The sequence below is a fragment of the Podarcis muralis genome, chromosome 4, assembly GCF_964188315.1.
Source record: "Podarcis muralis chromosome 4, rPodMur119.hap1.1, whole genome shotgun sequence".
NCBI lineage: Eukaryota > Metazoa > Chordata > Lepidosauria > Squamata > Lacertidae > Podarcis > Podarcis muralis.
The window spans coordinates 35,185,175-35,417,233 of NC_135658.1; the positions used below are offsets into that span (position 1 = coordinate 35,185,175).

A 232,059-nucleotide genomic window follows, 5' to 3' on the forward strand; every position below is an offset into this window, starting at 1 on the left:
CCCAAGTGGATGCTTCCCCACTGTTCCATGTGGGTGCTTATGTAGCCCTTTAAAAGAAAAGAAGAAGTGGTGAGCTCCAGGGGCGGAGGAAGGGTGGGTGTGCAGTGGGTGTGGTCCTCCCCAGGTGTCACCACTGAGGGGGTGACAAAATGCCAGGCGGCACTCACCACAGGGCCTGCAGCACGCCCAAGCCACGCGTCTCTCCTGGGAGAGACACAGTGGCTTGGGAGCGGGCAGGCTCCGCACTGCCCAAACAGTCTACCTGCTGCCTCCCCCCCTCCAGCTGTAGGGCGGCTGAGTGGGAGGAAGCAGGCAGACTCTGGAGGCCCCGCGATGCGCCACCCCCTCCCCCCTATGGGCAGTTCACTCCGCACCTGGGCACACCGCCCCAGGAGCCCGAATGGCTTCCTCCGCCACTGAGCTGCTCTGCTGTTCTGCAGCAATGTCCGTTAAATGTGACATCAAATTTCTTCGCCATCCCGGCTCACTGTATTTGTGTACAATCAGGTCTACAGCAGGCATGCGGCTACTCGTGAAGTCACAATGCCACAAAATAGACAAGAAGGTATTGCCTATTCAAGCCTTCATCTGAAAGCTTGTAAACTACAATCTATTGCTGTAATAAGTGTACACACATTTCTGGCATAAGAATATACTCCCCAATCCAGCAAGCGGGGTCACTGTGCATCAACACATGCCTATGCAATGGTCTTCAGGGTGCCCCACTTTCTGAAATGATGGGTGCTGTCACACTACGCACACTGAATAAATGTGGAGCTTGTGTCCCAGGAACAGAAATGTAGGATCCAGCCAAACCTCTAAGTCGATTATGCGCACCCATGAAAAACATTAATATTGTGAATATTTTGTCAGTTTTAAACTATGTTGCATTATACACTCAGTCCAAAGTTCTTAGTCTGAGATGTGATAAGAAATACTAGATATCAACAGGGTTCAAATAACTGGCACTAAATAACTGGCAAATAAAAGCAAGTCACTTCCTCCTTTTGTCATTGTGCTTAGTGTTGAACAAGATGATTTTGTTGCTGTTTGTTCTTGGGAAACCACTCCCCACTCACTCACACCCATGGGTGTAGTCAGAGGGGAGTAAAGGGCAAGGGAATAAATAAAAATACTTAACTAAATGTAGAAAGATTTTGACAGATTTTTCTGAGCACCTGGGGTCAAAAGAAAGTAATTTTAAAAAACCCAATCCTGGGCAGAGCCAGATGGAGGACAATGACAGGTGGGTGTCTTGCCCCAACAACATATATTCTGGCTACACCGATCCTCACGCCATCTGTTCGTTCTCTCACATGCACAACAATTACCTATCCGTGCTTTCGTTTTCTCTTTCTCACACACCTCATCTTCCTATTCATATTTATACACAAGCTGGGGAGGAGAATGCTGAAGAAGGGAGGCTGCAGGCTGTATGGACCAATGGTCTGTTGTGATTTGGGCTGCTTTCTATATTCCTGTTCGGTTAGTGGAGATTGGTGGAGATGGGCCACAGCCATGAAGAACACTCATTTGCCATTTGCTACATGCACATGTCTGTTCCCCACATATTGGCTCTTGCCTGCATCAGACACACAATGCATGCAGGGAAGAACTGGCTGAGCATGCCTGGTAGGGATTGCTTTCCTTTTAATCCTTCACTGATAAGGCTGTGTACGTACTTCTGTTTACTCTGCACCCAGTGCGCCCACAGCACTGGTGTGGACAGACAGCAGGTGACTTGGAGGCACATCCAACCGTACTGCGGTTTCCGCACGGCGTTTCTGTGCGCTCTGGCTTCAGTCACGGTATCCCGTTGCGCCAGAAGCAGTTTAGTCAGGCTGGCCACATGACCCGGAAATCTGTCTGTAGAAAAATGCCGGCTCCCTTGGCCTGAAAGCAAGATGAGCGCTGCAACCCCATAGTCACCTTTGACTGGACTTAACCCTGCAGGGGTCCTTTACCTTTTTACCTTACTGAAGTGTACAATAATATGAAAATGTGATTGGAAATGCAGTGGGTGAGGGGGAACACAGCCTTGCTGCCTTTTGAGCTGGTAATCCAAACATCGCCAAAGAGCCTCTCCTTGCAAAGAGAGGAGGAGGGTGTAATAAACAAAAATCTGCCCTTATTCCCTTATGGAGAACACAAGAGCCCTTATAGAGTCCTTTGTAGGTTCTCCATCAGCCGGAGAAAATAACAGAGGCACAACCAGAGAATACTGAGAAGCAAAGCAGCTTGTAAGCTTGATCTTTATTGAAATGTTGCAACAGGCTGCTCCCCTTACAAGCAGGAAAGGAGGAGGACCCTGAAGAAAGGTGTGCCTGCCCTTATATAGACATTTTAAATTGCCTGCCCTGAAGTCCAAAACCACCCCCTGAAACATCGTACATACATCACAGAAGGGGTGTAGCTCAAGACCACCCCACCAGATACATCATACCTACATCACAGGAAGGGCGGCCTACAGCAGAAATCTGAGTGTGTTGTTTATCTCCTGTCTGGCAGACCTGTTAATGGTCATTTGATTGGATACCCTGGGGAGCCTGACCAGTCTTTTGTAATGACAAATACTTAGTTCCTGAGCCAGGTCACAGGCTCACCCTATTCATACACAGCCATACCCGTAAGACAGGGTTTGTGAACGAATGGGGAGGCCTTTCCATTTTCCTTCGACCTTGCAGAGAAATATTTGAGGTCAGTTTGGGAGGGACAAAATGGTTTCAGGACTTTTTCTGTGGGGTTTCAGACATGTGGTTTATATATGCAGTTATGACCATTTATCACACACACACACACACACACACACACACACACACACACACAGTATGTAGCCTCTTTAAGATGGAACAAGGGCTAAGCAGCTGTCATTAAAGGTCAGAGAAGTAGTTAATAGCTGATTGATAACAAGGAAATGTGTGGAGCATAAGCTCCCCAGTAAAGCAGGAGGGGGTGCCTGCTACAACACTGTATGCCTTCATAGCGGCCCCACCTGAAAACCGTCATTGGCATTTTCTGTGCCACAGTGATCATTGTCCTTTGGGCACTATGCATTTGGCAGCTCCTTATCAGGTTTGCATCAGGTAAATAAAGTACTCTCTGTAAGTTTCAGTCTACCTACCTGATTTAAGATAAGAATTGTGAGCTCATAGCTAGTAGTAAAAGGTAAAGGTACCCCTACCCATACGGGCCAGTCGTGACCGACTCTAGGGTTGTGCGCTCATCTCACTCAAGAGGCTGGGAGCCGGCACCGTCCGAAGACACTTCCGGGTCATGTGGCCAGCGTGACGAAGCTGCACTGGTGAGCCAGCACCAGTGCCGCACACGGAAATGCCGTTTACCTTCCCGCTATAAAGCGGTACCTATTTATCTACTTGCATTTAGGGGTGCTTTTGAACTGCTAGGTGGGCAGGAGCTGGGACCGAACGATGGGAGCTCACCCCACCGCGGGGATTCGAACCGCCGACCTTACGATCAGCAAGTCCTAGGCACTGAGGTTTTACCCACAGCGCCACCCGCGTCCCCATAGCTAGTAGTACTGGCTGTTAAATCAGAAGTGTGTTGCGGAAGTGTTTTTTATTATTATTTGAATTAGCTTATGTATGTAACAGGATGTTCTACACAGTGTGCTGGCTAGCTTGGATGGATTTAATTTATCTGATCAACAGACGGCTCCTAACTATGTTTCTTTGGAAGTGTGCCCTGCAGTGTTCCACAGAGCCTATGAATTATTGTTGTGAGTTGGCAGGTTGTGGGTGTGTGGGTTAGGCTGCATGAGGCTTGAGTCCCTTCTAATTCCTGGATCAAGCAAGGGTTAACATCTAATGGACGATTCCATTGTTGAATTAGCCAGGCAAGGGCCATAGTTACCGCCTAAGTACAGTCTTTAGTCTAACAGAGGAAGCTGCTCTGTGCCAGAGGGCAGATGGGTGTTCTCCTCTCTCACCTGGCTGGCGCTGAGAAAGGTAAATCCAGAGTTGTGTGAGAGAGCTGGGCTAGAAGCAGGCAGAAATCAGAGAAACAGAGCCATGCTTGACTTCTGCTTGAAGGCAAGGCTGTAACTATGGGGGAAGCAAGACCTTCTTGACAGGGTGTTAATGCTGTGAGCCCTTCCACCGCTGACTCAGGTTGTATATATGTGTAAATAAACCATATATCATAAAGACACCACAGTCTCTGCTGTCCCTTACTCCAAGAAAACCGAACCCTGGGTTAATGCCTGGAACTGCTGCTGCTCAGAAGTTGGGGTGGCACAAAACTGTATGTTTAGGATGGCAGACTCAGCAATTTGCTTGTTAGAATGTCCATTTACTTCTTTTCAGCTAGTCTTAGGCTTTTATACAAGGTTAACTGCCTATGGCATCTGGAAGCATTACTGTATATGTTATTGTATCATGAGCTGCAACACTAGATCTGCAATACCTGAAAGACTGTCTCACCCTTTATATACCCATTCGATCACTGCACTCTGCCTGTGGGGATCTGATCTTATCAGGAGGCCTGTACCGCACAAAGCAGGAACTGAAGCTTTGGTGTTGTAGCATACACTCTGTGGATTTCCCGCCTGTTAAATGTTAACAGGTGTCATGTCTGCTATCTTTCGACTTTCCTCTTCCAACAAGCCTTCTAAGCAGAGATCTTTCATTGTCTGCACCTGGAATGCAATTGATTCAAAGTTGTGTTAAACATGCTTTTTCTTATTTTGTCACTTGTTTGCTCCCTTGGGCTCCTTTGGGAGGAAGGGAGATAAAGTGAATGAATGAATGAATGGATATAACGTAATGCATACTTCGTTATGCATATTTGAACTGTGTTGTGTATATTTGATAGTTGCTAAAAAGTTTCTAATGGATGCTGTGCTATATTTTGATGTTATCACATTAATGTGTTTTTATACTCACGTACATCACCATGATAATAATAATAATAATAATAATAATAATAATAATAATAATAATAATATATTTATACCCCACCCATCTGGGCAGCTTCCAACGAAAGATTAAAATACATTAAAACATCACTTATTAAAAACTTCCCTAATCAGGGCTGCCTTCAGATGTCTTCTAAAAGTCAGATATCTGATGTTTACATCTGATGTCATCTAAACATCTGATGTCAAAGAAATAACTACTTATTGTAGTTGGTGACATATAAATATTTCTATAAACAGGTACAAAACTATCTGTAGTTTAACCCATGCATATACTTGAAAAACGCAACTGTACTAAATACAGAAGTATTAGGATATAACTATCCTTGAAATCCACGTGACCCGGAAGTGTCTTCGGACAGCGCCGGCTCCCGGCCTCTAGAGTGAGATGAGCGCACAACCCTAGAGTCTGACAAGACTGGCCTTCGGGCAGGGGTACCTTTACCTTTATCCTTGAAATCTTATATTCTTACTGTTTCTGCCAAAAGTGATTGCAACCAGCCATGGCAACATTATACAGTGGTGCCTCGCAAGACGAAATTAATCCGTTCCGCGAGTCTCTTCGTCTTGCGTTTTTTTCGTCTTGCGAAGCATGGCTATTAGCGGCTTAGCGGCTATTAGCGGCTTAGCGGCTATTAACGGCTTAGCGGCTTTAAGAAAAAGGAAACAAACTCGCAAGAACTCGCAAGACGTTTCGTCTTGCGAAGCAAGCCCATAGGGAAATTCGTCTTGCGGAACGACTCAAAAAACGCAAAACTATTTCGTCTTGCACGTTTTTCGTCTTGCGAGGCATTCGTCTTGCGAGGTACCACTGTAGTAGAATGAATACCAGTAGGAACATTGTGGCTGAATTTATTGAGATACAGAGCTGGATCTGGGAGAGCTGGAGTCAAGGGTGTTGCCAGTCCAGAGGACATGAGCCTTAAGCTTTCTGTGATGTACCCCTGATCTCCTGCCTCTTCCTTCCTTGTAAAAAAAATGATTACATTGATTACTGCACAACCAGGCACACAGCAATTTGCCACAGGGCATAGTATTTGTTCTATCCGGTGGTTAGAGTGTCAAAGTGGGACCTGAGGGGAATAGGGGTTGTAGGCAGTGCTAGTCCTACTCGGGGTAGGCCAATTGAAATGAATTTACATGCCTAAGGGCCATTCATTTCAATGGGTCTGCTCTGAGCAGAACTTCGTTGGATACAACCCTAGGGTTCAAATGGACACTCGTCCACAAAGCTCTCTGGGTGACCCAGAATCTCAGTCTAACCCACCTCAGAGGAGTTTTTGTGAAGATAAAATGGGGGAGAGGGACCACCATGTTTGTACGCCACCTTGAGCAACTTGGAGAAAAGGTGGGCTATAAATGTAAAAATATAAATAACTACATACATATATACATGCAACACAACAGGAATTCTGTACACACAGTGGGACTTTGCATTCCTCTCTTCCTCCCAACCTCCTCCAAAAGTTGCCGCAAAGGTCTGGCAACCCCCTAGAGCAGATTATGAGGATGAGGAGAGGAGGAGAAAGATCCACTGTGCAAGTGGAAGTCTGCTATATGAGCAGAACAGCAGCTTTGGACACATATATTTATGCACCTTTGTGTCCCAGCTCAGGCCTGGGCCCCTAGTTCTTTAAGTACCTAGCAACACCCCTGGCTCAGTTTATATTCAGTCTGTCTCATGGACTCATTCAGTGATTCTGTGGACATGTCTGTCTTTCAGCCTCTGTTCCCTGTTGGAAAAACAACCACATATGTCACATGACTGTTGCGCTGTCAGAGAAAGATGATAAAGTATTGACTACAATAGTTGCTATGGTGTATGAGAGGCATATTGCCCTTTGATCTTTTACAAGCGTTGAATCAACAGAGCTCTTGATCTGCTGATTATTATTTAACCATACTTAGGTGCATTTTAGAATAAGATCAGGCAACTTTCACCACATTACATTAGCAATGTTATGGTGTGGTGATGCAATGGTGGGACATTTTAGACAGGGGGGCTTATGTGGCATCCTTTTCTCACCACTGTGAGAGCAATAGCCTTGAGACATGGAATGCTCTTATTTCCTGCCATGCCTACAAGTATAATAAAGGATATATATCTTCGTACAATCCTTGCAAGAACTATTTTCTTTGTTTCATGTTTACATTTTCTTTGAACAGATACCACACCTCCAGCAGAACCTCCATGCTTTTGCCAAAACAATGGAATCTGTCCAGATCGCTTATGCCTTTGTCCAGAGGAATGGATAGGCTACCACTTTGAGATAGGTCAGTAAAGTCAGTCTGCTCTTTCATCAGTTAATGCAGTTTTTGCATATTGGGAGCAAATGAGCAGAAGTTACTTGGTGCTGTTTAGCAAAAGGTCTTCTCTTACCACTGAACACTTGTGTTTGATGATACCAGGTATGTTAAAAAGGGTGCATTTCTATTCCCATTTACCTGGGAATAAGCACAACTGAACTCAGTGGGACTTATTTCTGAGTAGACATGTACTGTATAGGAATGTGTTGTTCCATTGGATTCTGTATGATTGGTGCCATATTTAACTCTGGTTATGGTTCCTTCAACTGAAGTATTAGTAGGTACTTACAATCTGTGATGTGGGTGCACGCCATAGTGGTAGCTTCCACTGCATGTGTAGACACCAGTGGCCCAGTTTAAACATGATGCCTACCGTGTGCAACTCCACAAGACTGGAGGGCTGTAGCTCAATGGCAGAAGAAATGGTTTGCACACACGAGGTCACAGATTCAATCACTGACGTCTCCAGCTAGGACTGGAAAAGACTCCTGTCCAAAAGTCTGATGGAACACCTGCCAATCAGTGTAGGCAACACTGAGCTAGATGAACCAATTGCCTGACTCAATATAAAGCAACTTCCTATGTGTGTTTATTTTGTTCCATACACCTCACATTACACGTGTCTGTTTTGGTTCTTTTCTTTTCTTTTTACAAAGTAATAATCATAAATATATAAGAATTAAAATGTGCACCCCACCACCAAGACCATTCCATTGTAAGTATCCAACCTCCCAAAATTTCAACACCTCTTACGATGGTTTGACCCCTTTCCATTTATTGACAGTTGCACAAATTATTATAGCTAGGAAGTGGAAGGGGCAAGCAGAATATAAAATCGAAGAATGGTATAAAAAGGTGTGGGATATAGCTATTAAGGATAAATTAACATGTGCCATTAAAGTAAGACGGGGAATTTGCAGGAGAATGATTTTGAGGAGATATGGAGGGTGTTTGTAGAATTTGTACTGTTAAAATTTGTGAACCATTTGCTTCTTGCCATTGCTCATGACAGTATGATGCTTGGGAAAATTCATTTTCCAATGAGAGGGATGGTTAAACGGTGCACAGTTTAGCCTAGAATAGGAATAAATGGCCACAGCAGAAAAGCATTTCAAAATTGCATTAGAGAGCTTTTGTGTGTGTGCTACATTAGATGACCAAATTCCCATTTCCTTGTGTGTGCCTTTCTGGAAGTGATTTACTGTGAACTATCGTTAAATGAAATCATTGCAAATGAAATTGCTAATGCATATCCTAGAAAATGTTATTCCTAGCAAGTGGTTTCTTTTTCCTGTAAATGAGGCAGGTGTTTGATGTAGTTTGTGGCTTTAGAAATAGCTATAATTACTGGTGGGGTCTTGAACTTGCATCATCTACAAATGTGGATGAAGGGACTCCTGTTTCTCACGCAGGCTGTATTCTTTAAAGCACTTGCTCCAAAATAGTTCTGGAGTAGCCCCACTTGTTACAGCTAAGATAAGTACACAGGAAACTGGCTTATTAATGAAAAAGTCCATATAGTCCAGGATTGTCTTACTAGCACCATGTCTCCAGCAAGGGCCTTCAAGTGCTTTCCCCTGGCTAGAATGTGCCTTAACTCTGACAAAGCCTCTTCCTTGCCTGGATAAACATAGCTGGAATGCCACCTACTGTACAAACCTAAGAGTCATCTATTGGTCTCTGCCCAATTTTTGTCCCTTGTTCTGCCCACTTTTGCTTTTGACCCCACCCACCACTGGCATGTGGCCCCCAGAAGGTTACCCATGAGGGAACATGGTCCTCAGACCAAAAAGCTTACCCACCCCTGATTTCCAGTATCTCAAGGAAGCTTGAGCTCTGTAGTGCTCTTTGAGAATGATGTTCCTGCAAATTTGCTCCATCCCTGAGAGTGGCATAGCTAGCTGCTTGGGCACGTGGGGCTGTGCGTGTGCCTGGTGGGCGGGGTGAACCGTCCATGGGGTGGGGTGAGCCGTCCACAGGGTGGGGCAATCTGGGGCAGGGTGTGCTGTGCAGAGCTGGGGCTTGCATGGAGTCTGTTCTGCCTGCTGCCTGTGGGAATGTTCAGAGAGGCAGGAGAGGATATATTGTTTATTAATATCCTTCCTAACTTGCGCTATCAAGTTTCTTTACTTAGCTGAGTTTCACATTCCCCTATTAAACGCCCAGCGGGTAGCTGGTTGTAGGCTTGTGTAAGCCTCTCACTATTAGGTTCCTGGTAAGATCCCTTACAGTATATCCCTCTTAAAAGAATAAACATGCCACAATCTTGTGTAAAGTACAGTGGTACCTCGGGTTACATACACTTCAGGTTACAGACTCCGCTAACCCAGAAATAGTACCTCGGGTTAAGAACTTTGCTTCAGGATGAGAACAGAAATCGTGCTCTGGTGGCGCGGCAGCAGTAGCTAAGCACCCATTAGCTAAAGTGGTGCTTCAGATTAAGAACAGTTTCAGGTTAAGAATGGACCTTCGGAACGAATTAAGTACTTAACCCGAGGTACCACTGTATATAAAAGTAGTTTACTCACATTCTGTTCTCAGTTGGATCCCAGAAGGCAGATTTCGTTACAAAGCATATGCATGTGGAGCTATCCCATACAGTGGTACCTCTAGTTACGGACTTGATCTGTTCCGGGGTGCCATTTGCACCCCGAAAAGTCCGTAAGAAGAGAGCCAGCCTCTGTGCATGCACACAACGCAACAGAGCGCTTCTGCGCATGTGTGAAGCACGCATAACGCTTCTGTGCGCACACATGCAGCGAAACCTGGAAGTATATACTTCCAGGGTTTGCCGCGTTCACAAGCCGAAAAGACGCAACATGAACCTAATGCAACACGAGGTATGACTGTATGGGGATAATCCCAGTGTCCTCTGTTGGCAGAGCATCTCTAGCTAAATGCTGGTCCAATGACGGAGGAAGTCAAAGAGAGAGAGAGAGAGAGAGTGCTGCGTGCCGAGTCATTTTTGTTACCTGGACAGGTAAGGTAATGTCCACCTCTAGTCACATGCAAAGGAAGAATGTCCCAGCCAGGAGGAAACAGGAAGCTTTCGACTGGCTGGACCAAACATTCCCCCTCATGTCCACTCTAGGAAAACAAGGAATGTTGTACTTGACTGCTACTTATGTATCACATCCCACACTGCCTCCCCCTCAGTTGCAGGCACTGTGCCGCCCGAAAATGCGGTGTGGGGTTCACGTCTGCCCACTGTCTCCCCCTCAGCTGCAGGGCGCTGCAGGCACCATGGTAAATTGCCATCCAGTGTACCCCTCCCCCCAAGCTACACTAGTGATCCCTGGTCTGAAGGAGACTGCCTTGGAATTCCTTAATGGGCGGGGGCATGAAGGTCACATGGGTCATCCATTGTGGGGGAGCGGACCTGGCCAAATTAGGACTGCTCCAAGTCCTACTCCAAGTCCATTTCTTCTTCAGTGGTATGGTGGCCACAAGTATCGCAGGAGCAGAGCACTCCATGTTTTTAATTTTTATCTGACAAGTATAACTTTAATGTAAGAGTGAAGTTCTGAAAGGAATCCAGGTCCAGATCTGTGTGTCTCCCCCCGCCATGTTCTTGAAAATTGTTCTATATGATGAAAACACTTTTAACATGGAGATGTTTTCCCCCTGCCTTAACCTCTGTGACGCAAGTACTTACGTAGTCAACTCTTCTCAAGATATTCTAAGCTTTGAGATAATTATCGTTGGCAGGTATGGATATTCCAGGGAAAAGTGTGACAACAATACTGCGAATAGTATGTGTATGTTTTTCCTTCGTTCCTTTTCCTCCTCTGTTTCAGTAAAGTGAGTAATTAGACTTGTGGACTCAAGCCAGCAGATAAAAGTCCCCAAGTGAATGCAGGGGCATTACAGTCTATTTGCCAGATGCAAATTGAACATGGGGTGGTCGGGTAGGCTGATGATTAAGTTTGAACTGGATTGTTTTTTTATGCACCATCTTTCACTCATCTTGATTAGAGTTTCACAGTAAGAAATGGGCACAATTGAAGCTTAGAGGTGGCTGGAAATTTTAAAATGCAATGCCCAGTTTTTTTGCCATGCATGCAAAAATGATGAAATGTTGTAAAATCAATGCCAGGGATAGGGAAATCCAGCCATCCAGATGTTTCCGAATTCCTAACACCCATCTTCCCAGAAGAGAGTCACAGGTTCTGCAGTCTGCTATATGTTCTATCTAGCAATATTACCTTTAAAAACTCTATCATATGGTAAACCTCCCCCCAAAACACAGCATGCTTATGTCAGAATTATGTTACGATTATGTTACGATTCCTTTCAGCACTGGAAAATTAATGTATAGGATGAGAAGTACACTACAACCAACCTTAATGCTACAGGCTGTAAATATCTGTAGAATTACACAGTTACCGTACATAGCAGATCTGAGCACAGTTTGCATGACCTCATAAATCGCAGAATAGTTTAAATAAAGAATGTCCTGAAACAATGAAGGGTTAGTTTGGGAAAAGAGAATGGAATGAGAAATCCTTCACAGAACACTACCAACCCTTTCAGTATATACATTTCTCAGACAGATAAGACGATTAATACCATAGGAATGTTGTGAGTACCTTACAGTTAAGTCAACCCTGCATGGAATATGGTACTTTAAATATTTTCCACAATATTTACAGGTGGTGTTCCTAAAGCAACTCGGATGCACACTAGAAAAAATTGGAATACCTACTCTTGAACCTCCTAACTTGAATTGCAATGTGACCCTACTTGGCTTCTCTGAAAAGGCCAATATGAAAATCTCATATTGATTGGAAGTACTACTTTACTACTTGGGTACTACTTTAAAAAGGACAGCCATCCTCTGTTTGAAGGGATATCCAGTCCAAGTCTGGGGTAAGAAAAAGACGCAAAAGTGCTCTCTGTTAATGGACTGTTCAAAGTTTGAAACAGGCTTTAGTATATATTGGATGAAATCAGTTTAACCTGCTATGGACTTAAAAATTCCCATTACTGAGGCTGCACTGCCATCTAGTGAATATTAAATAAACAAGCTGTTTAAAAGCTAGGCTTCTCATTTTTACTGCATTTTCTGCCAAATAAGAAGTATTGGGAGAAAAAACGAGGAATAAAATTGCACAGGGCTTTGTACATTCTTTTTTAAAATTTGAGGTGTGCCATTGCTCAAACTCAATCAATGTGTTTTTATATTTAAAAAAACATGTCTGGAAGTGTTCTTAGAACTATGATATGATACATGGGATAATGAATGTAGGAAATATTTGGAATGACTGATGTTGAGTTGAAGAATAATTACAAATTTTTAAAAGGCACTTATTTCATGAAAAACATGCATTTATTTTACATAGGATGTAATATTACTTAACTAAAATGTAATAAATGGTCTTCAGTCTTTGACCTCATATTTTTTCCTCACAAGAACCCTGTGAAGTACGTTAAGCTGAGAGAGAAACTGTCCCAAGCTCACTCTGTGAATTTCATGGTGGAGAGAGGATTTGAACTGTGGTCTCCCAGTTGCCCATCTGACACTAAGCCTCTACATCATACTGGTTCTCTGAATGTCATTCAGTTGTGTGAATGGCCTAGACTCTAGCTCAGGGTCACCAACATTTTTAGATTAGTGGACACATCTAAAAGTTTGAGAGAGTGCTGGGGGAATCAGCATGATATAACACAGAATTAGAGAGACAAGCATCCTCTGATAACCTTCTGGAATATGATCATGCATACACTTTTGAAATCATGTCATGTTTGTTAGAATGGGAATATGTGATTATGAAGAAATATGTAATGTTGATCTTTTTAATTGAAGTGCATTCAAAACTTACACTCACAACTTAATTACTTTTATAGTGACAATCAGTGCAAATGAAGCCCATAAAATCTCTGCTTCTTCCATGGCACCTTTATTTGCTGCTTTTGCAGAGCTTGCAAGTTTATTAGTACCGAATGTCTTATTTCTAGGACTTGCATACAGGCGTGACTATGAATAGCAGTGACCATGCTGAGTTGGTAGGTTGAAGGGTGTGTGGTCAATTTGAGCAAATATTGACACATTGGTGCAATCTCTTTCTTTTCACAATCTGTTTCCTTCGTGTTTCATTGTAGCAACTGAAGGATTATCAATTTTCTGTTACTAATAATGGATAACTAGTGAGTAACTAGTGTTCCTTGTTCAACAAAAGACCTAAGTTCAAGAAGCATAATTAATATTATCTGTGCAGTGTAAAGCCTCATGAACTTTGATATTCCATGCAACGCGAACTTTAGACTGTTTCTTCTTGATGGCCAGGAGCACATATACATCAAGAAAGGCACTCAGGCTATCAGGAATAACATGGAGAATGTAGGCCTTGATCTCCCAAGATCCCTTTCAGCTGTGATTCCATGAATGTGTGTGTGGATATATGTCCAGCTCTGAGGGTCTTCTGGTGGTTGCCTCACTGTGAGAAGTGAGGTTACAGGGAACCAGGCAGAGGGCCTTCTTGGTAGTGGCGCCTGCCCTGTGGAACGCCCTCCCATCAGATTTCAAGGAAATAAACAACTACAGTACCTGGCTTTTAGAAGACATCTGGAGGCAATCCTGTATTGGGAATTTTTTAATGTCGAATGCTTTACAAACCCAGCCAGATAGGTGGCATATAAATATAATAATAACAACACTTTGCTTAACTGGTTAGGTGAATAGGGCATGTGAAGGCCAGTCCTCTGAGGTATCTGTGAGTGATCAGACAAGCCATAGACTGCAGCAGACTGGCTTTCAGGATGGTAGATGAGGAAGTAGATAGATATTCGGGGCTTGATAGGGTGGGGGTGAGTGACCCTCTCTTTGCTTTCCATTGGTTCTATGTTCACAGCTTAGCACAGTAAAGCACATTTGCAATCCTCTACTGTACACTGCTCAGAAGCCCTATTGGGTCCAGTCCTTTACTCTCCTGAGAGCGCACCCCATTGAGATCAATGAACATCGGGCCAGGCACTGCGGAGCAGCCTCAGCCACTGAACACGGCTTGGCCTGGAAGAAGGAGGACCCGTGAATGACGTTTTTGCAAAGACGCTCCTCTGCCCAGAAGAGACGCCAACTGCACGCAACTGACTGCCAGAAACCAACAAGGGAGACTAGAATCAGGCCCATTCATTCCCGCGCATGCGCGTTAACTGGACTCGCGTTGACTTTTTATTTTTTTTAAGGTCAAGAAAAATCTGGGTCGCTCTACGTCTCTGTCCTGTACGTCAGCACGCGTGCGTGCCCCACACCTTCATTTCGCGCCTGCGCGGTACCGGTTTCCTCTGACGAAGCTCTTCGGTACAGCAGTCTCCGCCGTCAGGTTATGGGCGGAGTGCGCATGCGTGGCGGCCCGGCAGCAGCAGCAGCAGCAACCGCCTTGGCCGAGTCTCTTTGCCACGTACGGCAGCGGCGGCAGCAGTGAGTGAGGAGGCGGGGAGCGGGTAGGGAGGGGTACAGGGTCGTGGGGCTGGCGGGCTGGCTGGCGCCGCAGCCTCCATTTCGTGGAAGAAACGGGGCGAGTCGGGTGGGGGAGCCGCTGCCCCGGTTTGAATGGGAGAGGCCGAGCCGCTGCCCACCGGGGAAGGAGCGGGTAGCCGACCGGGGGGGGCCCTTAGGGCGCCTGGATGAGGCCTAGGCCGCGCCCTTCCCCGTCCACTCGAGACAGGGAAGGCCACGCATTGGATCAGCTGTTGCCACATCAACCTCAACCCCCCGCCCATGGGCCTTGAATCCTGGTTCCTGCTCTCCCCTCCTTCCCCACATAATTCATTTTCTAGTTGGTGGGCGCTGCGTTAGCCTACTGCAGCAAACAGCAGTGCCAAAGCAGTGTAGATTTAATTGTGTTGTAACGAGGTTTTGCTCCCCCCCCCCCAAGAAAAAAACCCTTGGAAAAGATGCACTTCCCATTTCTGAGGAAAAAGTTCTTTCCCTGCCTCCCCCGCTTTCAATTTCTCCTTCCCTCTCCGCCCCACCAGGGCTGGAGAGCCTAAAATGGGAAGAGGTTAATTTGGGGTTTCTGATTCTTTGTCACTGAGGAAGGCTCTGCAGAACACACACAGCTCCCTTTATGTAAATGCTTCATCTTCTTTGTACACCTTCGAAGTTTGTTTGTTTGTTTGTTTCTTCCTCAAGCGGCCTCTTCGTACTTGGAGTCTTGGGAGGAGGAAAGTTGTTTATCCAAGGTCACCCCAAGAGGCCGACAGGACAGTTGTCGTTATATCTGGCTTGCTGGACTCTTTAATTCTTCTACGTCTTCTACTATAATTTGTATAATTAGAAGACGTGGAAATGTTCACGGTTCAGAATCTCAAAAGTTCGAGTACTGTTCATTTCGTTCATGCAAAGAAATTGTTATTAGCCCAGCGATGCAGCTTTTAAAAGTGCTCAGAGCTGCTGTCAGTATTTAGTTACTTGACATTCTGAGTCAGCTGGGGCGTGAGCCAGCAACTCTTCCTGTCATTGCTTTTTTGTCTTGTTTACTCCTTCAGAGAAGTTGGGGTGTGATCAGGGCAAGTCATTGGGGTTGAAGAGATCTGTCACGGCTGATATAAGAGTGGTGGAAGGAAATCCTGTTCTTGCAAAACAGTTGCATTCATAAGCACATATACTTGGAGAAATTTATGACGAGACTTTTATTGTGTTTCTCTTACAGAATTAAGCTTTAATACTGTCCCAATTATTAGGTTTTGTTCTAGCAATAGTTGCTTCTACTGTATAGTACTTAAAAATATACCGGTGACCCATTACAATATTCAGCATACAACCAGTCATTTAATATTTGTGCAGTGCAATTGGTACATGTCTATTAGAAGTAAGCTTTGTTGAGTTCAATAGGACATGCTTCTAGATAAGATGATATAGGATTGAAACCTTAAATAGATATAGAGACACAACTGAGTTGCCTGCTTCTAAAGAAAATTTCTGCCATTGAAATTTCATAAACTGATACATAGCCAGCACTAGAAGCTCAGTTACTAAGATAGTTGGCAATCTCTTGTGATTACAAAGTTAATGATCCTTAAAGGAATTACTTTTCTCAAATATCCTCTACGCTAATTTAATCTACTGCAACTAAAGTGCCAGTTTTTATTGCACCTTTAACAGCTAACAGGTTTACTTAATTTAAACTTTCATGAATTGGAGCCCACTTTTATCAGATGCATCTGAAATGGTATTTGTATTTAGGGATCTAAATACCAAAGGGTATTTAGGGAGTCATCTGCCAGGGATTCTTTAGCTGTGATTCCTGCATTGAAGGGAGTTGGAGTAGATGACCCCTTGGATCCTTTCCAACTACAGTAGTGCCTTGCAAGACGAAAAGAATCCGTTCCGCGATTCTCTTCGTCTATCGGTTTTTTCGTCTTGCGAAGCAACCCTATTAGCGGCTAAGCGGATTAGCGTTATTAGCGGTTTAGCGGCTTAGCGGCTATTAAAGGATTAGCGGCTAAGCTGCTAAAAGGCTATTAGCGGCTTAGAAAAAGGGGGGGGGGAAGCGAGAGAAAAAACGCAAGACTAGCAAGACGTTTCGTCTTGCGAAGCAAGCCCATAGGGAAAATCGTCTTGCGAAGCAACTCAGAAACAGAAAACCCTTTCGTCTAGCGGGTTTTCCGTCTTGTGAGGCATTCGTCTTGCGGGGCACCACTGTACAATTTTATGGTGTTATGAAATCAGTCTCTAGGTGGGTTGCAAACAGAAATATAAATCACAATATCAATTAATATCAATATCTTTTTAATGTATATCACAAACTGAAATTTTACTACAATAAAAAATACAATGTTTGAGTTAATAAAGTAACTCATAACAGCATAGCAAAAACATCTTCATAAGGGTTTGCTGTAAGGAAAATCTGGTGGTTATAGTAATAAAATATATTGCCAGCAACAGTTTAGCTAGTGAGCTACTAGTGATATGTAGGTGTATCATACTTCACAACTGAAATTATAGCTAAATAGATTTGAAGGTCAAATTAAGTCTGATTTCCATAAAGCATAAACTGCCTTGAATCCCACACTTGTTTAAAGATTCTGTTCTTACAGTTGTTACGGTGCATTTACTTTTAACAAATTCGTGTTACTTAAGAAATGTAGGGGTTTTTTTTAATTAAAAAAATAAGTGGCAATTTTAACATTTTAAATTATAATCTTAATTCTCCAATTTGGCTGCATAGGAACAAATAAGTGTCTCTTTCATGGTATAGTCTAGAAATGTACAACTATTTTATGAAAAATACAAGATTTGGCTTTGAACCAAAGGAGAGCATGCATAATGATATGAAAAAGAGAACCACATATTCAGATACAGGTTTCTTTGTCTTTGATAATCATAGCAGATCCCCATGCTAATAAACCTTACAAATAAGCTGATGACACATGCCACTTTAGATTTCAATTTTATCTGGCCTAGACTCTGTATAATTAGTGCAGCAAAATGTAACACTCTGGCTCTGAAAGCATGCCATACAAATGTTTCAACAGTTTTAAGTTGAATATTGGGAATATTTATTATTATTCATAGATTCTTAAGCATCCTTCACCACAAGGTCCTAGGGTTTGTATAAAATGTTACTCATTTTTAAAAATGCAATTAGAAGCATAGGTACTAGAAGGTAGGTACTGCTAAAACACATCTCAGGTGTCAAAATCCAGGGTTAATAGGTATGTATTCAGCACATGAATCACATTCTAAGAATTATTTTCCTTCAAGGGCATATTTGGATTATTGTATCACTGTGCTTGCTTGTTTTGGAGTTTATGCTGGACACTGCTGGCAGTATCCTGCCAGTGGAACTCTTTCCCACATGATCTGTGGGGCGGAAGGGGGAGCGCCACACAAATAAACGATGCTTTCTGTGGTGCACAGTGAGAGGCTGTCTAGCCCAGACAGCTGGGCAAAGGCATAAGGAGGGTTTGGATTACTGTTACTTGCCTTCTGTATAATAATAATATAAGAATGAATGTCTATGCTAATTAATGAAAGACTTTGATGGTGACTGAGACTTAACTAAGTTGCCTTTGTGTTTTAATGCAGATTCCACACATTGCTGCCTATTGTTATATTTTACTAACCATTGCTGCATGGCGGGACATCTGACCTCCAGCTGAAAGTAAAAGGGATAATCTGCCCAGCTACTCAATACATTTTACAAGACAGGTACACTTAATATTTGATGAAATAAAGTTACTGATAAAGAAAGTGAATTGTACTGTAAAGTTCACAGTGGCAGTGCCTTGTCTGGAAATTCTGTGTTCACTTTTTCAAGCTGAAGATGTCATTTTGAAAAGTTATCGGTTGGTGATAGTTCAGAATAGCCATTTAGTTTTATCTGTTAAATTAAAACAATGCTGCAACTATTTTAATTATAGGGCCATTCCACATCAAATCAACGCAAAAAACAAGGGTTTTGTCACCCACCATCTCAGATAACCTAGGCCATGTTTCCCAACCGGTGTTCCGCGGCACACTAGTGTGCCGCGAGATGTTGCCTGGTGTGCCGCGAGCGAGTCCAAAAAAGGTTGGGAAACACTGGTTTCTCTTTCAAAAAGGAAACGTGGGTTAAAGCGGTGCCGCCGCCTCCCACTCACTTTCCTGCTCTGGCTTCCCTAACAGTTTTCCGAGTTGCGTCACTGGATCCAGCCCCCTTTTCCACATGTGACACGGGGCTGGAGGGAGGGAAAGAGGGCTTTACGTCGCGCACAAAGGCAGCCTCCTAGAAGCGCTCTGGGCCGGCGCCGTTTCGCCGAAGGCGCCGGAGGACCCCCGGAGGATAGAAATCCATCTATCCTGGAGTGGGGCTTACCTGGGCGCCCCCCAATATTTTAATCCATTTGGCACCCCTGCTGCCCCCCAACCGGAGGTCGCCCGCTCTCCACCGGAGGAGACGCTGGAGCGCCACGGCCCATCTGGATCAAGGCCCTCGGGCCCCGCTGCAGAGGAGGGGGTTCCCCTTCCCTTCCCCCGCGGGCGCCCCCTCGGCTCCGCGCCGGGCGCCCCTCCGCGCCCTCCCCTACCTGCCGGGCTGCTGGGAGAGGCGGCGGCGGGACGGCGCCCCGCGCCCCTCAAAGCGCCTTCCTTCCCGTCCCCGCCGTCCAGGCTCCCGGGGCGCACGGCGGGCTGGAAGGCAGCCTCCCTCTCCCGGAGCCGGAGCTGAGCCTCGCCGCCTCTCCAAATCGAGAACAAAGCCCGGGGGACAGGCGAGAGGGGGGTGCGGGACCCCCGACAGAACAATGGGGGGCCGGGGAGGGGAGGGGGCTTCCAAAGGATTAGGCAAATCCCGTGGGGATCCGAGGCCGGGATGTAGCTACAATGCAGCCACAGTTTTTATTTATTCCACATGTGACACGGGGCTGGAGGGAGGGAAAGAGGGCTTTACGTCGCGCACAAAGGCAGCCTCCTAGAAGCGCTCTGGGCCAGCGCCGTCTCGCCGAAGGCGCCGGAGGACCCCCACCCTCAGCTCCTTCAGAAAGGAAGCCCCGCCCCTCGGCTCCCTACGCCGCCAGGCAGCTCAGCTGACTGACGAGGACGTTCTGCGGCGGCGGCCGCCGCACAACCACCGCAGTTGCTGGCAGCGTCCGCAGCGCAATAAGTAACAGCGCCTGGTGCTGCCAACTCTTTCTCTCTCTCTCCCGCCCCGCCCCCAAGCTCTCGCGCGCCCCGCGTCAACATCGCCGCGCGCAGCTTCCCGAGCTCGAGGCCAGCCGCTGCACGCACGCGCCGGCTCGTCATCGGCTCCGGTTGTTGCCTTTCTCCGCCGAGATCGGTGGACCCCGAGCCTAGGCTTCCTTCCCGCACCCCGCTTTCCGAAGACCGCACACCAGTTGGGCCAGTACATATTCCCCTCCCGTGACTGGAGCGGAATAGCCCTTTCTCTTCTTCCCCAACCCTTGTCGTTGGAGGAGTCCCTCAGTCCCTCGCTTTGCTGCCTCCTCCCCCCCCACCCCCAAAGCTTGGAGGTTCCCCGGCAAGGGGGAGGGGAAAAAATTGAAAGTTACACTTTCGTGCGTCCCTCCCGGCGTGACGCTGCGCGCTGACGTCACGGGGCTGTAATGGTGGTGTGCCTCGAGATTTTTTTCATCAAACAAGTGTGCCTTTGCCCAAAAAAGGTCGGGAAACACTGACCTAGGCTACAAGTACATTTATATTTTTTTTTAGGCATTTATAAAATCTTTTGAGTGCTGGTGTATTTTTTCTGAAATTTTCATCGTTTTATTGAGCTCTCTGTAAAATTTCAAAGAGATCTGATCATTGGTTATGGAGAAAAAAATAAAATGTACACAAGGGTATCTTGTGCCAAGGGTCTCAAGAGGGACAGACAATGCGGCTTTAACGAAACTTCAAACTGCTATAAAAGTAAAACCGTTTGAGATAGAAGGGAAAAAATTAAGGGGACTTCTTTCAATCATAAGGGAAGGGTGTACACCAAATACCCCAAATTTCATCAACATCTGAGACAGAGGGTGACATGCCCTCGTTGGAATGACGTGGAATGACCCTACAGTAAAAAAAACCAAAACACTACCGCCGCATAATCTTTGTGAAGATTCTACTAGAATGTAAGCAGGGGGCCTGCTGAAGGATCGCATTCAGCCTTGGCCAACCCTCTGGTGGGTGCATGCCCGTGAAGTCATGGGGCTGCCTTACATTCTTGTACTCACACCGCACACATGTACAGAACAAACAGTGCCCCCCCCATCCAAGCAGTTTGCACCCCTTTCAGCTTGATGGCATCAGTGCCATGCCTCCTTTGATTATTTGCTCTTTTTCTGCCACTACCACAATTGTGGGGTTCAGGGGCCAGAAAAAAATGGAGGCTGACCCAGGTCTTCAGGCTGGGAGTTAGCCACACCTGGTGTAAAGTATCAAGGAGTGATCAGATTTATTGGGTTTTGATCCTCTGCTTATCTTAGGCTGCTTATAGATCATGTCTTTTCCCAGGAAGTTGGCATCACCATTACCCCTCATTTCATTCTCCTCTCTGAATACCTAGAGCATTTTTGGAATTGTTAACAGTTTTAAAATCTGTTTTAGGTAGTATACATTATTATATGTGCACTTCTTTCTAGCATCATGCCATTCAGTAATACATTATTTTCCTCCCTAATCTAGTAATATAAAATTGTGCTTTGGCTAGAATGAATCAGTGTAATTGTTTCTCAGGATATACTAATGTAAATGTCTTTCATTTTGAATAGCTGTGTAAGAAGGCCAGAGTTAACCATGAATGGACAACTGGATTTGAGTGGAAAGCTTATAATTAAAGCTCAAATGGGTGATGATATTAGAAGAATTCCCATTCACAATGAGGACATCACCTATGACGAGTTAGTGCTGATGATGCAGAGAGTTTTCAGGGGAAAGCTTCTGAGCAATGATGAAGTTACAATAAAATACAAAGACGAAGGTAGGATTTCTTTGAACTTTTAGTGTTAACTAACAGTACAAAAATCTTTTTGGTGTTCCAGTTGTTTTTGTTATGGCACATTTCTCTTCTTTTTCTGACCAGTGTAGAGCTCTGTTCTTGGTATGTCAGCACAGTGCTAGTATCCTGCAGGAAGTGTGGTAGGAAACAAAAGTTACGGCAGCATGTCATAGATATTGCTTATTTATATTGTGCATTGCACTGTATAATGGAGTTTCTTACCTCCGTGTAGGTGGTAATGCTGAGCTTAAAAGCGATGCATTCTGTGATGCTGTATCCGTGAGTGATCTCCAACTAAGTTATACATAGAATACAAATTGAAATCAATGAACTTAAGAGTTTCTACTCTCAATATTGCCTAATGTAATGGGGCAGTTCCATCAATCTAGGAAATTTCAGCCGTGTCTGGGACTTTAATAACTACCTTGGGTTTTCCTGCAAAAACTTAAAAGCAAAGGCACTCCCTCAAGATTTAGAACTAGTCTGGGACAGATGCTTGTCTTGAATGAGCCCAAGAATTAATATTTGTAGAGAGTCAAGAGGGAGACAACTGTGAGACTCCGGGAACCAGTGGTTCTGAGCCTTCATTAGCACAGGAAAGGGTTAGGGCTTTGTTCTACAACTGGATACTGACACCAACAGGAGAAAGTTGGAAATTGACATTGCTGAATCCTGTCAGCAGTCCCAGGGGTCTCATACGGTTCTATATTGGAGGCTTGCACCCCTGAACTAAGATGCAAGTGGAGCTGTGACTCTCCAGACACCTGACTTGTATCCCTAAGGACATTTGCCGTATAATAAATACTGTATAAGGCCTGTATCCACACAGTTCCTATAATTACCTGAAGTAAGGGATTGGGCAAGTCTCGCCTATATCTGCAGTATAATCCAGAGAGCAGCACCAGTGGAAAGTGGAAGAGCATGTTGGCATGCATTTTGCAAAGTAGCTCCTGTCTGAACATGCCCAGAGTGTTCCTCTGCTTCTTAGCTTTTCTTGAAATTACTAGTCATTTGGGGACTGAACAAGACTTTTGGCTCCTGGCTCAGTCCCATATGGAATAATCTATATTTAGGGGGAAACTGTGTTTTGTTGCTTTGGAATTTACTGGGGGAAATGACTCCCATTAAGATTGAGGTGGTATGTTTTCCACTGGTACTTCTGCATTATGATTTTGGGGCTCCCTCGGAACTCCAAAATTAGCAGATGTGCTTATCTACCACAGGGCATTGGGGCATCAGCCGGCAGCTTTCATAATGTAGCACCAAGTACTGTGAAGAGGTCACTGGGCATGTTTTAGAGAGCAGATTCTGTGGACATAGTCTTTGCATTACTTCCATTCATTATTTATATAAGTAACTGCTATGTAAAGTTGATGTGATGCTGGTGAATATTTTAGAGGAAATTGGAATAGGAGAGGCTAAATAATATTCTGCCAGAAATTGTTCTATGGCTATGTAGTGTGTGTGTGTGTGTGTGTGTGTGTGTGTGTGTGTTGGGGGGGGGACCTGCTAACTTTATTATCAAGACTCATTTTCTCATTACAGATACAATTTTTTAATTTGTGGCAAGGAGGATGTGTTTACCTCTAACTGATGCTCTTTAACCACAATCACAGTATTATTTGGAGTGCATAAAATAAGCTGTCATCATGGACATACTGCAAAGAAAAATATAATGTCCTATGTGCACTCCTGTATGATGCAAGTGACATTCTGTAAAGTGATTATTTTTATTAATGTGCATTAGATCTGATTCCTAATTCTCTTTAATTAACAGATGGAGATCTTATAACAATCTTTGATAGCTCAGATCTTTCTTTTGCAATTCAGTGCAGTAGGATACTGAAATTGACACTGTTTGGTAAGTACTAATGATGTTTGAGTCACATGAAATTCTTGTACTTTTGGGGGGGATTCTTAGCAAACTAGTGCTTTCCCCTTAACTATTATGCATCTTAGTAATAAACTTCCCTTCATGCCCACCCAGCAATAAAGGCATTTATAGGTGGCATAAGCCATGTTGTCTTGGAAAAGGGCATTTATTTATTTGCTAGCTTGGAGTACCCGGAACTGCCCAGGAACTTTTAGAAACCAAAAAACATTTTGTTTTTTTAAATGGATAGTGTAATTTGTCAGTTTGGACCCATCACACCAAAAATGGCTAAAGTTATGTCAAAGTCATGTATTAGTCTGTGATCTTGATTCAAATTGGTTATTAGAGTCCAAGAAAGACCCTTACCACAGGAAACCTTTATGCTGAGTTCAGTGACAATATATTGAGAGACGGCTAAACCTATGCCGAAAAGTGGGCAAAGTTACCCAAAGTTTTAGTCCACCATCTTTATTCAATATGGCATCTAGCATTCAAATGTTGATGAAGAGCACTGCCCCCACCTCAGGAATCCCCATGCCAAGTTTGGTGATGATATCTTGACAGGTGTCCAAATATATAGCAAACAAACAAATGGATGGGCAGATGAACAAACCATTTCTCAAAATATAGGAAATTTGATTTCATAGGCACCCTTTACTTTAAGATCTTAAGGCAGGTTTCCACAAAGTGCATTCTATTTTCACAGTTAAGGTTGCATTCAGGCTATGCAATGCTTTTACTTTTATTCTTACAGGAAGGCAATTGAAAACTCTTGTGCCATAAAGACTCATTAGTATAATATTTCTTTTACAGTGAATGGGCAGCCAAGGCCTCTAGAATCTAATCAAGTGAAATACCTCCGTCGAGAGCTGATAGAACTTCGTAACAAGGTGAATCGTTTGCTGGATTGCCTAGAGCCCCCAGCTGAACCAGGACTTTCCACAAGCCTCCCTGAAAATGGTAGGTTGGCAATTGGCACTGCCAAATAATTGCTTGAGCTTTCGCAATTGTATGTGCATGTATGCACACACAATCTAATTTCCCATGTAGAACCCCCCATCCCATCCTTTTCCCAACCATAGTTCTACTTAATAAGACTGTAATCTCTTAAAAATAAGTATCTAAATATTGGATATCTTTTCTACGATCTCTGTTGCAGCTTGGGGTAAAAATCCTGTGCTAGTATCTTGCTCAATATACACCAAATTTGTTGTGCTAAGGTGTAAAAAAAGGGATATAATTTGTTGACTAAATAAAACTTATGAAAAGTCATCACCTTAATATACAACATGACCAAGTGCCCTAAAGAATCCCCATTTTAAATAACTTGTGTAATATTGGTTATTACGGTGTGCTGAGATGGAATACATTCTTCAGTTTACTGCATTCATGCTGACCCTATCTCTGGGGAGAAGTCGGGAGTGGTTCTTAAGCATGTCTGTCATATCCTCTGTGGGAAGAGGGAGATGACTGAATCAGAAAATCCTGAGAGTTTTGAATGTGTGTTTAACTACCACTAATTGGTCAGCTGCCTTGTCAGATGTTATTTGAAATATTCAGACATGCGGCAATCAAGCCCCTGCATGCGTATATTGAACCTTCTTCATACATGAACTTCCAGTTACTTTATTTGAGAGAGAAACATTTATTGTGCACCATGGGGAAACCCCAGGAACTCTCTCTCTCCAGCTTGCTGCCTTGCTTCTGGCCCACATCACTGCAAACCCTCAACTCTCACCTTTGTATTTTTTTAACTGCCAGCCTGTTTCCCTTAATGGCTCATCACTTAGAACTAAATAAACAAGGCAAGAGCAATTGTTCTGGCGACAATCATGACACCTGAGTTTCTCTTGTGCAGTTGGCAGGATCCTGAGGAGGTTATTAATTCTTCCCAAATCTTAGTCTCATTTTGTATCATATTCTTACAGATGACAATGCTACTTTTCTTTTGATCTGGAAAGAATATCACCTCATTTGTTGTCTGCTTCTCTAGGTTGTACAGGGTCAGTTGGGTGTATCATCATTAGATTGTTACCTTATATCAGATCAAAATGTATTTTGCGTGGATCTGAAATAGGGCAGTTCACTTAATCTGCTTTGCTGTTTGCAAAATAGATCTCCATTTTGCTAGTCAATAAGTCAAATGAACTTTACATGCTCCATTGTTTGGTCAGAGTTGTTGAACACAAATGAAAGCATGAGGTGGTGATGTGTACTGGAATGTATTTGTACCATCTTCAGGGTGGGGGTATAATTTATATTTCTTGTGGAAAAACATTTGACAGTAAATGTTAAAATTCGAAGAAGCAACTTTTTTGTTTTGTTAAAGTAGCCTTTCTGCATACAGAGTAATTTTAGTAAAAGATAGTAACACTTCTGATGTGGGCTTTGAGGTTGCTAAGCATGCTGTCATAGTCCTTGAAACAAACTTGGATACTCCAATCAACAAGGCCTCTTAAAAGTTATTTTTTTGTCTTGCAGATGTTGCAGAGAGTAGGGAAGATAAGCCTGCTACTACTGACTCCACTGTCAAGCCTTCTACTCAAGTTATAGCAGCAAGTATGTCTGCTTTTGATCCATTAAAAAATCAAGATGAAATCAACAAAAATGTCATGTCAGCATTTGGGCTGGCAGATGATCAGGTGTCGGGTAAGAATACATATTTTATTGAAACCCTTGTTGAAGTTTGAACCTTTCAAAATCATCCATGCATCATGAGGATCTTGTAGAATGAACGTGAGGGAGATACAAAATTCTTATTTTATTATAGTTAAAAACATTGATAACAATTAAACGACAATACTTTTCCAATACCAAAATGTATTGACAGTTCCCAAGGTGTAATTAGATATGGTAGGTCAGCTAACATCTGTTTGGTGTCAGCAGATAATCAGTCTTACTGCCTCATGAACTTCTCCAAAATGCACAAAAGTCTATAATTTTTATACCTTTTGTATGTATTCTTCCTGTAAAATGCACACTTCTCAGGGCCTTTCAATGCACTCCCCCCATAAATATCCATTTTTGTGTGTGTGACAAGTAATGCATAATCCTACTGATAGTGGTGTTCCGATCTACAATTTCATCAAGTTGAATTGGTTCGGACCACTGTGAAAAATGGACTTAACAAATTCCTCCCCTATCATTTGAGAAAGTATTTTTTACCAGACATGAGGCAGCAAATTAGACATATCGATTTCTGTAGCATCATTAATACATTCCAGGGGCTTGTCTGTGATCTTAATTTGAAGGAAACAATGTATGCACAGCGTGGCATTCCTGCATAGTATACTACCTTTGCTTCTCTCAGTAGCATAATTCTTGTTTTAGACTATTTTTCTGTCATCTGCAAAAGTGGTTGGATGATTAGTATGCTCCAAATTTAGCTTGCACTTCCTGAAGGTCTTGATTTTATTTTTGTACAAGGATCATTAGATGTGGACAACACCAAAGCCCTAGAATCATTCCATATGTACACGAAAAGCGCTGTTTCTGGATTTTTATGTGCTTACAACATGAATGCCACATGGATGGCCAACCTAAAGACATACAACCCATGGTTAAATTGTGCTCATTCTTAGTTTAAAGAATTGAGAATAGTATTTTATGTTGTAAAAGCAAAAGCATTGCTTTTGCGATCACACATAAAAATTTGAAAAGGAATGCAGTATGTCTGAAAGAGTCAGAAAACAGAAAATACATGTAAGAGGATTTTTTGGTGATACATTAACAATAGTATCTTAACAGTAATGACTGGATAGCTTTTCTCTCTCTGTGTGTGAAAACAATCTATAATACAAAATGGAAACTCCTGAGACGTGGCTCATAGGGTGTCACTTTAAGGGATTAAACATACTCCAAAGTTGTGATCTGATAATTGACAAGTGCATGTAATTATCACATTAATTATAAATAGGGAGAACTTAGTTGCTACATTGCTATAATGTTTCATAGTGCAGAGTAAGTTGCTTGCCCCATTGCTCGGACTAATCACTGTGTATATTCACTGTAAAAAACAAACAAAAAAGTATTCTCAAGAGAAAATGGGGTGTTGAGTTGGTTTCCTTGATGCAAAATTAGCCTTGTGCAAGGCAAATTTAGCATGTTACAGCTGTCCATGTAGACTGTATTTTGAGTAGTGAAAATTGATCTGCCCCAAAGCAGTCAGATGGATGAATTCATGCCATAGCTGTTGCATGGTTTGAATTTGCTACATGCTTAGGTTACCCTTGGGTTGCGTAAATTTGGTGCTCTGGCTCTATAAAATAGGGATCTATTTGGAGGGTTTGTGTCTATATATAAATGATTTCTGAAGAGCAATGGCAATAATTACCCTTTATAATTACTATGGCCACATTTACATCATACATTGAAAGCACTATGATGCTACCTTAAACAGCCATGGCTTCCTTCAAAGTTAACATCTCTACTCAGCCTATAGTATAAAAATGACTAACCTGGAACCTAGATATCCTTTATGTACAGGCAACTCACCTTTCATGCGTGGGTTGCATTCTGGGTCATTGTGCATGTCAGTGGTTGTGCATAAGCCTGTGCTGCCGCCACCCCGTTTCAACTCCCCTTCTGGGGTTGAAAGGAGTGCACACGTTGGCGATCACGCATGCAAAATGGTCACCTCCTGTACTTGGGGGTTTCCTTGCTGAATAGACTGTAATGGTTTTATTAGCAGGGAGGATGCCCTGACATCTAATGAAAAAATGTGGGGACAGGAAGGTGCTGTAGAAGTTTCAGGGCATTGGATTTGATAATTTGTTGTCAATCTGAGCAAATTACCAGAAACAGTGTGTGAGTGTTGAAACTGAAATACTTATTAAATAGTTATTGAACTCATATTTTTAAATCATCCCAGGCTTCACATCATGGTCTTGTAGCTGTTTCCATATAGTTTTTGTGTGTGGCAAAAATATGTTTGTAGTAACAGGAATGTTTGCTTATTGTGCCTTTGAAATTGACATTTCTGAACATTTTGAATTAAAAAAACCCTTCATTCATTCAGATTTCATTAAGCTGAGTATAGCTAGCATTCAAACTGCAAAGCCTTTAACGCAGGTACATCAGTATAAGCCAGCCATAACTTTGTGGAAAGTGACAACAATAATATTAGCCCAGACACACTGAGAAATTGTGCAGACCTGTTGGAAGATGTTTTATTAAGAAATAAGAGTTTCACTTGGTAAAGAGGTTTTAAAACACGTTGGGAACTAGTTCAGTTATGTTTGTGCTGCTGAAAGAAATTGCCAGATTTTGGAGTATAAAGGTAAAGGTACCCCTGACCATTAGGTCCAGTCGCGGACGACTCTAGGGTTGTGGCGCTCATCTCGCTCTATAGGCCGAGGGAGCCGGTGTTTGTCCGCAGACAGCTTCCAGGTCATGTGGCCAGCATGACTAAGCCGCTTCTGGCGAACCAGAGCAGCACACGGAAACGCCGCTTACCTTCCCGCCAGAGTGGTACCTGTTTATCTACTTGCACTTTGACGTGCTTTCGAACTGCCAGGTGGGCAGAAGCTGGGACCGAAACAATGGGTGCTCACACTGTTGCGGGGCTTCAAACTGCCAACCTTCTGATCGGCAAGCCCTAGGCTCTGGTTTAGACCACAGCGCCACCCGTGTCCCTTTTGGAGTATAGTAGATTGTATATTACGCCTTTTAAATATGGAAACGTGAAATGGTACACCAAATTTTATTAATGAAAGTCAGAGAGATCACTAGAATCCTGTGTCTGCATTGTTTTCCCCAGGACCCCCCAGTGCCCCTGTAGAAGAACGTTCCGGAACACCCGATAGCATTGCTTCTTCATCTTCTGCAGCTCATCCACCTGGAGTTCAACCACAGCAGCCACCATATGGAGGAACCCAGCCACAAACTGGTCAGATGGAAGGTGAGCAATACCCGTGCTCCATTATCCTGCAGATGGGGTGTTTACTTGCTCTACCCATCTCTCCTAATACGCTGCCTGTGCTCTTTTCTTCTTCAGCTCTACCATTCTCATCTGCGTGTAGATGTCTTGCTCTTTTAAACTACTGTATCCATTGTCAGTTGCTGGCCCTCGCTCCATGTGCTCCATCTCTCTACATCCCCAACAATCTCTCAAATGCAGCTGTTTTGCCAGACCATTTCCAACTCTAACCAAGCCTAATTACATTTAGCTGCACATCTCACATTCATCACCCACTATGCTTGTATCTTCCCTCCCTTTGTCTTCGGTCAAAATTTAGACTGTAAGCTCCTTTGAGGCAAGGACTTGTTTTTATGCTACCCTGGCAAAGTGCTGTGCGTACCGATAGCACTGCATAAATAACTACTAAAATAAATAATAACATTGCAGATGATTCCATTAGTTGTTTTAGCATAACACTCACCAAACAAACAGGTATAAAACAAATTAAGAAGGCCCAGTTCTGATTATGCAACATTTAAAACAGTAGATGGTGCTACAGTGTTTGCAACCAAAGCAGTCTTATAAAATGAAAACATAAAGTATATGAAAAGTATTTTGCAGGATTATTGCAGTGGTTTAAAAGGCTTGAAGTGACAGTTCAATGTTGTTTAGCAGTACTGTCAAACAGCTAATTTTTGTATTAGAAACATCTGCTCTGTCCAGTTAATACTCCAGAAAACTTAAAACCTTTCCTTGGACAGTGTAGAAATTGACTGCAGAGCAGTGTTTACATTCCTCATGCTAGGTTCTGTGCAACTATAAAATGAATGTCTTGAAAAGCATGCATTCTATATTGTAGATTAAAATAATAATAATTTTTGGGCGCTATCAAATGAATAGTTCTGTTGGTGCAAGGATTTCTGGCTGTGCAGCACAACTTCCCCTCCTTCTCCTCTTGGTCCAATTGTGCACCCCTATACCCTCCCCAAATCTGCTCTAGAGAGTTGTGGGAACCAACTTCTTGAATGGTTGATTTACTTGGTGTTTAATTTTTATTCTTAATTATGATTTTAATGGTGTTTAATGCCCTGGGATTCTTGAGTGAAGGACAGACTTCAAATATCTCAGATACATTTTTAATTATTTTGCTTTTAACTTTTTTATGATTTTTACTGGTATGTTTTTATATTCTTGAAAACCACTGATATATTTTTATGATAGTGGTATATAAATATTTCTATAAATAAATAAAGTACATGCACACATACAAGAAAGCCTTCAACGCTTAAGCCTTCCCAAAGACCTGACTGTTACTAGCCAATAACCTCTTTCAAATCATGTTTGGATAATATGAGTTTTTTTAAATATAAAAGAAAAGAAAGGGAGTTGGAGGGGGCCTCACTTTTTCTTACACCAGATAAACAGTTTTCTTGGGAAATCTCAATTTCTTCAGGAAAACATGTTTAGTTAGATTCAGTACCTTCTCATCTTTTAAAAATATATAGTTTAACCTTAAGAAAATAATATTTGAGGCAGGTAAGACTGAGCTGCTAATATTTCTTAAATTTCTTAAAGCTTTTAATTTAAATTGGTAGGCCAGATATATCCACAATATCCACAACAAGCTGGATACCCTGCTCAGCAGCCTCAGCCTCAGCCACAGTATGGTATGCAGTATCCAGGTAAGCAGGTGGAAGGTACCTCAACATTTTTGTATATAGTACACAATGTGTTCACTTAACTGTATCCTGAAATGCATGCTCTCTAATTCTGTTCTGAAATCAAACTACTTTTCTGTAAACTTCAGTATTTTTTTGCAAAATTCCACTGCGCAAGGGACCTTAAGACTTTACTCAGCAACTATCTTCTTGGGTGCAATTCAGTTGCAGAAGCATGAAAACTTTGCGTGTGTGAGAGAGAAAGTAGAGGATCCTGGACAACATCTGAATAATGCAACCATGGGGACAGGGCAGATTAGTTTTTTCCAAGTGGTTGCATTGTTCACATAACGATTACCGCTTTGATACAGGCCCCTGATAATGCGGGATAACCTTACCGAAAGGTAGCTCCTAAATAGTTGTTTCTAAGTATGAAGGGCATCTCAGAGGTTATTGGAGGAATAGCATTCAATCCTACTTGTTCTTGCTAAGAGGTTGTGCCCCTCAAAGTTTACTGAAGATGATCCGGTTAGAACACACTGTTTTGGAGCTGGTGGGCGGTGGGGTTTTTTTGCATTAACATGTGGAGCATCAAAAGAAAAGGCCTGCATGAGGTTTTTCTTGCTTCCCCATTCTCCCCTGATTGGCCTCCAGAAAGCATCTGGAACTCTTCAGTTGAAGTGAAATTAGTCAAATGATCCCTTAAAATGCTCAATAAATTGGGAGAGGTTGAGAAAACAATGCATTTTTTTCTTCTGAAGAAAACTCAGATCTGGTGTTTACATTTGCCTCGAACATTGACCCATTGAAGTCGTTACTATAAGCTGATTTTATCCGCACCAGGGCAATTTTTGAGGCCCAATTCCCTGTGAATACCACAGAGATGCTACTAAGTCAAGTGATTACAGGCAAAGTTAACTATTTCCTGAGGTAGAAGTTTCTGAGTTTGCTGGTGTTGCAGTGAAGCCATTCCCTTTTTATTTGGCTGTCGTGTGTGCTTTTTCCAATACGAGGCAGTTTCTTATATATTGATACCAGGTAGTAGGATTTGTTTCTTGTGATCATCGCCACGTGTCAGTATTGGTAGGACTAGACTGAGCTATCCAAAGCACACCTAAGTTTGGTAGTGCTCTTGTTTTAAAAAGTAAATTTGAGCCCAAGTTCCAGGTGAGTTCAAAATTTACTCCATTGTATTCTCTCATCCTTGCTTTCTCTGTTCAGGGTCTTGCCTTTTTAATAATTGTTATATATCTGGTGTTTAATGCTAACAGGATTCCAGTCAATGGAGATGTTTCATTGCAAGTAGTTTCAGGTGTGTTTCATGCCAGAAATAAATGGAGTATCAGTCTTTGTACCAGCTTTTTTTTTTTTACATTTGCAATCTGAAATTCTTTTCAGTCAGACTGATAGTGAAGCACAAGTATTAAAAGCACCTAAACTGTTGCCAGCATCTACTTTTGAGATTAGTGTCTGGAGGAATTTTTGTGTGTGCAGAACTAAATATGTTCAATTAGTTGTGTGAGCTGACTTGTTTCAAACTAAGAATAATACATAGCTTGATTATTGATGAAATTGCACTTTAGTAAAATAAGACCTCACTGAATATAACTGCATTTTAAAGAAAGATTTTAAAACATATTGGAAACAATTGCCTAAATGGTTGTTGGATTAAAACGGGAGTTTTAATCCAACAACCATTTAGGCAATTATTTCCAACATGTTTTGGCTATGATGGTTGGGACTTGTGGGAAGTAGAGACTTGCAGCATCTAGAGGGCTACAGGTTGTCCACTCCTGCTTATAGCAGCACTATTGGAGAATGTTACTCCATCCGCACTTTTGTGCACTGGAGTTGCTAGTATGTATCCAGGCTGGGTTTTTTTTACATTAAAAAATGCAATTCATGTTTTACCCCCCACCCCCTGTTTTTCATGTATGTTTTTTAGCTTTTGTCTGGAATGTCTGTATTTTTTAAGAATGCATTACAAAGTAAACCGTTCTGTTACTTTCACTTATCTGCATTGCTATTTGGCTCTTCCAGCAGGCTACAGCCAGCAGACTGCTCCTCAACAAGCACAGCAGTTCCAAGCATACAGCCAGCAGCCCTCACAGGCTCCAGCTCCTGGGTTTCCTGGCCAGCCTCAACCTCAGCAGCTGCCAGCTCAGCCTCCCCAGCAGTATCAGGCAGGCACCTTTCCTGCACAGAACTACACAACACAAGCTTCACAGTCGGCCAGCTATAACGTGACCCCAGCTTCGCAACCTGGAATGGCTCCCAGCCAGCCAGGTGCTTATCAGCCAAGACCAGGCTTCACTCCACCGCCTGGAACTACCATGACACCCCCTCCAAGTGGCCCTAATCCATATGCACGCAATCGCCCTCCTTTTGGCCAGGGTTACACCCAGCCAGGTCCTGGCTATCGATAAGGAAGCTGTGCTGTTGACGGGCCCCAAGTAAGTCCAAGCTGTTGCTGTTGCTATTCCATCCATACAGACTCCAAGGTTCTTTAACTAAAATATGGAAACTAATGAAAGGCAGAATATTCTATGGTATCACTGTTGCTGTATAATTTGCTGGGATAAATGACCAAATGAATCTTGTTTCCTGCTTTAAATTGTATTGGCTTTCTAGTTTAATATTGGAAACACTACCTAAATGTTTGTAAAGTAATGACATTCTGACTTGCCATATTAAACTACTAGGTGAAAAATCTAGCTGAAATCTGGCTGGTTTTTACTAATAAAATGTACTAAATTAGACCCACTTGTTAAAACTAGGTATGATGTTTAAATTGTAACATGCACACTGAAATTGAATAAAATATTCAAACCATCCTTTTCTGTTCAATTGCCGGGCATTGTGTTTTTACTACATCCATTGCACTATCTGCAGCTATAGTAAAGAACCCCCACCCCCCAATCAGGAATGCTTCAACCAATATAATTCTTCATGTAAGCCATCCTAGCATTTCCTGGGGGGGGGCTGCAGAAGACCTTGGATGCTGGCAAATTGTTACCAGCAAGTGTAGGTAAAGTTAACTAGGTGAAATGATAGTCACTGTGTAAGGCATTGTACCTGTGTCCTAGGTGTAGTGACTGCTAATCCCTATAATGGCCTGAGGCACTGCCTGTGCACTTACCTGAGCATGTGCACTAGACTAGGAAGGATTGATGTCCGCTTCATGGTATTCACAGCTATTGAATCACATGCACCATGTCCTTTTCACCATCCAAGGGAATCTTGGAAATAGCTGTTTACTGACTCAAGAGCAACAAATTAATGGTTGTATCAAAATGGATTCACAAACTTAATGTGACAGTGAATGTTCTGTGAAGTACTCATGTGACAGGCTTATTATAGTGCATGGGAATCATAACCTGTTAAGCGCATATATTGAAACACATTGGCCAGCTAAATTCTACTCAGAGCAGACTCATTGAAATCAACAGACCTAAGTCGTGCCCATTAATTTCACGATTAATGCTGGAGACAACCTATTCGCATTTAGTTCTGTGGAATGAAGCAATTGAACTATTAGAGGTTACATTTTCAAAAGCCCCCATATATGCTAAAGTTCATAAAGTAACATGATTTAACTATTTCAACCAATAATAGACTTAAGGTACCCATCTATTACAACTGTATGAACCAATAGCTCCTTGTGATACTGCAAAACCATTTCAATTTATATATGTGCAGCTGCCACAAATGCACAACTTGCTAAGGTTCCATGTGCATGTCCTGTACGGGAGCACAATGTGTCACACAATGCTTCCATGTAAGACAAACCCAGCACATTCATTTAGGCAACCACATGAGGCTATGGAGCGTCTCAGCTAAGCCATATTGAGGGAGATGCTCTATTTCACATCGTTTACAAAATCTTAGTTAAGGAAGGATGTGGCACACTCTGAGTTTGCTGTCAATCTGATGTACTGAAACAGGACACTCCCACCTCCCCCAAACTATCTGATAATTTCAGTTATAATTTCAAAATTGCAACTAAAGGTTACTGAAAGTCTTTGAAGTGGCTCTCAAGAGAATTTAGGATTGTTTTCAGAATTTTTCAGTTTTGTGTCTGCTGAATATACCAATGGATCAAATACTACTTATGATTTAAAATACTTTATTAAGAGTACAGTGTACCGGCAATGTACTTAAAAGTTTTTTTTATTATAAACAACCAATCCAATATTCCTTGTGTTCTTTTTTAATACGCTGAATAAACACCTTTAAAAACCTACATCTCTTTATATATATAATGTTTAAATGTTTAAGCAATACAAATATATCACTTTGTGTAGAGGGGAAGCACAGAGCCATTTTTAAAAAACTGCTTTCATTTTTCCATTCTACAAAGCAGATCACATTACTGTTTCAACTGTATATAAAGATTTTTGTATGCTTCAGCCGTAATATATTCTACATGGTATTTGACTGAAGTCTGCATTCATCTTTACTCAACACAGTTAAAACCTAATAACCATACTCGCTTGTTAAGGGTACATTTAAACCTGCTTATTCTTGATTTTATGTCTTGATTTTTTGGGAGCACTTTATAAATTATGAATATTGCATACATGTTGAGAAGGCAGGTTTCCCTGGAAGCAGTGAATGATTCTCTGCTTTGTACTGTAAAGGCAAACACAGTGCTTAAAATACATGACCTTGGTAAGTATTAGAGCACACAATATTTTGAGATGCAACATCCTGTTTTGCTCCATTATAATGATAGTGATCACAAGGTTAAGGTTTGTACAGATCATCTCCCCGTTGTTTCATGTAGCAACAGATTTTACCTTTAGGTGGCTGCATTCTACCTTTCGAGCAGAGCTGAAATCAATCCACTATAGAGAGGCAATAATCTGCAGAGACATAGCTTCCAGTTACTCCAAAAGCACCATAGAAGCATGTGTATACAGTCCCTTCAATAGTTAGCTCCATCTATGCAAGACAAGTGTCTTGAGGAGCAGGTCTTACAAGCAAGCTGTAACCTGCTTTTGCCAAATCAAAGTCCTGTTGGACATACAAAATTAAAACGAATAGAGAATAAAACCTACCCTTAGGTGAGTTCTCCACAAAATGATGCAGGCATCCAATCTACCTCAGGCCAAGTGGTGAGCATTTTGCCACACTTTCAAATGGCAGAACGATTATTGACATGGGCTCAGTCAAATGGTTCTCTGGCATGTGGCTGCCATGTTTAAAAACACAGGCTATCTGAGTACAGAGCTGTACAGAGAGCATCATTAGCTTTCCAGAGTGTTCAAATAGAGAAATGTATATTTGCAGCCTGGGCATATAAAGTAGCAGAAAAGCTAACCTGACAGAATAACTTAAATGAGTTGAAAAATAAATCAGAACACGTACTTCGGCAGTATGCATCAAAAAAATTCAGAATACATACTTTTCCATAAAAGGTGCCTCAAACAATGATAAATAATAAACTACATCTTTCAAAATATGTAGAAGGCACCAGAAGAGACTTAAGAGGGAGCCAGCTTCCCAAGTATTTTATGACATGTTCTAAGTTCCTACAACAGATCCATAAATCTGGACAACTATAATTAAGCAGCCAATGCTATCAAACAGTTAACACAGTATTGTTAGATTTCAGAATGAACAATACTACACCACAACACATTTCCATCTCTCAGCTTGCCTGGCTTAGCCATAGCTGGATTGCAGCCATTTGGTATCATCCTTTGCTCTGCCATTTGTCTTATCTCTTGCTCTACCATTTTCCAGGTATTGTTGCTCCACACTCATACCAGTGGACGTAGTTAGTATGCGTCTCCGCGCCTATTTTCCCAAACTTGACCGGCTCCTGTCGCACCGCTCTAAAAAAGCCTGGTAAAACAAAATGAGGGAAAGTAGAAGTTGAACACTGAAATGCTGGTTCTGGTATTAACATTTGCCTAGGTGTACACTAGGTGTAAAATCTCTTACTGTCTCCCTTTCTTCTCCTATTTGCCAGGAGGTGATGGGACCAGGGGCCATGATCTTAGTTTTTTTGATGTGGAGCTTCAAATATGGTTTTGAATTTGCCATCACCTCCTGGCAAATAGAAGGGGAAGAAATGGAGGCAGTGAGAGATTTTACTTTCTTGGGCTCCATGATCACTGCAGATGGTGACAGCAGCCACGAAATTAAAAGACGCCTGATTCTTGGGAGAAGGGCAATGACAGGCCTAGACAGCATCTTAAGACATCACCTTGCCAACAAAGGTCCGTATAGTTAAAGCTATGGTTTTCCCAGTAGTAATGTATGGAAGTGAGAGCTGGATCATAAAGAAGGCTGAGTGCCAAAGAATTGATGCTTTTGAATTATGGTGCTAGAGGAGTCTTGAGAGTCCCATGGACTGCAAGAAGATCAAACCTCTCCATTCTTTGGGAAATCAGCCCTGAGTGCTCACTGGAAGGACAGATCCTGAAGCTGAGGCTCCAATACTTTGGCCACCTCATGAGAAGAGAAGACTCTCTGGAGAAGACCCTGATGTTGGGATAGATGGAGGGCACAAGGAGAAGGGGACGGCAGAGGATGAGATGGTTGGACAGTGTTCTCGAAGCTACTAACATGAGTTTGACCAAACTGTAGGAGGCAGTGGAAGAAAGGAGTGCCTGGCGTGCTCTGGTCCATGGGGTCACGAAGAGTCGGACACGACTAAACAACAACAACAACAACAACAACGCCACACCTAAGATTTTTAAAGTGCACATTTAAAAGTGTAAAGCAAGGGTAGTGGACTTTTTCCACCTGTGGGGCACATTCCCTTATACCTTTGGGGAAAACCGCATGTCCATGGTGATTAGGGCCAGAGGCAAACATGGGTACAGCTACAGACAAAAGTGGCAGAGTGACTCTTAGTGCAGTAGTTTGTGTTTTAGCCATGGAAAAGTCTGAGATTGATACATCCCTTTTCTCCATCTGGGCAACCATTATCACAGTTGAATGATTCATTCCAGCCAGCCAAAAGCATTCAAGTAGGGCATAGAGCAAGGCGACTTGGAAGTGTGGCCTGAGGAGAATCTGAAGAGCTGACCAGAGAGGCCTGGAGGCATTCAGCCTCTGGGCCTGAAGTTCTCTAGCCCATAGGGCAAGACAACGACAAGCATGAGCAAATTTTAGTTTGCAAATGTGTGTCCTAAACAAGCTTTTAGGAAGCCAGGCTTGGCTGTGGATCCATGTCAAAGTGTCCAAAAAGTCAAGACACAAACCCTTTAGAACATACCCTCTTTGGTAGGTAGTTGATCCGACTGAACATGTGGCCCTGTTTTTCCGTCTAAATACGAGTCCACAAATTGACAGTGATCTTCTCCATGCCCCCTCTGATCTCCTATGTCGTAAAATTTACCTGAAAACATGAAGATCACCTTTAAAAATGAGTGAAATTCAAATGCCATTAAATAAAGATTAGAGGAGTGTTTATGACCGTCCTAAAGAATTTGACAAGAGACCATGCCTACAGCCCTATAAACGTTTGGCCAAATCCAATTTGCTGCTCCCCACCCCCAAAAAGCTAACTGACCCAATTGGAACTTATTTTACATAGCTTTGCACATGCACATCTATGTGTGCTGGTCCTCATTTAGCTGGTCGTACATCTGTGGAAACCTTCTTCCATGGGTATATGGCCCACTACCTGGACCATTTTGCCATCTCAAGAATGTACCCTGTCAGTGACAATCTCTGCTAAACTGGCAGCAGCCTTTTCAGGTGACTACATATTCCACAACCCTTTAAAGTTGAAGGCAGGAATCTTTGTTCCACTTTACCATCAGTGAAACACTGAATGAAGCAAGTGGGGATGATCTAGCCTACGATGCTGTACATCACGTTCAATCCTTAAAACAACACACTGATGCAGTTGGTGCTGGGATGGCTTCTGGATTTTTTGATAGCACAGAGATGACTCATTGCTAGCACTGACAGCCATAGTCGGTCACTGCCCAGCATTGCCACACAAAGCAGTTAAGGGAAGATTTTTCCCCAGACGGGAGCATTGACAAAGTGCTCTGATGGCATGATGCCCCTGGTCAGCTCACAGCACCAACCATCCCATACTGCTGCCCTCAATGTCATACCTGTAAGTGAATCGCTGAGGTAAATTTTGTATCGGAGGGAGTTGCACAACTGTACACCAACAAACTTCTTGTACCAAGTCCTCTTGACGAACTGTTTCCCCTTGCATTCAGAATAGGAATCAGAATTGAATTTGATTTGAGTCCAGATGGCATCTTTTCCCACTGTAAGGAAACAACAAATAATCTATGTGCAAAAATATGTGCGTAGACACTGGAATCAGGTGAAAGAAAGAGACATATAGGAATATTTTTTTTAATTTTTACCCTGTCTTCCACTATAAAATGGCCTCAAGGCAGCTCACAATAATAAAACAAAACAAAACAAAACAAAACAAAACAAAACAAAACAAAACAAAACAAAACAAAACAAAACAGTATAATAAACAAGAGTTGGAAGATAAACCAGAAGAACTAGCAGATAAAAAGAAAAGTAGGTATAAATAGGAAATAAAAGGTTATGAAAAGGTCTCATATTTACACCAATTTCTGATCAGAACTCAGGCACAAAAGCGTAGTAACCAGTTAGACAGGAATAACAGCTCTAATTTGCTCAGCTGAATTGATGGGACAACTGATTTGTACATTTCTTTGAAGTTTAGGTTTCAACCAATAAAAAGGTTTAATACATTGTAGCAAGAGAAATACGGGATGTGTGAAAGGGTCTTTTGCGATGCAGCACTGAGATTGCAGAACTTGGTACCTAAGTAAGCCAGGCAGGTCCCTTCCTTATACCAATGTCTGGTAACTTCCCTATTGCATTTAAATTACTGTTTGTTCTGAGCTTTTCTAGTTCCCGTTTCTGCTGTTGCTATAGCCGGCACTATTCACTTTATTGCTTTGATTATATTATTGTTTCAATTGATGATCTAAGCTGCATTGGAGGCCCCTTTGGGGGCTGAAAAGTGGGGTAAAAATGGATTTTGTAACTAAAATAAATGCTGAGAAACACATTCTGTTGGGGGGGGGGGACGAACCACAGAAAGGAAGACTACCTTTTACGCCATATTAAACATGAGTCTCCTAAATGAATTAAGAAACTTACCACCCCCCTTGACTGTATCAGATCCTTTCCTGCTAGTTAAAGACCTTATAGGGAGCTTACAGTCCTCCACTATAAAGCTGATGGCAGCCAACATTTTTCAGAGAGCTGCAGAAGCTGATGGCAGATTTTCTATAGCAGTGGCTGGATACTGCTGCATGCTCTGTTAAATCACTTATTAAGTGAGAAACAGCCTATTCATTTCAGAGAGCTGTCTTTTAATTTAATGACAGGCCCGAGAAAATATGAGCTGTGCCTGGCTCATTTCTGCCCCTTGGTTCTGAGCCAGTGGAGTGCCACCTCCAATTGATTAGGCACGCCTCAGGTAAACATTTAGACTGGCAGGAACTCTTTGCAAACAGTGCAGGTCAAAAAAACACCCCCCCCCCAAAAAAAACACCTGTGAAATCATATGCAAAATGCCTTTCTCTTCCAAATCCACTCTGTCATACAGCAGTACATTATCTCACCTCAGAAAAATGCTCTCACCAGAGTATACTATAATGTATAAAGGACTTACTTGAAATTGGCTCAGTCACTCTTGGGTCCGCTAAGGAGAAAAAACAAGTGCTGGGTCAGACTGCAAAATAACTTCTAGCATTTCAGAAGTATGCTGGGGGAAAGGGTTTACTTCTTCAGTTGACATGAATTGTAATCTGTACAACTGCAACGTGGTTTGAAATCAAGACAGAACACTTGTGAGCTTACGTTAAACTAATAAGCTGCTCATGACTACTTTGAAATACCAAAGACTGTGCTTTGAAGTACAGTGGTACCTCAGGTTAAGTACTTAATTCGTTCCGGAGGTCCGTACTTAACCTGAAACTGTTCTTAACCTGAAGCACATCTTTAGCTAATGGGGCCTCCTGCCGCTGCTGTGCCGCCGGAACACGATTTCTGTTCTCATCCTGAAGCAAAGTTCTTAACCTGAAGCACTATTTCTGGGTTAGTGGAGTCTGTAACCTGAAGCGTATGTAACCCGAGTTACCACTGTACCTAAGACTGTGCTTTTAAAAGTGCTGTATATCTGATGTTTTGGTCTATTTTAGGACCTTTTAAATGTGTCAGGGGGGTATAATTTTTGTTACTTTCTTATGTATTTTGCGTCTTTACATTGTAAACAACAACAAGGCCTTAAATGAGGTCATAGCAATTTTGAGAGTAATTAATTAATTAATGGCATTTTAAACCAGGCAGGGAGTTGTATTTAAAAATAAAATAAAAATTAACAACATTTCCAGGTACCAGATTAAAATGTCATTCTTGAGGAAGTTTGTGGAAATGCATAATTCCCATATAGCTTTCACTTTATCTGCTGATTTTTCTTACAGCGGGTAGATATTAAAACGTGTAAAGAGCTAGAGAGGCTTGTAGCTAATTGGTACACTTATTAAAACTCTTACCTGATTCAGTTTTAAATGGCTTTGATTCGGTGCTCGGTCCTTCACCAAGGGGGTTGCTAGGTATCACAACAAATTCATAACTAGGAAGAAAATGGAAGGGGGGACACACCCAGTTCTTTATTACAAACATCAAGCATTGCATGGTAAAGTTTATCATTGGTTTATCTAAAAGGACTGTTGTAAGTATTCCTGAGAATACAGTGGTACCTTGGGTTAAGAACTTAATTCGTTCTTGAGGTCTGTTCTTAACCTGAAACTGTTCTTAACCTGAAGCACCACTTTAGCTAATGGGGCCTCCCACTGCTGCTGCGCCGCCAGAGCACGATTTCTGTTCTCATCCTGAAGCAAAGTTCTTAACCCGAGGTACTATTTCTGGGTTAGCGGAGTCTGTAACCTGAAGCGTATGTAACCTGAAGCATATGTAACCCAAGGTACCACTGTACTATGATTTTGCTACATAGCTATAATTTCTACATTGAAAATTGCACGAATGTTGCACATATATAATCACATGGACCAAATGCATACATGCATATTTTGCCACATATACACGCTACTGGGACCCACAATCAGTAAGGCAATCTAGAATCACAGAATTGTAGAGTTGGAAGGGACCCCAAGAGTCATCTAGTCCAACCCCCTGCACTGCAATCCTGCTGTATATGCATACAGAAACAACACAAAACACACACATGAATTTGTTACTTGTGATTATTTGGAAACAGGATGAAAGCACATTTCTGTATCCTAGTGACTTGTGTGTTAGAAACTCATTTTGTATGAAGCCTCTCTGAATGTGTAAGTTTTCATGAAAACATTTAAGATATACGGGTAAGTGTATATGGTCCTCTCCTCTTGAGGGGAATTCCTTGCACAATGAACTCACCCTCAAAGCTTGTTTAAGTGGTTCTGTGACAGGCCTCAGGGCCACTTTAGGCGTTATAGTAGTTACCATGCACCTACATCTATTTTGTAATGTAATTACATATTTTTTCACCACTAGAAAGCTGTGGAAACACAGGCATCAGGGACAATGACTGTGTAAAAAGTGGAAGTGTGCAGGTCCCAAATCAACATGTCAAAGATGCATAAAACAGTGCACTGTGTCCTCTACATGTTTACTATCTAGTGTTTTAATGCCAAGAAACAGCTTTTAGCTTCATTTCTTTTGTGTGGTCTATGCAGCTCTTTGGGGACGTGGGTCTAAACCACAGAGCCTAGGGCTTGCCAATTAGAAGGTCGGCGGTTCAAATCCCCACGATGGGGTGAGCTCCCATTGCTCGGTCCCTGCTCCTGCCAACTTAGCAGTTCGAAAGCACCTCAAAGTGCAAGTAGATAAATAGGTACCACTCCAGAGGGAAGGTAAACAGCGTTTCCGTGCGCTGCTCTGGTTTGCCAGAAGCAGCTTAGTCATGCTGGCCACATGACCCGGAAGCTGTACGCTGGCTCCCTCGGCCAGTAAAGCGAGATGAGCGCCACAACCCCAGAGTCATCCGCAACTGGACCTAACAGTCAGGGGTCCCTTTACGTTTATGCAGCTCCTGAGACAAGCACTGTAGTTGTACATTGTCTGAAGTCCTAAGACAGATATGCAATCAGCACTCAAGTGCAAGCTAGATTACAAGGCCACGGAACCCCTAAACAGTGTATGCCAAATAGTTATTTGCCTTCAACTGTTGGAACAGGTTATGGACCAAAGATGTCCACCACATCACATATAAGAAAAATGTTCTCGCACAGATTAAGTGAACATTATTTGTATTGCAGTAAAGACTTTTTCCATAGGAAATTGCTATCCCATATGGAATCTTGGCAAGCAGAAGGAATGGCACTATTTTCCAGATCTTGCAACAGTGCAGAAATGTATGTGCATAGAAAAGGGGAATAAAAAACCCTCTCAATATGCAGTTTTCAGTTGAGTTGCTGGCTTAAAATCTCAAGCAGAAAAGGTACATCTATCATGAAATCTCTTTATTTAGATTTATTGGCATATTCAGAAAGTTACTAGAAAATCTTTCTAACCACTTTGCTGAGCTTGTACACCATTTTACCTACTAGTATTTAGATCTAGAGGAAGTTTGAACTTTAGACTTATTCCTTCTTTCCATTGCTTCTGCTCACAGTACTGTGTTTTGAAAAAAATACTGTATTTTTCGCCCCATAGGGCGCACCTTGTTTTTTTTTGGGGGGGAAATAATGAAAAAACAATTTATTTCCCCCCCGCGAAGCCCGGGAATGCAGGCAGCTTTGCCCAACCCTAGGGAGCCCAGCGTGACTTCGAGCCAGGCTCCCTAGGGTTGCGCAGAGCTGAGCGAAGCCCGGGAATGCAGGCAGCTCTGCGCAACCCTCAGGAGACCGGTGCAAAGTAACGCCGGTCTCCCGAGGGTTGCGCAGAGCTTCCTGAAGCCTGGAGAGCAAGAGGGGTCGGTGTGCACTGACCCCTCTCGCTCTCCAAGCTTCAGCGAAAGCCTGCATTCGCCCCATAGGATGCACACACATTCCCCCTTAATTTTTATTATTGTTCGTGCTCAAATTATATAGACAAATTGTGAATTGTTAAATCATAAAGCTTTTAATCTATGGCCCAAAGCATGAAACCTGTTTTCCGGTTCAGTGTCAAAGCTGTTCAGCTGAGTAGGCATTCAGTGAGACCAATTCCATTGATGTTCCCTTAATCTTTAGGCACACAGAACTGGCCATTTACCAGACAAGGATAGCAGAGATGGATAATTTAATTGGATTGGAAGAGGGCAGGTGTCCTCTTGTATTAAACAACCTTGAAATATTTTTCATATCTCAAGAAGGCACACATAAATTTCTTTAGAGACCCAATTCTAGCTAAGGTATGAAATAGAGATGGCATATAGAGAGATTCAAAACTATATACATCAACATATGAGCAACCTGAGACTTTACTTTCAAAAACATAAGGAAAGCGATAATTGAAAGCTACATAATCCGGAGAATTTTGCAGGAACAAGAACAAAAGTTAAGCATGAGCCCCATAATCTGAGTAAACTCAAATGTGAAAAGGGCAAGAAATTGTGGATTTCAGAATATGAAAAGGCATCTTTCTGAAGAAAACATTGTGGGAGGAAGACAACCATGGAATAACCACCAGCAATGGCCAGTATGATGGGACAGAGAGCAATAAATGGCTCTTACAGTAATCATGAAGACCTCTTGAACATATTGGTGTTGGAGTCTGGGTAAGCACTATGCAAGCATTTCGTTGTTAACTGGAAAGGCATCCCAATGCAGACATCACTTCTGACATCATCAGATCACACTGGGTGCTGCTGACTAGATACTAGCAGCTGTTTGCATGATGTTGATCCAGCCCCCTTGCCTCCACAGCTGCTTTGGGATGCTAGTAGGTAAGAGCATGGACCCCTCCTTTACCTGGCCTGTTTGCTCAGTGATGCTTGTGGCTGATTCAGTGCCACCTGCCACACCTCTCAGTACATAATCACCTCACACAGGAAAGTGTATGTTTGACAACTCTACTAAAAATCATGGGGCAGCATAGGCAGTATGGATAAATCTCAGCCAATGGCGCCAACTGGATAGCTGCTAAGCCCGTGAATCCACGGTAACATAATATGTCAACAAGGACTTTTTTCTATTTCATCCGGAGGAGAGCCTGCATGCTAGTTAAGCCAACATTATCCAAGCTGGATTTAACAGCATAGGTTCCATTCCAACACAGACCCAAACATGCTAAAGTCTGTGTTGGATTGTAGCCAAAGTATACAACTAGTCACGGCTTGCTATGGGTGCATAGTATTCAATGGTGGTCCAACTATTATTGTTAGTTGATCAACCATGACTTATTCTATGCGGAGTTTTTATTTATTGTGAGTGATTTGCTTTAAACTCCTCACATGAAAGCAACTGTTGAAAGATCAAGACATTTGAGTAGGAAGATTCATAATACACAAATGTTGTTTTGCTTGACGATCCAGCCAAATGTTATTCGCTCCAACAACATTTAATAATTTGAAGAATGCTGAGTGAACCAAATTATGGTGTAAGATGCTTTGCATTTTCCTAGCTGCTTGCATTTTGTCAAGTCTAAAGATGTTATTTTTCCCCACTCTGAAATGCTGCACACATTATTTTTGATAGCTCACCAGGTTCAAAAGCCAAAACACTCCTCACCTATGGAAAACAAAATCAAAATAACCAATGAAAAGGACAGATTATCAGACATGAGTTACTATGAGAGAATGGAACACCTGCATCGGGTCTGCAAAAAGCACATGGAATTTTCCAGCAATCCAGCTGTCCAACAAAATCAAAAGGCAAGAAAATGTCAGCAAGTTTTAAAACTGTAACTGTGTTAAACAGGTAATGGACAGTATGAATATCCCTTAAAGCAACACTGTGGGGCAGAAGAATAAGTTCATGATGTCATGTCTCTACCCTTCTAGTTCCTACAAAGTTATGTTTTTAGCAGGGCGATCCTGTGTTTGGTTACTTGGAAGGAAACCTCATTGTGGTAATTTTGTTCAGTGTGCATAAGACTGCAATAAAGAGATGTGCAGCAAGCTTACAAGCAACCACTAGCCCTGTCACAACAGCCATCCAAGTTATTTCATTTAGTCTTTCTACTGGATTTAGCCTTCATTTGCAGCATTCACAATTCCGGCTACAGCGCAAATTCTCAGATATGTTTAGGACAATAATTTCTTGCCCATAATGAACAAACAAGGCCTGGGACGCTGTTCCTGATATCTTCCTGACACGAGAAGATGCATCTATGTAGATAACCTTCAGTTGCAGCTAGATATGCCCTTAGATTTGGGGGGGGGGGGGCAAGTAGAGATAAGCAAATCTGTGAATTTCAGTTTCCTTCAGATTCTCATTTTCCCAGTCTTGTTTCACATTTCCACATCAGTTTGCAAATCTTCTTTTTCAAAAGGCGTTGTGAAAATTCAGCAGCATTTTAGTGCAAATTTATTTCAATATACATATTTTTATATGCAGTTTTGCTTAAGCAATTTCTCTATATTATAATGCCTTTTTAATGCTGTTTTCATTTATGTATACTATTTTGTGCACACTTTATTCAAATATATGCATTTTGTACACATTCCTTGGCAAAATGTTGAGCATTGCAAATTTTGAAGGATGGCTGTGTTTCAGTTTGTGTATTGTTTCAGAAAGTGTGAATGAGGTAGGTTTGCCTTTAAGCATGAACTGAATCAAATTTCTCCCCATCTTTAGGTGTGACTATAGTAGCACCTCTCTAATGCATAAATCATATATAAAAAAGTGCACACTTGTCAGCTTGCTTGCACAACTAGCTGTTTGCATCTTATAAAATATAATGTTGAAATGCTAGACATCAACGATAAAACACATTCTCTCTCCCCTCCCTTCACTCTCAGAGGGGAATTCAGGAAGGGGAGTTACTGCAGAAGTCAAGAGGGGGACTTGGGAAGAGCACACCTTCAAAGAAGCAACTCCTGGGTGCTTAGAACCCCACCATATATCACATGGTAGTATTTTCTGATTGTATTACCTCGTGTTAGGTTTCAGGTTTTCTACAGTAGAATGAGTTTGATTTGTTGTTATAATAGTCTTGTCCTTTCCTGCAGGGCTTCCATTTTCAGTCGATACAACTCTATATTCTGAAATGATGAAGAAGATTTGTGTTCTGTTATCCTGTCAGTTTCATTTGTTTCCTTTAATCTCCTGGAGTGAATCAGAAACAGTAATAGAACAAAGCAAACAACATTCGGAATGTCAAAGTGCCAGCCCAGAACAGGGAGATCAAATGAGAGCTTGTGTAGGAAACTCAGTGACTTGACCTTTGGGAGAAAGAGAGATGTGTCTGGTGTGACACATTCCCTCAAGCAAGAACTACAAATCCCAGAGTTCCTGCTGACACTTCCTATGCACAAGGAGGAGAACCTACGCAGGGTTGGAATTCAAGTGGTGTCAGAACCATAATCTGAGACTAAGATCTTAGGGACAGTACTGCAGAACTCCAGACTCCACCCCTCTTAACTCCTTTGTATGTTAACGGTGTCTTGATTAGTCTTTGTTGTTTCTGTTTATTTGAAAACTGAATACAAATTATCCCCCAAACCGAACAATCCTGACATTATATGCAAGGGATGGAAAGCACAATCTAAAGGACATTAGTTAGTGTACCAGCCAGATGAGCAGGATAATAATAAAGGGAGTGGATGGCGCTGTGGTCTAAACCACTGAGCCTCTTGGGCTCACCGATTGAAAGGTCAGGGTGAGCAATAATAAAAATAGTAACAACAACAACAACAACAACAATATACATGTCATTCAGGAGCCTAAGTAACACCTCTAGTTTTTAGAACCATGCAAGAATAGCTGTGGGGGAAAGTGCAGGCTAGTAAAGAAAGACTAGCAATATTGTTCAGGCTCTAAACTTTAAGAGAACCAAAGTCTAACCTGTAACAGTTTCATTTGGTGGTTTTTCCCAATCCAGTACGACAAAGGTTGGGCAGCCTTCGACAGTTACCACAGTGAGGTTGGTAGGAGGCTTTCGTGGAGGGCTAGTAGGTACCTCTGTGCTGTCCCCCTCTTCCGTTGGAAAGTATTGGAGCGTGTCTGTGATGGAGCATGGCACATCTTCTGGTTTCTTTATATACAACACACCTTCACCTAGAAAAATAGCATCTGTGTTAAGGTGCTTTAAAAAAAATATCCAAGTAGCAAATGTGGGGGTAAAATTGCCAGAACTGGACCTTTTCAGGTGGTAGGGCCCACAGCTGAATGCTTCTCCATAAAAAAAACCTGAAAGTAAGTTAGTATGTCAGATATCTCTCCTGATATCGATTTTTAAGGTTCTTGGTTTTTTTAAAATATATAGTTATGTAAGTGATGATCAGCTGCATGAAAAGTTTTGTAGAAGCCTGAGACCCTTGAAAGTGTTTTGGAGAGGACTGTTATTCTGATGACTATTTTATTATTAGGCTTTTCGTTATGTTTTATCATTAATGTTCTGTAATGTGTTTTATGGTGCTGGAGGAGACTCTTGAGAGTCCCGTGGACTGCAAGAAGATCAAACGTATCCATTCTTAAGGAAATCAGCCCTGAGTGCTCACTGGAAGGACAGACCCTGAAGCTGAGGCTCCAATACTTTGGCCACCTCATGAGAAGAGAAGACTCCCTGGAAAAGACCCTGATGTTGGGAAAGATGGAGGGCACAAGAAGAAGGGGACGACAGAGGACGAGATGGTTGGACAGTGTTCTCAAAGCTGCAAACATGAGTTTGACCAAACTGCGGGAGGCAGTGGAAGACAGGAGTGCCTGGCGTGCTCTTGTCCATGGGGCCATGAAGAGTCGGACACGACTAAACAACAGCAACAAATGTGTTTTAATGTTGTACACTGCCCTGGGATCTTTTGATAAAGGGAGGTATAGAAATTGAATAAGTCATCATCAAAAAGCTGCACACTGAACATCAGGAGCTGCAGGGATTAAGTTCGTGAGAGGGAGAATGATTAAAAGAGCTTTTAATTTGGGAACTTGGATGATGAGCAAAAATAATTAATATGGTTAAATATCATTTTCACAATCTGACATTACTGCAGCTATTTTAGACATACCTGTGAACCTTCGTTTGCCAGAAGCATCAGTATCTGATGTAGGCTGTGAATTGAACAAAGTTCTATTACCTAAGGAGAGGAAAACCACAACACAATTTTAATAAAAGCACTCCTTTGTAAAGTTGAAATGGCACTTCATATTTCATCTCTCATTTTAACCTTCAATCCACTCCTTAGTGCCTGTTTGGAATCATGTTCACTTTCTATTAGGAGTGAGCTGAATTTGGCTGTGATGGAAAATAAAAGCCTCTTTGCACTGCCAAAACAAAGATAATCATAAAATAAATGGCTGAGCTCATTATTGCTGTTGGAGTCACTTCATGCATAATATACAAAACCCTCTCTGAATTTCTAAAAAAGATTCTTTTATGTTTTGCTGATGCTCGAGTCCTTAGGGAGGCACATGAGTTTTGTACTTAGCAACACTTTTAAAAAGGTGGAAGGGAAACCTGAGCCAATTCCCCTTTCCATAGCATCCCATGTTCTTTAATGCCCTGGAAGTTGAGTTGACCCCTGGAGCACAGCAGAGGAAAAGCATAGTTGCTACCAGGAACATATAAGGTTTCTTTTTTGCTTTGCTTTGCTTTAATGATGCATTAGTGCAGATATCCACTGTAGGTTTCTTGTCATCCGATGAATCTTGGAGATCACAGCCCATCAGACAACACTTTTCTAAGTGCCCCTTCACTGCCCAGACTATAGTTTACAGCTGTAATATTTCCAAAGAACTAAGCATAAACTAGCATACACTGTTGTGTCTATAGTACTGAGGTTTCCTCCATCTCACCTGCTTATTCTGCACTCTTTCAACCATGTAGTAACTCTTGCTATCTGCAGTATTACTATGTGGGATTTGATAGGTTGGTGCAAGATGTGTGAGCTATAACTCCAATGCGTATATCATACTCTCTAACATTTCTCTGATGAAAATAGGGATGCCCCTATTTTCAATAATGATAATTTTATTATTTATACCCCACACATCTGACTGGGTTGCCCCAGCAACTCTGGGCAGCTTCCAACATATATATAAACATGATAAAACATTACATATTAAAAAAAACTTCCCTGTACAGGATTGCCTTCAGACAGCTTGGGAGTCAGATAACTCCATACCCTCCAACATTTCTCCAATGAAATTAGGGACATCCTAAGGAAAAGTGGGACATTCTGGGATAAAATTAGAAACCAGGACGGCTTCTGTAAATTAAGGATGTCCCTGGAACATAGGGACACTTGGAGGGTCTGATATATATTTGGAACGAAGTGACATTACTTGTACTGCTAAAACTGCTATTGGTGCTGCTGGAATATTAACCTATGATTTACGCTGCTGATTTGACATAATAAAAATAGCCAGAGAAAACTGCCTCTCTCCATATGATCCTACCCAGATCCTGTGATCACCAGGTGGGGCCTTTCTATTTGCGCCTCCTCCACAAAAGATCTGGAGGGTGGCGACACAAGAACAGGTCTTTTCTGAAGTGGCTCTCTGTTTGTGAATGCTCTCCCCAGGGAGGGTCAGCTGGCACTTTCATTATACAGCTTTAGGCACCAAGCGAAAACATTCTTCTTCAACCAGGCCTTTGCCTGATTAACACCCTATACCTTTTGAAATGTGTTTGTGGTTATGGGAGGGGGTCATTGTTTTGTTTTGCTTTGTTCTTTTTATTATGTATTTTGTACACAAGATCTTATATATCTTGTATTTTTATGTTGTGATTACCCTGAGATCTACAGATGACGGGCTGTAAACAAATTTAATCCACAACAGCAATAACAACCTACAAATGTACACCTAAAATTCTTACTATAATCTGGAGATGATGATGCTGTAGGGGGTTTTTTATGTGAGCTTGTTTTCCCATGAGCTGCTGGCCCTGTAGGCTTTGCTGTGGAAGATGAAGCGGCTCGTGGCATCAAGACATTTCCTATTGGAAAATAGAAACAAATCTGAATGTCCACTTAGAATTAATGTAGCATTGATTCTAAATAAAGCATTTCACAGCCCATTGAAGAAATGCAACTTTTTAAGTTCTTGCTTGATTCTAGAGATGTACAAGCAGATACGAATTCTTATGTCAGCTTCAAGTGATAAAACGATTTAGATATAAATTTACATTTTTATATTGCATATCTATGCAACTTTCTGTGGTTTTTTTCTCGGTTCATTTGTGCCATACTCTATGTGTTGAAAGGGATAAATGGGTAAACAACGGTAGACTGGATCAGGCTCAGCTAAGAGAGAGAAAAAGAGAAAAAAGAGAGATCCAGACATGTATTAAAGTATTTTCAAAGCACCTTTCACCCCCAAAGAATCCTGGGAACTGTAGTTTATTAAGGGTGCTAGAAATGGTAGCTTTGTGAAGGTAGAGGCTCCAGTTTCCAGAACTTTGGGAAGGAAGACATGTGCTTAAATTATGAATCAAATAGGCTTTAATTATATAGTGTGGGTCTGCCCATAGGCATAAATTGACATAAACACAGGCATAAATGCTGTCTCTATCCATGCTTAATAGCTTTCAGTGGAATTTTCATATTTAATGTGCATCTCCATCCACATTCTGGGAGATTGAGGAAAACAATTAAAATATCTTTTGTAAATCCCTAACTGGCTTCCTTTCTTCTCTTCAATCCAGACAAACTCCTTCCCTGACCATTCCTGCTATGTCTGTTCTCTTCCATTCCAATGCCTCTCTGCCTATGGTCTTTTGATTGGCTTTCCTCTATGGACAAAAGCCTTTCTCAGCTGCTGTCCCTCCTGCCTTGAATTGCCTTCCAGAACACCTGTGTGATGCCACCTCTCTAACAGTCTTTGAATTTCCCCTCAGGACCCATCTTTTCCGTGAAGCTTTTGAAACAATGCCCTCATCTCCATAGCCTACTGCAACTAAAATTAAATTAAACTTAAGTATAGGTTTCTGAAATATATGCACTCTTCCCTCATTGAGGCTTGCCTTTATTTATTTTCCCACTTCTGAGCTGAATTATCAATGGAAAAAGATTAGTTACGATGAGAAATCTAATTTCTTCCTCCCATTAAAAATGGGAGACAATTACAAACTGTTATTCCTGTCCTGTAATTCGGTGAGCATTGGCGAAATGTTGGCAGAATTTATCCAAACTAGAGAGACTTAATTCTTTTAGCAAATTCAAAGAAGGTTGCTTGTTATTTGTTATTACAAGTACTTTTCTGTATACTCAAAAGAACCGAAGTTCTGCTTAAAAAGCTGTTTGGCACTTTTCATTGTTGAAGATGGATGCGGGGATATATTAACAGTTATGCCCTGCCAGTAAACATTCAGAAGCTTGCAGCAGGTTTATTAACATGTCTGATTACTCCTTCCATTTTCAGTGATTAATGATATCATGTCACACAGGGCACAAACAAAGCACTTTTACATAATGCTAGAAAGAAAAATGAGATGGTTTGAAAGGTAAAATTAAAGCAGTCTATTATTATTATTATTATTATTATTATTTAAAAACCCTCCTTACACAAAATTATGCTGAGTCTTGAAATACCCTATCTTAAAAAAGTATGAAATCCCCATATTAATAGGTTTTCTTTTTCTCCTCTAGAATTTACTATACAGGTAGCTTCCAGTTCATGTGTAAAATGTCTTCAGTTTTAGGAAAAAAGGAAATATAAAAAGGTATCAGCAGTTTAGTATCTTACATTCAGATGAAATTTAATGAGAATGTAAAAAAAACCAACAACAACAACTGGGGACATGTTAAAACACCATTTTGTGTGGAATGCCATTATCCAAGACCCCCTTCACATACGCTATAGTTGTGAAGACTCCATACAGATTCTCTACTGCACACGTGGTTAGTTCTCTGCAATGTTCATAGAAGAAACTAAGAAAGCCCTGGCGCATTTAGAACTCCATGCATACATCAGAAACACTAAATGCAGTCAATTCATCTTCATGTGAACACTGAACTATGTTCTATGGTAATATGCCAGGTGGTTTTGTGTGTGTGTGTGCAAGTGTGTGTATATCACAAACACATGGACAAGGTTGCTCATGTAAATCTTCTGACTTAATTGCTGCTGTACCAGGAAAGAACCCAGATGCTTGTACTATAGTATGCAATGGAACATCAACCTAGAAAACCAGCTCCTTTCCTTTCTTGGGATAACTGGGGCTTATACTCAAGACTGGGACTTTTAATCATTCCCAGGATAGCTGTAAAAACATTATCATAGTTCAGAATGAATGCAAAAGAATCCGTCTTGTCTGGATACCTCTGACACATTCTGTAATTGTAACTGATTCAACAATGAGAAAAACAGAGTTTGTTAGAAACAAATTACAAAAGCCTCATGAGATGTAAGCAAGTGCTTGAGCATATGAAAAAAAAGCAAGATTTCTGGATTATGCCCACGGTCAAAAACATTTATTTGCCCAGGTATTTGGCTTGACTGAATTGTTGCTGTTGGAGATGAGCCCAGCCCTTGCTGGACTTGCTAATTTGTTGTTTGTTTCAACAACATTTTTAGAAGGTTATATTAATTTATAATGTAGTTTTATGCATGGTGTTTAATATATTGCACCATGCCTTGAAACTGAATTTAGTGAAGAGTGGCCTAGAAGTGCCTTAAATAAAATAATGAATGAATGTAGAACAACTGCCTCATGAGACAACATACCTGAACCTCCAGGTTTACCGGTCACCGTGTTTGGTGGCAAAGGTTTTCTTCGCATTGGTGTAGGCTTGGCAGGAGCTAAGGGAGGTCGCAGAGAGTCAGGTGGTGTAGCTACTGTATAACGTTACAAGACACCACTGTTAACGGAGGAACCGCACACCACGTAATCAGAAAGAGAAAAATGGCTAATAGCTACACTTCTCAAGCAAAATTTTAAGGCATGAGCTTCAGCGATAAGAACTGCAAAAGAACACAAAACACAAGACAGGGAATAGCTGAAAGGAGTTATTTTGAGCTTTTACATTTCTTGCATGAAAATATGCATGCTTCCAGCATCAGACCAAAACAACAGCACAGCAAGGCAGCTAACCTAGTTCATAAAAATGTATGCCCCCTGTTGAGTTGAGAACCCTTCTTTCATGACCTTACATCGATAGAAAACAGAATTAAGTGGCGTTGACAAGCCAGTTAGGCTTGATTTCTTGCAATAAGGCTATTGCCACTGATGCAAAAATATGGCACTAATATAACACTGGTATTGGTCAAAGGAATAGAATCAGACATCCCTGATCTCTCCTAAAACTAGAGGGGGAAACTTTAGAGCAGAACCCGCAGCTCTTCCCACATCAAGTTCAGATGATGGCCCTAGTGGGAGAGCGGTGATCTTCAGAAATCCACTGTAAATTAATGAGAATCATAGAATTGTGGAGTTGGAAGGGATCCTGCCAAAAGCATTTGACCCATCCATGTGTTGGCCGGTGAAGGGAGGAAGGCTCGACACACAGCTCTTAAAAAGTAAGTTGCCCATGCTAACGCAGGATATATTCCTAGGTTTGGAATGTAAGGGCTCTCTAGATACAATGCAGGTGGACTGTATAATATTAGCTGGGTATACTCTGATTTCAGAACTATTATAATGGATACTACGAAAAGTCAGTTGATGGATAATTTAATTCCATTTGTGCTCCAGGTGCCTATCTGTTGCAATTGTTATGTTATTTAACTTGGTGTCAAGACTGCAGTAACCAGCCCTTTTATGTTCACGTAAATTAAAGCCCACTGTCCTTTACAGGGTTAAAAGCATTTTTATATTTTTAAAGCTTTTCTTTCCATGCATTCTTTCCAAGATTTAATTAATGCTAGATAGAATTTGAAGGGAGAAACTTTCAAAAACATCAGTATAACAAGCTCATGCATAGCTTCAGAGAGGTTGTAGTACGTGAATTGAAGGCCAGCAAACAGAGATGCCAAAGCAGCACTGAGCAGTATGGACTACTGTGATGAATGCAAATTATTATCATGTATACATTCTTTTCAACAGGAGCACACAGATTCCCAAGATGATTATCAATCATTCCCTCTAAATAGAAAGTAATTTAAACGTCAGTTGTATGCACACTTACTGGAAAGCAAGTTCCATTGGGACTCGGTGGGGCTTGCTTTCAGGTTATCAAGTTTAAGACTGGGCCGTTAATTTATTAACTGAATTTTTCTACTTGTTAAACGTGTCTTCAATGCTAAAAACAGTGAGCAGCATTCCATTTGTGGAATGGGGATTCCCTGCCTCCTCATTTTCTCTGCTGCTCCTGGCATCTCTTAGAACAGGCATAGGCAAATTTCAACCCTCCAAATGTTTTTGAGACTACAATTCCCATCATCCCTGACCACTGATCCTGTTAGCCAGGGATGATGGGAGTTATAGTTCCAAAACATCTGGAGGGCTGGAGTTTGCCTATGCCTGTCTTAGAAAACAGCTCCAACGGACTGGACATGAACACATCTGTCAGTTCCAGTTGCTCTCATTCTCTCACTTCAGTTCTTCATCAGTTTGTGAATTTTTTAAAAAATAAAAAGGTATCACTTTTGCAAGCAATTTCCCCTCATTTAATGTATTTCATGGCATTTTTGTTTGTGGAATGCTCTCTCCAGGGAGGTTTGTCTGGCACCTTCCTTATATATCTTTAGGTGCCAGGCAAAAACGTTCCCTTCAATCAGGCCTTTTAAATAAAATACAGCCTTTTAAATATGTTTGTGGGAGGGGTGGTTATTGTTTTGTTGTTTTCACCTTGTATTTCAAGCTTGTGAACAGCCCTGAGATCCTATAATGAAGAGCTGTATGTAAGACTAATAAATAAATAAATCAAATTAATTAAATACTGTAATTTCCCCTGTTTTTTAAGTTTAAAATTGGAGGTCATCTTATACACGGAATGTTGCAATTAATTATTTCTTAATTTAGGGCTCAAAAAATAGGGGTCATCTTATAAATGGGGGTGTCTTATACACAAAAAAATATGGTACTCACTAGCGTATCCATTTTTATGCACTTTCCCCCAATATACCAATTTTTGTACAACTATGCTGGCTGTTTAGCCATAACAATAAACATTCATTCATTTTTGTACATATTACCGTATTTTTCGCTCTATAACACGCACCCGACCATAACACGCACGTAGTTTTTAAAGGAGGAAAATCCGTAGGCATGCCACCCGTAGGCATTCCCTCCATAACACGCACAGACATTTCCCCTTACTTTTTAGGAGGAAAAAAGTGTGTTATGGTGCAAAAAATACGGTATTTGGTTGCAAAACCACATCAGAAATTTCAGAAAAGTGAAAAATTCAAAGGAATTCAGTATTTTGATTTGCTTATTATTTTGGAACCTGTGGAGGCAGGTTCACATTAAGATCCTAAACAAACCAAATTGTCTTCTCCACCCATACTGGGGATTGGAGGAACCTGATGAAACCTGGGCGGCAGGAGCAAGAAAAATGGCCAGGAACCCGAGATTGCCTTTTACACAAGCAAAAGTGCCCTCCATTTGCTTAAGTTCTCAAATAAATCCAAGCCAAAATGCATTTTTACATCGTTGGAAATGTATCATTTAAATATGCTTATAGTGACACTTCAGGCTTTGAAGACAGACTTTTTATTAATTAATCCATGGAATAGTTACAACATATTTCATTTCCTTGTCTTGTGCTCTCTTCATAGAGTGACTGGACAAAGTGTGTTTATGTCCTTTTCTAGTATTGGGTCTCCAGTTAAAAATTTAGCAGGAATATCTGTATGCACTTTGATTTGTACCCATTCCCTCCTGAAGACTTCAGTGGGATAACAAGGGTGATATTCCAATGCCCCAAACTTTAGGACCTAGATACTCTCCTCAGCTAATGAACGCCAGTGGGAAAGAGGACAAGTGACATGTTTTTTTAAAAATGCTTTTAATATATAATGGTTTAAATTTAAATGGGAAATCATTTCCAGTAAATGTTGCTGGGCATAGTAAGAGAAGATTCTTTACTTACCAGGGTCTGGTTTTTTTCTTGCGACTGAGGAATGCACTGATGTGTTTGAACCCGTACTAGAGCTTGTACTAAGAAGCCTAGCAGCATCCTGGTCTATTAGTTTGTCGCCTGTGAAATAACATTAAAAAATGCATATGTCATATTGCACATATTCAAAGAAACACAAGGGATTTCCTCCAGACATCTGGTGAAATGCCCAAGGTCAGTGGATCTGGTCAAAAATTCAGTGACCATACTACACATTTATTCCTGTAAATCCATAATTTTAATAATTTAAGAGGTGGGTGAAGGACTTTTAACAATTTCTACATTTGGCCTTCACTGTTAAACCCTCACATGAAAATCCAGATTATAGGAAATATTTAATTCATTTATAGACATTGTCCAGATGAAATATGGGGGGGGGGGATTCAAACACATGGCTTATCACTATTTTAATACCCTTTATGAATATTAGAGATTTCTTACAAAAACTGTATGGTCCTTACAAGAGTTGACTAAGGCCTTACTGTGTTTGAATAGCTGACTTCCTCCAAAGTCCATGAAAATAAAATTGTTATATCTACTACACTTACGAATTTGTCTTCTCTTGGCCTACCACTTAATAACCACATTGCTTCTGAATGATCCAATTCTTTGATGCCTCAACCAATATAAGCAGCCTCATGTGATTGCGTATTTGATTTGTTGTTTGGAAAATGTTTTGTGGTGAAATACTCTTTGAATTGGCAAGGGTTATTACTGAATGGCAGCAGTACATAAAAAGTCTACATAAAGGTCACTACCCAAATTGTTAAGCAGAAACAGTTACTACATTTCAGAGATTGGAATAATTTACTGAACACAGTTTGAAAGAAACTGTAAAACTCAAACTTGACCTACATAACGCAGATTATCTTTATTAGTTCACCATATAATGTCCAGAATCCAATGTTGTGCATGGAGTTTTCCACTTGCACACCAGAACTTCTTCTTCCCTCTCCTCCCCACTTATCATCAGCCCTGCACAGCCTCAGAATCTGCTCCTGACAGTCCTCCATTCAAGTAGATTTTGGGAGCCCAAAGGGGACTGTACTGGGGATCAGGATCAATACATTCCATCATCCAGACAATTCACTTGGAGATTATTGCTACACCTCCATAACCAAAACACATCATTTCAAAATAATTTAAATCAAACTTTCTCTCAAGTATGTGTGTTTAGGATTCCAGCTAATACACTACCCTTTTAGCTGCATAAACATCATGCAAATATTAATTATATCACCTTTCTACCTTCCTTTTCAGCTGTTTTGTAGGCAGTTCAATATGAAAGCCCAAACAGAAATATGCAAAACACAATGGAATCCTAAGGATGTTTACTCTGAAGTAAATTCCATTGAATTAAGTGGAGTTTGGTCCCAGGTACGCGGGTGGCGCTGTGGGTTAAACCACAGAGCCTAGGGCTTGCCAATCAGAAGGTCGGCGGTTCGAATCCCTGCGACGGGGTGAGCTCCCGTTGCTCGGTCCTAGCTCCTGCCAACCTAGCAGTTCGAAAGCACATCAAAGTGCAAGTAGATAAATAGGTACCGCTCCGGTGGGAAGGTAAACGGCATTTCTGTGCGCTGCTCTGGTTCGCCAGAAGTGGCTTAGTCATGCTGGCCACTGTACGCTGTACGCTGGCTTCCTCGGCCAATAAAGCGAGATGAGCTGGACCTAATGGTCAGGGGTCCCTTTACCTTTAAGTGTACATATAATTGAAGTGCTAAATGTCTTTCAAAAGAAATTAAATCTGCAACTGATAAATAATTTGTTGCTCATCCTGGGCACAAACAATATTTATATTTAAACCTTAACAATAATAACCATTATAATGAAAACCTCTGTTACCTTTTGGTACTTTATCCCATGTCAAGCCTCCAGATGTTCTTGTTCTGCCAGGGGCTGGTGTTGTTTTACCAACAACTGAAAAGAAATTGCAAAGAAAAGTAAAATCAATAGAAGGTAATGATACATTTATTTCCACTGCCGACTATTTCTAGGCAGTGGTTATGGTTTTATGGCTGTTAGTTTCCCTGTTTTTGTAAAAATCTGAAAAATTAAAAATAACATTTATCAGGAAATATCAGAAAGGTAAATACTGATCATACATGTGTGTTCCTCCACTAACTTTGCTGCTCAAAAAATGACTAACAATGCAAATACAGATAACTGCAAAAACAAGTTCTTTTCAAGGCACATTTTACTTGAAGTATCTGGACAACAGATTATTATTATTTATACATTAAATGTATATTAAATCAGTAATGATGTATGGATAAAATTATGTATTTTAATATTGAATTAAATTACCATTGGAGACCCTCCAAAAATTGGACTAGAACTTTTTGTAAATGCGATCAGCCCCAATATCTGGACTATCTCAGAATATGCAGGTTAGAATTGCAAAACAATGCTTCAGTCTTTTGTAGCGATTAGCATCTAAGCCAAGTCAAAGTAATAAAAGAAGTAATACTATCCTAATACAACAATTAATAAACAAACAAACAAACAAACAAACAAACAGTCAGAACTGGAATCTTACTCTATGGAAAAAGGCTGCAAAAAGCTTTTTCGGAAATAAACTTTAACATGTGCTTCCCTCAAAACTTAGGAAACAAAATTGCTGGTATGTACTGCTTAGATATTGGGCTGTGAGTAACAATACGGATCTGTAAGCATTTGACCAACTTTTTTAAAAATCCAAAAAGGATTACCAGGTCTGGTCTGTGACTTATCAGTCATCTTGGGTTTTGCAGTAGTGAAGTATACTTTATGTGGTGCTGCTAGAAGGAAAACAAAACTAGTTTAATTTCTAAGGATATGAAGCACAGTAAAGATAACATGCAGCGTAAGAGATGATCCAGGTACTGCAACTAAAGGCAAAATAGGAGTCTGTTATGTTAAAAAAAAGTCTAGCATGATCTAAAATCTGTTTTAGAGGATTATGCAAGCTGACAAAGCATTTATATAACCAAATCCACAATTTCTGCTATTTCAGCAATGATCCCAACATTTGACATTTGATTTTTTAAAAAACAAAACAAAAAACCCCCCTCAGGTGTTATCTCAAGACATCACTCACCCTACCAAGATAAATTCTGTGGTCCTTATCATAATTTTATATGATACATAAATGTTGATACTATAATGTAGCAGCTAAGGTATAGGTAAAATAATTCAAACCCCACTTTGGGAGTTGAGCACAACAGATCCACAGCCAAAACTGAAACCCATAGAATGGTTGAAGGGTTTGTTTGTTTTCATTTTTATTGTCAGCAATGGCTTTGTCCACTTTTATTTTATTGTCAGCATGCAGCCCCTAACAGATTATCTTTGAGGTCCCATATTTGGGGATTGCAGCCTTCAGTAGAAAAATAGTTGCCGCCCCTCTCCTAACCTGTGAGCTTGCACTTAGAAGGTTGAGCATGTTGATGGAGGAAGAAGAGGGAAGAGTTATCTGTTACAATCAAATGTTGAAAAAGTAGTTTTTGGAGGGTTAAAATGTGTGTATAGTCATACCTAGAGCTGAATGTGCTTTGGGTTGAGCGCATTTGAGTTGCACTCCGCGGCAACCCGGAAGTAATGGAGCGCGTCACTTCCGGGTTTCACTGCTCGCGCAGACGCTCAAAATGAAGTCACGCACATGCGCGGTAGCAGTGAAACGCGACCCGCGCACGCGCAGACGTGCCGTTGCGTCTTGCGTTCCATTCGGGATGTGAACGGGGCTCCAGAACGGATCCAGTTCGCATCCCAAGGTACCACTGTATTATTATAATACAACGAATGGGAAATATATGGTTAACATTCAGGAGCTGCTTAGCAAACACTCAAAATACTGAATTATTTCAAATGAAACAGCATCAAATAAACAAGATTACCAGTTTTCAAATGTGGACTTTCAGTTGCTGTTACACCTCTGTAGGGCTTGGATGAGGCTAAAAAGAAAACATCTGAATTAGTGTACACGGTGTCTTCTTTAAATGGAATGCTATGGATTTCAAACAAAAAGTAGACCCTTTTCCAAAGCAGCACAGAAATTAAAATGCTCGTTGCTGGAAATCTGAAAAGAGGCATTATTTATTTTTATTCATTTAACAACATATTTATACTGCTTGATTGTAAGAAAACCTTTAAGCTGTTTACAAAGTCATGCATTCATAGATGATGGGAATTTTGAGACCAGGAGAAAATTCAGCATTAACAGACTGAGACTGAGAAACAGAATGATGAGGTAGTGTTTTGATGACAATGAAGGCTAATGCATGAGGTGGTTGTTTCTAAATGGAACAGCTAAGAAGCTGGCCTGGAAGCAATTTAAGACATAAATCAAGCAAGTTAACATTGTTCCCCCTGCCCCAACCCCAGCATAAACCTGTAGGAAAGGTAAAGAAATAATTTCAGCCAAGGAAGAAAACATAAAATAAATATTACCCAAAGTATCTTTGGAGCCATCGAAAACATGAATGTGGAGGTTAATTGACCCCAGGTCCGTTGCAATTGGTGCTACAGAGAACAACATAGGATTGCCAACTGAGATTAGGGCATAGTTTGTCTGAGTCACACATGAGATGAGAACAAGCACGAGTCTTTCTTTATTTTGTTTGAGAATAATAAGACACAAGATGCTATTTTCTTGCAGGACAGACATATTACAAAGTAACATTTGATATTTTTATTAAGTCTGTAATTAGGTACGTTGTATGCTTCCTGGGAAATGTTGGGAAAGATTGAGGGCACAAGGAGAATGGGACGACAGAGGACGAGATGGTTGGACAGTGTTCTCGAAGCTACCAGTATGAGTTTGACCAAACTGCGGGAGGCAGTGGAAGACAGAAGTGCCTGGCGTGCTCTGGTCCACGGGGCCACGAAGAGTCAGACATGACTAAACGACTAAACAACAACGTGCCTCCTGGGCAGATACTAAGACTAAAGGAATAGCTATTTATATTAAACCTACCTATGTCTCTCTGCCCACAGGTACCGCTGTGGTCTAAACCACTGAGCCTAGGGCTTGCTGATCAGAAGGTTGGCTGTTTGAATCCCCACGATGGGCTGAGCTCCTGCTGCTCTGTCCCTGCTCCTGCCCACCTAGCAGTTCGAAAGCACGTCAAAGTGCAAGTAGATAAATAGGTACCGCTCTGGCTGGAAGGTAAACGGTGTTTCCGTGTGCTGCTCTGGTTTCGCCAGAAGCGGCTTAGTCATGCTGGCCACATGACCCGGAAAAATTTTCTGCAGACAAATGCCAGCTCCCTCGGCCAGTAAACCTCCTACCTCTGCCCCAACCTCCTACCACATCTACTCCATAAAGCCCCACCATGATAGAGGGTGGTGGGATCACACCCTGAATATGTTTCTCTTAAAGAACCCAAAGCTAAATCAATATAAAAAGACGTAATTAATAACCCACTCCAACAAATAAAGAAGTTAAAACGTGTACTAATACTTGGGATCCTGCTAAAACTTTAAAAAGATGATGTTATGTAAGTTCATATGTGGATTTAGCCAGCTGCAAAGTTTTAAAAAGTCACGTTATGTTAAGTTATCTCATGTGGGATCCTTCTGCCTGTCTCTTCTCATGGAAGGAGACAACACAGGGATCCAATTGCTCCTTTGCTACTCTGTCAGTATTTCCCAAGGAGTGAGGCAGAGAGAGGGAAGGCCAGCCCTCTCCCTACCACTGTTTTCTGACATTACTATTTACTGAACAGAGAACAAACACAGCAATGGATACTGAAGCAACATATACAATGATAAAACTGAAATCTCCATCTGTTTTGGATTCTAGGAGCAGACCAGTGGCAGACTTACATCTAGTTTTTTGGGGGGTTGTTGTTGTTTTAATTCAGCTTTCAGTCTATTTCTATTACAATTCACAATATATTGAAAAAAGATGTGACTAATATACTCCAAGATACCACATGTGCTAAGTCTAAAAGCACAATGACACCATTTTCAAAGTCTGCTAAAATCCTACCTACCCTGAATGTTACAAAGAATGCAATTACCAGGTTTTGTCTGGGGTACTTCTGGTTTGCCAGATGTTTTGGGTTTAGGAGGAATAAACCGTGTTTCTTTTGGAGCTGGAAAAAAGGAGTAGGATTGTTATTATAGTCTTTAGAATTCAGATTCATGCCATGTTTAGCTCAAGTGAGAGTACATGCCTTAAAAGCATTAAGCAAAAAAACAATGATTCCATGTGTTTCTGACAGCTGATGAAAAAAGACTTTGAAAATTAGAAGAGTGTGATGATATAAAGTGCGATACAAAATAAATGATAAAGAAGAATGGTCAAGCTCTGTAGAAAACAATATTGCAGGTCTGGAAGACAGAAAACAGGATGCCCACAGCAGTGGCGTATTGGAGCAGGAACATGAGGGAGCACAGCTTTGAAATATTTTTTCACAACAGGAGTGATGATGCCATCTGTTGGGGTGGTATTTGGCATTGGTGTAAGCTCTGGGGTTGGACAACATAAGAAGAGCACTGTATAATCAACCCAAAGGCGCATCTACTCCAGCATCCTGTTCTCACAGTGGCTAACCTATGGGACGTCTATGGGAAGCCCACAAGTTGGACGTGAGTGTAATGGGACTCTCCCTACTTGTGTCCCCCAGCAACTGATACTGGAGATAGTACATAGCCATCACAACTAGCAGCCATAATTTGACAGCTGCATCCTCCATGAATTGTCCAATCCCTTTTGAAAATCACCCAAGTTGGTGGCTATCATTACATCTTGTACTAGCAAAATGCACTGTGTAACTATGTGATGTGTTTGTCTGTTCTGATAATTCCAATATGGATGACCCCAGGTTCTACTATTATGAGAGGAGGGGAAAAATATATTTATGTATCTTCACTGTGGCTATTTTTGTACAACTCTAAAAGGGTTTGCCTGGCATATGATCCCTTTTTTGGGATGGCTAGGCACAGACAGTGACTGGCCCAAAGTCATCCAGTGAATTTCTTGGGTTGACCAAGTATGCAAACATACGTCTTTCCCTAGCCATGTCCAAAATGCCATCTACTATATTCTCCTATGCTAGCTCATGCATTTCTTACTCTTCTTGAGGGTGTGGGTATGGATTCTCTTTGGGGTGTGGCTTTGAAAGCTGTCACAATAAGTTTGTGCATTTCAAATTTACCATTATACCACTGGTCAACATGGTGTTTTCAGCTCCTGGGAAACCAGTTCTAAGGTAGCTATGAGAGATTACAGCAACATATATGGAGAAGCAGAAAATAAAATAATTGGACGTCACAACACAAAATAATGACGCAAATTGTTCTTTTTGCTGAAGAGGGAAGAAACAGAGCATTAGTTTCAATGTGGAAGTTTTTACCCATAGTTGACTTTTGTCGTTCAGATGATATGGTAGGTTTGATTCTAAGTGGTTGTGGGGTTGTTCGGTGTACTGCTGTTGGAAGGAAAAAGTGAATATCTTTACAAAGCTGAAATAAAGGAAATATAAAAGATAGTATGTACAAATCAAAACAACACGGAGAATAGGAACAGCTTCCCATATAGCGCAAACAGTTACCACTACCTTGCAGTCCCAAGTGAGACCAGCTATTTCCACACACGACTGCAAAGATGCATTTAATATCATGTTCAGTCAGGGTAAGTTTCATACAAGAATAATGTTGAAAAATGAAAAGCACACTGAAATGGAAACAATTGCTTGGAAAATATTATTTGATATAATTTCTTTTCTAACTTAAGTGATCTCCAGCGTTATAGAGAGATGACAAAGGGTGATTATTGAGGTATCTGCAAACGTTTCAACGCATAAAGCTTTACACATAGCAGTTTGAAACAGTTTACGAAGTAGATTGCTGTGGGATCTGGGGACTGAAAAGAAAAGGTAAAGCTCCTTTGCATCCACACAGTCCCTTACTGAGGGAGCTCTGTGGATTGTGTCCTTCAAAATGTCACAAATGGGGTATATTCAACTAATTCTAACTCAGAGTAGACTCACTGAAATTAATGATGGCTAATGACTACCCGTTAATTTCAATGGCTCTATGCTGAGTAAAACTGAGCTGAATGCAACCCATAGATTCCACACACAAGCTATGTGACTGTTCAGAATGCGTGAGCACAAATAAGTGTAGAAAGTCAACAATATAAGCAGCAATGGCTCACTAGCTGCGTATTGTGTTCCAAACAGTATCTTAGCTAACTGGGCATGGTGAAAAGGATGCTGATAACAGCAAAAGGCTTTAATTCACCACTGCAGCTCCTTCCAGTCCCTACAAGTGTTCTGCCGCTTATATTTATGTCTTTATTGTTAGTTTCAGTAACAAAATAAATACATAACAATTAGGATACCCTTTCAAGAAGAAGAAAGCTCTGACTATCCATGATAATACCCCTGACATTTCTGTCTTCTCAGGTTGGGATATTTTGCTAAATCTGCCAACCATATAATAGTTTCCACAGAAAACAAGGGCCATGGTATCGTATTTTCCCCTTATGAGTATAGCTGCTCAGGAATAACCAGGAGGAATTTGGCTATTTTTCCTCTAAAAATACAGAAAGCGAGGTTTGGCTAACAATATAATTATATGAATGTATAGAATTACAAAAGTGACTCAATTACCAGGTTTGGTCTCTAGCATTCTTGGCCTGGTAGTTGGTTTTGATTTATTAGGAATGAACTGTTCTACTGTTGAAGCTGAAATAGAAGAGAGAGAGAAAATGCAAACCTGGATTATAACCCGCAAGAACATATTTGTCTCTCAGCCTGAAGGAAGCTAAGAATGTGAAAGCAAAAATGCAGAAGCCAACTAGGAAGGAGGACCAAAAGGGAAGACAATAGTGATGATGATTATGAGGAGGATGAACTTCTGAATAACAAATATTCTTTCAAGTAGTATTCCCTGTGCAGGGAGAAGAGAAGCAGACAACAACAACAACAAAAATACAAAAAACCAAAACCAAAATTAAGAAAACTTAACCATCCACAGGATGATGAACCTGATATTTTCATTTGTGCTGAGATCTCTGTGAGAACAGAGATATCAAACCTTCCCAATGCTTACCCTGCCTGCCTGAAATGTAAGACCCAACAAGGCCCTTAAAAAAAAAAAATCCACGGAAGAATAGCAATGCTTTGTCTCTGCAACAAAATTCATACACGTGCCCCATTAATTTAGTGCCACAGCATGTTTGTATGCACAAGCGAATGCAGATCAGTTTGATGGTGCTGTGTATTTATGTTTCATGCCCAAATTACCAGCATCATTTTAGTCATGGTTTCCTTCTTTGTACTCCAGACCATGTACACATACCCAACACCTTGTCTCTGCACTTCATGTACCTGATGAAGTAGGGTTTTACATTATGATAAACTACTCAGGCTGCATAGGAGAAAGTGTATGCACTCAGCCAGACCTTTACTTGACATTTTCACAGCAACAGTAGTGGCAAGACTCACTACTTATGAAATTGAACAGAAGCAACGGTTCCTCGGCAGAGGTTTGTCAGTGGTTTGTTTGCATGTGAGATTTCCCTTCTCCCTGTCACCTATGTATATATATTGCTTTAGGCTGCAGCTTTACAGTGTAATCCTGTGTGTCAGAAGTATCATTTAGTTCAATGATACTTATTTCCAGGCCAAGGCTGCAATCCTATATATGATAAGCTCAATGGATCCTACTTCCAGGTAAGGGTGCACTATAATTGTAGCCTCAGTCTCGTATAGTGCCATAATTTGCTGTTTTGCAGTCTGTTCTAAATATCCCTATAAAGTACACCACATCCAAGTAAGGCAAATTGTACTCTTGTTCAAGGGAAATCATGATAACATGTGTGTTTTTTTAAAGCAATGGAGTAACTTTCATACAGAAATGGTGTTGAACAAAATTAATCTTGATGTCTCAAAGACTGAGAATAAGCAGAAATGCCATCGACTTAATAATTTCTTCATGTGAGGTTCAACAATTATTGTGTCTTTTGTATCAAACGGCAGTTGAGTAAATGGAAAGAGAGGCTAGTTACTAGCTGCAGTACTAAGATGCAAGGTTCTTCAGGGAATGCCTTTGCCTGAAAGAATTATGAGAAAAAACATAACTGTGAGTAAATAATAGGATTACCCGGCATTGCCTTTGCCTTTTCAGGAACATGAGGTATGATGGTGGTGGCAGGACCTTGAGAGAATGGAATAATTTCTGCTAGGGAAAAAATTGAGACACATCGTGAGAGAACTGGAGAAGATTAATACAACTATTTATTTTACATTAGTGCGTGTGCCCAGATCGTTCTAAAGAGCTGAAAGCTGTAAGATAGCAGAATTTTCTCGACTGAGACTTTTATTAAACTGTAGTTTGAAAGGAAAAAGCTACATATTTATATAAAAAAGATTTTGGTGTGCTGAAGAAATGCCCTTGATTTATATTCGGGTTGGAGTTTAGTCAGGATTCGGCAATAGGCTAGATTGCATGATATGGCTCCGTCACTTCCCTAGGCCAGTGTTTCCCAACCGGTGTTCCGCGGCACACTAGTGTGCCGCGAGACGTTGCCTGGTGTGCCGCGAGATGTTGCCTGGAGGGAGGCGGGTGAGTTGGGCGGCAAGAGGCGGGGCGGCGGCGGCGAGGAAAGGCCGCCCAGCGCGGGGCTCTCGCCGTCTGCCTGCCTGGCTGCCTGCGTGGCACTGACGTCACGGGGCTGTAACGTGCCCCACCTAGGCACACGCGGGGCGGTGAGCGAGCTCCCTCCCACATCCCATCGCCGCTCGCTTCGGCCGGCCTACTGGGCTGTCGCAGGCGGAAGGCCTGCGCATGCACGAGGTTTTCGCGCCTTCAGGATTCCCTTCACGCCATCCTCCTCCCGGGTCCTTGAGAGCGCGGGAAGCGGCAGCGCGAGACCGGCGTTGAGCCTGGTAGGTATTGCGCTTGCCAAGGCAGTCATTTGGGAAATGAAAACTTGCAAAGCAAGCAACCAGTTCAATCTGAAGTACGTGTATGCTTAATATCCTGTATCTGAAACCTGTTCTGCCCCCTCCCCCACACTTGGTGCCATTTTCATCTACACATGCAGCAGAGTAAGTTGACCCAGAATAGTACCAATTCAGATGGCAGATGGGAGAATGACAGTGCTGAATGCTTTCCCATGTAGAACAGTCCCTGCAAATAAAAACCTAGCATATTTGGAAGAGGGATGCTAGCCTAACCATTACCTTCTATGCTGTTACTATTTTTTTTTTTTTTTTTACATAAGTAAAAAGTGACCTTTCCCCATCTGGCATGGTGGTGTGCCTCGAGATTTTTTTCATGAAACAAGTGTGCCTTTGCCCAAAAAAGGTTGGGAAACACTGCCCTAGGCAACATTGCGGAGAGTACTGATGCAAATAATTTATTTAGGCTGCAATGCTAAGCTCACTAACCCAGGTGTAAGCCCCACTGAACAGAATGGTACTTCTGAGCATAAAACCATTTGTTTTCTTTGCTATTTGACTGTCTTCCTTGAGAATCCATTTAAAGCCGTTGCCATAAGCAGTGCCTAATGAAATGATTCTCTGATGGGAATCTTCTGCTGCCATGACTGGATAAGCTTTTGGCTAGGACCAGGGAGACCAGCATTCAAATCCACACTTACCCTTGAAGCTCACTGGGTGACTTTTGGGCCAGTCACTGTCTCTCAGCCTATTGTATCTCACAGGGTTGTCGTTAGGACAGAATGGGGAAGAGAGACATTTATGCAACCTTGGGTTTCTTGGAGGAAAGGCAGGATAGAAATTTAACAACAGCGATTGTAGGGCAATGATAATGAAGGTGGCAGATGATTCAGTCACCACTTTGCAAGCATGAAGTTACAGATTGGCTGGCAACAGCAGCCCATTCCAACACCAGAAGGCTGCTAGTTAGTCAACAACAACAGCAGGTTTGCACAGTGCTGGCTGAACTGCTTCCCGCTTCCATATGGCTCAATGATTATTGGCAAAGATAGGCTCTCTTTTCCCCACACTGCCAACCAATAGCCTCTGTCAGGTCCCACAAGTGAACTACTTCACCAGTTACTGCTGTAATGGTCCTTACCTTCTTGCTCTCTGAAAGTTTTTACTTGTGATGTGTTTTTGTAATAGTTTGTTTTCATATATTTAGGGAAGCTTTTAATGTTTAATAGACTACTGTATTTTAATATTTTGTTGGAAGCCACCCAGAGTGGCTGGGGAAACCCAGCCAGATGGGTGGGGTATAAATAATATATTATTATTATTATTATTATTATTATTATTATTATTATTATTAAGCACTTTGGATTTTCCGTATTGGTCACATATTTGTTTTGCCAGATTCCCCTCACCCTCTTTCTTATTTAGAAGAAGAAGAAGAAGAAGAAGAAGAAGAAGAAGAAGAAGAAGAAGAAGAGGAAGTTTGGATCCCGCTTTATCACTACCCGAAGGAGTCTCAAAGTGGCTAACGTTCTCCTTTCCCTTCCTCCCCCACAACACTCTGTGAGGTGAGTGGGGCTGAGAGACTTCAGAGAAGTGTGACTAGCCCAAGTCCACCCAGCAGATGCATGTGGAAGAGCGGAGATGCGAACCCAGTTCCCCAGATTAGGAGTCTACCGCTCTTAACCACTACACCACACTGGCTCTGGCATGACATTATTTCACAGATGAAGTTTTCTTGCCTTTTATGACTTTTATAACACTATGTTCTTTAACCACATAGGAATTTTTGGGCACTTGTTTGTGCCCATTCTAATTGGAGGTAGAGATTTTATCTGACCCTATTGACTGAGCCACAATGGTGCTTTTGAAATAGCCACTAAGCTTCTGAAATGATTGACCTTCCAGACTTTCCCTTTCAGCTTCATTTGAACTACCCCAACTTTTTTTCCCTAACTCCCTATCCTGAAAAGCATGGGCTATTTGAGGAAATTTTGCATAAACATATACGTTGAGCTTGACAGCTTTGCGGTCACTGTTTCCAAGGAGTTTAACATTTATCCTGCCTTAATGAATATCTGCTTCTTTACAACAATGAAATTAAAAGAAAGCTTTTCATATCATATTCCATCTCTTAAACTGGATCATTTAAGATGTTCAGATGTAAAAGTTATTTACCAGGTCCAGTCTGTGGTGTGTCTGTGGTTGAAGAGATTTTAGATTTGGAAGGAACAGGCTGCATTTCCTTTCGAACTGAAAAAATAACCAGGAGTGTTATACTTTTTAATGTTTTCCTGGAACAGAAATTTGTGTGTCTGTACAACAAAGCTTGTGTCTGTCCTTCCACAGGCAAAGTAAATATATCTGGATAAAAAAAGAACACTGAATCTGATATATTCACAAACTTTAAAGAAAAGACAGCTTTGCTTTTAATAACATTAAGAAAGCAATAACAAAAAGAAAACAAACCTGATCCTGTTTGAAGAACATAAATTAGGACATGAACTCAAGAATACATTAAAATTGGCGAGTTCCTCCTCTTAGGAAATCTCAGCCACTTGTTTGTATGCCAGTTGTTTCAGCCAATTGATCAGTAATTAAGTCTGCATAAATTTGCCCCTGAATAAAACTATATTTTGAAAGGGGGGAATTATATTTTGTTCTTAGAAGATATGTGAGTCATGGCATCTCTGATAGATGGCTGCCCTGCATCTGATTAAAGCCTCCAGCGAAATGGAAAGACCACCAGCACTGAGATAAATGTTCTCATTGTTAAAACAATTCTTACCATGATTTTTAATGAGAGCAAAATTAGGATGGTTGCTTAATTATTTCTGCAAGTTGTTTTCTCCTCCTAACGTGAGACAGTAAATTTGCTGTGGACTCTCTGGCAGATACACCATACATTTAAAGCACATCCAAGGAGCATTTCCTTATCCCAAAGAATCACGTGAAGAGTTGTTTGTTAAGGATGCTGCCAGAGCCTGCTCAGCCATTAGGCAGGATGAGCCCACTGCCTCAGGTGGCAGGAGCTGCTGAGGCAGCCCCCCCCCCCTGTGCTTCCTGCCTGCCCAGCCTCCTCTGCTAGTAGTGCAGAAGCAGTGTCACCATCATCACTGATTTCGGGAGAGATCATGTCCCTCTAGGGTGAGATCTTGTCTGAAATCACATGAGATATTGTGGAGCACACAAAATCTTACCCCAAAGCAGTGCAATCTTGCCTGGAATTGACACTGATTGTGGCACCACGTCTTCCCCAGAGGCGGATGCAGCAAGGTGTGTGGTGCCAGCAGAGTGGGCAGTGTCGGCAGTGGCAGATATGGTGGTGGAGGGAGTGGCAGCAGCGGCAGGGCAAGCCCATAGGTGCTGCTAATTGTACTGTATTGGCCTGAATACAAGCCTCACTTTTTTCCCACGTGAAAAGTTAAAGTGCGGCTTACATTCGCGACCTTACAGTATGCAGTCGGGAGCATGGGGCAAACAGAGCCAGGAGAGGGGCAAAGTGGTGCCCACCCCGTGTGTAGTCCCCGCCCTCTCCCCCAAGGCCGGAGAGAGTGAGGAAGGGGAAAGGCCGCTGGCAACGCAGCACAAATCCCCCCCCCCCCGCAGTATGCAGCCAGGAGCAGCGAGGAATGGAGCAGCTTATATTCAGGTATTTTTTTCTTTTTCTCTCCCCCCTCCAATTTTAAAGGTGTGCCTTATGTCTGGGTGCGGCTTATATTCAGGTATTTTCTTCTTTTTTTCTCCCTCCCTCCAATTTTAAAGGTGTGCCTTATGTCTGGGTGCGGCTTATATTCAGGTATTTTCTTCTTTTTTTCTCCCTCCCTCCAATTTTAAAGGTGTGCCTTATGTCTGGGTGCGGCTTATATTCAGGCCAATACAGTAACTCTGAGGAGGAAACTACAATTCCCAGGACTCTTTGGGTGAAATCATGTGCTCTAAATTTGTGTTTTCAATTCTACCTTATCCCAAAGAAACTGTAATTCCTGCTCTCTTTGCAAGCAGAATACTTAAACACACATCAGGAGCTCTTTAAAGCTCCTTTGAGGCATACAGCCACATGTGAGAGGGCGTTAACTCTGTAAAAGTAGGGTGTATGTGCCAGCTCCCATGTCCTCAACCACTCATCTTCCCCATCCCAACTTTCCCACATTGAGAATAAGTTCTGACAGGAGAGTTCTAAGGGTGTTCAAGCATCCCAAATAAATAAAACGCTTGAGTAGTTGCCCAAGATATCTCAGAAGATATATCCTTAACTTTGATACTGTAGGGAACAGAAGATAGCACTGTACAAGGGACTTGTGTCGACAGGAACCATTTGTTCCCAACAGACAGGAGAGTTTCGTTCTTAAAGCCAGGGCTTGATTCCCACCATTGTATTTTGATAGCTCTTGGTGCCTTAGCCTTCTTTTTGGAAAGTCAATTGCCTCAGAAAATAAACACTCTCATATGTCTAATGTATTGAAACAAATGCTTCTTTTGAAGGAGGATGCTCAAGAGCTGCCTTCTTCAGACTACTATATAGTGGAAAAAGTGACACTATTTATAATTCCAGTCTCCACAGAATGTAAATCAGCTCCACTGCATTTCAACATTATTTCAAACCTCACCAGGAAATCTTTTTATATACACAAAGCTTCTTTAAAAGACAAATGTGCTAGAAAATGAAATGCTTTAATATAAGATGTAAATATTGTACGGTCACATTCCATTCAAACAATCCACAGAAAAGGAGAGCTGAATTATAGCAACAAAAGCCTTTAGCATTAAATACCCTCTACTTTCCATCTCTCAATTTTAACCACATCATCTCTGAAACATTCCAAGCCTCATTAGAAACCACATCCTGCCCTGCAAGCCCATCACAGTACTAATTCCAGATGAATCAGAACTGGTGGTTGTCCCTCAGTGGTAAAGTAAAAAGCACTCTGCCCATGCACCTTATCCTTTGTTGTGAGCTATAAATCAAATTAAGCTCTAAATCTTAACCGACGAGAAATGATCTTGCATTAGTCCTGTGACAAAACCAATGAGGTTTATTGTATGGGTCTACGCATTAGAAAAACAGTTATTAAAAAAAGGTGAAAGGGATCCAAAACACCACTGAATTTAACCCTCTGTCATGCCATGATGTGTTATACATATCCATATAAAAAAGAAACTTACCACCTGGTTCAGTGACATATACAATGACTCAGCAGAATTTTGGATGGCTCATATCACATTTGCCATCACCCCTCACACCCCAACATAAACTGACATTTTGAAGTCAGCTTACCGTGGAAATCCATTTGGAAATAGATTATGAGAAGAACCAGGCATGTCCAGAAACTGGCAACTAGCCACCAATAGCCTTATCTTCCATGAGTGCAGCAGTAAAAAGGTAAAGGTAAAGGACCCCTGGACAGTTAAGTCCAGTCGAATTTGACTATGGGGTACGGCGCTCACTTTGCTTCAGGCCAAGGGAGCCAGCGTTTGTCCACAGACAGCTTTCCAGGTCATTTGGCCAGCATGACTAAACTGCTTCTGGCACAATGGGACACCATGATAGAAGCCAGAGCGCACGGAAACGCCATTTACCTTCCCGGTGCAGCAGTACCTATTTATCTACTCGCATTGTTATGGTTTTGAACTGCTAGGTTGGCAGAAGCTAGGACAGAGCTGTTACCATAAAGCACCAATGCTGCAGCCAGCAAAGGCTCCAGCAGCTCAGTCAGCTGCTTGTGGCTGCAAAGCCAGACAGGATGTTTGTGACTGTTGCCATGGAAACAAAGGGGCAGTCCATTCTGTACTGAGCACCGGATGTTAGCTCAGTGTGTGTGTCATATGACCCGTACTGGATGTACTTGGGTGGAGTTTCTTCTTGCTGTTGTCGAGTGCAGACATGTTTCTCTGTACTGATATGAGAGACAGAAAATAAAAGATGTAAATAGTTTTTCTGTCTGCTTCTTTCCCCTCCCTGGGGGACACCAAAGGGGAGAGAGGAAGAACGGTGTGTTCCTCTCACACATCTGAGAAGAATCGCCGAGACCTCGCCTGCTTATCAGCAGAGTGGCGCAGCGGGGAGGTCGACAAGGAATATCTGCCGGTGCCTACGCTGTGGCACATTCCTCTGACCCGGGCAGAATTCCAACAGTGGTAGCAGAGGATGGTTGCGATTCATCGGACATCTGCATGAGAGGCTGGTGAACTGTCCTCCATTGCTCCATGGAAGCCTGTTGTGAGAGGCTGATTCTCTGCAGCCAGAAGCTGACCAGAAGAAGCTGACAGCCAAGCCGATGCCCAAGGTATGAGATTTTATAAGGGCTTAAAAGTGTGAATGCAGATTGATTCATTCTCTGCTTCACGGAGAGCGTGTGTGGGAAAGCAGCTCCAACTTAGAAGAGGCCTGCATGCCAAGCATTTTTGTGGTTTCCTGTCCGAGGAAAGATATGCACTGTTGCTAAGCGACGTCCTTCAGTGAAGGAGGACTGGAAAGTTACTTCGAGAGGGCTGGACAGTCAGTCTATGCCTCAGAGAGGCGAAAACAAAGTTTTGTTATGACTAGGTCCTCACGAACTGGTGGAAGGGACTTTCCAACGCAGCCAGTGTCAGAGCTGCCAGGTGCAAAGGAAGTAAACAAGCCAGCTATTGGATTTTAGAGGCTTGTGTTTCAGAGTCAATGCAAGGACTCAAAATGGATGCTAAGAAGGGGGGAGGCCTGCCTTCTCCACCCCTCCTGACCAATGACAATTATTCATCTTGGTCTGTAAAGATGAAGGCCCTGTTGCAGAATCAGAGACTGTTTGGGGTGATTGAGAACCCCATTCCTGCAGCACCAACGCGTGCTTGGGAGTCACAGAATGTGAAGGCTAGGACTGCTATAATCCTGTGCGTCTCAGATGATCAATTGGTGCATATTCAGCATTTGGAACATGCGCAAGAGGTTTGGGATACGCTGCGTACAACGCATCAGAGAGATGCAGGTTCTTCAGCGTTGCTGTATTTTGAGAAATTGACCAATCTGAGATTAGCGCCTGATGGAGATGTTCAAGCGCACCTGACAGAAATGAAGTTTTTGCGTCAACAGATGGTGGAACGCAATTTTCGTCTACAGGAAGAAGTGTTTTGCTTCATGATGATAAACAGCCTGAATCGGACTTACAAATCCGTTGCCAGTCAGCTTGGTTCGCTACCGGCGGCTCAGTTAACCGCGGAGAGAGTGTGTGCGGTGGTCCTGAACGAACACGACAGACTTGCTGCACTGGAAGTGAAGGACAGGGGGAGGCAAGAACAGAGTTCAAATCTTCCCACTGCTAATGCTACTGGAGAGCATGCTGTAGCATTGAGCGCCGTCCGATGCCATAATTGTGGACAGACTGGGCATCTACAGCGGAACTGTAGGAAGCCGCGACAGTCAAAAGGAGCCAAGAACAGCTCAGCAAAGCCTGAGGCATCAAGCAAAAGCCGTACCAAGTGCGAGGTGAAACCTGCAAAGGCTATGATGGCGAAAGGAACCACGCCAGATGTTGGGAACGCATTCATAATCGACACGGGTGCAACAAAGCATCTCTGCCCACACAGACAACTGTTTTCGACGTTGAAGAAGCAAAGCTTCACTGTGAAACAAGCCAACGGTCAAGAACTGGAAGCGACCGGAATTGGAACTGTGTATCTTGAGAGTCTGGACTTGACTATAAGCGATGTTTACCTGGTTCCAGAACTGAGATATAGTCTGCTGAGTGCTTCGCAGATTGCAAAGAAGGGACTAAAACTGTACTATGATGCTAAAAGATGCAAGATCTACAAAGATGGAGAACTGTTTCTTACTGCCAAAGAGAAAGATGGACTGTATTTGTTGACTTTTGATCAAAGTGATTACATGAAATGTAATACTTTTGATTCTAACGAAATTTCTCTTGCAGGTGTGACCAGAGTGAGCACCAGGAAGGTGACCAGCAAGGTCGACAGAGCTTTTCAGCGGGTGTATGCTGATGTGATTGGTCCTTTAGAACCATCTAGAGGCGGTGCAAAATATTACCTTTTGTGTGTTGATTGTTACACTAATTATTCTTGGGTTTATGTGATGAAGAAACCGCAGGAAACTTTAGAAAAGTTTCAGGAGTTTTGTGACAAGGTTAAAAGTATGCATGATGCTAACGTTGATTGTCTTTTCACAGATGACAAGCCAATTTTTCTGTTACAGGATTTCCAGAGGTTCCTGGATGGAAAAGGGATAAGACACAAACTTGCTAGTTCTGAAGAAGCATGGAAGAAATGTGTCTGTGTAAAAGTGAACAAAGAATTGCAAAAGGGAATGCATGCGCAATTGCTGAGTTCACATTTACCACATGAATATTGGGCCGAGTCGCTAACGTCCTATCTTCATGTGTGGTTGAGAAAAGTCTCAACAGAGTTGGGATGTTCTCCTTTTGAGAAGCTGTTTAATAGAAAACCTTCTGTTGCCTATTTTAAGGTTTTCGGGTCTCATGTGAGAACAGAAGCTCCAGGTGGGATAAAGAATGCCAGAGGCATTTTTGTGGGTTATGAAAAAGGTCTCTATAGAGTAATTTTGTCTGAATCTGGTCAGGTGATTCTCACAAAATTTCTAGAGAGTGCTCCTGAACAGGAGAGAGTGATTGTTCACACTTTTCCCACAGAGAATGATACTGATGATGATTCTGATGATTCTGATGATGAGTTTAATCTTATTGAGTTCAGTAGTACTGATGATGACAGCGATAGCTCAGACAGCTCAGTTGTAACAGTCATTGAGAGGAAATCTCAAATAATGACTAGACCCTCAGAAGAGAAGGATGAACCACTGATTAAGCTTAGTATTGGTTCTCCAGAGAGTTCAAAGGCTGAACCAGAAAGCAGAGAAGAGAAGCAACTCTTACGTAGGTCTGAGAGAGCAACGAAGGGTGTACCACCCAAGAGGTATTCAAAGGAGTTTGCTAACCTTGCATATGTTGCTGTTGTAAACGATCAAGGACAGATTGAAGCTGTGTCTGAGTCAGAGACAAAGGCACAACAGAGAGTTGTTTACCAAGGTAATGCGAAGTCACACAACCAGAGAGGTACATTGGTTAAACCAGTGGCGGGTAGTTCCAAGGGTGGAACTGAAACAACAGGGGAATGTTATAAGTATAAGTATAACAACTGTTTGTTTTCTTCTCTGGATGACGCTTTGCTCGCAGCAAGCATTGATACTTTAGGGGGAGTATGTTACCATAAAGCACCAATGCTGCAGCCAGCAAAGGCTCCAGCAGCTCAGTCAGCTGCTTGTGGCTGCAAAGCCAGACAGGATGTTTGTGACTGTTGCCATGGAAACAAAGGGGCAGTCCATTCTGTACTGAGCACCGGATGTTAGCTCAGTGTGTGTGTCATATGACCCGTACTGGATGTACTTGGGTGGAGTTTCTTCTTGCTGTTGTCGAGTGCAGACATGTTTCTCTGTACTGATATGAGAGACAGAAAATAAAAGATGTAAATAGTTTTTCTGTCTGCTTCTTTCCCCTCCCTGGGGGACACCAAAGGGGAGAGAGGAAGAACGGTGTGTTCCTCTCACACATCTGAGAAGAATCGCCGAGACCTCGCCTGCTTATCAGCAGAGTGGCGCAGCGGGGAGGTCGACAAGGAATATCTGCCGGTGCCTACGCTGTGGCACATTCCTCTGACCCGGGCAGAATTCCAACAAGAGCAAGAGGAGCTCACTCTGTCATGAGGATTCAAACCATAGGTGAGGACAGTGCTCTGGTGCTTGAGGGTTTCCCACAGGCATCTTGGTGGCCATGGTGAGAACAGATGCTGGACTAAATAGGCCATCTGTCCAGCAGCCTCCGCTTCTGTTCGTATGCATTCAGGTTTTGCTCCTCATAGGCATATGGTCAGCCACAGTGAGAGCAGGATGTTTTAGAGTATATGGGTCTGTGGTGTGATCCAGCAGGGATCCGCCTTTGATTTTAGGGCATGCATTTGGATATGGCTCTAGGTGCGATCCCTGGCATCTCCAGTTAAAACAAAATCAGGTACCGGGGATGAGAAAGAGCCTCTGCTTTGGTTCCCAAAGAACTGCTGCCAGTCAGAGAATACTGGGCTAGGTGGACCAATGGCTTGATTCAGTATACGACAGTTGTATACATTCATAAACAGTGAACTACTGCAAAAGTAAGTTTCAATGACACAGTTTTGGCCAAAGACACACTTTGATGTAAAATAATTGTTGGAAGTGATGTGCTTACCTGGTTTTGTATGCGGTGTTTTTGGGCTGGGTGACGTTTTAGGCTTGGGTGGAACACGGCGACTCCCTTTTTGACCTGAAAGGTACAAAAGTTGAATTAAAGCTGCATCTATACCATCCTATTTCTTCTTGACGCAACAAACTATCACCTTTGAGTTTTCGTCTGGATCCCATTACGTTTCTCTGCTACTTTTTGCATGTTTTCAGGAAAGGGCTCTGGCCTACTGCACAAGACAGAATAATGCTTTCCCTCACAAATGGAATTGCTGGGAAATTGCTGAACCAGCCTTGCAGCAGATCCGCATATCATGCTGCAGCCCTTTTTTGCGAGTGCCATTAAGGCAGGAATGGTGAAACTGGGGTTCTCCACATGTTGTTGAACTCCCATCAGCCCCAGACCATAGCTGTCAACTTTTCCCTTTTCTTGCGAGGAATCCTATTCGGAATAAGGGAATTTCCCTTAAAAAAAGGGAAACGTTGGCAGCTATGTCCCAGACAGCATGGCCAATGGTCAGAGCCAGTGCTTTTTCCCTGGGGGTACGCAGGGGTATGCATACCCCTAAACATTTTGTGAATCTAACGGGAGAAGAAACTAAAAAATTAAAATATTTTAGTTTATTCTCTAGCACGGTAAATCATCAGTTCCATTGCTACCCCTGATGGCAGCCTCATTTCTTGTCATGGTGTTTCCCGAGTCTCAGATGGAAGCGAGCATTTAATGTGTGAAGTTACTGTGATCTGTCAGCTGTGTAATATGAGGTAATGCATGTTCTTTGTACTTTTGTCCATTTACTGTATTTATTTTTCCTAATTTGAACTCTAAAATGGTGATTTTCTTGAGTCAAAATGACAGTACCCCTAAGCCTTTTTTAAAAAAAGAAAAGAAAAAAACCCACTGGTCAGAGCCATTGGTTCTCCCATCCTTGCATTAATGACTGCAGCTACTGCCTCCTTCTCCCTGCATTTCCAACAGATCTATTGGCAGAGAAGGGTGCTTAACGAACTACCTTAGGACAAATGCTAACTATTAACTGCTGGTTAAAAAGAAGAAAAAATTATTCAACAAGCAGAGAATCTAAAATGCATGTAGTGGGTGTTTCTAAAGTAATCCAAAAGTCCGAAGATTAAAAAAACAACAACAGATTTCTACAAAAGGCCTTCCCACACAGAAAGAAAAGCTGGAAGTCAATCAAATGTGTATTGATACCAAGATATAGAATGATATGCTAATTATAAAATAAGTTGTGCATGGCCCCCTTATAACCCATAATATCTGTACTGTACTTGGCCAATATCCAAATTGTTACTGCAAGTCGCTTAAGCCAGACAACAACTTGCATTGTTGGGTTGAATAACACTGACTCTTAGAAGTAGAAAATGGCTACATGGGCGGAATAAAAGACATAGCACATTATGTATGGAAATGTTGTTTACAGAAGGCAGTACAAGATAAATGACTTGTTCAGTTGGCTAAAAGTGTGTTTAGAAAGGGGAAACATTGTTCTGGTTGCTAAGCAGTGATTCATCCTGTGCTTTGATATTGTGTTATCTGTTGAGCATGCCAACTGCTAAGAGACTCAACATAGATATAGGTATATGGCTGTTATTTATGTACATATTTTATAATGTTTTTGTAATTGTTCTTTGTTTTATAAAGTTTTTATTTTTATTCTTAAAATCCATATCGCTCCCTTCATCATAGATGATCTCAGGGCTGTTAACAACGACATAGAATACAATAAAATATGATACAGTTGAAACCGTCAAACTAATCCATTACAATAGAAAAATACAGTGATCACTGTGTATCAGTGAGGAATATCAATGTACGTATTCAGAAGGGCACCAAAGGTCTTCAGATTCAGAAGGTCTGCGTATTCAGAAGGTCTTCAGTTGGCACCAAAAGATGGACAGTGTTAGCCTCAACAGAACCAAAGCAAGGAGGGTGTTCCACAATTGGGATGCTGTTACCAGGAAGGCCTTCTGGCAAACTAATACATCATCTGACCTCATGTACAGATGGTATCGCTAAAAGGGCCACTCTAGGAGATTTCAAAATACAAGCAGGACTGTTATGGGGAAAGGTGTTCACCTGTGTATATATTTGGTGTATATATGGTATTTTTATGTATGGGGTAGGAGAAAGTCCCATTTGGCAAGAAAGTAAAAGGAATAAAAAATAAAATTTAAACAGATTTCCCCTGTATTTTAAGATGCTAGTAAATTTCAGTGATCGGGGACCACCTCTCCTGGTATGCCCCACGGAGGACCTTAAGGTCTGCAAATAATAACACCCTGAAGATCCCAGGCCCCAGGGAGATTAGACTGGCCTAGACCAGAGCCAGGCCTTTTTGGCCATGGCCCCAGCCTGGTGAAACGCTCTCTCACAAGAGACCAGGGCCCTGCGGGATTTGACATCTTTCTGCAGGGTCTGCAAGACGGAGCTGTTCCACCAGACCTTTGGTTGGGGTTCAGTCTGATTCTTTTCTTTCTGTGTAAGAACAAGCATTGAAAAAGCCTCCTAGCCTGCTCACAAGTCCTTTATAAGACCAGTGGTAACAGTTGGCCCTGGAGAATATTAACCACTCTCAATTTTACCCGTGGACTGCCATCTGTCCAGATTTTAATTTGCTCTGAACTAATTTTAAGATGTATTTTAATTTATTGCCTGTTTTTATGTTTTTTGTATACTGTTTTAGTTTTGTGATGTTAGCCGCCCTGAACCCAGCTCCAGCCGGGGAGGGCGGGGTACAAATAAATAAATAAATTATTTATTATTATTATTATTATTATTATTATTATTATTATTATTATTATTATGGCATTTATTTTGAAGACTTTTCCCTGAGTAGATATTCATGAAGCACCTCTATATGTTAAATAGTTCTTAGTAGTAATCACATACTGAATATAATTGAGCAGAAACGCAAAATAATGAACCACTTACTAGGCTTGGTTGTTGTTAAACCAGGGCTGGGAGATGTTCTTGGTCTGGCAGGGACACGGCGAGTTTCTTTAGGAACTAACAGGAATTGAACATGAGCCATTTTACTATAATACCACAGGGCTGCCAAATGCAAGTAGGAGCGGATGCCCACAAGCATCACTTCTACAAAACATATGCATAAGAAGTAACAACAAATAATAAGCCACCAATGAGAATTAGAGTGTGCATGCTGAATGAAGATGGGTGATATAAATGAAGGCATAAAGTCACTGATGGAATTAGCAGTTCAGAGAGATTTGAAGTCTAACTCTAAAATATAGAATGAAAAATAATACGAGGCAGTTGAAAAGAAATCAACATGATCTCATGTAACAGGCTTCCAGTACCTCAGTGGTATTTTTCATCACATCTTGTTTTGTCTCAGGCTGTAGCATATAGGCTCTAGTCGGCCACTGAAAGGTCTTGAAAAGTATTTGTGCAAAGGACCTCTTTAGGCATTCTATACTCAATCATAAGTGAACATGCAAGGCTGGACGGGGCAGGGGGTTAGAGCTAACATAAGCCCTATCAGCTGAGGGAGATCTTCTTAAGGGAGTAGCCTCCTATGCTCCTGCAGTCTCTCTTCATATTTTGAAGCTGTGACTTCCCAGAGCAATAAAATGCCTGGGGAAGGTCCACTTGTGAAGCTTGCCCTCCAACTCATGGAGAGCGACAGGAATGGCTTTATCCGGATGGGGAGTGGAGCTTGGGTGTTCCTCTTGCATGTGTACTTAACACAAATATAGAAGAGGGCAACTGTCTTCTGCAGCTGGAATGCCTTCATTATATTTTGGTCACTTTGCTCAAACAACACTCTTATGGTAGGTCAGAAAGAGCAGAAAAAGATTTTTGCCAGCCAAAGAGCATCTCTGGGTTCGAGTTGCTGTGATTTCTTGTGAACATATACTCTGCAAGACCCCGTCCCCTAAATTTTTTAGGAGTCCAATTTTAAAAGATGTGGGGTTTCAGTGCAATGTCATCCTTTTCTAGGCCAAGTGCAGCATGGTGATTTTAGTAATGTTATGGAAGAGACACTAGCAGCTAAGAAAGCTGAATGTCAAGGTGAAATGATGAACAAGAAAGTACAGTATGGTACAGAAAGGATTTGAAATTCTATTGGAAATTATGAAGGCAAGCAAATATAATCATCCATGATTAAAATGTTTTACCCATTGTTGACTTTGGTTGTTCAGTTCTAAAAGTAACTGCTTCCATGTCTGCATCATCAATAACATTAGTAAATAAAAAGGCATGTATTCAATAATAAACTTACAAGTCATTATAAGCATGAAAAAAACACAGCTTTGCTTCATTTGCAGCTAGCACTCATTTAATGCACTTTATTTTTATTAATTTCAAGTTACAACTTCAAGTGGGTACAAGTTTGTCCTCTGATAACTCTAAGTGGAAGTATTTCCAGTGTAGTGGCAATGAATGTACATTATTTTGTGTTTTCTTACTGTTTTCCCTGCATGGGATGCAGGTGGCACTGTGGGTTAAACTACAGAGCCTAGGACTTGCTGATCAGAAGGTCGGCGGTTCAAATCCCTGTGATGGGGTGAGCTCCTGTTGCTCGGTCCCTGCTCCTGCCAACCTAGCAGATTGAAAGTATGCAGTGGGAAGGTAAACAGCGTTTCCGTGCACTGCTCTGGTTTGCCAGAAGCGGCTTAGTTATGCTGGCCACGTGACCCAGAAGCTGTACGGCGGCTCCCTCAGCCAATAAAGCGAGATGAGTGCCGCAGTCATCTGCAACTGGACCTAACGGTCAGGGGTCCCTTTACCTTTACTATTTTCCCAAGGATGAAGTTCCAAGTGTAGCTACTACAGAGGCTGTTTTCCTTAAGAAGAGAGAGAAGTGGATTTCCAGTAGACCACAGTACTCATGCTTCTGTCTATTTTGCTAGCTGCACTGTAATTCTGTGCAGTTTCTCTAGACTGCACCATGTGGGGTGTGTCCTAGCACCTAGCAGTTGGGAGGAAGAGGGTTGTAAAAATGAAATAAGTACAGGCAGTGCCCCCCCCCCCCCGTTTATGCAAGGGTTACATTCTGAGGCACTGCTTGTGTCAGTGAAATCACGTATAAAACCCTGTTCTGCCCCCTTAGAATATTTGACTGCATTTTTAGGAAAAAGAATGAAGTATTCCAGGCTGTGCCAAAATAGATAAAAAGCTATACTGATGAATGAATTCATACAAAACAAAGATGAATTTACCAGGCTTGGTCTGGGGCACATCAGGGCTGAGCCAAGTTTTTGGTCTGGAAGGCACAGGGTCTCTTTCTTCTGGAAACAAAATAGAGCACGCAAGTTATAAATTGGTACATTGTTCAGAAATCTCAGTGTGAGATCAGATGCAATGAATGTGGGTACAACATGCCTCTGTCTTACTTCCTACTAAAGATAATGAAGAAGGATAAAGGAGAGACATGCAAAGGAATTTTTAAAAAGCATGTTTTGACTTTAGGTGCAGATTATAAGAATGGATACAACAGGCTGGCTGCCCTTGGAAACTTGACAGACATTTAAACACACAAATATTGATCCAGAGAGACCCAAACTGCTTTGATTTGGCAAAGCTCCATGACTAGGTATTGAATCAGGGGCAGGATTAGAGAAGTGCGCCATCTGCTCAGGTGTCATTGGATCAGTTTCAGGTTTTATGGCTGGAGAAGGCAGATAAGACCCTTGGAAATTTGTGACCAATGGCACAAAGCTTGACTGATACAACGCAGCCAGAAGGGGTTGAAAGGATGGTTCCAGGGAATGCTGAAAGCATCCTTAAATGAGTGGTGCACTGCAAGAGGTGATGGCTTGACCACTAATTAAGAAGCCCTCGTGGATCAAGAGGTTTGTGGCAAATCCCCCAATTGCAAATATTTCCTTCTTAGGGAAGGTGGTAGCTGCTTAACTTCAGGTGCTATTGGAAGAAGTGGTTTATCTGGACCCATTTACAGTCTCACTTTAAGTCTAGCTTTGGGAATGAAACAGATTTGGGTCACTCAGTTATATGATCAGATGGATTTGAAGAGAGACAAGTAGGACACTGTTGTTTATTAATCTCTCAGCCGTTGTACTGCTAGACTGACTGCAGTTCAAGAGTTGGAGGCATGGTGAGTCAGTGGTTCCACTTCTATCTATAGGATGAGTTCTGGATTTTTGTTGATGACTGCTATTGATGTGATTTTCTTATTTTCCTGCTCTGCCCTGGTATTGCATTGTGATGAAGGAAAGATAACAAATACTCTTACATAAAAGTAAAACTGAGAGTAGTTATATATACTATTAGGATATGAACACAAAATGAATGCAAAACGAGCTGCTTAACAAACACTCAAAATACTGGATAAATTCAAGTGAAACAGCAACACATTAATAAAATTAAAGGTAAAGGTAAAGGGACCCCTGACCATTAGGTCCAGTCATGCCCAACTCTGGGATTGCGGCACTCATCTCGCTTTACTGGCCAAGGGAGCCGGCGTACAGCTTCTGGGTCATGCGGCCAGCATGACTAAGCCGCTTCTGGCAAACCAGAACAGCGCACAGAAACGCTGTTTATGTTCCCGGCGGAGCGGTACCTATTTATCTACTTGCACTTTGATGTGCTTTCGAACTGCTAGGTTGGCAGGAGCAGGGACCAAGCAATGGGAGCTCACCCCATCGCGGGGATTTGAACCGTCGACCTTCTGATCGGCAAGTCCTAGGCTCTGTGGTTTAACCCACAGTGCCACCTGCGTCCCATTAATAAAAAATTAATAAAAAATTACCAATTTGGACCTTCTGTTCTTGTTGTTACACCACTGAAGAGCTTGGATGAAATGAAAAATCAAAACATTTGAACTTACTAAGTGTACACACTGCCTTCTTCAAATCGAATAGAATGAAGTTTGACCAAAAAGTATAGAGAAGTGTGGAAGCTGTGTTTGATGGCAATCTTCTTATGAAGAAGATTTTTTGGGGGGGTGGTTGTTCTTTGATGGAACAGCAAAGAAATGGTTTGGAAGTCATGACAAGCGGAAGAATCAAAGTGCAATTAGTGTTTCATAAAGTTGTAAGAAGGATAAACAGATAAAATATACTTTTCAAGGAAGTAAATAATCCATTACCCGGAGTAGCTTTGGGACCATTGAAAACATGAATATGGAGGTTAATTGAGTCCAAGTCCGTAATAAATGGTACTGTTGGAAACAAAACGGGGGGGGGGGGTGGATCTGAGATTAGGCTTGTCTTGTCTGAGTCACATATGAGATAAGAACAAGACACATGTGCATTTCAGAAAATAAAATGCATTTCCTATAATACCACTTGGTTTTACTTAATGTTTACATATTTTTATCTTCTGTTGATAGTGTACTCAGAGCGGCATACATCAACAACCCCCCCCCCCAAAACCCAGAAGTATGTAAATTTCAGTGAAGCATCATTACCTAGTTCAGACTTGGGTGGCTCAGTTCTATGTGCAACAGGTTTCATATCTATACAAAAACAAAGCAAAACTTTTATATATAATAAATGATGCTTCTTGCCATAGTGACGAACAAAATCATCAGAACAATGACAAACAAAAATAGTAAAACATAACAAGGAGTAAGCGTATAAAATAAAATATGAAAAAAAATCTTAATTTACACTGAAAACAATATTACTAATGTCTGCTGGTAGATCAGAAGAATTATTAAATTTTACTAAAGATAAATCAATACTTATTAATCTATGTGCCTTTAAAATGTCCATGCATGTATTCTTAATAATTTTCTTTCCAAAATTGTATCAAATCAAAGGATAATCTAGATGTCATGCTAATGAGCAAAGTGAGGAAAGGAAGAAAAGTGGTCAGACATCAACACTGATGATTATGCACGGAGATGTGAAATGGCAATTGTGGGGTGGGTAACAAGAGGCTAGAATCATAGAATCATAGAATCATAGAATCATAGAATCATAGAATCATAGAGTTGGAAGAGACCACAAGGGCCATCGAGTCCAACCCCCTGCCAAGCAGGAAACACCATCAGAGCACTCCTGACATATGGTTGTCAAGCCTCTGCTTAAAGACCTCCAAAGAAGGAGACTCCACCACACTCCTTGGCAGCAAATTCCACTGTCAAACAGCTCTTACTGTCAGGAAGTTCTTCCTAATGTTTAGGTGGAATCTTCTTTCTTGTAGTTTGGATCCATTGCTCCGTGTCCGCTTCTCTGGAGCAGCAGAAAACAGCCTTTCTCCCTCCTCTATGTGACATCCTTTTATATATTTGAACATGGCTATCATATCACCCCTTAACCTCCTCTTCTCCAGGCTAAACCTTAACCTCCTCTTCTCCAGGCTATCTTGACAACATACTTGTAAGAGGCCTGGTTTTATAATAATGCTAAGGATGGAGGAATCATTCTATTTCTTCCTCAACCTTTGTATGCATTTTAACTTAAAACATGCTTTTATATGTGCGTTTTGGTAATTTTTTGAGCAAAGAACTGTTATTGCAAAATTCGGAGAAGTGTGTGAGAATGAAACATTTAACTATATTCTGTGTAAAGATAATATTAGTCCTGGAAGTGCAGATCAAATCAGTTTGCTTAAAAATGTAGACCAAACAAAATGCTCAAGCACCCCAAAACGAGATAATTATATAATTACTATCAATGTCTTAGATCCAAAGAACTGTAAAAAGAGTTCCATTTGCAGAACGCGTCATTCCCAACTTTCTCTTTCCACAAAAGCACCTGCAGCCCTCAGAGGACCCTCTGGATTGGTGTTTGATGCAATGTGAAGGAGAGGGTCTGAAACTGCCCCTTCTGCTCTTGCTAGGGCACCACTGAATGCAAGCCATTATGGGCTTCGAATGAAATCCTGCACTTCATTTCGGTTGCAAAATTTCCTTTAAACTGAATGGGGTGTATTCATGTATTACCAAAGGCAACTACACCCATGCAATGTTACTGAGATGCATACACAGACCATTTTAAATGTGACAACTGAGAAAAATTACCAGGTTTAGTATGCAGCACATGAGGGCCAATGGTTGTCTTAGGACTCGAAACACGATGCTTGACTTCTGGAGCTGAAAGAGAAAACTTGGTTAGGAGCTGTTAAAGACCAATATGTTTGGCTCTGGCTTTTCAGATGCGAAGGTGAAGGTGATGAAACAAAATCATGCTGTGGGAAAGAAGTGTACCAAGGCAGACAACACAAGAGACTTTTGAAAGGAAAGTTGCCATAATACATGTATAAGGTTGGTTAAAGTGATTCATATGATTCGTGGCCATTTCTGGAGCTTAAAAAAGGAATGCGAATCACACACGAAAGACTTGACTGCAGTGTAATGTGGCTACTTCCAGCTGTTTTCAAAAGGTGACAGAATCACTGTGCGAGGAAAGAAAAAGTAATTCTGTGGGGTGGAAATGAAAATGGTTACAAATGTGCTAAGTGATCAACATACCTAGAGAAAGGGTGAATTTTAATGGGGGGGGGGGAGAAGGATGGTGTTAGATGACCTTTCAGAAGGAGAAAATGCAAATGGTTTCTGAGAAAAGAAAGTGAACAAGACCAGTCAGTGCACGAGGAAAACACCATTACCTACTATTGGAAGTTCATTGCTAAATGTAATAGGCTCCGAAACTGCACCAGAAAAAAAGGTAACGATTAAAATGAGGAAAACCTTTCAGAATGAATGTAACTATTGCATCACCCTATAAACATAAGGCTATGCTACTATTTTAAAGTCTGAATTTGCTACAAAATCTTAGAATCAAGCGAGTTAACAGTGGAAAACATACACGCAAGAAAGCATTACTGAAGATCCACAATTTGGAAGTACATTTCTGCCTCTTAATCTTTAGGGTCAGGGGTGGCTAATCTGTGGCTCATGTATGGTCAACCAAGAGATTTCTGTTAGGGTCTAATAATTCTGTGGCATTTTGTTTACAATTAAAAAAAATATGGGGGGAAAGTGGTTTCCCATCTTCTTCATTCCCACCTTGCTATGCAGGATGTGGAAGGTTGTCCATGGGTCAAAGTGTCCTTCATCCTGAAAACAGTTAACCACTCCTGCTTCACTTGCTTCTGTAAGGACTACCCTGTTTGTGAAGGCTTGGGGATAGGTGGATGGATGGATGTTGCTATTATTTCGGTTATCGTTCTGTTTTTGCAGTCACAGAATTTTAATGGATTATTTATTGTATTGGTTTTCAAAATACTTTTCTGACACTGGGAAAGGCAGACTAGAGCGATATTTTACATACATACATACAATCAAATGCCTTATGCAACCTCGTTTTGAAATGTACCTCTCTGAGAGGCAGTTACTGCCTATTATATTTTTATTTGTAATTGATTTGCTCTGTTATTCAATCAGACCTCCCATTCACATTCTTCAAGAACATCTGGAAATGTTAAAACAGTTGAATAGTCAAACTGTTAACCAGAGGCCATGTTTGTGATTGTTTCAGACCGTCAGCCTAGCAGGAAGGATTAATTGCTCACAATCTAACAATCTAAAGTTCCAAAATGCTGAGATCTAGATTGCTGGGAGTCTAGACAGGAAACAGTCTAGTGACCAATCAAGATGGCACCTGCAGTATATTTGCACTCGTACCACCAGAGCCCTATTCAGGGACTATGCTTGAACAAGGAATGCCTACACGAGTAGCACCAACAAAATCTCTACCAGCAATGACATCACAGAAGGTTTCATTAAGCACATTTGTAAAAACACATAATTACCAGATTTAGTAAATGAGGGTTCTGGTGCAGTGGATGGTTTAAAAGGAAACTGATCTGCTTCAGTTACAGCTGGGGGAAAAACATCGGTAAATAATTCAAGCGCATGCCAACTCAAAGGATGTCTTTGTATCATATGGTTCAGATGACATTTATCTTAAAGACTGATGGTGCATTCCTTTGCATGTTTACTCAGAAGTAAGTTTGCTGCCTTCAGTGGGGCTTACTCTCTTACTCGACATGTTCTTGTGATGCACTGAGCCAACATTCAATATCTCCTACCTTTCCTCTCTCCAGAACTCTCAAGTGTACTCCACAAGGATGGAAGCACTCCTACTGGTCATGCTCGAAAGGAGACGTTTTTCTATATGAAGTCTGTCCTGTTATATCCAACATACAAACACCTTTTTTTTTTTTAATGCGTTGTTTCAGCTTTAATTTTTTGCTGAGCCACAGCAAAATGGTCCCTTTTACAAGCTCCTTTCCCTGAGCAGGACTCCACCATTCAGAGGAACTACTCCCCTTGATTATCTGGTATGACTTATTTTAAAGCATCGGAACAATATATTACAGAGTCTGCTTGTACCTTCTCAGGCGCATCATCTATTTAACCACGATTCCACAGAAATTTCTGAGCCAGTCTGGTTTGAATAACCAGTTGATTCAAACCATCAACATTCAAACCTAATTATGAAAGTTTATTTGATTCTGGAGGGTTTTATATGATGGTTTTGTGTCAGTTAAACATTTTAAACAAAAATATTCCTAAAAGATTCCTTATGGATTTAATGGTAAAACAAAAGGGCAATCAGACTGAGTGAACTTGCGCTATTTATTTTGAGATTAAAATTAATTTAATGTATAGAGTTTACAAATTTTCGCAGCTGGGTTACCAAATACTTTTGCTGGCAATGACTGTGGAAGTATGATAAAAGCTGACAGGCTGGAGGATTTGGCAGTTGGGAGGAAGACTGGAGCTGAGGGGATTCAGATGCTAACTAGATGTGTCTACGGTAATTCCTAGCAGTGAAACCAAGTTAAACTGTCAAGCTTTGCTTAATAGGATATGACATTCCACTCCAGTGCATTGGTTTGAATTATTCTGTACTCAGCAGGAGTTCCTATGACATGCTTTAGTGCAAAGTGGGCCAATCAATCAATCAATCAATCAATCAATAAATGTGTTGTTGTTCTGAGGGAAGGCAAAGTGTTGCAATAGATTGTCTCAAGTCTGAGATACTGATAGCACTATGGTACATCATATAGGAGCACTGGGTTTTGGTGTGGGTTTTTTCGTCAGCAGTCTATTGACCTGAGGAGTTGGCAGCTTTGCAGAAGAGACAGGCAGACGTATAGACCTGACTCTGTCAAAGTCATGCTCATGGTCCCTGTTGCTCCAGTCTTGGTATGTCACAAATGTCTGCAATATGTGGCAACTGTAGCATCCATGTCATAGACTTGGTTTCTCATGTGTTAGTGGTCAAGAGTTTCACCCATGCAAGAAAAGGTTCTTGAAGATTTTTGCAGAAAATATGGGGCTAGTAGGATAGGGTATGTTTCACATACTGTACATGGGAACTACTCTCCTAAAACAGCAGCAGCAATGTCTAAGGTGGATGTTATAGTAGACTAACCCTAAAATTTGAAAGGCTAGCAAAATTCTAAAGACGAAATTGTGGTAGAAAATGCACTTGTAGTAAATGAAAGGTTCCTTGTAGTAATGAGAAGAAATTAAAAGAACCAGCTGGATAGTGACAATTAGCTGAAGTAAAAGATATTACCCATTGTTGCCCCTGGATGTCCGACAGTGTGAGAAATCTTAGTTGTGGTGGGAACTGGAATCAATTTGCTGGCAACTGTTGGAGTAAAGGATAGTCTCTTAAAAAAGGAAAATCCGAGAGTTCAGGATTTTAGAATGTGTATTCAAATAATGTGTGGCATGCTCTGTTTTAACGGCATTTTTGGACTGTCTACCTAATCATAAATATAATCAAGTAGTGTAGTACCACTGTTGGATTTAATTTGGGAGACCTTGATTAGAAAATGCATGGAGGGCAGGGCTAGATTTACTATCCTCCAGGTTCAGAGGTAGCAAGTCTCTGAGTATCAGTTGCTGGATACGCAGCAGCAATGGGCTATTTACTGGGTTCACATCCTGCCAGTGGGCTTCCCTTGAGCATCTGGCTGACTACTGTGGGAAACAGGATGTTGAACTAGGTAGGCTTCGGTCTAATCTAGTAGGGCTCTTCTTATGTTCTTGTGGGGTTGAATCCTTGCTCAGCTCTAATGTTAACTTAGTGGTCTTTGACAAATCCGTATTTCAGCCTATTTCACTCAAGGTTATTGTGCAGATAAAATAGTTTAGTCTGATGTATTTTGCCCTGAAAAACATAAATAATTTAAAGGCAAATATGATATTATACAAAATATCAAGTCCTCCTCCAAAGCGAGTTATTAGAAGATGGAAGCATATTCATATTTGCTGTCATTTTACTAATTCAAAACATCTGAAGTGGCACCTGTAGTTCTCTAAACCAGAGCAGGAAATTTTTAGTCCTCCCTCCAGACATTGTTGGATTGACCATTGGACATGTTGGCTTGAGCTGATGATATTCCAATGAAACATGGAGGCCACAGATACCTCACCCCTGCTTCAGAGCATTCAGAAGATCATGTGGCTGAGTTATTCAAGCACAATGAAAAGCAGAAGGTAGTAATCTTTTAAAGTTGGAATATTACAGCCTGATCCAGTACCAGTACAAGTGGAGAAAATGAGGCTTCTTCCAGTGGAATATCTTAAGGATAAGAGCAAAAGTCTACAATCCATGAAACCAAAATGTTTCATTACTTCCATAAGTTTTTAAAAGGGAAAGACAATGCCCAACTCTGCAGGTTGCTGCTTAACAAGAGGGAAAGGAATGTTGAGGCTAATTTAATAGAAATATGAACGTGTTATATTTAGCATACAGCATATATTATCCTCCTAAGAAAGTGAAAAATAATACATCAGTCATCAACATCCATTCCAAGACACACACACTGTCAACCTGGCACATTTAAGCCTCTCTGGTGCTAAGGCAAACAGTGCACAAGGGAATTGTGTCACCAACAGGAAGTCCAACTGCTTTTGACTCCCCTGAGCTAATATTTCAGATTTGTATGTTTAGCTGAGTACACCGGAGAGTAGCTGACCTGTAGGAGACAGGGCAAGCTTTAGGGTATAGATCAAGTAACACAAACCCCGTTCTACTTCTGACTCATAACTAAAAATAGATGCATGGTACTTATCCAAGTGGAAAGCATCTCATCTTTTTAATGGCCAGTTTCCCCTTTCAATCTTGGTGAAATTCTATGACTTTCCTTCAACTCTACAAAAGCATGAAGAAAATAAACAATATGGAAATTTCAGTTTACATTGAGAAAGGCACATCTGTTGCCTCTCATTTAAATCTCTGGATTAATCTTTATACATGGATGGAGAAGACCACATGTTGCACAGAGCACAGCTGTACTTCTTATTGACTGAAAGCTGATAGTATATATGAATGGAAAATATATTTCCAACTATATGTGCCTGTGTGTGTTTATTCTCTGTATTTAAATTCAAAGTCCTTGGGCTGCACATGGCACCTTCCTATACTATGTGTTTTACTTTAAGCCTAGCAGAGGTTTTTGAAGTCCCTGCTTTCACATTGGAGACATACCTAGATTTTTTGGGGGGTGGGGGAAATGTATGGGCTTTTCTGGTCAAAGTACTGTGAGGGGGTGATTAAGTCATAGCTAAACGGGAAATTTCACCCAAGGAGCTTGGCTAGAGTGGGTCTGGCCATCACAGGTTGAAGAAATTGGTTGTCGCAAATTAAAGTGCCAGATTTCGAAGAACATATTAAGATTGAATGGTTTAGTTGTGCTTTCTCAAAGCTGTAATATGAAAAATATCAAAATGTTAGCATATATCACATATGTCTGTTTAGTTCTGCAGAAATTCTCATGAACAGAGGTAGCATGAAAAATAAAAATAAAAATATTTGCTTGGGTCTGAAATATCTACATAAGTAGGGGGCAGTGGTACTCACTTGAACTCCTGACTGCTGAGTCACTGCTGCTTATCAGGAAGGAGAGGGACGAGGAGGCAGGGAGATCAGTGCTGGGCAAATGAACTGGCACAGCCAATACAGCTCTCCTGGTGGTACATTTGCACCACACAAATCTCCCTGCTGCCTCACCTTCCAATAAATAACTGTAACTCAGCTGCCGGGAGGTCAGGTGAGCCCAAGCACCCATAGTACCATACTGCTTTGTATGGAATAGAAGTAGCATAGCACTTATTTCCAGTCAAAATATTATTTCATTGAGTTTTCGTTGGTATTTTTCTTGAAACCTCTTTCAGAATTTTATCCCTATCATTATTTATTGCTAGTAGTGACTGAGCTAGCAAATCAACCAACATTAACTTAATTGTCAAACCTGAGCCAGATTTCAAACAAATTAGGTAATGGCAACTTAATTCACCCCATTACAATATTTTAACTTAAAAAACAACAGAACTATAAGCTTTGACATGACAGCAAAATCTAATTTGGTGTTTAGAAGCTGTTTTTAATCTCAGACTGTTACTTGCGATTACAAATGGAATTATATTGCATTACATGTTCTAAGATTATATAAGAATGAATGCACACGAACAACACATGTTCTGTTTTTGTGAACTGCATGTCCAAGTCCGTCAGAAGAAAGCTTGATCCATGCTGTGGAATAAAATAGTTATAGGAAAGTACATAGCAATTACCCGGTACAATCTTTGGCTCTTCCAGATGGGGAGGGATTTGGGGCTTGGAAACTGGGATTTTTGTTTTACTGGGAGCTGAAAGGAATAAAAATGAAAAGGTCATTTGTATGTGCCCTAAGAAAGCAGCACAGATAGCACTGGGAGCTTAAAACGAGGGGGAGTCCTTCACAACCAGTGTTGTGTGCTCACCTAAGTCCAAAACTACATAGGAGTATCCCAAACAAACAGTTACTGAGATACCAAGAACTGCATGGCATATACAACAGGCTTACGCTATCCCTGTGTGATTATTTTCTTTTCGATCCTTCTCCCTTAAAAATAAAGCCATATTACAAACTAGTCTGGGAGACTCAAAAGTAGTTTGCCAAAGGTCATGGAGGGGCTGCTACTTGAGTTAAAAAAATTATTCTGTGCATATTTCGAAGCAAATCTTAGCAAGTCAGACAGGTAAGTCTGCACAGGGTTACAGGCATGGCCCCTTGGGCTCACAGAACTAGTCTCACCGTTTTTTGGAACTTGATCAATATATGAAGAAAATAACCTATTCCCTGGAATGCCTGCAAACTGCTATGCATTTTTCTTTCAGCAGTTTCCTGTCCAACAAACAGCACAGATCACCTGTTTTTCAAAGATAAGGTCTGAATGCTAACCTTGCCTTCCCCAGTCCTCCTCTATGATTGGGGGGTTGGGGGTATTGTTTTGTTTTTTCCAGACCCCAGAGATAGTAAGCATCATAAAAAACCTGAAGCACCAATATTGTGTTTTGTGCTGCGTTCAAAGGTCCCACTCCAGTGTTTTGGCACCCTGATAGACTCCCAAATACTGAATGCATGCAGAGAACCAACACTGGGAAGTACCTGTGTACATTTGCATTTGCCAGATCCTACAGGGGATGCATATACAAAAGTCTGCTTCACCATATTTTTTGCACTCATGTAGAATTGTTAGGACAGGGGGTGGGCTGAAAAAGTCCATAGTACATTTTCCCTCTAATGTTCTAACTAGGCAGGTGAGTGGCACAGGAGAGGAAGGGGAAAGGAAAGAACTGACTCTGTTCTGTAGCTTTTGACAGTGTCTATTCGCAGTCCATTCCATGTGGCCCATATTTAATAGACCAACCATCTATAGAATAAATGGAGGCACATACAGAGTTATTTAACTATTACAATTATTCATCTGTCACTTCATGTAAACCTAATTATTACCCTGTGTTGTTCTTGGCAATTCAGGGGTTTTATAAATTTTAAGTGTAGTGGCTTCCCATTGAGGTTCTTTTTCTGCTGATGAAAAAGAAAAGAGAGAGAGAGAGAGCAATAAATCATGCGGGAATTAGACAGTTATTCATAAAAGATGTTTAAAGTTAGATCTATTTCCCATTGCCCAGAATCAGTATATGATTACTTGCAATTAATATAAAAATAGGGTTCTTTCTGATTCCTTCATGGTTTCCTTATTATAACTGTTTTCACCGAAAGATTTTATGAATATGAATATATGAGGTAGCGCGCAAAGACTGAAGCCTACACGAAGTTGACCGAAAGGGTTTTGTATTTCCTCAAACCAACAACATAGCTTCTTACGGACAGGCTAACTTTGAATTCAAACAACAACAATAATTACAATCCATGGCATGAATTGTTATTACCATGTTTAGATTCTGGTATTTTGGGATGGGCAGAAGGTTTAGGTGTAGAAGGAACCAATTCTGTTTCCGGCAGAGCTGAAAGACACAGGTTGTATTATAGATTTTTGCTTCTTACTGTCTTTTTTAATTTTCTTCCTAGGAAATTAGAATCAAATAAACTAAAGTGAAGATGAAACAGGATGTTTAAAAATTGTAAATTTGTTGCAAAAAATATACCCCTTAAAGCCTCAGACAACAGCAAAATCATATTTGTCTATTCTTTCCCAGTAAGAAAGCCATTCTCCCTCATGCCCAGGTGATCTATCTATAGGAATAACAATATTCCAATATTCCTACCTTACCAAGTTGTTATAAGGATTACAAATATAACGTATGTGAAGTGCTTTGAACTCTCTCAAGTGCCATCAATTACATATACTGTTAAATAATATTTTCATTACTCATGTAATGGTTGATTATGCTGATTATGTAATGCTAGAATTGATGCATAATTGACAAGGCTTGTGGTAGCTCTCACAAGAAATACGTGTGGAGAAAATTAGTAAAGCTGGTATAAAAGTGTAGTTCAAAACCACAATTTGATCCTTGTATTAACTAACTATGGTTTAGATAAACCAAGTTCCCTGACACAAAGGGAAACTGTAGTTTGTTCCAAACCACGGACAGAAGCAGCTTCTGGGGGGAGGGGTGTAGCTGCAGCAGTAGCTTCCTAACAACAGCATAGCTGCTGCTTACTTGGAGGGGCAAGGAAGTGGAACAATGGGGCATGTGCTGATACACCAGTGGGAGAATTGGTATGGCTCCCCCACTGTATCTCTGCAGCTGTGACCTCACAAGTGCTTTGCCCACAAGGAAAGCTATCTAAAAATCATCCAAATTCAAGTACTATAAATATTTTTTTAAAATAAATGTTTTCTTTTTATGTGGATAAGCATTACTTTCCTTCAGAAAAGCAATTTGCTCAATTTGCCGTTGGCCTTTTAAAATAGTTGTCACACTTTTGATGAAAACAGGAAATGGCTGCGTTTATAATTTCTAGGGGCAAATCTTCAAATAACAACAGCAAGCACATTTGCCCACACTGTTTCACAAATGCTCATTGTTAAATTGATCAAAGGTCAGATATTTCATTGGGCATCAGTTCAACGAGCAATTTCAATTAAGAGCAATAACGTTTTCAAATTTCAAGAATTAATGCTGTAGCTGTAAGCCAAATACTACATTTGAAAGAACACTCTGTTTTTATTATTTGCAGTGGTGAAAAATGGCAATAAAAATATTTTCAGGGCTCTTCAGGGACTGAATTTTAATGCAAGTTATACAACTTTTCCAGGAAATGAATGTTACCTGGAGCAGCTTTTAATCGTTCAGTAATTCTAGAAGTTTTAGGTGTATTCTGCTTCAAAGGTGGTTGATTAGTGGCTAGAAAAAGAAGAGAATTCAAACTGAACAGAAAAAGACAAATATAACTAAAAGTTACCAATCTTGAAGTGAAATATTTCCTATTTATTGATAAAACAAAAATGTTTAATGTGGAAATAGAAAGATTGGGTTGGGGTTGGGAACCTATCAAATTCAAAACAGAATGTCCGTTATCACCAAATACACTAAACACATTTTAATAACGACTCATGTACAAAACTGGCAGCAACAGCCCCTATTTCAACAGAAAGATGGCAAAAGGGAAGAGGGCACACCCACAAACTCTTCTGAGCTTGATTGTATAAGCCCCAGTAATACAACATGGCCTATTCAATGGAAAATAAACTCTTAATGCATGAGATCTGGAAAGCAGAAAAAGCTAGAAATAAATTTCAAATTAATCATCAATAGTTGCATACATTGATTTCATGTTCATAATCAATGTATCTAAAACAAAAGTAATATAGATTTGTGAACAATCTGCATTTCATTACCAAACCCAGGTTCAATAGCTCTTGAGAAAAAAATAAACAGAAGAAATGTTTTTTAGTGTGAATCAAAATTTATCACAGTACTCAGATTTATCACAGAAAAGTAGTAACTGATAGTAATTTAGCATGCAATCCTAATCATGTCTATGCAGAAGTTACTCCTACTGAATTCAATGAGGCTTACCGCCAGGTACTGTAAGTAGGGATAGGATTGATGCTCTAGTAGCTGTTGCACAGCTGAACAGAGAAGAGTTTTAAAAAGGCCATTTGTAGCGTATACATAAAGTGAGTATTTAATTACCAGGGCTCACATGCCATCCTTCTGGAGTGGCAGAAGTCTTCCATTTAAAAGGAATAAATGGTGTTTCAGATGAAGCTGAAAAGAGCATCATGGTTACATTTAAAATCCTTCAAAATTTAAACAAACCGTTCATGCAACACTCTTGCAATGATGAACAGAATGGAATGGACTCGCAAGGCTGATGAAAGTGATGGAGTTGCAGACCACACTGCACTGATCTTAAGCATAACTCAGTGCTCCAGTGACAAGTGTCAATTTCCCTCAAAGACAGTTGTGCAAAGAGATGGATAATAATAATAAATGATAGGGAGCCCATGCAGCTTTCATAACTGAAATTGAAAATAAAAGGATGAACCATGTTTCTACAAAGGTTTGGAGACTTTGTAGAAGCTAGAAGTGTGATAAAAGGTGAGTATGGAAAGGATGGTGATGATTTTATTCTGAAAGAAATGGATTCACGTGGAATGAAAATGTTTCTGATGAAACATGACACACAGTATGACCATTCACGTTGAAAAAGAGCATTACCCTGTCCCTGTGGTGTCTTTGGCCAGTCAAGAGGCTTGGATGTTTTTGGTGTGAAAGATTCCAGGGTGGGTTCATTTGTTACTGCTGGAAGAAATGTTGACAAGTATAAGAAGAAAAGCCAGCTTGGTGGGGGGAAAAGTTTCTGCAGGAGGAAAGCTATTTTTCTGTAGGAAAAACCTGAAGGGTTTCCTTGACTATTGGCCATTGTTTTTAGTTTACCAGTTTAGTAGGTGTTACAGATGAAGTCATCTGTTTAAATCGCACTGTATGAAAGATTTCCTTCTTCGTAGTGTATGTGGATTTGAACAAATGCTGAGTGGTCATCTGTCTAGTTCCTGCCTGCCTGCCCACCCATACTGTAATTGTTTTGGATTACATCTTGGTATCTGAATCAGTGCCACACAGAAAAACTTAAGGTTTTATTAACGACTCAACTGAAGTGGCATTATCCAAGCAAAGTGGAATACCACAAGCAGCAACACTGTAATAAGCAACATAGTCTACTAAAAGTTATAGTGCAATGTAAACACGTAAACTCAGAAAATCTAATAGTTTGTGTGACTTGCTTCCAGGTAACTGTGTAGCCTTAACCTAGCAGTGAGAACATATGGGGCACTTTGAAGTCCCATTCTGGTCAACCAAGGTGGTCACCTATATCAGCAGAAATACCCTCTTCTACATGACATTACAGGAACAGAATGCCTGCTCTCTTTTGCATTTGGCCACACTGGTTTCAGTAGAAGAGACTTAAGACATAAGATTTAACTCTAAGACTATTTATTTTCTGTTTTCTTTCCTATGTTTTTAACTTGTTCTATTTTATCTCGATAAGCTGCCTTGAGTCTCACTGGGAAAAAGATGAGATATAAATATACCAATATTTTTAATACAGTCATACCACGGAAGTTGAACAGAATCCGTTCCGGAAGTCTGTTTGACTTCCAAAGTGCAGCTTCCGATTGGTGGCAGGAAGCTCCTGCAGCCAATCAGAAGCCACGGAAGCCCCGTCAGATGTTCAGCTTCCGAAAGAACGTTAGAAAACCGGAACACTCACTTCCGGGTTTTGATCCTTCAGGAGCTGGAACATTCGACTTGCAAGGCGTTCGGGAGCTGAGATACGACTGCACTATTATTATCCACATCACATAGGGGGCCTTAAATATAGCCCAAAATAGGCAGGCTTTGAACCTCTAGGAATTTACAGCATACAACACACACTGGGAAAAACAGAAGGTGTATAAGGGAGAACAACAGGAAACTGTCCCAAAGCCATCAGGAAACCATCTGGATCCATCAACCTACTGGGGTTGACCATCTTAATCAGTCCCCCACCCCTGCAGAGGCTCTGAGTTCTAAACCCCACAAGGCAGTGGTTTGACCATGGCAACAGAACTATAGAGTCCCTCCACACTAAGATCACCATCATACAATCAAACAAACACAGAAAACCAGTCCAGAGTGCAGCATGGGTAGGGCCAGACATTACTTAGGACAGACCCATGGTTGTCATGGAGGACATGAAATCCTGAGGCATTCTCGAGGGGAACCTCAGTGTGAATATTAAAGTCCTCCAGCACAACCAGCCAGGGGGACTCCAACACCAACTCTGAAAGCACGCTAGCTAGCTCAGGAAGGGACACTGTTGATCAGTGGGGTGGGTGGTACACAAACAGAATCCTTAATCTGTCCTGGTTTCACCCATTTCAGATGCACTCTTGATCCCAGCAGACTGCGGGAGAGGACACCTGGTCAGAGGGATGCAACCCGCTATGTGCAGGTGTAATTTGCCAGACTGTGAGGATGGCGTTATCTGGAATTGTAGTCTGTAGATTTTGCTCTCTAAATTCAGTTTCAGATAGAGTCATTCCGCAGAAGATTCTGCAAACAGAAATTCTAATGACATGAAAGAAGTATTGAGAGCTGGCACCTAAGGACACCCCCCCCCCAGCTTCTCATTCAAGAACAGTTTTACTGATTTCAGTGAAACTATTCTGAAGTAAGTACAGCAGTCTGAAGACTGCAGTCTTAATTCCATGGGTGGTAAGCATAGGATGCAATGGTATACCTGGTTCGGAGTCTGATATGTCAGTCTCATCAGATCTTCTGGGGCTTGAAAGACCAGGTTGTGTTTTGCTGAAAACTAAAAATAATAAATTGATAGCAGTTGTAATTATGATTTCTTTTAAATCTAATTTTTATTTTCGGAGGTGGCTTTGCTTGCATGTAACTAGTATCAATAATAAGAGTAATTTTTTGGAAAAAGCTTTTGATTTGGTTGGTTTTTAACTAATCAAGTTTAAACGCATTCACAAATGACAACATCTTAATGAAGATGTCTTTGAGGATCTTAAACTAAGGGGAATAGCTTTTCTTTTGAAAAACTACACTCATCTCTCACAAACAGAAAAGGGGAATCCAATATTTTTCTTCTTCTTCTTCAAACTTGGACACATAGGATATTCTAAAGGTTTCACAAACATGTTGAGGTCAGTATCTTTTGCTGAATATTTATATTTAAAATACATATTAATTTCAGGAGAGCAACATCAGATCCACTTTGCTTTCTCTTGTGGAAATCAATTTACATGGTACCTGTGCTATGTTGCCCTGCAAATGGCAGGTAGGAGAAGTCACTAAGTAGGAGTTACAGAAGTCCCTAGACCCTATCTGTCAACTACAGTAAAACAGAAATAATCATCTGTACAAACCTACATAGTGCCCTATTGCCTACTAGCAAGTGATGCAAAGGGCCAGGTGAGTTTTACCTTTGGGTAGAATATTCTATACATGAGCTACATATTAGAATTACATTTTGCACTATTTAACTAGCAAGTAAACATACAGGGTGGGATCCAAAGAACTCTGTTAGGCATGCCAAAGGGGTTTGAGGTGCCCAGTGGAAATGTTAACCTTTTTTAAAAATATGAATAGTAGATCTCTGTAGGGAATAGCAGCTCCTTCACTTTCAAAAACCAAATTGCCATTTGGCAGGGGCAATCACTGTACTAGAAAAACAAGTTCGAAGCTTCCATGCGGACATGGAACTCATTGTGCAGGGCTTTGGATTCCAGCCACAATGTGCGTCTAGGGTATGTGTTTGTGTGGCGTGTGCATGTCTGTTCCCATCCTCTCTTAGCCCCATCTAGCATTCAAATTATATGCAATCTGGAATGGTAGGGAAGAGCTGGATGGGGTGCAGCAGGTTTGCACAGACTACCTGTTCTCCAGGCTATTCTGTGCTGAGAACAGGGGAACATAAATACCTGAACTGAGCCCTAAGGGGGACCTTTCATCTAGGTGCACTGCGCCTATATGGGGAAGGACTGGACACCCAATGTTGTGGCCCAATGCCTTTTACAGGATTAAAACAGCAACAACCAAAAAATCTAACCAAGTGCTTCCCCCCAAGATTACCCCCCCCCAATGGTTGTGTTTGCTTATGATACACATCTCCATAGTCTTATGGTGACTAAGTCAGTGATGTGGTTATTGATACACCTAACATTCAAGCAATGTTGTTGTTTAGTCGTTTAGTCGTGTCCGACTCTTCATGACCGCATGGACCAGAGCACGCCAGGCACTTCTGTCTTCTACTGCCTCCCGCAGTTTGGTCAAACTCATGTTAGTAGCTTCGAGAACACTATCCAACCATCTCATCCTTTGTCATCACCTTCTCCTTGTGCCCTCCATCTTTCCCAACATCAGGGTCTTTTCCAGGGAGTCTTCTCTTCTCATGAGGAGGCCAAAATATTGGAGTCTCAGCTTCAGGATCTGTCCTTCCAGTGAGCACTCAGGGCTGATTTCCTTAAGAATGGATAGGTTTGATCTTCTTGCAGTCCATGGGACTCTCAAGAGTCTCCTCCAGCACCATAATTCAAAAACATCAATTCTTCGGCGACCTGCCTTCTTTATGGTCCAGCTCTCACTTCCATACATCACTACTGGGAAAACCATAGCTTTAGCTATACGAACCTTTATTGGCAAGGTGATGTCTCTGCTTTTTAAGATGCTGTCTAGGTTTGTCATTGCTTTCCTCCCAAGAAGCAGGCGTCTTTTAATTTCGTGGCTGCTGTCACCATCTGCAGTGATCATGGAGCCCAAGAAAGTAAAATCTCTCACTGCCTCCATTTCTTCCCCTTCTATTTGCCAGGAGGTGATGGGACCAGTGTCCATGATCTTCTTTTTTTTGATGTTGAACTTCAAACCATATTTTGCGCTCTCCTCTTTCACCCTCATTAAAACATTCAAGCAATAAAAGGCACTAATTGCATCTCACTCACTATCTTACACTGCTGTGTCACATTTCAACTTTGAAGAAGCAATTCAGCATTTCTTGAACGAAAATGCAGTGTGTTTTCCTTTTTCAAGTCCTTCACTATCCCATGGGGCAGGCCTCCTACCATGTATCAATACATTTTTCACCACAAATGCAGCCAACCATTTTTCTCCTATCATTTCCTAGTATTTAGTTGTTAAAAACATTTATGCTATATATGGTTTTGCATACTTTCCATGCGGAAAAGTTACTCCTCCTTTTCGTTTCATGCAGATGTTTTTGTAGCGGTTGGCTGGCCTTATTACAATCAACACCGCAAGCCTTAGGCTTTAAAACCACCCACAAAAATCAGAGGACAACAAAAAAGCCCTTTGTACCACAAAGCCAAGAAAAGGTTCACTCTGAGGACAGTGTAGGGAAGTACTTTATAAATGGAATAAATAATGTTCAGGACAGGAGAAGATATCCTATAAATAACTCCCATTTATGAAGTCAGAGGTAAAAAGGGAAAACAACCACCATTAATAACTGGTGATAATTTAAGGCCAATCTAGCACATGGAGGTAATAGAACTGTAGAGCTGGAAGGAACCCCTAAAGTGATCTAGTCCAGCCCGCTGCTATGCAGGAATCTCAACTAATTCATGCCCAGGACTTCATCAGCATACTAGCTGATGTGGAAAGGGAACCAATTTTCTTGTATCAAGCTACAAACATTGCCTACTGACAAAAAACAACTCTCCACCCAAACCATTGGGATGTTTTAACTTTTCATTCAGATGTAATTCACTATAAAAACAAATTTCAGCATATAAAATTGAATTAAAGGATAATGATCCATTAGAACTAGCAGGCTGCAATTATCAAATACAGTCTGTGGTCACTCTCAGGCTCTGCATCTGTATTTTACCACAAAGCCAAAAGAAAATTTAGACCATGCCTTCTGAGGTCCTTAGACACATTTTTGGCATCAAGGAAATCAAAATAACAATGTTGACTAAGGCAGCTCAGAAATGGTGTCTATTCTTTCTTCCAGAATCTCCGTCACACCTAACCCAGTTTCCAGTGCTTCCAGCTATTGCTCCTGCTTCCATGCAGAATCCTTGACATACTATTCCTTTAATGCTGTGCCTGTACCTGTGAAATTTTACCTCTCTTCTTTGCCATGCACACAGTTAAAGGCCTTGATTTCACATTGTCCTCTGAATTTGAAGAATCCTCTACTAGTTTGCCTATCCAAACACCTTCTGGTTTAATCTCAGCGTTCACATGGTTGATTAACCATATTTCTCTCTCTCTCTTTTTTGGTATTACTGTTTTAATGAAATATTTTCATTGGTTTTGTCCCGAGATGTAAAGCTGAATGTGCGCAAGTTAAATGCACATACATTACAGGCTTGTTGTATGTGCATTTTTGTAAATGTTATTTGGCTGGAGAACTACACTGCAAAATTTGGAGGAGTGTAAATTTTGAAAGATGGCTGTGTTTCAGTTTGCACGTTGTTTTGGAAAGTGTGAATTGTTTTGGAAAGTGTGTAGGTGCACTTTTACATGCAACCTGAATTGAATGCCTGCTCAGGACAACATGTCTGTAGAAAATTAATTAGCACCAGGAGGCTAGGTTCTGAGCAATCAGCAAATTGCAATGGTCAGGGGTTTGTTTGTTATTTGTTTTTTAGGAAAACAGAAAGCTGTTCACAAAGTCCAGACAATGGAAGAAGAAGAAGAAGAGTTTGGATTTGATATCCCGCCTTTCACTCCCCTTCAGGAGTCTCAAAGCGGCTAACAATCTCCTTTCCCTTCCTCCCCCACAACAAACACTCTGTGAGGTGAGTGGGGCTGAGAGACTTCAAAGAAGTGTGACTTGCCCAAGGTCACCCAGCAGCTGCATGTGGAGGAGCGGAGACGCGAACCCGGTTCCCCAGATTATGAGTCCACCGCTCTTAACCACTGCACCACACTAGATATTGAAAATCAGAAAACCATGTGCCATGTTAGAGTCACACAATACGTGTGTTCTCTATGTGTCCTGGAACAGATGAATTAATAGGAAATTTCATAATATGTTCCATAAAGAAAGCAAAGAAAGTTTAAGAACACATTTTGACAAGGGACTGCAAGATATTTAAAAATGCATCTCCAGTCTGAATTCTGTGGTATAAAAAGCTAAACAGTCCACCACATAAACTCACGATCTGCTTCACTAACTTTTGGAGTTCATATTTCCTACTGCATATACTGTGCTGAGCATTTCCCTCCTCATCAGTGCTTTTCTTCTAGAAAAAATGTGCCAGTACTCACCATGTAGTTGTTATAGTTAAGCCCCACAACTTTAACCATTGCTTTTTTCTAGAAAAAAATGGTGCTGGTACTGTGTACTCTTGAGTACATCCAGAAAAAAATCACTGTTCCTCATAGAAGCGAATGGGAGCCCCTGTGCTGAGGGGTCACGTCCAAGAAACATCAAGAATAGACTTTAGGTCACATCTGATATTACCAGTTTCACTCCTGGGAATAAGCTACAAGTTACTCCCATGATTAAATCTGTATTAGGACAGACACTCATGTCTAGACATAAGCCAGAGTTAGAGAAACATATATTTGCTTGGCTCATGAGCAGACATGAATGTGAGTCCTTCCAACAATATAATTTCATCAATAGGATGACCAACAAGGAAAAAATTATGGGGACAAGTCATGTACACTACATGAAATAGGAACCCTTTTCCATATAATTTTAGGGTGATGTGTACTTTGTTATTTTTAGAGGGAAAAGTGATTAAAAAATATTTTTTTTTATTAGAAACTCTAAAAACATATGGAAGGAAGAATTCTGTATAATGCTGTATGCATTATACAGAAAATGCCCACCATCCGCAAACCAAATTAATTTACGTCAATTGAATTAAAGGATTTGTTTGCAAATATGGCAGACTTGGATAAATGGTTCATTGCCAACAGAAAGTACACAAGCAACCTTGGAGATTTTACAAGGAAAAAGTTGCATGATTCATAGCTCTTGGCTAAAGGAACTAGGTTTTTCCTTTTTGCATAAATGAAGAGCTATCAGAGTTCTGTGCAAAATATAACAACCATCTTAACAAAGGCATCTTTTCAGAAACTTAAACCTCACCATAAATTGGCCACCCAGAGTGTTTCTAAATGAAAAGAAATGTCTCCCTCCGGTATACTTTAAATACTGCAGAGGAAATCCAGGGAAAATTTCAATGAAGCCTTCCAAGAAAGTGTGCTTGAAATAGTAACTAAAATGCCAGGTAAATAGTAAAACCTGATGGACTGACTTCTGAAATTATGAAGGAATTTGTGGATCTCAGAGTCAAGTAAGTTAATTTAAGAAAAGAAAAATTAAATTATGATGGTGATTGTTCCTGTTATCTGATCTATATCCACATTAAGAGTAAAGCGTGCCTTGGAAACTTGAACATACCAAAAAATCTGCAATCAAAATAAGCCATAACTTCTATAAGCCGGAAGGACTAGGAGATCCCAATCAAGGATTTGCCAGATTGTCGGCATGTCCACATTTGACAATGGTGATCACCTCTTTGGGATGTAAAAAGGGCATGGAATCCAGCTTGCCTCCATGCAAGAGCCAGACTAGCAGTTCACAAACAGTTCAGGAGCATTGACGGAACACACCCACCCAGATGTGCTGGCTCCCACCATTGGCCACTGGCACCAACGGGAGTTTCCCTCCAAAGTACAGCTTTGTGGGGTAGGTGTAGGAGGAAAGGTTCTGATTCTGAGTGGGCTCTCCAGTGGCTCTTATTTACCATAAAAACAATACACGCACTGTTGAAACATGTGATTGCATGATGTGTCGTTTGGCCCATGCTCAATCACATTATTTGAAACTGTGTCTTGGGCACTAAGATCCTCTTCAGCATGTTCTGCAAACATACCGTTTTCCCTTCTAAGATAAAAGGGAGTTCCTAATACCTCAACGGGACTTTTATGACAGCAACAATAGCATCCTGATGGCTTCTTTCTTGCCAGTTCAATATGTAAGGGGCAAGGTGTCTCAAAGACCTACAGCTCTTTCTACCGAAGCAGCTTGCAGGCAGATAAAAACTGTTGGTTTAATAGGGTAGCCATGGGTTCTACTTTACAGAGGACGGTCCTCTGTTGGAAGGGCTGCCAGAGGACAATCCTCTGTTTCTAGGAACCCGCTAGGTGAGGGTTGTCCAGTCCAAATCTGCTTCAAAGATAAGTAATTATAAAAAGGGAGCGCAAAAGCCTTGATAATGCCCATCAGCAGTTTGCTGGTCAGCAAACTGACAAACACCTCATCTAATGTCTTCTTTGTTAAGGTGAGACTTATTGTATTTCTATTTAAATTCTAGATTTTTCCCCCTTCTGAATTTGTGCCTATGTATATAATTTCCCCCCTATGCAAATCGATAGTGTGGAGCCACCAATCTGCATCAGAGTCATATCAGAGGGGGAAAATCAAAGCTCACTTACCATGCTAAAATTCTAATCCAGATTGCTCCCCCTGCTCTGGCAATTTTGTACTTAAGGGCAAAGATGTGGAGCTAATGTAGTATCTAGCCTGGACAGCTTGTTTGACGCTGCCAGCTGAGCTGCTACAAATTGCCCAGAAATCCTGTTTGAGCCTACTGAAATCTTGTCCTCTCCCTCTGCATTACCCACAATGTGGAGAGACTATGGAAGTGCTGATCAGCTGAATGTGCTTATGATTATGGGCACCAAAATTTGTGTGGTCTCCCCATATTACTTTTCCGTATGTGCATATAAACTTATTGTTTATATGCTTATTGTTGCATTTTACTTACTTATTTATTTTTGTCCCGAGTACCAAACTATTCAAATAACATCTGTCCTGAAAAAGGCAATGTAAGAGAAAAATAATAATAATAATTACCCAGCCTTGTTGGTGTGGCTTTTGGAGCAGGTGGCTGGGGTGCTGAAGGAACTGGCTGCATTTCATTTGAAGCTATAGTGAAAGAAATGGCCAAACCTTTATAAAGAGCATCGGTGCAAAATTCACCTTACAAGTCTGTAAGACCCCCATTGTCATACAGGGCCTTCTGGGGACATAATTTTGCAAATTATAGAAAGATAACTGAGAGAAGTGGAAATTGGTTGCATCATAATCCATCATGTACAGAACTAAAGAAAACATTACCATTGCAATATAGCTTTTTAATGAAATATTAAAGAAGTGAAGTTAAAATGATTGTTAGTCGTATTTTAAAAACTTGCCATTACCCAATGTTTCCGTGGGCATTTGAAGTGTGTGAGGTGTTTTAGTTTTAGGAATTTCTGGCAACTCGTGTGGAGCTAGAAGTTGGAAAAAGAAAAAGAAGCCCAATGTATCAGTATTCAAAATACTGAAAATAAATACTTACTACTTCGTAATTTGGTGTAACAAACAGCCAGAAAATCTTATTCATCTCTATGTTTCGGTGATGGTGGACAACCTCACTTGATTAGGCTGTGGTAAGCAACTATTTTGTTTGCTAAGCTCCACTGAATCAATACCAAACAGCAAGACAAAACAGGCCTAAACTAGTTGCACATATAGACTGACCAAATAACAAGGAGCAAATTTACAAAGACTGAGCCAAATACAGGAGTGATCACACAGGTATGAATCATAACTGAGGTTTTAATTCAAAATAGCTGAAAGTGCCAATAGTAATAATAATAATTTATTATTTATACCCTGCCCATCTGGCTGGGTTTCCCCAGCCACCCTGGGCAACTCCCAACAGAATGTTGTTAATAATAATAATAATAATAAAGCGACAAAACATTAAACATTACAAACTTCCCTAAACCTGCCATAGGGTGAAGATGATGTGGCATATGAGAAAGATTGTGATAATATATACCCAAACCATTATCTTTTATTATGAATATAAGAACAACACACACACATTTTGGAAATTAATTATCTGGTTATTTGTGATTATTTTCATATGTATCTAGAAACCAATAGATGTACTCTATGGCTTATGCCTGACATTTTCTAATGATTCCAGACACCTTTTCTTAAGAATTAACACATAACTCTCTTAAACCTTCTTTTTCTTTATGAGTGAACCTTTGTGATCTGCATGGTATTTCTGTTCATAGTATAATTCCTTACAATTTTAAACAAGTGCTAGCAATATATATTATATGAGCCTATTTTTATTGTCTGACATCAATGATGTAAGGAACCATAGATTCATTTTGATACCCAAAGCTTTCCTTTCCTAATAATAGCTTTGAATTAATTTCTCAAAGGCCACTTGTTCATAAGATTCCAAACTCTCCATTATGCTTCACATTTAATTCCATCAAAATATATTCTTCTTTATATACTCATCTTATTTAATTAGAACGATTATCTTTAAAATAATGAATGAGAAAGGTGCTTTGCAGGCTTTGTAAAGTTGTAATGGTCAGCTTTAATTGAAACAGGTTTACTTATTGATGTCCATACACTCCCCACCACCACATTGCAGTGATTACTTGCTTATTATACGACAGTCATGACTTCAGTAATACAATAAAATTGTTTCTCTTTAACATATATGCACCTACACATACCAGAGGTAGCCTTCAGCAGCCCTGTGTCTGCAGCAGAAATACTATGTACAGAGTATTTATCCTGTGTGTCAAGTGGCAATTCAACCAAAGGTTTTGAAGACTCCACTTCCCTTTCAGTGTGAGCTAAAAAAAGAGAGAGTTAATATCCTTTCTTTAGACATTCAGGACACTATGGCCACATTATGCAAAGCAGGACAGGGTGATGAAGACAACTTCACAGATATAATATTTTGTCTTCAATGGAGCTTCCAGACTCCCACTATCTTTGGGTGGTATTCAGCCACATACCTGCAGATTCAGGTTGCACAATTAAAGCTGATTTTGTACCCTTGTGTAACAAACCTGCTCCCCTCCTCAAAAAATAAAAATTAAATAAACCAGACTGCTAGTGACAAGGGAAGTGAAGGATAATGATTGCTTGATGCAACTCTGCGAACAAATCACAACGAATACTCAATAAATAGCCAACATTGTCTGCAAACTTTGTGCAAACACTTCAGGATAAATGCTCAACAAACAGGTCACCCAGAAGCATCTTTTGTCTCACTACCTGAATAGCCATGATGTATTTTGCTGAAGAAAAATGGATTTTTTTAGTTGACAATACAAAAGACATTAAATATCTCTCCCAGCTAGCAAGCATGTTTTCCAAAATCACTGAAAGAAACACTGAAAAAGATGCTAAAAAGCAACAGAGACCACAATCTTATGCATGCTTGCTTAGCTTTAAGTCACACTAAATTCAGTATTGAGCAAACAGGTCACAACTATATTTCAAGAATGCTCCATAAATACAGGAAGCTGATGCAAGACTGATTGCATTCCCCTGTATGGCAGCAACTACTTGCTTATCTATTATGTAGCAGTTGATTCTGTTTCATATGTATGCACCCACACATATCAGAGGTAGCCTTCAGTAGCCCTAGGTCTGCAATGGAAATGCCATAAACAAAGTATTTACCCAGTGTGTCAAGTGGCAATTTAGCCAAAGGAGTTTTATTTAGTTTTGAGGATTCTGGTTCACTTTCAGAATGAGCTTTAAAAAAGAAAGAGAAAAGGGTTAATATTATTTCTTTATTGGAATGAGGACACCACATTCTGCTAGCACAGCAGTTACAATTCTACCATAATGTTCCTAAAGTGCTGTTATCAAAAGTTGGTCACATTGAGAATGTGGGGTATATGTAGCCTCATATAACCAACATGCTTAACTGTAATTAATGCATGAAGGGGTTAAGACCAGAGAGTAAGTTGTCCTGCCAGGCTTAGCAAGGTCACATTCCCTCACCTTGGGAGGAAATGTTACCAAATTATTCTTTTTTTTCTACTTCCACAATATGAACCTGACCAGTAAGGATGTCTAAGATGGATGCTCTAAGTTTAGACTTAGCAAGGCTTCCACAAGCCATCTATACAAAAAATATAGAAACTCTTACCACTTTTTGAAACTAAGTTGTACTGTCCTCTTTTTTTGCTGCTGCTATATGGAGAAGCACATGGATCTGACCTTTGAAGAGTTTGTAAGTAAACCATTTTTTAACTTACCAAACATGTAGTCTCTTTCTCTGCAAAGGGGAAGTGGGGAGTTTTGAAAGAAACTTAGAAGGGAACATTTAAAAGATCTAACAGCCTATAGTTTCACGCTTTACTTTGCTGCATGTTTTGTGATTTTAAATCTCTGCAGGGGCTCTCTCACTAAATAGTACTTGCAGCACAGGAAGGTTGTACTTTACCTGGAGAGCTCTTTGTTTCTTCTGAGACACTGGCAGCTGTAGGTTTGCTGCTTCCCCAGTCTAGTTCAGTCATAGCTGCAAGATTTAAAAAGTTAGCATAATTCTTAGTGTAGGGTAGGATATCCAAGTATAATTGAATTAGATCAAGCAGCATGTAACAAAAGAAACCTCATTTCAGAATATAAGGCCATTGTTAGACATTTAAAATCCTTTGATCATTCAGTCAAGGAAGGGCATGTACAACGATTTATAAAACACAGTATATTTGTGCTTTCTTTCAAAGTAATTTCTCCTTGTAAATAGGCAAGGGTGTAGCTAACAATAGCCAGTCCCACTGTCATGCAAGTCAAATAGAAACCATTCCAGTGATCATTTTGGATTTATGCAAGGGTACAATTCATTGGTGGTTTGAGTAATTTAAGAGACCAAGTTAGAGGAGTGAAGACATATCAGAAAGCGTGAATAAATACAAGCTGTATTATAAAGAGAAAAGTGGTAAATGGAGCATGGAAGGGATCAAATAATGGAAAAGTACATTTACTGGGTTTTGAAAAAAAAAAAGGATGAAAATGTTCTGCTAATGAAAGGACACCACCATCATTTTCATATAAGTAATAAAAACTTGATAGTGAACCGAATATTACACTGAGCATAAAAGCACATACAGTGGTACCTCGGGTTACATACGCTTCAGGTTACATGCTCCTCTAACCCAGAAATAGTACCTTGGGTTAAGAACTTTGCTTCAGGATGAGAACAGAAATCGTGCTCCGGCGGCGCGGCGGCAGCAGGAGGTCCCATTAGCTAAAGTGGTGCTTCAGGTTAAGAACAGTTTCAGGTTAAGAATGGACCTCTGGAACAAATTAAGTACTTAACCGGAGGTACCACTGTATACAGTATTTCACCAGAAATGTACAGTCACTGAAACTCCATGAAATAGTTTTTTCAGCTTGTGATTGAAAACTATTCACTCAATTTCCCCTTAAAGATCATGCATGAAAAAATATCTGGATAATTGTAGTGGCTACCTAAGACTCTGTAGAAAAGATAGAACAGTGCATCCAGGCCACCTCTCCATCTCCAAGAAGGGATACAGCTGGTTCAGCAGCTGGTAGCGGCACTACCAAGTTATTGGATGTTATTTACATAACCAGTGGCAGTGCTGGATCTAAAAACCAGCGGCAAGCTGTAGATGTCTGATTAATGTTTCCAATTTCCCTGTATACCCCTTTTTAAAACCAGTGTTCTAAAAGATATCCATCGTCTTCTGCTTCATAGTTTGCCTCTTCCATGTTACTGAAACAACTAGCAGTGCAATCCTATGCATATCTCTTTGGCTTCCGTTGTGGTTCCCCTTAAACAGGGCCATCTTTACCCGGGGGTGCAAGGGGTGTGGGGCACCTGGGTGCCAAATTCTGGGGGGCGCCAAATGTATACCTACTGTATACCAGTCCCTCCTGATCGGCGGCAGTGAAAAGCAATGGAGCGAAAGTCCCCGGCTCCCTCCTCCATCGCTCTGTTACTCTGTAGCATTAAATATTCCCGACGAGTCGGGAAACAAAAGCAGTTTTTGTCCACTACGTTGTTGTTACAGGTGAGAGATTTCCCCCCTAAAAAAGGTCAACAACTTTGGCTTCCCCCTCCCCAAAGAATCTCAACTTTGAGTTCACCCCCCCTAAAAAAAAGTCAACAACTTTGGGTTCCTGCCCTCCCCTCTTTGCACCCCGGCAGTGCATATGCTAAAGACGGCCCTGCCCTTAAATATGTGCACATTGGATGGCAGCCAAAATATCACAGGCCAAAAAGAAAGCCCCCCCCCCAAAACAGCTTGCTATAATGCAACAGAAAGCATTAAACTGGACAAGTGCCAGAGCATGTCCCTGATTTCTGGGTATGACTCATTTAAACACTATCCTAACTAAAGACACCTCAGCTATCAAGCAGGCTGTTCCATCTGTAACAGTTTGTTCAGTATACAGAAGTGTAAAAGTATTAGATGGGAGTGCAGTTGACCTCTGTAAAGGTTTAATAAGCACAACACACCAACAGAATATTAAATGAGCTTCCAAATCAGAAAATTTCTGAAGTTTATAACTCATATAAAAAGAATATGGCTGTACAGTGGTACCTCGGGTTAAATACTTAATTCATTCTGGAGGTCTGTTCTTAACCTGAAACTGTTCTTAACCTGAAGCACCAGTTCAGCTAATGGGGCCTCCTGCTGCTGCTGCACCGCCGGAGCATGATTTCTGTTCTCATCCTGAAGTAAAGTTCTTAACCCGAGGTACTATTTCTGGGTTAGCGGAATCTGTAACCTGAAGCGTATGTAACCTGAAGCGTATGTAACGCGAGGTACCACTGTATAGAGATGCTGAGGGAAATAGTTAACATGCAGGAAAATGAGAATCCCTCAATACATTTTGCCTAACTGATGTAAGCTCAGTTTTATGTAGTATTTTATTAATGTGGTCTACATAAATGAATGAATTGTTAATTGAGCACACAATCTAATTAAAATAAAATAAATAATAGAAACAAACAGAAAAAAATAATCACCGGGCTGGGATTGGGGAGAGATTTCTTGTACTTCTGGTGTCTTGGATTCCGCAGGCCATTCCTGGGTTTCATTCTTAGCTTTTTAAAGAAAATGTAGGATTTAGTAAACACATATATTATCCATTACAACTACAAAGAATGTGACAAGAAGCAAAGGATCTAAATTTTTGGAAAGTAGATTCCCTAACTTCTCATTGTTCTGCTTTTCTTAATAATAATTGACCCAGCATGACTACCATAAACACTAACATCCCTGATGTCGCCAGTGGTCTCAAAACGGGAGACGGTTGAACACCCCTTCCAAACCAGACCACATCATAATAGTGTTTCACATTAGCTAGTCTGATGGACCTTGGTACATGCACAAGTGAGTAAAGGAAAAATTCAAAACCACTAATTTTCAATTTTTCAGAAGGCAAGCATTAGCAAACGAAGTTAGGATACCACAACCACAAATTTCAGGATACTGAACTTCATCTGCAAATTATTATTTTGAATTTTCTCATTAAATGGCAATTTAGTGTCTCATCAACTCTGAAGCCTGAACAGAAGATGGTCTTCCAAAATAATGTCATTAAAAAAACAACCAAAAAATGTTACTGATTTTCAGAAAACCACAACAAACTCAAGAACCCTGTAGAGGCTATTCATCACCGGGATTCACCCTTATTTTTCTGTAAGTCCTTTCACACCAAAATATCTTTCCATATTGTTTTTCAGACATTTAGTTCCTTTCTGCTTCTTCTCCTAGTCAGCTGGTGTTTAACATCATAACTCCACATGTAAGCTTCTACTCAGACTGTAGGAGTAATAAACCTTGTTTATTTATTCGTTCAAACAGCATTCTTAGCAGACTGTTTATTTCTGTACTCTGCTGCAATATATACGTGGAGCCCCAACAATGTTGCCTTGTAATATATTCCATCTCCGTAAAATCTTTTAGACCAAACTGATTAATAAAGGGTATGTTCACCTAAGCTTCCATAGTCTTTCCAACATTTTGAATCTATTGACTTAGCTATTTTAACTGGCAAATGTGGATACATGTGATGCGCCATCAAGGGATAATTTTAAGTGTGAGGCATCGTGATACCATTTATGTTCGGTATTCCTCATCTTTCATGAGCAAAATCTTTGAATGGTGCTTTTTTTGCCTAGTCTATGTTTTCCTCCTAGTTAAGACAGTCTGTCATCTACTAAGCTTTTGATCTTGCAGGTCAAGTGGGTTTACTTGAAAAAGAAGAGTTTTTTGTTGGGGGAAACACAGTTTTGACCATTGATATACTGTCCTAAACAGGAAAACGTATTTAGACCATTCATGTATTTTAGACAATTTAATTTTGTAAAAAGATGTTTATATTTTAAACTTTCCGATTTATTTACCTTTTTAAAAGATTTCTACAGCCCTTTGCAGCCACCTTTGATCAGCTCATTGGTGCCAGCTATGAACTTTGCTTTAGGCAGGGAACAGTTCCACTTGGTGATTCTGGATCAGCAACTCCTCAGTGCGGCCAATCCCTGTCTGGTTTGCCAGCCACCAGCAATCACCAAATCAGTGCCAGCGGCAAATTCCACTTTCAGCAGGGATCAGCTTCAGTTGCCCCCTAGGCACTCTCAAATACTTGGTAAAACAAGGCTAACAGGCTGTGTGATGGTCTCAGTGACCCACAATGGCGAAACATTCCCACTCAGTTTCCAAACATGGATGTCTAGCCATCTTGGAATGTCAGAAGCTGGGCAGACCTGATTTACATGCTTCCCAAATCCAGCTACTTGTTTTCTGCTTACCCGGTTTTTTCTCTGGTCTTTCAGAGATATCCAGTGATGGCAGTTTCTGTCGGGTTCCATTGAAATCTGGTACAATAAGGTGCACTACACAGGAAGGTAAAGGAGTTGTTCATTCAGGAGTAATTTTTTAAAATTGATGTTTGTAAATAAAAACTAATATAAAGTGTTAGCGGTGTGGAGAGAGAGCAGTAGGGAAAGAAGATATAATCACGAGGAAGGTACTAGTTTCATATTGCAAGTCCTACAACCTCCTTAACAGCCCCAACCAAGTTCCCATGCAAGCATTTTACCTTTATGGAAAACATTTTTTACTTACTTGCTGGAGACAAGTAAAGGGTTGTCCCCACTTTACTCATAAAGAATGATAAAAACAATGTAGCTAACCAGCAGTTTTAAGAATATACCTTTCCTTATCTCTCTCTGCTCAGATACAGTAGTAAGTAAGAAAGATGCAAAGCAAATAATTATAAGAAAAGAGAAAACTCTAAAAGGTAAGGGTTGAAGGTGAACCCTGGTGCACCTATCCGGAATAATGGACATCTTAGTCACCTAGTATTGGTCCTGCTAATGGAGCCTTCTCTGGGATTTTAGATTGTGCCCGATGTGTGACATTTTGAAGTACTGTGAAAACAAGAATGGAATGGAACAATTCTTATTATCTACATTGTCTCTAAGTTGCTGCTAAATTACAAATCAAATTCTCTCACACACATGTTCAATACTTGTGACAATATGCAGCCAATTTCAGTAAGGTCCATTAATACTATGCCATCAAGTTAAGTAAGTAAAGAGACAGATCTAAATGTCAACAATGAGAAGAATAGAGTCCATTTGATTAGGCAATAAGGAAACCACAGGGGATTTTAATGAAAGTAGTTTCAGTGGAGAGAAAAAAAGGCAGAGGCCAGGTTTCAGGAATCAAAATAAGAGTTGGAAGAGAGGAAGTCAAGGCGGCATAAATTTGTTTGTTTATTACATTTGCATGTCACCGATCCAACCATAGTTATCAGGGCAATTAACATAAATAAAATACAATTCACAAATAAAAAATACAGAAACCAAAACAAAATAAATCACCAAAGCAAAAAAAAGTCCAGAGAAAGACTTCAGCTAAAATCAACATAGAACATAGCAGCTGAAAAAATGTAAACAATTAAAACCAGCACATAAACCAGCAATTGGAAACTTGGTGTTCAAGTGAAGTACCAATGGCTCATAATGAAAAGACAGCAAAGATGCCAGGTGAGCCTCTCTGGGGGGAGATAGTCCATAAGACACCACCATATGTCAGGTGTTTTGAGATAAATGCAGATAGAACCTCATTAACTCCATCCATTATTCCCCTCTAACTGATTGGAGGGGGGTCATAAGAATGGGGGAAATGGTGGTGTATTCGAAGGAAGTGTGGAAAGAGAGAAGAGATAGGTTGCTGATGTGGTAGTGGAATAACCACAGAGTGGATGGCTGACAGGAGTGGAAAGGGTCAAGGGGAATTGAAGACAGAATAAACTAAGGAAGAAGTGTGGCCATCTCATTGAAATATATTAAAGGGGAGGTGGGAGAAAGAATAAAACACTGGTCTTCAACAGGCAGGTTGTGCTCTGATCTAAGGTGGGTCACAACAGGAGCACTACCACCATGAGAAAAGATTAAGAAATGGGGCCTGAAACACATGTTTGGGTTAAAAGCGGGTCCTGGGTCTGAAAAGGTTGAAGATACAAGGAATAAATGGTTCTCAGAGATGGCGGGGGTTTCAGAAGGAATCCAAGAATGTAAGAACACCCCTCTGGATCAGGCCATCTACACTGTTTCCATAGTGGCCAACCAGATGCCTGTGGGAACCTGCAAGCAGGATGAAAGCAGAAGAGTCCTCTCCCCTCCCATGGAGCTGGACCATAGCCATCCTGGCTAGTAGGCAGGAGCAATACAGAAAGAAAGGTAGGGAAAGAGCTTAATAGAAATAACTTCATTTTTTAACTGAAAGAGACAAGGATCCAAGCAGATTGTGGGGCTTCACAGGACATCAAAAGAAGAGAAGAAACATAGATTATTATTAGATGGTGCACAGATCAATGTGCTGCCTGGCCAAGAGAAGGAGAGTAGGAATTTAAAATGGACAGACGGCCAAGCCTTTGTGTTTCCTCCTAAAGATGTTAGCATCACGAGATCATCAATAAAGTTGTTGTTGGATAGAGGGGCAGTGGAGGCTAATCTATAAGGCGAAACGGGACACTCTTCCATGAGCCTCAGTCTGCAATCAGTTTTGGGCCACTGACTGCTGAAGCTGTCAATGCACTGACTACATGTTGGATAGCCACAAACACAGTGATTCAGCTGTTGTGCCAGAAACAAGCTTTTGATGTGCGCTTCATACCTCCCATTTTTGAGAAGGCAGAGGGATACATTGTTGTTTTCAGGTACCCCAGCTAAGACTGATGTGATCTAAGCCCGTGCATGAAAAGAAACAAAGAAGCAGCTTATAGAGTGGGTCTCAAAAAGAGGTAACAGTCTTCGGTTCTGGAAAGTGCCTTTTGGATCTCCCTCTTTGGGGGACTGATGTAGGGCAACGTGACTGTTGTTGGAGTATCTAAGAGGTCTGCTTCCACTTATGTCCCACGTGTAAATAATCTGAAGTATATCATAATGCTTTTATTCTCCAGTAATCTGTCCTCTCAATGGAATCAAATCCAGGTCACTCTGTTCCTATTCAAGGTTTAACTTTAGGTGTCCCACAATATGTTTCCAGGTTCCAAAATTCCTTTTGACCTATACAAAACTGGGCTCTTGGAATGGATATAGCCAGATGAAATGCTGTATTGCCCTGGGGTTGTGTCCCTAGGACAGTTTGGTGTGCATCTTCAAAATCTTCCCTTTTTTTTTGTAGCCAGAAGAGATAATGGGACTTGGTTGTTGCCAAAAATATTAATTTAACCCAAGATTTTTTCTTTTCTTTTCTGCAGGGATAAGAAGTCATGTTATAAGAACTGATCAGAATAAGTTAAGTTTTGCATTCAGTGTGACAATGGAATTCGGTTAAAGAGATTAGATTTGAGAATGTTTCCTCCAGTCTTAAGACAAGAATATTCCTTTCTGTTCATGGACACGCCCCCCCCCAACACATCCCAATTATTTTCATGCATAAAGAAATGTCTTCCATTCTATGGAAATCAAGTATGAGAAGTCACACACATTACCTTGTTTGATTATTGTATAAGGAAGCTGAACTTTTGAATCTGCTGGTATAAACTGGAGAGGAAAAGAAAACATTCTATAAAAATGCGAATGTTACTTGCTTTTTCTTGAGGTGGCAAAATAAGTTTTTCCTAAAGCTCAGTTGTCCCAAGAATGGACATATCTTCCAAGTGCATAGAAAAATAATACTGCTGCTTCAGTTTTATCTAGCTATACAGCCAGTACATGTTTAACTTCATAAATGCTGTCCTGGCTGCTAACAGCCTAGCAGGACAACCTATGGCTTTTGATTGCTGAATCTGCAAATGCACTATCCATGCAGTGGATAGCCATAAAAACAGGGGTTCAGGTTGGGCACCAGAAAACAAACCTTTGATGTGCATTTCATACCCAAGCGCTACCATAAGGTAGCCAGATTTTTTTCAATGAATCCGGGGACACTTTTCAACTTCAATGGATTTTGTATGGGGACTGATTTGTAAATCCGGGGACTGTCCCTGGGAAACGGGGACGTCTGGTAACCTTATGCTACCACCCAATTTGGACAAGGCAGAGGAATATATTGTTGCTTTGAAGTTTCAACCACACAGAGACAACATCCCACCTGACATGATAGAAACTGGATTTTAGATCTGGCAATTGTATAGTGTGTTTTTATTTGATAATGATTGCTTTCCAACGGAATAAAAATCTCTGTCTTTACAAGGAAAATAAGATCCATCGTCTTAAAAAACTAGTTTTCTGTGTCACAGAAGTGGCAAACTTCAGCTCTCTCCTATTGGACCTTCTGGATAGCCACTGCTTTAGGCAGCTCCCACAGTCAACATTTTAACTGTAGAAAGTCTGGAAAGTACAAGAAATGCCAGAAATGTGGAAAACTCAAAGCAGCAATAATTCTTAAATCTTAAATCTAGCATAAGGCTAGTGTAAGAATGTAACGGAACACATGCATTCTGTCCATTTTTCAGTATGGGAATGTGTATACATTAAAATGGCAAACTTATCACATGCATCAGAACTATAATTCTATATGGATTGCAGTCCAAACAGACCCTCTCCTGGCCTTGAGGAGCAGCTTTTTATGGAGTACCAGAGGTAAGGGGATCTGGAATAGCCCAAGTGATCCTTTAGATCCTGTCCATAATTTGGAAACAAGTGCACTAGGCATGATCCAGCAGGAGTATGACACTTGTTACACTTTTCATTAACTTTTCTGAGTGGCAGACTTGGGAATTATGGTGCCCTATGCATGGTCCAAAATTGGCGACCCCACCGAAGGTGGGCAAGGAGGCACCTGGTTTTGGGAAGGAGGTGCAAAGGGTGCGACAGGTTCAATTACAAAACAGCTTTAACAGAAGAATCAAGCTTTTGCGATTCGATCTTAAACAGGCCTGAAATGGTTAGACCCCAGCACAGAATGAGAGTAAAACTGCTGCATAACTTGGTGATGATTGTACAAGAATCTAATATAATTATTTGTGGTCAGCAGGCATATGGGCAGATGTTTTTCTACATCTGGTTTTCAGAAGCTTGTCAAAAAGGCTTCCAAAACAGCTAGGTTATGAGACCGCAGGTTCAAAAAATGATAAAAATGATAAACTAAACTATTTACACTAGAAATAATAATAATTACATATCAATAGTTGGAGCAGAAGTTAAGTATCTGTGTTAACCCAGTTTCTGCTCAAAAGACTCAACAATCTTGAAAATGTTTCCTTCATTCTTAGTCCCAGTTGATAGTTAAGTATATTATTTAGGGAACTTTGTAACAAAAAGGCTGGAAGCAGCTCCTATTTTTTATTTACTTATCTCATTTCCTCCTAAAGGGGAAGGAAATTCTGACATAATGTTAAAAGACCTTTGGCATTCCCAGGGATCAGGCACCAGCCTGGCTGTAGATACTGTAGTTGTAAGAATTACCTGTCTCAACCCCAGACTATAAATCAGGTTGTGTAACTAAGTCTACCTACAATATAAGGTACAATGAAAGCATGATTTGATGTTCAGAAGACATCTAAAAATTAAACAAACATGGTTATCACAAAGAGAGGATACATTATGCAATATCATAATTTACACTGACAGCTTTACTGATTGATGTGAGGTTTGTTAAGCTTTTATTTCACAGAGAACAAATGTGAGAAATGAAGGACTTAAAGATACTACTGCAAGTATATAAAAAAACAAAGAATCTTGTGGCATCTTAAAGAGTAACAAATAATTATGACTTAAGCTTTCATAGCAGTTCGAAAGCACCCCCGGGTGCAAGTAGATAAATAGGGACCGCTTACTAGCGGGAAGGTAAACGGCGTTTCCGTGTGCGGCTCTGGCTCGCCAGAGCAGCGATGTCACGCTGGCCACGTGACCCGGAAGTGTCTCTGGACAGCGCTGGCCCCCGGCCTCTTGAGTGAGATGGGCGCACAACCCTAGAGTCTGTCAAGACTGGCCCGTACGGGCAGGGGTACCTTTACCTTTAAGCTTTCATAACTACAATCTACTTCATCAGATGCATAAAATGTAATCCTCAGGCACATATTAAAAAGTGAAAGTTGGAATTAAATGGCAATGAAATTGAAAAAGTACAGTCTGACAATTAAATTATAACTTAAATTCATGCAAAAAGAACCCTCCTGAGTGACCCTTCACAGTAGCAGTAATTAGTGATAACATAATTACAGTATGTTAGCATTGCTGAGTAAAAAAATATTCAGGACCAATTTAATAGAATCTTTGAAAAGAAGGATCTGCCAATTTTTGTTTTCTCAGTTGGTTATTTTTCTGATCTTAAATTAATTCTTCACATTTCTATGATGTGGAAAAATCACTTCTGTGATTTTTTTAAAAAAAAAATAATACCTCATGAAAATTCTTCAACATTTGAGTGTGAATTTCTCCTAACACACAGTTTTTGTATGTGGTTTTTCACAACATAGTCCATTTTTGTATATTTTCACGAATATCTTCCTTTATTGCACATTTTTTTACCCAATATATCCATTTTTGTAAATCTTGTTTGGTTGGAGAATTCCACTGCAAAATTCAAGTGTGATTTTTGGATGGCTGTGTTCTCATATTGTTTCAAAGTTTGAGTTGCAAGGATTTAGGTGTGAATGCAAACTGAATCAAATTTCTCCTAGCTGTAATTTAGCAGTTTCATGTTGGTGTTTCCTTTTGAAGTTCCTTTGTTCAAGGATGACCATAAATACAGTTGCCATATTTCAAAAAGTAAAAACCAGGACACTCCAAAAGTTGTTGGTTGTTGTTTTTTTAACAAAAGATAATAGTAATAAAACAATTATTAAACTGACTTGCCGAACATCAATTTCTCAGAAATCAATTCCGCTGGGAACCTTGTTCAGCCCAAGGGCCACATTCCCTTCTGGATAACCTTCTGGGGGCCACATTCCAGAGATTGGAAGGGAAGGGCTAAAGGCAAATGTGGCTGGAGCAATAAATATGATTTTTGGCTTTGAACACTATGAGTTTCTTCACTATCCTCTCTATCCTCCACTCAGACAAGCAAGGAGCATTGTCAAAGGACACATTCCAGCCAGGCAAAATCACTTATGGAAGGTGCAAAGGAAACTGATGAGTGGCCCAGGAGGGTGTTTTGCCTGGGGAGAGTCCCAGGTTCTAGAGATGGTTAAACATTACTGTAAGATTTGTGTTCTTTTATTCGTTTGCATAGGGACTGCAGACCTATCCATCCTACACAGAATACAGACGGAGATTGATGTGCCATAAGATTATATGTGACAGAAAAATGGGAGATTAATGGAAGTGAGCACTGCATAACTAAGAGAAGATTAGTTATACAAGCAGTGCTAGAAACCAGACATATTGACTCCTGATTGTATGTCTAATGCACTTAACCATCTATGTTTCACGTTCATCTGGTCTGGCAAAAACATAAAAGAGTAGGAAGTAGCCATGTAGTTTTTGGCAGATAATACATCTTTTCTTTCTTTCTTTCTTTCTTTCTTTCTTTCTTTCTTTCTTTCTTTCTTTCTTTCTTTCTTTCTTTCTTTTTTTGCTGACTTTTTGGGAAATGGCCAAAATAACATACATACATTTTAAAGATGCAAGACATCTCTTTGAGAAAATCTTGTTTTTCTTTGGAGATAAACGAACAGAAGAAACTAAAGTTCCCGCCTTCTCAGAGAATCAAGTAAAGGACTTCACCTTGGAACTTGACATTATAAAACTGTTGCATCGGAATCAAGCAGAAGTGAAATACATCTTCTGACAGTGTTTCCTTCTGCCTCTTCCATACTCATGGCTTTTCAAATATAATAAACAACAGACCAAAGGATGGCATGTAATTTTTACAGCTTTCCTATGACCCTGTATCTGGCTTGCAAGGAGGTTAAGAGAGCAGAACTGGATGAAGAGTGTTTTAATTCTTTTCCACACAACTTAGAAACTTGACATTTTGTATACATGCAGACAAACGTACCCCAATTCCAAAAATGCACAACCACAAACTGAAAAAATAGGATATGTCTCTGGTTCATCTCTGGTTCAAACTTCTGAGTTAAACTACATCCCAAAATGATTTAACATTTTCCCACATGAGCCACGAAGCTGAAATTCAGTTCACATGCAATGACACTCTCTTTAGTTCTTCATTAGTTACACTTAGTTAATTGCTAGACTAGTATGAAAATGGAATATTTACAGTGAACATTGCAATAAGCAGTATTCTTAACAAGCCAAGCCACATATGAGATAGAATGTTGGGAGATTTGCCTATCCATCATTGAATGATCTGATCAAACCAACCACTGGTGCTAGGCCTGCTGTCAATTCCAGTATTGTGAGGAAGAATATATTTGCTCTATCCACTTTCTCTACACATGCATAATCTTAAACACTTTTATGTGTCGCCTCTTACTTGCTTTTTACCTAAACAAAAAAGCTGCCAAATATTTAAACTTTCCTTATAACGGAGTTGCTCCAGCCTTTTGATCATTTTAGTTGATCTTTCGTGAATCTTTTCCACTCTACGATATCTTTTTTGAGGTGAAGTGACTGGAAATGTACAGAGTATTCCAAGTGAAGTCACACAGTAGATTTGTAATGATGGCAAATTCATTTTGATTATGTTATTAGCAGTTCTATCTAACCATGCAATTCTGTTCTGGCATTGTTAGGCAGAAAAGCAAAGTAAAATCAGGTTGACACCTGATTTTCTAATTTACTCCCAAATACTGATTCTATCAACAACTCAAATGTTTTTGACAGAAACAGTGTTTGGGGAAAACTTTGAAATTGATATAATCTATATCTGTTATCCATGTTTGTTGCAGAAATAGAATCAAACAAAGTCCTTCTCCACTCTAAATGCCCCTCCTCCCTTGAGAGAACAGTATTTGTGTATCAAATTGCAACAATAAAGCAATTATATACCATGTTTTTCCATCTCCAAAAATAATTCTCATCTGCCAATGCTGGATTTGGTATAAATTTGATATACTGCACCCAAAAATGCTACTAGGACAATTCAGTTTTCTGTGAAATTGTGATGGACAGGGTACTCTTCTGATTTGAGGAAGTGAGAAGTACTTGTGTGTTCCTTGAGAGTATGTAATAATATTGTTTGCACAACTTTAGTTGAGAGAAAAAATAAAACCCCCAGAACTACCAGATTTGATATATTAGTCATTTATACAGTATTAGACCCCAAAATAAGCTTAGTTTCATACCTGAGTTGGGATTCTTGGTATTTTGTAATTATTCTGGAGTTGTCCATTTTCTTTGTTTTTACCTGGTTGAAAAACACAACAAAATTACTCTCTGTTTTTCAACACACAAAACCCCTTTTAATATTCAAACATAGGGAGATCTATTCCAGTTGGTCCCCAGTGTTTATGGCTGTTAACAATCAAACTGTTATTTATTCTCCTTCTATTTACATTCTCGAGAGTATAGAGCTCCCACTTTTTGTCCAGTTCAGACATATAGAACAGTTCAAGGGTAGGGAATTGACCCTCTTGCTCCATCAAAATATTTATTCTTGCACACAAAATCTACATTGAAAGCTTAACTATAGTAATGGCTATGGTTGCACCATACTTAACCATTATTAATGCGAGCTAGAGTTTCCATTGTAGCTATGGTTTGAAGCAATACTTTGAAAAGGAAGGAACTGGCATATAAGTGACAAGAGAGCATGCAAGCCTGCAGAGATTGGGAGCTCTATACATGTGGCTGGTTTGCTGGTTGGGACGAAGCCCAAAGACCTGTTTTTGGTTTAGTATTTGTAAACTGTTTTTGTAAATTGTCTATTTTAATCTGAATTTATGTAGATTATTGTAGTGTGGGCTCAGCAATTAATATAGAAAATAGAGGACATTACACAGCTTGAGAAACATTCCATACAGACACAAATGGTTTTCTACTGCATGCATGAAAGATTTTAAATCAGAATAAAACTAAAATCTATGCTATAAATAAAATGAAACAACCATAACCCAAATTAAGGAAGCAAATATGCTGCTTCAGAACCTACTGTATTTTTCCTTGTATTGGGCGAGGTTTTTTGACACAAAAATCATGTCAAAAAACTGGGGTTGTCCAATACACAGATAGTGGCATGGAGGGAGATGCTGCTGCGGAAAAGTACAGTACAGACGGAAGTACAGTAGTTTTTTTAAGGTGAATGAGCGGAAAAAGGGAATCTTCAATTTTGCATCTCAAGTTCCCAACACCCCCCCCCCCAAAAAAAAATACACACGGACACTTATATTAGTTTAAGTTTTGGGGCAAATTTTGGCCACAACTTTATTGAAATACAATCATGTGAGCGGTATTGGCTTAGGCATTGACTCCCCACTATAACAGACTCCACCTCTCATGGTGATCGTCCAATGGGGAAAACCAAATGAGGGAGCAAGGTTGATGAGGACCAACCTAAGCTCACCCCGGGGTTCCTGTGGTCCTGGCATGGCCCTAGCCCCTCAAGCGGACTTCGGACGAGATCCAGGACCCCCAGATTCCTTTAATAGAATACCCAGTTCCTGGAGGGGCAGGTGATGGCCACACCTCCCCTCCCCACAATCCAACTGAGCCAATGCCTAACCGCCACCTTACAAGTTGTGAAGATTTGCTATGGGGTAGGTGAAAACCAAATGGCTAAAGCCAATCTGCCAAATCGAAAAAATTCCTATCCAGCCCCTGTTCCAAAACAGGCGCCCCAAACCAAAGCAAGGCCAAGCTAAACTAGGGAGGGTGGGCGTGTGTTCAGCAGTGTGAAGCAAGTGCCCCTGCTTGCGTCACACTGCCGTTTTTAAAGCCCCTGGGATCGCGCCACTTACTGGCTATTGGCTAAAACCGCCTGGCGCGATCCCAGGGGAATGGCCAGGAGTCCCTGCTCCTTCCCCCACCCCCATTTTAACCCTATCGGGTGAGCTCTTGGGTCCCGAGCGCAACCAGGACCCTCTATTATGAGTATCCCATATGTATGAGAGACAATGCCAAGCACTAACAGATGCTAGTACTGTAGGAATAGATGGATGTAACAAAATGGATATGATGCTATTTTGCCACGTAAAATGGGAGAGAAAGCAATCCAAGGGAAACAGGAATTAGAGACACCCACTCTGATTTTGCAGGGGCAGAAATCAATAGTTGTCAAATTAAGAAAGGCTATTCAAAGGGCAATTAAAACATTAACCTCCTAGCTGTGATCAATAGAAAGAAAGAAATCCAGAAAGATGTGCAAACAGGAAACTTTTAATTAAAGGTACATGCACCCTGAACAGCCTCAACAGTACTTTGTTCACACTGGACAGGCTAGTGCTACATGTTATTGCGAACAACAACAATGAAGCAGGTTATTAAAATATGACATGTTGCACTGCACTGATTTGACTACAAGAAACCCTAGAGAAAAAGGCAGGTGTGAGTTCATGAAATGTCTCAAAGTGCGGATTAATACTGGAGAGCAAACTAAATCTGTTTGGAGGCATGCTGTGATGTCAGATTTGTAAAAAGAGAATTTAAAACCATCTCTAAATTGTTATTGATTCTCAACATGCAGTACAGTCAAGTGCAAGTCTTGACATTAATAATTTTAACGACTGCATAACATGCCAATAATCTGACCTTTCCCTTCAATAACATAGAGCCAAACTATGACATGATGGGACAGCTGTGCTTAAGTCTGCATCATGCATAGATGTAGGGAGTCTATTATTGCAATAAGAAAAGAGAGCACAGGGGATATGAGTGAAACCCATGCACAGCCCGGTCATACCTCACTTTGCTCTGCTGCTTTAAATAGTTTCTCCCCAGGTCAATTTCAGTAATGGAAGTGAGCCTGGCAGAGGGAAGTTTGCTGAAAGCAATAGCACACAGTAGAGCAAGGCAGGAAATGGAAGGTTTCACTTCCTTCACCCATGTGCTCATTTTCTGGGGTAAAGAATAGAAGCCACACCTACTTTATGTCTGAAAAGAGCTGACATGTGCATAAATGCCTACCCTGTAACATCTTGTTCTGCTCAGGAAGAGATACACATTACTTACCAGGCACAGCCACTTTGTGATTGAAAATCTTGCTCCAGACCCCATTATCTGTATTGTCTTTCACTCCAAATTCATAAATTGTGTTGGGTTTCAGATTATCCACCACAGTTTCTGTTGTTGGACAAAGCTGGAGAACCCACTTCTTATTCTTGTCCTTTTCTCTGTAGCGGACTGTATAAAACCTAGTTGAGAAAAAGAAAATGGATATGTCTAATCAAAGGGGGAAATACAATTTAAAATAAGGTACTGTGGTGCTTTTTTCATCTAAGGAACAATAGGTGATATAGTCAGTATCATTTTGCTTCTGGGGTTCAAGCAAGACTAGACTGAAATTTACTATAGCCTTCCTGAGGATTCTCTATGCAAATATTGGATTCTCTGTTAGTTTAGACTGATTTCAATCACTGGAAAGTGACTATTCTGAGCAGCAAAAATGACCATTTGGTTATTGCCAGTATAGTAAATCCAAGCTCCACAGTTCATTAGAGTAAACAAATATGGGTTTAAAACATTACTGAGTTGTATTGTCGAATCAACAGACACCATTAAGCAACATATCACAGATTTAACATTTAAGAAACCCCAGAATTAGAATTTTTGATTTTGATAAATTTGACCTGAAAATCTAAGTAAAGCATAAGAAAGCAACAGCTCTCATAAACTACTTTTCTAACAGAATGATAGTTGTTTAAAGCTTGCTTTAATGATTGATGTAAATCTGTTTCAACTACATGTCTTCTCTAGAATTTCCCACCTTAAAAATATGCCCTAGTTTTCTAATGTGCTTATTTTATTTTTTCCATGGAACTCATCAATCAATCAAGGGGTGGGGGAAGAATCAGCATTGATTTTTGTTGTTACTGCATCATGTTCATAACTGATTGGCCTCCAGGAATAAAAACATGAAGGAATCTTAAATGTCCTCTCAACTTATTCCAACTATGCCACTTAATTCAGCAGTTCTTACAGATTTAGCTTGATCTAATTGAGATTAAAATCAAGCCTGGCAGCATTTTGAGAGCAATATGAGGTTCATGCAAGGAAAGCAATATGGAAAAAGGTGCCAACAGCTCTTAGGCAACAGCCACCTGATAAATTAAACTATAAATAACATAGAATTGTGACTTAGGGAAGGGAGACTTCAAGTCCAAAACTGTTACAGGAATTATTCCAACACTATATTTGTGTCAATGTTCTCTGCTTTCGATAGTCATCTCAAAAAGTAGCATGTTTGCCACGGCTGATCAGACAGTTGAAAAATACTTACCCTGCCATATATTCACATTTTTTTGCTGCTACTGCTCAGCTAATGCTCCCATTTTCCTTCATCTTCATCTCACAGCCCTCATATAGTCTCACACCAATTCATCTGGCATGAGCAATGTGAATTTGTTTACTAGTACCTGTAACGTTATCATTCCACAGTGGCATTGTTGACAAAATAATGTGGACCATCACAGCCAACGGGCATTGTGGGCAAATGGGGCTGAGGAATGTGAGCACAAATAACTTCAAAGAAATAGCACTGAAATAGCATATGTGTTTGCAATGTGCCCAAAAATGTCAAAAATGGAAGGTATTTTTGCAACTTATAAAAAGGTAAGCTCTGACCAAAATCGTTAGGTTTCATTGCAACATTCTGATGCCTCTTTATTATAAAGGTTTGGATCCTATGCTTCTGCTCTGTGATTAGGATCTTGTACCTGTGGAAGAACCCCTTCAACAGTTGTTTTGTTCTGAGTGATCATAAAAAATGGCACAGAGTGTGTGTAAAGCATGTGGCCTAGCCACAAGCTCAACCATCCTTCTGTGAATGCAGAATCCTTCCATTTATAGAGCAGCAACTTGGGATCCAAGCCAAATGGGCAAAACACCGTCCCGTAATCTTCATTAGCTGTATCTTTCAGTGGATTACCTGTCATTTGCACAGTTATTCATTGTGGTCCAATCATGCTTTGGGTTGACTAAGATCCCCCAGGACAAGAAGACCGAAGTTGGAGTTAAAGTGCCTATTACCAGCTGGAGGGGCTTTGGTGTATTCGTTTTACCTATGTAAGAAAGCATAGAAACTTTAAACAATTTTATATATTACAACAACAACAACAACAAACTTTATTACGGTCCAGAGACCAACAAAACATTACAAATCAATACAGAGTTCATACAGCCTACCTCCAGGTTAATCAAGCACTTTGTTTGGACTATAGGGCTCATTTGTTCTTGCAACCACCGATAAAAACTTTACCACTGCCAACGTTCTGGCTTTTGTCCGGTCTTCCAGTAGGAACCTGACATAGTGAGCCTCTGACTTTCCCGGGAAAGGCACCAGCAAGGGTAGTATCAGTTCAGCCCTGGCCTGCTCATACTTCGCACAATGTAACAAAATATGATTTATGGAATCGATGTCTTGAGCACACGAGCAAAGTCTGTCCTGGTAGGGAACTCCTCTCAACCTACCATCCAGCACTGCAGAGGGGAAGACATTCAGTCTGGCTTTGGTGAAAAGCCTTCGATAGTTAGGTACTGTCAGGTTTTTGATGTAAGATGTTAACTCAAAGACATACCCATATTGAACTCCTGCTGCCAGTGGACTACAGACTGCGTGTGACCGAGATCGCAAGTCACTGTGTGCATTGTCCCATATTCTTTTCTTTAAAACCTTTTGGGCGCCTTCATAGCCCAGGTAATACAGTTGGGGGGGGGGGGAGAGACAGACCAATAGAGGTGGCTTTTTTAGCCATGGTTTTCTGCCATTTGCTGACAAATTCCTCATTGGTCAAATGTTGGTACAGACCCTTCCCTAGATTAAACACTGAAATCCTGAGCCAATGTTTTAGGGCAGCCCACCACGCTCTAGCTGAAATTGGGCATTCACCAGCTTCCAACAGAAGTACGGAGTTGGGGACGCAGTTAGGTACCTGCAGCAGAGATCGTATAAATTTTGCCTGAAAGCCATCTAGCTTTGGCAGGTCCCCATTATGCCAGACATTTGCTGCATACAGGAGTTGGGAAATGGGCTTTGCGTTGAAAACCCTTAAGGCTGCTGGAACATATTTGCCGCCCTTTGTGAAGAAGAATCTATGTATGGCTAGCTTTGTAATCTCCGCCTTTTGAAGGGAGGTTTGCCAATGGTGCTTCCAAGATCCTGTATGATGGAATGTGAGCCCTAGGTAACTGAAGTATTTTACCTGTTCAAGGTTATGGCCATCCAGCACCCATTTAGATACAAGATGTATCTGAAGGGCCTGCATAACTTTTGACCCAACCATGTACTGTGGTCTTCCAGCAGTTCACCGGTCCTTTTTATTTTTTTTTGCAGATCACCCAAAACTGCACAAACAGGTGTGTGTGTGTGTGTGTGTGTGTGTAGAATGTGGCATAGCTGGTAAACTGAATTCAGTTTAGTGTGTCACCTAATAGAGGACAGGAGTAAATCTGAGCCTCACCTGAAGAATTACATCGGTTGTGTTTCAAGGCAAAGGAAACCAAATTGTATGCAGTTTGATGTGTATGGTGCTTGCCAGAGAGACTACAAAAGCATATAACAATGTAACCTGGTTTGAAGGTTAATACCACCTTCTGTTACTCAAGTATTAATTTCCATAGCATCTAAAATTTCAGGACCACCATTCAACATTCCAATGCTTCACATTGCCCCCCCCCCCCCATGAATTTACATGCACGAGTAGAGGAAGCACAACATGGCCTTCCTCAGAGTGAAGGGGCCTGGGAAAGTATATATTCCATCACTGTTTATCTATGGCAGATAGACATTTCATCATCATCACTGAACATTAAAGGCCGTTGCGGAAATGTGTTGTACCACAGGCATACTCCCTGACTCCCTCATGGCACTTTCTCAACGCTCAGGGGATATCTTGACATAAACACACAGAACTAGCAGAATTATTATCTGCCATCTCAAATAAATGTTTTCTCTTCTAACTGTTTATGGAAAAAAATGTTTAATACTGTTACAATACCTGAGCAGGGTTTCTTGTAATTTGGAACAGGTGCTGGCCTCACTGCAATCAAGTATCTTGGCTCTGCGTCTGGAAAGCATTAGGATGATCATTTGTAAAATTCAACAAACTCAAGAGTGTACATTGCATCTTATTATTACCTATGGCAGGGATGGAGAACCGTATGTTGGACTTAAATTCCCATCAGTCCCAGTCAGTATGGTCAACAGTTGGTGATGATGAGAGTTGTAGAAGAACATCTCTGTTCCCGGTCTATGAGATGATAAAATTTTGATACGTTTTGTAAACAAAAACATACCTACTTATTGATTTGGATCCAAATGTGCCTTTCTCCTGTGGGAGGGCATTACTACTTATGCAAGGGTTAGGGTTCAATTCTGATTAATCCACTGCAGCCCCTTGCATTCCATCCTATACCACTCCACAGGGTCCTCTAACCACTAGGAGTTGACTTTGAGGGACATCGGGGGCTGCGAGGAGGAGGGGGAAGATGCAGGGAAAGCCCACTGCATGAGCAAAGTTTCACTGTGTTCCCTAGATCAACCTCATTATAAGCAGTCATGTCATTTTCCTGCAAGTAATAAAAGTATGAGGGAAAAAAGTTGAGGGTTAAGTAGGAATAGAAATACTTGAACTAACACAATAGTGATATACAGTGATACCTCGGTTTTTGAACGCAATCCATTACAGAAGACCTGTTCGAGTTCTGAAATGTTTGAAAACCAAAAACTCAATAGCCAACAAGCTAGGCCTCAGGATCTTGCACTTGCGGAAGCCGCATGGCATGTTCGACTTCTGAGGCATGTTCAAAAACTGAAGCATTTACCGAAACGTTCGTCAATGGAGATGTTCGAAAACCGAGGTACCACTGTATACATTTTAAAGTAAGAAGAATTTTTTTAAGTAAGAAGAAAAAGAAGGAAAGAACATCTCAAGGGACAAGCTCTGAAAATATTAAAACAGGACAGTTGTGTTGGTTTAGAGATTTATGCCTTTGAATTAAGCAGCTACTGTGACATATAGCAAAGAACCAATTAACTATTATTTCAATTTTTAAGTGGATAAGCCAAAGTCTTAATAGTTTGGGGCAACATGGGAGGTGAATTTCTTGAGCTCATTCGAACTCGCTCATCTGAAGCTCAGGGGACAGGGATGAGGACAGGACCCTCCCATGACACCTTAGCACGTGGGGCTTGAAGGTGCATGTATCAATCAACTGCACCGAGAAGAGCTTGCTGTCAAAGTTGGGCTTTACTGGCAGTAAAATGATGCCTACAGCAAATAGTTACCCATACTGGAAGTTAGGATTTAACATTAATAGGCAGTAATTAATTTGCTGCAGTTCTTTGCCAACAAAGTATCTCACCTCTTTATTACCAAGTCTGCTACAAACACATTGGCCTAAAGAGTTAGACATGCTTAAGTCCATTTCAATGGGACCATGCCTAACTCTGTGTGGATTTGGTCTCTATAAAATGCTGCCCTTTGGGCTACTGACACATAAGGAAGCATGAAAAAAGCTAAATTTTAGAGTATTTTATATATAGTATATAATTTAGCTGTGGAAATGCCATTTCTATAAAGATAAAGCTGTAAATCAGATAGCTAATAATGCTTTAGAAACAGTTGCAGATAAATTAGGCCACATGAGAATGTCAAAATACACACATACCAATATTTTTACAACTCTGTTACAATAGTAATAATTTGCATAAGCAGAGGATTCTTTTATAAACCTAACCACATTTTTTCCAGTGTCAGAATAAATTGCTGTCTGGGTGTATTTTCTGAGAACCAGCTTGCAATTGTTTCAGAAACATTGTTCTTTGTCGGAAACAATGAAATGAAGTAAACCAAAGCCAAACTCACTGATATTTTTACTCACTAGCTAACAAATTCTTAGTACATTTGATATGCTCTGGAAGAACACATGCTTTTGTGGTTAGAGGCCATAAGTTCATGTAAATGTTTCTAGTGAAAACCAGCTAACTTCATCCAAGAGTTGATCATAATAAACTGATTAAAACAATGCTTATGAGAGAAAAGCTTTTTTGTTGCAAAAATATAAGGTTTTTTTTTTTTTGTTTTTTTTTTGCTTTTTGAATATATCTATTTCCTCCATTGATAAAAGGATCTTTCTGGCCTTTTAAAATATTTAGTTGTGCAAATTCAAAATTATTTGGGCTAACCAAAGCCTTCAAGGTGTAAACATTTTAATCAGACTTTTAAAAATTGAATATAAAGAATACTATGATTCTATGACTACTGAATTTTAAAAGACTTGATTGTAACAAAACCTCAAAGAGATTTTAAAAAACAAAACATTAATTTTCAATAAAAGAAAGTTTTAAACTGGTATCTATTCATTGATTAATGTTTTAGAAAAATGCAATCTGTGAAAAATCACAGATGTGGGCAGAGACTTAGCATGCAGGTCCAGTTTGCTCTCATGTAGGACTGGAGCTGAATACCAATTCTCTTTCTTCCTTTCTTGCAGAATGAGGAAGGGAGATGCTTCTCGCCCTATTGTTCTTGGGAAGCTCAGGGCTAACCCAGTTTCCCTCTTTTCCTTCTGCTGGCAGGGAGGGGCCGTGCCCAGATGACCCTTGCCCTCCAGTACAGATTATGGGCATCTGTTTAGGTGGCAGAAAGAAGATGGTTGGCACTGTGAGGTGCCACATTCTTCTCCCTTCTCCCTCTCCTAGGTTAATAAATGCTACCTGCTAAAACTAATTGATTCTTTCTCCTTTGATAACCTCAATTCATCCTTTTGTCTCCATCAGAACCAATAAATCATCATCATCATCATTATTATTTATTGAATTAAATACTGCCCTATTCCCACAGGTCTTAGGGCGGTTTACAGGACAAAACCGGAATGTAAAACCATTATCCAAGGCTTTCATTAGTAATATAAAATTATTTACACTGGCTTCATGCTTCACATCTCAAACCTTTAATTTCTGTTCTCTGATCTGCTGCTAACACCAATTGCTGCTTTCTTCATTGTTTTCATGCTCCTTTTCATTTTCAATATATCTTCCCCTTTATCGTTTAATACTTATATGGTGGTTCTTCTCTGTCTATCCTAACTTCTCATCATTCTTCTACCTATTCCCTTCAGTCTGTCAGTGACTTTTGTCCCAGTCGTATAATTCACTTTGATTCATGTTCACTCTTTTCTTGTGCTTCTTGGAGTCTTTTAAACTCTTTCCATTGTTACATTCACAGTGCTGCAGCTCTTTGTCCTTTTGAAATGATTACAGTGGTACCTCAGGTTAAGTACTTAATTCGTTCCGGTGGTCCGTACTTAACCTGAAATTGTTCTTAACCTGAAGCACCACTTTAGCTAATGGGGCCTCCCGCTGCTGCCGCACTGCCGGAGCACGATTTCTGTTCTCATCCTGAAGCAAAGTTCTTAACCTGAAGCAATATTTCTGGGTTAGCAGAGTCTGTAACCTGAAGCGTATGTAACCTGAAGCATATGTAACCTGAGGTACCACTGTATTACAAGCTGCAATTCAACATTTTTCCTTGCAGTTCCTTTTCGAACTATTCTAGAAGGTTACAAGCTAATTTTTTAAACAACCCAGCTTCCATCATTGTAACTAATCTTCACCATCTCTAAATTATATCACTTCATCTAGGTCTATTATTATTAATTATTATTATTATTATTATTATTATTATTATTATTATTATTATTATCATCCTTCTGAGTCTTGTTTTTATTATGCTGTAAACCTTTTTGCAGGAACTCCACTATTTGCACATTTTGTTCAGTATCTGTCCATAGTGCACTTTAGTATTAGTGATAATATTAGTATTATCTAAGGGCAATGATTGCATGTTGTTGAGGAGAAAGCATGTCAGCTAAGCTCAGGTGCTAATTCTCTGCTAGCAGAGGCATAGGAAGGTCAGGTGGTACCCGGTGTGAAAAATTTCTTGTCACCCCCCCCCCAATGGTTTTTGGGGTGTGTTTTTTTGGCCTGCAAAAATGGTTTTATGTTATTTCATATTTTCTTACAAAGGAATGTGGATTCTGAGCCTCTGATAACAAGTAGGCGACTATGGACAGATACTTAAATCCACAGGATGGATTGTGTTTTGGCTAGTGTTATTTTATTTATATTTATTGTTTATTTATTTAATAAAATTTATTTTTAAAAACCTGCAAAGTGGTTTACCAAAACAAAAAACAAAAGAAACCACAGCAGTAAAATAAAGAAAAATTAACACTTCTACTTTAAAACATACAAAAGCTAACATATTAAGATTAAAATTACTTCAACTTCCTAAGCATCTACGTATGCTTGCCTAAAGAAGAATGCTTTTAGCGGGTGCCTGAAAAGAGTCTGGCAAAGGCACGTGCTTTGTTGAAATTTCAGCCTTCATGACATAGGAAAATGCCCAAGTAAACAGCTATTTTTGTGGAGGAGGGTCAAGATATTAACTGATATGCATGAAATTTCATATGTAGCTATATAATCCCTAGTGTAGTAAGATAAGAACTTTGGAGCAGGCATTTAATTTTTCATATTTTTTTTATGAACTGCCCTAGTAGGGCAGTAATGCTTCCTTGATAATTTGCCACCCCCCTCCATGATGGCACCTGGGGCAGACAGCCCCCCTGGCCTGCCTTCCTGCGCCCCTGTCTGCTAGCAGTGACTGTGGACATCTGTTAAGGAAAGAAGTTTCCCTAGAGAAGCCTCTCCGTCCCCAACCCAGCATAAGAGAACCTGCCAGTTTAAGAGATTCTTATGCAGAAATTCTTGCATGCAACAGCACACACACTGTTCCTCATAAGAATGGGTGGGTGCAAGCTATAAATTCATTCAGTGACCCAATTCTTCCTCTCTCTGTTTTTGTTTTTGTTTTTGAAGGGGTAAATGTTTTGATACACAAAAATCAATGATTATATATGCATATCAAACCATTAAGAGCTGGAAATCACACAGTTTCAACTGTGCACAGGTCATGTCAGTAAATGTTTGTGAGAACAATAACTATAAAAGTATGAAACACAGCATTCTGTAGAGTTTGGTCAACTAAAGTTTCTGAGCAATTCACAATGGTTGACTTCCAACTTTGGAAGAAGCACACAATTTCTGCTTGAGTTTTGTCCAAAGCTGACATTAATCACTATCTATTCCATCTAGAAAATGTTGAGACTTGGCAGGGAACAGCGTATGAGTATTTCACGATGTCCTCAAACTTGTTACATTCTCTTCTCTAAGACTCCTCCGTACTTCCAGGATCTCTTTTGAGATGTGATGATCATTACTGAAGAAACAGGTAAGTCATTCAGCCTGCAATACTATATGATATCTTCCTGGAAACAAAACCTATTGAGTTTGATTGGAAAATAACTATGACTGCAGTCTTAACCCCTCAGTTTGGACAGTGGACCACTCTGTACAGTATACTGAATGTATAAATAACCAAAATAAAGCAAGTCATTACTTGGTTTCTGAAATCATGTATACCCTAACGGAATTGGCTGAATTTGACTTCTCTGTGGATTCACACTGTACTTCTGTAAAGGGCAGAAAGATGGCACAACTACAGACTACATTGTTGTTACACTGAAGTAAAACATTGTTGTGCATGTGTGTGCACAAACACATAAACACAAACTTCGTCTAATGGCTTTTTTGAGTGCAATGTAAAAAATGCTACAGATGCTGTCATGAAGTCTGCACATTTTGCTTAATAAGGCTTAAAGACATGTCTTAAAATTGGAGGTTATCACAATTTTTCAAGTTATTTCAGTTTTTAATAGTAGTTTTTAATCCGAGCTTGGGCATCCTCTTTCTGACTGAATCATATTTGAAAGATCAACACAGCTCTTTCCTTTTAGTGTCAGTTTCAATCATGCTGCTGTCCTAAATGTAAACACAGCAGGAGACTTTAGAAGCTTTTGTGCTCTTCTAACTTCCACCTGTCAATGATACTTTCATATGATGTTTTTGCAATGACAATTAGCTCTCTTCATGGAAATAATTTGAACGTACCATGGTAGAGCTATTTCTACTAGAAAGGGCCTTGCAGCACTTGCAAATTGCAAGCTCGCAAAGCAATCTGCATTCTTTATGAAGATTGTGAGCAATCTCATCATTTTGATACAAAACAGGATTAAGAAACATGGAATGTGATGCTAAATGTGTTTACTCAGAACTAAATTCAGTGGGAGTCACTTCCCAGAAACTGTGTGTGTAGGAAGCCCACCCCAGGAGTACAAAGACATAAAGTTGCCCCAAATCACCAGAGGGTATTCAAAATCTCCAGACCAGCTGCTCTTCCATGTATGAAAAAATTGTCAGATACAGCCTTGCAGGCAACTATTCAAGCTATTAACATCCTTGTGGCTGTTCTAATGTGTGCCAGCAGCTGATTTTAGGATTAGTGCTCTTTTATGTGTTTTCCTTATCTCAAAGAGCATCAAGCGTTGAGTCCTGGGCCTAGGCTAATCTGCTTTAAGCAGGCATGTTGCAATATGAGGGAAGACTTCAATAGGCCTATTTTTTTAATAAGAAACATAAAAGTGAATACACTGGTACCTCAGGTTAAGAACTTAATTCGTTCTGGAGGTCCAATCTTAACCTGAAACTGTTCTTAACCTGAAGACCACTTTAGCTAATGGGGCCTCCCACTGCTGCGCGATTTCTGTTCTCATCCTGAAGCAAAGTTCTTAACCCGAGGTACTATTTCTGGGTTAGTGGAATCTGTAACCTGAAGTGTCTGTAACCCGAGGTACCACTGTATTTATATTCAAATAAACAAGTACAGTGGTACCTCGGGTTAAGTACTTAATTCGTTCCAGAAACTGTTCTTAACCTGAAGCACCACTTTAGCTAATGGGGCTTCCTACTGCTGCCGTACCGCCGGAGCACGATTTCTGTTCTCAACCTGAAGCAAAGTTCTTAACCCGAGGTAATATTTCTAGGTGAGCGGAGTCTGTAACCTGAAGCATATGTAACCCGAGTTACCACTGTATATCAAGTGTATATTAATTTACCTCTTTAATTGGAAGTGACTCTGAGGGTCATCTAGTCCAAACTCCTGCCACCACTCAATGCAGGAATATGCAGGATCGAGCCTGCAACCTTGGTGTTATCAGCACCATGCCCTAACCAACTGAGCTATCCAGCTGATTTAAAACACAACTTCAAAACAAAATGCAGTGCACCACCAGATTATATCAGAGTGTATCACTTAATCTTAGTGAAGCATGGCCACACAAACTCTATAACTGAAGCAGAACAAAGCACTTTGTGAAGGTCATCAACATGCTTTGTTGTGTCTGGCTAGGTTAGGGAGTATACAGCTTTTCATTCCAAACTCTTTGTGTAATTTTATTTTTAATCTTTTGTTTTGAATTTTCACTGTTCCATGAATCTGTTTTAACAGCAATAGTTTTAAGCAAATGTGAGTCGGCTGCTGAACTGTATATGTAGTTTCTCTCCGTTTTTGTAATTCCTAGTAGAGAAAACAATTGACATGTTCTGTTAAAGCCAACTGGATAGGCTATAAGGATTATGGAAAATACAAGCCAACACTGTCAGGTGTTCTTAAATCTACTGAATGAAATGGTGTTGAGTACACCTAACAATATGGATGCCTTTGCCTTTGCCTTTGGATCCAGTACTATAGCTCTCCAATGGAGCACAATGACATTAACACTTTTATCTACAGAGAGATTATAGTTCCTGAAAAGTTATATCTTAATCAGTTTAGGCTACAATCCTATACATTCTTAGCTGGAAATATAACTGCCACTGAATTCAATGGGACTTACTTCTGAGTAGGCAATAACAGCATTGGACTGCAATAGTATAGCTAAAAGTGATGAAGAGTCAAATGACATCTTTAAAATGAGTGGCAAATCCACCCTTATTCCAGGAGGCATTCTAAGTACATATTTCTGACTTTTTGGTCAATTTTAACCATATTCCTGATAGGCAAGAATACAATTCTCTTCTTGAGACGAGGACTGATAAGAGCAACCAGAGTTTTCTTAGCTTATTTACTCTTCTTGCGTCTAACGCGCAAACTAAATAACAGCAATGACTTTTGTAATTGGCCAGGCACAAGTGTGACAGTATGGTCAAATAATCTTTTCCCCATTAAAGGCCTGTTTTCCTCACAGAGGGTGTGATCAGTTTTGTTCAGCTGTACCTGTTTCTATGGACACAAAGCAGCTTATCCAAATGAACTGAATCTTTAAGCCAGAAACAGATTTGCTTTTTGGAAGCCATGTGTTAAGTAAAATAAACTTTAGGAGCTTCCAAATTGTTTTGGCCCATCTTACAACCATTTTAATATCCTCATTAAGTCAGTACTTTATTTTACTATCCTGTTTTCTTGTTGTCTTGCATTTCTGAATTTATGTTCTGTTTTTTTCTCCTAGGAATGATCTTGACGCATGTCCTTGTTCTTCCTGGGGTTAACCTAGAATAACAATGTCACAGACTTTCCTGCCACATGGTTACTTTACATATGTATGAATGATTGAATTGCCTTCCCAAAATCTAAGTGCAACAAAATAAATACTTGTATGTTCTTCACTAGGGAAGGATAGATCAGCCTATTTCTGGACTGCATCAGTTTTGCATATGGTCATTCAAACATCTGTTCCACCCCCACCCAAATTTGCATTTGAATACCTATTTTATCTCAGTACATGCATTTCTAAGTTACCTTAAAAATACACATTTTGATATATTTCTTGGGCTGAAAACTGTATTGCCAGATTCAAAGATGTGCAAAATCCAAATGATAATTATATTCAAACTAGTTTGGGACTATGCAAATTACTTCTGCTTGCTTAAAAAGGTGGGCCAAACAAAATTCTCCTCTCCCCGCTTCACACATTGCATAGATTATCTTCATGTAAGAGAAATGCCATGTGTGAACTAGTCCTAGCAGGCACCAGAACAAAATAACCAGAACAAGAGCTGCTTCAAGCAGCTCCACTTTCATCTAGCAGCAGGGATCATGCTTTTGTTAAAGAGATCTCTGATGAATAAATTCACTATTTATAGCACTTTAGGTAAGAGCATCTAGAACTGAAAGCCAAGTTGATGTTAGTAGACAAAATTCCAAATTAGTGGTAAACCTAGCAGTTCGAAAGCACGTCAAAGTGCAAGTAGATAAATAGGTACTGCTCCAGCGGGAAGGTAAACGGTGCTTCCGTGTGCTGCTCTGGTTTTGCCAGAAGCGGCTTAGTCATGCTAGCCACATGACCCAGAAAAACTGTCTGTGGACAAACATCAGCTCCCTTGGCCAGTAAACCAAGATAAGCGCCGCAACCCCAGAGTCATTCGTGACTGGACTTAACTGTCAGGGGTCTTTTACCTTTACCTTGTACCAAGTAGGATTAACAACTCTATTTGGGTTATCAGCCCATACGATTAACATGTGAGGCAGAAGAACAAAGCCATTCCCACCTGGTCCCCATGGTTACACCTGCCCACACCCCTCCTCAATACTAATCACATGTTTGGAAGAATATTTGCAGTAGGGCAATGTGCCAACATGCACAGTTCCTGTGAGTTGCAACTACAGAGGGAGGGAGAATTTTATTTGCCCACAGGCTTAAATGAGCTGAGCTAATTCACATCTCCCAAGACTAATACAGTGGTACCTCGGGTTACATACGCTTCAGGTTGCATACGTTTCAGGTTACATGCTCCACTAACCCAGAAATAGTGCTGCAGGTTAAGAACTTTGCTTCAGGATAAGAACAGAAATCGGGCTCCAGCAGCGCAGCAGCAGCAGCAGCAGGAGGAGGAGGACTCATTATTTAAAGTGGTGCTTCAGGTTAAGAACGGACCTCCGGAACAAATTAAGTACTTAACCTGAGGTACCACTGTACGTGGAGCAGACTAGAATTATTCTTCATAATATTCAATTCACATAGTGTTAATTGTAGGTACTAAATGCCCCAAATAAGGTTATTCTCTGCCTTTCTCCCAAATATTGACTATTGTCATCACTGCCCACTGATCTGAGTCTCAGCAACAACAAGCAACAACACTTCTGACTACATCAGTCTCCTAGGCATGCTAGGCTAGGAGATGTGGACTACAACTCCCAGCAACCCCAGGCAGCAGGGCCAATGGTGATAGGAGTTGTAGTTCAACAAAATTTGGAGGGCGATATTTCATTCCACGTTAGAATTAATATTGAAATAAGAGATCCGTGTGCAGTGAAACAAAGAATACGCAAGCTGACTTAATAGTAATGAATGATGATCTAAAAGCTTAGATTCACTTCTTAAGGATTATGGTGCTAAGACCCACAGCTTTAGCTACAAATCAACAAGTAACTGGCTAACATGCAGTGCTTATATTAAAGATCTGTTTGGATTGCCTGTTCAACATTTCAATTGCATTTGTGTCAAATTAGCCTCTTTCATTTACATATTCGGTGACTCTGGAAAATGTCAGTAACTGAAAATTGCAAGGAAGGGAACAAAATAACAAACAATTCAGAAAACACAGAAGTGTTTGCCACTGTTGAAATTCGATATTTCCTTTGGTTTTAAGCCTCGGGTATCCCCATCCAGACCACAAGTAAATGCAATTTCAGACGCCACAACCATCTCTCCAAGATTCAGATCTGGACATTGGCTTACCAACTTCGGTTATGTAAGATTTCCCATCTGATGGCAGAGGAATATACTGGTTAGAGAAGAAGCTGCTGCCGTACCCCAAGATGAAGCCTTCCAGTTTGGTGCTTGGACTGGGTCGAATGTATCTCATGCACACTGCATCACCAGTTGCATTGATCTGAACTTTCAGGCTTTGTCTCTTAACTGAGGTTGGGGGAGAGAAAGCAGAAAAGTATGGGATGTTACCAACTCAAGCAGAACAAACTTTTCAGCATACATATAGGACATGCTTTCAACAGCATAAATGTGTGGTAGCCAACACTGTCTCAACGGATGCTTCAGAGTGGCATCATGTAGCAACAGATGTGGCACAGCTGAGAGTACCACATGCCCCACAGGTGCACCTAGTTTGTGCTAGAAATCAGGCTTTTGGTATTGCAGCTACAGCTTTCTGGAATCAATGGCCAGATGAAATTAGAAAGGCACCCTGCATCATAATGTTTAGATGCCTACTGCTTTACTTAAGAAGGCTTTCTCTGAGGTGTGACCCCTGTCATTTATGAAATATTAATTGTCCATTTACAGGGATGGTGCCTTTAGAGTCTGTACGAATAGTCTTAATTGTTTCTAGAGTTTGTAACTTTTTGTATTTTATCTTATTTGTATTATGTCTTACACTGTGAAGTGGATAATACATCTGTAAAGCAAGCAAACATTTGCAAAGCGGCAGCTGCAATCACATGAAAGCCAGTCTACAGGAAGCCGTTTGCAGTAATTTCCCAAAAGTCTTCAGTGATTTCACCGTCGCATCACAACCGTTTACAATAATCTTGTTATGGTGCCGCAGTGATGTGCTCCGAGAAAGGATAGAGTGGGTCCCATTAAGAACATAAGAAGAGCCCGCTGGATCATGCCAATGGCCCATCTCGTCCAGCATCCTGTTCTCAAAGTGGCCAACCAGATGCCTGTGGGAAACCATAAGCAGGGCCCAGGCACAACAGCACTCTCCTGCAGTGTCCAGCAACTGGTATTCAGTAGCATACCACAATAGTCATCATACACTAGCCAGTAGCATACCACTGGTAGCCATTCCTGTAATGTTCATATGACAGATATTGCAAATGATAGAATACAGTGGTACCTCTGTGGTACAGTGGTTATTTAAGAAAGGCCCAATTCTGTTTGTCCTTTATGTTAAGTCCACTCAGTGTGAACAGTCGAGAAATTAAAAAGAGCACTAGGTCATTGCATGGACAGGCAGAGTTCCCCCCAACCCCAGGTGACTCCCAAGTGGAATAATGACTCAAAACAACATGCTATGGGATTAAAATTGGCCACAACTTTATTAAGTTTCAGATATAGGGAGACCTTGGCTCAGGCATTGGGTGTTTATCCTTCCCAGTCTCCAGCTGGGGATCTCGGGGACATCAGGGTTATCCAGAATGTGTGGGGGACTGGGCTGGCTCTGGAGAACATATGTTCAAGCAGAGAGCCCGCCCCCCATTTTGCTGCCTTCGCAGGGGAGAGCAATGACAACCTCTTGGTGTATGGCCAATGCCTCCCTTCAAGACCCCTTTAACGGGGAACCCTGGGATCACTGCTGCAAGGGGGGTGTGGATCACCACTTCACGCCCCCCCCCCCAATTTAGGGAAGATAGACTAAAGGATTCCGCCCAAGGCCTGAAACTGCCAAAGTTGTGACGTTTTGCTACAGGGAAGGGAAAACCTGCCAATGCAGGAAAATTCCTTTCTGGCCCTTCAACAGTGACCATGATGTAGCAGCGCCCGCGTACCTGTGGAGTAGAGGTTAACCTGTAAAAGAAGGCTTCACTGAGGGAGGGCAGGGTGGGAGAAGATCCAAATGACGATTCACAGGTAAGATCCACCCTCTGTTGTGGGCAGGGCAGTCCTTCCACCTACCTGGGGAGCAACGCCTCCCCAGGCGGGATTGGGCGATTGGCTGAGGTAGGCAGAGACCTCCAGGTATCCAGCCTGGGGAGGGCGAAGCCAGCCCAAACTACCTGGAGCCGCATGGGATCCAGGGGGCTGCGCATGACCACGGAAAGGCCCCCCATTTGATGTGGGGAGCGATCATTCCATTGTGTTTGTCAACTGTAGTTAAGTGTTAGCCATAGCCTGATCTTGATAGTTTTTAAGCTTTGCCAGTTTTTCTCTTTGAGTTCTTTGCTATATATCCACTTATTAGTCATATTTCCCACCATTTGGGTGCTTGAAGTGATGTACGGTCAATAAAAACAAACCCAGTGAAATTGTATAATTAACAAAATGCGAAGTATAGTAAAACAAAATACCAGTGGGTTTCAAACAGTGTTAGTATGCTATATTTTCACTACTGCAACAGAGGCTTCGTGGCATCAAAACTGGACTGATAAACAACCACAATAGCATTACAGTGACCAGATTCCTCATCCTGACACATTACCCTGTCCAGAGCCAATGCTGTAATTCTTAGTAACATTACCCCATCTTAGCTAGTGCTTACATAAACAGTCACGCTAATTAAAATATGCTATCACATACACCCTACAAATCATTGGAGTCTGCTTGCTATTAACAAAATGACAGGTAGTCACAGTTACTCGCCTAGAAAATGCTCTTGTCATAAAACAGGTATAATTCAATCTATGTCAAAATGTCACTGTGCTTGCCAACAGCGGTATAGTCATCACGCTGAAATCCTTAAGTGCCAAGTCCAAGCCAGTGTGCTCTCATTGTTCAGCACAACTCTTCATTATGCGTTTTCTTTGACATGTGTAGCATACGCACTATAAATGTGCACCTTCATTTTAAGGCGCAAACAGACTTTTATCTGAAATCAAATTAAAGGGATACCAGACTTAAACATGTTATGTAGTCCTTTAGTTTTCTGAAAGTGGTTTTTACATCATGTGAAAGCTCACATATAATGCAGATATTAACAGTTAGGAAACGGGGAAATGGAATAAACTATGGGGTGAATACAGCCAGAATGAAGTGCTGCATTGAAGTGGCAGGATTCTGCAATCCAGCACTTCATATTACACAGGAGGAGTTAAATTTTGACTACTACCCCAAGTAAAAATTCTCTACATGTAGTAAAGTAAATAATGCATCTGAGAGGTTTGGTGTAACTCTCTTTCCAATATGCTAAATTTATTATAAAGCAGGGAAATTTTATTTTATTTTATTTTTTAACATAGAATCATTCAAAAACATAACAGCTACACACCTGCAATCTGAAGAGCTACAGCAGAAAATTCCTTAGGGAACAAGGACAAATCAGAGAACATCTGGGTCAGAGCCAGGAGTCTAATCGAGCATTCTGTTTCCACATCTGGCCAGTCAGAAGCTCCAAGGAAGCTCCGAAAAAGAGTGTAAAGGCAACCCAACCACCTGACATATGCAGTGAAATGTAAGAGTCAGGCATGTTCCACTCTTCCTTCTTTTACAGCTCTCTCTTTTTTGGGGACATCAGGGCACAGGTAAGTATAAGAAGGCCCCACTAAAGTACTTTCTCTGCCAGGTGAGTTTGCATCATTGGCTTAGTTCTCCTTCCATTCTAGAACTCCTTAGTCTTCATCTCAGTTGTACTTTAAATAAGAACAGATACACTCTCTGCCCTTTCCTGCCTTTTAATAGTCCTCCAGCCAAGGACAGTGTTCACCAGTGGCTTTTTCCTCCTACTGCGAAACTTCCTGGCTTCCGACTGGAAAGTCGGACAGCTCCCAGTTTAGCTCCCCTTTTGCTCATTGGTCATTCTATTTCCTCATTTCTTTCTTCTCTCACAACTTCACATACTTTCCCTTTAAAGCTCCATCCACTGTAGTTGTAGCATGTTATACCCTGCCCTAGTGTTAGTTTTGATGAAGGGAGAGTTATAAATATTTTGAATACCAGTAAGTAAATTGATTAAGGTACCAATAGGAATAACCTACTTTACCTTGCAAAAGGGCTAAAAACATTTCTAAGGTAGCAATCACTTTAGGTCTTATAGCCTACTCTTAAAAGGTGATAATTTTGCTGTATTAGGATTTTATTGGCACCTACTCCCCTTTCAGGCACACATCGTCAATAGAAAGCTTTCTAAGGATACTGTATAAGGCATTTGGTTCCACTTCTGGCATGTCCCCAAATATTGTGTCTTAAATTATGTCAGATTCCTTGCTTTCCTCAGACTTCGGCTTTTGAACTTTACAGTTATGTCAAGATGACCCAGAGAGAAATAACTAATTTATACTAGTAGTCATTACTTACCCATTTTAAATCAGTTGAACATGGTGTTAAAGCAGGACTTCTGCTAAAGAATAATTTTCATTCTTTATAGGCTGGTCACTTATTTTTTATTGCCGAAAAGAGGAAAATGCTTCACCAATAAAAGGGCACTGATTGCATAATGTAGATGTATTGATGCAAACTAAGAAACAATGGCAATTTAAATGCAAAAACATAGTGTGGGAGACTGTAACCAGGTGGTCTGCACGTACAACTTCCAATTCAGTTCACATTTAAAAATGAACTCACCTAATTTACACCAATAAAACAGCGGTCTAACAACCCATAAAAAGCATATAAAAACAAATAAAACAAATTGAGAGGATCCAAACATGCAAAACAGGGTCAAATCTTATGGGTCAGGGTAAGCCTGGGACAAAAGATAAGTCTTCCCAAGCCATCTGAAGCAAATGATGGTTCATTAATGATCGAGAAGGGCATTCTACAGTAGAGGGGCAACAGCAGAAAATGTCTGTTTGGGGTCACTGCCCTACAATATTCTGTAGGGTGTGGTTTCATAGGCAGAATTGTCCCAATGCATGAATGGCTAACCTATCCTTGTCAAGGAAAGGGTATAGTTGGCATGTCATCCTAAGCTGATAATAGGTATTCATTGTGACAGATGTCACCAGAGCCCCCGGTGACAGAGATTGATCCAGGAGCACTCCCAAACTACACAACGTATGTTTCAAGGGGTGTGCAACCCTATCCAGAACTAGTGAATTCCCTAACCCCTAGATCTGGGAAGTGCCTGCCTGCAGAATCTCAGTCTTAGCAGGACTCATTCTGTTTGCTGCCCCTTGTCCATCAGGAGGACCAAGGTAATTTATAGTAATAAAAATATTATTATTAATACCTTTATTAATTAATAATAATAATATACTATAAGCTGCTTTGCTCTTTGAGTTGAAGTTCCAATTAACTCAATCCAGACTATGTGCTCAGCTTTATATTATCCTAGGCCTGCCTGCATTTCCTTTGCACCTGAATGTGAAATCAAGTAGCTGATCACCCGCTGGAAAAAAATATTATTGCCAAGACACATTTCTTCAAAAACATGCAAAGTTCAATCCACATCTTACTGAGGTCAATGGCAAAACTCCCACTCATTTTAACGGGGCTGGCCTGCAATCACTGAAAAGAAATTATTGGGGAATTTTGTCCAGCTGTGACTACCTCGTCATCGAAGAGCCAGATGAATAAAAGGGACATCTGCACTTTGTATATCACTTTCAGTCCATCTGTGCAATTCCCATGATCATAGCTGAAATTAGCATGTTAAAGTTCATGTTGTAGTTAAGATTTGGGGGCTTTCTGCATTTTTCCTCTTCTGCCTTTTTTCTGAAGATCCCTATTGTACAGCCAAGTATGAAAGAAATTAACACCACACACCAAATCAGTAAATGTTTAACAGACTGAACAAAGTGAGGCGGTTTAACTCCACAGTTTGGCTTTCTCTTAGTTTGTAATCTCCTTTAAAAACAGAGCTGCTACAATGAAATCTCACAAGTGTATCCAGGACACAACCCTACATTTCAAGTTAAAACCAAAAACTTAAAACCCTGAACTTACCAAATAGGAGAGAAAGGGTCTAGATATGTCAGACTCAGTCTTGTGAGGTTCAAAAACAGACTTATTCAACCACCTGTTTTTCGGGGGAGGTGGCAGACCATCTGATTCAGAACCGGGTTTTGAGACAGAAACTACTCTGGTGGACCATCCGTGTTGGGGGAAGTGCAACCTTGTTGGGTTCTAATAAGCTATCAGTGGCTTTTGAAACCATTAACCATGGTTTACTTCTGGAGTCTCTCTCCAAGATGACACTTGGAGGTGTTATGGTGACTGGTTCTTTCTGGAGGGGTGAACCTAGAAAGAAGTGCTGCAGGACCTCAGGTCCACCTCATAGCCTCTATGCTTTTTAACATTTTCATGAGCCAGCTCAAAGTCAACTTGAGATCCTTCCTGAATGTATAGCTCATTCTCTCTTTCCCATCAGCTCATCCCAGAGAGGCAGTGGAAATTCCAAACAGGTGTTTGGAGACAGTTTTGGGATGGATGAAGGCAAACAAACTGAATCATAATCCTGGTAACACAGTACAGAATTAGTAGCGCTCTTCAGATATTATAGCCATGCAGTGAGGAGGTGGGGTGTCATCAGTTGTAGCCCTGGCCTCAGTTACACATGCTCCTATCACATCCAGACTGAAATATTGTAATGTGTTCTACACAGGGTTGTCTTTAAAGATGGTTTAGGAATGTCAAGTGGTACAGATTGCACTTGCTATGTTTATGCTATTTGAAGGGTGGCTTGGTCCAAGTCTGTTTTAAAGATAAAGAATCCTAAAGAAGTAGATTTGTTGTTGCTTATCTGCAGGTAGCACATGGAGAGCAGATTGAGCAGGCATACAGGTCACCTGGTCACAGCCTTCCCTGGTATTGTTCTTCTGTCATAATTATTTCTAGATTTGCATCTGTGCATATGTATTAGAATATGTGCATTTTATGCAAATCTGTCCTTTTTCTGGTGATGTTTTCCTCTTTTTTTGGAAATGTTAAATTGGCCACCCTACCACCTGCAATAACTGCCTATTTATTTCCATTCCCATTTTAAGTGTTGGTCTTAAGCCCTAGGCAGTTTGACAGCAGGTTATCTGAATGTACTGTACATATGAGTTAGCCTAGGTCTCAAATCCAGCTTCCTGGGCTTTGTTCTCCAGCACAACAGTAAGGTCCATTATGTGGGTGGCTTCCAGAGCCTTTCTGATGGTGCTCCCACATGTAAGGATTTATTACCCTAGAAAGGAATGCATGGCCCATTCTGCATTGGCCTTTAAGTAAACTCTGAAAGAGGCTTTTATTTCTGCCTTCTTTTTGAAAGAAAGACATGTGGCACGTTGGGTTTTTAAATTGCTGTTGTTTTTAGAGTTTAGATTTTGATGGAGTTATTGAGCATTCCATTGTTTTATGCTGCTTTAATTTTGTGAGCCACCTTAGGACCATTATGCCTTGAAAGGCAGGCTCAAAATCCATTAGTAAATAAAATATTAATAGTCTGCGTACAATTCCCCATTTGACATTTTTGGCCTTGTATTTAAATAGATATTAACAACTGCTGAAGACTTGTTTGCTATAATTAGAACATACCTCATCACTGAAACATGGATGACAAATAGTTATCTAATTATGGATATTAACAGCCGGAATTGTGCCATTTTTTCTCGTTTTATATGTAACTGAAAACATAAGGCATTTTATAAATCTGGATTCAATTTAATGCACTACAGTAAATTTCAGTTACTTACTTGAAACCTCAGTATAGGATAGTCACAGTAATTAAGCTAGCACCGGCAGTTTTCTGAATATTAGGATGAGAACCCAGGACCCAACTGAAGAACTCCATTCTTGCAACCAATCAAATGCTGGGAAAAGACAGGTTGGTGGCTTCATTCAACTATACCCTGAAATTGGTTCATTACTTTCTGGACTGCAAGAACACAATTAAATGGATAAAGGAAGGCACAGTCTATAGCAGAAAGCAAGTCTTCAGGCTAACTCTTTCCATGTTTTCTACATGGCGGGTAACTTTATATTACTAGCACTGTTAGAATTTATTTAAGGACTGTTTACCTAGGTGATGGAAAATGATCCTGTTCCAACTTGGAATCTAGCAACCAAGCTGCAAACCTAATGTTATAAATTGATGCAAGAGCTCTCTTCTCTTAAAATCTTTCAAAACATATCTGCATTTTTGCAGATACACATCACCAAAGTGCATACTGGGAATGAGTGTGTGGCATTCTTTTCTACCTCACACACCATTCCTTCTCTTATCAGATATTATCCTATGAGCTTTGTTTACAATGATAAGTGTATACCCATGGAGCCACAAGCAGAGACAACAGCTGTGGAACAAGTCCAGCAAAGAGAAGCCACAATACCTGTGCCTCCTTGTTGCTGGAGGACTCCTCTTGTTGCCACAGTCAAAGAGGAAACTGCTCCTGCCATTTGCCATTTCCAGCTTTTTAATTACAGTAGTATTATAGGCTAGTATATTTGTAATAATATAGGGTGATGTCTTTGCAATGGCTTTTCCACAATATGCTCTAAAGAACAGGAAGCACGCAATAGTTTTTGGGCCCAAAGTACCACTCTCTTTCTGCTTGACTTCAGTATGAGCAATGGGGGTGTGGGGAAAACTGCCTCTATGGCAATGATAGCTGATTTAGTTCATTGGCTGCTGCATGTAGTCCGAGTCTTCTGTTGTGGAAGGCTTAGGGCGCACCAGTAGGAAGCTAGACAAGAACGTGTTTGGCTGTCTTAAACAAAAAGGGCAGAGCAACAGCAGGAAACGCCCAACTCCATCCAAATACAGTAAGTTCAGTGCTTCCTAGAGACACAATTATAGATAGACACGATCCATATATTTCCCACCTTTTGTTAAAACAGCCTTCTTCAACCTGGGGTCCTCCAGATGTTTGGGATTGCCACTTCCCCAACTTGTCCTGCTCCCTGTAACAGTCATCCATCAGGGTAACCAAAGCCAGCAGTTGAACCTCACTTTGGAACTAGCTGCCTCCAGGGCACCAGGCTAGTGAGTGCAGCATGGACCTCTTGACACACACAACTTTGACCTTCAGCACCTCACCACGACTACCTGCCTCCCTCCTACCCTCTGCCACCTGAGGAAGCCTGAAGGCCAGCTTTGCTTATGAGTTTGAGTATACCACAATCTCAGGTACAAGATGTTGCCAGTTTTGCATGCATTAAAGAGCAGCCAGGGTTTAAAAAGTGGGCAAAGGAACCTGCCAGTTAGTGTCTCTGGTAGGACAATCCATGGCGCCATATTCACAGCAGTTTTGCTCTTTTACAAACAGTGATCAGATGTAAAAATAGTTCAAATTAAGCACAGCATTTATTTTGGAGGTCCTTGTTTAAATTCTACCATGAACAGCAGCAGCTTGCTCCTGCCTAGTGGCCTCATCCACTAACACCAGTCTTGGCACATTATTTTGGCACATGGCATCCATTTCACATACAGGATACAGAAGTTTAACAGACAGTTTTACCCTCTGCATGTAATGTTGTTCTTTTTTGTTAAACAAAACGAACAGCATGTAAAGTTCCCAACATTAAAAACAAGTGCTACAGATACATTCTCTCTAAGGAGTTGGAACATGTGGTATTAGTTAACACAATGTGCCAGAAAATCTTTGTCCTTGACACAAGGGATTAATACAGAGGAGCACAAGAGAGGATTGGGCCTTGGGTGGTTTTAAACAGAAACACTTAGCATAAGTTTCATGAAGGTGGAAAAACCTTGCATGGAAATCTCTTTGCTTGAATTCAAGATTAAACTCTTATTCACCGATCTCATTTCCATTAGTTTAAATTTAGCTCAGTTTTTAGAATCCATGGCATAGTACATTTGAAAGGCAATGTTCTCTCTCTTTGGTATAGGTTCAAAGTAAATTGGATGATTTCAAAGGAGAGATCCTGTATATACTGCTCACTAAGTTAGAAAGCAGACTTTGGTCATATGATATTAGAAAGTACACACACTTTCAAAAAGTGTTTTCCAGGACATAATGGAGCCTTTCTTCCCATTTCTTTCCTTTAGCTTCTATAGGATCTCTATCCCCAAGCGCTGTCACAATAACACTTCCACAACCCTGAATTTCATAATAATAACAACGGACAATTAAGTAACAGCATATGTGGTTTGAAGCAGCTCCACCTAAAGCTTTGCATGAGAGCTCTTAGGTAAACAACTTTAGGTCCAGTTCCAACTTTGTGTTGTTGTTTTAGCTGAATCATCTTGTAGTATGGGTTGAGTATTTGTGCTATGCATATCTATATTTGGACATAATTAAGAGTTGCTGCCCAATAAACTAAACTGATCTTTACCATGCCTTAAGTCATAGAAGACCTCCTGGATCAGACCTACAGTGATTAACCAGGTATCTCTAGAAAGCCTGCAAGCAGAATGAGAGGGCAATAGCCCTCTAATGCTGTTCTTTCCAGGAACTGGTATCCAGAGCATGGTCCATCTGATCTTGCAGGTTATATGTAGCCATCTTGACCAGTGGTCATTGATAGCTTTTAAAGGAGAAATTTGTGTAGGATTAGGCTATCTATGTTGGTGGACATCACCATATCCTTCTGGAAGCAAATCCCATAAATTAACTCTGTCTACTACGTACTTCCATTTGCCTGTCCTAATTCTCCAGGATTATATCCACAGATTTGATACCAGTTTCAGATTCTGATTCCACCCTGGAATTCTCTCTTTAAAAATGACATTTCTAAACCGATCAAACCAGCTCATCTGAGAGAACTAGGTTCACCTGGTGCCATTCTTAAATGTCTGATTAATCCAGGGGCAAGTCTACATGAGTAATTGTCAGGAGCCAGAGCCAGGAAAAGGTCAGCAATAAAAAGCCCCACTGGTGTTGGTGAAGTTTACTCTTTATTCAAAGAACCGAAAAACAGTGCAGGTGATCACAGCAACTCTTCCTAGTAGGTCTTGCCCTCAATGAGGCAGTTGTGAGGACTGAAGGTCCCCACCTTCCCATTGCTTTCTAAGGCTCCTGCCCTGGTTCCTTCCTCAGCAGCCTAAGGCTTCATTGTCTTGCCTCTCATTACTCCACCCTCTTCATTTCTCTGCATGTTCTGGGAGTCCAGGAGGGAGAGAAGCTGATTGCAGCAGTAGGGAGAGGCCCCCAGGCTTCTTCAGCAGCCTGCCTGGTCTCTGCCTCTGCCTCTGCCTCTGGACTGCCTTCTGCCACAGCCTCTTCCTGCTCACTAAACCCCATTACTTCTTCGGCTTCCGACACCTCCTCCTCCCAGTCTGCTACCTCTTCTCCCACTAACTACTCATCGCTGTTCCCCAGGTTCATCTGGCAATAAGCTGACATGAAGGTTTTAAAAAAAAGATGCCTGGCTGACAATGCTTGCCTCTGGGATGCTTCTTTGGAAAGCACTATGACTACTTATTTCTGACCACAAAGGAGATATTTCTTGGTAATTTATCTTTTCTGGGGGTTTTGACATTTCATTCTCATTCTCATTCTCATTCGTCCTTCATTGGGGCTCATTCTTGTTCAAGAATTCGTTTGATACCTGGCAAGAGATAAGCAATGCTTATCCATATCTGCCCGTCATTCACCCCACCCCCACCCCCGCTTTATCAAGATTCATGGTTTGGAAACTTGTACAGTAGCTGGAAAATGAGAGGAAAGCAAAGAGATTGTAGCAATTAAATTTTATTGCCTTCCAGAAATGTCTAGGAATTTTCTGCTGTTCTGACTACAAGCACAGGTTGCACGTTTACTGGAATAAGGTCAAATCCCAGTAGCAATTTGAGTTCCATTACTTCTTTTTGCTACATTTCAAAACACACACACAAAAACCCCAAGCATGATGACACTAATATGGGTGATGTGTCATATCCTCCATTGAGGCATTGTGTCCTACTTTTAAATCAGCTTTTTTCTGATAAAGCGATTACACTTCTTAGCTCTATGTGAAAGATCTTCATTTTGAATTTGTTCTTGGTGAAATCTCAAAATTGGCAAAATACAAGTTACTTCTGCTTGGTTGATTTATCAGTTCTATCATAATAACCCACAAATGAAACAATATTGAAATGAAAGTAGCAATCTGTTTTTTACTTAGATCTCTCAGGTTGTACTAAGTACACTAGCGGAATGTTTGTACATCTACGGTCCTATGAATATAAATTTTATTTTATTTTTACCCTGTAGTTCCAAGGGTAACTACAAAATAAATTAAACTTAATCTCTCTCTCCATTAAACTGAATCTACTCACACATGAATTACATGTGCTGCATCCATTTGTGTTCTATAAGTGTTGGCTTGAAATACTTATGATTCTAACAGCTGGAAGAATTTATTCCATCTTGCATAAGAGAAAATGAGTCCTAGAATACTGATGACCTGGCCTCTTAGATAAATTGCAGGTAAGACAATGAGAGTTGACCATTTTGTTCTTCTACGTATTCTAATCTATTCCTGTGAAATTTACACACATCAAAACCCTGCAATCCCAAGAAACTATTGTAGACAAGAATTAAGTAAACCTGAAGTACTATTACTCTGTAACTGAAGAAAGGAATTAACAGAGTGTTCTGGAGAAACAAAGTTAATTGTTTCAGTGACAGTGTTTTCTTTAATACTTAGAGAGAAAAATATTTTTCCAATTCACATACAATATGCAGGTTGGATCTGACAGCAGGAAATAATCAAGTATGAACAAATCTTGCTTTAAGTAGAGTTAAATGGGGCAGGGGGAGAAAGACAGGTTTTCAGCCATTAGCCATAGAAAAGACCAGATGGCAAGATAAAAGGTTATTATTATTACTTATGTAGCACTATTCAACATGCACACAGAGCTTTAAAGAAAAAGAAGATAAAGAAATATCTCTGCCCTGACAAGTTTACCATCTACATTGTGACAGCAGGGGAAACAATGGATGGATCAGCCTATTTCCGTCTCATAACAGCATCTTAGGCACTGAATCATAGGCTTGTTTTTGCAAATTTTCTTTTTAAACTCACAAAAATATGTCTTTAAATTATACACATTGTATATGCATTGAAATATGCGCTTTTGTATGCCTTTCTGTAAGTAGAGGTTCCTGTTGTTTGGACCACAGGTGGTTCATGAGCTTCACTCATGTGATCCACTGCATTGCACAAGCCGGTGGCGCTGTTGTCTAAAACCACTGAGCCTCTTGGGGTTGCCGATTGGAAGGTTGGTGGTTCGAATACACGCGATGGGGTGAGCTCCCATTGCTATGTCCTAGCTCCTGCCAACCTAGCAGTTCGAAAGCACACCAGTGCAAGTAGATAAATAGGTACCGCTGTGGCGGGAAGGTAAACAGCGTTTCCATGTGCTCTGGCTTCCATCACTGTGTTCCATTGCACCAGAAGTGGTTTAGTCATGCTGGCCACATGACCTGGAAAGCCATCTGTGGACAAATGCCGGCTCCCTCGGCCTGAAAGTGAATTCGACTGGACTTAACCGTCCAGGGGTCCTTTACCTTACCTTTACAATTGCACGTTTGTGGATTTGTGGTTGAAGTAGTGAAATGGCACATCTATTGCACTAAATTTCTTATTGATTTTTAACCACACTTTTATTGCTTCCTTTATTTCTTGTATTCTATTGTATTAAAAATTGGAATTCACATTGTAACACTATGGAATACAATACACAAGCCATAAAATAATTGCAACTAAAAATCATACAGCATCGAGCGCAGAGCATTACAATTGCTACAACAGGCAGAAAAATCATTAAGTGGTCTGCCAAGGGCCTGAGCAATTTTCAAGTGGTCAATGAAGGGGGGGGGACCACTGCTCTAAAATACACGTTTTGTGCATATATATTTTTAACCAAAACTGCCTTGCAAAATTCAGTAACATGCCTAATCTGATTGACAGATACACTGAACAATCTGCACAGAAATCATGGACTGGTGAATAATTAATTAAGTTAGATGGGGACTGAGCAAATTTCTCCTCCATTCCCTCAATAGAGAGAATGAAAAGAAGGAAGGAAAGACCAGCAGCTCTCCAGAGTTTTAGGCAGGTTTTCCCTAGCCTTACCTGGAAATGCCAAGTACTGAATTTGGGACTCTTAGCACTGAGTTACAGCCCATTCCTCAGCTCCAGGCCTGAGTAGAAGTCAAAAGTCTATTGTTTACATATATCTTATAGTGTTTCAATGTTCTAAACTCCTTAGGGAGAAGACCAGGATATGAATAGTTGTAAATAATCTCTATAAACAAGAAACATAAGACCAAGGAAGCAACTGCTCAGTTCCAGCACTATAGCAAGTGTGATAAAATATTGGAATTGGATCCAGACAGCAGTTGCTGGACAATCATGGACTCTGTCTTTCGCAGAGCCAACAGTCCTTCACTATCAATTCACCATTTACAAAATCTGCTATTTGCCTCTCATGTTTGCTGTAAGGAACTTACTGTTTTAAATAAATTGCACCAGTGGTGAAGATAAAATAAATCTCAGCAAACCTTCACACAATATGTAGAGTGCTACTTTTACTGAATACAAAGAATACCAAAGGGGTAGTTGTGCTAGTATGAGTCAGCAAAAACAACAGAGATTCTGGTTGACTCATTTTCTAACCATGTTCCCCCACCATCCTTCTTTTGACTGTACTCACATATGTGAGTATATAATCTGTCAGTTGGGAATAACACCTCATGCATCAGATAAAGGGGGCTCTACACAGCGGCGTAGCGTGGGTTGTCAGCACCCGGGGCAAGGCAAGTAATTTGCGCCCCCTAACCCGTGGATTTGCGCCCCCTAACCTATGGATTTGCCCTAACCCCAGATGTTGCGCCCGGTGCGGCCGGCCCCCCCTGCACCCCCCACGCTACGCCACTGGCTCTACACAACAATACAGTGGTACCTCTAGTTGTGGGCATGATCAGTTCCGGGGTACTGTTCGCACCCCAAAAAGTCTGCAACTAGAGCGGCGCTTCTGCGCAAGCGCGGAGTGCGATAGAGCGCTTCAGTGCATGTGCGAAGCACACGGAACGCTTCTGTGCGTGCGCATGAAAAGACGCAATATGAACCTAACGCAGCACGAGGTATGACTGTAGTTTCTGTCACAATTTACTTTTAAGCATTGATGCATCATTTTTCAAGCACACAACCTCTCAAAACAGTTTACAAAATGTTGAAATTATACAGGAGCAATAAAACAGGAATATAACTTACAATTAATTTTACATTGGGTTTTTACTATATTATTAATTATTATTATTATTATTAAAGTAGGAGTATTTAAAATGAGAGTCGTCACAGCGATCATAGTTAAAAGTAGAAGTCAGCATGTGTTCTCTTTTTAGCTCTTCAAAATGTGGCAACCCTAGCAAGTGGCCTATAAGGCAGGGTTGATAAAATGTACTCCTGACACAGTTGTCATCAGGACACACAGAAGCAATCCAAATCTAGGCGCACATCCCACCTCCAACCTGCTCTTTAATGGAAAGTGTGACCCTATTTTGAGGAGGCAGTTTCTCCCAAACAGATGCACTCACCTGCCTTGCCTGGATTTATTTTGGTTTGCTCATCCTTGCCAGTGTTTTCCCCAAATACTTACTAGCTAGTATTTTACAAAGATGTTCTTATTAATTGCTAATTTCAGGCTTGAAATGAAGAAGAAGAAGAGTTTGGATTTGATATCCCGCCTTTCACTCCCTTTAAGGAGTCTCAAAGCGGCTAACATTCTCCTTTCCCTTCCTCCCCCACAACAAGCACTCTGTGAGGTGAGTGGGGCTGAGAGACTTCACAGAAGTGTGACTAGCCCAAGGTCACCCAGCAGCTGCATGTGGAGGAGCAGAGACGCAAACCCGGTTCCTCAGATTACGAGACTACCACTCTTAACCACTACACCACACTGGCTCTCAAATGAGGCATGGAATAAACAAAACTTTTCCAGCACATGTGTAAATGACTTCAAAAAGAGAAGACACATTTCTAGGAATTCTCAGTTTTGTGTGTGTGTTTTGGTACTAACCACAATTTCCTTTTATCCGAAAAAAGGAGCAGTCTTGTGTAATAACAAAAATGTGGACGACGGAATGTACTGAATATACATAATAAGAGAGATTTCCCTAAGCTAACACAGCAACAAATAGTTACATTTTTCCATATCCAAAGCCAGGCTCTATGTGCTAGGAAGGAACAGCTTCAGTGCTAACTTCTTATCTTGTTGCTATAGTAATAGTAGCGTTACCAAAACTGAATTACAGCCACATGCCAAGACATCGCTTAAACTGTACTGGAGCAAAAGAAGGCTGACACTACTGCAGCTAAATTGGCAAGATTGTGCTAAGCCCATCAAGGGAAAGCTGGAGGAATTGCTCTCAGAAAGGGATTGTTGCAGAGGTGATGCCTTTGATCATCATAACACAGCTTCTTCCCTGCAGCAATGAAGAATCCAAGGCAGAGAGATGGAGGCAGAGTAGATGGAAAAGCTTGTCTTTCATGGTCTCTAACCACTTCCTGCTGCTGCCCTTGTCCCTCACCACCCTGATCCTACTTTACAATTAACCATTTTGCTGCTGCTAACATGGTGGCCACAGTGTTCTCTGTGTTCTCTGTTGGTGAGGCAGCCAACAAGATTATGTGAGCTGCTGTTGCTTTGTTGCTGTAGCTAGAATTTTTTTGTAAAAGGGTGTTTCAAGTTGCTGCAGCAAAGCAGCACAGACACGTCTCCTTCTGGTCAATCTGGACCCCCTTCTCAGGAGGAGAGAAGAGGGCTTACGCTGGCAGGGTTGCCATGGTAGCAAAAGCAAAACAACTGTTAGAGGAGGCGGAGGAATGTGGGAGCAGCTGTAGGAGGAGCAGAACCCATCCCTCACTCCAAAGAATGGGGTCCTTCCTCAGAATTAGGAATGGGGATTGGTCAGGTGCACTGGAGTTTCCCATACTGGACAGGAGTTTCACAGGATGGGTGTGTAGGTGGAAGGAGCATCAGCAGCTGGCCAGATAGTGAGGGAAGTGTACAAAGGCCTGATAGCACCAATTCTCCATTCCCAGCTTCTGCTACCAGAGGCAACTGTCTTATTTTGCCTCAGGCCTGCCCCTGCCTAGACCCTTATAATGATCTGCTGCCTGAAAGACTGCTGCAGAGCAAGGGCTGCATGGACTTGCAAGCATCTGGACTTGTAGGGCAAGTAGAATGGGGTTTTATAAAAATAGAAAACTGATCCCGATTATTTTGAAGATGCTTTTATTGATCTGTAAGTTGCTGTAAGCTGCCCTGAGTCCTGTGACTGTAGGAAAGAGGAGGGTGGAAATCGCCTTAAATAAAGCAGAGCAAGTGGTACAGAGCTGCCTGCCTTTGTCTCACTTGTCACTCCAAAGCTATAAGAGCATTACACTAAAGGGCCTAATTCTGCTTGATAAGGGAAGGATTCAAGGGTTCCCTGCAAAGGATGCCAAACATGTGATGAAAACATCAGGATCCAATAACAGGGCACACAACAGTTCACAATGCAGAGCAGCTTCAGTGGGGTAAAGAAGTTGCATTTCAGTCCAAGACTCAAGGTCTGTAAAATAACTCTTAAAGTAACATCCTTACTTTAAAGCACTTTATCAAGTCTATTTGTCTTTCCACCTGACAGTCCTTTGACAAATCCATCTTTGTCATTGCTTGACTGGTTTTCAGAGTTACTTCACCTCATAAGAATAAAAATATGACCTCTTCTGTCACTGTCTCCTTGTTCCATATTGTTCTGCTTATTTCCTTCCTCTTAGAATATATGTGATACTTGGTTCAGAGAGTAAACACAAAAATGGAGATCTCTCTCTCTCTCTCTCTCTCTCTCTCTCTCTCTCTCTCTCTCTCTCTCTCTCTCTCACACACACACACACACACACACACACACACACACCTCTCTACTTTCCCCCTTGGTGGGATTTAAGGCAACTCACAGGTAAAGCCAAGAACTGCTTGAAAACATAGAGAATACAATAGAACCTCTTCCCCTTCAATTCTGGCATTCTGGAACGTATTTTGCATTAAGAGAATTCTGTATTTCCCTGTGTGTTTTCCTGCTGTAAAGTAGAGCATATTCACACTTCCTCTTGTCCTGCTGCTTTCACCCAGGGAAAACTGCTCTTTAGCACTCAATCAGAGCAAATGGCAGTCAGGTTTTCTGCAGATTGCCATTTGCTCTGATTTATAGCAAAGCAGCAGGCAGGGGTGCCAACTTGAATAACATATTGGGAGGGCCCAGGTAAGCTCCACCCCACATAATCATTCTCATACTGTTTGAATGGCAATGTCCATCATCGGGGGTGGGGCAGCCCTCTCAAATATTTTATGGGGGGGGGAGGAACCTTGGCCCCTAAGAGTTTGCTCCTTGAGAGCCAGTGTGGTGTAGTGGTTAAGAGCGGTAGACTCGAAAATCTGGTGAACCAGGTTCGCGTCCCCGCTCCTCCGCATGCAGCTCCTGGGTGACCTTGGGCTAGTCATACTTCTTTGAAGTCTCTCAGCCCCACTCACCTCACAGAGTGTTTGTTGTGGGGGAGGAAGGGAAAGGAGAATGTTAGTCGCTTTGAGACTCCTTCGGGTATTGATAAAGTAGGATATCAAATCCAAACTGCCTTTGTCCTAAACTATCCTTGCCCTGCCCAAAGTAAAGTCACTGCATGTCACAATTATGTGGCCTGCAAGTTTATAGAGATCTCTGGTAAGAGCAATTATGGACATGTGTTTATGGTGCTGCATTTGCTTTGCTGTAATTTTGTGTGGGCGATTTTAATTGGAGACACACAGCAAAGAGGGCACAAAAGCTGGTGGAGTGTAACACTAGAAATTCCCTGTCATTCAATGAAATTTATTGCTAGCAGATTCAGACTAGACAAAGAAACTCATAATTCATGGATTTTGCTGCCACAAAATACGGTGACAGCTAACAACATGGATCGCTTTAGAGGAGGGTTACACAAATATTTGGTTAATGGGTTCCTGAATGACAATCGGTCATAATGAGTTATGCCCACAAGTTGGTGGAAGCAACTGCAGAGTGGGTAGCTTATGCCTGCTTGTGGGCTTCTTGAAGGCATCTGGCTGCCCCATGTGGAGAGCAGGATGTTTGAGGTGATGGACATTTGGTCTGATCTAGCAAACTTCTTCCTATGCTAATCTTAGCAAGCTTCTTCAAATTCAACTTGGCAGCATCTGGAATACCTTTAACAAGAGAAGTTTTAGCACTTTCTTACTGAAACCTTGCTGGAAAAGGTTCGTTCTTGTGCTCTTGGCCATTTTCTCAAGTTCAGCATTCAGTCACAGGACAAGTTTAAATAAATACTTCATGGAGCACATACAAGAGGGGATAAATCATTCCTTCATCATGTGACTGCTCTGAAACATCTAGTGCTATCCTTAGCCAGAAAGAAAACCCTCAGCTAGATTACCTCAGGCTCAGAATAACAGTCCTTGTGTTCCAATAAATGAACGTAACATGGACTTCGGCACCAACTCAACTGCAGTATTAATGACAGTATAGTGTCACATCGAAGAGCACTTGCAGTTCACCTTCAACAAATAATTTGCAAAACTAGGCATATATTAAAATTGCAAATGGAAATGGAAAGTAGACAGTTCAGAAATAAGCAATGATTTCATTTCAAAGATCTAGATTAATGTTGTGTCTAAGGGTAAAATCCTATGCATGCTTAGCTGCAAGGAAGCCACACTTAATACAGTAGGACTTACTTCTATGTAAGCTTACATAGGATTGTGCTTTCAGTTGCCATGGAGCTAATAATCAAGGTAATTTTAACAGAAAGGGCTGTAGCTCAGCTTTGCATGTCAGCAGTTCCCAGCATTTTCAGGTTGACTGAGGACAGTGGCTCCCAAAATTGCCCCCACACAAGGACCCTTGAAAATTGCTGATGGTCTTGGAGGACTACTTAATATTATTTTTCTGCCTGCTGTATGGTTGCATTGTGCTGTGCTAGATGCTGTATGATTTTTAATTGCATTTGTATTGCTTCCTTTATTTATTTTATTACATTTGATTGTATCAGCTTCCTATGTTCCCAACTTTAATGCCCATTTTCAGGAAGCTGACATTGCTTTAAAAGTCTCCCCTCAAATCAGTAAATGGCAAATCCATGGAACGCTATATGACTTTTGCACTGCTGGGGCTGGTGTTTAGAATACAGTTGGTGCTGCAATTTTATAGGATCATGTATGGCTTACAGCCACCAATTATTTATAAATATTACGTGGAAGCCAGAAAACCTTTAGCAAAAAAATAAATGTAAAAAGTCAAAGTTATCAGCTGCCACAGAATACACTGTAAGAAATTACATTGTTTGACAAAAATAAATGAAAGCACATGTTGAGGTTAAGGGCAAGTGTTACCTAATGCAACACAGATGATCAAATGTAGAAATGATTACAGCTAACTATACTCTTTGAAAGAGCCAAATAACAAGCGATTTGTAATGGAGAACAGTGGGTGGCACAGGGCTGCCAGGCATTGGCACAGAAGTGCATCTTCTAGGGTTAGCGACTGGGGCAAAGGCTGAACTTTCCAAAGGGAAAAACAAAACACACCTCAGCCTGAGAGCATTTTCTAGTGCACCATCAATATCCCAGTTAGTAAACTGAAATACTGTTGGATAGCATTAGACTTGGTAATTTCACTGAGAAAGTCATAGGTAATCCATTCTGACCTTTTTCCTGTTTATCTTGATTATTTCACACCGTTCACCTTGCTCCTTCTGCTAAAATCAAAGTTAACCATTGCATCAGTTAGGTTTATTTTCACCACAAGGTAATTTCTTATCATTTATCCATGGGTACAATGAAGGTGCTCTGGTCCATGGGGTCATGAAGAGTCGGACACGACTAAATGACTAAACAACAGCAACAATGAAGATGCCTGTAATGAAGGCAATCTCATAACTGTATCTCCCTTATGTATATACACAGGATTTTGTCCAGTGCTGTGCAAATGTTATTCAACTTGTGCCGCAGAACTTTCCCTTCTTTTCATCATGTTGCCTCCAAAGCTGCTCCGAAGGGTCTTCCCAACCCTCTGGGGCAGATTTTGAGGCTCCACGAGGGCCTGCACAGGACAGGGGAAAGTTCCTTTGTAAAAAATAAGATTTTATTAAGACTTTTCATAGTATATTGCAATAAAAAACAAAGTCCCCTCTCTCTCAAGTAGATTTTCCCCACACAGAAAGAGGTGAACCCTCCCAGCTCTCTCCTGGGAGCTTCCCTTCCCTGCCTTTCACACAGGGTCCTTCACCAACCATCCATTACCTTCATTTGTGTGCAATGAGAGGGGGAAGTTCTGTGCAAGTGGAAATCTGTTGTGTGAGTGGAATGGCAACACTGGATACAACCCACTGATTGTACCATTTGACAAGACATCTCCATACACGCATAGTGGGCTCTGCCTTTGGGAACCTGCTTTTACAGGGTTCTTGAATAGGGAGGTTCTTCAGACTGAAGGCGCATACGTTGGAGTCTGCTGCACCTTCACACACATTTTTGTTTACACTGCAAAATGGTGAAAAGGGTTAAGATGATACAAGTTTAAGAGCATTTGTTAACACCAATATAGATTTTCTTGCCATGCTAGAAAGGACTATGTGGAATAGCAATGAAAATGGAAGGTTATGGCAGACAAAAGAGAAAAGGAATAGGCTAGTCATCTGGTGTTAATTCTAAAATGCTGGCTGGTTCTTGTCCTTGGGGAAAGTAAGAAAAAAGTTGACCTACATTTTGTTGCCTATGGGTTCCAGTTCTAACATGACTGCCTTCCATTGCACTTCCAGACAGCATCTTGGCTCATTCCACCACACACAACATCCACAATACACTAGAGAATGAATATCTGTAAACTCATCTTTTGCTACGCTGTCCATAAAAGCAAAAGCATTATGTTTTCTTTACCTGGTAAAGTTCACCAGCTTTACAAAATAAGCTCCAGGAAATGGGAAACAGAGCAATAGTCTGCTGCACAATAAAGCATCTAAAACAGACTCTAAGACCCAACTTGTTTGGTCTTGTTTCTATATCACAGATTCTTTTTTAGCTGCATAGTATTTACTCTGCAATGTTTACCAAGTTCCATATCATGCCAAGTGTTTTCTGTTTCACTATATTTCTGTCAATAAGTGAATGTTTTTATTTTACAGAGTCGCATATAATCAGCATACTGTTTGAGACTTAATTCAAGAAGCCTGGAACTCTTTTGTCATTGTAGTCAGGTAAGGCTAAATCTGTCATCTGATCTACTTTGCTGACTTGTCCCCTCAAACCCAGGAAGTTGGATGAGTTAGTCTTGCCTTATTGAATACAGTTCTGGGAGGTACCCTTGTAAGAACAGCCTGAAGGCTAATAAGAATATGAGGCACTATGGAAAAACTGGAGCATTTGTTTTTATTTCAAACTGCTCACAGTAATGTTTCAATACACTGGGGAACATGTAATAACAAAGTTTCCTTCTGGTGCACTTTGGCGTCAGAATTAGACTGCCCTTTTTGACTATTCAGAGAGCAACACTGTTTCAGCATCAATGCAGAATAACACCTGAACTTGCTGACAAAATAATCCCCAAAGGTGATCAACCTTCTCAATGAAATAAAGAATCATCAATTCAAAATGTGAAAAATAAGGAGTGCTCTAGTATCAATTCAGCTAAAAGTTTCATTGCCACCACACCCCTGGAATGAAGACACTAGACAACCATTGGAATTAAGGGATCATATTTATTTAATCAAGGATCTGCAATGGGCTGACTCAAAATCTAACTCTTCCCAGCAGGAATAAATAGCAGGAAGAAACTCCAAGGAAGCCCAGATTTTCTGCCTTGGGCAACATTGCCCTGGCTTCGTAAGGATGGATGATACATTGTGGGTCTGCTTTAAATGCAACCTGAGTTTGTGTTTATGCTGTTCCATCTCACCTCCACTGTTCAGTGTTCAGTGAGAAAAGGCCTCACCTCCTTCCCTCCCTCAAGCCAGCCAGCAATAAGAGGTAGGTTGAGAAGACTTCTCTCCACCTTCCATGAGATGCCTCCTAGTGCTCACCAAAGCCTATTCTTACTTGCCCACACTACCTGTCAACAAGTGACAAAAGTGAACGGCAAGTGAAATATGCCATTACATCCCAGCTGAATCAAGCAGCATGGAGAAAGCAAAAAAATATGGTTGCCCCCAAACAGTGGAAAGACCAGCAATCATTTATTTATAAAATCATACGTCCTCCAGAAGGCAACCAGCTACACCCACAATTACAAATGGGATGAAGTGTCTGATGAAGATGTCACATTTGGGAGAAGATAGACCATATAAATGCTAGCTCCCTTACCACTAATTTGGTGGCCCCTGTCCAAAAATATCCCATGGTGCCTCATTCCATGCCAAGAAGGTGTGGGGCAAAATTGCCTCCAGAATAAGAACCTAAAAAGAGACTGATGAATCAGGACTATGGGTAGTCTGGCATCCAGTTCTCACAGTGGCCAGTCAGGTTCCTATGGGAAACCTGCAAGCTAGACCCAAGCACAAGAACACTCTACCTTCCTGCAGTTTTGAGCAACTCATTTTCAGAAGCATGCTGCCTCTGATCATGCAGGCAGAGCATAGGTTCCATCATGGTGTGATGGCCTGGGACTCGGGCTCTGCACTGGATCCTTTGCCTCAGGCATCATCTGAACCAAGTCTGGGGCCTGATCCCGAAGAGTCCCAGTCTGCACAGGTTCTCCTGCAACACCACACCAGCTGGGTCAAGTCAGGGGCCTGAGCCTGCCCTGGCTCCAGATGTGGGGATTGCCTCGTTGCCTTCAGCTGGGCCATCACTTTACAGCTGCTCCACTACCGGTTTGGTCAGGGGAGGCTGAGGCGGCCCTGGGTCTAGTAACTCACCGACGTCTCCCGAGCTGCAGAGACTAAGGTCTGAGAGAAAGAGAGACCCGAGTACTCACAGGAGGAGTGCTCGCCTTTGGGCGAAACAGGGAGGTGACTCACTGGCGGATCAGGACCGGCCGCTACCCCGACAAAGATAAAAGGCTGTCGGACCCCGCCCCAGGTTGCGGAAGCAACATCGCTGTATGCTAGATCCTGCCTGAGATCCTGTACCTGTCTTTGCCTTGCCTGGTTTCCTGCCTCGTGTCCTGCCTTGGCCCTGTTGGACTGACTCCCAGCAGAACCTTCGGGTTCTGGACTGGTCCTGGACCGTGTTTCACGGGTTACCCCCGGGCTCAGGACGCATGGCTAGGAGCCATGGATAGACTTATCTTCTATGAATTCCTCTAATCCTCTTTTAAAGCCATTCAAGTTGGGGTTCACCATTTCCTCCTGTGGATGCCTGTTCCACAATTTAACTATGTGCTGCATGAAGACGTAATTTATGGAGCATAAGGTTATCAGTAGCTACGAGCCCTGATGACCATCTTCCTCCACCACTGCCAGAGGAATTCTTCCCAGTTGCTGGAAATTGCAAGTCGGCAGAGTGCTGCTGTGCCCATGTCCTGCTTGCATGCGTCCCACAGGCATCTGTCTGGCCCTGTGACAAAAGGATGCTTGCCTAGATGGGTCACTGGCCTGATCCAGCAAGCTCATGGTATGTTCTTAATATTATTGCTAGCTTTGGCAGCTGGGAGAGTCTGGACAGCAGGGCTGAGGACGGACATTGTGCCAACTGAGGTGGGTGGCTCCACTGCCCCTGCAGCATTTCTCCCCACATCCCATACTTATTTGAAGTGGTTTGCTGCTGCTAAATGTGGCGGTGGCACCGACTGCCTCTCTGCTTTCCCCTCCTCCTAGCCTTGCTTTCCCAAGGAGGGTCCTTCCTCACAGCAAAACATTTTGGGCAAAGTGGCCTTGGGGAATGTCTGCAACACTGCCATTTCTCTGCAAGCGTGAGAAATTATCTTCTATGTTTAGTTTAAAGCTGCAAAGTTCACTTTAAACCTTTACGTGGTTTTTTAATAGATTTTCTAGCTGCTTTGGAAAAGCAACTGTTTCCTCCCAGGCCAGTTCAATCAAAATGTCTTGCTCTAAGAAGGACTATCCTTGCTCCTGCCACCCAAGGCAGTTTGCCTAATGGAAACCCTGTCCTTAAAATTAAGAGAAAAAGTAACCCTCTTATGGTCCCCTTTTCTGCTGTCCATACAGCCAACATTTAATCCTACGACAGCAACCAGCACTAGCCTTTCCAATTTTTTTATTTGCCACCACACCTTCAGATTTACAAGCTGTTTCTGCTTCATGTGTCCAGCTGGCAGACATCAAGCCTTGAATGGCCACATCTAAAAGCAACGGTAGTACTGCTCCTCAAAATCTGTAGGATGTTGCAAAAATGGCCAGAGCTGGTGATTGTGTCACCCTGGTTTTCAGAATGGTAGCAGTATGTCCCCTTCCGACACAACCCAAAATAGCTTGGGGAGAAAACCACACCTCATTCCTATTGGCGACACTCTCTTCCTGAATTATCTGAACAGCTGATAAAATCTACCTGCCAGTGTAAACCTGCGTGGCACCAAGCTACTAAATCAACTCTTTTCACCCAACTTAACTACCTGCATTCCACTGTGCACAGAGCACTTGCCATATCTGCTACCAAGTTTATGCAACAGCACCAGCATTGCGAATGGTGAGCTCAGCATGAATGCTGCCATGACTATAAGTGAGAGCAGCTGGCACTAATGCATGCCCAAAAGCTAAATAAATGGCATACCATAGTCAACATTTCGTAGATTGCAATGCCACGTGGTTCACACAATTCAGGGTCTGCTGTAACCAGGCTTATTAGTTACGCTGATGCCTACAAGTGCTCAGGCTCTTGGTGAAAGATGCTTTGATCATAGCTATGTAAAGTAGGACTAGGCAAGCTTTTTGCCCACGAAGGTGACATGCAGTGGGGAGAGGGTGTGGCTGGCAATGGACAGAGTGTGGCCAATGGTGGGTGGGGCCATTAACACACACACCAAACTAGCCCCTGACCACTGACTCTCATACAGCCTTCCCACTACTTCTCTCACACACACATACACACACTGATTAGCACAATGATTAGCACTTGCTGATTAGCACATTGGCAGAGATCTTTTCTGGACTGGTAACTGTTATCTGGTTGCTTAATGCCTCTGAGAAAGCCATATCTTGCTTCCAAATACCCATAAAACAGCTGAACTATGTGCGACTTCAATTGAAAATCCTTGCCTTTGCATAAAAATAACATTTAAATTTCAACTGGTGCTGCTCAGTTGGCACTGAACTTGACAGGGCCTTCTTGGTGGTTGTTTCCAATTTATGGAATGCACTCCTTGGTGAAGTGCCTCTGTCTCCCTCACTATTAATTTTGAGACTAGTAATTTTTGAGCTTTCCTGTTTATTCAGCCATTTGAGGGCTGAATAGTGTTCCTGGCAACCTTAAAATTATAAGCTGTGAGGATATGTGACTATTTTACATGTTTTTTAAAAATGTTTTTACTTGTTTTATATGGATTTGTTTACTTGTAGTTTTGCTGTTTTACCATTTTGGTGTTTGCTGCCCTGAGCTATTGTGGAAAGAAGGAAGGGCAGGACTGAAATTAAGTAAGTAATAACAGTGTAAATTACAAAGCATTTGTTTAACAGAACCATCCTATTCATCGGTACACAGGAGAGTTTTAAAATAAAGTGTCAGAAGACACAAGTGATTTTGTTATGTTTAAAGTGAAGGCAGAGGGTGGAAGAAAAAAATTTCTACTAGCATTAACCACCGTGACTTCTAACTGCAAAAAGTCACAGACCAGTTATGTGGCATTAGGACAGTCTGTCAAAATCATGCACGTGCAAACATAATGAGCTAACCTTTGCACACCTGCTTTTGCAGTCACATAACTTGTTTTTTCATGCAGTGACGAGTGCAGTTATTAATTCTCTTTCCACTGCATTTCTCTAAGTAGCAAACCAACTTTCCAAGAACTCCTACAGAAAGTAGTATTTTCCCTGCTGACAATTCCAAAACTGACATTTTAAAACAGATGTTTCTCATCATGATATTCAGTCAGGTGCCTGTGGAAGTGGCAGCACCTCAGAAAGTAGAACCTTCACGTTGTAAGCTTCAGGAATAGCATATTTGTGCAAACAGCTTCTCCAATGGCCCTGCAAGCAATTGGCATACAGATGTCTCACTGGCTCTCTTTCCCACAGCTGCAGGAAGCAAATTTTCTTTCCTTGCTTGTACCAGGGAAAGGAAATCCAATTTCATGACATAAGGCCAGGAAGAAGTAGATTTCACATCCTGGCGTGGAAAACAGAGTACTGGGATTCTAGAACCATAGAGTGGGAAAGTTCAGACACTGGAATGGTTAAGTCTACCCAGAAATAAATCTGGCAAGAGAATCTCATAGGGATTATGAAGTGACTTGAAAGCACTCTCTTCGGTGGGAGTCCTTATGCTGAATTTATATGTGTGCCTTGTGAATAGGATTAAACAATACTGAGAAAAGTGTGCATTGTTTGCACTTCAGTGTGCCTTGACTTTTTTATTTGACAAGACAGTGGAACAAGAGACAAATCTTGTTTCTAGAATGCAATTCCAGCCAAACTGAAGTGTTTTGACAAAGGACACAACCCTTCAGTATATTTCTGAATAGTTAACACAGCAAAATAATAATTTTTTTAAAATGTGCAGCGTGTTCAACAATAAAAAATAACCTCATACTACAGCTATAGATGTTGGTGTGGCTGCTCACACTTAATAATTTGCAAAAGGGAGAGCCATTTGAAACCAACTGAAGAATAATGCACAAGTTTCTCAGCTGTTGACATAATTTGAGAGGTAGACTTGTGGCTTTGTTTTACTATGCTGGGGGAATATTCCTCCAGTGACTCAAGCATAAAATGTAAAGCATTTTTCCTTGCCAGAAATCTACACTCAAGGATAGTTATGGCTATCATCCCACAAAAATGGATAGGAAAGACAAATAAAACCATCTGCAAGGTTTGCGCCTTGGAAAAGATCCATATTCCAAATGCAGACAATACATACTATTTAACTCCAGAGTGTAATGACACTGCTAACTGTTAACCTATATTCATGTATTTTTTTAATGTTTAGATGCTTCAGAATTTGAGGTATAGCCGCACACCAAAGGAATACTTATCTAGGAGCAGTGCAAAAATATAGTCTAGGTAACAACTCAATATATTTCATCAGGAAGGATAATGAACACAACTTCCATTCAACGATAAATGGGATAGCATTCCAAAATTGCAAACTTTCAGAAGGAAAGTCAAGATGAAGGATTATTCAGTATTTTGCAGGTGAAAGAATATTGCTGTTATGACCTCAACTTGGTCATACAGACATCTTCATGGATGCTGTTCTCTGACTTAGCATTCCTCTAAGCAACTGAACATTTAAAAAGAAAATAATAATAATGTTTCTCGTATAAATCGTCTTCTTGAAGTATCTGCAAAGCACACTGTGTACTTAAAAAGCATTTAAGCAAAGTCAACAGAAAAATGTCAAGTCCACAAACTGTAGTGAAGCATGCTGCTTTCGTGCCAAGGTGTTGCAAAGTATTTCTTGATCTTGATTTAGAAATATGGTATCAATTTTACATTACAGCTGGATGTTTGTGTAGCAAGAGAACACTTGCCAACTGCCTGAACAACACAGATAAAATAATAGGGATTGGGGTTATGCCTTAGATTTTACATATCTTCTTTCAGACTATAGAGAAGGAAATCAAGTACAGTTCTTGTAACACCTCCCCTTGCCTCTTCCAAACATGCATTTCAGTAGAAAACATAAGCACTTTGAAAAACAGAATCCTTACAAAGATGGGGTGCACCCCACCCACATTTCCTAGTGGTCACATCACCAGTGTGAATAAGAAGTAAATGTGCAAACAGCCAGCAAAATCAGTTTTCATTAGTTTGCAACACAGATTTCCTCATTGGAATCATGAAACTACAAATCACTTGCTTTGTTTTGAGAAAGAATTTTAAGCTATTCTCTCATACATGATTTTTGCCCTTTTCCCCATTACATTTCTTTCTTACTCTCCTTCCACACATGCTGAAAACAAGATTGTCTCATTAAGACCAATCACTCCCCCTCACCCTCAAATAAAGTATAAAAATAATCACATCTACTTGCCTCTTGGCAATTTCTGAGCATTTCCAAGGTTTAGTGCAATATTTCCACAGAAAAGTAGAAAGACCAGCCTTGATATCATGCTTTCAAACCCAAACGTGTACAGTTAAAGATGCTGAGTGTGTCATGCAAGGTAATGCAAGCTGCAAAACTGTTCTCTGTCACAGAGGCAGCAAAACTTTGACAGGAGTTTAGTTTACACTGTGGGAGGAGACAGTATGACATCACACCATCTCACTTGAAATGAGAAGAGAATTAAAATACAAATGATATTATCAATCTCTTGCCTGAAACAGAATTCCTGTTGCTGTCAACTGAGCACTCCGTCGCTGAGATTTACAAAATCTTAACGTGCAATCACTTGCGCTTCCCCGTTTATATTGGCAGGAATAATTATACAAGGAAGATATGTTACTGTATTTAAGGAGACTAAGTAGAAGTCTGTGGAAACAGACTTTTGAAGCACATAGAAAACAAAGCTTGACCTAATTGATTTAACAAGAAAGAGGGGGGATTAGTGGATACAAAGCAGATGTGTTCAAGAAACAATGCAACATGCTTAATGAATACAGTCATTAATATGAAGTGGTAAATGAAGAGAAACAACCAATCTTTGCAAAAAAAAAAAAAAAAAGTAACATTGAATTAGACCTCTGAACCAAAAGCAGCATGCAGCCAGATAAGATATAGTTAATAAACATAATCCAAAACATAGCAATGCTAAAGACTCATTGATTTCAATGAGACCTAAGTCAGGTACAAAGTCTCAACTACAGTGGTACCTCGGGTTACATATACTTCAGGTTACAGACTCCGCTAACCCAGAATAGTACCTCGGGTTAAGAACTTTGCTTCAGGATGAGAACAGAAATCGTGCTCCGGCGGCGCGGCAGCAGCAGGAGGCCCCATTAGCTAAAGTGGTGCTTCAGGTTAAGAACAGTTTCAGGTTAAGAACGGACCTCTGGGACGAATTAAGTACGTAACCAGAGGTACTACTGTATAGTAATAATCACTAGACAGACAAGATCTGAGACCTCCTTGATTCAAGGGAGTTGTGAACAAAACGTGCCAAGTGGCTATGCCATGGAGAGGGCAGAGTCTGATACCTGTAAGAGAGTCAGAGTTCCCAATCTTCTCTGAGCATCAACACAATCACCTAGATCTCATTTGAATCATTTAACACCACCTTATCCAGGAGTAGGTGCTGAACAAAGACAGACTCACCTCAGTGTTTCCAGAACTGGCTGGTGAGGGGCAGGGAGAGGGGAATGTAGTATGAGAATTGAACACAAGCTGAGTCAAAAGGAGGTTCTTGATGAAGTCACATATCCCTCTTTTTGTTGTTGTTCCAAAAGAGGAAGGCTGCTTAGCCTTGGATTTTGTAACTGATGAGCTGGGTGGTGATATTTCAATGTCACTGATAATACTGAAGGCATTGATACTGAGGTGTCACTTAGTGTAGCCTTCCTGAACACCAGCACCCTCTCAGTCCAATGAGATGGTCTTCCATCATCAAAGAACAGCATGGGCTGAACTGAGGTGGAGAGTGGGTGGCCTGAGCCCCGACAGAGAGGTTTGGAGGGCTGCATTTGGTCCCTGAGCCTGATATTCCCTACCCATGCTGTAACTGAGCACCCTTAAACTACGATTTCCAGGGAGGCACCATTTTCGAGTTCACCACAGGCAGCAAAATGTCTTCAGTCGGCTCTGAGTATACTAGACCGTTCAAGCCATTCTTCTGAAGAAACTGTGTTAGCTGTCTCCAATGAAGAGTCTCCAGAGCGTCATTAACATTTCCTCTTCTCCTTGTTTCTGTTCTGGTACCTTCCATCCTTTCCTACTTTGGGTATGATGTGTTTCTGGGGAGCTGGAGAACATCCTTTAACTAGCAGGATTCCCAAATGACCATGCCTTTGACTGGCATAGCCAGCTGTTCAGGTTTGAGACTGACTGATTGCCAAATGAGGTGTTGGTTTAAAGGGGAAAGCTGTTTTCCCTCCCTGCAATTTATTTACTTTACATGCATGCGTGTTGGATGGTCATGCATTTATAGGGAAGAATTAGCCCCAGAAGAGGCTATATTATTGTATGTGTGCTGCTTCAGACTCAACATTTAGAAGTGCAGATAGGTGGCAGCAGTAGCAGCCCAGCACATTTAATGTTGGCCCAAGCTTGGGCCAGACAGCTAAACGGCAAAGAGGGACAACTGCTCCAGAAGGATACTATGGCTGATGGTATCAAAAGCTGCTGAGAGGTTGAGAATTAACAAGGACACATTTCCCCTGTCTCTCTCCTGACATAAGTCATCACACAGGGTGACCAAAGAACTTTCTGTGCCAAAATCAGACCTAAACCCTGATTGAAATCGATCTAGAAAATCAGTTTTCTCCAAGAGTGCCTGGATCTGGTCCATGACCACCTACTCAGGAACCTTGCCCAAGAAGATGAAATTGGCAACTGGCCAGTAATTACTTAGATTTTCCTCATTTACGGCTTCTTAAGGAATGGTCTTGGGATGCGGGTGGCGCTGTGGTCTAAACCACAGAGCCTAGGTCTTGCCGATCAGAAGGTCGGCGGTTCAAATCCCTGCAGTGGGGTGAGCTCCGGTTGCTTGGTCCCAGCTCCTGCCAACCTAGCAGTTCGAAAGCACATCAAAGTGCAAGTAGATAAATAGGTATCATTCTGGCGGGAAGGTAAATGGCGTTTCTGTGCACTGCTCTGGTTTGCCAGAAGCAGCTTAGTCATGCTGGCCACATGACCCGGAAGCTGTACACCAGCTCCCTTGGCCAGTAAAGCGAGATGAGCGCTGCAACCCCAGAGTCGTCCGCGACTAGACCTAACGATCAGGGGTCCCTTTACCTTTACCTTTTGAGGAATAGTCTTACCACTGCTTCCTTCAAGCAGGCCCTCTGCAAGAAGGCATTAATCACCTTCCTGGTCCTGCCCTCCTTACCAGTTTTTATCAGCCAAGAGAGGCAAGAGTCCAGAACACAAGTGGTCAACCTGGACCAATCCAAGCACCTTGTCCACATCTTCAAGCCTTACTACTCATCCAATATACAGTGGTACCTCGGGTTACGTATTTAATTCGTTCCGGAGGTCCGTTCTTAACCTGAAACTGTTCTTAACCTGAAGCACCACTTTAGCTAATGGGGCCTCCCACTGCTGCTGCGCCGCCAGAGTTCGATTTCCGCTCTCATCCTGAAGCAAAGTTCTTAACCCGAGGTACTATTTCTGGGTTAGCAGAGTCTGTAACCTGAAGCGTATGTAACTTGAAGCATATGTAACCCGAGGTACCACTGTAGTAGGACTAGACTGTGCTTTGGACACGTGTTGAGATTCATCTGTTGCAACAGTGAAGTCAAGGTCCCAATGGATGCAAGTGATTTTATCCTCAAAATGCTTTGCATAAAAGTCAGTTGTGTCACCTCCTTCGGGCCAGACTGTAAAAGGCCCTGCACTACAAAGAAATGCTCTGCCAGATGGCACAATGAGGTAAAGGTAAAGGACCCCTGGATGGTTAAGTCCAGTCAAATACGACTATGGAGTTGCAGTGCTCATCTTGCTTCAGGCCGAGGGAGCCGGCATTTGTCCACAGACAACTTTCTGGGTCATGTGGCCAGCATGACGAAACTGCTTCTGGCAAGGATGCAATGGAGGCAGCAAAGCGTGCCTTCTTTGCTGCCTTCACTTCCACTAAATAGACTCAATGATGAGCCTTCACCAGTGTTCGATTACATTCGACTGGAGTTTTTCTCCACTCGTGCTTAGGTTCCTTAGCCATGGGAGCTAGGCCTGCTGCTTAGCCCTCAGCTGAAAGCTGTGCAGCCCAGGGAAGAGGAAACAGGCTGAAACATCTTTACCAGCAGCCAAATCAGTCAGAGTTGGAATAGGGTTCAGGAGTGTGAGTGTGCTGAAATGAGTCAGTGAAAAACAGTGGGGTGGGTGTGTATGAATGAGAAAGAGATGGTGAGGTAAGAGAGGGGTGTGTGTATAAATTATATAGCAGAAATCTTGTCCTCCCCCGCCCCATTCCGCCCAATTTTGTCCGGTGAATCAGCTAAAGGGGTGTTTAAACTTTTCCCCATTCCATTTAACTCCTTTCCCCCATGCTATTATTTTGAAATACAGTGGTACCTCAGGTTACATACGCTCAGGTTACATACGCTTCAGGTTACAGACTCCGCTAACCCAGAAATAGCACCTCAGGTTAAGAACTTTGCTTCAGGATGAGAACAGAAATCATGCTCCGGCGGCGCGGCGGCAGCAGGAGGCCCCATTAGTTAAAGTGGTGCTTCAGGTTAAGAACAGTTTCAGGTTAAGAACGGACCTCCGGAACGAATTAAGTACTTAACCCGAGGTACCACTGTAAACTGCTATCCTGAGCTGCTATTACCTATGTGAGAAGCTACCAGATAGCAGTACAGTCGTACCTTGGAAGTTGAACACCTTAGTTCTCGAACATTTTGGCTCCTGAATGCCGCAAACCCAGAGGTGACTGTTCTGGTTTGCGAACAATTTTTGGAGGCTGAATTCCCGGCGGGGCTTCCGCGACTTCTGATTGGCTGCAGGAGCTTCATGCAGCCAACCAGAAGTTGCGCTCTGGTTTCCAAATATTTTGGAAGTCGAATGGACTTCCGGAACAGATTACATTCGACTTCCAAGATACGACTATAATTTTTCTGCTATGGGGCTCACAGTAACTTGAGCAAAGCAACTTTGGTTGAGAAAAGAGCATCATCAAAAAGGCACGGTGAAAAGGGATTAAATGACCACTCCTCTAATAGGGCTGCCACTGCTATCAAAATCAGAGCTTCCTGCATCTGCTTCAAACACTTTTAAAAAGCTTAGAATCATAGAATCATAGAGTTGGAATAGACCACAAGGGCCATCGAGTCCAACCCCCTGCCAACCTGGACCAATCCAAGCACCTTGTCCACATCTTCAAACCTTACTACTCATCCAATATACAGTGGTACCTCGGGCTACGTATTTAATTCGTTCCGGAGGTCCGTTCCCTGGTATTGATGTCAGACTGACTGGGCGATAATTATTTGGGTCCTCTCTTTCCCCCTTTTTGAAAATAGGGACAACATTTGCCCTCCTCCAGTCTGCCAGGACTTCGCCTGTTCTCCAGAAATTCTCAAAGATGACTGCCAGTGGTTCTGAGATCACATCTGCCAGTTCTTTTAATACTCTTGGATGCAGTTCATCTGGCCCTGGAGACTTGAATACATCTAAACTAGCCAAGTATTCTTGTACTATCTCCTTAGTTATTCTGGGCTGTGTTTCCTCTGCTGAATCATTTGCTCCAAATTCTTCAGGTCGGGCATTGTTTTCTTTATCGGAGAAGACTGAGGCAAAGAAGGCATTGAGGAGTTCAGCCCTTTCTGTGTCCCCTGTTTGCATTTCACCATCTTCTCCTCTGAGTGACCCCATCAAACATCTTGAACATCAAATCATAAATTTCCCATGTTACATCTGTTTTGGACCTTAAAGAATTGGCTCAGTTTCTTGAGTGATCCGCTCTGTGTTTTCAGTTCTATCATAAATTCACCTATTGTCTTGCCCTTAGGTTCATGTTGGAGTTACCAGCTTTGCACAGATTTAGAGTTCTGTCCATGGATTCACCAAATATTTCTTCCTAGAATGTCTTCTAGATGCTTAGTTCTTCCATAATCTGCAGCATATATACATCTCATCTGCTTATATTATGCACTTTTACTCCTTATGCTTGTGGCATAACTGGGATCTTGACTGCTGTTTACTTTGGCATAATGTGGCTAGCCCTACCACTGGGCAGAGTGAGGCAATGGTCTCAGGTGGCCGATTCCCTTCTGTTCACATATGCCTGTTCCTGCTCCCTGCCTCCAATCTGGCTTGCTGCCTTGAGTATGGTGGGGGATGCTACCCTATCACCAATGTTGAATTGAGATTCAACTGCCTGCCCATGAAGTGGGAAAGGGGAGCCATCTTGTCCTTTGCTTCAGGCAGCAAAATGTATTTGGCTGGCCTGTGGGCTAGTCTTATATATTGGATGAGTTCTTTGGTGCCACGAGAATGGGACTTTTCAGTGGTAGCTCCCCATTTTGTGGACTACTCTTCCTAGAGAGGCTTGTCTGGTGCCTTCATTGCATATATTTAGGCACCAGGCAAAAACATTCCTCTTCTTCCAGGCCTTTGACTAATTAAGCAATCCATGGTTTATTTTATTATTATGTTATTTTTTCCATTTTGCATCTTCATGTTTTAAACCTCTCCATGATCTTTAGGTGAAGGGTGGTATAAAAATTTAATAAAAATAATTTCTTAAAATGCAGCGTTTTCTGTGGGCTCTGCCGTTTATGCTGGGTTTTGCCATTTGGTTCTACTTCTTGCCACCAACAGCCTCTTGCCCCCAATCCCTTCTAAATACCATGTCTTTAACACACGTCTCCCTGAGCTCCACCTGTCTGGGTATCCTAATTTTATCTTTCAAGAGTTAGTTAGCCTAATTTACAACAAGTTGTACAATTCTCATCACTCAGTTTATTTCCATTTTTCGTCTTAGCTGCCCATGATATCTACCAGCTGGCTGCCACTGTCCCTTCAAAGTTGACTTGACTGTACTTCCTGTTCTATGTATATTACAAATCCCACATGTTGGGGTACTTTATGATTAAATAAACATTCAGTTGTATGAGGCTTCCATAATATATGACTCATTTATTGGACTTCTTATCTTTGCCATAAATCTGTCACAAGATGTGTTGAAAGGTTTCAGGAAAATTGAGATGCCAAAGAACATTGTCTCAGATCTGCTACCAAACAGAAAGAAAGAAAGAAAACCCTTTAAAAAGGCTCACAATGAAATCCATAAATTACTTTGTTATTCCCTTACTCTAAGCAACTGCACAGCTACATCTAGTACTTGTGGAAGCAGAATTGTTGTAAAATTTACGGATTTCTTAGACCTCAATAATATACGAAACACAACTGTCCAGGCTTCTACTATGTAAAAGACATTGTTTCTTAGAAAAGAAAAACGGCGTAGCACAGAATCAGTGTTACCAAGCACTGCCAAAACACTTGTACATGTTTTCTAAAGTGGAGCAGGGAGCAACTTGTGGGGAAAGGGTAAGGGCTCATCCACTGCCTAGAAATCACAGGTCCAAGAGGCTTTCCTCTTTCCCCATTCCTTTCTCAGGGAATACCCCCTGTCATAGGAGGAGAAGAAGAAGAGTTTGGATTTGATATCCCGCCTTTCACTCCCCTTCAGGAGTCTCAAAGCGGCTAACATTCTCCTTTCCCTTCCTCCCCCACAACAAACACTCTGTGAGGTGAGTGGGGCTGAGAGACTTCAAAGAAGTGTGACTGGCCCAAGGTCACCCAGCAGCTGCATGTGGAGGAGCGGAGACGCGAACCCGGTTCCCCAGATTACGAGACTACCGCTCTTAACCACTATACCACACTGGCTCTCAAGGAGCAAACTCTTAGGGGCCAAGGTTCCTCCCCCCCCATAAAATATTTGAGAGGGCTGCCCCACCCCCGATGATGGACATTGCCATTCAAACAGTATGAGAATGATTATGTGGGGTGGAGCTTACCTGGGCCCTCCCAATATGTTATTCAAGTTGGCACCCCTGCCTGCTGCTTTGCTATAAATCAGAGCAAATGGCAATCTGCAGAAAACCTGACTGCCATTTGCTCTGATTGAGTGCTAAAGAGCAGTTTTCCCTGGGTGAAAGCAGCAGGACAAGAGGAAGTGTGAATATGCTCTACTTTACAGCAGGAAAACACACAGGGAAATACAGAATTCTCTTAATGCAAAATACGTTCCAGAATGCCAGAATTGAAGGGGAAGAGGTTCTATTGTATTCTCTATGTTTTCAAGCAGTTCTTGGCTTTACCTGTGAGTTGCCTTAAATCCCACCAAGGGGGAAAGTAGAGGTGTGTGTGTGTGTGTGTGTGTGTGTGTGAGAGAGAGAGAGAGAGAGAGAGAGAGAGATCTCCATTTTTGTGTTTACTCTCTGAACCAAGTATCACATATATTCTAAGAGGAAGGAAATAAGCAGAACAATATGGAGCAAGGAGACAGTGACAGAAGAGGTCATATTTTTATTCTTATGAGGTGAAGTAACTCTGAAAACCAGTCAAGCAATGACAAAGATGGATTTGTCAAAGGACTGTCAGGTGGAAGGACAAATAGACTTGATAAAGTGCTTTAAAGTAAGGATGTGACTTTAAGAGTTATTTTACAGAACTTGAGTCTTGGACTGAAATGCAACTTCTTTACCCCACTGAAGCTGCTCTGCATTGTGAACTGTTGTGTGCCCTGTTATTGGATCCTGATGTTTTCATCACATGTTTGGCTTGATTATCCTAATGGATTGCCATCCCTTGTCTTTTTGGCAACTTAAATCTCCGCTAATAGCTTATTTGCCTAGCATTATTCCCATTATATTCTCCTGAGAAATTTACATTTGCTATTGATGCAGTGCTGCTATCCACATTCATTTTTCCTCATCAGTCTTTACACCTGAGAATGAAAGCAGGCCTTTCTTCTCATCTCTAGAAAAGTCAGTATAGAACTTTCCATTCTCACACAAGCATCCTGTTTCTAATATCAATGGGATGTAAGAGATATTAAGATCGCCTAGTCATATCTTCAAGGGTAAAAGCCTCAGCGCCTAGGGCTTGCCGATCGAAAGGTTGCCAGTTCGAATCCCCGCGGCGGGGTGCGCTCCTGTTGCTCAGTCCCAGCGCCTGCCAACCTAGCAGTTCGAAAGCACCCCCAGGTGCAAGTAGATAAATAGGGACCGCTTACTAGCGGGAAGGGAAATGGCGTTTCCGTGTGCGGCTCTGGCTCGCCAGAGCAGCGATGTCACGCTGGGCACGTGACCCGGAAGTGTCTCCGGACAGCGCTGGCCCCCGGCCTCTTGAGTGAGATGGGCGCACAACCCTAGAGTCTGTCAAGACTGGCCCGTACGGGCAGGGGTACCTTTACCTTTTTTAGTCATATCTTCTGCACTAAAGCAGCAGGTAGTGATTAGTGATTCCTCTCTTCTGCGAGTACTTCCTCTTCTAGTTCATCCTTATCAGCACTAAAGTCTGCCTTGCATTTATTTTCCTCGCTCTGCTTTTTGAAATATATGCATCCTTTAGGACTCCATAATGGCATGCCTAAGCAGACTGAAAAGTGGCTATGGACAATTTTTGAGCGCGTTAAGGAAAAAAAAAAAAAGGAAGGGAGAGATGGAACATCATCTGTCTTAATTCTGTGTCTATGTGGCAGTTTTTGGTTTTTTCATTCTCCAAAACATGTTTGTCAGTCTTGGCACTGATCTCACAATTAAAAGTGTCCAGCCCTTTCTAGCAGAGCATTCCATGACCTCCCGCTGCAGTGGATTCCATTGGCTTACAACACACTGTGTAGAACATTTCCTTTCATTTATCCTAACTGAAACAAGACCTTTTGCAGAGTGTTCATACAACTGCCTGTCACAGCAGGATGGGCCCATAATACAAAGTCGAAGGTAATTTCTGACATTCCAAACTCCCTATCATAGGTAGGGAAGCTCAGTAGCTGAACATTCCACAGCACGATTGTTTTAAACATTATTATTAGCTGTCATATGGCTTGTCCTTGAGTTTGTACAGTATTAAATAAAGGCTAAATACTGTAGGAGAAGGACCTAGGATTAGCCGATATTCTTCCCTATATACTGGTAACTTGGTCTGCCTTAACTTAATGTGCCTATAATTGAAAAAAGAAGCACTGTTTTTCCCCTCTTCAGTGTATGTATATTCCATCCAAATTTTATCAAGGCTGCAGTATATCACAATAAATCCTGCAGAGATATTTATATAGGATTCCTGCAGAATACATCACTGGCATCTTAGCATAGCTTTCATCCACTTTCTAAAGCTGGGCTTGCTGGCATGATTAATGGCAGCATGCCATGAGCAACCCCCTTCCCCCCTTCATGCACACATTCTTGGTGTCATTTTTCGGCTAGTGAACAAATACTGCCAGAGCAAATACCAATATATTTCCCATTCCGCATAGCTGTCCATGCCGGACACTTCTAAGAACGCTACCATTCTGTACAGTAAGAAGCAGAAGTGGATGTCAGGAGAGCTGATTGACCCAGACTCCATTCCGTATCAGTTGCATCTGGAGCAGATATCAGAGCACTTTTACCAGACTGAGGCGGGAGATCGCATCATTTGGTTTCACTGGGATTTGCATGACCTTCCAATGTCCTTGGCAGATTCAGAAGCTCCCTTTTTATCTTTTATTGAAGAACAGGATATTTTAATGCCACCATCATCACAGAGCTGTCTGTGGAGGGGATATATCGATTGAAAATGTATTGTTTCTGTATTGTAACTTTTGAATTTTTTTGGGAGGGGAGGGGAGCAGTTCTATAGGAAGCAGTAGTGTAGTGTTCTAATGATAGGTATCATAACCATCCCCAAAGGGGCAGTCCAAAACCCAAGAAGCTGTGTTTAGCCAGTATTTTAATAATAATAATAATAATAATAATAATAATAATAATAATAATACGCCAAGACAGCAGCAGTATGCCACCCAATTTATTAGGTTCAGCATGGCTTCAATCCCATGCTTTGGGGGCAGATCCAAACAATAAATTTAAAGCATACAAATTTAAAAGGGCATGATTCCCCCAAAGAATCCTGGCAACTGTAGCTTGTTAGAGGTGCAGGAAAAAAGTAGCTCTGTAAAGGGTAAACTACAGATCCCAGGATTTGGGGGAAGTCATGTGTTTTAAATGTACAGTGGTACCTCGGGTTACAGACGCTTCAGGTTACAGACTCCACTAACCCAGAAATAGTACCTCGGGTTAAGAACTTTGCTTCAGGATGAGAACAGAAATTGTGTGGCAGCGACATAGTTAACAGTTCAGGCTTAACCTGAACTGTTCTTAACCCGAGGTACCACTTTAGCTAATGGGGCCTCCCACTGCTGTGCGATTTCTGTTCTCATCCTGAAGCAAAGTTCTTAACCCGAGGTACTATTTTTGGGTTAGCGGAGTCTAACCTGAAACGTGTGTAACCTGAAGTGTCTGTAACCCGAGGTACCACTGTATTGCTGCTTGTCTGGTTTTAAACTCGCCTTCACGGGTTTTTTGTCTTTTTAAATCATAGTTCAATTTTAACGTTTGATATTTCATGCTCTGCACTTGCTCAGGGTGGTAAGTACTAGGGATCAGCTAGTGCTGGTGACTTGTGATGCTTAGTATCTGTTTACCTACAAACATGCAAGGCCAGCAGGGTGGAGTAGGTAGATCAGCATTGGTGAATCGTTTTCAGCTTGAGAGCCACAGTTCCTTCCATGGCAGTCATGCTTCTGAGTACAAGTTGCTGGAAGCCACAGAAGGTGGGAGTGCTCTTGTGCTCAGATCCTGCTACTGGCTTCCCACTGGGAACCTGAGTCTGCAAGAATATGATGTTGGATGAGATGGACCATTGGCCTGGTTCAGAGGGTTCTTTTCTTATGTTCTGTCCTCCACCAGGCAAGCAAGATAGATTACCACACTGCAAGGACACATTCCAACACTTGAAGAGGGCTGGCAAGAGGTGTGGCATGAGGGCGGGTAATGGCCCAAAGGCCAGAGAGAAAGATGCCTGATGGGCCATGTTTAGTCCCTGAAACTGAGGCTCTGAGATATTGACAAAGAAAAACTTCCAGGCAGATCATTCCAGCCTTTAAAGCAGATCTCCACAAGTTTCCCCAAAGCAACTGCTTACTCTTGCAGCAGCCCAAGACTACCACGACTTGCCAACAAGCAGAAAAACCTCACGTTCTCCAACTCTTGCTTTGATTGAAACAGCTTCTTTTTTGACTTCCTGCACAAGAAATATATACACGGCGATTTAAAGCAGTATGCCTTTAAAGGGCAGCATGGGCAGAGGCAAAGGAGATGTTAATTCCACTTCTGCTTGTGTTCCCTCACATGCCCTCATTGTTTCATCCAAACTGTTTTTCTTCCAAGGGTGGAAGAAAATCCTGGTGGAAGAAAATCCTGCTGGGAGAACAACTGGGTTGCATGAAGAAAAGCTTATGCAGGGAAGGATTCAGCTTAGCTTTCCTGCTTCCTATACTGCACTTTGAATCACCTGGCCCCTGCAATGTAGGAATTTGGCACAATCCAAAATGGGTTCAGCCAACGCCAAGTTTACTCTCGGTTTCACCATCATGCATCCGGCAAGCAGGTTCGATCCGCATTCCTAGCTCTGGGAATGTCAATTGCCATTAAGCCTGCATCACTTACTAAAAGCCTCATTTTGCAATGGCCAAGCTGTTGAGGACGAGGAAATGTTTACTTGAAATAGCTCGTAAATGAGATGTGCATAGTCTTCTCCTACGGAGAGATGGCATGGATGATTCATGGGGATTGGAGGGTGGCAGGATAAATAGCTTTTGTGATTTGCTGTGCGGTTGTTGTTTTTAATCACTAGAGCTCACATCTTTGGAAACTTGCCACTTTGGAAAACTGCTGTAAAAGAAAAATTGTGTCTCTGGAGCTAGGCAATAAATTCATCCATGTTGTGCATCTGAGCAGGGCTGAAAGGAGAAGCCTTGCCCAGGGCTACAGCTGGAAATCTGGGTGTGCCCCCCCCCCACAACTGTGCACACATAGTGAGTCACTTTAGCACACTGTTCCATCCAGTATTGTTACCAGAGTCCCCCTTCCTACTCTAGGAAGTAAACAGCTTTCCTTAACATGGATGAAACATATTACATCAGGAAGCATGTACTGTGTTGCATTCAGTGAGCTAACTCTCTGTTGTTCACCAGAGGAGAAATAACCACTGGGAGGCTTACAGAAAGAAGAAACGCCTGCGGCAGCACAACTGCACACCTTCATCTGCCCCAGCTGCAACAAAACATGTCCCTCGTGCATGGGTCTCCACAGCCACAGCAGGCGCTGTAACCTTCCCACAGTTTGAATTCACTCTCAAAGGCACACCAACCAATGAGTGACAAGGCTCCTAGCAGGCAACATAGTATGGGGCAGTTTTGTGATTATCAGCTAAAGATAACTAGACATATGCATGCTACACATAGAAGCATGCATGCATGCATATATCTCAGCGATCTAAATAATCAACGCCACTGACCAGCCAATAGCCATGCCTGGTAGGTATTAGTGGTAGTGGAGACAATCCAACACAAAGCAAATGAATGCATTTATACAGAAACAAATCTCCTAGCCAGCTTGAAGGTAGATCAGGATCTACCATTAGATTTCTGGCTGATTTGCAGAAGATCTGACAGCAAATAGCAACAACAACAAAACAACTTTTCTGACCTATGTTAGGGCTGCTGATATGAAGGAGGCTAACTAGGGTAGATTTGTGTGAGAGGACTGTGAGCTCAGTTCAGTACTAGTACCAAAAACAAATTTCTAGACCCAGAACGTACTTGGGGGCACCCTATTTTCTTTTGTATCTTTCGCTTTTGCTTGAAAGAACTTGTGGCTCTAGAAAAAAAGCTAAACAAATCCCCAAAACCTAAAATCTGCCCACCCCTGGAATAGCTTGTGATGAGATTTCAGAGAATACTGTGTGATAAACAAGTTAAGAACCTGTTTTTCAACACTTATTTTCAGTTCTTTGCCATGTCCTGATTGCAGTCTTGTTACCAGCTATTTGCTTTGTAACTATGTCATCAATTAGAACTTGGTTATCATTATTTCCACATTCTGATCACAATAACATCAAATTTGTAGACAGAAACAAGCTTTACTGACACTAGAGGGCAACATCAAAGTAGTATTTGGGCATTAGGAACAGTTCTCATTAAAAAAAGAACCTTGCAGATTATTAATTATCCTTAAATACTTTCTATAAACACAGCAAGCTTAAGAAAAGTATTAATATTACTGATCTTTGTTAAACTATATGTTTTGAATGTATAGGAAATTTTAGTATGCATTTATGAAAGGAAACAAAATGAATTTTAGTTTCAGTTGAAATACACATTAAAACAGTAAACCAGGCAATTCATCACATTTATAAGATGCTTATTAAAGTAAATATCAATTTATTTTGGTTGAAATCCTTTATGGTTGTTGAGACATAGAATATATCTGAGTGGAGTGACAATGTCTTGAAATATATTTTTCTAAGAAAACTTCTGAGATTGTCACTTTGCAGAATTTTATCTGGATACTGGCCACCATTCTTCTGTGGGAGCTGCCATTCCTTCCCACCCCTTGGAATGACAACAAAATGGTGGCCAGGTTACCAATGGCTGGTGCTGTCACTTGTAGCAGCAACAACAAAAGACCATTGGAGAGGTGGAAAGAAAGGGGTTGTGCCGTTGTCACTTCTACTATTTAAAACTGGGCTTTATGCACAACATCTGCATTGATTTGAAGCTGAGCTCTGAATGCTTATGATACATGTAGATATATACATGTAGATAACTATTTTGGGAAAGCTGGAAAGGACATGATCCCCAGTCTTATGTAAGTAGCCTGTGGGCATGCATCTGTGTGTAGCTTCTATTCAAACCTTTGTCTGAATGTGCAGAGTAAGGGGGAAATGGATGTGATCCCACACTGTTCATCCACCCATTCAATGAATGCAGATACAACATGTGTGACTAGCTACATTTCATGCCTTCATAACTGCTTTTCTAGATCGTAAGTGGTGCTGAAGGTGTTTGAGTTGCAACTCTTCCATATCAACACAATCATCTCCATTGTGAGCTGAGTATCCATTAAATATTCTGGCCTCTCCCTGTTCCTGGCATGAAAATTGGATCCCCTACAGTGCAAGGGGACAGGGACTGGCTCTTTTTGGGCTGAGTCACACCCTTACACTTACACGAGTAAATGGGTTCTGTTGTACAGGGTGACTCATACAACCAAACTAACAGCTTTCGAAAAGATTCTGCTCAGATGTGATACTCTGCAACAAGTCCCTCAGGAAGTTATTGCATATGGAATCTCGGGGAAGTGAAAAGATGAGAATGGACTAAAACAAAATGCAAACATGATTTCTGTAAATTGCTATTGAGGCAAGAAGGAGTTCTCAGCCACTAAGAAAATGGAGAGACCCACAGAATTGGGTGAGGTGGGGGCGTAGTGTTTTCCAATCGAAAAGGGGCTCTTACTGTCTGTGATGATTTGACTGTTGGACCAAACTTCTTTCCAGAAAGAAATTATTTCCTTGGCGACGCGCTCCAGACATGATGGATGTTTGCAAGGATAACAGATAAATTATGCATCTGTGCTCTCCTCCCCATTGTGAATGGCCATGGCTTTGAAAATGCCTTCTGCAGACATTTCTGTTCAAAGCGCTTCGCTATGGTAGAACCAAGATAAGATTTTATAGAGGGAAAAATAAAACCAATGTACATATTCCTAAGCAAGGCCAACAATCGTATGAAGAATTTTGAAAAACATTCTAATGCAACCAGAGGGAGGGGGGGGGGAATTAGTTTATTCTGAAAGAATGCGGCGGGTAGTCTGAAAATTTCTTTTGCAGCCATTCCTGACCATCTTTCAGTTTTCAGTTCATTCCCATCCTTTTTTCCTCAAGAGATTTCTACAAATGTTTCTTACTGCACATGTTTAACAGCTCATGCATGATTTGGATGAATTAAAACAAAAATTAGAACATAAAACAAAACAAACACAAAAGTATCATTTTACTGTAAACTCTTGCCTAAACCAGTCTTAACTTCTCTTTTTTTAAAAAAAACATATGTTATGTAAATTTGTGTGAAAGCTAAATATTATATATGCCAAGCACATTGCTGCATCTCTGGAGACCATGTTAAAATATTAACATAGTAAAATTCTACTAATATAGTTTTGACATTTATAGTTCTTTCCATCCAAGAATCACAATCTATTTCAAAGCCATTTTGTAAGAATGGTGGTACTTAAAGAATGATTCATTGTCCATTCATGCTATTGTTGGCTAGGGGAAAACAACAAAGCCAACAAAGAAAAGGCAGAGCTCATCCCCTAAGCTGTCCATACCTTGCTGCCACCATGGGTTCATGGTTCTATGGGAAAATATACCACCTAAGGTCCATAAAACAGCTTTAAAAGTACTAATATATCAAAACTTTTGACAAGGTTCTTCATTCTGAGTGCCTGACAGGCCCGGCCCTACCATTACACAGGGTGAGGTGGCTGCCTCAGGCAGTAGATGCTGAAGTGGGCAGCAGCAGCAGCCCACTGGCCAGTACTCTTGAGCAACTGAGCCACACAAGTTGCCCTACACTGCCTAAACTAGCCTGCTGCCCTCTGCTGCAATGGAAGACTCTGTCCTGCAGCCATGGTTGCTATATGGCTTACTTGCTAAGGAATAACCACATTTGATACCAGTAGGGAATGCTTCCGAGTAAACATGCATTGGATTGGGCTATTTGTCTGCATCCTAAAATACATTTACAATGGTGTAGGAACAGAGGAAGCTGTGCTACACTGAGTCAAACCATTGGCCCATCTACAGTGGCTTTCCACTGTTCCAGGCATGGAATCTCTCCCAGCCTTATCTGGAGATGTCAGAGAGCAAACCAGTGACTGTCTGCACGCAAAGCAGATGCTCCACCACCAAGCCACAGCTCTTTCCCAAAAGCCAACTCCCATCAACCCTGATCTTTGGCCATGCTGGCTGAGGGAAGTCCAAAAACATGGGAAGGGCATCACGGGTTCCTCATCCCTGCTCTACAGTGTGTGGCTTGAACAGAACTTTTGCTCCATTTTGCAGGTACTTATGTTAAAGGACCCACTGCTGCAGAAATGCTGATCACTTTGGGGTTTGCAGCCTCCCCTCAACCATGGTAAAAAAAGGGGAAAAGAGAAAAAACCAAGATATCCAAAGAAATGCCTCACTAGAAACAGAGTGACTCATCCTCCCTCCCCCGCCCCACAATTTCATTTCTTTTTTTAAACTGAAACATTGAAAAGGAATAGAAAATAGAAATGTTAATATTATCCCTGTCCTCCACTAAAAGCTGATTACAGAAATTGAGATATGTGGGTTTTCTTTCATACATTATGTTATGTTTGCAGATGGAAGTCGTTAGTAAATGCATGCAAGTATTGAAATATTTGATCATGATATGGAACTCAGTCCACAAGACGCAGCCCTTTGAATAGTCCTTTGACAATCCATTGTGAGCACAACACTTGAAGGTATTTTCTGAAAATCATGTGAAACAAGAGAAAAACCTTACAGAGCTCACAGGGACTTTCCAGAGGAGTTTGTAATAAACATATCTGCCCCCCTCTGCAATGATGCTTTGTTTTATGTGATCCAAAAAAGCATTTACTGGTAGTTTCTTTGACTGAAAAAAGAAAAATGAAAACCTACAGCTCAAAAGCAAAACTGAAATTGCCTGACATTTAAATTTATTGACATTTAAAGGGTTTTCTCAGAGTATGACTAATATTGGCTACAACTAAGAGTCCAGTAAACTGCACTTTCATAACTCTATAATCTCATACTCTATTCAGTGATATGTGAATCCCTTAAGAGGGAAGGTATTCACCTCATAGTTCTATTTCATAATGTACTGGTGTTATGCTTGCATTTTTAATGTTTTCAGAGATCCTTCACTATTTAAAATCTGCCTGCTACACTTCCAATTTGTCTTGTGCAAGTAAATACCATCCTGTTGGGTACCATACAGAGACCTTACAAAGTCAAAAAGAATTTGACTGTCCTACAATTCTGTGACCTTTTAGATTTAAATGGGTAAAATGAAAGAAAAATTGTTTTGAAAGTAACTTATAAAGTCAGGAAAAGAAGGTATTGGCTTACTGGTAAAACTTTCCAAATGTGTTTCATTTAAATAATTTCCATGGAAGGAATGTGAGGGGACGGGAAAGAACCCTATTACGTACATTTTTCATTTCATCATGTCACTAACTCTTGTTCAAATAAAAGCGCCAAATCTCTTATAGTCACACACGGATTATGGTGTATGTACATAGAAATATTATCCAAACTGCTAACATGGTATTATTGGAAGAAATACACATGTTGAAATAGCCATAAATCCTGACATTAAAAGAGAAGCAAGCAGAGTACAAGAATATTAGCCAGGGAACAAAAATATGCCTAGCATTAGTTACTCTGTGGTTAGGTTGTATATTATGGGAGAAACATGTTTTGTGACATCTGGCAAAAAATGCAACATTTAGGCTGCATTCCCTTTTGCCAGCACCATCCGTTTTGCCAAGCTAAGTTCTGCCAGTTTGCCAAGTCATGGGACTGAGCTGAATGAGGTTTCGATTTGGTGTAAGTCTCACCCTATCCTGCCTCCAGGATGCCCTTCTGGGGACTTACACCAACTTTGGTTGGGCCAGCTTTGGCTGAGTCGGCTGGAGGGACTTCTGTATTTCTGGCAGAGCCAAGTTGGGGACTCTCAGCCTTGCAGGCTTTTGGTCTCGGCCATTTGAGGTCTTACTGCAATCTGCCAACATCCAACTGTTCCCTCCAAACGAAGAAGAAGAAGAAGAAGAAGAAGAGGAGGAGGAGTTTGGATTTGATATCCCGCCTTTCACTCCCCTTCAGGAGTCTCAAAGCGGCTAACATTCTCCTTTCCCTTCCTCCCCACAACAAACACTCTGTGAGGTGAGTGGGGCTGAGAGACTTCAAAGAAGTGTGACTGGCTCAAGGTCACCCAGCAGCTGCAGGTGGAGGAGCAGAGATACGAACCCGGTTCCCCAGATTACGAGACTACCGCTCTTAACCACTACACCACACTGGCTCTCAGTTTCAAGGGGGTCCAGATGTTGTACCTCAGCAGTGGGGCCCTATTGCTTTTTCTCAAGGCACTTGGTTCTGATGGCCTCTGCGGTGGGAACCGACCAGCCCATGAAAGCAGCAGCACATAGGTATATAGAGAAAAATGTTTGTTTTTTAATGTTCTTCTTTTAATTAATTTTATTCTAACCCTTTTAAGGGACGCGGGTGGCACTGTGGGTTAAACCACAGAGCCTAGGACTTGCTGATCAGAGGGTTGGTGGTTCGAACCCCCACGACAGGGTGAGCTCCCGTTGCTCGGTCCCTGCTCCTGCCAACCTAGCAGTTCGAAAGCACGTCAAAGTGCAAGTAGATAAATAGGTACCGCTCCGTCAGGAAGGTAAACGGCTTTTCTGTGTGCTGCTCTGGTTCGCCAGAAGCGGCTTAGTCATGCTGGCCACATGACCCGGAAGCTGTACGTCAGCTCCCTCGGCCAATAAAGCGAGATGAGCACTGCAACCCCAGAGTTGGTCACGACTGGACCTAATGGTCCCTTTACCTTTAAGGTTCAAGTGTATGGCATTAATTCCATATTTAAAAAATGTCAGATTGCCCCTGTGACGGAAAAGTTGGTTTAAAAAAGGGTTAACACATGGCAGCCTCTGATTGGCTGAGGTTCCAGGAACGAAAGTATAAAAGGAACAAATTTTTGGAGAGACAGTAGGTTGGTCAGGAAGGAGGGCTTGTTGTTGGCTGGATTTGGGAAGTTGGTTGATGTGAGGAGGGAAAGGGAGTGAGGTTGGTTGGTTCGGAGGTGGGTTTTGGAACTGAGGTTAGTTAGATAGGGAGATAGGTAGGGATTTTGGGACAGTCAGGAGAGAGAGTTAGTTCAAGATAAACATCCACTCTGAGTGTAATCCGGAAGGTACCTCAGGAGCAGGACTGTTTAAAGGGGTATGTGTCTGAAGTAAAGTACAACCCTGGAAAGGAGCCAAACTCTAAAGCAGTACCTAAGTTTTATTCCCTCTATATCAGCAGCTCTCAACCTGTGGGTCCCCAGATGTTGTTGGACTACAATTCCCATCATCCCTGAGCTCTGGCCTTGCTAGCTAGGGGTGATGGGAGTTGTAGTTCAACATCTGGGGACCCACAGGTTGAGAAAGGCTGCTCTACGTTGTTATGCTACCTTGGATTTAAATAATGCATTCTTGTTTATTTAAAAAGAAAACCCGACTGAGTCTTCAATTCTTAGTTTTCCCCTCACGAAGGTCCCCCAACATTATATTCTGGGAACATTTGTATGCCTGTGGGTTAATGGTTGTTCAGGGGGGGGGGCAACATAACCAAGTGGCAGCGGGTCCAACGGCGATAGGGGAAAAAATAAGTTAGTGCCATTGCGCTCGCTGGTGTCCTGTCCCAGTCCCATTTTATATTCTATAAATTCGATGAACCTATCCCTAGTCTAGCAACAAAAACATTTCAAGGCGAAGGCGATGCTAATGATAAGCAGAGCTAAACATGTGAATGGGCGTTAAAGTTGGGTAACTAGCCTTTAAAATTGTTTATGTCTCGCATTCAATTCATACTTGAATTATTAACTTTCACACCCAAGTTTGCAATGGCCAAATGATTCAAAGCAGAAGTCCAATTATAAAGTGTCATTTGGTTTTTCCAGCCTGACACCATATTTCCGCATGAATTTAATACCCAGCATCTCATTCCATCTGAAAGATTATGGCATGCAAGTTTACATGCAAATAGCAATTGCGAATAATTATTGAAAATATAACTTTTCACAAGAAAAATCTTGTTTCATGGCGTATCCTCCTTTGGCCTATAAATTAGCATGTGTTGCATCTAAATAGAATTACTTTTCGGTGAGAGTAAAAAAAAGTTTTGTGTCAGCAGCCCTTTATGTTGATATAGAAAGCATCTTTCTATAAATTCTAAGAACTTGACTGATTGCCCGGAGTAAAAATCTGTAACATCAAGGACTACAAAATCTCAGCAGCCCACGCAATGTTTTCCCCGTGCCAATCAGTATAACACAACACATGACCCTGTTATGATAACAGCTCACTAAAACAGATTTAGTGCAATGAACTACGAAATAGCCTCAAACCCCAAGAAATTATATTAAATTCCATGAGACTTACCCTATGGAGGTGGGACAGAAATCCATAGCAGAGCAACTGGCACACCCAATCTCCTGCCATGCAGATGCAGCCTGGACAAGGGGTGTGGGAGAGCTGTCCCTTTTCCATCCTTCCATTCTCCTCTCCCCCACTGACTACAATGCTCCAGGAGGTGCGTATGTCAGGGGAATGAGGCTTAGAATCGTGAGCATCCATCTTGCCCCAAGAACACCTCACTGCTGGCAGGACACCTGCAGAACTTTCCATGAACGTACCATGGAGCCTTCAGTGTCAATTCGCTTTTGGGCTGCCTACTCCAGCTGTGGAGTGGCACTTGTGTCACATCCAATGTTTCCTGAGAGGATCTTTGGCTGGTTCAGGACTGCAGCTATGGTTCTTTTGTGACTAACTTATCCCATTCATTCCAATAGAATGCAAGACCAACAATAATTCTTTGTGTATCTGAAGAAGTGTACATGCACACGAAAGCTTATACCAAGAACAAACTTAGTTGGTCTCTAAGGTGCTACTGGACAATTTTTTAATTTTTTATATATATTTCGACTGCGTCAGACCAACACGGCTACCTACCTGAATAATTCTTTGGTTTGGGACCTGTACTATGGACTCCATAAGGTTTAAAATAGTTCTACAGCAAGAAACCCCATTTTATCAAGATGAACTCTGCCACCTTCTTCAATTAATTTTTTTTAAAAAAAGAATATAAAACTATGCTAGCTAAATAAAGTATGATAATTATAATCAAATATAAAAATGAATTGTTTGTGACAATTCCCCCATAACACTATGGGGGGAAATGAAACTGGGTTTATTTGTTTTACACGCTGTTCTGGGAATGCAATTGCTGTGATGTTGCATTTGTTTTTCCTGGTAAATATTCAAAAGGAACTGAAAGGGATGAAAAGTCTAATCCCCCCCCCCACTGAAATTTAACCTAACAGTACGTATATCCCTATATCCACTTACCTCAGAAGATCCTGAGGAAGCTGCCTGCTGCAGTAATTTTTTTAAATCCTTTGCTGTGTAGTGATATATTATCCTTATCATAGGGACAAAGAATAGGAGGCTGGTATTCAGGTCATGGAATTACAGACAAATGATATTATTTACAATTATTTCTCAATTAACAAAAGTTTTTTTAAAAAAATGGTTTGCCAATAGAAACTGAAGGCTTTTGGATCTATATGTCCAGAGTTACCTCAGAACTCTTTGACTTCTGAGGCAATTCAGTCAGTCAAACTGCCATTTGCCTCAGCATTCTGTAAGGCGAAACTTTCCAGTGAGCCATTATGATTTTGCTTTTTAAGAAAATCTTGTTTGGACTACAGATTCCCCCCCCCCCCCGATGCTGTGACCATTTTAAAAAACATACTGTTATGAGTTTGAGGGGAATAGGCTGTTTGCCGAGACCCTTCTAAACCCTGGATACAGCAAGTGTTAAAATATAAGCCAGGCTAGTTTCCTGATGAGGTGATTGCCTGGGTGATGGGCCATTAAAGGGACCAAAGGAAATGGATCTGTGTGAGATGGCAAATGGGTGTCATCCCTCCCACCCCTCAACTGGCTGGTAGTTGGAAAAAGACAAAGGCAAGAGCTGAGTGTTCAGTAAAGCAAAGCAACAAAAAGGCAGAGAGCAATGCTTGATTTCTGTTTGAATCTAACGCTGTGGCTATAGAAGAAACAAGACCCTTTGGGGGTATTAATGCTGTGAGCCTCTTCTTCATAGGCTCAGGCTGCACATATGTGTAAATAAACCAGATATAAAAAAGTCACCACCACCGCTCCAAAAGGAAATATGAACCCTGGGTATGCTCCTGGAACCCCTGGAATCTCACACCACACGGATATTGGGGTGACGTGCAACAGTTTTATAATTTGTTATCTGTTCTGTGGTGTTTTGTGCTTTGATACATTACAAATCCACAAATAAAACATTTTAGAAATGAGAGCTTCTTCTCTTTCCAAACTGCCATCATTTTAAGACAAAGCATAAAACAGGTTGTTCCTCTTCAACAGGGATTCCCATACTTCCTACCCCCAGAGAGCACTTGAGAGGGGGCTAAAAATTACTGACGTCTACCAGTCACCAAATGGTGGCAGAGAGACGGTGCCAGTAAAAAAAAAATCAAAAATCTATCTACCTTAACTATAGGAGCACTCCCTTGCTCCTGTAACATATCGCACACTATTTCTATAGTGTATGAACGGCTTCAAAATACCGTTGAAAAGCAACTGTGGAGTTGATTTTACTAGCATAGGAAATATGTGGCTCATATGAGAAACATATGGATACATACCCTTAATCCAGATTCATTCAGCCAGTATTTTGCAAACTTAGGAAAGCACTGATAGCATAACTGATCACATGTGTGTTTTTTAAAAACAAACAATTTTGCTAGACTGTAACATAATGTCTATACTGCTATTTGTAGACCATTTCATACAATGGCTCAGACCCAGACAAAGTTATCCACACTTAGGTCCCATTGAAATTAATGGAATGTGTTAGTTATGACTAAGTTTTTAATGTGGATTTCAATAGGACCTGTGTGACTTAACACTTCTGACTTGTTATGCACAGTCAGCACATCTTACTGTGATTCTGTTAGAGATACCCCACTTTACAAACTCTAGAACGTCAGTACTGTTACACTCCGCACAAACAAGTAGTGAAAGAGGAGCTGCAGGCGCAATTTGCCCAGGGTCTGCCCAGGATTTTTACCCAAGCTTTACCCAGGACACATGGCCACCATATATCTCATGCTTTCTGCAGCCTATTCTAATTGACTGTATTGCATTTTGAACCCATCCAGTTGTATGATTCCCAATTTTGTGGTATCACTCATTTAAAAAATCTAAGAAGAACTCACTTGTGCTTTTCCCTATATAGCCACACATACAAACTTGGAGAAGTCCACTTCACGCACTGAGAACTTTTGCTCAAATATGTCATAACTTATATTTTATATGCTAGTTTCCATTCTTGGGGAACTATTCCTCATTTAAAATCTGAAATAGACAATATTATCTACTGTCTTTGAGACATTCATTCTTTTATTGCAGAGTATGAGCTTTAGAAAAATGGAAAGGGCATAGAAGTAATTATTTTTTCCACCAAGATTCCTCAGAAAGGGAAACATTCCCCATCAAAAATATCCCTGAAATATGACCGAACAGCCTCACTCTTTTCCCCTCAGAAAAACAAAGCATTACCATAATTGTACTAGTATGATAATTGCACTGTTGTACTTCCTTGAAGTGAAGCGAGTGGGGAATCTACTGGCAAAAGACAGGGGGATTTCCAATTATGTCGTTTGTGGGGTTATTGGGTTTTTTTATATATATCCATGAAATAAATTCTTCAGCTGAATTATCCCACATGTTGTGCTTGGAGGTATTCCCAGTGATTTGCTCAGCAGGAGACAAGTGGGAGACGGGCCCAAGCTCACCCAGATCCAGTTTTGATACCATAGCGATAGTTTATTTTCTAAATAAAACAATGACATCTACTTCTTCCCTTCAAGCTCTGCTTTATGTATAGCTGTTCATATTCTAAATTCTTTCCCTCTGCCTAGCCCTGTAAAGCTGTAACTGGGAAGGTGCAGGAGATACCTGGCCACTTACGCTACAATAGTTCTGGCTACATGATGATTAGACTTCAGCATTGTCAAGGTGAATTGTGTGTCAGTGGCACCAGATGATTAGGCGAACAGTACTATAGTGCCTGCAGTTAGTAATGGGATTTGTCAGAGGCACAACAAACGCAGGCAGCCAAATGAGTTATGGCATTGGACTTTCATTGACACAGAGATGAAGGAGTCAGTTCCTTGGAAGGGCAGGAGTGCGTCTGGTCGTTTAGTTCAACAGCTATGCTGCACTCTGCACAGTTTTCATTTAACATCTGTGTTTCAGTTTCTCCCATACCTAAAAAGCTCTCTAGCAGAGTTTAGTTTCTGTCCAATTGAAAAAGGCACAAGTGCAATATTGCTGGGAATTATAACATTTATTTAGGGTTGCATTCAGGGCAACACTTGGATAGATGTTTAACCAGCTCCAGCCTCCTTTAATTCTAGTCCTTGCTGCGAGATCACATTTATCCAGTGCTTTACCAACTGCACTGGCTCCCGGTGAAGTACAGGGTCAGGTTTAAGGTGACGGCCTCTCCTAGTATGCCCCGCGGAGGACCTTAAGGTCCACAAATAACACTTTGGTGGTCCCAAGCCTCAAGGAGATTAGATTGGTTTCAACCAGGCACATGGCCTTTTCAGCACTGGCCCCAACGTTGTGGAACGCTCTGTCACAAGAGACTAGGGCCCTGCGGGACTTGACATCTTTCCACAGGGCCCGCAAGACAGAGCTGTTCCGCCTGGCCTTTGGTTTGGACGCGGTCTGACCCTTATGCTTTCCTCTCCTTATGGTCTTGATTTATCAGCTAATGAGGCTGCATTTTAAATTGCATTTTAAATTGGTTTTTTTTCCTCCCTCTCTTTTTCCCCTATTATGTTTTTATTGTGATTTTGTTTTATTGGTGTTAGCCGCACTAAGCCTGGCTCTGGCTGGGGAGGGCGGGGTATAAATACAAATTTATTATTATTATAGTTACAAAGATGAAAGGCTGCTCCCATCTGCATAGCTCTTTCCTGGATTGTGTTGGTCACACTAGGGTGGGTGGGCATCCTTTTTGACCCCAAGAAGCACATGCAGATGAGCAAGCAGTGACTGTGGGTGTGGTCAGGCCCAGCATTTCCCTGTTACACCCCCACATTCTTCACAAACAAACACACAGCCTTCCAACAGTACACATGCAACAGCTGCCGCAGGATGGCTGGGGAGAGCTGGTTTTAACCTACACCCCTCAACAATTCAAATGCGGGTCAGATCACTGTCCCTGCACTGCACAGGAATAGTCATAATTCCCCCTGCCACCCAGTTTATGGTTGATAAACTGGGCAGCAGGGGAAAGTGGGTTGGCTTGCCCAGGTCACACTGAATGTCATCTAGACTTTAGGGCAAAGGATAGGAACTGTTTTGGACATAAAATATTCTATAGCGAGACATTTCACAGAGTTATGCCCCTCCCTTTTCATCCAGGTGTCCCCCCCCCCCATGGCCTCCTGGATCACTCTTTCCTCCCCACTCTCCGCCTCTGGGTCTACACTCTTCTCGTGTTTCCTCTCCAGTTATCCCTCCCGAAAATGTCTTTTTCTTTCCTCCATTTCTCACTTGCCCCCTGTTCTCTTGTTCTAAGCCCTGGTTGCACAAGGTCTTTGGTGCCTAACCACACAGCAAAAGCTTGTTCCTAATGCTATTGTCCATAAAGAAGGCTGATCGCCGAAGAATTGATGCTTTTGAATTATGGTGCTGGAGAAGACTCTTGAGTGTCCCATGGACTGCAAGAAGATCAAACACATCCATTCTGAAGGAAATCAGCCCTGAGTGCTCACTGGAAGGACAGATCCTGAAGCTGAGGCTCCAGTACTTTGGCCACCTCATGAGAAGAGAAGACTCCCTGGAGAAGACACTGATGCTGGGAAAGATGGAGGGCACAAGGAAAAGGGGGCGACAGAGGACGAGATGGTTGGATAGTGTTTTCGAGGTTACCAGCATGAGTTTGACCAAACTGCGGGAGGTAGTGGAGGACAGAGGTGCCTGGCGTGCTCTGGTCCATGGGGTCACGAAGAGTCGGACACGACTAAACGACTAAACAACAATGCTATTGTAGCATCAGTAGCTGCCTGCTCTCATTAGCTGCAGATTCTCCCAACCTTGCAGGCAGGGTCCCCTCCGTAATCATCCCTCCCCACACTGCCCAAACAGCCTTTGCCATCTTCATGCACAGAGTGGGGGAGGAAGAGCATTTGAGATTGAGCTGTGTGGCTGGAGCAGATACCACAAAAGCAGCCACTCTAACCACACCATCTAACCTCCACCACTTTTTACCGCAGTAGAAAAAGGATGCAGCAACTGCAACAGCAGCAGGAGGACAACAACAACAACAACAACAACAACAACAACAGTGAAGCACCAGAGAAATGGGAGAAGAAAGGAAGAAGAGGCAGAAATTCTTGAGTGTCAAGAGTAATGGTTAAGTATTATTTTCATCCTCCATGAATTGCTCTAATCGTTTTAAGACTGTTGTTTTTCACTTGTTGATCTTCATCTGGAAAATATGTTTAAGAATTCAGAGAGTCTTAATGCTGCACTTCTCTTGGCTTGTATGTAGCACTGGCCTGCCTCCAAAAAGTCAAAGCCTACACATCTAGAAACGCTTACTGCAAATTCTAATGTTCTCCTTATTTGCAATGTTAATCCCTGAAAGATAAAAGAGCTTTGAATGATAAATTAACACATTCTGAGAGCATGCTTTGATCTGTGAACAATGCCAGAGGGTTCTGATATGCAAATTATAAAAAGAAATCTGATGGCAGTGGTGGGAAAGAATAGGGATTTAGAAAGTCTTCTGTCTCATTTAGTTGCATGCTATCAACAGCTGACAGCAAATAACCACCTTCACAGAGCTTTACGCAGTCACAAGTGAAAAACTGGGCCAGAGTAAGGCCTGTATAAAGCGTAGCAAAAGCAGCAGGAAGGGACTGGTATGGAGAACCAGCACATAACAGTTCCAGGAATTCATTTTATCCACATTTATTGTTGAACCTAGCATTCAGGTACAATTCTATGGATGTCCCCCACCTAATAATGTTTTCAGAAACCATAATAAAGCAACATTATATTGGGATGGCCCAAGTCTTTTCAATTGCTTACTTTAAGTATGGCATAACAAATAAGCATATGCTCTACAACAGGGGTAGGCAACCTAAGGCCCATGGGCCAGATGTGGCCCAATCACCTTCTCAATCTGGCCCACGGGCTTTCCAGGAATCAGCGTGTTTTTACATGAGTAGAATGTGTGCTTTTATTTAAAATGCATCTCTGGGTTATTTGTGGGGCATAGGAATTCATTCATGTATTTTTTTCAAAATATAGTCTGGTCCACCATATGGTCTGATGGATGGTGGACCAGCCCACAGCTGAAAACGGTTGCTGACCCCTGCTCTACAACTAGTAATTTTCCAGCTATCTTGATGATGTAAAGAAGCTTGCATGCTGGGTGGGCAACAGGGTCACCATTGTCGCTATGTTCCTGTCCTCATACCTTTCCTAAATCATTTCTATTTCCCCATGTCTTTAGTGTTCTGAACACCATCTTTCATCTCTTCAGCAGCTTCACTTAAATGTCCTCCATATGTTAAAGAAGCCTCTGAGTTATAGAGACAGTGTATGAAGTAATGGTTACTAACATCAAGAAATACAGTTAAAAGGTCAAGGAGGATTTTAAAAAGCCAACATTACTTTCAGTAAGCTCAAAATAAAAACAGCTCCCCAAATCCATGTAAATATCACAAGAATCTGACTTGGGAGGCCATGCTTTATTCATGCATAAAATAATTTTATTTCAGTATTTGACTACTACCCCCAGTGGAATCAAATTGCTGCCCAGTGCTTCCTGCATTTCCTGTGCTCCTGCTGGAAGCCATGGGAAAGGCAGATATAGTAGCTTTCTTCCACAGTTAACTTCTGTTGCTGCAAGCAGTCACAAAAGAACTGAAGGAACATTTGGTGGAGGTGCTTTTGCAGAGGGTGGCATAAAGGAACACTACATTCACACGGTTGGCATCTGTATCTCAGGAGACAATGGAGGAGTACGCCTTTGTGGTCAAACAGTTGAGCACAAAGTTACTTGCTGTAACTGTAGAGACTGATGTGGAAGACACATGTTTTGTTGCAGCTGGGGCAGATGAAGGCGCCCAGTTATCCTGCTGCAGCTGCACCACGGCATTTCTTTTCTCTGTGCTCCTCCCAGCGGTGGGGGTTCCCTTGATGGTTCCCCAGCAGGTACCTCTTACCACTCCTCTGCAGCCAGACAGTCCACGACAGCTGTCAGCCAGTGTCAGTAGTATCAGGCTACTTGGACCAATGATCTAAGTCAGTATAAGGTAACTTCCTACATTCCTATGCAACACATCCACACTGATGTCTGCCAAGGTCGATTCTAGAGTTCAGTGTTGGACCTCAGAATTGCCAAATGTGAACTGAGAGACCCTAAAAACATGATTATTGCATTGCCCTCGGATAATGTGGTCAACATAATGTCTTTTCAGTTGTTCTTCTAATTAAGGAATTCCCAATTAGCTTCCGCAGAATCCCTGGTTCCCTATGGATGGTTATATCATATTCCTTGCTTAATACTTTTGAATTATTAGGTTGCAATGCTTAGCACATTTCAAATATTTGCAAACATTCAGTTCTGCTTGAATGTGAGCCTCTTTGTAAGTCACGTACATGGTTAAACTAAAAGTTTGACAGTGAAGTCTTCACATTTCAGCCATGTTAGTTTCCAGTATATAGCATCTTCTTACTAGGAAAGTATATTACCAGTCGAGCTTGTACATCAAATTTCCTTCCACCATCCAAAATCCATCAACTTCATTTAAAATGTATTGTACACTTCCCGCTGTAGACAGCCAACATGTGTTAGCACAAGATGCATCTGGCATTAAAAGGCAGTATTACAAACCTCTGCTTTGGCAGAATTCGTATGACAAAATTCATATTCTGTCTAACTAAATGTGCAGTTGACAGCTGATCCATAGCCATCCTATATACTAATAGCAAAATAATTCTCCAATAAAAAAAATAATAATTTATTATTTATACACCACCCACCTGGCTGGGTTTCCCCAGTGTGGACTCTTATGTAGTCAGAACTTTACCATCCACGCACAAGGGGCAATTATTAGCAGGCCTGAGGGAAAACAAAAAAAATGAAATAGTACCCAAACAAAAACCTTTTAAAAAAAATACTCAGGGGAGGAACCTTAAAATGGCCAAATAACTGACCATGCTCAGTTGGAACAGAATACTGTCTGTCAGGGTAGGGTAATGAAAAACTCAGGGGGAGACTAGAGAAACTTGGAAGAAAGCTGGCTGGCTGGCACCTTGAACAGGAGCGCTCCACGCTTCAACAAGGTCATATTTGTCTCTTCAAATAGCCATAAAGAAATCATAACTAACATAATTCTGATGTAACGCAGAGGCATGCATGGAGAAGACAAAGTCAGGAATTCAAAGACAATATCATAAGAACTAATTCACAGTTTAAATTCTTCCAAACTCCGATGACTGAATCTTGGGTCACAATATTGTTGAGGTCAGATTACTGAACAAAGTAGACAAACCTACCACATGCCAGGACTTCACAAAACTATAAATAAAAATTAGTGCTTGTCAAGGGGGTGGTTATTGTTTCATTGCTTCTAACTATTTGTGCTTTTATTTCATGTTTTGATCTTGTGAACCTCCTGAACTTTTTTCATGAAGGGTGATATATAAATCTAATAAATAAAATAGACTCAATTATCTTTGTTCTGTGTGCTGCTCAGCGAACCTGAGTTATCATGTCACTTACTTGTGTGCCTACTAGCTTGTAAAATATCTTAAAGTTGTGTCCTGTTTGAACTTAGAGCCTGTTGCACTGTGGTCTCCTTCATTTGCCTCACAAATCTTTATATCCGATCATACGTTCTATTAATTTCAGACATTGCAAGTCAAGACAACCAAACATTTATGTCTGTGATGGTCCCATTTGTCAAATTCAGGTGTAGTATGAACTGAACATCTTTTCATCTGGTCGTGAAGCTCCTGCTCAGAATGTTAAAGGACTTTCTGCACCTATGTGATCAGCATTCAGCGGACTAGGCACCTAAGTTCTTTAATGTTAACCCACGACTCTAAATTATGCTCTCATTGGTTGCTATGGACTATATGATCAGACCATCCCCCATAGCAGCCTTTCATTTTGGGAATATCTTTGTGTCAGTTCTCTCAAAGGCTATTTCAAAAAATGTAATGAAATATGCATATGGGTTAGGGTTATGCAAATGCTATGAGGTAGGAGTTGTAAAACAAAAATTCACTTCTTGGAGAATATTATAAAATGCATGTATTTAGCACCACCAGCTTGGTTATACTAACATTAGCTGGGAGAAAACAACTTAACTTTTTCTCCGCAGTCTCTGAGAAGGCTCATAAAAGCTGAGCCATACTGAGCTGGGGCATATTTGCTGCCCTTAATTTAGGCAGCCAAAATTATCATCCATTTCTGAAAAGCTAACGTCTACCTAAATTTTCTTTTGTCCTTATTTAAAGTGCATGGTAATATTTTATATAAGAGTTTCAACACACGCAGCTCATTCTCTAGTTAATGGAGGAAAGTTGAAAGTGCATGCTAGGATAAACAAATTTGTCAACTTCTTAAAATGTTTATACTTCTTGGAAATGTAGTGTTTCTAAATTTAAACCCTGTACTGTTAACATTCTGTTCAACATTCTGAACAGCAAGTTCTACAGACAAGTTCTACAACTGTTGCATAGCAGTTAACAGGAACTACAGAGACAGGTTACTTGTGCCCCACAGGCAGAAGCATAGTGGATGAAGCCTCTTGGAAGAAACATGCAATGGCCACCGAAACTGGGTGTATAATGGCCACAAACATTACTGGATACAGCTTCACAGAGACAAGTGGCATGGCATAAGGTCAGCAATGTGTTTCTGACAACCTAAGTTTTGCTAGAATGTTTCGTTCAACCTAGGCTTCTAAGTCATGTTGGGAAGTAAAAAAGCAGCAGCAATCAACAGCCCACGCTGTGCCCAAACAGCAGCACCCGCTCAACTCTGGAGAACCACCTCCCCCCCCCCCAAAAAAAATCTCAGAACTCTAGCATTTTTCTTCTGTTGGCCACCAAATGTAGGGTGTGTGCATTGCTAAACATTCCACTTTCAAACAAACACAACATTTAAATTCAGCTCTAGTTAAAATGTGCAAATTATATGATTGTCTCTAGACTTTGTTTTGACTTAATTAACCCTTCTGGCAAGTACCCTGACTAGGGTGTTAAATATTGTAGCTATTGGCCTTAGTCCAAAGAGCTGCATTAGGTATGTTGAGCAGCCTGCATGCATCCACCTACTTTTGAAAAGAATATTGTTTTTTGAAAAGGATAAGTTTGAAAAGTCTTAATCCCTTGTGTGCACACAGACAAGGAAGTTCTGGACTGTGGTGAATACGTTTTGGGTTTCTAGATATTTTTCACCCCGAACACTGACAGCTGTTACTTTGTGTTGTACATGACAGCATGATCAGCTGGTGTTGAAAGGTTAAAACTTTGTTGGTTTTCATTTCACTGCAGGAAAAGCAAAACCTTGTCCAGGAATGGCAATTCTTTCTATAAGAATTCTGCAAGATGAAACAAACTTCATTAGGAACATTTTAAGAAAATGCTTTGAGTTGATCTTTGTTCATGGCTCCTCTCTGTACTGCTGTTCATTTTCCCTGTCAGTGTGTTGAATACTATATAAACAATATATTTTAAACCGCAGTATCAGTACAAGAAAACACCTTTCCATGTGGCAATAATCACTCATTTTGACTCTCACGGGCCAAATCTTCATCTCTGGTACTTAAGCCCATTTTGTCATATATGACCAATCCTATTAAACAAAACTTTGATAAATTATCACAAAATCCAGCCAGACACCATTTCTCTAATACAAATTCTCCTTCTGCCACGTTCTGCTACAGACTAACCTTTTTGGATAGGACGGTGCTGTATTTTTGTGTTGAAAGACATCCAGGCACTTCTCACTTATCCTAGTTTATTTCAGTATGATTTGTGATGCACCTTGTTCAGTTGTTTAATCACAATAATGTATATCCCGCTCTGAGATCACAGTGCTTAGGGCAGCCTACAATAATATAAAAGTAAAAAAGAAAACAAAAAATGAATAATACCATATTGTGAACCTGGATAAAGGCAGGATGTAGTGCAGAGTTTGCTAGCTTTTTTGGGCTAATGAACACATTCTGAATTTTGAGAGAGCAATGTGGGCATCAGTCACAACATGGGTGCCATGAGGAATCATAGAATTGTAGAGTTGAAAGTCATCTATTCTAAACCCTGCAATGCAAGAATCCTGTCCACAGCAGTCCTTGGGTGGGCTTGAACCACCAACCTTCTGGTTAACAGTCAGACCCACTGACCCATTGCACCACTAAATGGCATGACACAAAATTAAACAGACAACCACCCTCAACAACTTATGTTTACCAAAGAAAGTGTTCCGAACGCCTTGCCTACCTGGCAGCAAGTCAGTAGGCCAGGTCCAAAGTTCAAAGCCGAAGGGTCAATCCACACAAGCAAATAATGCAGCCTAGAGTCAAACATGAAGCACAGTCCCATGGAGGTCCAGGAGCATCCAAGTCAAGATCCATCAACATGGGCAGTTGAGTAGACACAGCACCTCAGCTCTGCTGCCCTTTTAGACTTTACATGCTGATTGCAGCATCTGGACTTGATGAGGCAATTGACCCTCAGCTGTTCCAAGCCTACTCCAGCTGAGGAATCACACTCTGCCTCTCAGAGCTAATGAGCCCCACCTGGCCAGCAAGGTGCTTGCCTCAACCTCCTGGAGCACCCTGCTTGCTGCTCCCTATGCCTCAGAGCCCACCATGTCCAGAGAGACAAGGGCCTGCTGCTCTGGTTCCAGTGCCCTTACTCCCATCTCCTCATCCTCTGTCACCCCCTCAAGTACTTCCCACACCAACCTCTCTTTCCCCATCCCTAGCTTGCCCCAGTGTGTCCCAGTCCCGGCTACATCCCTCGCCAGGATCCTCTTCCTCCTTCCCATTGTCCTGCCAGTTCATGACAGAACGTCTGCTATATCATGCTGGTCTTAATTATGGAAAAATCTCTCTCTCTCTCTCTCTCTCTCTCTCTCTCTCTCTCTCTCTCGTGTGTGTGTGTGTGTGTGTGTGTGTGTGTGTGTCTCCCTCTCTCATGTTCACAGAGAGTGCTCCTGTTCCTGTCTAATAACAGGGAGCATTTCTCAGCACCCAGGAAAATATACAAGGTAGCCATAATATTCCCACTTCACAGAAATCACTTAGAAAGTACCTGCACATTTTGCACCATAACCTTTCCAGGATGGCTAGAGGGTTAACTTTAAAATTAAAATAAAAAGTTCAGTCTGGGGAACCTGCCCAAGGGCTCCATTGGAAGCCTTCAGGAGCATAATGGTGCCCATGGGTGCTGGGTTGGTGACCCCCGGTGAAGAATAATACCACAGTTAAACTTGGGCTTACCTCAGCCATTTCTCCCCCCCCCAAAAAAAAATGTTTATTAAAATTTTCCAAAAATCCAGAAAAAAAGAAATAAAAAGAAAAAACCAAAAAAGATTAAAAAAACATTCACCGTTTACAGCCTTATTTTCAATAACATATTTCCATGACTTCCCCACACCTCCCTCTCTTGTATTCCATTTCCAATTATTAGTTCAACAAGTTCTTATCCCCAATTTTTGACCTTATTATATTTAGTTCATTATTATATTTAGTTCATTTTATATAACCAATTTTAACTTATAAGCATCAGTCTTTGTACCTCAGTACTCATTCTTAAAATCTTTTTCTAAGGTTGACCCCAATACCCTTCCACGAATTCCCCATTTTAATACCCCTAACAGAATAAAATAAAAAAGATCAAAATATAATTAAACACCCTTTGGATTCCCAATCCCCACCCCCCTTTCCCGGTTTTGATCCCCCTCAAATGTCCATCAGTCCATCTGCAATCAGCCTGGAGACCTCACGTCCGAGGCTCGTAATTCTCTCTCAGTTCCTCTCTGTCGGTTTTTTTGATAGTCCTTTATATCAAACACCAAATCTCGGAGAAGCTCTGTCTCAATAATGTCCATTTTTCTTCCAGCCAGATCTCCATATTTAAAAGTGGAGCTCAAATCTTGTTTCTTAATCCTTTTAAGTCCAAATGTCCCAAAAGCTCCAACTTCCATCTTGGTCAGATTTGTAATCCAAGAGTCCTCAGATCTCTGCATAAGGAGATCTCTCCATTCTTCATTCTCCTTTGTAACCTTCTTGACAGGCCTCTGGCTTTCCTTCATCTGCGACATTGTTGCTCCTCCTTCCTTACTCTCCAGATCATCATATATTTCTTTTCCCACTTTCTCAAATTTCTCAAATTTCTTTTCCTGTTCAGCTACAAAAACTTTTTGTTCCGCTGCAAGGGCCTTTTGTTCAGTTGCTAAGACTTGAGTCAAGTCCTTTCCAGATTCAGTAAAGTTGTTTACTGTTTCATTCAGTGTTTTGACCCTTATAGCCAAAACATCATTTTGTTCTTGTAACTTTCCCAGGAGAAAGAAAGTCCTGTTTAGCTACATCAGTATTTTTCCACTTGCAGCCATTGTAATGTCCCAGAACCCCCTCTAGAGGGATTCTGGTAACTTAGTATTCCTTCTGGTTCAAAAACCAAAAGTCAAGTTAGTTTGTATCAATTCTTCCTTGTTTCCAACAATTTATAACCAAATTGTAACAAATATATCCAGCAGAGACAACAGAAACAATGTTCTCTTTCTTTCCCTAGTTTGACAGCTGTCAAAATCTTCTATGTCTCTTGACAGGCTCTCTCGCGGATCACTCCCGGATCCCGGGGGGGTTGCACTTCAACTCTCAAAAACAACTCTTATCCTCCAGCAAATTACTTATACTGCCAAATCGTGAAATTAATAACTTTTATCCAGTAAAGAAGAAGATATTCTCTCAACCTTAGTTAGCTAGTCCTTGCTTTAAGTTGTTTACAAGGCGGGGAGACGGACTTCCTCTTTGCGCCTACCCCGTTCGTTCCAAATCCGAATTTTTCCCCCCTTTTAAGTCCAATTTCCGTATTACTCACGGGTTGTTACTTTTAATCCAGATGTTCAAAGGAAGAAGTCAGCGCTCTCCGTCCATGGCATGCGGCTTCACTCAGCAGGAGAAGCAGAGGACTCTCAGCACCGCGCCGCTCCCCCGTCCCCCGTTCCGTAGCCTTTAAAAAGGCTCCTTCACGGGTCGGGGGGGCACAAAGGTGCCCACCGAGTCACCAAGTCCACAGGCTTCCGCGCCTGTGGTTTCTAGGGGTCCCCACGTCGCTGCCGCGGCAGGACCCGACCCCTGCTGAGCTGATTCCCTCCGGAGCTCGGAGGGAATCCGCCATTAGGCGATGGCGCTATTAGGCGATGGCCCTTTTACCTCAGCCATTTCTTTATTGGACAACTATACAAGTTTAACATCGCATTGGATGAGGACCCAACTGCTGGCTAATATTCTAGTACTGACCCAAGTCCTGGGGTTCAGCTTTAGGGGAGTGAGCATGATTCATGAGTCCATCACTGATGGAATAATTTCTATGGTGCCTTCAGGAAACTTGGGAGTGTGGTGACCTTGTAGCCAGTCAACACCCCCCCCCAGCTGGGGCTGTGGGCATACGGCAGCACCCAAGATCCCTTATGGGGATCCACCCCCTTGGGAAAGTGATGTGCCCATCCCGTGCTTAACCTGACTATAGATCCTTCCCAGCAGAAGGAAGTTGTGACAATGTCAAGCATGTCTACTTCTCCCCTTTTGCTATGAGGAAGAACCCCGCCGCCAATGCAGAGCAAGGCCCAATTGCGCCCATGGTTAAAATCCCTACATAGCTCTGCCCATCAGTGGCTGACCGCCATCCATAGCCCTGTACAATAGCAACTCCCAAGTGGTAAAAAAGCAGATCTGATGAACAAAGGGAGTTAGGTAGGGAAGTCGCCAGCAAGACTGCAACCATTTTGGTTTTTAGAATTGTGAACCATTTGAGAAGCCCAGACTAAAAAGCTAAGGAGTGAGCTATAATAATAATGCTTCAAGATCTGCATTCCACATTTGAACCTAAGATTTAATATTTAATAAACTTGGTACACAGAACTGTCTGGTACTGATATACATGCTAATAGGAAAGTCATACAAAACAGCCATTTTCTTTTCCACTGTCATCTTATACAACGTTGCTTTACGGGGTTCAGTTGAGGTTTCAACTGGAAGCAGTACAATGCCACTTAAAAGGCTGTTCCCATTTGGGTTTTGACTTGGCCAGAATTGGGAAATGCTGGAATTCTCACATGTCCCATTTTTCTAATAATTTCAAACTGAGTAAGTAGGCAAATGAAGTTCTGGAAGGCTGTCCACATTTTTCTATTGTTCAGACCAAACCTCTGGGCCTAAAATTTGGCTCTGGCTCCTCCAACATAAAAATGCCATTATTTCCATTCATAAAATTCCCAGCTTTTACTGGTAATTGACAGAGATGGTATCTGAGAGAGAAAAGGGGGGGGGTGTTAATATCCTCTCCCCCAATTTTTCTGTTATGGAATGCCACCAAGATGTTTTTGACAAACCACTTTGCTGTTTTTTTATGCTCCAGGAGAGAGTTGGGAGAAACATGAAAGCAATATTGTACTACTTACGTGTAGTTAATCTGATGCACACATGGTACTGTTTCTGAGCCTTAGTTGAAAAAAGGATGCAGACATTTTCAGGACAAATATTTACATCATTCAAAGTTGTTTGTACAAATGAAAACTCACTCAAGCCATCAGAAAGTTGCTTTCATTAATCATAGTCAAGCTGTAATCCTCAAGGGTTTATGGAAAACAAACAGTTCAAAAACAATTAAATGTATATGTGACAATTGATGCGAGGGACTTGCTTGGCATGAAACTGCTCTGGATTAGTACAGTGGTGCCCCGCAAGACGAACGCCTCGCAAGACGGAAATCCCACTAAACGAAAGGGTTTTCCGTTTTGGAGGTGCTTCGCAAAACGAATTTCCTATGGGCTTGCTTCGCAAGACGAAAATGTCTTGCGAGTTCCTGCAGGATTTTTTTCCTCCCCCTTTTCCCCAAGCCGCTAAGCCGCTTATCAGCTGATCCGCTAAGCCGCTAAGCCGCTTAACAGCTGATCCGCTAAGCCGCTAAGCCGCTAAGCCGCTTAACAGCTGATCGCTAAGCCGCTTATCAGCTGATCCGCTAAGCCCGCTAAGCCGCTAATAGCGCTAATCCGCTAAGCCGCTAATGGGCTTGCTTCGCAAGACGAAAAAACCGCAAGACGAAGAGACTCGCGGAACGGATTCTTTTTGTCTTGCGAGGCACCACTGCACAGGGAAGAAAGGTGTTACAGGGCAAGACTAGATGAGGCTCAATTCAAGCAACAAGCAATTGCTGAAAAGTAAATCACAACTATTGGGCTCCAATCTGTAGCAGGGCATTGGTAGGGTGTGTGTGTGTGTGTGTGTGTGTGTGTGTGTGTGTGTGTGTGTAGAGAGAGTTAACCCTTTGTCCACTGCAGCCATCTCAGTCTGGCTGGGGCCCCCTATGCCTGCTATTTGCATTGGGGAAGAAAAACTTACATTCACTCCAGTTGTGTTGACTGAGAAGTGGATGCCGTTTACTGCCTACTGAAAATTGTACTGTAGTTTAATAATCTTAGGTAGGGATATCTTTCTGTAACTTTGCCATAATGTTAGCATCCATCTGTATAGAAAGACAATGGAAGAGTGTGCCATCGGTGGGCCACTCCCCACCTTGAAACCATCTCTGCTTGCTTACAGGAGGCCTTGTTCAAGGTCATCCTCCGCTGGTACTAGATGCCAGTCAAAAATTAATCCCTCCCTTTTCTCTATGTTGGACAGGTTGTGGAAAGCTTGGTTAATTTAATTATGTTTGGTGGGAATGCCCCCGTGTTAAAAACTTTTGAAATAGAGTATTCCCCATTGTAGCCACAATCACAAGCCAACCTCTTTCTCCGAATCCTGCCTCTTTGGTTAGACTTGGGCTCCTCTCTGCAACCACATAGAACTACTAGGCCTCTTACTGATGGCAGCATAATATTTGGGTGAGTGTCTCACCAGACACAGGACGACAATTTAAAGCATATCAAAAAGAGACACCTTCCAAGAAACATGAACCCCTTTAACTATGTTAATGGTCAAAACAAAGACCTTGTTATACTAACCATTCAATCTTCTCAACAGAGAGGTTACATTAAGTAATATGCTGGAACACTGAATGTGTAAATTTATGTCTAAAGTCAATGGATACAACAAACCTTATTTGATGTACTGCTGCACGAGTGTCTAATGGTTCTTGTATTTGTCTAAAAACCAATAAAATTGTTTGTTTTTAAGATTGCACCATGGGTGTAAAGTTAAACCACTGCAGTTACAGTGCCAAACTTGACAAGAGCCAGGGCACTCTTCAAAGTGTTGCCACTTGTCTTCTCAGCTGCCGTGGGGGGGGGGGGGCGGGGAGGGAGCCACATGCTAGAAGTGGTAGGGCATGTGGGGTGCCACCTCTTGCGCTTCTGCTGACTGAGGTGGGAGCTTCATCCCACCTCATTGGTGGGCCAGCTCTGCTACTTGTTGAAGTGTTTTCATTTATTGTTCTGCTAAAAAAGATTCATTTGCGGTTACTCAGCTCTATCCGTTATAGCACATGGGCCTTCTGGGTCACAGCCAGCAACTTTTATACAGACTGAAATTAATGGACCTAAATTAATGGACCTAAATTAATGGATTAATTTCAATGGGGAGTAAAAGTTAGCTGAGTCCACCCATTGTTTCCATTATGTTACATTAGGGCTAGCCAACATGGCACCCTTCAGATGTTGTCTGACTCCAGCTCCCATCATCCCTGGCCACTGCCCATGCTGGCTGGGGCTGATGGGAGATAGAATCCAGCAACATTGGGAGAGCACCAAATTGGCTATCCCTGCATTACAAAATACAAATACAAATACCTTTATTGGCATTATGAGTTAAAACATTTCAAAACATTAGGATAAATTTAAAAGGGACAGGAATGAGGCTTAAAAATTGTCCAGTAGAACCTTAAAAGCTAAAGGTAAAGGGACCCCTGACCATTAGATCCAGTCGCAGACTACTCTGGGGTTGCGGTGCTCATCTCGCTTTATTGGCCGAGGGAGCATTAGAGACCAACTAAGTTTGTTCTGGGTATAAGCTTTCGTGTGCATGCACACTTCTTCAGATACACTGAAACAGAAGTCACCAGACTTGTGTATTTATAGTGGGAGGGCGGGGTGGGGCGGGGTTGACTGTCGTCAACAGGTTCACCATACCCATTGAGTCAATCACCCATCTCCTACCACCCTTCTGAGAAAAACCCCACCCTACCCTCCCACTATATATAAGGGTCTGGTGACTTCTGTTTCAGTGTATCTGAAGAAGTTTGCATGCACACGAAAGCTTATACCCAGAACACACTTAGTTGGCCTCTAAGGTGCTACTGGACAATTTTTTTATTTTTTTCCGACTGCGTCAGACCAACACGGCTACCTACCTGAATCAGGAATGAGGCTGTCAAGGATCACAAGGTACTCCCTGCATTGCATTATGAGAGACTTATAGAAGTGGAAAGTACCTTGAAACTCTTAGCAAGTCAAGTATAAGAAGTGAACAATGCAGACTCCAGTTTGGCACACCAGTTTCTGTTTTCCTAACGCACATTGAGCAGTGTGTCATACAGAGCCAAGATGTCCTTATGCCGGCTACACAGCCATTCTACCACAAGCTCATTGTTTGACCACAGAATAAAAATAAACAGTACTAAGTGGACTTTGCATGAAGACAAGTGTGATATGATCTGACCCCGAGTGTGCCTCTAGTGCTACAATGTAGAGAGCCTGCTGCTTTTTTGTTTAAGATGAAGTCAGGAGGTCTGTGTTTCAGTCCCTCTGTATGTCAGCCAAGTGCGCAGCTGCCATACACATTCTTACTCAAATTAGCTTGCATGGTTGGCCTTTAACATTACCTCTCAATTCTGCAAAGCTCTATTCTGAAAGTTTGCTCTCCGTGTTATCCTAAAGGCTCAAAGAAAAGCTTTGAGCAGCAGCCGATACAAAATTGTGTCATAATTTCTTAACACTACAGCTTGTGACACCTGCTGCTTGTGACGAACCGCGAAAAGAGAGATGTGCCAGTAATTTAAACTGTTTACCAACATATGGATATTGCACTGCTCGTTTCTAGGACTCCAACTCGCTTTCAGAAGAGTGTGCCAACAGAATAGTTTGCAAAGACATTCAAGACAGACGCTAACCAGATCCACTATGGATTGTTAAGGATAAATGAGTTACACTCTCCTCTTTAGAATCATATCCAACAAGGTATCCATTTATAACTTGCCTGAGAAGTTATTATATTGACAGTGAAAATGAAGAGTCAAGCCAGCTTGGAAACACATTCACGTTACTAGCAGTTTAAAAAGCCCAACAGTAATACAAGGCCTTGCCCAATCTGGACATCAATGGATTTCCATTTTTATCTATCTATCTATCTATCTATCTATCTATCTATCTATCTATCTATCTATCTCCAAAATCACTGAAGGGACATGGGACATATTTTGTAGGAAAAATAAGAGCAAAAGAAATCATGTATATAGCAATGGATATACAATTCAAGCTCATTCACACACTCAGAAAGAGCAGGCGAGGCTACTATACTAAAAGATGAAGCATCTAATGTCTCTTTTTACACAACAGGAAAATGATGTCACCACAATTCTGGAACTAGCTTGTGCCACGACAATTACAGCTATTAAACAGAATTAAATCATGCCTTTCAGATTTTCTACTTTTCCAACTAAGAACTCTGAAATCTTCCTGGCACACAGTGAAACAAACACTGTGCTCACATAGCATAGTTTTCCTGGAACATTCCTTGCTTGTTTTGAAAAACTCTTAAACTCACATGTTAAATGCTTCTTAATGGGAGTATTTGCCATACCAACATATGTATTCAGACCAAAACACCTCCACCCACGATTTATGATGAACAATTCCCACTTCATTCTCACCTAAAAAGGACTTGTGAGAGCTACAGTTAAAGAAATACAACTATCTTTATTACGGTCCAGAGACCCAACAAAACATTACAAATCAATACAGAGTTCATACAGCCTACCTCCAGGTTAATCAAGCACTTTGTTTGGAATATAGGGCTCATTTGTTCTTGCAACCACCAATAAAAACTTTGCCACTGCCAACGTTCTAGCTTTTGTCCGGTCTTCCAGTAGGAACCTGACATAGTGAGCCTCTGACTTTCCCGGGAAAGGCACCAGCAAGGGTAGTATCAGTTCAGCCCTGGCCTGCTCATACTTCGCACAATGTAACAAAATATGATTTATGGAATCGATGTCTTGAGCACACGAGCAAAGTCTGTCCTGGTAAGGTACTCCTCTCAACCTACCACCCAGCACTGCAGAGGGGAAGACATTCAGTCTGGCTTTGGTGAAAAGCCTTCGATAGTTAGGTACTGTCAAGTTTTTGATGTAAGATGTTAACTCAAAGACATACCCATATTGAACTCCTGCTGCCAGCGGACTACAGACCGCATGTGACCGAGATCGCAAGTCACTGTGTGCATTGTCCCATAATCTTTGCTTTAAAACCTTTTGGGTGCCTTCATAGCCCAGGTAATACAGTTGGGGGGGAGACAGACCAATAGAGGTGGATTTTTTTAGCCATGGTTTTCTGCCATTTGCTGACAAATTCCTCATTGGTCAAATGTTGGTACAGACCCTTCCCTAGATTAAACACCTGAGCCAATGTTTTAGGGTAAAGAAATACTATGTTGGACTTCTAAGATAGGGTTACCAGACGTCCCCATTTCCTGGGGACAGTCCCTGGATTTGCGAATAAGTCCCTGGACAAATTCCATCCCTGGAATGTCCCCGGATTTCATTTAATGTCCCTGGGAAATGCAGCCTCAGCAGTCCAGAGCAGTTGGCTCTGGCTGGCTTCAGGAGCTGCTAGGAAGTCCCCATATGATGGTGGTGCAGGGGCTCTAAGATGCAGTTTCCAGGCTGCCTCCAGCTTCCCTGACCCCAGCAACTAAGCTGTGAAGGGAGGCTTCATGCTGCCTATCGGAGGGGGCAGGGATCTCTCAGTTAGGAAACGGGAAGCCTCCCTTCCCAGCTGGGGGATCCCCACCACCTCCTGCTTGCACCTGCACGCAAGTAGGAATGGGATTGGGGCTGATGGGAAGAGAGGCATCACACTGCCCGAGCCTCATCGCTGTCGCTCGGCCCTCCTCCGCCTTCCATGCCTGACCCACCACACACCGCTTCCCCACCACCACCACCAAAGAACCAACAACTCAGGGGCTGCCCAGGCTCATGGGGAAAGGAGATAGAAGCCTCGGATGAAGGGGAAACATGGTGGTTGAGTTCAAGGCAGCAGCCACCCTTCTGCCACCGCCATTGCTGCAGCATCAACATCCCGAATGTGTAGTATTTGTTTGTTTTTATTTGAAGTGTCCCTGGATTCGTTGAAAAAAATATCTGGTAACATTCTAAGAAAGCACAACACTTCCCCCATACCAAAGCCATGTCCGCACTAGAACATTAATGCATATTTGAGTCAATGTTTCTGCATATGCATTTGTACACCTACTGTCACGGTCCGGTCTACGGGCGATCGAAATCCCAGCTGAGGAAGTCGGGGGCAAGATGGCAGGGTGGGAGCAGGAACGAGAGTCCAGAAGCCAGGGGTCCGAGGGTCAGGAAGCAGGGAGTCACAAAGTCAAGGGTCCAGAAGCAAGGAGTCAAGAAGCCGAGGCTCAAGGATCAGGAAGCAAGAAACCAAATGCAGCAAGGCAGGAAACGTGTTGCTGTGGCAAAGAGCTGAAGCGAAATGCTGACCTTATATCCCTTTCTGGCTCTAGCCACCAGGTGCAGTGAGTTACCAAGCGGCCTCACCTGTGTGGCCAAGCCTTGCCTCTCCAGAACAAACTTAGGAAGGCCCTAGTCCTGCGAAACCCTACTGGTCACAGGGCCCAGCTCCTGCACGCACTCCTGACAGGAAGAGGATCTGATGTGAATACTGCAAGAGAGAGAGAGGCTGGATCTAGACACATCAAAAAAGTAATTCAGTTAAACGTGTTGTAAGCTTCTTAAAGGGAAATTCTGTTGGCGAAAGATGGGACTCCACAGCGCCATCTGCTGTCACAGTGTGATTATGCATATAAAGCGCTTTTTTGTTTACTAATGTAGCTGAGTCTGGACACACACACACACAAGCAGCTTCAAATCCACAATAAACTCTGGTGTGAACAAGCCCCAAGAAATATCACTTCATAGTGGCCATAATTTCATTTAAAATATCCGAGCTATTTACAACAAAATACATAAAATCATAGAATAGAAACCATTAAAATGTTAAAAACAGACAGCAATTACCCATTGAGGAATGATGTGTTATTAACAGCTTGTGTAGGCCTAGCAGAATAAAAAAGGTTTCAGCAGGCATTTATTTTATTTTTTAAAAATATTTTATTAAATTTTCTTTCAGATATTCAGAGATTTACAGAATAAAAAGTAAAGAGTGAAAATAAGAAAAAGAAAGAATACATAAACACCAACTTTCCAAAATACTTTAACCGTTCCAATCGGACTTCCCCACATCTTCCGAATCCTGCGTTCTTTGCAATTAAAACATCAGCAATTTGTTACCTTATTTCATGTCTTACTGTATCTTTCAAATACTATGTTTCTAAATGTAAAATACTGTATCTCAGTTATTTGTACCTTAAAAATAAACATAGTATGGTTACTTCATGTTGTCCACCTCTTCTTTCTTATAACTTAGTTTCCAATTCACCTATTCAAGTTGCTGAAGCAAAAGTTTCCTAATCGTACACATTCTTAACATTCATACAACTTATAATGTTTTTGCAAATAGTCCTTAAATTTTTTCCAGTCCTCCTCCATTATTTCCTCTCCCAAATCTCGAATTCTGCCAGTCATTTCTGCCAGTTCCATGTAGTCCATCAACTGCAGGTTTCAGCAGGCATTTAAAAGGTGAAACAGAAAGTGCTTGATTAATCTCTATTGGTAGAGTATATTATTGTTTGACTATTTGAAAAATATGGTACTGTAGGTAGATTGTGGAAGTTGTGTTAAACTTACTATCTGTGCCATATACGTATGTTGCTAAAGTCCAGAAGAAAAAGTATTGCTTCCTTAATTTCAGAATGGCTTGAGAAAATTTGGGCTATAGTAATTACGACAAAGCTGCCACATTATAGAAGACAAGCAATGTGCAAGCTAACAGATTTTTAAGAAAACTGGTCTTTGTTTGTTATATTTTGGAACGATAAATTTCAGAATATCCATCTATAGGTATGTCATACAGTGATTTTCATCTGTTGTAAAAATGGAACATTTGTGTGTGTGTCTTTATCAGAGCAGCTAAAGGTGGAAGCCGAAATGTTTTGCCACATAAATAAAAAATACTGTTTTGTTAGTGGCTAACACACATATTGTATTAATTAATTAAATATTAATTAATTAAAACAACAACAGTAATAAAAAAGGAAGAAAGAAAATAAGATCAAGCAGATGATCATTTCATAAGAGATCTGCAATATATGTTTCTTTGGAAGTAATTCCCAATCAATTCAGTCAAATTTATTTCCCAGAAAGCATGTGCATAATTTTAGCCTTAAAGTCTAGAAACAAGCTTGCTGATAAGTGGTCTAAATAATTCAGTCTCTAGAACTGATCAAATATTAGGCTGACAGATATCCTGGTATGTTATGCATAGCTCTTAACATAGAATAGTCATCTGACAGGAGCAGCTCCTTCCAAGCAAAATGGAATTCAGCAACTGGAAGTTAATCTGAGACCAATTCAGCCTCAAAATAAAACATTGTGTAGCAGTAATGGTAATTAAAGACTAGTATTTGTCTCAGGAGACCTGGTAGACCCACTTTAGGTTAGATATTTCAAGACACACTTCTGATCTTAAGGCACCGCCCATCAGATGCTAAAGGAGGCTGCTGTGTACGAGAATCTCCACCTATTGAGGAGGGGGAAACAGGAGTCTCTGGACCTGATGCGGTTAAATATTGCCACTTATCTGGAAAACTGGGGCAATGGATATGGGGCGGGAACCATTGTATCTAACCTTCAATGTAGTCAGGGTGAGGCAAATGGGTGCACCCCTGCCCCAGAGCTATGCTTTACTACCAGCCATGGGTTGTTTTTTAAAAATGTATTTTTCATTTGTGATATGTCATACAATGGCAGTCTCCATTTAAAGAATGACAGCTTGTTTTAAGAACAGAAGCAATTTAGGAATCGAACCTCTGAAAGATTCAGTGACTAAGGCAGGGAGAGCGCACAACGAAAGCCACACCTGGAAGAGTCTCCAAAAGTCTGCTCGCTCAATCTGATTTGAGAGTGGAATTTTCATTATCACAATCACCGGATAATTGACATGACCCTTGAAGAGTAAAATATTAGTACTTTGTAGTATGTGCTAGAGTTAGACTCCACCCCTTGGACTTTCCATTGCTCTGATTTTCAGTTTCAGCTGTGTTCTCCACCCAGCCAGTGATAAAGAAGCATACTTGTTTTTCCTGCAATAAGAAGCAAAAGTTTGCTTATTCTGCAGTTATTGTGATGAGCACAGCAGGGTTTGATGCTTATTAAAATAAAGAGTTACCAAAAAGTGATCTGAAAAAGTATCTTTCCTCTTCTAAAGCACTCCCTATACCATACCCTCCAACACTTCTCTGATGAAAATAGTGACGTCCCATTCTATAATGATTTATACCCCACACATCTTACTGGGTTGCCCCAGCCACTCTGGGCAGCTTCCAACATATATAAAAACAAAATAAATCATTAAATATAAAAAAACCCTTCCCTATACAGGATTGCCTTCTGACAGCTCTGGGGTCTGATAACTCCATACCCGCCGACATTTCTCCAGTGAAAATAGGGACATCCTAAGGAAAAGCAGGATATTCTGGAATCAAATCAGAAACTGGAATGGCTTCTCTAAATCAGGGGTGTCCCTGGAAAACAGGGACACTTGGAGGGTCTGCTATACACACAAACATAGTGGTTATTTTTTCTTCTTTTTCTTGAGTACATGATGGCAAATAATATCAGTCCTAGAGGAACAGAAACATTGTGGTGCACAGTGCAGTTAGCTTGGCTGGCCACCTAGGCTATAACTCAGGCCTAATTTCTGATTTTCCCAAATTCTAAGTTCCATGGGCAATTGTCTATATGCAGCCTACAATATACAGCCACCCCTACATTAACTATCTCACTGGGTCTGGAAACTAAGTTGCTGTGAAGCTGGGCAACAGAAAAACCTCTGGATCTGATTTGAAGTTAACAGAAAAGTCCTAGCACATGGTGAAGACATGGAATGCGACAGAATACAAAATGATTGGGCCAAAAACACACTTATCAGACTACTCACACGAGATTGCAGGTGTGGAAATGTGCATTTGACTGCCTCTGTACGTAATCCCTGTTCACACAAAATTAGTATTTCAGAGAGAACGATTCTAGTCCTGCTTCATTATATTTCTCAGCACATTGGATATACCAGAGTAGAGATTAACATGTCAGATATGTATGTTATCTTTCTGACACAGTTATAAAAGGTAAAGGGACCCCTGACCATTAGGTCCAGTCGTGACTAACTCTGCGGTTGCGGTGTTCATCTCGCTTTATTGGCTGAGGGAGCCGGCGTACAGCTTCCGGGTCATGTGGCCAGCATGACTAAGCCGCTTCTGGCAAACCAGAGCAGCGCACGGAAACGCCGTTTACCTTCCCATCGGAGCAGTACCTATTTATCTACTTGCACTTTGCTGTGCTTTCGAACTGCTAGGTTGGCAGGAGCAGGGACCGAGCAACAGGAGCTCACCCCGTCGTGGGAATTCGAACCGCCGGCCTTCTGATCGGCAAGTCCTAGGCTCTGTGGTTTAACCCACAGCACCACCCATGTCCCAACACACAGTTTTATTTAAATACAAAAAAGAAAAATGAAAATTATTCCTTCAACACTTGACGGATGTGGTGCAACAGTCATGAATGCTAAAATAAAAACTAAGTCTATGGTCCTTTTTATTAGCTTCATTGTTTTCAATCCTTGGTTTAAATTTTCATTGGCCTCCACGGTGTCTATGAACTTACTGTAACATCATCCATAAAGAAAGTTGTGTATCAAGAGTGTTGGGGTAAAAGTTGTGACACAGGTGGGAGCTAGTTCTGGTTAAACTGGCAAAGTTTGAGAAGGAAGGAGGGGAGAGGTGGGGGGTTTTTTAGGACTTTATAAACTATGGCATATTTTTAAAACAAATGTGCATTGCAATTCTTGGGAGCCTAACAAATCACACACTGAAGAACCTTCCAAGCTGCACATGGTCTTTATGTCTCCCTTGTAAGTCCCACTAATGCCACAGTTGGCCCAAAGGATGTTAACAGGCCCCTTGCCTACTAATAATAGGCCTAACTTACAAACAGAACAAAATAATTGGCCCCACTCCTGAACAAATTTAACTCATACGACTTAAAAATAGAATTTAGGAGAATGATAAAACGTGGAAAGAGAATGAAAGAAGCCGAAAAGCAGCCACACACTGCCCTGCCCTGCCCTGCCTGAGGTGTACAGCACTTGTAAACTACCAAAAGCGACATTTCAGATGTTTTCCATAACACGGCAGAGGCAACTGTTGGCTGCTTCGCAGTGCTCTATATCCATGTACCCAAGAGAGCTGTGCACAGTAGGGGTGCCAGGTTATAAAATGGCACAATTCCACCGAGAGGCAAAGCAGAATAACACTCTCTTAGCACAGGAGCAGCTGCTTGAGGAAAACCATGTCAAACCAAGCAGCTGCTTCGTGTCTGTCATTTAAAATCAGCCTGGAGAACGGTGTACAAATTCTCTCATAGTTGCTAAATCAAGATAGCTTGGAGTTGTTTTGTAATGGGTTAATTTGAGCTAGGGCTCCTCTGTTACCTGTTTTCATTGCTTTGGGGGGGGGGAATGTATTAATAATTTTGAAAAGCTGTTAACATGTGCAGAGTGCTTTCCCCTAATAATCCGTACATCTGGGATTATGGGTAATCTGTGATAATGGCCCCCAGTTGGTGTTTTGTTTTTTTTAATAGGCAGGAAGGAATTTCTACATCTTGTTTTAGAAACTATATACCCTGCATTTTTTATATACAAGATTTGATATGGGGTGAAATTCTTCCCCCAACCAAAATCTAGGCTGGAGCTCTGCCTTCCAGGTGGAACTGAAGTATTTCCAGAGTGGCATTAAAGACCTGCTTCTTTGGGTGCTGTTGTCAGGCTGTGTAGTCCAGGGACAGGAAATTGACTGTTTCTGGCAGGCTAGATTTTTACCTCACCCGCCCACCATGCAGGCCAAGTTTCACAGGTGGGGTCACAATGACATCATGTATGCTGTTTTCGCCCACACAGGTTGAAAGCAAACCACACAGGCAAAGGCACTGAAAATCAGCTGATTGTTGGGGTTTGCCAAGTCCAGTGTCCAATGCTTTGTGGGCACCACTGATTCAATTCCCTTCTGACTCAGTTGCATCTTTACCTGCCCCACACTGGACATAACATATGACATCAGGTCTAGTACAGGAGTCTTGGCTTGGCCAAATGGCCTTGATGGCCAAATTAGGAGCTGTGGCATAGCCTGCCTCTGTTTTCAGCTTCTCCTCCACTCCTTTCAGGAAATAAACTCTCCTTTCCAGGTCAGAGACACAGCAAGAGCTGTTGGGAAATAAAGTTCTGGGGCTCCACAATCTCCATGCAATACTAATCATGTTCTGGAAGCTCATTAACAGAGCTTTATAAAGATCTGTTAAGGAAGTATGGATAGCCCCTATCAATGGTGGACTTTGGGCTCTCATATTTCAGGGGCGCCTTATGCTAAAATATTGTGCCCACCAAAACTTGCACTCCATTATACAGCACTGTTGTGGTCACAGCACCTTGAAACTGCCTCTGCCCACATCACATTCTCCGAATGGTCAGATTAACAAAAAGAATGTACATGGTAGCTGTTTGTGTTAGCAAATGTATTTCTCTTTTCCTGGAATTAGTGATTAGCATCTTTGTCAATAGCAAACATATCACATTCTCCAAAGGCAGATAGAGAGATTAACAAAAAAAGAACATGCATATATTAGCCAAAGGTATTTCTCTTTCCTGGAATAAACTATCAGATCTTTGTCATCAATTAATATTTTCCCTTTTAGACAAAACAATCACCTTTCAGACTAAACAGTTCTCATCCAGCCTGTTACAGGCAGTATTCACAATTAACAAAAGGGCTTGCTATCTCCATACTTTATTCAAAGCCATTATCTCAGCTTGGAGTGCATGCTGTGGTGATAGGAGTGCTTTAAAGCATCCCAGTGTTCTTTATCGCTGGTCTCAAACACAAGTCAGAGTTCTTTCGCTTGGACAGTACTTTTCCATTAGTCAGTATTTAGCCAATTTGTTAATATATTTATTTATATGTCATAAAATGCATGCTTGATTAAACAGAAAAAGAAACAACCCTCAAAGCAGTTTATAAAGAGAATGTTCCGTACTTCCAACACCATCATCGCATCAACACATTGGGACCACAAATCTGCTCCTGTCTAACTGGCCCTGCAAATGGAAGAGATAGCATTTCAGAAAAAGCTACCTTGGAGGTCCTGGCTTTCAACATCCTACCTAGCAACCTACATTTGGCTTCCAGGACCTCATAGCTACATTATCTCATATCATTGATGCCAACACGTACCATGACCACTGACTCCTCCCCAGCATTAACTCTCAAGCTATCTAGGCAACATCCACAGTCTTCATGCCAGGTAGGCAATTCACCCTGTTGTCTGTATGCCCATTGCACACCCAACCTTCTATGTACCTAATGATCAAATCACCCAGTACTCTGATCCTGCCACCCACTGGAGAAATGTCCTTGGTATGAGAGAATAAATGTTCATCCCCCCAGAATTGGTATCTTCTGAGGAAGATCGAGGTTTTACATGGCTTACTGAACACAAACCTTTGCATCACTTTCAAAGGAACAGCTTTAACATTTCAGGGGACAGCAGACCAAGGAATAGGTAAAGTCTCTATCGCCTGGTTGCCTGTTAATGAAGAAGCAGTGAGCTTAACTCTCATAGCATGGAATTCTCAATCTTAACCATAGCTCCTGATCTCCTTCCTTTCATTCAACTGCAGGATTACTCTAATGAGAAGCTGAGGAAAGTACAGCTTTGCTCCTCTTCCTATTAATGTTACAGAATCATAGAACTGTAGAGTTGGAAGGTATCCCAAGGATCATCGTCCAACCCCCTGTAATGCAAGAATCTCATCTGAATCATCCGTGAAAGATGGTCATCCAATCTCTGCTTGAAAGCCTCTAAGGAAGGAGAGTCCACCACCTTCTGAGGGAGTCAAACATCTCTTACCATCAGAAAGTTCTTCCTGAAGTTTAGTTGGAATCTCCTTTCTTGTAATTTGATTCCATTGGTTCGAGTCCTACCCCTCTTTGTATATTATAGTAAATGGATGTTTCTTGTGTCTAAAGAAGCCTTTGGTGTGGTATGAATAAAAGGTTGGAACTCATTTTATAAACAAGCGTCAGGTCTGATTCCTGCAATAGTTCCCACCTCTCATAAGTATGGATTAGGGTCACATGTGGGATGCATGTGTAATAACAGAGGCTGGATCTAGACATATCAAAGAAGCATTTCAGTTAAACACACTGTAAATTTAAACAGGGAAAACAGGTAGAGAAAAACGGAACTCCACGGCGCCTTCAGGTGGCACAATGTTATATCGCATATACAACACATATTAATCACTTTTTCTTTACCAGTCTAGCTGAAACACTAAATAGAAGGACTTACAGGAGAAATTATCATGCTCTACCAACTGAGCTACACACAAAAATTGGGAAGCTGTCTTCATCAGATCAAATGCTTTGTTCATCTAACCACTAGATTCTAGCCATTGGTAGTTCTCCAGGGTCTCAGACAGAGACCTTTTGAGTTGGATATATCAGGACTTGAATTTGGGACCTTGCACATGCAAAGGCCTGAGCTACAGCTCCTTTTCCTAGCATTCCTTTCTGACCATTTGCCGTCTTACTAGAGGCTTAAAATTTTAGCTACCCTATTTAATTCAAGAATTACTATGCTATAAACAGCAGATGATTACCATTTAAGTCTGGCACCGCTTTGTCAGAAGTTTGAAAAGGCTGGCAAAAAACCTTTGTTTGTAAGCAATGGAATAGTTTAAAAGAGCCTTTTTTTATTATGGAGCAGGTTTCTTCATATCCTCCCACACATTTCAAATTTATTGTTGATTGTTCCATGCTTGGATAGGAAAGTGCTGAATATGGCAAACCCACAACTATGTAAAGAGTGGGACACACAAAATAAAGGAGAGATTTATGTCAGGTTCATAAATTCAGACTTTTATATGATGCTTTTATTCAAGCACATGATATCAGATATAAGCCTATAAGCCTTGAATTCAATGTGCTTGAAATCAGTAGGGGTCTACAAGTTTTGGCTGCTCTTGCTAGCCAGCCATTGCTTGTAGTCAATCTCTGGGAGAGGGACTGGGTCAGACTTTCACTTGTCACAAGACTTTGGAGGTATACAGAAACAGCAGTAAAATTTCTGCTTGTAAGGGTCAAAGTATACATGACATGCAGTGTGTGCTAGATTGGGGGAGAGGGGGGCAGTTGTCCATGATAGTTTCTCCACTTTGAAATATGCCCATGGGCCCCCCCAAAAGTTGCTGACCCCTCCCATAGTGCCTATTGTCCCTGGGATATTTTATTCAGATATATGTTGAATGTGTTCCTAAGGAACCAGTTTTACATCAATATACTTGGTTATGGCTCGAAATGCAGTGCACAGAGTGAAAAAAGTGTGTGACAGTTTTACAGTTTTAGCATTTAAAAACCTCAGTTATATAAAATTAAATGAATGACGTTGCTTCATTTGTGTAAGAGACATTGTGAAGAACCTGGGAGCCTTGTGGTTTACCCAGTTTTGGAGCAACTTTAAATCCCATTTTAAAGTCTCATATTGAAATGTTTAGCCATTGTAAAATTCTCTTTATTCTTCGTTCTTCTGTGCCAGTGGATGTGCTCTGTCCTTAATCAATTCAGATTAGGAGATGCCCCTTTTCTACCGCATTTTTCCTAGTCTGTGCCCTGATTTATCACTGACTTGATTATTCCACTGGCTGCCATATAGCTATGCTAGCTATTATTCCCACCAAGGGAACGTGTGTCGATGTGCAGCCATAGAAATCTAGTAATAAATTCCATTATCTACTAAATGGATGCTGCCAGACAATATGTATGGTTTACTTTTGACTTATAGTTTTGATATCAGTAGAGACACAATAGTAACTGAGGCTGCAGCTCCTAGAATCACATCTGTGTGTCCAACAGCAGATGGCACTTATCTAAGCACCCAGCAGATAAGTTGCAAGGGGCAAAGTTGGCGCAGTGTGGTGCAAACACACCAGCCAAGTGAATCCTGTGCTCTTGCTGGCGTGCTTGCACTGCGCTGGCCTTGCTGCTGCCCCCACATCCTGGTAAGCAGCAATGACTCACCTGCCATGAGCGCTAGTAGGCACCTTCACCCCAGTCTGCTACTGTATGTGTTTCAATGCTGGCACAACTTGCTCCCTCTTGTTGGACCTGAATCCACCATAAGTGATGGCTCAGTCAACAGCACTATCACTGGCGTTGTGCCACCAGCCCAGCTCAGATGTGACTCCATTAGGACTGACTTTTCTAGAGTGGAGTAGAACAGAGAGTCATTTGTGTAGCATAGGGATGGGAAACGTGCATCTCTACAGGTGCTGTTGGATTCTTAGCTGCTATGAGCCCTAGACAGTGTTGTTTGTAACTACGCTGTGATATTTCTCAAGTATGACAACAGGAGACCCAGTAGAAAGGTCACTTACAAGGTGTTTCTCCCACTCCACCCCTGCCCAGTAATTTAGGTCCTCTACAGTCTGGAGGATGCTGTCAACCACTGGAGTCTTGAGAGCACCAGGCTGTTATTTGCCACATGGCTGTTGCAGTGAGACCCCTAGTGCTAGTCCTTGAGGCGGTTGGAGCAGCAGCCAGCAGTATCCTTCAAAAAAACTGCTCATTTCCTCCACTGACAAGGCAATGCAAAGGCCTCTGATCTGTCTGCTCCTTGTGTAACGGATATTCAGTGTTGCAGTAACAAGGACATGGATGAGTGAAGCCTTGAAAATGTCCTGGCTTTTGTCACAGACCTATTATACTCTACTAAAAACAATTGTGTTTTGTTCTTCCACAAGTGAATGCAGATGAAAGCGACTATAATGAATAGATTAACATCGCAGAGAAGAAAACAACAGAAGTCTCCAGATGCATTTATGAAAAATTAAAAGTATTGATGTAAAAATGTTTCTCTTTAACTAAGGTTAAGATTTAAACCAATTGGAATTTTCTATCTTAAACGAATTTTTAAGAGAGAATTCATGTGCATTCTTATTTTCTTCTCAAATATCGTTATTACTCTGGTGTATCACTCGAGCTACAGCGCCATGGTGTTTTAATGCTCTTCCTGTAGCAGTTATGTGCCTCCATGGGCACTATTTTCTAGTAAACTGAATGTGCTAGGGCTGGCATAAAAGAAGAACATAGACAAGCAAACCAGGATGCAAAATGACTGTGTGTGTCAACACGTAAACAAATTAAGTTTCTCACTCTTCCTCTCATCACCTATCTTTAGAGGGAAATGTTTTTGCTTAATAATTTCACAACAGCCCTTAATACTATCTCGAAAGACAGCTTTTGGAAATGAAAAAGGAAAAGCAGTAAGCAATGCAAATGGATATAAGGGCTACAGAAACTTATCTTGGCAACAGAATTCTGTTAGGGTCATCCCATAAGTAAACAATTTATAATAGTGCTGTCTTTCAAAGCTTTCCCAGTCAGTGTTGTTTCAGCTGCTGCATTTGGGCTCCCTTTGCTCCCTCAGTACCTTTAATAATTATTGCTTGTTTCATGCACTATCACTTTGTCCTGTCAGGCTAAACCAAATTGATTTCCTCCCCAACCACAAAACGTCTTACTTCAGAGCCTAGATAACAACAACAACAACAAAGCAGGTCATGTATTAATATTATATGCCTAGAACCCTTTTTTAATATTTAGAATTTTTGAGTGAATCTTTTCCCACCCAACATCATTTTTGGGGAAATTCAACATCTCCTGGAGAAGAGTCATACACTGTTTTGAAACCCCTCAAATTGAAATTTTTGGTTAATGTGGGCAGAGGTAAATTGTATAGAAGAGAAGGCCTGCTCAGGGCTGGGTCCATGGGTGAAGTAAGTTTATATATGTGAAGATGATCAGAGATGGTCTCAAGTTCTTCTGAACATCTATTCAATAAAGAAAACCTGTGTGCACATTTGCGAGTCTTCATTATTAAAAAAATAGATAAGTATATTCTCCTGTCTATTGATACTTTTTTCTTTGTTCTCCACAAGTAACTCGAGTGTTAATCCTATGTACAAATACTGAACTCATTCACTGAGCACTGAATCTGATCCTTATACAGTCAAAATCTACACAGAAGTGTGGTGTTTAGCAGACCTAGGGGAGCTCCAAGGTTTGCCAAAGTGCTCAGAAAATGAAAGAAAGACTGGGGTAAAACACCTAAGGAGGGGAAATATCCAATACAACCCAGTGATGACTGAGAACATTCAGGAGCCACAGAATGGCAACTGTCTGTTAGGGAGGGAAAAAACAGAAAAGAGGAGGGATGGAATGGAGCATGCTGGGGGAGGATGTGGCTGTCAGGAACCCTGAACAGGAGCACTGCACACTGTAATCACAGTAATGATGCTGACAACAACCATCCTTTTTTTAAAAGGAGAATTCCGAGCCTGAAAAAAACATATTCTGGGATTCCACATCTGGAAAACATCCCACAAACTGAAGACAGAGTAGCGTTAACATGTCAGCTTCTGAATCCACATCAGGCTTACAGAATAAAATATTAGCATATGGAGAAAATACCATTTTCAAACCTCAAATTTTATACACTAATGTTCTTTAGGCTTTAGCTGTTTTCAGAGAAGTATTAAAATGACTTTGTACCCAGTTGTTTTGATGTGAGTTTCAGTAAGTTAAATGGTTTGGCAAATTTATAGTGGGAAGTATCATAAACCAAATCCTGGTATATGTATCTTTGAGTTTAGTCAACATGCTTACTTCAATGTCTGTTGAGTGTTGACATCGCTGGCTACCTGCAGTCAACAAAGATTGGGTTTGGACATCTAATTGCAACTGACAATGTTTAGAGTCACTGTCAGGGCTTGAGTATAAACCTGATACAGGAGTAGAATCCTGAAGTAAATATATTACCCAAGAGGCTCCCTGCTTGTGCTAGGATGGGAAAGTTGTTGTCCGCCAGGTGTTGTTAGACTCCAGCCTAAGCCAGCATGGCACAGGTTCCCCATCCTTAGTCTTGAGATTAAGCCTATTTCCTATTTCTTGTTTGGTACCCCTCTGAAATTCCCATGTTTTTCAAAATGTTGTGTCTATTCTGTTACCTTGTAAACAGGAGGACAGTTCCCATTTTCCCAGTTTGGGGAAAACGTTAGGACTGTAGGAAGTTGTCTTATACCAATACAGATCATTGGTCCATATAGCTCAATATTTTCTACACTGACAAGCATCTTCTCTTCAGGGGTTGAGACAGGGGCCCCTCCCAACCCTATCTAGATTGAAGATTGAACCTGGCAACTTCTGCATGAAGAGCAGATGTTCTACCAGTGATCTGTGGCACTTCCCAGGGTTAAACACAGGTAACCTAGAGCAGTGTTTCCCAACCTTGGGCCTCCAGCTGTTTTTGGACTACAACTCCCATCATCCCTAGCTAGCAAGACCAGTGGTCAGGGATGATGGGAATTGTAGTTCAAAAACAGCTGGAGGCCTAAGGTTGGGAAACACTGACCTAGAGGACAGAACTTACTTGATGCCAAGAATCATATAATGGAGAATCAGAGTTGTACTAGATTTCCGGTTCAACCTCATAGGAGTCACTGCGTTACAAAAAGGCTATGAATACTCTGGGGGTCCTTGCCACATACTGAACAATGTAGTTTAGCTTAAACTTCAGAAATCCATTATGGAGTCCATTTATCCACACTTTATCTGTAAAAATTAGCAAACAATTGCAGAGCACTTGCAGAGGTGGCTGTCAGCCAGCCATTACAAAGGGGCTATCGGATGTCATTTAACTAAATCCCTGAGCTTATTCTGAGGAGCAACTACAGTGGTACCTCAGGTTACAGACGCTTCAGGTTACATACGCTTCAGGTTACAGACTTCGCTAACCCAGAAATATTACCTCGGGTGAAGAACTTTTCTTCAGGATGAGAACAGAAATTGTGCTCCGGCGGCACAGCAGCAGCAGGAGGCCCCATTAGCTAAAGTGGTGCTTCAGGTTAAGAACAGTTTCAGGTTAAGAACGGACCTCCAGAACAATTAAGTTCTTAACCTGAGGTACCACTGTAGGTCCCACATCTTGTGGGATTCTCTTACAGCAAGTGTCAGCTAGCTAAACCCAAGTTAGGAAGACCAGTATTACTTAGGACTCAGCTATACAGCTGCAAATGAAACATTTTAAGTGTGTTTTAAGTGCAATATACAGTGTGATACTAGATGACGATGGTGAGCCTTATAGAAAAATCAATTTATTATTTAAACACTTTTTTAAAAAAAGCATTTTCAGAATGTTTTTTATATGTGTGTAGATTCCACCCTGGCCTCTCCAAATAGATCAAATAAAAGTTTGCCATATGATAGGTCTGCAAAGAATGAAACCACCCTTGTGGCAAATACTTTTAGGTTGCATTCCTACACATACCCACTGGGAATTACAGAGTTGAAGGGAACAGAAGTTTGAGTGTACGTACTGGATCACACTTTGGTCGAGTGCCCACAGGAAGTGTGAAGAACTGTACAGCGCACAGCACTTAGAAGGTCCCTCTACATCCATAGTGTTTGCCCTTTTAAAAATGAAAAGCTCAACTAACTATGTCACAGTATTAAAAAAGCAACAACCCCAAAACTAATTAGCTGTCAGTGGGCTTGACATTGTCCAGGATACCTATATCAAGAAGATGGTTTAACAATCAGCTTCTTATATTAAAAATGGGTCATAAAAGACTGAGCTGGTTGCAACAGAAAGAGGGAAAAGTTGGCCATCACAGTGGTATTTGGAAAGCTGTCTTACAGTAAATGTCACAAGCAATGGGCCAAGTCTATAAATGAGCATCACAGCTGGTATGGTATTACAGAAAGGCAGCACACTTTGTCTTTTTCTACTTAAGTTGTACTTCTTGTGATGCTAAATTTTGGACAGTAAAGTTGTAAAGATTTGCAGTATTGGCAAGAATGCTCAGAATGGGCAAGAGAGTGGAGATTTATTGAACCGTCCTATTTCTCTGTATTGCATTGTATGTATATGTAATATCATGATGCCTTTTCTCTCTTCATTACCATCTATTATGATGCCTGCAATCTTATGAAATCCCACTGAGATCCTATTTAAATCAGCAGAATTACTTCGTTCCAAGTCAACATACTTGTAATTGGACTGTATTTTTTTTAAAGGGTCAATAAGAATACATCACTTGCTTGTTCCCCATACTTTATTCTCAGCTTTAGACCACAATTACAATAAATTATACAAATCAAAAGTGGTAATGGTTATTATTTAAGTCTACTATGATCAAACTCTTCCAGGATGGATAGCAAAAACTCATTAAAGTAGCAATCTCTTATGAGAAGGAATTAATTTGTCAATTTCTGATCTGCGTGACTTTTGCATGCTTTTACCTACAATTCTGTTCCACCCCTACATTAATTTTTGAATTAAAAAAAACCCTCAAGATACCATTTAAATACATTTGTTACTATATATTTAAATGCGTATTTTCTCTCAAAATGCATACTGTAGTCATATATGTAGTTCTCTCAAAATAATACACGTAGGTCCCACTATCCACCACTCATTGTGCACAAATAATTATACCCAAACCTCGCTACATGCATGACTCATTCAGATATCCCAGCAGCCAGAGTTTGATCACTTCCTTACATGTTTGTCCTTAGCTGATTGGTGGCTGCCATTTGGGGGCAGAAACCATGCAGGGAGGGAGGGAGGGAGATCTGAGAAAGTTTTTACTTTGTTTCTCTTTTGCAGGTGGGCTGCACCCATTTTTGGAAGAAACCATTGTTGGAGTACAATGTTTACATAGGACAGGGGTTTGCAACCCGCGGCTCCGGAGCCGCATGTGGCTCTTTTACATCTTTGGCGCAGCTCCGGGGCGGATACTAACGAGGGGAGGAGGCGCATTGTGCGCCCCGACACTCCCCACTGTGGCGGGCGCTGTACTGGCTGTGACGTCGCATGGGGGCGGTGCGTGCGTTAGTCACGCACCGTCCCAACATCACCTTCCCGCCCGCTGTCAGATCGCGGCTCCGGAGATATATTTGTTTTAAATGTCGCAATGGTTTTGCGGCTCCCAGTTGTTGTTTTTTCTTCGGAAACAGGTCCAATTGACTCTTTTTGTCTTAAAGGTTGCAGACCCCTGACATAGGAGATAATGGAAATTGTCAGCCTGTTATGCAAAGACTTGCCTAAAGAATGATTTCCTGGGAATGTATTGTGTTTGGTAAGTGGGAGTTGCATGTATATAAATGTATATTATGATCCATTTATTAGGTATGCACACAGGCCCCAAGACTCATTTTGGATCATGACTTTTTAAAATTCTGATTTGTTTCTGAGTCACTTGGTGCTCTCTGTGCTGGTTCTGAAGGGGGATGGCACACAGACTAACTGCATGTGGATGCTCATTATGCACTGTATTACAGTATAGCACAGTGATTATAAAAGTATCAGCTTGAGTATATGTTTTCATCACGTGTAAAACTCATAAGGAATAAACAAATAGTTCTATGTTGTGAGCAAGTAAGTCCTAGAACAAAATTGTAAGTTTTAGCTTCAGAAAACCAAACTGTTTCCAGTTGCTTCTAGCCAACATCCTGTTGCCAATGTAGCTAAAATTTTAGCACTTCTGATTGTTAGTTGATAACAGTGAAGTATGACAAGAGATTGGTGGGATGCTGTCCTACAGATTTCCAAAACTGTTGTACTACAGACACAGCCAGGACATTCCAGAACAATTCTATCTGATACTGTAAATGTCAGGTTTCAGTTTCACTCTCGCTAGAAAGAACTGGTACATATGCAACATGTTCTAGAAGATTGCCAAAAGTGAGCTCTTGGCCAAAGCATTATCCACTTCAGTGAAGTGTTATTTCTCACAAAACTAGCAATTCATTTTCTAACTATACATGTTCCCTAATATGGTTAAAGTGTTGAAATTATGAAATTCCAACTGTTGGGTTTAAAGACTTACTAGATCCTAGGACTAAGGATGAAATCATTACAGTATTGTACTTCTTCTTTGCAATTTTGCCCACAGCTGCCCTGCTCACTGGGAGAACAGGAAATGGATCCGGAACACTTCAAAGCAGTACCATTGCTCCCATGTGTCATCCTGTTTCGGCTGCCATTTTGTTAAAGCTGTGGTCTTGCTCTTGTAGTTGATCTGGGAGAAAAAAGGAAGGTTCCCCAGGAAGAAATAATTTCTGTATGAGGTGTTATGGAATGATACATTTGGTTGCCTAATAATTTCAAAAAGGGGGTGGGTCTGGGAAGGGGTGCCTCTGTCCTGGACACCAAGCAGGGGCTAAGTGGTGGCCCTGTTGGGTTCATCCCAATTAGATGTATGCCATAGGGTGACTCCAGAGGCGGAGCTAGCTGCTCCAGCACCCGGAGTGGTGCACATGCTGAGCACCCAGTGGTGGGGCTAGCTGCCCTTGGGGAGGCAAGTGTCCCAGGGGGCTCTGCCCATGGCAAGCGTCCCAGGGGGACGGGGCAGCGATCTGCCCAGGGGGGATTTTGTCACCCCCCTCATGGATGACACCTGGGGTGGGCCACCCCCCCACCACTGGGTGACTCTTTATACAGGGTTGACCCAACCTCTTATCAACCTGCAGGTGGGCTGCCTGATGCAGACCCAATGCTTTTGCCAAAGCATACTTACATCTGCAATCAATAAAATTTGTGGCCTACTTCAACCCAATACTGATGTCTTGAGTCTTATTTTCACTTGAGGTGGCCCTGCACATTTTACTTTACTTCTTCCTCGCCCTTATTTGTTCTTCTGGTCTCTTCACTCTGCCCTATTTCAGCCTTCATTGAAATGCTTTTTTGAAATAAAATAAAAATCCCTGGATTTACACTCTAAAGAAATGTGTTGCAGATGCCCATGGAAGGAGACATTCAAAGAAAAAGGGAAGAGTGAATGGTTATGAACAGAGTTCAACATAATGTTTTGTTCCCCTTGTTTGCATCCATTCTAATTTTGCCTTTACTTGAGTTAGGGACCTTTTTAATTTTTTTTGCAAATATGTACATTACAAGCTAGTCTGCAGCTACACACACACAAGATGGGTGATAAATTGGATCTGAAGCTTGATAGGACACTTTTTCATTAAAAAGTATGATAATTTAAATGATGGGATCATTTCTGCTTTGCAGGATATTACAACCCTATACTTATCAATATGGTTTCAATAAAATGCATTTAAGTAATCATGCTAACAGCCACGCTAAGAAAAAAGGAAATTCTTATGTAATTTCCTCTGAGGCAGTATCTTACTCACAAAGAAGATAATCATGAGATTAATTCAAGTCAGATTTTTCTTTGAAGTGGCAGGCAGAATTTGATGAACATTGGACTAGTTATGAATATGAAATACTGGACAAGAATGGAATGACAGTGTGAAGCCAATCTGAACTTACCAACATACTTATGGAAGTGTTTTCATTGCTATCTATGATCTGTGTGATTTGCACTTAGAAAC

The 232,059-nt window shown here is 41.3% G+C and overlaps 2 protein-coding genes and 1 long non-coding RNA gene across 9 annotated transcripts; 2 read left to right on the plus strand and 1 right to left on the minus strand.

The window, feature by feature from the left end:
* Window positions 1-2,880: 2,880 nt before the first annotated feature.
* LOC114595876 (uncharacterized) lies at window positions 2,881-10,645 on the plus strand. Its single transcript, XR_013392552.1, has 3 exons — window positions 2,881-3,083; window positions 7,100-7,207; window positions 10,123-10,645. It is a non-coding gene; the product is annotated as an uncharacterized LOC114595876 (long non-coding RNA).
* A 3,854-nt stretch (window positions 10,646-14,499) lies between these two features.
* On the plus strand, window positions 14,500-33,924 carry TFG (trafficking from ER to golgi regulator). 7 transcript variants are annotated; one of them, XM_028726663.2, is made up of 9 exons: window positions 14,500-14,660; window positions 18,273-18,395; window positions 21,434-21,642; window positions 23,438-23,521; window positions 24,347-24,493; window positions 26,015-26,182; window positions 29,292-29,432; window positions 31,028-31,114; window positions 33,131-33,924. In XM_028726663.2, exons 3-9 carry the CDS (start codon window positions 21,459-21,461, stop codon window positions 33,514-33,516), a joined length of 1,197 nt encoding a protein of 398 aa, XP_028582496.1. In that variant the 5' UTR covers window positions 14,500-14,660; window positions 18,273-18,395; window positions 21,434-21,458; the 3' UTR covers window positions 33,517-33,924. The 7 variants fall into 7 exon arrangements, with proteins under 7 accessions (XP_028582496.1, XP_028582494.2, XP_028582493.2 ...); XM_028726664.2 differs by lacking the exon at window positions 14,500-14,660 and adding an exon at window positions 14,665-14,683; XM_028726665.2 differs by lacking the exon at window positions 14,500-14,660 and adding an exon at window positions 15,147-15,311.
* A 1,275-nt stretch (window positions 33,925-35,199) lies between these two features.
* On the minus strand, window positions 35,200-170,505 carry ABI3BP (ABI family member 3 binding protein). Its single transcript, XM_077927179.1, has 52 exons — window positions 170,403-170,505; window positions 141,470-141,649; window positions 130,831-130,899; window positions 128,763-128,895; window positions 126,848-127,029; window positions 124,027-124,088; window positions 118,324-118,375; window positions 115,679-115,750; window positions 115,130-115,213; window positions 113,342-113,419; window positions 110,786-110,860; window positions 110,014-110,088; window positions 109,053-109,175; window positions 107,724-107,795; window positions 107,377-107,448; window positions 100,261-100,335; window positions 98,196-98,279; window positions 97,668-97,742; window positions 96,801-96,875; window positions 95,454-95,528; window positions 95,014-95,085; window positions 93,809-93,883; window positions 90,801-90,875; window positions 89,023-89,091; window positions 87,877-87,918; window positions 87,290-87,361; window positions 85,730-85,777; window positions 85,409-85,480; window positions 83,520-83,588; window positions 82,476-82,523; window positions 81,268-81,342; window positions 78,322-78,396; window positions 70,277-70,351; window positions 67,302-67,379; window positions 65,807-65,881; window positions 64,547-64,621; window positions 63,209-63,283; window positions 61,635-61,706; window positions 61,082-61,138; window positions 59,918-59,986; window positions 59,052-59,126; window positions 57,183-57,290; window positions 53,875-53,985; window positions 51,026-51,145; window positions 49,215-49,283; window positions 48,055-48,267; window positions 47,144-47,252; window positions 41,617-41,696; window positions 40,734-40,763; window positions 39,175-39,336; window positions 38,322-38,444; window positions 35,200-36,940 (listed from the first exon to the last, which is right to left on the minus strand). Exons 1-52 carry the CDS (start codon window positions 170,479-170,481, stop codon window positions 36,825-36,827), a joined length of 4,476 nt encoding a protein of 1,491 aa, XP_077783305.1. The 5' UTR covers window positions 170,482-170,505; the 3' UTR covers window positions 35,200-36,824.
* Between the last annotated feature and the right edge of the window lie 61,554 nt (window positions 170,506-232,059).

Bases quoted from the DNA above. Each gene is read 5' to 3' on its own strand.
- TFG (XM_028726659.2), top strand. From the start codon at position 14,566: ATGGGCGGAGTGCGCATGCGTGGCGGCCCGGCAGCAGCAGCAGCAGCA. The intron at 23,522-24,346 runs GTAAGTACTAAT...TTTCTTTTACAG, and splicing joins ACTGAAATTGACACTGTTTG to TGAATGGGCAGCCAAGGCCT. The intron at 24,494-26,014 runs GTAGGTTGGCAA...TTTGTCTTGCAG, and splicing joins CACAAGCCTCCCTGAAAATG to ATGTTGCAGAGAGTAGGGAA.
- ABI3BP (XM_077927179.1), bottom strand. From the start codon at position 170,481: ATGATATCAAGGCTGGTCTTTCTACTTTTCTGTGGAAATATTGCACTA. The intron at 90,876-93,808 runs GTAATTGCTATG...TTACTCCAACAG, and splicing joins AGAGCCAAAGATTGTACCGG to TTGCCAGCAAATTGATTCCA. The intron at 53,986-57,182 runs GTAAGTAAAGAA...AACGTTATACAG, and splicing joins AAGAAAAAAACCAGACCCTG to TAGCTACACCACCTGACTCT.